General features: G+C 39.1%; 1 protein-coding gene and 1 pseudogene across 3 annotated transcripts; both read right to left on the bottom strand.

The window, feature by feature from the left end:
• Positions 1–6,422: 6,422 nt before the first annotated feature.
• Positions 6,423–189,807, bottom strand: MSRB3 (methionine sulfoxide reductase B3). 3 transcript variants are annotated; one of them, XM_027967481.3, is made up of 7 exons: positions 189,627–189,807; positions 148,957–149,083; positions 129,694–129,802; positions 128,000–128,077; positions 84,214–84,242; positions 19,432–19,529; positions 6,423–9,632 (listed from the first exon to the last, which is right to left on the bottom strand). In XM_027967481.3, the coding sequence occupies exons 2-7, from the start codon at positions 149,030–149,032 to the stop codon at positions 9,468–9,470; spliced, it is 555 nt and encodes a 184-aa protein (XP_027823282.1). In that variant the 5' UTR covers positions 149,033–149,083; positions 189,627–189,807; the 3' UTR covers positions 6,423–9,467. The 3 variants fall into 3 exon arrangements, with proteins under 3 accessions (XP_027823282.1, XP_012030001.1, XP_027823281.1); XM_012174611.5 differs by lacking the exon at positions 189,627–189,807 and adding an exon at positions 188,950–189,299; XM_027967480.3 differs by lacking the exon at positions 148,957–149,083.
• Positions 189,808–206,383: 16,576 nt separating this feature from the next.
• On the bottom strand, positions 206,384–214,561 carry LOC105609948 (ubiquitin-conjugating enzyme E2 D3-like; annotated as a pseudogene).
• Positions 214,562–217,437: the final 2,876 nt, after the last annotated feature.

Genomic DNA, 217,437 nt, shown 5'->3' on the forward strand with positions numbered 1-217,437 from the left:
ACGACTGAGCGACTGAACAACCGAACAACAACAAGGCCTTGGTGCCCCCACTACCCACCTGCTTCTAGACAGGCACATGCACCCTGACACCCGCACACCCTCGCTCACAACAACTGCCTGCCAAGCATCCTGGTCCTGGCTGTGACCGTCGTCAAATGTCACCCTGAAAAGTAGGCTGGGTGTTCATCTCCGTCTTCCAGCATGGCGCAGCTCCCACAAGCATGAGCAGACACTCTTTAGTGCCACGCTTTTAAGGACTGAGAAGAGGAAGATCTTGATGAGAAAGGTACCCTGCAGCTCCCCTGTGTCCAGTGGTTAAGTCTTCACCTTCCAATGCAGGGGGGAAGGGTTCCGTTCCTGGTTGGGGAGCTAAGATCCCGCATGCCTGGTGGCCAAAACACCAGAACATGAAACAGAAGCAATATTGCAACAAATTCAATAAAAGACTTTAAAAGGATCCACACATACAAAAAAAATCTTAAAAAAAGGGGGGGAGAGGGCACCCAAAGTGCAGAAAGTGACTCTTCAGCTCTGAGCTGGAGCAGCAGAGGCCTCAGGGGCTCTGCCCTGTGCTCTGGAACACCTGGAAAGTTGCTGGGGAGGCAAGGAGGCCACCTCTGGCTCATCAGAGGGCGTGGTCACCACACTGCACACGCAGCCTCACCAAGAAAGCAAGGACGTGCGCTGTTGCCTCATCGCCTGTGACTTTTCTAAGGAGCCCCACTGGTGGCACCTGCTCACTGCACGTTTTCAGATAAAAAGACCTGAACAAGCTGTCCACCTGATTCCGGAGCTCCCAGTCAAGCTAACACTCACAAAGGAGCTTGCAAAGATCTCTGCGAGCTTTCCCCCGCTCTTCCCTGGTTGTCCACTCTTCCCCTGGGCACCTCGTGAGATGCGGGGAGGAGGTTGAACTAGAAGCCAGGGCTCACGAGGTGTCCCTGTACCTTTGGAGAAGCAGCAGGACTATCGAAGCCTCTAGTGAGAAGGAAGAGGGAAAAGACCAGGCCAAGGCCCTGGAGCCATGATATGTGTCAGGGTCTTTCCTCTCTTCACTGTCATATTTACTGCCTGGGGTCAGGGCCACCCTCCCATCAGTGGTCATTGTTGAAGCTCACAGTTTATGGAAAACATTAAGACTTAGTGCAAAGTTGGCATGAGCCATTGGGTTCACTGGCTTCCTTTGCAGCTCGGTAGTAAAGAATCGGTGTAATACAGGAGACACTGGTTTCATCTCTGGGTAGGGAAGCTCTCCTGGAGGAAGGCACTGGCAACCCACTCCAGTATTCTTGCCTGGAGAATCCCATGGACAGAGCCTGGCGGGCTACAGTCTCTGGGGCTGCAAAGAGCTGGACAAGACTGAAGCGACAGCACCCACTCAGCATGGGTTCATCATTTTCTTGGCCATACTGACCCAAATGATCCCCTCTTCATTTCTGGTCTGGCAGGGGGGTCCCCCTTGACCTTGAGTCCAGAGAATTACTATTACAAAGGACTCACTAATTACAGGGCGGCAGCTGCTACATTTTATTGGGACTGCCATAACCATCCAAAAGGCACTAAAACTCCTAGGAGAAAATATATGATCTTTGTCTCTTGAAGACATATAGCTTACTGTGCCTTTGAAATGTAAACACCTCAGGAGGCAACTGCAACTCTGCACACAGTCACCTGAGACTGAAGCAAACTGGACTAGATTTGGTGCAAGGAGTAGTCAGCCTTTTAAAATACAAAATGCTGTAAAAGCTCTCTGTCCCAGACCTAGTCCACAGCTTCAAGATTACTTGTCAAGGACAAATATAAATCTTAAAAATCTTTTCCACAAATATTAGTAAAAACTTTAGCCATTGAAGCAGGTAACCTTAAATTGTTCTGCCAATTTGGATTCAACTCTTATTTATGAACTAGTGAGTTTTATGTTGTTGTACATGATTCATGGCTAAAATCTTGGAACAGAAGTTACAGGGTCTCAGTATCTGTCTGCATGTTTATGTATGTCTCCAGATGTATGTTATGTTTATATGATTTTTTCTCTTTCTACCTGCAGATGACATTGCCAAAATTAATTTATAAAAGTGTGGGAATGTGTGTGTGTGTGTGTGTGTGCTCAGTCATGTCCAGCTCTTTCAGACTCTTTGGCCTCAGCCTACCAGGCTCCTCTGTCCACAGGATTCTGCAGGCAGGAATACTCGAGTGGGTTGCCATTGCCTCCTCCAGGGGATCTATCCCACCAAGGGATCAAACCCACACACGTCTCCTGTGTCTCCTGCAGTGACAGGCAGAGTCTTTACCACTGCCACCTGGGAAGCCCATAATTTGTAAAAGAGTTCTACTTAATTGGCCTAAAAATAGGCACTTACGAATTGAGTATTCCTAAAACTCAGTAATGTAGAAACTAACCAAAATGTTCTTCAAATTCACATGATCTGGAGTACTCTTTGATAAAGAATTCTAGTTTAACTTTGCTCTAATTAAAATAGGTATATCTTTAGAGTTACAGCATTAAATATAATTCGGATAAACAACTTTTGTCCTACCAGGGTTTACCATTCAAACAAATTTATGTCAATGCTTACAAAATTTGTCAGCAAGAAATGTAGCTGGGTATAATGGCCATCTTTCTAATGAAAGTTCCTTAATAGTCTAAAGATCATTGTTGGAAGAAAATAACTTAGATGTATGTAATTGAAATAAAAATGTAGGTCACCTTTTTAGCAATAATCATGTCTTATAGAATTTCTACTTAAAAATAGCTTCCCAAATCTCTGGTAACTTGAAATTTCAGAGTTTTGCTAAGTTAAACTAAATGATGGGAATTCATTGAATGTCTTGATCATTTCCAAATAAGAGAAAATACTGAAACAATGTTAATTACTAACCAAGTCTAAGGTTTACCTACTTTTAACCTCTTACTACAGTGGAACCAAAGATATTTGAGTCTCTTAGTAAACTTGGCTTTCAGCACATTGAAAAATTGTTCTGTGAGATAACATGTGCTTTTAAAGAAGTTTCCCTGGTGACTCGTATGGTAAAAAATCTGGCTGCAATGCAGGAGATCTGGGTTTGATCCCTAGGTTGAGAAGATCCCCCAGAGAAGGGAACGGCTACACACTCCAGTATTCTTACCTGGAAGATTCTATGGACAGAGGAGCCTGACCTATTCACAGGACTCAGAGAACTGGTTTATGAGATATGGAGCAAACCACCAACTCAGGGCTTCTCTCATAGCTCAGTTGGTAAAGAATCCACCTGCAATGCAGGAGACCCCAGTTCAATTCCTGGGTTGGGAAGATCTGCTGGAGAAGGGCTAGGCTACCCACTCCAGTATTCTGACTTGGAGAATTCCAGGGACTATAGTCCAGGGGATTGCAAAGAATCAGACATGTCTGAGCGACTTTCACTTTCATCAACTCAGGATAGGCTCAAACTTTCTTATGCCAGATGGCCCAAGATGTTAAAATATTCCACAATCTTACCAAATCTTAGAACAGATTTCCAGGGCTCCTGAGATCCCTGATCTATTTCCAGCACTGGACCTTTCAAGTTTAGGGCAACAGGTACCTACAGGATTTCACACTACTGCCTGTATAATTATTCTAGTTTTTGCTACTATAATCCAATTTACATGTGCAATTTCTAGTTACAACATGCCCTACACCTGAATTTTAGCATATCAGCTACCTAGGCCTTTAATGTCCTCACCATTGACTAGAATGCCTGGAATCACAGGGTAGATTGTAATATAAGCCCTGACAGTTGGCTTTTGTTTTGCAATGTAAATGTCTGATTTAAGCTTCCATTGCAAAGGCATCCACTTCAAAGAGGGCTGGGTTGAATAAACATTTTGCCAGTCACATGACTGAAGAGCCAGGACAGGGGAACTCTTCCTCCCCACCCTTTCCATCATCTGCCTCCCCTTGCCCCGACCCAGGCTCCTTTGCTCTAGAGATCCTGATTGATTTATATAACTGGCCACTTGGGCCACTTGTTTTTCTTTTTTCCCCATGCTTTAAATTCTAGCTCTTACATTTTAAACTCATCAGTAAAGAGTGAGCCCATGAAGCCCTAGGGTTGCACCCTCAATCCAATATAAAAGCAGAACCCCAGGCTGTGCTCACTCATTCTTTCTCTACCTACAACTCCACTGAGTGTCCTGGAGTATGCCTGGTATTCTCCAGGACTCATAAATAATGCACTTTTTGCTTCAAAATTTCCAGGTGGTTATTGCTGAGGGCGTATTGTAACCATTATAAGAACCACAAGGGTCTGGCCAGGTTTGGAAAAGGGAGATGTCTGTGGGAAACTTACTAGGGCCCAGGTGAGTAACTCTAGGCATTTCCAGCTGATAGGATTATCATTGATAGGCCTGCCTTCACAACATTCTCTGACTTTGCTTTCTAGTTATTTTGGCACCTTTCTACTCCCTTACCTTGTCAGAACAGTGCTGAGTTAAGTTCTTAAGAATTACTGACTTGTCCTGCTGTTCACTCCTGAAAATCTGTCTGGTTCCTGACCAGCCTGGATGGTAAGGGTGAGTGTGTGTTTGCTGAGAATGGTGGTGGTGAGGACCCTGCAGGGAGGGGAATTGCAAACCTTGAAATAAAAAAGAGGTTCTCTAGCATCCAGAATTTGACAATGGTGTGATTCCGCAACCAATCTAAAAATTAGGGTAAGTCTCAGGTAGGCCTGAGGATCTGATTTGCTTCCTAAATCTCTAGTCTCCTTATCCTATCATGCTCCATAAAAGCCCCTTATTTGCATAATGAATTTGTAGAGTAGCTTGGTTTAGAACCTATAATCACCTTTGGCCAATCCCTTTCCAGTTTGGTCCAGAACAAGGCTAGCCTCTGGGAGATATTGGATAGGAAGAGTTCTTTCCAGACTATTCTTTTATGTGGCATTTCTTCAGGTCTCACATTGAAATGGTTAAATTTCAATCACTTATGTAATACACAATAAACACTGGTAAGAAGTCATTACAGGATGCTTGTAAGCCTGTCCCAAGACTTTTTTTTTTTAAACCAGCATCTTCTAGAAATCATTTCATTGTTAAGATCTGGGTAACGGTGGCAGTTTTCTGATAAAAAGGAGTCACAATTTGGGTATATGGCCCTTTTGTAAAAATCTCCTCTAATGGATTAAAAAAGTGATGATGAAAGAAATGGGAACGGTCATTATGTAAATTTATGCAGTGACATCTGTCCTCTAGTTCTTGGAATTGCTGAGATGAACCCTGCCGTGTTCTAAAGAGGCAGTGGCGAGCACCACTGGGCAGTATAAGGTTAACTCAGATATGTGAACAAGAGCTAAAGTGGTGCCGACTGATGAGAACCAGTTAGTCTTCTAGAACAAGACAAACGAGCAGTGAAGAACAGGAGTAGCAGAAAAACATGAAGTTTTGGGAAAACCGTTTGACCCACTTCTACAGAGAGATAACCAGTGATGACAAAATAAGCCATTTTGGAGGGTCAGATAGAAATGCCTTTAGAATTAATGCTAAATGATGTTTTTTCATGGGAAGTTCCAAGGCAGTGGTTCTCAAACTTGAACAAACTCCAGAATAACAAGGACAGCTGCTAAAACATAGATTGATAAGGCCCTACCCCAGAATTTCTGATGCAGTGAGCATGGGAGAAGGCCTGAAAACTCAGATTTATAGCACGTTTCCCAGGTGATGCTGATGCTGTCATTTGGGGACCACACTCTGAGAAGCGCTGTTCTCAGGTACACTGCATGAAATTGCTGGCCTGTGAATTTTAGGATCCCAGAAGTATGACTCTTAAAGAATTGGCTGAAAAACAAAAGTCCTCATCACCTCGAGTCTCCTCTCAAAATGAACAAAATCAACACAACGAACCAAAAAATTAAACTAAAAACTTTTAATGACAAATAATACTATATTAAAACTCTTCTGTTAGAGATATTTAAAGGTGAGTCACCTGTTAGCAGTGGGGAAATGCCCCTAACATATCTCCCTGGAAACCAGTCCTTGATGACAGGGTAAGTCTCCAGTCAGTTTCTTTACCAGAAGCCCAGGCATCGACATGGTATCATTCCTGCGTTTTCAGCTATAGAGTTATTGTGATGCAACTTGCCAGAGTCCATGTCTTAAGCACAAAAATACATACAAGCTGCTGAAGATCCTGCAGAGGTGAGGTGAAGGCAGAGTAATCCTGTAAGAGTTTCCCTTCTCTCCAACCTTTCGGATCCCAGGAGGCCTCTCTTGTCCTGAGGTATGGAGAGCGGATTGGATCCTACTCTCAGAGCCCCGCTTATGAAAGTCACACCAGATAAAGGCCCTCTCTACAAAGAGACACATCAGCTGGGTAAGGAGACAGAGCAGCCTGTGGCAAGCTCCAGTGGATGGTCTATGCATCTGTGATAAAAATAAGAGAAGTCTTTAGGAATCAGAGAGGCAAACATTTTTATAAAGAAATTTTATTGAATAATTTCCATATACAATAAACATAGGAAAACGTCTTTAATGAAAATTTCATGTCATTTTTCAAAAGTTTTGAATTGCTTAGAGAAATATTATTACAAAGCTGTCTAAGGCAAAAGTAGTATTTGACTTTCAGAAAAAACACTAATCCCTTTCATCATACTCCATATTTTAAAGCAAGGCATATTCAATTCAATGAACATGGAGACTTTCAAACTGCTATGTCATTTGCATTGAGTTTAAATGTATCTATAGAGTGAAAAGTATGAACACATAGAAACATCTCCTAGTACAATACAAATTGTTGCCTTCTTCAGATTCATTCTACCTAAGTGTATGGACAGAACTTTTTTACACATCAGCAAAGAAACCTGTGTCTCCTAATGGTATAGGGAGGGCCTGAGTGCAGAGAGGGAAAGTCCCATGCATTTCCTGCGTTAAATGGTATAACTCCCACAGATCACATACACCTCACCATATTGACTCAGTTCATTGCACTCCATATCCTGCAAAAATAAATCTAGTGCTCGACAGCTGACATTATTGCTCACTTACATTTTAGTAATATATTTCTTTAACATAAGACAGAAATATACTGAAATTCAATACCACTTAAACTCAAAAGCAACCTGAAATTAAACCACATGCATACACCCCACTTTCTTTCTGCGATGGAGGTTGCATTTTTCTTAAAGTTGATGCTGGAAAATGTGGTAGAAGAAAACTGGCTTTTCTTGAAACAAAGACCAAGCATTAGAAGATGAGCTTTTTGAGGGGAATGTTAAGCCCTACAATAAAACTGGAGGAACAATGAGAATCCAGAATCTCTGTGGAGAGGGAGAAGCCCCTCGTTTATCTTCCTTGTCTAGCCCAACACTGTGGCTTGTGTCCGGCAGACCCCAGGGCAGGCCACCACGTAAGGCAGGGAGCCATGCAAGAAGTGCTGTGTGAGCCTCCAAAGGATGGACCACACGAGGGACGGACATCTCCTGGGAGACCTGTGTCTTTAGGGATCCATGGATTGCTGGGAAATGCTGGGACTCCTTCTGTGAGGTCAGAAAAGACTTCTAAGATAGTCTAGACGCTAAGACTTCAAGGGTTTTAAATTCAGGGTCTTAGGGGAATGAAACCTGTGAACTCCAGAGTGACCCCAGGACCTGAGGTACCACATCTGGGAGCCGAGGGAGGAAGGGCACAATGGGCCTGGAATGGCCAAGGTGTGGCCCTGTGACAGTGAAGATCACAGGAGGTCAGGGCCTCACCAGGTGGCACGTGGAGGGACACAGAAGGACGTGGGCATGACCGCACTGACACTTGGATTGATCACAACTTTTCATTTTAGTGTCTCATTATTTCTTTAAGATTGTCACATGTTTCTCTTTCTTATTTTTGGTCTTGGTGCTGATAAGGAAAGATGTCAGTTTTCATAAGCTTTCAAAAATTTACAAAATATTATTTTTTAAAAGCTACACTTTGGGCTTAGCACTCAGGGCTACAAACACAATATGTATCAGTCATACACTGTACCTTCACACCTGGCGGCAATACCAACGTGTATCACCATTGCTCAGAGCCATAAAAACCTTACTGTGCTCAATGACATCCATCCCACCAGACTAAATGTTATACAGCAACCGAGCCGAGCCAAGCTTCTTAGAGTAAAACCAGCCATCTTGCTACAAAGAAAAATTTCTGGCTCTTGGCCCAACTGTTTCCATACCAATCAGCTAAGTCAACCCCTCTCTGCTTCTTTCCATTTCAAATGCCTGGGCTTCGGCCTTTGAGGCAATTAGAACCAGATCAGTTTAATTTTACAACACTGATCTTAATTGTACAGCAATACAGTAATTTTCCCCTGAGAGTGTCAATTATTTTACAAATATTCCAAGTCCGCATTTATACATAAAGAATAGGCATGGAGAGGCTGAGCAAATAGCTTGTCCCTTGTCACACAGCAGATTAGTGTCAAGGGTGGGACGTGAGCTCCCGGCTGTTTCTATTTTAAGCCCCAACATCCTCTAGGAGGTCACCTGGCCCTGTGCACAGGGTCCCCATCCTCACCACTGCCAGGCTCTACTGGTGACTTGCGGTCAGCTCTTCTGCAGGGCTCTGGACATCTAGCCCCAGGCTTCCTCCTCAGCCTTCTCTGCTTTCTCTCTTATTCTCTTGCCTTAATGAAGTGTGTTGTTCCCAATATTTTATTTTACATGGGGAATTCACCAAAATGCCCTTCCAGCTGCAGCTGGTATTAGGTGTGGAGGGACAGACTTACAAAAGGCAATGGCAGACATTCTTCTTTTGTGAACTTTGGACAAAATGGGGCTCAACATTTTATAGTTATCTTACATTCTGATGTTTTCAAGGAAAAAATAAAAATAAAGGCCTAACCATGAGGTAATGTTTACTTCTCTGCCACAACACTCAGGGCACCCCCTCAGATCTGGCAACAATTTAACATAAGGAAAGACTTTAGACCTTCACACCCTTTTAGTGAGAATAAACGACCTTAGCTCAAACTTTCCACAAAGCTGAGAAGTCTCCTAAGACATCACTCCATCCTTATCTTAGGTGGATCTGCACAAACGCCTCCAGCCATGTGTCTCGCAGGTCTCAACATCCCCACCACCCCTCAGCCCTTGTCTCCGCTTTGCAGAGCAGACCTTGATTTTCTTTTCTGGAGACCGAGCACCTTATGCCTCTTAAACAAGGGGGCGGAAAATAAAAAAAAAGCAAAGGAAGCTATGTGGGCGAAGAAAATAATGCCAAATGCTACGTAAGTGGATTGTAAAGAAGTTTCTCGAAGCTATCTCTGAGTTCACTCAAGATCTGCAGTTCCCCATCTAGTCAACAGCAAAATGCATGGATGGCCAGGGCCTCTGTTTAAGCAAGAAGAAAAACACCAATAGCATAAAACTGCCCTTCTAGTTTTGAAAAAATAGATTTGAGAAAAATGCTATGGGATTCGCTTTAATAAGCTGTGCATTAAGTACACTTGTTTCTTCTGTCGCCACCTCCGGCCGCTTCTCTACAGCTCCGTCTTGTCACCAGGGGCCAGGCTGCCCCCTGCACTGTCCCCCTGGGGGCCACTGCTCTCTGCAGCGGTGAAAGACAAGGATGCCGAGTTTATGCAGTATCTTTTGCCGGTTGGACGAGGTCCGTCGTCGAAAATGTGCCCGAGGTGAGCACCGCACTGCAACAGAAGAACAAACTGTAGGTCAACAGTGTGTACAAAGCAGGCTTTGAGGGGAACTCGCAGTCAGCGGCTTAAATGGATGACCGGCCTGTGGAGAAATGATGGAGACCCTCGTGGATGATTTCTAATCTGCCTGTCAATAGCTACAAAGATGGTTTCTGGCAGGCTTTGCACCACATGCTGAGAATAAAAAACACTAGAATTGTGCATATCAGAAATTATTTAGGAGCCACTGTAGTTTTTGATCTGTGAAGCCGCTCAGCCAGCTGAAAAATGACTGCAGTAATTTCATGAATTGAGTTGACCCTTGATCTCCCCTTGTAAGAAACATGGCAGAATAAAATCTCCACCCCCTCCCACCAGCATTGCTTTTGGCTTTGGATGGATGGGTTTCAGATATGCAGAAGTCCACTGTAGAAGATACTGTGTAACTGGCCGTGACAGAGGTGTTGTTTGCTTTCATGGGCAGTAAAACTTAATATCAGAAAAGCATTGGATGTTCTTAGAGCCCAGTAAAGCAATGGCAGGGTGCAACAGATTTACGTTATGGTCACCAGGACTGCAGCGTGGCGAATGGAAATGTCACTAGTCCACTAGTCTGGCCTTGGATAGGTGGGTACCAGGAGGGTTGCTTTCCTGCATGAACTGGATCATGTGGAGAAGAACAAGCTGTCGAGCTCAATCCATGCTACTGACTATCCCCAAAGCGGGAAGGAGAAGAGGCGGAGAGTCCAGACAGAGGCAGAAGGAGGGATGGTTGGTTATGATGGTGTTTAGGAGAAATCCAGCCCAGAGAAAGTGTCTCCAAATAGGCTGGCTCACCTGTCTGCTGCTGAGTGCAGCTCCAGGAGACAACCGCACAGGTCACACTTACTACCTCCCAGGGTAGTAAGGGACAGGGTAAAGGGTATGGAGACATTGCTGCTGCTGCTAAGCTGCTTCAGTCGTGTCCAACTCTGTGTGACCCCATAGACGGCAGCCCTTAGCGCACATTTAAACAGGCTACAAAAACATATCGTTTGTTTGTTATGTAACAAAGAAATCAAAGCCTGGGGCAAGTGACCCCCATTTATTCAATCCACAACTATTTACGGAACACCCACTTTATGCCAGGTACTGTCCCAGACTCCAGAGGTACAGGCAGTAGCCTCGTGGAACTTACATTCCACTGGTAGAGACAGAAAACACAAAGGTAATAAGGAACCGTAAGCACAGTAGGTGGAAATAAACACTCAGGAGCAAACAAACAAACAAACCCACGAAAACTAAAACAGAGAGAAAGTGATACAGACTGTCAGATTGGGAGCTGACGGTTTAGGTGAGGAGGTCAACGGTAGTTCTCCCAGGGTAACTTTGGGATGAGAACCTGGAGGAAGTGAAGAAGCAGATCTGGGGAGAACATTTCAAGCAGATGGAGGAGTCACAATTTAGGGAAGAATATGCGAGAAGGGGCATAGAGATGATTTATTAATTCTTCTCACTGTGCTCATTTGGTATATAAAACACTTATCCACTGCAGGGAAAGAAAGCAGGACTTGACAGGGGAATGGGGTTTTCTGTCCCTCCATACCAAACGGAGACAATGAGAGAGAGGTGAAGGATGGTGCTTATTACAATGGAAAGGACTAGAATCTGTTTCCCCATTGAAAGTGCTAAGCTCCATTCTCGAGGGCTCTCTATTATTAATAAATAGCACAAATAGCAACTTCGACTATATGGCACTTCCATGTTAAAAGTGCATTCTTATTTTACTGCCAACATACTGTGTCAGCTTATTAAAGAACTAAAAATGAACCCTGAACTGATTTGATCTATTGCCTGGAAAATATGAAACAGGCCTAAAAAACAAATCTTGCATTATTTTTCCACATTTTATGCAGGTTTAGGTAATATCAAGGCTGACAGCTCAGATTGCTTTTCCTTTCTATAAACAATTGAGGCCAAATTTTCAGGCATCAGCAGCTAAGATGCACCAGTGAAAATACATATGCTTACCCAATGGACACAGGAAAGCACCTATTTCTGCCTGCCAAAACAGTCAGTGTGCAGGCCAACAGGAACTGGTGCTCTCGGTGACCAGTACGTGTGCACAATTACTGATCTCACATGCAGCTCCAGCACTTTGATCACTTGGCATCTGAGAGGTGGAGTTTTCACATAAAAGCCTCAGATCGATTTTTTTTTTTTTTTTTTTACTGAGAGAATGCAGTTATCTGGGCAAAAATAAATGATAGCGCCTTTATTAATCATCTCAGGCATATTTAGCGAATGGTTCTATTTATCTTACTTCAAAAATAAAGCATAGCAATGGTATACTTAAAGCCATTTTTTAGTATTTAGTGCCCAGATCATTCATTCCCCAAATTAGAGTAATTTAATCTATTGGACTTGAGTTGGTTATCAGCCTGCAGTTTCAGTTGCTAAGTCTGACACTAGTTTTTTGGTTAAACAGTAAGAAAAACACAGATTCTAGATGTCCCTAATCCAGGCAAGAGAAAATGGGAGGGAGGTGAGGAGGAGAAATTATAATTGGGAAAAGGCAACAAAAATCATTCGCAAACAACTGTATGGGTTGGCGATGGGATGGGGTAGGGAAATCCTCAGAAAAGATGTGGGTCCCCTAAAAATAAGAGTGATTGCTTCATCATGCTTGCACAAGATGTTCTGGAAGATTCACTCTAGGCTCACGTAAGTGAGGGAGGACCAGTACAGTACAGTGTTAGTCGCTCAGTTGTGTCTGACTATTGGGAACCCATGGCCTGTAGCCCACCAGGCTCCTCTAGCCATGGGATTCTCTAGGCAAGAATACTGGAGTGGGTCACCATTTCCTTCTCCAGAGGATCTTCCCAACCCAGGGGATGAACCCAGGTCTCCTGTACTCCAGGCAGATTTTTTACAGTTTGAGCAAAGTGTTCATTTATATCTGTGCCACCACATACATGAGCCTCCCTGGTGGCTGAGTTTTTTAAGACTCTGCCTGCAATGTAGGAAACCTGGGTTAGATCCCTGGGTAGGGAAGATCCCCTGGAGAAGGAAATGGCAACCCACTCCAGTGTTCTTGCCTGGGAAAACCCCACAGACAGAGGAGCTTGGCAGGCTACAGTCCCTGGGGTCATAAGAGCTGGACACAACTTAGAAACTGAACTACCATCGCCACCATATACGTGCCCATCTGGCTGCCTGTAAAGTTGTAAGACCATTTGTCTGAAGGAAGCCTAACCACACGGTACCATTTCTGCTTCCTCCCAGGAACACCCAGTCTCCCATAAAAGTTCAGCTCAGTTCAGTCACTCAGTTGTGTCCGACTTTGTGACCCCATGGACTGCAGCACGCCAGGCCTCCCTGTCCATCACCAACTCCCGGACCTTATTCAAACTCATGTCCATTGAGTCAGTGATGCCATCCAAACATCTTCATCCTCTGTCATCCCCTTTTCATTCTGCCTTCAATCTTTCCCAGCATCAGGGTTTTTTCCAATGAGTTGGATCTTCTCATCAGGTGGCCAAAGTATTGGAGCTTCAGCATCAGTCCTTCCGATGAATATTCAGGACTGATTTCCTTTAGGATTGACTGGTCTGATCTCCTTGCAGTCCAAAAGACTAGTACTCAATTTCTTTTAAAAGTGCACAAAGCTTGAAGGCCCCTCCCTGAGGGGAACGCACATGGAGCCCATTCTTTCCACCTTCTACCCCTGGCGGAAGGCTGGGATGATGAATGGAAGTTGTCAGTGACACACTGTTTCTTTAGCTGCCTGCGAGCTCTGCCTCCCCTGCCCCAGCCAACTGGCAATGTGTTGGGCTCTCTCAGCACACCTGGTTGTAACTGAAACAAACTGGTTGCCCGATGAAGAAATCTCTGAAACCTGCTGTTAAGGATTTATTTCAGGGTAGCATCTTTGGTGTGCATTTTGAAAGTTGTTTTAAGGTAGTTATGTATTTCTTTCTTTTATAGGTAAAATACAAACTATGACAGAATATTCTAGCTCTCATTCTGAGGAAGCATGAGATAAGCATTGTTCAAAAGAAAACTTTTAATTCCCACAGGAATCCTTTATCACCTAAGCCTCTCACTCAGAAAAACTGGCAACTAAAGAACCTGCAGAGAACAAAAGGAAAGGACGCCCACCCCACCCCCCACATCCAAAAAAAGTGATTGGGCATCAAATTTAACATAATTCCTTAAAATCTGACTGCAATTCTCAATTGTGTGCATAAGAAATACAAATAGTGCATTGAACCCAGTTACATATTTCTGCACTGATGTATTTCCAACTGTCTTAGAGGGTTTTCTCCCAGCTATTCCTAGGATGTTTTAGGCTTTATTGTTGTCATTTTCTCTTAAGTGTTTGATCTACAAGATGAAGTGGTTTCAAAGCTGGGCTTTTACACTTGGGCGCATGGGGTAGGATGGGAAGGAGAAAAGAGTTTTAAGAAGAAAAGCAATTGACTTTGCCAGTAGTATCCTGTTTTCTCCCACCGTTATTGAAGACACTTGTGCGTAAGTAGGGCTCTTTTCTTCTGTGCCTGTGATATTAATCTTTTGCCAAGGAAAGGTTTGTGAAGTCACCAGTTTAGCATTATGATTTTACTGAAAGATCAAGAAAAAGAGAGAGGGGGCTGTGAGTCTGAAACCCTATTGTAACACATGGGTATCTTTAATCATCAGCAATATATGAGTTGTCATCTGCAAAAGATTAATGAAGTTTGGGGTTTAACCCAAAACTGTTCAACTCTTGAAAAATACTTTGTGTTGGTGGATATTTACCTTTCTGTTGATTTGGCTGACTTAGACAAAATTAATAATGATCTAAAACAAACTAAGGGACTCTACCATAGATTCAAACAGTAATAGCTGCAGTCATAAACAGAGTCCAGCTTGGGTAAACTCAGGCTTCTGGTGGTTTCCTCAAAGATTATTACAAAATGTTCGGTGATTTATTGGTCTCCCATTTGCTGCAGACATAGAAATTTGATCTAAAGAAGGAAGAATTCCCCAAGTATTTCCAGGAGGGACTTATCTTGCTGAACTGCAGCTTATATCATGCAAATCTTACCTCTTTCCACTGAATTTAAATTCCTGACAATGTTGCTTAACAGGCTGGGGTTGGAGGTTTAGGGAGACGCTGTCAAGCAATTATTGATAGTCATCAGTGAAACTGGATTAGAAGCAACATATTTTTATCACTAACTAAAAATGTAAGTTATATAAAATTGAGGAAAATTCTTTATAACTGAGAATTGTTAGGAAATTGCTACAGCCAGGGGGAAGAAACCCATGTATGCCCACCCCAAAGTGGGCAGATTTAAGATAAAGTTCCACTTTGGAAGAGATAAGTGGAGTATTATTCCTTAACTTAGTAGATAGAATGGTAAAAGAAAACAGGTATAGTTGCAATGAACATCAGAATATAAAGGAAGCAGGAATCCTGATGAAGGAAATAAGGAAGCTCTACTACCCTTGCTTATTTTCTGTGTTGTTAACTTAAAGATCAGGTCCTTCTAAAATCACTGGAAGCACAGAGATTCTTTCAGAAGGACCTGACTATAATATTTCTCTGGAAAGTGATTACTGTACTGAATAAATCTTTAACTTTCTCAATAAAAATTTTACTAAAATATTACAACCTAAGATGTCACTGGATACATGGTAAAGCTACAATGTAGTATAAAGAGGCAGTAGGCATGGCTCCCAATGTGTTTGTCATTTCTACCCAAATATGGGGCTTTGGGGGAGCCTGGTGGGCTGCCGTCTATGGGGTCGCACAGAGTCGGACACAACTGAAGTGACTTAGCAGCAGCACCAGCAGCTGCTGGCTCAGACAGTAAAGAATCCACCTGTAATTCAGGAGACCCAGGCTCAATCCCTGGGTCAGGAAGATTCCCCTGGAGAAGGGCACAGCAACCCACTCTAGTTTTCTTGGTTGGAGAATCCCAAGGACAGAGGGGCCTGGCGGGCTACAGTCTATAGGGTTGCCAAGAGTCAAACACTGCTGAAGCAACTTAACATGCATGCATGCACCCAAATATGAGGCCTAACTGCATGGTGGATTCATATAACCATGAAGAAGAAATAGGGAAGGAAGAGAAAGGAGGATGGGGAAGGGAAAAAAAGGAGAAGCAGAAGAAGAAGAATTCTAAGTACTAAAGCAAGAATTAGAGACCCATAGACCAAAAGAAGTCACCATATTGCCTTGCAGGCAAGTTGAGTCTACTGGTTTTATCCACAGAAGCTCAGTTTATTGGTGTTAAGTTGGCAGTAAAAGGGTCTTCTTGTTTAGATGTTCCATCTTTACCATAAAGAAAGAAGCATTCCACATAACATGCCCAACTGAAAATGTCTCTAAGATACTGAAAACAACTAACAGATTCGTCATAACACAAACTCCTTTGATGCAATTCAGTCCAGAGAAACGACAAGCCATGTAAACTCAAAACACAAGAGTTTTATTAAGAGGAGAAGCAAATTAGATAAGTTACCATGTTCACATCCAAAGGTTTTTTTAAAAAAAAAAAAAAAAGGTGGGATAAGTTGCAAGTAGAAGACTACATAAACTGAAAGAATAAAAGGGAAAAGATAAACTGATAGTGAAAAACAGTATTAAGGATGAAAAACCAGGAAGTAAGATACAAGCAGTTTCTCTAGTATGCTGCTGCTGCTGCTAAGTCACTTCAGTTGTGCCCAGCTCTGTGCGACCCCATAGATGGCAGCCCACCAGGCTCCCCTATCCCTGGGATTCTCCAGGCAAGTACACTGGAATGGGTTGCCATTTCCTTCTCCAATGCAGGAAAGTGAAAAGTGAAAGTAAAGTCGCTCAGTCGTGTCCGACTCTTAGCGACCCCATGGACTGCAGCCTACCAGGCTCCTCCATCCATGGGAGTTTCCAGGCAAGAGTACTGGAGTGGGTTGCCATTGCCTTCTCCGTTCTCTAGTATGGAAACCATTAAATCAGTTCCCCCACCACCCCCCACCCCATGTCAAGATAAAAAGGATGAATGAGAAAATGGAAAAGAGAAAACTAAAGAAAAATGTAAAACAAAAGAAAAATGAATTTCTGTATCAAGCACAAATTAAACGGCAAAGAAACTGAAAGGCAAGATACACACTTTTGGCTCTTAGCGAGCTATTGGCCCAAAGTGGGGCGGACAGGCCCACTCTGTCCACATGGGGAAGATTCCAGCAAACATATTCTTTGGGGCTGGAACCTGATTATTTTCTATGTGGCACTTACTTCCCAAAGCATGCACTTTTGCACATGCATTAATGGAACAAATTTCCCTCCCTTTGTCTCTACATTTAAGAAAGAAACAGAACAAATATCCCTTGCTCTTTTCTATAAATTTAAGACTTTTATTTAAGAAAGGGTCAAGCACTTTCTGGGCTTTCCAGGTGGCTCAGTGGTAAAGAATCCACTTGCCAATGCAGGAAGCAAAAGAAACATGAGGAGGAAATAGTAACCTACTCCGGTACTCTTGCCGGGGACAACCCCATGGACAGAGGAGCCTGGCTACCGTCTATGGGGTCGTAAAGAGTCGGACACGACTGATCACACACACATCACGCATCGTCAGCAAGATGCACTTTCTTACGTGAGAAATAAAGGTGGTGGAAAAAGAGGCTGAAAAGGAGTATTAGTGCTTTACCCAACTGTACCCAAAGAACAGTAACAGTTACTAGGCCTTTAACCAAGGGCTGAGAGCTATGCCTGGGTTAGTGTGGTGTCTGTTATGAGTGTTGCCTAATTTGGGCACAGTTTGTGGTTTTGTTCCTCTTTGGTCCCCGCAAGACACCTTCCTAAGGGTCTTATCTTGACTACTACTGATGTCACCTCAGCAGCTGGCACAGAGAAATGAGGAAGTGTATTCCAACTGTGAATTTTAAGAATTAGTCACAAAGACTTCAGAGAGTAGGCCCTGAAGGAAAGGTCCTATCTTATGCCCTACTTTTTCTGTCCCTTTTCATATGATTTTGATAGAACTCAATGTTTGAAAATAGGTTCTGAGTGAAAAAAAAAGGAGCAGTCATAGAACAGCCTTTAAGGCAGCTTAAAAAACTAAAGGGGAAAAAAAAAACCCACAACCATTAGCCTTAAGGGAGGTTTACTAAATACTATGTACCTAAGTTATAAATGACTGTGTACCATCCTATCTTACTTTTTTGTCAAATGTTTTAGATTCCTGAGTAGATATTCGCAATTTGCTTTTGTGGAAGTTATGAAAAATAAACATTCAATTGAATCCAGAACTGAATTGAATTAAATTAACTGCTAGGGGATCATAGGATTTGTTTTTTTGTTTTTTTCTTATTTCAATGTGACTTTTTATGGTGCTTGTATCTATCTACTTACCTATCCATTTGAGCACCATAAGAAGCTCTGGAGCTAAATGCCCACATTCAAGTCTCAGTTCAATCTATGAATATTTACACAAGTGTAACCGCACGTCTTGTACCTCAGTTTCCTCCACTGTAAGATGAGACAGAATAACATTATCTACTCAGAAGGTTACTGTGAGCATTTACCTGGGAAGCTTTTAAGAACATTGATGTTCAGACCTCACCCAGACCAATTAAATTAGAAATCTCTGAGCGTGAGACCCAGGATCAAAAAGTATCACTTTCTCGCTTAGACTCAGATCTGAGAAATGAGGGTGAATTGAAAATGTGACTTAGATAAGATATAAAGCCTACTTTTTCAAGGGAGAGAGTGGTCCTCATACTTAGAAGACAGTTCACTTGCCAGCTTTACTTAAAAAAAAAAAAAAGAAATAGAAATTCATCAGATGGTTAGGTTCAAACCAATCTTCCTCCCTACTTGGTAGTAAATATGCCACCTCCTCCCTAAAACTCCTGTGGCTGATGAACAGGGTTAAAGGGCAGGTAGAAGAATGCTGAGGGAGGCTCACGTGGCAATCCCTCTGCTCTCACAGCTGCCTGACGGTGCCCCTCCACCTCTAATTTGTACAAGAGACAGCCCCCAGCAACGCACTCTAGCATCAGTGAGTTTCCGTACCATAGCACTCGGATTTACATTTCACTTATGTAAAGCAAAGTCGAGCAGGATGACCTACTCTGGACTAGAATGCGCAGTTGCTCTAGATCTATGTATAAGAAGGTTCTGGCCATGTCCCTGGGTTTAAGTTCAAGTTTCTTGATTGAGATGACAGATTAACTATATTTTTGCCTCCTCCTCAACACATGTTCATTTCCCATTAGATCCGGCACTGATTCAGTCAGAGGAGAGTGAAAGGAACATCCTTAGACGTGAGGATAGGCCTATTTCTAGGAGATCTATAGAAGGAATTATTTTCTCGCACGTTCTCTCTCTGCCCTCGCACAGCCTGCCACTAAACTTCCTCTTCCTACTGCTGTTCTCCAGCCTCCCTCCTCACATCCATCCAAGGAGAGACGTTTCTGGGGTCTTCGCTGACCATGCTGGGATCATTATCATTAGAGGTATGATGACTGAACAGTGAGCACACACAGAGAGTAAACGTCAGATCACGTGAAGTCACGTAATGAAATCTTCATTCAGTTCCCCACTGTACTGAGTCAATAAGAAGAACTTTTCCAACCAATGATTTTGTTTACTAGTGTTGAAGACCGACATTTAATAGGACTTGCTAAACTCCTCAAGACTGAGATATCATTAGGACTTGACAGAGACCTCATTGTGTTTGTCTGTCACTTTTGTGATGGGTCAATTGGCCTTAGTTACTATATTTAGCACAACCAGGAGCCTTGGAAGTGTTTGCAAAGCAGAATGAGCAACATTTTGGGTTTTTAGGTGGGGTACACTGACCTGAGAGCAGCTGGTCTCCACCCTGTGCATCCCATAGGAAAAGTCATCTGTGAATGTCACCGCATCAGAATTGATCACGTCGTGGAATGAAGGCCAGCCTGGGGCAGAGCACGCACAAGAACCGAAACAGAGAGAGATACAACCATGGGTTAGAATGCAATTCTAAAAGGAATACTAAGCATAGAAAGGAAACCTTTAGTATATGAATCATGCTTAACTTTTTCAACCTGAAAAAAGAAAGGCCGAAGACTGAAGGTTAAAGTATCTTGCAAAAATGCAACTATGTTTTAAGAATAACCTTTTCCTCACATCCAGATTATAGCTGCATTGAGATTTATGTTTTGTGAGACTCTCTTAGAACACCCAGTAGTTTTGAGCACATCCCCCAAACTTACAAAGCTCTCTTTCACCATTTCTGCTTCTTGTTCTTATCTTCAGAGTCACTGGGCATAGTTCAGAACCACTATGAGTTTTACACTGTGATTTTTTTTTTCCAAAACACAATCCAACTGGTCTGGCTGTTAACTTTAACTATTCCATACTTCTTTAATACTTTTTTAGTACTTAGTTTGGATAGTTAAGGGCTTCCCTGGTGACTCAGATGGTGAAGAATCTGCCTGCAATGCAGGAGACCTAGGTTGATCCCTGGGTGAGGAAGAGCCCCTGGAGAAGGGAATGACTTAACCACTCCAGTATTCTTGCCTGGAGAATTTCATGAACAGAAGAGCCTGGTGGGCTACAATCCATGGGGTCGCAAAGAGTCGGGCACAACTGAGTGACTAACACTTGGATAGTTAAAATATATTTTTAAAATTCTGTTGTTTCCATCTTAATATAATTTCTCAGGAGAAGACTCTTGAGAGTCCCTTGGATAGCAAGAAGATCAAACCAGTCAATCCTAAAGGAAATCAACCCTGAATAATCATTGGAAGGACTGATGCTGAAGCTGAAGCTTTGAAGCCAATCCTTCGGCTACCTGATGCAAACAGCTAACTCATCGGAAAAGACCCTAATCCTGGGAAATACTGAGGGCAGTAGGAGAAGGGGCGACAGAGGATGAGATGGTTGGATGGCATTACTGACTCAACGGACATGAGTTTCAGCAAATTCCAGGAGGATAGTGAAGGACAGGGAAGCCTGGCATCCTGCAGTCCATGGGTTCGAAAAGTCAGACGTGACTTAGTGACTGAACAACAGGAAGTTGTCTGGAAAGCACAAGTGCTATCTATTGATGGGCAAGAGGCATGCTCACTTCATAGGACAGTCACAGAGCAGTATTCCTCAGGAATCTCCAGGTAGCACCTTCTCTCAAACAGCATCTTGTTCCAATTTTCATTTATTCTAGTGATTATTAAAATATGCACACAGCTTTTAAAAACTCAGTGGTAAGTAGACTTTCAGATTGTACACATGTTTATGGGTATACCCAGGTTTTACGTTCAGTACTTATGGGCTTGTTTTTATATGTTTCCAGAAAATATGTCTGGAGTTACTGAGCTGAAGTCTGTATTCCTAAAATGATGAAAGAGGTGCAATGTTGCTGAATTGCTTCTTTTTCAGAAGTGAAATTTTTCCTGTAGAAAGGAGGAAGCCCTTTAAAAGCAGAGTACTTTGTGTTAATACACCTATTGAAAGAAAACAGAATGCAAATTTCAACAATATGATTTCCAGTTTCAAACAAAAACAAATTAGCTCAGACCAGGTTTTTATAATAAATTCCCTCAAGCTCCCCGCCCTGCACTCCCCTCATGCAACAGTACAGCTTTCATAGTGCGAGATTTAACACCCGGAGTTTAAACACTTTCCAATTTTATTTTTGGGGGCTCCAAAATCACTGCAGATGGTGATTGCAGCCATGAAATTAAAAGACCCTTACTCCTTGGAAGAAAGGTTATGACTAACCTAGATAGCATATTGAAAAGCAGAGACATGACTTTGCCAACAAAGGTCCGTCTAGTCAAGGCTATGGTTTTTCCAGTGGTCATGTATGGATGTGAGAGTTGGACTGTAAAGGAAGCTGAGCGCCGAAGAATTGATGCTTTTGAACTGTGGTGTTGGAGAAGACTCTTGAGAGTCCCTTGAACTGCAAGGAGATCCAACCAGTCCATTCTAAAGGAGATTGGTCCTGGGTGTTCATTGGAAGGAATGATGCTGAAGCTGAATCTCCAATACTTTGGCCACCTCATGCAAAGAGTTGACTCATTGGAAAAGACTCTGATGCTGGGAGGGATTGGGGGCAGGAGGAAAAGGGGATGACAGAGGATGAAAAATGGCTGGATGGAATCACCAACTTGATGGACGTGAGTCTGAGTGAACTCCGGGAGATGGTGATGGACAGGGAGGCCTGGCGTGCTGCAATTCATGGGGTCGCAAAGAGTCAGACACGACTGAGGGACTGAACTGAATTCCTTGATTTTAATTCAAGATTGCTACAAATCACCAAGAAAACCTTAACTTAGTAGATATAGGCTAATAATCCACAAAACCCAATTATGCTAAGAAACATCAATATCCTTAAGAAAACTCATTTCTCCCCATTTTCTAAATTCCAGAGAGACTCTCAACATATTCTGGGCTACACTATTTGGTTTTTGATGATTACTTGACACATTTCAATGCTCTTCTTTGTTTAACGACAGAAGCACCAATCAGTTCAGTTCAGTCGCTCAGTCATGTCCGACTCTTTGCAACCCTATGTCTGCAGCATGCCAGGCTACCAATACTAAAGAAAAACTTAGTGGTGATGTTTTAAAGTGAAAGTGAAGTCGTGTCCAACTCTTTGAAACCGAATGGACTGTAGCCCGCCGGGCTCCTCCGTCCATGGGATTTTCCAGGCAAGAATACTGGAGTGGGTTGCCATTTCCTTCTCCAGGAGATCTTCCCAACCCAGGGATCAAACTCGGGTCTCCTGCATTGCAGGCAGACTCAACCATCTTAACCACCAGGGAATCCCAATGTTTTAAGACATTGAAAAATAATTTATCTATGAAAAGAAAGAGAACATTCTGGTTTTTGTTGAAAACCTTCCATGTCTTGTTTGATTACAGTTTATAGCAAATAATATTATGAGGAGACATATTTGATTCAGCAGTAAATAGGTAAAAACTCAGGAGGTTTTGTTTTTTTAAAAAAATTTACCATAAAGCTACCACCCTCCCCCCCCACACATTTTTCTATTTCTAGAATTTAAAATAGATCCAGAGAAATATATATTCATTTCCCATGCTTACCCCTGCATTTTGTGTATACTTATCTTGTTCTGCTCATCACACTAGATTTGTGATTTGTTTTCATGCTTTCTCCCTGTTTAGGTGGTGAGCATTTTGAAGGGAATTGACTTCAGTATATTCAGAGCTTCCCATGATATACAGTACAGACGTACAGTTGAGATGTTTATTAAACTGATTTTCAACTTGGCTTATAGAAGAAAGTGGAATGAATATTTATAGTACATCATAGAGTCCATAAGAGGAGAGAACATAATCATACTCCTTTACAAAACCAGATTAAGGAATATCCGTTCTAATTTCTCACTGGACTATCCAATTTGGCTCAATTTCTATAATTAAGCCTCTCTATCCAGGTGAAATATCCTTATTATTTATTTAAGGTAGTAAAAACACATAACGATCATCTAGGTTACTCACTTTACTGGGTTGTGCAGGGAGAGGGTTGGGGAGCAGAAGGAAGAGTTATTTGTCAGCCTTACTCAGGCAGGAAGTGGCAAAGCCAAAACTAGAATCTGTCTTAATCTACAGCTGATTTAGTCTAGGTGCTCTACTTACGTCCCACTTTCTTCCTCAGTGAAGGGTTTGAGAGGTCAATCATTTAAACACTGTAGCAGGAAGGAAGTTGTCCGGTTTAAGAATTATGTTTACTGCTAGTCTGGATTAGTTGATAGATACACTGTTGCACTTAAGAGCTGCTAGGTGGAAGGGGATAGTGAATGGGTACCCTAGACAATACCAGTTCCCGCACCTTCTAAAGACCAAACCGTTTAAAGGGAAAGTCCAAGAGTAATGATGTAAATGATGTCATCTAGTTTGGGATATAGGCAAGATTTGTATTCATTTATCTAAAACAGCCAGGAAGACTTAAAAACTCACCTTTAGGCAATAATATTGAGAAAATGATAAGCTTTATTTGGGGTTTCTTCATTCTAATTTTTCTCTAATAACTGTGAATCACTGCCTACTAAAGATTTTGGGGAGGGGAGAGAACTGCTTTCAAATGAGCTATGAAACCATACAGCTATACATTTTGCTTCCATGAATTAAATATTTATAGAATTTTCCAAAAGACTATTTAAGAGCTGAGCAGGGTGATCTGGAGTGACATGGAGTACAGGTTCTCAAAAGACTTCAATGTTTCTGGGAACACTGTTGACACTTGAATAGTTTTTGTTATTTACCATGGTGCTATCTAAACACTGGAAGAGACACTAAGCATCCCCAAATTCAGAGTCCCTTTGCACTGTAGAAGAATTATAGCTTTCAAGCAGGAATATTGGACATGTCACCCACATCTTAATTGGTGGAGGCTGACAAAGAGAGCCATGTTGAAGTTTATAACTGTATATGATGGAACATATTTCAAAAGAGAATCATTGGTCAACTTCATCAGTAAGGTGAACAAAAGAGCACGCTGAGCCCTTTTGCTGCATCTCTCAGAACAAGCAAGCTCTATAGAAAGAGAATCCATCAGAAAGGTAAGTCCTATTGACAATCAAACTAAGAAGGACCTTCACCCAAGAATAAATCGTCTTATGGGAGAGAAGCCACAGTGATGACAGCACTTTGAAAGCAGAATTCCCTCATCATGTGAAAGTATTTAAAGGAGGAACTCTTCACTGCTGTAAAAATCCTCAAAGGAAACCCTGCCCCCACTCCTAATAATAAGGAGAGTGCTTCAAAGGGTGATAGGCAAAGACTGAAGCAATCTGGGTCTTGTTGAGAAAATTATCTTGAGCAAAAGAGGGGGGGATGTGTTTTTGTCAGTTTTGACATTAAAGACAGATCATCCATCCTCCTTTCTCTAGGATTTCCCTTTTGGTCTTCTCATCTAACAAAACAGTATTTGTTTTGGATGCATTCCATATACTTTTTAAAAGAAAAGTCATGTGAAAACCTGTATAAACAGAGTTGACTCACCCTATCCCCAGTACATCCTTTTGTTTCTATTCAAAGAGTTTGGATATGGGCTGATTATCATTTTATTTCCAAGACCATAAACTGTACCTTTTAGATATTAGCCTATTAATATCAAGAACAACTTATATTCAATAAATAATTCTCCTTTGTAAGAATTCTCCTTTCTCAATAGCAAGTAACTACAAGTACTACCCTTCATACCGACAAATTGGAATATGGCAGTTTTGCTTCGATTTTATCCAAACATCAGGCCAAATTAATCTGCAGACATAAATTGGTATCTATGGTATATGCTGGTATAATGTGATGCAAATCCAGGATATGTTCATTTACATCTCGAATGTAAGAGTAAGTGATCTAGTTTATTAACAGTAGGTCATTGGTGCTTGCTACCACCTACATTAAAATGGATTTTTTTTAGATTGCAGTAGGAAGAATGATTCCTGCTGACTCGTAATGTAGCTTAACAAAGCTGCTTTAAGTCTACTTGAACCTGGAATTTTATAGTGATACAGCTCTCCAAAAGTAGTGTACTGTTCACAGATTAAAAATGTTTCATTCCAATTGCCCCCTGAGAAAAACTTCCTTAGCTCTCTCTTCCAACCTTTTCCTCCTTCCTCTCAAACATCTTCAAAACAAGTTGTTAAAACTAGCAACAGATTATAAACAAGCTGAAGCCAATTCCATCTGTACCATGTCTAGAAAAAGTGGCCCTCATTCCTTTACTCTTAATTTAACAAGGATGGCTATACAGCTTCCTCTTCCCCTACCCACTCCCTCAACCCCCAGATAAGATTAGAAACCTCAGTAAATTAGCTACATGACCCATCAGTAGAACACAGCAGAAACTACCGGTGACCAAGGATACATTGAATTGAAATATAACGACAAGTATTTTGTTATCTTCAAATGCAAAAATAAGGCCACTTGGGCTTGAGTGATGGTTTAATAATGATGATATATACTTGAGCATGGTTTTGGTGAGACAAGTTGGAGATCTGCAGATATAATTTTCTACAGATAGCAATTCTCACAGCTCTATAATTCTAGGACCGTATTTCAAAATTTGTAGCTTGTAGTTTCTCTGAAACCAGAAACTATTAACCTCACTGACCAATATATACCTTATTAGCTATCTCAAGCCAAATAATAAAACTCTCTATGGAGACCTCCTAATAACAAAAATGGTTTGAAGCTTAGAGCTCTGATTCTTGCCCAGTTATTCACTTCAGGTATAACTTGAATAACATTTTTAAAAGGATGATTCTCTATTCCCCCTCAAAGACCCAAAAGTTTAATCAACCAAATACATGCATGTAGCAGAAGATCAAACAGTGCACGATGACTCAGTGACATGTTCCTTTTCAATTCTCCCCACCTTGTAGACAATCATGTTTAACAGGCTTCCTATTTATTTCTACAAGATATGCATATGCTATCTGATCCCTTCATTTTAAATCTGTGCTGTCCAGTACAGCAGTAGCCAGGAACACGTCACAAGTCAAATTACAATTAATTAAAATTAAATAAAATTTGAATTTCAGTTTCTTTGTCACACTAACCACAGTTCAGGTTCTCAACAGTTACATGTAGTTAATGGTGATGACACTGGACAACACAGATCCAGATATAGAATAGTTCTACCATTATTTTCCACAAATAGAAAATATTTCACCAGTGAACAGTGCTGTTTATGAACTATAAATTGATTCTTTCTTGTGAATTATGATTTATATTCATATTTACACTATCTCCCCTTCCTTCCCCCTTCTAATTTTTACAGTTACATTCCTTTTATTGATAATTCTTTTAAAACCTTCTTTGGTAACGTCTGTTTCTTGAACTAGAATGTAAAGTTGAATAAAGGCAGGGAGTTTGTTCACCTCTGTATTGCTAACAGGGCTTCCCAGCTGGCGCTAGTGGTAAAGAACCTGCCTGCCAGTGCAGAAGACCTGGGTTTGATCCCTATGTCGAGAAGATCCCCTGGAGAAGGGCACAGCAGCCTGCTTCTAGTCTTCTTGCCTGGACAGTCCCATGGACAGAGGAGCCTGGTGGGCTACAGTCCCTAGGGCCCCAAGAGTTGCACACAACTGAAGCGACTTAGCACGTATTGCCAGTTACTTAAAATAGTGCCTTCAACATAAGAATGTTATTTAAAAACTATGTAACGATTGAATGAATGCATGACTATCCTATAACTTAATACTGTTTGGCTCTCCTTAGTGCTCTGATCCTTCCTGCCTTTCCAGTGCCTAACCTTAATTAAGTCGTCCATGTTTTTATAGATTAATCCTAAGAGTTGAAAATGAGCAAGCAGCCTGTGTATTATTATGACTATACATGTATTGCTTATTGCAGAGCTGAAGTGTTCTCGGATTATCTTTCCTTCTGGATGGTCCAATTGTCATAATCTCAGAATGCTTAAAATCAAACATTTTCCTGTTTTTACATTGCATCACATGTTAAAAGGCATGCCACGTTTTCTACTGTCTTTTAGACTGTGATTTTCATTATACAATTGTACAAAATTTTTCTGTAATTCAGTATTTCAATTTTTGAGTTTTTAATTACAAATATTTAAAACACATGCAAAAGTTTACAGAATATAATGGGCATCCACGATTTAACAGATATCCAGATCTGACAGATAATAATTTAAAAAAATATTTGCTTCAACTTTTCTCTTTTTCTAACAGAATGAAATGTTACAATTATAGCCAGATCTGCCTCCAACCTTCTTCCCTATTCCTATACATCCTGGTACCACAAAGATAATCATTTATGTACCATTCCCAACACATGTGGAGAAGGAAACGGCAACCCACTGCAGTGTTCTTGCCTGGAGAATTCCATGGACAGAGGGGCCTGGCAGGTACAGTCCATGGGGTTGCAAAGAGCTGGACACGACTGAGCCACTAAGCCACCCCCCAACACGTGTTCTGGTTCATTTTCTGCAGTGTAATATCCATAAACAATATATAATATTCTAAGTGTTTAATGATTTATATAAATGACATCAAATCATGGGTACCTTCTGACGGATTATTTTTCCACATTATTCCTGGCCTCCAGTTATTCTGTTTGTTTTTACATTTTGTGTGTGTGTTTTTTAACAGCATCATCTTATCTTTATATATGAGGTATTTCAAATACCCCTGATAACATAAATCAGTGGGTTGTTTTATTTTAGCTTTCCTATTATTCTCTAAAATGTCTCTGCTTTCTCTAGGGTAATTGTTCTCTCTGTCTTGGGTTTTGTCTTTCGTGCTCTTGGTTTTCTTGGTACATCGATGGTGATCTTTGGCCATTTCTCTCTGAGCATGGAGGTCTGGGTCAGTTATCTTCTGCAGCTATACTATGCAAGGTCCTCTGCTTTCAGGTACAGTACAGGTTTGTTTCCTTACTAGTCTTAACTCTGAATAGAAAAGCTGACTGGGAGCTCTGTGAACACAGCTGATGCCCAAGAATTTGTTAGTCCTGACTAAGGTCCGTCTAGTCAAGGCTATGATTTTTCCTGTGGTCATGTATGGATGTGAGAGTTGGACTGTGAAGAAAGCTGAGAGCCGAAGAATTGATGCTTTTGAACTGTGGTGTTGGAGAAGACTCTTGAGAGTCCCTTGGACTGCAAGGAGATCCAACCAGTCCATTCTGAAGGAGATCAACCCTGGGATTTCTTTGGAAGGAATGATGCTAAAGCTGAAACTCCAGTACTTTGGCCACCTCATGCAAAGAGCTGACTCATTGGAAAACACTTTGATGCTGGGAGGGATTGGGGGCAGGAGAAGAAGGGGCTGACAGAGGATGAAATGGCTGGATGGCATCACTGACTCGATGGACATGAGTCTGAGTAAACTCCGGGAGTTGGTGATGGACAGGGAGGCCTGGCGTGCTGCGATTCATGGGGTTGCAAAGAGTCGGACACGACTGAGCAACTGAACTGAACTGAACTGAACTGAGGGTTCATTTTGGAGCACAACACCTGAACAGCAGCACCAATTCTCCCAGAGAGGCTGTTTAATATCTGAAGAGAGGACTCTTCCAGGTTTCTTCTTTTGCCATGTGACTAACTGATGATCTGTCAGTCTAAATATGAAAGCGAGGAAGATGAGAAGCTGGTCTTGCTGTTCTTTAGACTTTCGATTCAACACCTTGTTGTCAGTCCCGTTTGCCTCTTGATAATTCTGCTGGGCACCTCAAAACAACTCTAGCACGTATTCTGCGTTGTATCTTTCTTTAATCAACCATACCCATTAATGCATTTCCTCCCATTTTTCCCCCCTTGGGAAAACTGGTTATAATTTCTTGTCTGCTCAAGATCCCATTACTCTCCCCACAATCTAACTCTCTTTGCAACAGGTTTCTTTTCCTATTTAACTTCTCCTCCCTCTTCTCCTCCTCCTCTTTCTTCTATTTTTTAAAATTGTCACTTTAAAGAGGTTTCTTGGGAGACAGGAAAACAAACTTGTATGTTCAGTCTATCATCATGAACAAGAGGCTGAGATTCTTTTTAATAAACAAAATCACTGCAGATGATGACTGCAGCCGTGTAATTAAAAGATGCCTGCTCCTTGGAAGAAAAGCTATGACCAACCTAGACAACATATTTAAAAGCAGAGACATCATTTTGCCAACAAAGGTCCATATATTCAGAGCAATGGTTTTTCCAGTAGTCACGTATGGATGTGAGAGTTGGACCATAAAGAAGAATTGATGCTTTCAAACTGTGGTGCTGGAGAAGACTCTTGAGAGTCCCTTGGATAGCAAGGGGATCAAACCATTCAATCCTAAAGGAAATCAACCTTGAATATTCACCAGAAGTATTGAAGCTGAAGCTCCAATCCTTTGGCCACGTGATGTGAAGAGCTGACCCATTGGAAAAGGCCCCGATGCTGGGAAAGATTGAGGGTAGGAGAAGTGGGTGACAGAGGATGAGATGGTTGGATGGCATCACTGAGTCAATGAACATGAGTTTCAGCAAACTCCGAGAGATAGTGAAGGACAGGGAAACCTGGCATGCTACAGTCCGAGGGGTAGGAAAGAGTCAGACATGACTTAGCAACTGAATAACAAATGCTCAGTCTATCATCAAGAAGCTGAGATTCTTTTTAATAGACTGCAGATTTTAGTGTCTTGATCTATTAGTTTATGGAAAGAAGCAACAGATTTCAGGCATTATAATTTTTTCCACTAATCACAATTATATTATTTTTTACCTTACTGATAAAAAAAAATACCAAAATTAATGTAAGGTTTAGCAGCTTTAACTGGTTCAGATTTGACTCTGGCTAAAACGTGATTATGGGCTAACTAGATGAGATTAGCACTTACTTCATGACCTCTGCAGTGCCCTCTGGGTTTAGAATCAGGCAGGGAGGATAGTCTCCTCCCTGAACAGTTCAGTGGAAAAAATTTCTTAGATTACTTTTCAACTTTGTATTTGCTTAATGTGGTTTGAGAATTTCTTGTGTTTTGGCCCTCCTGCCATAGCAAATATAAGGACAAGCGTCCCCCATATGCTGATGACATGATTTCATTATTGTAAACAAGCAACAGTCTCAAGAGGCAAATTCTCAAGTGGCAAACTCTCGAGTAAATGGTTTTAATAGTAAGTATGACAAAAATAAAACCATCGGTTTTGGCAAACATTTTCCCTATGCTTCATTCAGCTTTAGTGAGTGGTACCTCAAGCAAAAATGATACTTAAAGCAAAGAGTTTATATATATAAAATTATAATCAATCTATAGATACTAAAAATCAATGAAGATAATGATAAATGAAAGTAAAAATGTTAGTCACTTAGTCGTGTCTGACTCACTGTGACCCCAGGGACTGTAGCCTGCCACGTTTCTGTCCATGGGGTTCTCCAGGCAAGAATACTAGAGTGGGTAACCATTTCCTTCTCCAGGGGATCTTACTAACCTAGGGATCAAATGCAGGTCTCCGGCATTGTTAGCAGATTCTTTACCGTCTGAGCCAGCAGGGAAGCCCATGAATATAAATAACGCTAGTAAAATATAAATACAATGTACTATAGCTCAGCTGGTAAAGAACCCACCTGCCAATGCAGGAGACACAAGAGACATGAGTTTGATCCCTGGGTCGGGAAGATCCCCTGGAGAAGGAAATGGCAACCTACACCTGTATTCTTGCCTGGAAAATTCCATGGACAGAGGAGGCTGGCAGGCTACAGGCCATGGGGTCACAAAGAGTCAGACATGACTGTGTGCATGCATATATGCACGCAAAGCACTGTTCAAACATGAATTTTATTTTGGTTACTAGTTACCTTGCTTTTCTGTCTTGTTGCCAGGTAACCCAATAGCTCTAAATGGCAGTGGCACTGTTGCTGGGACATTTTGAATGGCACGATGACGGGGAATCACATAAAGACTACATGATCAGATCTGTGTTTTAGGAAGATGGCTCTGGAAGCAGTCTGGAGGGTGAGGGATAAAAGGGAAGATGAAAGCAGGTCTACCAGATGAAGACTATGTACAGGAATAGAAGTTCTAAATGAAGACAATTGCAATGGGACTGGGGATCAGGAGAGCGATTACAGAGACTGAGAGCACAGTTCCAATTGTGGTGACTGGGATACCTGTGGGGGAGTGAAGGAGAAGGGCAGGGTCAGATTATGATTAGATTCCCAGCTTGTATGACCAGTTGGATCATGCCCATCATGCATGTTTTCAGGGAAAATAACAAAATCAGTCTAGTGTGAAACTAGAGGCAGAGAAATATGTGGGCTCAGAAGTGAGACCCTGGCTAAAGATACAGATGTGAAAGTCTGCAGAGCACAGAAGACAGTAAGACTAGAATGAGGTTTGGAAGAAGGAGAATAGGGTGGCAGTGGAGAATCATACAGGTATTTAAACGGTGAGCTGAAAAATGAGTCAGCAAAGGAAAATAGAAGAGGGTGTTCCAGAAAATAGGAGGAGGACAGGGGTATCAAGACAAAGTTAGATAATAAAGTGAAAACTGTTCAAGGCTGGAGGGCAGACTGTAGTGACACAATCTACAGAAAGGACCAGTCAAGTAAAATCTGAGAGGAGATTACTGAATTCAATAATTAGGAGATCTGAGGAACTTTAAGAAGAGACATTTCAATGTGATGATGACAGAACAGCATATGTGAAGTGGAGAAAGTGAACAAAGACTGCTCTTTACAAAGCCTGGCAGGGAAGGAAGGTGAGCCAGGTTGATGGCTAGTGGAGAGCATAATGACATTTGTGCTAAAATATTTGGGTTCTTGGGGCCCCTCCTACTGATTCCACCTTTCTGTTTTTCTAAGGTGTTTAATATCTCACACTATTACTTTTTTATGGAGTTTTTGCAATAAAATAAGTAATGTGAAAAATATTTAGACATGCTAAAAAATCTTAAGCAGTACTCAACTGCTCCTTAGCTTTCTGAACAGAAGTTGTATTTGAAGAAAGGCTAAAAGACTAAAATAGAATTCCATCCCCAGAATTGTTTTATATTTAGTTTATGTTTCAAGTTGTCTGTTGTTGTTTTGCTCCTAATATCTTTTGGTCTACCAAGCTGAAAGTTACGAGTTTGAGTTTTAAATGACTATGGCAATCTGTCCAGCTTTTCTGGCACAGTAGTAGGTACTCACTAAATATGGATGAATAAATGAATCCAGAGTTTTAATTCTAGGTCAAGTTTCACTGTCAAAGATGTTCAGAGCACCCAGTACTTTTTCTTCAAAGCATGTATCATGGTTTGTGACTATTTATTTTTGAGTGGGTAATTTTTGATTACTCTTTACTTCTACCAAGCTCCATGTGAATATGACCACTTTCTTTACTATTATATCCTCAATGCATAGCTCATAGAAATATCTGTTGAATGAATTAATTAACAAAGAAAATATCAGCACAAATTCATTATTTAACAACAAAATTGGACTGAATTAAAGGATTATCACTTAGTGTGGACCTGCCTATCACTATGCTGATCAGGAAAAAAAAAAAAAAAAGGATGAAGAGTTTCTACTATTTCGTTTTAGGCAATTTTTTATAAATATCAAACTTAACATAATATGATAATTTCCCTGCTATCAATAGTCCATGTCCTCAAACTGATTACTAATAATCTCATATGTAGAAGCCACATAGCCTTGTCACCTGTAAGGATTTCAGGCATTGGCATCTGTGAAAGGACAACATGACTAAAAACTGTCAAGAACACTGAGGTGTCCTTTGGGCAGCATGAACATCTGGTATCTATTCTCTTTGGAGATTAATAATGTAGCTGTAATGCAGCAGCCTTCGCTAATTCCTTTGAGCCCCACACAGCATTTTTAAATGGTTCCAAACACACAAGATCTCTAACTGGTATAGATTTCATCCACAGTTTCCTTACAGTCACAAAACATCTCAGAAACTCCTAAGCAGGAATTGACAGAGGAAAGCTTCCCTGTGCCCCTTTGTGAAGGCAGCAAATAATAATTTTTTTCAGGTTCAATAAAATTACTAAGCTCAAACTGTTTCAACCGAAAAACCGAGGAGAGGGACTTTTATTTTCCCTGGCCTGAACACTGTCTCTTGCTACTTTAAATCACAGTTAATGTTTTAAAAAATATATCTTACACATAAGTCAGTCATAGACCTTTAGCATCAAAGGCTCTGAGCAACATGGCATGTAGCGGCCTGACCTTTAGCCATAATTTCTAAGTGCCATTAAAAATTGTCTCTCAAACTAGTTTTAAATTTAGTGTTGACCTAGTAACCTTGATCCCCAAACATTCAACTTTAGATGATTATTTTATTTTGTTCCAAAAGCTCTTCAGTCCAGTGAAGGCATCCATTAGGAAGCTTCACAAAGAGTTTCGAGTTTGCTTAGAATTTATTAGCTACATCGAACAGGAAGATGGTGATTTGGGTTGCTTGCTGAGTGAAGATTATTTACTGTGCTTAACTGACCTTAAGAATTCCAGGAGGGATACAGAATGGGGAAATTCAAAGAAATACAGATTCTATTCTCAGCGACAGGCAATCCAGACTAACAGTGAAATAATGTTCCATTCAACTGCAGTACTGAATTGGGTCTATTCACTATATAGCATCTTTGGGGACTGTCAGACTATCACTTACATTCTTCAGTTGGGTACCTATCCAAAATTTTAGACTATTTCCTCTAAATATATGTGCCTGATAAAAATGTAAGATTACTTCTAAGAGGAAGTTAGGTCTTGAACTTATTTTTCTTTTCTAACTTTTCTCCTGATGTTTTTCTCTAACTAAACTCTCTCTAGGCTTCTGAATAGGCTTTAGATCTTTATTCTATTATTACTTTTAGTAACAACAATATGAAATAAAATAATTCCTTGTTTTCATAAATCTATGATCCTTTGCTGCTCTATATCACCTTTTTATGACATGTCAAAACTCAGTTCACCTACCACAATTTAAATTTCTGACAACCCATCTTGAAAGAATATTTTGAAAAAGAACAGATTGCTCAGAAAAGCTATTAAAGACAAATAATCCAGAACAAAATGATTACTTAGAGTTGTTTACATGACAAAAGATGTTTTTTCCTTTGTAGCAGACACATAGCAAAACTGAAGCAATTTATCAAACACTGTATATTTCCTAACACATTAAAATTTTAAAATAAATAACATCAAAAAGACAGGAAGCAAAATACATGAAATCAAGACATACTTTGATAACTATTCATTCTTTTATAAATCCTTTAACGAAATCTTTTGCCAGTACCAAATCCCCATTACCTAGCTTTTCCTTTTCTTATATTTAATCATGTTCCAAAAAACGATATAACTTACTGTTTATAATAGGTTTTGTTATTTTTTTTTCTTATCTGTATTCAGCCAGCTAGAATGTAAGCGCCCTATGTGTAAAGTTAACTGTTTTGTTCCCAATGCATTCAAAGCTCCTAGAAGGATGTCTGAGATTTAATAAATTTTGGTTTAATGAACTTTCTATATATATTCTTGTTACTCTGAAAATCTTAGATTTAAAAATAATTCTTGTTTTGGTTTTAAAACACACAGCCACTGAAGTCTTTGTTATAGAATTAGTTATAGGGCTTCCCCAATATCTCAGCAGGTAAAGAATCTGCCTGCAATGCAGGAGACACAGGTTCAATCCCCGGGTTGGGAAAATCCTCTAGAGGAGTAAATGGCTACCCACTCTTGCCTGAAAAATCCCATGGACAGAGGAACCTGGTGGGCAACAGTCCAAAGAGTCACAAAGTGTCAAACACTACTGAGTACACACACAATACAAATACACAGAAGCTCTAGGTCACTTGATCTGAGCCACAGTCAGCTCCCGGTCTTGTTTTTGCTGACTGTATAGAGCTTCTCCATCTTCGGCTGCAAAGAATATAATCAATCTGATTTCGGTACTGACCATCTGGTGATGTCCATGTGTAGAGTTGTCTCTTGTGTTGTTGGAAAAGGGTGTTTGCTATGACCAGTGCATTCTCTTGGCAAAACTCTTGTTAGCCTCATTTTGTACTCCAAGGTCAAACTTGCCTGTTACTCCAGGTATCTCTTGACTTCCTACTTTTGCATTCCAGTCCCTATAATGAAACGGACATTTGTTTCTGGTGTTCTAGAAGGTCTTGTAGGTCATCATAAAACCGCTCAACTCCAGCTTCTTTGGCATTTAGCAGTTGGGGCGTAGACTTGGATTACTGGATTATGGTTTGCCTTGGAAACGAACAGAGATCATTCTGTCATTTTTGAGATTGCACCCAAGTACTGCATTTGGGACTCTCTTGTTGACTAAGAGGGCTACTCCATTTCTTCTAAGGAATTCTTGCCCACAGTAGTAGATATCATGGACATCTGAATTAAATTTGCCCATTCCAGTCCATTTTAGTTCGCTGAGTCCTAAAATGTCGATGTTCACTCTTGCCATCTCCTGTTTGACCACTTCCAATTTACCTTGATTCAGGGACCTAACATTCCAGGTTCCTATGCAATACTATTCTTTACAACATTGGACTTTACTTTCATCACCAGTCACATCCACAACTGGGCACTGTTTCACTTTGGCTCCATCTCTTCATTCTTTCTGGAGTTACATCTCCACTCTTCTCCAGTAGCATATTGGGCACCTACTGATCTGAGGAGTTCATCTTTCAGTGTCATATCATTTTGCCTTTTCATACTGTTACTGTTCATAGGGTTCTCAAGGTAACAGTACTGAAATAGTTTGCCATTCCCTTCTCCAGTGGACCATGTTTTTTTTTACAGAACTCTCCACCATTACCCATCAATCTTGGGTGGCCCTATATACCATGGTTCATAGTTTCATTGAGTTCATTCATTCTCCTTATTGCAAAATTCAGACTTAAATTGAAGACAGTATGGAAAACCACCAGACCATTCAGGTACGACCTAAATCAAATCCTTTATGATTATACAGTGGAAGTGACAAATAGATTCAAGGCATTAGATCTGATAGACAGAGTGCCTGAAGAACTATCAACAGAAGTTCATGACATTGTATAGGAGGCAGAGATCAAGACCATCCCCAAGAAAAACAAATGCAAAAAGGCAAAATGGTTGTCTGAGGAGGGCTTACAAATAGCTGTGAAAAGAAGAGAAGTGAAAGGCAAAGGAGAAAAGGAGAGATCTACCCATCTGAATGCAGAGTTCTGAAGAATAGCAAAGAGAGATAAGAAAGCCTTCCTCAGCAAAACAGAGGAAAACAAGAAATGAGAAAGACTATAGATCTCTTCAAGAAAATTAGAGATACCAAGGGAAAATTTCATGCAAAGATGGGTACAATAAAGGACAGAAACAGTATTGACCTAACAGAGGTAGAAGATATTAAGAAAAGCCAAGAATACACGGAAGAACTATGCAAAAGAGACCTTAACGACCCAGATCACACAATGGTGTGATCACTCACCTAGAGCCAGACATCCTGGAATGTGAAGTCAAGTAGGCCTTAGGAAGCATCACTACAAACAAAGCTAGTGGAGGTGATGGAATTCCAGCTGAGCTATTTCAAATTCTAAAAGATGATGCTGTGAAAGTGCTGCACCCAATATGCCAGCAAATTTTGGAAAACTCGGCAGTGGCCACAGGACTGGAAAAGGTCCGTTTTCATTCCAATCCCAAAGAAAGGCAGTGCCAAAGAATGTTCAAACTACCACACAATTGCACTCATCTCATACGCTAGTAACATAATGCTCAAAATTCTCCAAGCCAGGCTTCAACAGTTTGTGAATTGAGAACTTCCAGGTGTTCAAGCTGGATTTAGAAAAGGCAGAGGAACCAGAGATCACATTGCCAACATGCACTGGATCATAGAAAAAGCAAAAGGCTTTGGACTATGCCAAAGCCTTTGACTGCATGGATCACAGCAAACTGTGAAAAATTCTTCAAGAGATGGGAATATCAGACTACCTTACCTGCCTCCTGAGAAATCTGTACGCAGGTCAAGAAGCAACAGTTAGAATAAGACATCGAACAATGGACTGGTTCCAAATTAGGAAAGGAGTATGTCAAGGCTATATATTGTCACCCTGCTTATTTAACTTATATACAGAATATATCATGCAAAATGCTGGGCTGGATGAAGCACAAGCTGGAATCAAGAATGCTAGGAGAAATATCAATAGCATCATATATGGAGATGACGCCACCCTTATGGCAGAAAGTGAAGAGGAACTGAAGAGCTTCTTGATGAAAGTGAAAGAGGAGAGTGAAAAAGTTGGCTTAAAGCTCAACATTCAAAAAGCAAAGATCATGGCCTCAAGTCCCATCACTTTATACTGAATAGATGGGGAAACAATGGAAACAGTGAGAGACTTTATTTTCTTGGGCTCCAAAATCACTGCAGATGGTGACTACAGCCATGAAATTAAAAGATGCTTGCTTCTTGGGAGGAAGACTATGACCAACCTAGACAGCCTATTAAAAAGCAGAGACATTACTTTGCTGACAAGGGTCCGTCTAGTTAAAGCTATGGTTTTTCCAGTAGTCATGTATGGACGTGAGAGTTGGACTATAAAGAAAGCTGAGGGCCAAAGAATTGATGCTTTTGAACTGTATTGTTGGAGCATACTCTTGTGAGTCCCTTGGACTTCAAGGAGATCCAACCAGTCCATCCTAGAGGAAATCAGTCCTGAATATTCATTGGAAGGACTGATGCTGAAGCTGAAGCTCCAATACTTTGGCCACCTGATGTGAAGAACTGACTCACTGGAAAAGACCCTGATACTGGGAAAGATTGAAGGCAGGAGGAGAAGGGGACAACAGAGGATAAGATTGTTGGATGGCATCCCCGATTTGATGGACATGAGTTTGAGCAAGCTCCTGGAGTTGGTGATGGAAGGGAAGCCTAGCGTGCTGCAGTCCATGGGGTCACAGTGTTGGACAGGACTGAGTGACTAAACTGAACTGCACTAGGTCACTTACTAATGTTTATTGAAGATTTTGATGCCTGGCTGGCAGTTTTCTCTCCATTCCAAACTGCTACCTACATTCTGGGACTTCTATGAAGGCAACCCACCTAATAGTCCTCATATTAACAGCACATTAGTATCTCAGAAAGCCAAAACTAATCTAGTCCATGGAACCAAGATCCTATATTCAGCAAGAGCCATGGGTACAAATTGAAAACCTTCAGTGGCTTTGATTCTGACCACTGACAGGTTAATGCATTAAAAAATTAGAAGTCATCACATGAAGAAAATTGAATTTCAGATACATGAATTTGGCTAGAAAGGATTGTGGTACTGCACACATATTTTAATTTGGCACTGGATCATCCTGACAAAAAAAAAAAAAAAACAAATGGGGAAAATTCCATAAAGATACAAGCACATCCATAGTATATTCCAAGGGCTATAGGTTGATACAGCATTCTATCAGCTGTGTGTGCAGTAATATTTAAGCCCTTCTTCACTAAACCAGTTGTAAATGATGGAAAGTACAGTTGCAAAAGTTGGCTACTTAGTACTGAACAAACATTACATAAATATTTGTTGAATAAGTGAACCAAACTGAAGATGAAGAAAGTATTAACAAAATTGTGAAAATGATATCACACTAAATCAATGTATATACTTATGAATTTTGATAAAGGTCACCTCTCACTTGTTTATTGTTGCTTACGTCCCTAGACCAGAATATAGCATTCCATGGATTACTATCTCGTGATAGTATGTCATGTGCACTTGTGTACTTTCTTTTGATTTTTTTCCTGTTTGGGTAGCATAATATTTTAGAAGGTGTGGTCAGCATCCAAAGACATAAAGCACTTAACCATGTACTACTAAAGTCTCAACCATGAATTATTAAATAATCACCAAAATTATGGTCATAAAGGCTATTTAAAAATAAATTTTAATTGGATTTCCTGTATTAGAAAACTCCCTTGGGAAATTTCGCCAAGGTCTGGTGCTATATAAAAGGTCTTTTAAAATCACCTCCTTTGATTTGAGGTATCAATCAAGAACCGGTATAATAGCTCTTTGACAATTAATAGTTTTATTTTTGTGCTTTTTTATTTGTAATAGCTCTCCTACACAAATAATTTTTACCTCTCAATTTCAACTCTGCCTAATTCCAGGTATTGCCCTGGGTCTCTAGCTTCCAAGATATCTTAATGTTATTACTTTTTAGTGCTTTGTTGCTTGGCTCCTATTACTTTTCTATTTTAATTTTTTTTTTGAAGTATAGTTGATTGGCATGTTGTGTTAGTTTCCAGTGTACAGCAAAGTGAATCAATCATACATATACATGGATCCACTCTTTTTTAGATTCTTTCACCCCATAGGCCAGTACAGAGTACTGAGTAGTGTCCCCTGTGCTATACAGTAGGTCCTTACTGCATAGCTATGTATACCTAGTAGTGTGTCCTATTGGAGAAGGCAATGGCAGCCCACTCCAGTTTTCTTGCCTGGAGAATCCCAGGGACGGGGGAGCCTGGTGGGCTGCCGTCTATGGGGTCGCACAGAGTTGGACATGACTGAAGCGACTTAGCAGCAGCGACAACAGCAGCAGTGTGTCCTCTTGGGGCTTCCCAGGTGGTGCAGTGGTAAAGAATCACCTGCCAATGCCGGAGATGTAGGAGACACGGGTTTGATCCCTGGGTTGGGAAGATTCCCTGGAGTAGGAGAGTTCCATAGACAGAGGTGCCTAGAGGGCTACAGTCCACAGGGTCGCAGAGTCAGACACGATTGAGTGACTGAGCATGCATGTAGTGTGTCCTATTACTGTTTAAATATCTCATGCATACATTTATTAGCCATATACAAATTCATAAATGTGAATATATCCTACATGCTTTAAGTGCAGCCTTTTCCCCTCTCTTTTCTTGGTCCCTTTCCTCATCCTGCAGGAAATCTATGTTAACAACCTAATAACGATTGTGGCACAGTTTTGTCCATGTTCTTATAGCTTCACAAAATCATATCTACACACACACACAGAGAATCATATCTACACACACACAAACAGAAATGATCTAGTAGCTGCATCATATTCCGCTTTGCTACCAGCCTGCAAATGACAAGAATGACTTTGCTTCCCACGAAGTCTACACTGAACTGTCTCTGAGGCAGCCTAGAGAGTTGTCAAGTTGAGATAGTCTGTGACAGAATATAACTAGCGATGAAAAGAAATAAAATAGTAAGAAGCTACAAACATTTCCTGAAAGCCAAATAGTCCACATTCTACCAGAAGATTAATGATTTTTGTAAATGTTCTTTTCAATAAGAAATACTATATGTGTAAAACCCAGAGCTGCATGTCCCATGTGCAATGCACTTATAAAAAAATAAAAACTTTGGAAATGATGAAATGATAATGTAACACCCAAAGCAGGGGTTCTTAAGCTTTTTTTTGGTCCCATGGGCTTTTTGGAAGTCTGGTGAAGCCTATGGACCATTCAGGATAATGTTTTTAAATGCATGAGAGGGAATACACGGGATTATCAGAAAAGAAACAACCTTTAAATAGAATTACCAAAATACCAGGAAAAAAAATTTCCGATTTAGTAATAAATGTATCTTTTCATTAATGAATAGAATATTTTTCTTTCACTTGAAGTATAGTTGATTTATAATATTGTATTAGTTTCAGGTTGTACAGCAAAATGATAGAATAGAATCATTTTTACTAAGTAGGATGTATTAAGTAGAAAAAGCATGGAATTTGATGTTTAATTTACACACACAAACACACAAAATTGGGTTCAATCCTTGCTCTGCAATTAACTATCTGCAGAATCTCTGATAAGTAAACGCAACCTCACTGAGCCTCATTTTCTTCTTCTTTAATTTGAAATAGGAATCTACTTCCTGAGATTTATTGGGGATTATTGAATAATGAATGAAATATCTGGATCCCCTCTAGAAAACTATGAATCTAAATGTACATACCAAAACTTCAGGATTTCACAGACCTTGAGTTACTAACCATGCTTTATCTTTTACTGCCACCTTGATAAATTGCTCTCTTATCAGAGACCTTTACCCTTTAGAGAAGGAATCTTGCCTGAAAGCCCATCAACACATTCCAACAAACTTTCACAAATGTTACCAAAATCTTTCAAAGCACATTTCAGGAAGCATAATGACCTGAACCTAGCTCATCATGCAGTGTAACACTCTGCTTTTATGAATGAACTGGTGTAGACATTCGAAGAAGCTTGGTGTGCTATTCCTTATTCAAAATCGATATTGTTCAGGCTGTAACTATAATGAAGTAGTACGACCAAATCTGAATTCACCATCCAGAGAAAGATGTGGATAAATGAAAAAGATTCAGAAGATAGTCACAAAAACAAAAAAGAGTTTTTAAAAATGGCCTGTACAAATGGTTAAAGAAACAAGTACCTGGATTATGTTGTCTGGCAAAGAGAAAGACAAAGAGTCATGAAATATGTAAAAATATTTTAAAATATAGATTTGGTCTTGACAGAAAGATGAAGAAAAAAACAACAAAAATTTTAAACAGGAAAGTGCAAAGAGTCAGAAAGAATTCCTTACCTTATTTTATAAAACAAAAGCAACTGTATTGAAATAACAAACCAGAGGCTTGACTTATACATACTTTCCTGCCTCTGATGATGGCATCACCATTGTTGTGCTCCCACATCTACTTAGTCATTAACGACTACAATTACTATGATTTTTAATTTCCATCCCTTCTTCTCCACTCCTCATTCACCATCAAAATATCTATTTTCTATCTAGATAACATTTAACTGGACTACCAGACAGAAGACTCTCCCTGCCCAAACCACTTCCCAATTCTATTTGTTGTTCCTCTATTTACTATCTCATTTATGGAAAAGATGAGTATTTTCATGGTTGCATCAACACACCCAAGCTCATAACCACTTTCTTCTTTCATTCATATGCTTTCACTTAACTGGAATTTTGCCATCTCTAAATCCTAACCATTTGCTGAAACCTTGTTGAAGTCCTGTATGTTCCCTGCCGGGTTCTATAATTATTCTCCACTATTTCTGAATGTCTACAGTATTAGACAACCTGAAACCTACTCAATGACACTTTAAATTACTGTCTGTTGTTTTATTATGTTTAGGCTTATCTTCCCAACCAGATATTAAGCTACTTGCAGGGTAGGCTTCCCTGGTGGCTCAGAGGGTAAAGAATCTGCCTGTGATGTGGGAGAGGAGAGGGGAATGGCAACCCACTCCAGTATTCTTGCCTGGAGAGGAGCCTGGCGGTCCTCTGTCCATGGAGTTGCACAGAGTTGGACACGACTGAGAAGCTAACACACACACACACACACATATAGTAGACTACATTTTAAGTTTTTTGAATATTGGACAGAGGTTGTTCTAAAGAATATACTAGAAAAGAGTGCGGAGGGCAGATCCAAGCCAAATCCTAGAGAAGATACCCAGAGTCAGGCTAGAAAGATCACAGTAGGAATGCTAATTCCAAAGAAGCAGGACGGAAGTCCGAGGATAGAGCCAAGAGCTTGAAATCAGATGTTGACATGAATGTATAGGTCCAGCTCCCAGGTGTACGTAGACAATAAGGATCCATCTGTCCAATTTTCAAAAAAGAAGAGTGGACCCCATACACTGTAAATAAGTAGCCTTTCAACCAAAGAAGGTTCCACATAAGACTGGGCTGCAAGGTTAATTTGACCATACTTAGAAAAATTAACACCTTAAAGAGCAATGATTCTCCACTACTGAAGATTTTCAGAAGAATATGTCAGACTTTGAAAGGAATGTAGGGAAATGATCAAGTTTCTCCCTGCAGATAAAGTAACCCAGAAAGCCTGAGATGCAGCATCTAGCTAGGCACCAGGGCAAGACAAGTAGAGTGGATCTGCTGTTGGGCTGCAGTGTATGGATCCAAGAGAATATCTTATAGAGAAACAAAGGCAAAGGCCACAAAGTAGACTCTGGTCAAGGAAGCAGCATAGAGGCAGAAAAAGATTTCCTTCTGTAGAAATCCAATGAAATAAGTTTATGAAAGAACAAAGAGTATTTTTTCAGTCAGGAAAACTATCAGCATCATAGCACAACCTTTGAGAAGTGTTATCAGTAAAGCAGCAGTGTGACAACATTCAGAAATGCCTTCCAAAACACCCCAGAGACAGTGCCCAGGTCTACAGGCTGCGTGTGAGTGGTGGAAGTGTGCGGCCAGGATCTCATTCAGCATACAATGGGTAAAGACAAGACCGCCAGCAGAACTACTGAAGTTTGACCTTAAAGACTTTTGCTGAGGGTAACTGCGACTCGGAGAACCATCCTATTACCAGGCCAGTAATCCAGCACGCTGAGGGAAACAGGAGGGAACAGGTGTTACAGGCTGTCCTCACTGGGGACATTTGACTCTGTATACCTTTCCCTGTGTTTGGCCAACGCCAAGGAATATCTTTTCCACATGTAATTTAATCTTTGGCCTGGCCACCTTTCCAAGTGTATGATGGAACAATGTCTGGCATCCATCCGGTTACTATCTACCGCCTGGCCCTGCAAGGACAAATCTAAATCCTGACCTATGCTGTGTGATGATAACTGCCTTTAGACTTCTCCACTCAATTGCTTCTCAATATAAACAGTTGTTCCACAGTGGTGACAGGATTTTCAAAATGGAAAGCTCCCCAACTGTCCCCAGAACTAGCCTGGCCTCTAAGCTCTAGACTCTCCAATGTCTGAAGTATTATTTGGGTTCTGACAGGATCACCCTAACTTATACCTATACCACTTTCTCATGAGGGAGAATGACAAATCTTCCCTTAACAGCGTCCATAGTCACATCCTAATCTTCCTTATCTGGTAGTAATTCTCAGCGTTTAAAAAATTCTTTCACATTGCTTTGGTGATTTTAATCAGACTTTAGTAGAGTACAGGAGGAACAGATGTCTTTTCTTCTTGCCACTGTACCTTAAAGTCTAACTTTCTCCTCTTTAATCTCTAGTTATGATGGTCTGAAGAAAATTCTTGTATAGGCTTTGTAAAATAACTTTGTAAAATAACTACTATTAAATAAAAGTTATGGCAAATTACATTAGATAATATGTATTAATATATTGTGATATTGTGATTTCAGTTCAGTTCAGTCGCTCAGTTGTGTGCGACTCTGCGACTCCATGAATCGCAGCACACCAGGCCTCCCTGTCCATCACCAACCCCCGGAGTTCACTCAGACTCACGTCCTTCGAGTCCGTGAAGCCATCCAGCCATCTCATCCTCTGTCGGCCCCTTCTCCTCCTGGCCCCAATCCCTCCTAGCATCAGAGTCTTTTCTAATGAGTCAACTCTTCGCATGAGGTGGCCAAAGTACTGGATCTCAGCTTTAGCATCATTCCTCCCAACGAAATCCCAGGGTTGATCTCCTACAGGATGGACTGGTTGGATCTCCTTGCAGTCCAAGGGACCCTCAAGAGTCTTCTCCAACACCACATTTCAAAAGCATCAGTTCTTTGGCACTCAGCTTTCTTCACAGTCCAACTCTCACATCCATACATGACTACTGGAAAAACCATAGCCTTGACCAGATGGACTTTGGTGGCAAAGTAATGTCTCTGCTTTTCAATATGCTATCTAGGTTGGTCATAACTTTTCTTCCAAGGAGCAAGCATCTTTTAATTTCATGGCTGCAGTCACCATCTGCAGTGATTTGAGACTCCAAAAAATAAAGTCTGACACTGTTTCCACTGTTTCCCCATCTATTTCCCATGAAGTGATGGGACCAGATGCCATGATCTTCGTTTTCTGAATGTTGAGCTTTAAGCCAACCTTTTCACTCTCCTCTTTCACTTTCATCAAGAGGCTTTTTAGTTCCTCTTCACTCTCTGCCATAAGGGTGGTGTCATCTGCATATCTGAGGTTATTGATATTTCTCCTGGCAATCTTGATTCCAGCTTGTGCTTCTTCCAGCCCAGCGTTTCTCTTGATGTACTCTGCATATAAGTTAAATAAGCAGGGTGACAGTATACAGCCTTGACATACTCCTTTTCCTTTAGTATAAATAACAAACCCATGTCTCTTGTGTCTCCTTCATTGCCATTGAGCCATCGCAGGAGCTTGAAGTGTTAGTTGCTCTGTTGTGTCTGACTCTTTGCAACCCCACGGACTATAACCCTCCAGGCTACTTTGTCCATGGAATTCTCCAGGCAAGAATACTGGAGTGGGTAGACATTCCCTTTGGCAGGAGATCTTCCCAACCCAGAGATCAAACGCGGGTGTCCTGCATTGCAGGCAGATTCTTTACCATCTGAGCCACCAGGGAGGCCCTATTAATATTTATAATAATATAAATATACTAATCTATGCGGCCTTTCCCTGCAACACATTCACATATGCTGTAGTGGTAGATTAGATAATTATTAATTGCACAATGGGATTCTAGCAATGTGTCAGTACCTTTTGACTTTTATAATCGTTTTGCTATAAGGGGTCAATACATGAAGCAGGGGCTAGACTGTGATATTGTGAATTATAATAAGAAATATATACTTGGTCTTTGTTCCCTTCCTGGCAAACCTAAAACCCTTGGAATTTCCTAAGTGATCAAAGCAACAAAGGTGTCTTTTGTCATTCCTAACAAACCCCTTTCAACCAATCACCCCTGAGTTTATGTTAATACCGTGACTTTTTAAGGCTGTGGGTTGGTTGCCAAGGGAAATCAACCACGTGATGAGAAGATTAGCCTCCTTCCTCAACCTCCTGGGGCTTCCCTGGTGGCTCAGATGGTAAAAGAATCTTTCTGCAAGGCAGAAACTAACACTGGTTTGAACCCTGGGTTGGGTAGATCCCCTGGAGGAGGGCATGGCAATCTACTCCAGTATTCTTGCCTGGAAAATCCCATGGACAGAGGAGCCTGGCAGGCTACAGTCCACAGGGTTGCAGAGTTAGACACAACTAAAGCAACTTAGCATGCATGTACGCATACACCCCAACCTCCTGGGTGAAAAGAGGGGCTGAAGATTGAGCTCCATAAAAAACCCAAAAGGATGGGATCAGAGAACTTACAATTGATTAACAGGTGGAACTGCTAGGAGAGCAGTGCTTAAGGAGAAGGCATGGAAACCCTGTACCAACTTCCCACATAACTGCCATGTGCATCTCCTCCATCTAGCTGGACCTGAGTTATATCCTTTCATAGCAAGCTGATGATCTACTCAGCAAACGGCTTTTCTTAACTGTGTGAGCTGCCCTAGCACATTAATCAAACCTGAGCGACGAGTCTTGGGAACCTTCAATTTATAGTCATAGGTCAGTCACCAGTACAAATAACAAGGTGGCCTTGCAACTGGTCTCTGAAGTAGAAGGTGGATGCTTGTCTTGTGGGGCTGAGCCCTCACTGGGCCTGGGGGCTCTGACACTGTGTGTGTGTGTGTGTGTGTGTGCACGTGACTGTGTGTGTGTTAATATGTTTCAGTCGTGTCTGACTCTTTGCAACCCCGTGAACTGTAGCCCACCAGGCTCCTCTGTCCATGGGATTCTTTAGGCAAGACTATTGGAGTGGGTTGCCATGTCCTCCTCCAGGACATGGCATCTCCAACCCAGAGATGGAAACCATGCTTCTTATGTTTCCTGCATTGGCAAGCAGTTCTTTACCACTAGTGCCACCTGGAAAGCCCAAGCTCTGACACTACCTCCTGGTAAACATTGTTAGAATCGAGTTAAACTGTAGGACACCCAGCTGGTGTTTCTGAATTTCTTGATGTATGGAAAACCCACACGCCTGGTATCAGAATTGAAGTAGTGCTCTAATAGAGTATCAAGAGTAGAGGACACACACACAGCAGTGTGTTTTCCCTCTACATTTATTTTGTTGTTCAGTCGCTCAGTCGTGTCTGACTCTTCGCAACCCCATGTGTTGCAGCATGCCAGGCTTCCCTGTCCTTTTCTATCTCCCAGAGTTTGCTCAAACTCATGTCCATTGAGTCAGTAATGTCATCTAACTGTCTCATTCTCTGTCACCCCCTTCTCCTCCTGCCCTCAGTCTTTCCCAGCATCAAGGTCTTTTCCAGTGAATCAGCTCTGTGCATCAGGTGGCCAAAGTATTGGAGCTTCAGCTTCAGCATCAGTCCTTCTAATGAATATTCAGGGTTGATTTCCTTTAGGACTGACTGGTTTGATCTCCTTGCTATCCAAGGGACTCTCAAGAGTCTTCTCCAGCACCACAGTTCCAAAGCATCAGTTCTTTGGTGCTCAGCCTTCTTCATGATCCAACTCTCATATCCATACATGACTACTGGAAAAACCATAGCTTTGACTACATGGACCTTTGTTGGCAATGTGATGTCTCTGCTTTTTAATATGCTGTCTAGATTCGTCATAGTTTTCCTTCCAAGGAGCAAGCGTTTTTTAATTTCATAGCTGCAGTGACCATGTGCAGTGATTTTGGAACCCAAGGAAATAATATGTTATATTTTATATACACACACAATTATTGGGATAAAATATACATAATATAAAATTTATCACTTTAATCATTTTTAGGTGTACAGTTCAGTGCCACTAAGTATATCCACATTGTTGAGAAATCACCGCTGTCTGTCTCCCAGAACTTTTCCACTTCTCAGACTGAAACTCTGTACCATTTAAACAACTCCCCTCTCTCTCTGCCTGCCAGTCTGTTAACCACCATTCTTTCTGTCTCTGTGACTCTAGGTCTTTGTGAATTTGACTATTCTAGGTACCTTGTGTATGTGTAACCATGTTTGTTCTTTTGTGTCCCCATTCTAAAGGAGATCAGTCCTGGGTGTTCATTGGAAGGGCTGATGCTAAAGCTGAAACTCCAATACTTTGGCCACCTCATGTGAAGAGTTGACTCACTGGAAAAGACTCTGATGCTGGAGGGATTCAGGGCAGGAGAAGAAGGAAATGACAGAGGATGAGATGGCTGGATGGCATCACCGACTCGATGGACATGAGTCTGGGTGAACTCGGGGAGTTGGTGATGGACAGGGAGGCCTGGGGTGCTGCAGTTCATGGGGTCGCAAAGAGTCGGACATGACTGAGTGACTGAACTGAACTGATAATGTATTCAAGATTTATCCATATTGTAGCATGTATCAGATTTCATTCCTCTTTAAGACTACGATTCTAATTTGTGTATATACCATGTTTTGTATATCCATTCTTCCTCCAATGGACATTTGAGTTGTTTCCCCCTTTGGGCTATTGTGAATAATGCTGCTATGAACATGGATGTACAAACATCTGTTCAATCTCTGTTTTTAATTCTTTTGAGTATATGCCCAGAAGTGGAATTGCTATGTTTAATCTTTGAGGAACTTCCATACAGTTTTCTACACTGGGTGCACCATTTCACATTCTCATCAACAATGTTCAGGCATTCTAACTTCTCCACATCTTCTCCAACACTTGTTATTTTCTTTTCTTTTTTTTTCTTTTAATCATGGCCATTTTAATGTGCTCCAAATAGATTTTTTTATTGAGTCATTCTCATATTCACCAATCTCCTTATCTCAAATTTATTTAAGAAAGGGTGAGGTGAGTAATAAATGTTTGGACAAAGGCCTTTTTCACAGTATGAAAATACCCACACTGGCCATCAAACACGTAGTCCTAGCATCGTTAGCAAAATACAACTGTTAAGCCAGCAAGCTCCAACCAAGGCATCACCGAGTGGCACAGATCTGCCTCTAACTGTTAGAGAAAACAGCTATGAGAGAAAGGCCACACAAGGGGGTGGGGCAAGGGCTACAGTGCCAGACATCTTTGTTCCTACCTCTACCTGCTAAGAACGGTGTGAGTCAGTTCAGTTACCTAAGTCAGGCTTAGAAGAGCCAGAGGAAAATGCAGATGAAGAAAGGAATTAACTGTTTCATATGTCAGTTTATGTTAATATACATCTCTAAAACCCCCATTTCAGTTCTCTTATTTGACTGTGGAAACATCAAGCTTTTAACAAAATTTTTTTTTTTTTTTTGGAATCCATTCATCTTTCCTTACCACAAAACTGTCCTGTGCCAGAATCTGGTTCTTTTCTCATGGGTCTAACATTTCAGCTTGTTATAAACAGCATATGGATATAGATTATGCAATGATAATGTGTGCTACATTCCAAGGACTTATATTTTCACATATAGTGAACAGAAAGTAATTACTGCATTGACTTTTTTCTCTGCTCTAAAAATAAGTAATATACTAATCAACCAAGTAAAACATTTATCTGATGTGTATATTCTTTTATCTTCTTTTATTGATTAAAAAATTTTTAAAGCCCTTTGTTGAAAAGTGAGAAAGTAGCCATAAAGCAAATATTATATAAGATCCTAGCTTTTTGGATAAAATTCTAGATTTGTTTTAACAAAACATATCACCAAACATACTGATATCTAATAAAAGACTTCCTAGTAATCAACTGCTGAATAATTTATTCGCTAGAGTCAATGTTCACGAGCCTTCCACTTTTTGTTTGTCCTAGGCTAGATGAATCTTGCCAAATAGTATGTCCAGACGCATTCAGTCTCCTCCGTGCTTGTTCAGCTGCCATTTATTATCAGAATGCAGTTAGGCATTATCTTTTAAAACACACAAAGACATGCACATGCAGATGAAGCTCTTCACATAAGCGAAGTGTGTATTAGCAATAATCAGTAAGACTTTCTGAAACTCACATGTCAAAAAGTATCATCTTCACTTCCCTGGACCTTTTAAATGGGAACACACAAGGATTCTGGCTTTCCACTATAACCTCACTTTCACCTTCTTCAAAAAGAGCTTAAAAAAAAAAAAAAAGAGGAGGAAAAGGGATATCCAAAGGCATTTCTCATCAATTGCTAAATGGTCCTATATATTTGTAACTCTATCTCCTTTTCCTTTACACCAAGTGAGTGATGAAAACCTGATGGGACAGGCCAGCAATGCACTAATATCCAGTCACTGGAGGATATTCACAGAAAGAAACAAAAACAGGCCTACGTGGGCACAAAAGGCTAATTCTGGGAACCGACTGCATATGCAGCAAGTGAAAATACCTCCATCATGAAAGGAAGAGGTTAAAAAATTTAAGAAAATTTCTGAATAAAATCACCAGAACTAAGGCAGTGAAAGGGATTCATTTTTCAATTTTCTTGAAAAACAGGACTCAATCTGTGACCCGGCCTCCCAGGTATTACATACAGACTTCAAGAATACAGTCATTTAGAAAGTAACTGCTTCAAGGAGTCCCGCTAAAACTACAAAGACGTGAAATTCCAGGCAGACACAGGAAATTCTTTGGGGAATAAAAGAATTTTATGACTCATAAGATTAAAATCTCCTGAATACTCACTGAAGTAATCTAATGATGTACTGTCACCAGGAAAGGAGTTTGATAAATTTATGTGTTGTGCATGGAAATCTTAAGCAAGACAGAAAAGTGAACAAATTTGAATCTATATTTATTTATAATTTTTCCTTTCAGAGTAAAACTACTAATAAGTTCAAGGATACCAGAATTTCTTATAGGGTCTAACATTTTATAGAATGCCACATTTTTAACTACTGGGATTTTTAAGCAAAATTTTATATCCTTTAAAAAAAAAAATCCATATCTTACTCAAGTCAGCCCAGAAGTAGGCCCAGGATTCAAATGTGGGTCATTTGAAGGTTCTTTGTCTTCAAATTTAATACAATTTGAAAGAAGTTATAAGAGTTGAAGGTAAAGGCATGGGCCAGATGCCAATGGGGAGAGAGAAGGAGGTTGAGTTTTTCCTGGGGAGATCAACAACAACAAAAACCAGACATGGCATTATTTCCCTGACTCTAGACAATGCTCAAGCACAGAAGAAAATCAGCCTCAAGGAGCCTATCCTTACCTTAAAACATTTTCCACTTTTTCCTAACTTTATTCTAACTCAAAATTTTGCCTGCTCTGTAGGAAATCCCCTTCTGGTAACAGGTTGTAAAAATAAAGCAAGCAATGAAAGCCCTCTGTTTAATCTTTCCCAGGGACAAACACAGTATAATGTACAATATGTAACTATGAGTTAGATTGCAAATTACTTTTATTTAATTTAGTCTCGTGTTTAGCTTCACCTCTGAAATATCAGTCTGCATCCTTCTATTTTGGTTTGATTCTATAGTCCACTTTAAGCAGTAAATGTTTACATTAAAAGGACAAGAGAATGTGTGATGTATTTTAACTGTCAAGAGTGTTGTGAACAGCAGCAGCTGGAAGAATGTGTAGTCCACTTCACTACTATTCTGAAGCCTTTTAGAGACTTCAGATCAGCAGTTACTTCCTTCATTGCTCATTAATATGAGCAGTTGTTTTAATAAAACAAAAACAATTCCATTGCCATCTCTGAAAAGCGTAGTAAGATTTCTAGAGTTCACTCGTGATCTCTGCACTGGGTTCTACTCTAACTTTCTGCTAGGGTGCAGAGTGAACTGGTTATGGAGTTTTTCTTTCCTTTTTCATGTTGCTGGTTCAGATGAAGACAAAAGCCAGGAACAAATGCAAGGATTCCCATTCTTGGTATTACTTAGAAATCTCTGACCCGTGCTTAGTCCTGTTCCTCTGTAATCACTGTTAACATCATCCTGAATTCATTGTGATGTGACTCCCGTCAAAGGCCAGCTCAGAAGATGAAACATTAGAGCCAAGTTGATTCCCACAACGTTTTCAGATCTGGTGAAATTCCATAAATAAAACCAAGGAGGGATATGTTTTACATGCCTATAGCAGTGATTTTGGGCCTGGTGGGAACAGTTTTGGGGAGAAGTGGATCCTAAGGCTATGTTGGAAGATGAAGAGGACGGATACAGTTGTTGTTCAGTCACTAAGTCGTGTCCACCTCTTTGCAACCCCATGGACTGCAGCACTCCAGGCTTCCTTCTCCTCCCTATCTCCTGGAGTTTGCTCAAATTCGAGTCCATCGAGTCTGTTGATGCTATCTAACCATCTCATCCTCTGCCGACCCCTTCTCCAATACAGTGGCTGTGCATAATTAGACCAGACCTGACACATCCAATTAGAGATATTTCAAGGTAGACAAAAGTGTATATTATCCAACTCCCACCCACCTCTCTCTTTTTTTTGGCCGCACTGCACAGCTTATAGGAAGGCATTGAAAGCCCAGATTCCTCACCACTATGCCACCGGGGAACTCCAAACACATCTTGAACCACTCTCCACATTGCGCTCCAACCACATTGGTCTTCTTTCAGTTTCCGTAACATATCAAATTCATTGCTTATTATATTTGTCATTATATTTGCTTTCTCCTCTGCTTATAACATTCCCTTAAACTCTTTGTTTGGACTCTCATACTTCAGACCTTAGCTCAAATATCTCCTCCTTAGTGAGGCTTTCCTAGAAATCCTATCTAAATTAGTGCCTCCTTCCCTACATCACCATTCCCTACCATGTGATCCTTCCCATGTCCTCTGCTCTTATCAGATGTCATCATGTTTATTGGTTTACTGGTTTAGTGCCAGACACATATACACACTAGAATGTAGATGCCTGAAGATCAGGAACCCTGCCTGTCTGTTTACCACTCTTCCTCTCATTGCTAAAGCAGTAAATATTTAGTGAATGGATGTGTTTACCACTCTACCAGAGGCTGAGGATAAAATACCATGAAAAGACGTAGATTCATCCTCAAAAACTTTATAAAGAGAATGGAGACTGGCAAGGAATCATAATAAAGTAAGATAATGCTTTTACAGAGGCACAAAAGTCTAGTAGAAATAGCCTTCCTTCATATGCCTATCTTACTGGGAAATTAAAAGTCTATCCCAAGGGAGTGCACTGTGTGTGCAAAGGCCCAGAAACAGCCATGTGCATGCATGCATGCTAACTCCCTTCAGTTACGTCTGACTCTTTACAACCCCTGTGGACCAAAGCCTGCCAGGCTACTCTGTCCATAGGATTCTCTAGACATGAATACTTCCCTCCTCCAGGGGATCTTCCCGACCCAGGGATCGAAACTGCGTCTCTTATATCTCCTATGCATTGGCAGGAGGGTTCTTTACCACTAGTGTCACCTGGGAAGCCCAGAAACAGCCGAAATAGCACATAATTCCATTCTGTGGGAATCAGTTCAGGTTTTATAAGATATAAATTGTTAGGGGTGAGAGTGGGGAGAGAAGAATGTCACCTTGGACAGAGAGGGATCCAGGTCTTGAAAGACCTTCCTTGTTACGCAAAGGAAGAGAGATTTTATTCTACAGCCAGTGGAAACCCATTGAATACTCTGGGCAGAGGGACGACATGGCAGATTTACATTTTCGAAAAAAAATCTGATAACAGATTTAGGTGATTTAGAAAATCAGATTATGGGCAGATAGCAAAGGGATAGCCAACAGAGTTCCACAATAAATAGGCATCAGAAATAGGAAGAGGGATTCAACGGGAGGAAAAGCTGCGACAAATCTTGCCAAATACTTAGCTTGTCTCTGAGTGGCTTTACAGGCTGTGACATTCATCCGCAGAGCAGCCCTCAGTGCAAGTTCTGGATAATAGTGTTTATCTTAAGAAGGGTTATAGGGACTGATCTGGACACTGGATAGGAAGCTCTTCTTTCATTTCCAGGTATTTAATGGTCCAAGACTTTCTCTCTCCTAAATACCAGCAGGATTTAGAGGTAGAATGCTGCTATCGAACAAGGAATTCTGTTTCACGGCTGTGTGGACATTCCTCATCTTTTAGACCCCAATTCTCTATCTCCGTGCCACTGGGAATAGTGTGGCTACACAGTGTATTCAGGTAGACTGCAAAGCATGATGTATACAGGGTTTAAATGGAGAGGCAAGAGGACTGGAAGTATTACTAGGCCAAGCACAGGAAAACTAGCGAAACACAGGGTATGGCAGTGGCTTCAGGTACTTGAGTTTGCAAAAACATAGGGGGTTAAAAGCACCAGATGCCTGTCACTAAATTTCTAAGATTGCCAAGCAGACTGGAGATAAAATGAGATGATGGGGTAATCTCCAAATCAGGAAAGAGGCTTACGGATTTGTGATCTGTCAGTGTGGTGATCCTCCATACTCACAGCCTCTCTCAACCACAGATAGTTAAGCCTGAAAACCCAGATGGAGGGCCTAATCCAAGGCACCCACTGCAGTGTCATCAGCCTCTCCTAAGCATCTGAAGTGGACTTCATTATGTACCATCTTTCAGAAAACTGAAAAAATAGTGATTCAAATCTTTTTTTCTTTAGCCTATGGTTCAATCCTAAAGGAAATCAACCCTGAATATTCATTGGAAGGACTGATGCTGAAGCTGAAGCTCCAATCCTTTGGCCACCTGATGCAAAGAGCTGAGTCACTTGAAAAGACCTTGATGTTGGGAAAGACTGAGGGCAGGAGGAGAAGGGGGTGGCAGAGGACGAGATGGTTGGATGGCATCACTGACTCAATGGACATGAATTTGAGCAAACTCCAGGAGCTAGCGAAGGACAGGGAAGCCTGGCATGCTGCAGTCCACAGGGTCGCAGACAGTCGGACACAACTGAGAGACTGAACAATAACAATGGTTCAGATGAACAACCGAGGCTAAGAAAGACAACAGGGGGTTGCTATGTTTAATCTTACCTCAGGGCCTGCAAGAAGAAGGCAATGGCACCCCACTCCAGTACTCTCGCCTGGAAAATCCCATGGACGGAGGAGCCTGGTGGGCTGCAGTCCATGGGGTCGCTAAGAGTCAGACACGACTCAGTGACTTCACTTTCACTTTTCACTTTCATGCATTGGAGAAAGAAATGGCGACCCCCTCCAGTGTTCTTGCCTGGAGAATTCCAGGGATGGGGGAGCCTGGTAGGCTGCCATTTATGGGGTCGCACAGAGTTGGACACGACTAAAGTGACTTTGCAGCAGCAGCAGTAGGACCTTCACTGAGTCTCATTCTATTTCTTGGGAATATTCTCATTCAAGCCTTCCCCTCCCTTGCCTACATCTCTCCTACTCATCCTCCGGGTTTCAGTTTAAAGCCAGAGACCTTCCTTGACCTGTTACTCTGAGTTTGCCTTAAATATGGACAGAAAGAGGGCCAGATCATGAAAGCCTTTCCATTTTATGCCAAGATGGAAAGAGATGTAGCCAAAGGGAAGCCACTGAAAACCTCTGGGTAAAAGGATGATATAATCAGATTTGCTAGTTCCAAAAATCTCATATCTCCTCTTTGGAATCATATTTAAAGAACCCATCCAGTTAGGGCAGGGCCTGAGTCAACGTTCCACCATACATATTAAGTGCCCAATCCGTTAGAACATTTGATATTTAAAAGAAATAATTAATGCATTAAAAAAGCATCGTCTGATATTTGAACAAATGTGCCTTGTCTGGAAGGTAGGGAAAAGGGCATTTTAGAAATTTAAAGAGATATCTGTTGTTGCGTCATCACTAAGTCATGCCCGACTCTTTGCAACCCCATGGACTGTAGCTTACCAGGTCCTCTGTTCATGAGATCTTCCAAAGCAAGACTACTGGACTGGGTTGTCATTTTCTTCTCCAAAAGAGACATCAATAGTTGAGCAACTGTCAGGTGCTACTTTGCAGATACAGAGCACTAAATTCCTCAAAAGGAGTGGGTACCAGCATCAGTGTAATTAAACAGAGCTAGCTGTACTCTTAATAATGTTGCCTAATGAAAAGGCACAGTTATCGAAACATCATTCTCAATCCCATTAAGCCTATCCAGTTAATTAGGATGGTCTTGGGCTACTTGGGGGCTTCGCTTGTGGCTCAGCTGGTCAAGAATCTGTCCGCAATCCAAGAGACCCCGGTTTGATTCCTAGGTCGGGAAGATCTGCTGGAGAAGGGAAAGGCTACCCACTCCAGTATTCTTGCTTGGAGAATTCTATGAACTGTATAGTGTATGGGGTCTCAAAGAGTCAGACAGGACTGAGTGACTTTCACTTTCACTGTGGGCTACTCAAAAACCTTTGAACACGGCATACAATTTCAAAGCCCACAGTAAGCAGAACGAAGAACACAGGTAAAGGCAAAATCAAGTAACCACTTATTCTTCTACTGAGGCTGCAAGATGAAAAAATACATAACATATTGTAGGTACTAGGGAGGCTATTGAACATTTTCAGTGATAAGAAACACGCTAATTTTTTTTTTTCTCATTAGCTTCAGTGATATCTCATCAGCCTGCTCCTAAATTGATGACACTTGTTTAAAGGAAATCTGCCAAATTACTGGATAGGAATAAATGGAAAGGGCTGAGCCTCTCTCTCTCTCGCACACACACACACACACACACACACACTAACAATAGTGACTATGACATTAAAATTAAAAGGCTTTGGAATTGAATGAGAATATGACTACAGTAATGGTATCATGAACACAGCCCCGAATTCTAAGCTAGGTTCTTCCACATGAGACCTTGGGAAATCCACATGCTGCCTTTCTAAGTTTGTATCATTTTCACATGAGTGTTGGATTACACCATCTTTAATGTTCCTTTTTCAGATGCTAATACTCTGTTCTTATAAAATCGAATCATGACAAACTACATCCTCTGTTTTATGTATATGTATATGCCCTGGTGGCTCAGATGGTAAAGAATCCCACCTGCAATGCTGGAGACCTGGGTTCGATCCCTGGGTTGGGAAGATACCCTGGAGAAGGGAAAGGCTACCCACTCCAGTATTCTTGCCTGGAGAATCCCCATGGACAGCGAAGTCTGACAGGCTACAGTCCATGGGGTCCCAAAGAGTCACACACAATTGAGTGACTTTCACTCACTCATATGCATACATGTATTATATATTACATATGTTATATATTTAGTATATATTAAATATAAATGTGGGGCTTCCCAGGTGGCGCTAGTGGTAAAGAATCCACCTGCCAATGCAAGAGACACAACAGACTCAGGTTCAATCCCTGGGTCAGGAAGTTCCCCTGGAGAAGGAAATGGCATCCCACTCCAGTATCCTTGCCTGGGAAATTCCATGGACACAGGAGTCTGGTGGGCTACAGACAATGGGGCTGCAAAGAATCGGACACAACTGAGCAAGTGAACACACACAAATATACATGTAGACACAAAATATATATTATAAATAATCTAACTTACAATGACATAAGCAATAGATTATGGTGTAGCAATAATTCTCTCTTTCTTTCATTAATAATCATATACATATATTCTGTCTTTCTAAAAGGCATGTATGTTTGAATATTTGAAAACTACAAATAGTTAAATATCTTTTAAGGGGAATTTTGTGAGAAGTTAAGCATTTGCTAATCTAATGATCAAAAGGATATAGTGATCCTCACAAATTTTTCAAAGGTAAAAGAGTACAAAATTTGCATTCATTTGTGTATGTGGGATTTTAAGAAGGAGATCTGAGAATCATGGGTAGCATGTGTACAAAGGTTACACTGGTAACCATAGAGAGGACATATTTTATTTAACCACAGAATAGACAGTTAGATAAAACTTACATAAAAAGAAATAATACAAGTAAGATTTCCCTGTGGAAAGCTCATGTTCCCATTCCTCCAAGCATTTGGGAGAGATTTTTTTTAAAGTCACTAATAAAAAAGAATTAAAGCCTCCATGGCATATCCAGAGCTAGGAACACCCATTTGTTCACTAGATATATCTCTTACTTGTACAAATGCCATTATTAGGTAAGTAGGAAAAATAGACTTAAATGCAGTATACACTGTATCTGAAAATAGTACTCTGTGTGTCTGAACTGTATTTATTTGAAAAGCCCAGTTAATTGAAAACCTATACAATGAGTACCCAAAAAATTCCCAAGTTGTTGAAACAAAATGAGAATGAGGTCTGAATATCAAATATGCTACAAAAGGGAGGGGAGGTTCCAATGGCAGCAGTTCTAACAAACAGGACCCAAATGCCACAGTGTAAAAAGGTTTCCAGCAAGTTCACCTGTGGGAAAGGTTAAAACCAGACAGGGCAGCAAATACAACTCCTACATTCATTCATTCCAAGTTAATCTCTTTATCCCTACTTAGATCATTTGTTAAAAAGGACACAAATAGTAACAGCTAGAAATGATCAGTGTTTAGTAAATTATGACAAGTATTAGCTACACTCTTTAGGCCATTTCCTGGCTTTCCTGGTGGCTCAGACTGTAAAGTGTCTGCCTGCAATGCAGGAGACACAGGTTCAGTCCCTGGGTTGGGAAGATCCCCTGGAGAAGGAAATGGCAATCCACTCCAGTATTTTTGCCTGGGAAATCCCATAGACGGAGGAGCCTGGTAGGCTACAGTCATGGGGTTGCAAAGAGTTGGACACGACTGAGCGACTTCATTTTGCAGGCAGATGCTTTAGTCTGAGCCACCAGGGAAGCCCCAGGTAAATAACAGGGAGGGAACACAGCTCCACCCAACAACAGAAAATTGGATTAAAGAGTTACTGAGCATGGCCCCGCCCATCAGAACAAGACACAGTTTCCCCCTCAGTCAGTCTCTCCCATCAGAAAGCTTTCATAAGCTTCTTATCCTTATCCCTCAGAGGGCAGACAGACTGGAAACCACAGTCACAGAAAACTAACCAATCTGATCACATGGACCACAGCCTTGTCTAACTCAATGAAACTATGAGCCATGCCGTGTAGGGTCACCCAAGATGGATGGGTCATGGTGGAGAGTTCTGAAAAACTGTGGTCCACTGAGGAAAGGAATGGCAAACCATTTCAGTATTCTATTCTGGAGAACCCCATGAACAGTATGAAAAGGCAAAAAGATAGGACACTGAGAGATGAACTCCCCAGGTCGGTAGGTGCCCAACATGCTACTGGAGATCAGGGGAGAAATAACTCCAGAAAGAATGAACAGATGGAGCCAAAGCAAAAATAACACCCAGTTGTGGATGTGACTGGTGATGGAAGGAAATTCTGATGCTGTAAAGAGCAATATTGCTCTTTAGGTCCATGAGTCAAGGCAAATTGAAAGTGGTCAAACAGGAGATAGCAAGAGGAAACATCGACATTTTAGGAATCAGCGAACTAAAATGGACTGGAATGGGTGAATTTAACTCAGTTCAGTTCAGTTCAGTTCAGTCGCTCACTCGTGTCCGACTCTTTGCAAGCCCATGAATCGCAGCACACCAGGTCTCCCTGTCCATCGCCATCTCCCGGAGTTCACTCAGACTCACGTCCATATATCTACTACTGTGGGCAAGAATCCCTTAGAAGAAATGGAGTAGCCATCATAGTCAACAAGAGTCCAAAATGCAGTACTTGGGTGCAATCTCAAAAATGACAGAATGATCTCTGTTCGTTTCCAAGGCAACCCATTCAATATCAGAGTAATCCAAGCCTATGCCCAAACCAGTAATGCTGAAGAAGCTCAAGCTGAACAGTCTATGAAGACCTACAAGACCTTCTAGAACTAACACCCAAAAAAGATGTTCTTTTCATTATAGGGGACTGGAATGCAAAAGTAGGAAGTCAGGAAACACCTGAGTGACAGGCAAATTTGGCCTTGGAGTACAGAAAGAAGCAGGGCAAAGACTAATGGAGTTTTACACTGGTCATAGAAAAAACCCTCTTCCAACAACACAAGAGAAGACTCTACACATGGACGTCACCAGATGGTCAATACTGAAATCAGATTGATTATATTCTTTGCAGCCAAAGATGGAGAAGCTCTATACAGTTAGCAAAAACAAGACTGGGAGCTGGCTGTGGCTCAGATAAAGAACTCCTTATTGTCAAATTCAGACTTAAATTGAAGAAAGTAGAGAAACCGCTAGACCATTCAGGTATGACCTAAATCAAATCCCTTACGATTATACAGTGGAACTGAGAAATAGATTCAAGGGATTAGATCTAATAGAGTGCCTGATGAACTATGGACGGAAGTTTGTAGCACTGTACAAGAGGTAGGGATCAAGACCGTCCCCAAGGAAAAGAAATGTAAAAAAGCAAAATACTTGTCTGAGGAGGCCTTACAAATAGCTGTGAAAAGAAGAGAAGTGAAAGGCAAAGGAAAAAAGGAAAAATATACCCATTTGAATGCAGAGTTTCAAAGAATAGCAAGGAGAGATAAGAAAGCCTTCCTCAGTGATCAAGCAAAGAACTAGAGGAAAACAATAGAATGGGAAAGACTAGAGATCTCTTCAAGAAAATTAGAGATACCAAGGGAACATTTCATGCAAAGATGGGCACAATAAAGGACAGAAATGGTATGGACCTAACAGAAGTAGAAGATATTAAGAAGAGGTGGCAAGACTACACAGAAGAACTGTACAAAAAGATCTTCATGACCCAGATAATCACGACGGTCTGATCATTCACCTAGAGCCAGACATCCTAGAATGTGAAGTCAAGTGGGCCTTAGGAAATATCACTATGAACAAAGCTAGTGGAGGTGATGGAATTCTAGCTGAGCTATTTCAAATCCTAAAAGATGATGCTGTGAAAGTGCTGCACCCAATATGCCAGCAAATTTGGAAAACTCAGCAGTGGCCATGGGACTGGAAAAGTACATTTTCATTCCAATCCCAAAGAAAGGCAATGCCAAAGGATGTTCAAACTACCACACAATTGCCCTCATCTCACATGCTAGTAACATAACGCTCAAAATTCTCCAAGCCAGGCTTTAGCAATACATGAATCGTGAACTTCCAGATGTTCAAGCTGCTTTAGAAAAGGCAGAGGAACCAGAGATCTCATTGCCAACATCCACTGGATCATCGAAAAAGCAAGAGAGTTCCAGAGAAACATCTATTTCTGCTTTATTGATTATGCTAAAGGCTTTGACTGTGTGGATCATAACAAATCATGGAAAATTCTTCAAGAGATGGGAATACCAGAACACCTCACCTGCCTCTTGAGAAATCTGTATGCAGGTTAGGAAGCAACAGTTAGAACTGGACATGGAACAACAGACTGGTTCCAAATCGGGAAAGGAGTACGTCAAGGCTGTATATTGTCACCCTGCTTATTTAACTTATATGCAGAGTACATCATGCAAAATGCTGGGCTGGATGAAGCACAGGGTGGAATCAAGATTTCCAGGAAAAATAACAATAACCTCAGATATGCCGATGACACCACCCTTATGGCAGAAATTGAAGAAGAACTAGAGCCTCTTGATGAAAGTGAGAGAGAAGAGTGAAAAAGTTGGCTTAAAACTCAACATTCAGAAAACAAAGATCATGGTATCTGGTCTCATCAGTTCGTGGCAAATAGATGGGGAAACAGTGGAAACAGTGACAGACTTTATTTTGGGCGGGCTCCAAAATCACTGCAGATGGTGACTGCAACCATGAAATTAAAAGGTGTTTGCTCCTTGGAAGGAAAGTTATGACCAACCAAGACAGCATATTAAAAAGCAGAGACATTACTTTGCCAACAAAGGTCCATCTAGTCAAAGTTATGGTTTTTCCAGTAGTCATGTATGGATGTGAGAGTTGGACTATAAAGAAAGCTGAGCACCAAAGAATTGATGCTTTTGAACTGTGGTGTTGGAGAAGACTGTTGAGAGTTCCTTGGACCGCAAGGAGGTCCAACAAGTCCATCCTAAAGGAGATCAGTCCTGAGTGTTCATTCAAAGGACTGATGTTGAAGCTGAAACTCCAATACTTTGGCCACCTGATGCGAAGAACTAACTCATTAGAAAAGACCCTGATGCTGGGAAAGACTGAAGGCGGTAGGAGAAGGGGATGACAGAGGATGAGATGGTTGGATGGCATCACCGACTCAATGGACATGAGTTTGAATAATCTCTGGGAGTTGGTGATGGACAGGGAGGCCTGGCGTGCTGCAGTCCATGGGATCACAAAGAGTCGGACACAATTGAGTGACTGAATTGAACTGAACTGTGCGTGCTAAGTCACTGAATAAGATGGCAAACCTCAAAAGAGGAGTTCTTAACATGCGAAAGAAAAACTGAGGCTTTGAAGAAGGTAATGAGGATTGTTACTGATACCGCCTTGAGGGGTGGAGGAAAAACTGCAGTTGCAAGAAAAACCTTGGGACAGAGCCAAATCTCAAAGCAAGAAAATGAAGAAGACATTTTCTGAAGAGACTTGAAGATATATTAGAATGTATTCATAATAGAATGAGAGTTCCAAAGAACAAAGTAAAAATGGTTACAAGGGTAGCAAGAAAGATTCAAGAATAATAGGCTACAGAAGAAAACAGAAGTAAGAGAGGAGCACCATGGATGATTAAGCGTAGTGAGAGGGTGAGACTTCTGCAAAGCACATCTGCTGGAGACGCAACATCATACCTATCAATTTTCCTGTAACAAGAAAAACATTCAAAAAGACATGGCCTCAGATGGGTCATTAACAACACTATTTACTGGGAGGAAGGAATCAACCCTTAACACACTGAATTAATAATCAGGGTAGAATAACGGAGGGCTGTATGCTTTGTACTACTGCTCTCTTATTTTTTGCCCTCAATATTCAAATAAAAAGGTTTCTCTTGTTTTTATAAAAGTACCAGTATAAGAGGGTACTCCATCCAATTGAATTATGCGAGTGGTTTTAGATAAATCAGTCATTAATTCCTCAAAATTAATCTGATTTCATTAATCTGAGCCCTTTTATGATAACATGGAAATGGCCATCGGATAACGTGGTAAAATCTGAGCAGTGCAAAAGAAATCTGGTGGAAGAGTCATGTGGAAACTCCAGCTCATGCTTCCCTCTCTCCCAAGCCTGTGTACTCACACTGACCTCAAAAAGTCACTCAGCTACATGGAATAGAGGATAGAGAAGGGGGCTTTATCTAACTCATTGACCTAAGGACAGCACCATTTTCTAATGGACACAAAGGTATTGTATAAAGTAAGCCCTTCCTAAATATACAAATAATCCAGGGGAATGTATTGTCAAAGTCTTTTTAAAAGATAAAAACTAATAATAATTTGTTAAATATGTGAATTAATGTTTTCTGAATTTTTTCAACAAGAGTAAAAGTTAACATTTTCCCAAAGAAATGAAAAATCATATTATCAGTCTACCTTCTTAGTCTGAGTCACTAAAATTAATTATTCAATTTATAGCTCAGTCACATTCAAAAATACTTCCATCATATTTTTATAGTATAGGGTGTGAAGAACAATTTTCTTAACATAATCCCAAAGTAAACATTATAAAAGAAAAGATTGACATGCTACTAATAAAATTTTTAAAATTTCTGTAGAGGAAAAAAAATCTTAAACATCAAGCAATCAATTGGGAAAAATATTAAATGCATTATCCTTTTAATAATCAGCGATAGCATCACTAATGTGTACCTAACACTTGATGAGGGATTTAACTATATATTATTTTATTTAGTCCACATAACATTGACATAGGTACTATAAGTATTCTTTTTTTACAAATGAAGAAACTAGGCTGAGAGAGATTACATTACTTGCCCCAAAATGCACAAAGCTTAAAAGACAGAGCCAGGATATAAATGATGGTCTGTCTGACTCAAGCCCTGCTCTTACTTCCAGCCATACACACACATACAGACACACATACACACACACACACAGTTAATAAACAATTCAGAAGAGAATTACAAATGATAAATAATACATAAGAAGAAGAATGTTCACTCTCTCTAGTCATTAGAAATGTAAATTAAAACAATGCGATCCTACTTTTCACCTATCGGATTAGTAAAGAAAATAGGAAGATGGTAAAACTCAAGAGTTGGCCAGTGTAACCAGAAAAAGATAATACTTTATACAATTGGTGAGAATATAAACTGGTACAGTTTTTCTGGAAGGCTAACTCCCAGGAAAACTTAAGTCTTTAAAATGTGCAGACTATTCAGCCTTTATTTTTATGTATTTTATTTTTATTTATTCACACTGCCAAATTTTTCCCCTTTGTTCTCTGCCCTTCATTTTCAAACTATATTCTTTGTTGTGTTAAACTAACTCTCTGAATGCTTTTAAAGTGAGATACCAATGTTGTACTATAATCCTGTCAACCATTAGCTCTACAATAGTCTTACACAAATAAACCCAAAAGTAGAAATAATAAGATAAGACTGAAAAATATCAGAAAATACAGTCTACATTAAAATAACATATATCTGCAAAATAGATAGTTCCTTCACTTACAACAAAACTGACCTGAAAGTTCTTTGCTATGTTAATCTTTGTGGTAAAAAAAGCAAAGTGAAACCCTCTTGTCTCTTGAATTACTGTAACATGTTGTTAACTTAGCTAAGTACCCCAAAATAGATAATGGTATTTAAAAAGTTGTACAACTTGTACTCCAATCTGATTAAAGATGATAATAGCAGATCTTCAAATTTTACTTTACATATATTTAGTTTTAAAGTATTCTTAAAACTCCAGAGTTATAAAGGCCAAATTTAAACTATAACATGAAAGAATGCATATTTTAATACATTTTACCAAGTATTGCATGTAATATGTTCCACATGGAACATACTGGGTATTTGCTGGAAACATACTGGATATCAATACTGCATATTTGTTTTATAGAAAAGATGTTTATTAACTATTTATTGAAGTACATATTTTAACTGTATGATATGTAACAAGTTCTTTTTTTCCTCCAAGAGAAAAATTCTTAGCAAATAAGTTATAATTAATTTTAAATCATACCTTTAAAAGCATTCAGCATATAAAAGAAAAGTAAAAAGTCTACTCTTAATGGAAGCACACGCAAAGATCTTAGAACCACATACGTTCTCCTCATCAACTTCCTAACTTGAAAAACTGCACAATGCATTCTCTGCCTTGAGTCCTTTTTGATAGCAGGAGATGTGTGAGTAAATAATCTACATATAAAGTACCTCACATAATTTGCTATCTAAAACTATTTCTGAAAGAATACCTAAAGGAGTACTATAGCAAAATGAAAACAGATCTAAGAAAGATCAGGACACAAGAAACAGTAATGAGTAAATAAACAGGTAAAATTAAATAGTTAATTCTAAATTAACTTAATAAAATTCTTATGAAATGATTTTTAAGAAAGCAGAGACATAATGAAAAATATTACAAAAATTCCAGACTGAAGGCAGCTTAAGGGCACAGGTGTGTGTGTTTGTGTGTTAGTTACTTAGTCATGTCCAGCTCTTTGTGATCCCAGGAGTCGGTAGCCATTCCCTTCTCCAGGGGATCTTCCTGAACCAGGGATCGAACCTGGGTTTCCCACATTGCAGGCAGATTCTTTACCATCTGAGCCACCAGGGAAGCTCCTAAGGGCACAGAGGTCAGAGACAAATCAAAGTACTAAAGTCCTTATATTGGGAGGACCAGATGGAGGTTTTAGAATTTAACATATTCCCTATATTAACAAAGAAAACAAAGTCAAATAGGCTTCTTAAAGTTAACTGGTAGGTAGATAAATTAAAACTTACGTTTAACTTATAACTAGAAGTTTTTTAAAAGGAGTAAAAATTTAATTAATCCAACCAAAGAGGGAAAGGAGAGAAAAGGACAAGGACAATGGTGTAATAAAAAGAAGACAAGATGTCAGCAACAATACCAAATACATTGGTTTTCATAATAAATGTGGTCAACCAAATTTAAGCAATTAAAGACTAATCATTTGGTATTAGTTTAGTAGACATTTATTCGGTCATCACTTGTGACCTATTTGTGCTTTGTGCCGGGGATAAATATAATAGAATTAAACAGGGCCTCTAACCCCAAAGACTTTATAGGATAGGAAGTTAAAGTTATTATATTCCATTTTGTGGAATTTCAAATTAGAAATAATTAAAATAAATTAATATATTTTTTCTTATATGGAATTATAAATTCAATGGTTTTCAAAAAACTATACTATGATATCTGATTAAAAATTAGCTTCAGATTTGATCAGAAATCAATGTATGTTTTTATAAAAATGGTATACCAGTGGTGACAGAAATTAAGAAACAGAAACAGTGTAGGGATGGGGGTGGCATGATTGCCTTAAGTAGACACAATCAGAAAAATTTATCCAGTTTTTAAGAGGATTTAATACTGGTTCATATAGCTTGCAACATATTTTTGCTTTGGTCTTATCCATCCTCCTCCTTTCCCACCAAACACAACTTCTATCACTATGCTTTCAAAAGACAGACTGATGTGTTTGTTTAAGATGTATGGTATCTTTAGACCAAACAGACGTTTTTCCATTTGCCATTTTATGTAGTATTTACACATAACCTCAGTGAAAGAGCAAAATGAGGGATTAAAAAGACTTCCTCTAGGTAAATATGGCAGAGGCTGAATACACATCATTATCTCTGGATAAAAAAGACAGAACAACTACAATCAATGGGCAAAACTCCAAAATTAATAGTTATATTTGCCACCTATTTATACACATAGAAAACATTTATAGTTAAACTCTCTAAAATAACTTATTTGCAAATGATGAAGGTCTGCCTAGTTGTAAAAGTAAATGCAAAAATGACATGTTGACTAAAATGCTACCCTGCCTAACAGAAAACAATAATCCTGGTTCTTTTATGCTGAACTTAACCTAATAAATATTAACACTTCAAAGGATGTATTCAAGAGTAGCACAAAAGCTATATTTTAGTTGAAATTTCTTTTTAATTTATGCTATTTTGGCTAAAAAGCAAGTACAATTTGATAAGGTAAAACACAACTTCCAGTGGATTATATGATATATTTTTCCTGTAATATTTTACTGGTTATAAATTTTAGAGTAGAAGCTTAAGATAGTGGTCATTAAAAACAGAACGTGAAAATATTTTAATCATTTTCAATCATTAATCATGTCATTTTTACCATATTTCCCTGCTAAATTATTTGAAACAGATTAAAACATTTGCTAAACCATAGCTTTCCTGTTTCTGAACATCCCATATACAACCATTTTAGTAACTTGTGAGAAATGCATGTAACAGATTAATGTAGATGCTTTCATTTTTTGGTTGCGTAGACTTGTTTGGTGACACAACATATATATCAAAGTTCATAAGAATTGGGAAAATACATTCTTGAAAAATCATGCCAAAAAAGAAAGATTATTAAATCCAGCAGTAAGAAGAATAAATCATAAGAGAAAGTTACTATCAATCATTTGATAAAAGTAAGATATGTTATCTTTCATATTTCTAATAGATAAATCTGAAGTATTTTGAAAGAACAGAAAAAATTACTTTTTAATAAACTGGTTACAAGATAGAGATGAGAATTAGTCTAACTGCTTTTCAAACTGGGGAATTTCTAAAAGGTAATTAAAAAAATAATAGCTAAGACAGGACTTCTACAAAACAAATTAGTCTTTTGAAAAACCATAAAAATATTTCCTTTAAAATTGGTTATAAAATAGACAGACAGTAGAATTAACCATGTGAAAATACACATGGTTGTCTTTAAATGTTGTCTTTAAACGTTTTCCTCAAATCTATAGTCATGCCTATTAAGTAATAAAATATTAAGCTGCATATCTTTAAATTTAAAATAATCCTACTAACAAAGCATCTTTGTTCATTTATATAATTTCCTACTTCAGGAAAACACATACATTTATCATTATTTTGTTGTCACCCTTACCACTGAGAAGTTTACAAATACTAAAACATTGTGATCAGTAACTAGCTGTTGAATTAATAGTTAAATCAACCGCATAATTAAACTGACACTGGGATCTGTGATTATTTTTTCCTTAGGTATGTGCAGGCACACAAACACAAAATAATCAAAAGCCTCTCCCCCTTGGCTTTGTTAGCTATAAAACAAACAGGTAGCAGAGAGAGGTGACTGTTGCCTGTTTACCATAGTCATGTAAGAATATCCTAACAGTAGTTTATAGTTAATTTCTACACTGAAAGTTGTTTCTGTTAGACACTAAACTATCTTAAAAATAATTTACAAATAGCTTGCTTAAGGCAACATGAAAGCTTTATCTGAGTATAATCAACAATTTTGGAATTGAGTGTGGTTACATTAAACTTCCAAGGGAAGCTTCCCAGGTGGCGCTAGTGGTCAAGCACCCGCCTGCCAGTGCAGGAGATATAAGAGACAGGCGTTAGATCCCTGGGTCAGAGAACCCCTGGAGGAGGGCATGGCAACCCACTCCAGAGAATCCCCGTGGACAGAGGAGCCTGGCGGGCTACAGTTCAGAGGGTCACAAAGAGTCAGACACGACTGAAGCAACTCAGCACGCATGCACATTAAACTTCCAAACTGATGAAATGGTATTCACTTGACACTAAAATTTTCCCTTTTATTCACTCATTCATTTACAAAAAGATATGAATCATTTTAACAAAACATCACAGTATGTAATTCTATGAAATTTCTGTATTTTGACACGACTGTATTCTCATAAAATTTTATAAAATCCTCAGGTTACATAAAATGCATGCTAATCACCCAGAAAATTTGGGAAGGGGGAATTGTATTTCATCATGGATGAATTTCACATAATTTTAAAACTAGATTTGCGGGGAAATTAAAAATTCTTGTATATATAAATGCACATACTTGAAACTAAAGGCAATTTTAAGTTGTAGTATGCAGTATTCTTCTACAATCTTAAAAAAAATAAAATCATACAGCTAGAAAAATAAATATATTAGTACATTGCTTAGAATTCAAAAACCGACAAATGTCTAAATGAATAAATCAGCAAAAGACACGTATCTAGACAATATTTTAAGAAGTACTGCTAACTAAGAAACAAGGCATGACAAAAAAATAAAATGAGTACATTTTCATATAGTATAATTTAAAAGGCAAAAATATAGATAAAAATTAATATAAAGCAAGCCACAAAATGTGACAAATTTGAAGAAATTCCTACGAAGACAACTCTAATGTATCACATTTGAATGAGTTTCAATGCCCCTTTCATTTGTATAGTAAAAGTATATTTTACTTTAGTATACAGCAACACAGGGGGAAATTGACTTCATTTTAATAAAATATTATAGCATAGAAATGAATTCAAATCCAATATGTTATCAGGATAATACTTCAAACTCTATTTTTGACTGATTGGGGAGCCTGGGGCTTACTAATTTGATAAACTCTAAAACTTAAGTCTTTGCATTGCTGTTTTGTGTTGCTTTGTTCTGTTGTAAAATATATTAGTTGCTAGCAGACTTTTTTGTTATTTACATCTCTCATCTTCTATATAATGGCCTTCCATCAATATCATGAATGATTTGGATGCAACGTAGTTTATAGGTACATTTTTTGAAGAAAAATATGATTTTTATAAGTGATAAATATTCTGCTTTATTTTGTGACAAAAATACTTTCCTTTGCAAAACTCAACATTATTCCATTTATCATTCATTCATTCATCACTTATTCAACAAATCTTACCCCATCAGTTCAGTTCAGTTCAGTCGCTCAGTCGTGTCCGACTCTTTGCAACCCCATGAATCGCAGCATGGCAAGCCTCCCTGTCCATTACCATCTCCTGGAGTTCACTCAGACTCACATCCATCGAGTCCGTGAGGCCATCCAGCCATCTCATCCTCTGTCATCCCCTTCTCCTCCTGCCCCCAATCCCTCCCAGCATCAGAGATTTTTCCAATGAGTCAACTCTTTGCATGAGGTGGCCAAAGTACTGGAGTTTCAGCTTTAGCATCAGTCCTTCCAAAGAAATCCCAGGGTTGATCTCCTTCAGAATGGACTGGTTGGATCTCCTTGAACTCCAAGGGACTCTCAAGAGTCTTCTCCAACACCACAGTTCAAAAGCATCAATTCTTTGGTGCTCAGCTTTCTTCACAGTCCAACTCGCACATCCATACATGACCACTGGAAAAACCATAGCCTTGACTAGACGGACCTTAGTTGGCAAAGTAATGTCTCTGCTTTTGAATATATTATCTAGGTTGGTCATAACTTTCCTTCCAAGGAGGAAGCGTCTTTTAATTTCATGGCTGCAGTCACCATCTGCAGTGGAGCTCAAAAAAAAGTCTGACACTGTTTCCACTGTTTCCCGTCTATTTGCCATGAAGTGATGGGACCAGATGCCATGATCTTCGTTTTCTGAATGTTGAGCTTTAAGCCAACTTTTTCACTCTCCTCTCTCACTTTCATCAAGAGGCTTTTTAGCTCCTCTTCACTCTCTGCCATAAGGGTGGTGTCATCTGCATATCTGAGGTTATTGATATTTCTCCTGGCAATCTTGATTCCAGCTTGTGTTTCTTCCAGTCCAGCGTTTCTCTTGATGTACTCTGCATAGAAGTTAAATAATCAGGGTGACAATATACAGCCTTGACGTACTCCTTTTCCTATTTGGAACCAGTCTGTTGTTCCATGTCCAGCTCTAACTGTTGCTTCCTGACCTGCATACAGATTTCTCAAGAGGCAGGTCAGGTGGTCTGTTATTCCCATCTCTTTCAGAATTTTCCACAGTTTATTGTGATCCACACAGTCAAAGGCTTTGGCATAGTCACTAAAGCAGAAATAGATGTTTTTCTGGAACTCTCTTGCTTTTTCCATAATCCAGCGGATGTTGGCAATTTGATCTCTGGTTCCTCTGCCTTTTCTAAAACTAGCTTGAACATCAGGGAGTTCATGGTTCACGTATTGCTGAAGCCTGGCTTGGAGAATTTTGAGCATTACTTTACTAGCATGTGAGATGAGTGCAATTGTGCGGTAGTTTGAGCATTCTTTGGCATTGCCTTTCTTTGGGATTGGAATGAAAACTGACCTTTTCCAGTCCTGTGGCCACTGCTGTGTTTTCCAAATTTGCTGGCATATTGAGTGCAGCACTTTCACAGCATCATCTTTCATACAGTTGAATAAGTATATCTTTAGCATATATCAATTAAATGTCTTTAATTTCAACAAAGGGCCTCTCTGGTGGTTCAGATGGTAAAGATTCAGCCTGCAATGCAGGAGATCTGGGTTTGATCCCTGGGTTGGGAAGATGCCCTTGGAGGACGTCATGGCAACCCACTCCAGTATTCTTGCCTGGAGAATCCCCATGAACAGAGGAGCCGGGCAGGTTACAGTCCATGGGGTCGCAAAGAGTCGGACATGACTGAGCAACTAAGCACAGCACAGCACAATTTCAACAAAAACAAAAAAGTAGTACAACTAAACTGGTAGATTATTAATTTGCAGTATTTGAATACCACAGAGGCCATCTGACAACTTAAGTGATGTATGTATCTGAATCTCCAAAATATATATATTGAAAATGCACTAAAATCCACTAAAAGTGGTCATTAAACAAAAATTTACTTTTAATTTGTTCTTCTTTGGTTCCTATCCAGGAAAATTAATTCAAAAATCAAAAGAACCTCTTGGAAAATGTTCTTTCCTATAGCATAGTTCTATAATACAAAAGAGAAGACCAAACATTTTTTTGAGACATAAAAAGAACTAAAAAGTCATTGTCATTTAAAATTATTTTAATATCAATTTTGATATAATAAGCAAGTGATTTCTAGCTTGCTCATTACTACATTTGTCCTTATTCCTTAAAATATTTCATACTGTAAAATTCCAACCTTCTGAGCCTTAGTCTACTCATTTATAAAATGGAAATAATTATTAGAATTCTTATAGATTAAATAAGTTAGTAAATATAGAGCACTAAGTACAATGTGTCACACAACTATATAAAAATCAGAGTTAGCGATTGTTACTATTATTATTATCCACAGAATTAGGTCCAAATTCTTTAATTCTAATAGACTCTCAAGTATACCATTAGCCCTCAACAAAAGCCCACCAGTTCTGGCAAGTTGGTTTACTTACTGTTTCTCAAATATATTTTGTACACTCACTTCTATGTCTGTCTTCAACTGACTTATTATTTAAAATGACCTCCTTCTTTATTTCATGGCAAATAGATGGGGAAACAGTGGAAACAGTGGCTGACTTTATTTTTCTGGGCTCCAAAATCACTGCAGATGGTGACTGCAGCCATGAAATTAAAAGACGCTTACTCCTTGGAAGGAAAGTCATGACCAACCTAGACAGCATATTAAAAAGCAGAGATTACTTTGGCAATTACTTTGCCAACAAAGGTCCATCTAGTCATGGCTATGGTTTTTCCAGTGGTCATGTATTGATGTGAGAGTTGGACTATAAAGAAAGCTGATCACTGAAGAATTGATGCTTTTGAACTGTGGTGTTGGAGAAGACTCTTGAGAATTCCTTGGACTGCAAGAAGATCCAACCATTCCATCATAAAGGAGATCAGTCCTGGGTGTTCATTGGAAGGACTGATGCTGAAGCTGAAACTCTAATACTTTGGCCACCTGATGCTAAAAGATGACTCACTGGAAAAGACCCTGATGCTGGGAAGAATTGGGGGCAGGAGGAGAAGAGGACGACAGAAGATGAGATGGCTGGATGGCATCACCAACTTGATGGACATGAGTTTGGGTAAGCTCTGGGTGTTGGTGATGGACAGGGAAGCCTGGCATGCTGCACCCACAGGGTTGCAAAGAGTTGGACACAACTGAGCGGCTGAATTGAGAGCTTTGGGGGAGAAACATCCCCTTTGGGAAAGGCCTGAAAACAGAAATGGCAGGTCTGTCATCCGAGACCAAGAGGGCACCATGGGCCTGGCTGCCCAGGCATGCGCTGAGCATGCAGCAGTCCAGCAACACTGACGATGAACGAGGCCCAATGCCCCACTATCTGCCCCTGCAGGTCACTTCTCGCCCCACCTCTCGAACTGCACATCTGAAAAACGTGGATACTCTTTCTTCGCAAGGGCTCTTAGGAGCCACCATCTATGTAAACATTACTATGTAAACATTACATGCGGAGAGCTGACTCATTTGAGAAGACCCTGATGCTGGGAAAGATTGAAGGCAGGAAGAGAAGGGGATGGCGGGGGATGAGATGGTTGGATGGCATCATCGACTCAATGGACATGGGTTTGGGTAGACTCCAGCAGTTGGTGATGGACAGGGAGGCCTGGTGTGTTGCAGTTCATGGGGTTGAAAAGATTCGGAGACAACTGAGCAACTGAACCGACTGACTGGCTTTATTTCTATCTAAACTCTAGCGTTGAAGACCCAAGTCTTGCCTTCAACAAGGAAACTCCTTGATCAATCACCATAGCCTAAAGTAATCGCCTTCTTCTAAATTCTACTGGGACTCTATTACTGGAACCACTCATATTGTCCTACATCTATAGATACCTTAGTGTGTGTGTATACGTATCTCATCTCTCCAGTTAGATTATAAGCTCCATGAGGGCAGGAATTGTCATACTCATATATCCTCCGCCATGTCTTAGGTATAGTAAGTGCTCTACATGCACATGTGATTTGACTGATCATGCAGAATCAATGCAAAAGCGTCTACATACTGGCTCAATGCATTAACAACAGTAATCTGGACCTGAGAATGTTTAGAAACAAGAGACTACACACAGCCAACACAACTGCATGAATGGTAGCCAGAACTGGACCAAAATAAGCATCCCAACTTAAACTACTTGGTAATAGCTCCTGGTACTTAGAAATAACATGCATGCATACATGCTCAGTGACTTAGACATGTCCGACTCTTTGCAACCCCATGGTCTAGAGCCAGCCAGGCTTCTCTGTCCATGGGATTTTCCCAGCAAGAATACTGGAGTGGGTTGCCATTTCCTTCTCCAGGGGATATTCCCAACCCAGGGATCAAACCCATGTCTCCTGAGTCTCCTGCATCAGCAGGTGGATTCTTTACCACTGGGCCACATGGGAAGCCCATGTTTCCTGCTAAGTGGAAACATAAGAGATGCGGGTTCAGTTGCAAACAGTTGGACATGACGGAAGCGACTTAGCACACACGCATGCATCACATGCAAGACTACATACTATATGACTCTATTTTATATGAAGTTAAAGAATAGACATCTAATCACTGATAACTGAAGTCAGAATAGTGGTTCCCTCTGGGGAGTAGTTACTGACTGAAGGAAAACATGAGGGAACACTCTAGGGTAAAGGAAATGGCCTCTGTCTTGGCCTATACATTGACATTGGTCTATATCTTAATTTTAGTATGCTGAAGTGGTGTGTTAAACCATTACAATTTTAATATATGCTTCAATAGCTAAAAAAACGTTTAAATTGTAAATTATAAGTTCTAAAGCTACTACTCATGGTCTCCTGCTCCAAGAACTTGGAAACAAAGTCTTAAGTAGCATATCTGTAGTATGTTCGCCAAGTCTAATGGCAAAACTATCTTTTGTATGGATGGATGAGCAGATGGATGGATGAAGTTGAAGCCAATGAAAGTCAAATAAAGTCTCAATGGCCAGGACCACTCCTATTTTGAGATAGATAATTCATGGTAACTTTAACTCATAAAGCTAAACATTCAATTTGTCTGTTTCCAAACTTTGTTCTTGTCAACCACAAATTGGCACTCACCATGAGTGCTTGCCATCTACCTCCACAAGGATTAAATCGTGTGCTGCTGCAGCTGCTGACGTTCAACACCCTTTGAAGGAGTTCAGGGTAAGAGCAGAAATGAGGTACTCTGTGCTCAGGGAAAAACTGGCAGGACAGGTCTTCAGAAAGTTAGATATTCTCAGGAGCTGATTTTATGAGCCCAATTCTTCATATCTAGAAAAGCACTAAAATCCTTCTTGGTGATGACTATTTCTTGTGACTAGCAAAAGCTTCACAGGACCAGCAGAAACTTTCTACAAAGCAAACAAACAAAATAAGTGCTTGATTGCATGCATTCCCCCTTTACTAAAATCATAATATATATGTCCTTTCCCCCTAGGTCTTGGGAACAGTCTCTAAGAGCTTTCTGAGCTATCTGTCTCCTGGGCTGCAGTCCTCATATTGCCCCAAATAAAGCTCAACTTGCAACTCTCAGCTTGTGCATTGTTTTTAAGTTGACACTCCTCTGTGTGCAACAGGGTGACTTTCTGGACATGATCTGACTCGCTATGTAGGTCTGCCTATAGGGTGATAATACACAATAGTAAGGAAATTTCAGGCCCAACACGAATGGTTCATTTTGACAAATTGATAAAGTGAGTTCACGTGGTAATTCTGTGAGTTATAGAGCTTGACTAGAGAAAAAAGACAATGATCATGCAGATGTAAGTATTCTGAGCTATGTGAAAATTAGACTTCTCATTGTAAGCAAATATATCTGAATTTTAGTTTCATTCATCCATCTTTGGGGTTTGTCCACATGAGTCCATCCCTGGGAGCTATTGAAATATCTACATTTCTGAGTCTAAAATTTTAAGACTAGATACTGGAAAACAGAAAATTCACCAAGGCAATTGATACTAATATTTCAGGCCTCTTGGGAAACTGCCAGGAACATTTTCAGTGGCCTACTAATGGCCACATTGTAATCATTTATAAATCTGTACTATACTTGGTATTTTTAAGGTGTGTTTATAAACGTATTATGTTCAATTTGAAAAAAGATTAAATTTGATAATATATAACAGTACACATAGAATTATACAAAATAAAAAGCTAATAATAGAAAACTTTAAAACAAAAGTTGCTCATTAAAATAACTATCTTATGATCTAATAAAAAGGACACAGTCTTTGCAACTTAAAGACCTGAAGTTCAGTCCTAGATTAGCCAATTACCACTTATGTGGACTTAAGCAACTCAATAAACCTTACTGTATCTCAGAAAGGTAAAAATATCCCTGTGTATCTTACAAAGATTTTTGTGAGTCTCAAACGATAAGATTAATTAGATGCTTTTCAAATGGTAAAGCGTTATGTAATATAAATACTTCTATCATCATATATCCATTAATATCACATCTGAAGTTAGGTTACCAAATGATGCAACTACATAGAAGGAATTGGATCCTCTTAAAAATATAATCACACTAACTCTATAAAATATTTTTACTAAATAACTGATCTAAGAACATAAAGTTCTCCTGTGATAGATTCAATTTGGGGTTTCTATTATTCTTCCCTTCCTATCTCCACACCCTTCACCATGTGATTTGGCAGTTCTGCCCACTAGAGGGAAGACAGAATGCTTAACACCTGCATGACAAGTGAGAAGAACATGCTCTTTCCATTTCTTTCCTTTTGGCTTAAACATGCTACGTGCTTGGTCAATGGGATGCTACCCAATCTGCTGCAGAGACTTGAAATGCGCTTGCACAGTGGGGCTTGCCTTCTTCTCCTTTACCATTCATGATAAGACTTGTGAAGCAGACCTGAGCCTAACCTGTGACTAGTTTATGTCAACCAGCTCCCACCCAAGCCGTAGATGTGTGGGCACAAATAAACTACTGTTGCTTTAAGTCACTGCTTCTTATGGTGTCCTTTCACACCTTGTTACTGTGACGATCACTAACTGACAGGCCCAGTGATGATGCAGAACATAATATACTATATTGGTATGATCATTAGTTTAAAGGCTCATCTTTAGATTATTAATAGATAATGTAATCCATAGCCATTAATTTTATCATTTAATCAGAAATAATCAGTGACTACTAACTATCTACCAGAGAATATCCTAGGCATTGGGCTATTCAGGGTATGGAACATTAGCTTCCCTAATAAACAATGGCAAAATTTTAGTGGCCTATTACAGTAAAAGTTTATTTCCCTCTACATAAAGGCCAATGAAGATGTTCTGGGATGAAGAGCTCTCCTGAGTGGATCTCTTCCAAGTATGACTCAGGAACCAAGACTCTTTCCATACTGTGATGCCATCATGTTCAACATATACCTCTGATGTCACCTCAGAAGGGGAAGTGAGATGTGGGAAAGCTTCTTGGATACTTAATCCACTTAGCCCAGAAATGACATATACTCCAGTGGGAGAATTAGTCATATGTCCCCACACAGATGCAAAGGGGCTGGAAACTGTAATCTCTGGCTGAGGAGCCACTTCCCAGCAACAACTCTACACCATGAAAGGGGAAGATAAATCTTCGGTCGTTAGTTAAACATTTCGATCACAGCTGGAGAACAGAACAAAGAAAGGAGATCTCCCAATTTCATTGAATTTTTGTTTATTGACTAATTGTCTCACATCAGATACCAAATTTATAAAGGTGAATAGGACATGATTATTGCCTTCAAAAAAAGTCATAGACTGGGAGAGAAAGAGGAATCCACACAAATAATTATAGCAGATAATAAATGCTATAGTAAACGTAAATACAAGATCCAGTGTTTGTACAGTGAAAGGGATGATGAATTTCTGGGGAGGTGTTAAGGAAGACTATATTTAATTGAGGGGGTGATGCCTGAGCTGAGCCTTAAAAGGTAAATAGAATCTTGCCAGACAGATGGAGAAGTAGCAGGGGATGCTAAGTGGAGACAAAGGTTTGCATCATATAATGGTGCAGAGCCTTTTGCCTTATAAAGTTATGGTATCAAGGGCAAGAGGGAAGAGGAAAACACTGGTATTTACAATGGTAAAACAGCTTCTTGCTTCACATATAAATTTGGAATAACACAAGTTTCTTAATTCGGAGAAGGCGATGGCACCCTACTCCAGTACTCTTGCCTGGAAAATCCCATGGACAGAGGAGCCTGGTAGGCTGCGGTCCATGGGGTCGCGAAGAGTCGGACACAACTGAGCGACTTCCCTCTCACTTTTCACTTTCATGCATTGGAGAAGGAAATGGCAATCCACTCCAGTGTTCTTGCCTGGAGAATCCCAGGGACGGGCGAGCCTGGTGGGCTGCTGTCTATGGGGTCACACAGAGTCGGACACGACCGACGCGATTTAGCAGCAGCAGCAGCAGCAGCAAGTTTCTTAACTGGGCTTCCTTGGTGGCTCACCAGTAAAGAATCTGCGTGCCATTGCAGGAGATGCAAGAGATGCAGGTTCAATCCCTAGGTTGTGAAGATCCTCTGGAGAAAGAAATAGCAACCCACTCCAGTATTCTTGCCTGGAGAATCCCACTGACAGAGGGGCCTAGCGGGCTATGGTCCATGGAGTTGCAAAGAGTCAGACATGACTTAGCAACTGAACAAGAAGAAGAAGTTTACTAATTAGAGCAGCTTTCATTTCAACAAGCACTGCTTTGGAATAATGTTCTCTACAGGAGGACAAGTGCAATCTATGACCTGAGCAAGATGGCAAGTGCCAGAATATATAGAGTACCTAGAGCAGGTAACACAGAGATGGTGATGCTTAAGGAGGCAGAATTCAGGAGAAAAAACACTGAATGATAAATTATCTCTCCTCTCAAAGTCTTTGTCAGGAAGAATAAAACAAATAATGGTAAAAATGATGAATTGGGTTGATCTAATAACTATGTATCACACTCCTTATGTTGCAGAGAATATAGTTTTCAAATCACCCACAGAAGAGTTACAAAAATTAAACACCAACTAGGCCCCAAGATAAAAATCTAGTAAGTACAGAACAATAAACAATAAACAGTTAAAAAGTAATAAGGTCACAGTCTTTGACCACTAAAGCAGTGAAACTGAAAATTACTAAACAAAAGTAGCAAGTAGAAAGTTCGGAAGTTCAAAAAAACACTTTCCTAAATAATCAATGTGTCCAAAACAAAATCAAAATGGCATCTACTTAAAATATGATTTTTTGAAAAAAATCTCGGATTCAGTTAAAGCTTTGATGAAGGAAATTTATGGTTTCAAATGCTTTAATTGCAAATCAGAAGGAATGAAAACACAAAATTTAAGTCTATGACATAATGATTATACATGAAATCCAAGAAAACCAATTGAAAATTATTAGAAGTAAAGAGAGATAAATCTTCACTCAGATTTATCTGCTCCAGCACCTCAGTACTTTGCCACCATGCCCCACTGCTTCCTGGTCTTTAGTCTGTAAAAGGTAAATGAAGGGCTACGTCCCCTCTAAGTGTTTCCACACAATCCCATGAGATTGTTACAGAGGGGGTTGCTTGATTTTCCAGGCCAACCTTGAATATGATCCAGTAAAAGAATGAATTAAAAAATAAAAGTGAAGAGAATGGTATTCACAAACATTTGTCATTGTTCTCTAAGTTAATCTCTCCTAATGATAATCAAATGTGAAATGTCACTCCTTATTAAAAGCTATAGAAAAACTAAACACTAGCCATTAGCATTATTAGGTTGTTCTCTTAAAAGTGTTCTCTTTAAGGTAGAAAGCAGTGAGATGCTTTGAACAAAGTAAAGAAAGGTGAATTTGTCAAAATAAAATATATTAGCTTATATCTAAATATCAAGAGTTCTTTAACACACCATCTGGATCTAAATTTAACCTCGGTAGCCCTTCTCAGCTAAATATGCAAAGAAATTCATGTGAATTTGTATAACAGACCAACCAGCTAAGAGTCTATGAGAGAAGGAATTGTTTCCCCTCTGTCAGAGGCAGAGTATCAGCATCTGGCATGTAGTATGCCTAATAAATATATGTTGAATAATGCCCAAAGACAGACTTCAGTATTCTTACAGAGATTTATATTTTATTTCCTGGCTTTTCACTGTTAAGAGAACCTCAAAAATAAGAAGCCTAAAATAACAAATTGATTTGTAGGAGTGAAATGATAGTCAACATATTCTCACATTTATAAGACCTGAAAATGTTTTCCTTATTAATATTTCTTGAGAAAGGCTTACTATGTTAGGCAGATTGTCTCATCTGCTAATAAACTTTCAAAATTCTAGTTCTATATTCAAATTCCCCATTTTCCTTCAATTTAGTGACCACCGTTAACAACTCACTCTAGTTTTCACCACCCATATGTTTTTGCCTCAAGCTTTAACTGATTATATTCTTTGATTTCCTTTCCCTGGTGTAGACTCCTTTTCAACTACAGATCTTAAAAGCGACACTAGCTGCTTTTTGTTCCTTGGAGCTTTTGAGGGTTGTTTTTTTTTTTTTTTTCTCTCTTTCAGGATAATTATATTCTGTTGTGCCTTTTATTATCGTGCCTTTTAGGATCTCCTAACCTTGTACACTCTTGGACTTTATTTAATAGTGAGCTCTCTCCTCCACTCTCCGCACTAAACCATGCTCATTAGGTTTCTTAATCCTCCATAATTTGCTTTCATGAAATCTTATACCTTTGAGTTGCTGTGTTCTGTGAGCCCATTTCCTTAGTACTGCTATTCCAAGCAGCCCAGAATCAACAACCACTAAACATAAGCTTATTCACTTTCTCAGCCAACATGACTCTACAGGAAAAAAAAAAAAATCTTTGTTTTGAATGTTTATGGACCATGAAACTATACCATTTAACTTGGTATTTCATTTTCTCACCCAAACACTGCCTGAGAAAGTGAGGACCACAAAATTAAGACTCTGGGCAGTCCTTACCATACAGTTTTTAACTTATAGGTTTCATGTTCTTCTTGGTTAGAAAACTACTCTATTTCAATAGAACAGAAATAACAATATCCTGATGTTATGTAGTAGCTAGTAAATTCTAACTATATCTTTTCCTCATATCCAGAATTCAGGAGAAAAGAAAAAACATCTTTTTCCAGTTATTCTGCAAGAGCTCTGCTTTTCCAAATGGGTTGTATTTTAAAAGACATGCTCATGTCACTGAAATTTGACTACGCAGCCAACTTTGATCTTTTCAGCAATTCATTCTTTGCTTTGTCTTCCGTTCTGCTCATCACTGGCACCTTTGCTGATAGGTATGCACGGAAAGGCCAAGAGACCATATAGTCTGGGTTTTGTTTTAACTTCCTAAGGACTTTGGTTAAATTTTTAAAAACCGACAACAACACACAAAACAAAACCCAACCAAACTTGGTAGTGAATTGAAAGAGTTAATGAAGTTTCCAAAGGTGCCTAGCTTACTCAAGCAAAGTTTATACTTCAGCCCAGTGCACGTTAACTTGTGATTCTCCCCATCCAGATGATAGAAAGCAAAGCCAGTAAGTTCTTTATTTAATTGGTTTGCATCCACACACTGACCTCCAGGGCTCTGTTTACATAGCCTATCATGCAATATGCTCCACAGTTCTCTGCCTCTTTCAAAAGCATGTTTCTCCTGAGATTTGATATATGGCTTTCATGTTTAATCACTACACTAAACTCAATGCTCTGCTTCCTCCAGCATCAACTAACTTCCCTTCTTGGGAGGTGGGGAGAAGAGCACTGCCTCTTGCTACTTCTGAACATAAAAGGAAGTCTGTTTTACTCTGTTAGTAAAATCACCAACTACTCAGGATCATAGACAAGCAACATTAGTACATTAACTAGGAAACAGTATTAAAATGGAACCCTTAAAACTCCTTTAGAAATAAGGTAGGCTGATTGTTCTCAATTGGCAAAGCTAACCTTTAGGTCATTGGGTTATAAACAGAAATGGAGGTTAAACAGGATACAACCCAGTACATAAAGGACAGAGCTAGACGGTAGCTAAAGTTTGCATCAAATTAGTCTTGAGGACAGAACAATTCTGGGGTTCTCAGATTAGAATTAATTCAGCACCTTCTGATTTTTTCTTAACCTTCAGCACATGAATAGAACTTCCAACATCTCCAACTGAATGTGGACACGGTAATGTCAGGATCCTCTCCATAAGAATTTGTATGTGACTCAAATTTCTGAGATAAACAAAAACCTGAGAAAAATAACTGACTTCTTTCAATAAGTCAACACAATTTATAATTTTCAGGTTTTAAAAATCACATGAAATGTATTTCACTTTAAGATAATTCAAGCAAAAAAAGAAAACTGAAACAAAAGGCAAAGTATTGATAACAGCAAAAGCTAGATGATGAATGTGTATGTGCTTACTATACTATACCCTCTACTTTCATATACAGTTGAAAGTTTTTCATTAAAAAATTTTTTTAAGACTTTAAAAGTGCAAAGTTGTTTGTGAATCTGCTTTCATACAAAAAATCTATACGACTTTGATAAGAAAAAATTAAAACACTTCCTAGGCTGATCATTTTGGTATATATTTAAAAACTGACATTTTTCACCATGTTCTGACAATGAAAACTTTCCTTCCTTCTGAATCTCACTCTACAGCCTGAAACTCATTTATACAAACTGCAAATAGGCAGTAAGCTGCATAAGTTGGGTCCTTTACTTGAAGGACCCAAATAAACTGTATACACACACACACACACACACACACATATATATATATATATATATTTACTTTGAAATTCTTTCCTTTATGGCTAGTCATTGACCACACTATTTATTTTTTTAAGAGCTTTTTTTTTCTTAGTAAGATCAGCATCTTTCATTTAAAAATCTTACTTTGTCAGGAACACTGTTACAGTTGTATACAACATTAAACAGAGCTAGTTTACTTTCTGTATTTGATGAACAATAGAGAACCTGAACCTATTAAAGTCATATATTTAATTGTTCCAACATGCTACCTTATTCTAACCAAGATTCGCATGCTATAGAATGCCAAAGAATACATTTCTAGCTTTCTTTGTCATGATTCCTTCTTTTGATATTAAGCTAAAAGAATTTATAAGGAAAAAGAATTACCTGTTTCTTAACTTGAAACCATCTGAATTCTTTCCATGACATATTTAGATTCAAAATTAAAAGAAAAAAATAAACATTTAATCATATTCTCTGTAAGATTTTTCAGAGCACAAAACTTTGGAGCTTTCAGAGACAGGCAGATGTTGTCCATGAAAGATGTTTAAAAAAAATTAAGACTTAGAAAAAATAAGAATCATGAACAAAATCTTTGGTCACAGAGTGAAAGATGTGTGCCTGTACAGATGTTATAACTATTTTCATGATAAATACTAACCTTCACTACAGGAATTTAGCAGCACACTTTAATTTGGATTTGAAAATTTAACATAAATTTTCTAACTTTGACAATAGCTGCCTAATATTTCAGTTTTATACACTATTTCCAGGTTTTGCCTTCAAAATGAACCTAGTGGACTTTTTCATTTTTAAAAGTTATATTCCAGATCCTGTAGGCTAAAACCAGTTTTTGACTTGATTTTTAAGGGATTTGACCACAATAAAGCGGAATTTTAGTAAATATTTGATGGCTGATTGGCAATGATAAAAAGACAGGCAGTTTTATGTAAAAATTAATACTCACTTTTTTCCATTTCTCTTTTATTATATTTGAATATTTAAACTATTTTGAAATGACAAAGACTTTTTACCCTATTTTGAATATTTTACCCTATTTTACTCCTATGAATCAATTTTTTTAAAAAAGTCAAAAGAATGGATACAATGCCATCATGCCTTTAGTCTCCACATCATCAACACTGTAAACCAGAAATGTTTACCTTCTATTATCACTGTCACATGTGACTCAGAAGCCTAAGTGCACACAGAATGGAAAGATTTCTGATATCGCAGTTCTTAAATTGGGTGAAATTGTTAACTCAAATGTACAGATGTCATATTTAAAGGGTTTCACATCAAGTTGAAGAAATTCATTAAGCTATACAATAAAAGATACAGTTTTTGAAGAAGAAAAACATATCAGCTCCTTAACATCACTATCAAAAAGTTCAGTCCTTGGTTCCTTTGTGAACATAACAAACAAAAACTTTTTTTTAAGTTAAAACATAGTGGAACTTAAATCAGAGTAAGAATGTTACTTTTAAATTCAATGAGTTATATATATTTTCTGCAAATTATTTTCTTCTGGAATTGAAAATTAATGTTTTTTATCTATAATATTTCAAAAGAGGCATAATTCCTTTGTACTGAACATGAGGTAATTTTTGTCCTTTAATTGTAAACACCATCAGAAACTCTGGAGCATGGAAATCTCAGCTAGTGACATGAGGACACAGTCAAATGTAAGGATTATATAGCTATATTCATGCTTAATGAGAAGAAAACATCCAATAAGGCAGATATGCCACTGTTTGTGAGAATGTAAATTTTGTCTTGACAGAGCCAAAACAATGGCTTAAGGTGACCTTCATTTTCCATCACCCATCTCCCTGGCAAAACAAATCTTAAAAAATTAATTAAGTCATAGACAAATCTCTATTTCTATTGGCTAAAACAGTTTGCTGGATTAAATGTATCTATTACCCATTTATGATGACAAGTCACTTGCAGAGAACCTTCAAATTATTCAGGATTTTTGTCCACTGAGAGAATAACATTCTGTTTTTAGCAATGAGTATCTATGACCTTCATCTTTGCTTTTAAAATGAAACTCTGCAGATATAGAGCCTTTAGTACTTATTTCAGAACCATCGAGAATCCCAAAGTGAACATCTTAATAACATCATTCCAAACAGTCAATAGTCCTGCCTTGAGGTGGGGTTCATGTTTTGAAAAGAGACTGCCTAGTCTGTTTAAAATCAAAATGGTTCTTGATCTGATGAATTACTCCTCAGAGAATAATGTAAATAAAATATACTCAGAATAACATTATTAATATAAACATACCTGAACCGGAGTCAAATTTGGTTTCTGACCTGCAAAGGGAAAGAAATTTTTTACAATATAAAAATCACATTAAACAGTAACTTAAGAGGGGGGAAAGATGTAATAGTAACAGATTTCAGTACATTGGTCAAAAAGTAAGACAGCTTTTTAAAATGCAAATTCATATTTATTTTAACCATTTTAAGTGCATGTATAATCTTAGGTCCTCTAAACATGTACATATCCATAGAGATGGCACAGTATGGAAAAGATATTAACTTTTCAGCATTTTTTTGAGACAGAAGGAGAATAAATTTTGTAAAACAAACAAACAAAAAAGGCAGCCAATCTTTACAGATTAACTTTTCAGTAATATATAAGGCAACTTAAAAAACCCTCAAATTTTAAATTATCCTTTTTACTTATTATTAAAGATTTTCAGTTATTCAAAATCAAGTAATTTTTCACTAAGTTCTTCACAGAGTAAATGAACCTAGTAACCCCATACGTTTAATAAGAAGGAGAAAAAAGAATCTGAGCCCTTGTGGGAACATGATGTTTCAGATATAGGTTAATACTGGTTGTAAATTCAGAAGCCTTTGAAGCTCTCAGTCTGGCTGTGGGAAAACTTCTGTTGGGTAATTACTCTCAAGATGCTGCTGATGTGCTGTCAAGCAGAATTAACCCTATGACTAGGCCTATCTACACAAGCTACTATAAGACAGCATTGTCTATATCTAGCTCTCAAACCAATTAGTGGGCATGCTCCAGTTGGATTTATATCACACATTAACAATCAATAGTATATATGTTCACAGCTGCCACAGCAAGATACAAGAACCGATCAGCAGGAGTCCTGTTAAAGGATGTTACATTGACAGAGAAGGTTTTTTTTTTTCCTGGGGAAATGTAGTTAACTAAGTGGGAAAGGAGATTTCTTTGAAATTACGCCAGGGTACCAAAGCACTTTTGGAAGCGGTGGCTTTCTTTACCTAAATTAGCTTCAAGAAAAGTCATCAAAGGAGGAAGAGGGGGAAGGATAAGCAAGAAACAGGTTCCTTTGACATAAAAATTCGTTCTCAAGTATTCCCAAATAAAGTTTCAGCTGAGGCTTCAACAAAGTCAAAAATCATAAACACAAAAAAATGATTATCACAACCATGGTTATCAACAGCCACCGCTGTAATCCAGGCTCGTATCTATCTCAAACCCTGGCCCCACTATAGTCCTCAGCTCGATCCTTTTCTCAGGTGTCCCTGATTCCTGTTTCAGGTGCAAACCTACTTTTACTTTTTGTCCTCTCCTCTTCTGGAAAGCCTAGCATCATGCCCACTTCTTTGTTTCCCACATCTCTGGGCATAGCTCTAAATGGCAACACTCACCACACATTGCCCTGCTGGTCTCCTTGCCTGTCTTCTCCACTACACTATGCCTTACTAGAGTCCTCAACCACAGCATCAGCCTAGTGCCTGGTGCGCATGCCTATAACAGGAAATGTCTATAAGTCAACAAATGTCTATAAAGGGAAATCCCTGCCTCCCCATGCATCCTGTATAAGAGGTGCTCCTCCTGCTAACATTACATACACTCATGTCCGAAAGGGCACTCTGTCATCTCCCCTGAAACCAGGCTAGAGCAATTGCTCCTTCTTCCTGTTAAATCTTCAATATCTGAGTTTCCCCAGGTTCTTCCTCCCTTATGTATAGAAGAGCTCCAGAATTAACTTAAAACCCTCCTTCAAACCTGTGTCATACTCTTGTTATCCCTTTTTCTTCCTGGCTTTACAAGCGAGTATACTGAGAGGATAGATTCTAACCTATACTGCACATCTTCCTTTCCTGACCTCCCAACATAGTCACTCTGTGAACCACGAGGATCTGTCCTTGCTAAGTTTTCTCAATGGCTTCCTAATACCAAACCCAACAGCCCTGTTACAGTCCCCACTTTGCTAAGCCTCTCTCCCACTAAAATCCTGCCTGAACATTGTGCTGTCACCTCAAATGCCACATGTACTAAACTGAATTCATTTTCTTTTCCCACAAATATAATTCTCTTGCTATATTTCCTATCCTTTTGAGTCAGAAATGTTGATGCTATTCTAGTTTTCTTCTGCACCCCCAATATCTAACTAGTCACCCAAACCTGTTGATTCTACTACCTTCTCCCTCCTCTCTATCCTCATTCTTACCACCTTTAGGCCACCTTTAGGCTTCCCTGGTGGCTCAGCAGGTAGAGAATCTACCTGCCATGCGGGAGACCAGAGTTTGATCCCTGGGTCAGGAAGATCCCCTGGAGAAGAGAAAAGCAACCCACTCCAGTATTCTTGCCTGAAGAGTTCCATGGACAGAGGAGTTTTGCCAGCTACAGTCCATGGGGTTGCAAACAGTCAGACACGACTGAGCAACTAACACTTTGGCTCAATCATCTCATCTAATCAGCTGCCAGGTGTTTTCCAAACATTAATCTGATCACATTATCACCACCACCCAACAACTGAGCAGAGTTTTTCCAAACTTAAATCACAAGTTGACCCATGAGTGGATTATACAACTAATTTAGTGGATTATGACTAGTATTTTTTTACTGAAGTAGAACAGAGACAGATGCATCCCATATTGAGAGCACGTGCAGTTTTGTGTAACTTTTAGGTAGAAGTGCATGCATTTGTGTGCGTGTGTGTTTTCATGCATATGCATACTAGCCAGTTACTAGCCTTACAAATGAGCAAAGAACATCTGCTCTGGCCTTCCTCTGGCTGCACTCTCCTCTCCACCAGGCAAGGAGTCTCTTATTTCCCTGGAAGCTCCAAGTACCAATGTCCTCAGCATTTTCGGCCCAAATGGCCCTGAGCTGGCTTCCTCAGACTCTGTGGATCTTTTACAGGTCAGCTTGTGCTGCTACTCTGTGTGTGTGTCTCCAGCCCAAGCAGTGGCCAAAGGCTGTTCCTTGAAGGAAGGAGCTTGAACCTGAGGGCAGAAGGAAGGGGAAACAAAGAGGGCAGGGCAAAATGCTTTTCCTATTCTTCCACATTCCTGCTCAGAGAATTCTTCATTCAAACCCTCCTGTGAGAGTGGGGAGCTGGGAGGACCAAGAAGCCAGGGGTTGCCACTTAGGCCAGACTGTCACAGTCTTGATGGCCTTGGAACTGGGGGCCTGACTGGTGGGAACAGGGAATGGAGAGTGGGGAGGAGTACAGACCCTGTGGCAGAAGTGAAAGAGTCTCTCCCTCAATGAAGAAGAAAAGAAAGGTGTTTCTCTTACGGATTCCATAACCATTGGAAGAGAAGGCTGAGGGAAGCTTCTCGTCCCCTCCCACTCGGCCTGGTTACCATTACCTCTGCATTTCCCCAGGCTGAATAACCGTCTTTTGCTGGAAGACAAGTTTATTTAAAATCCGCCCTATCCTCGGGCTGCCCTGCCAGTCCAGTGGTTAAAAATCCGCACTTCCATTGCTGAGGCAAAGGTTCAATCCCTGGTCAGGGAACTAAGATCCTGCATGCCCCACAGCTATAAAATAAATTTAAAAAAATAAATTTAATAAAATAAAATTTGCACTTTTTTCAATTACCTGATATCAGTGATTCTACACACTGTTTTCACTGTTTTTGTTACAAGGTTTATCTGTCAAGGTAGGTTAGCAAACTTTTCTAACAGTTTATTGCCTTGACTTATAACTTTTAAATAATTAGCTGTATTGTATCCCCACTTGTCCTCCTGCCCAGGCCCTGCATATGTTGGGGCCAGGACTAGTAATGAGCCACCATGTAGAAAAGTATGTCTTACAATGGGTCACAGACGAAAACATTGAAAAACGACTGACCTAAGGACGCCAAGTTCACCTCCTCTGCATGCGGTATAAGGGGCCCACCATGATCTGGTTCTCCTGCCTCACCTGTAATCCTGCCTCAAATCCACCTCTAAACTGCAGCCTTCACTCTCACTGAATCCAATTGCCACGTTATTTCACAGCCTCCATCCAGTATCCTCAGTTTAGAACACCTTTCCTCCAGCTCATTGCTGACAAATGTTTACTCCATAGACTCGCCTCAGTCCTGGCAGCAGCCTGCCTACCCCCGTCTCCCCCTAGAGTTTCTTGCTTACCTTCAGTAACTCCATAGTTTGAGTCCTGGCACAGCAAACTGCCTCCCGCCCCTGCTGCTCCCCGGCTATGTGGCACTGACACTAAGCCCAGCAGGGTCTCTTCATGTCCCCAGCACTGAGCACAGCACCTGGTATCTAACAGTTATTAAACAGGTGTAGCAGGGGACTTCTCTGGTTGTCCAGTGGCTAGGACTCCATACTTCCACTGCAGGGACACTGGTTTGATCCCTGGTCAGGGAACTAAGATCTGCTGTGCCAAAAAAAAAAAAAAAAAAAAAATTCTTGAACTGAATAAAAATGAAAATATAACATATCAACTTTAAAAATTATATGGGAAAAGTGACAATTTTTAAAATGTGTAGCAGGAATTAACTTGAACAAATGAATCTGTAAATTAACAGAGGGCCAAAAACAAGATATAGTAACCAAAAACTCTATAAAATGCCTCATTTGCAATATGAAAAATCATGTCAGAAACTGTTATTCCCCAGACCATTTTATCTCCTTCAGAGAAATCTGGTCAACATGCAAAAAATACACATAATGTACAGAGAAACATTTTCAAAAACTAGTTAATGATTTAAGTGTCAGCTTAAAAAAATACTTTCAGAATTCTCAGGCACAGTACTGCACCTTCAAAAAGCCACAACTGGAACTTCCCTGGTGGTCCAGTGGCTAAGACTTGAACTCCCAATGCAGTGGGCCTGGGTTCAATCCCTGGTCAGGGAACTAGATCCCACATTCCAAAACTTAAGATTCTGAGTTCCATAACTAAGACCTGACACAGCCAAATAAATAAACAAAAATAAATATTTAAAAAATCCAAAACTATTCTTTTTATTTTTTTTTATTTTTTAAAATTTTAATATCTTTAATTCTTACAAAACTATTCTAATAATAATTAAAGTATGATAATAAAAGTGAACACTATCAGTTTTAGGGTTAGAGAAAACTGGTTCTATAAGTTAATTTAATTTCTATTGAATTTTACATATACACATACATACACAGAGAAACAAAGCACTCCTCTATCATACTATGGACTCTGATCACCCCTACTCATAAATCCTCTTTAAGAAAGTAAACAAAATATAAATTGTGACATTGTACAGGAGATAGGGATCAAGACCATCCCCAAGAAAAAGAAATGCAAAAAAGCAAAATGGCTGTCTGAGGAGGCCTTACAAAGAGCTACGAAAAAAAGAGAAGTGAAAGTCAAAGGAAAAAAGGAAAGATATACCCATTTCCATGCAGAGTTCCAAAGAATAGCAAGGAGAGATAAGAAAGACTTCCTCAGTGCTCAGTGCAAAGAAATAGAGGAAAACAATAGAATGGGAAAGACTAGAGAGCTCTTCAAGAAAACTAGAGACACCAAGAGAGCATTTCATGCAAAGATGGGCACAATAAGGGACAGAAATGGTATGGACCTAACAGAAGCAGAAGATATAAAGAAGAGGTGGCAAGAATACACAGAAGAACTATACAAAAAAGATCTTCATGACCCAGATAATCACGATGGTGTGATCATTCACCTAGAGCCAGACATCCTGGAATGTGAAGTCAAGTGGGCCTTAGGAAGCATCACTACAAACAAAGCTAGTCGAGGTGATGGAATTCCAGTTTAGCTATTTTAAATCCTAAAAGATGATGCTGTGAAAGTGCTGCACTCAATATGCCAGCAAATTTGGAAAACTTGGTAGTGGCCACAGGACTGGAAAAGGTCCATTTCATTCCAATCCCAAAGAAAGGCAATGCCAAAGAATGATCAAACTACCACACAATTGCACTCATCTCACATACTAGTAAAAAATGCTCAAAATTCCCCAAGCCAGGCTTCAATAGTATGTGAACTGTGAACTTCCAGATGTTCAGTCTGGTTTTTGAAAAGGTAGAGGAACCAGAGATCAAATTGCCAACATCCATTGGATCATTGAAAAAGCAAGAGAGTTCCAGAAAAACATCTATTTCTGCTTTATTGACTATGCTAAAGGCTTTGACTGTGGATCACAACAAACCATGGAAAATTCTTCAAGAGATGGAAATACCAGAACACCTGACCTGACTCTTGAGAAATCTGTATGTAGGTCAGGAAGCAACAGTTAGAACTGGACATGGAACAACAGACTGGTTCCAAATTGGGAAAGGAATACGTCAAGGCTGTATATTGTCACCCTGCTTATTTAACTTATATGCAGAGTATATCATGAGGAACGCTGGACTGGATGAAGCACACGCTGGAATCAAAATTGCTGGGAGAGATATCAATAACCTCAGATACACAGATGACACCACCCTTATGGCAGAAAACAAAGAACATAAGAGCCTCTTGATGAAAGTGAAAGAGGAGAGTGAAAATGCTGGCTTTAAACACAACATTCAGAAAACTAAGATCACGGCATCTGGTCTCATCATTTCATGGCAAACAGATGGGGAAACAGTGGGGACGGTGACAGACTTTATTTTCTTGGGCTCCAAAATCACTGCAGCTGGTGACTGCAGCCATGAAATTAAAAGATGCTTACTCCTTGGAAGAAAAGTTATGACCAACCTAGATAGCATATTAAAAAGCAGAGACATTGTTTTGCCAAGAAAGGTCTGTCTAGTCAAAGTTATGTTTTTTTCCAGTGGTCATGTATGGATGTAAGAGTTGGACTATAAAGAAAGCTGAGTGCCGAAGAATTGATGCTTTTGAACTGAGGTGTTGGAGAAGACTCTTGAGAGTCCCTTGGACTGCAAGGGGATCCAACCAGTCCATCCTAAAGGAAACCAGTCCTGAATATTCATTGGAAGGACAGACGCTGAAGCTGAAACTCCAATACTTTGGTCACCTCATACAAAGAACTGACTCATTTAAAAAGACCCTGATGCTGGGAAAGATTGAAGGTGGGAGGAGAAGGGGACGACAGCGAATGAGATGGTTGGATGGCATCACTGACTCAAGAGACATGAATCTGAGTAAACTCCAGGAGTTGGTGATGGCCAGGGAGGCCTGGCATGCTACAGTCCAAGGGGTCGCAAAGAGTCAGACACGACTGAGTGACTGAACTGACTGACTGACTGAAAATATAGATAGCAACATAGAAAGGGCAAGTGTGAAAAAAGAACTCACATAATAACATACAATACAGGAAAGACAAAGAGGGGTGTTCATTCATTCATTCCAAACACAATCCTTATATGCTTATTTTCATTCATATACTATGCTGGATGGTAGGAATACAAAGATGTATAAAGTAAGGTTATATGAGGTATAAGGTACATGAATATAATTGTGTCTCCACAGAGACACATTTCACTCCTTGATTATATACTTATATCTAAGTTCAAAGCTATTCAACCAGTTCTTTTGGCAACTGCAGAAAGACAATGAATATAGCCCCAACGTTGCTATCATCTAGTATCCATTCTCCCCTTTATTATTTTGGAAATAGAATCTCTGAGTTTTAGATGGGCACATGGCTGCTGAGATAAGACAATTTTTCTTCACTATTTCCCACTTCTCTTATAGCTAGTTTTGATCATGGAACTAAGTTCGTGTCAAAAGGATGCAAGGAGAAGCATTATGAGTTATGCCATTGAAGCAGAATTCTGCACTTCTTCCCACTGGCAGGAACGTCAGTTGTTTCCTGGAGCTAAAGCAGCCATTCCTAGATCATGAGAGAGAAGCGGATAGTGGAGCAACGGCCTTTGGCTGATGGTACACACACACTAGCAGCACCATATCAATCCCAAATGGTTACCATGTTTAAGCCATTATTATTTTGGAGTCTTGTCAGAGCAGCTGTAATAGTATCACACTGGAAAAAAAAAAGGCTTAAACTAAAACTTTTGAATTTTTAAACTTAAAATGTTTTTATGAATTTTAAAACCATAAAAGGCAGATGCTAGGAAAATTTAAGTATCATTATTTTTTAAATAATTAAAATATATAACATATGCATTCTTTTGATAATAAAGTTGTAGATTTTCAAAAGAAGGCAGTTTCAGTCATAGATTAGAGCTCTATAGTCCTGAACAAGTTTATAAAACTACTGTTCTCTGTTTATAGGAAATAACCCAGTATCTGGGCTTCCCTGGTGGCTCATTGTTAAAGAATTTGCCTGTAATGCAGGAGATGCAGGAGATGCTAGTTTGATCCCTGGGTCAGGAAAATCCCCTGGAGGAGGGCATGGTAACCCACTCCAAGGCAATATACTCTTGCCTGGAGAATCCCAAGGACAGAGGAGCCTGGCAGGCTACAGTCCACAGGGTCGCAAAGAGTCGGACACAACTGAAGCGACTGAGCACACACAACCCAGTATCTATGAAAGCTCTATGTGTATTGAAGTCAAGTTATTTTATTATCTTAAAATTTTTACTGTCTCTTATGAGGAATCCATGAAAGTCTCCACTGCTTTCTTGCTACTTTCGATTGTATTGAAAAAATGTAAATGGGACTTATGTTAAGTATATGAACTATAAGTTAATGAAGTCAATGTTTCAAAAGGTTTCAGACAACATGTAGAAGAATGAGAATGCTGTTCATATTATTTTTAATGGGTGTAAACTAAAGATTGTAGCTGCAAAAAGTTATTAGAGGGAAGGAGTAGGAGGGGCAGACTGATTTTTGCCTGTGTATTATATATGGCAACTCCATACCAAGGATTTGGTACAATCCAAGTCTAATAACCTATCCTGTTGTCCCTCATAAAATATAGACATCAGAAATTCCAATGTTTCAGGATCCTACATACAAGGCTAAGAATTTCTTCCTACCCCTACAAGTAATTCAAAGGCTTTCCTCAGACCAGAGGCTAGTAATAATTGCAGTGAATATTTATGCTCCTCTTTCAGTTACATAAACACAGTATGCTTCCTCTCCTTGGAAAGCTCTCTCTTCCTCCCCCTCACCCACTCCAGTATCTCTTAACCCCTCCACCTACTTAACTTCTAAAACTTTCTCCATTATTAGCTTAATTATCAGTTCTTTGAAGACAAGTGGCCAGACTAGATTAAATCCCTAGAGTTTCTACTTTTACAGCACCAGTCACTTCTTTGCACTCATCAGAGTTGTAATTCATTCTACCTTTGTTCATGGAGTTATCTGATCACACTAAAAGAGTTCAATAATTGTGGCAGACACGACCCGTTATGTATGTAATCGCCAGTCGCCCTCTTCTCTAATAACAGAATAGAAGTTCTTGAAGGGTGCTAAAAATGTGACCACCTCAGGACTGAATCATTATTAGGCTTAGCCAACTGTGGCAATTCTAAACTCCTTCTGTCAGTGACTGGTTCAAGGACAGGCGTGGAGGCCAGCTCTGAGCAGTGACAGGTACAGGGAAGCCTGCGCAGGATACTTCTTGGTTAGGTTTTCCCTCATGAAAAGGACTGGGGTGATTTAGGGAGAAAGCCCTTTACCTACACTCTCACTGTTTCCTGCCTTTGAAGTTATTATGTGAGGATATGACACTTAGAACTGCTGTAGCAACCTTGTAACCAGGAGGAAAAGACCAAGAAAACTGTAGAAATGCCAAGCCAGAACTCTGATGTCACTCCGATTTCAAAACAGTCTTTCTCTAGAGTTCCTGCTGAGTTAGAAAGCCAAGTCTGGCATTGTGAGGCCATTTTTGTGTGGGTATTTCTGTTACTTTTAACCCAACATATTCTAACTGATATTGCTACCATAGCAGTACTAGGTCATGAACTATCTACTTACTGTGTTTAAAATTTAGGCCTCTATGTTATATTTTGATATATTTTGTTATATTTTGATAACAATGATGCTGTAAAACACAAAAGACTGATAATATGCAGAAAGAAAACAAAATGAACTTAAATGTTTAAAGACATGTTAGCTACCACAACTGAAAACAAAGAGATAAAAATAAAGGTGCCCATTAACTACATGCCTAATTTATTCACTAAAAAAAAAAATTAAAAAACCAGAAATTTAAAAATGAAACTGATAATCATGAGCAGAAGAGCAAGATAGTTCCTCCTACGTTGTTGTTAGATCTCTGACATGAGCCTGTTACTGAGAATGCTCAGGCTGAGTGCAGCTACAATTCTTCCTCATTTATCACTCTCACTGAACACTGTAATTACTGCAGACAACACAGCTGTATAAATTCCTGCTCCCTATGACACAGTTCTTCTTCCACTGGTGCTGTTTTTGTTCCTCATCTTAACCGGATCTTAGCACTTTCACTGGGATCACTGCCACCTTGGTAATTCAGAGACTTTATACAGCAGTAATATAGTCCATGAACTGCTTAATACTGAGGCAACGATAATGGAAAAGGTAGGCAATGGAGACAGACAGATCAGAGCCCAGTTCCAGGTCTTCCATTTTCTATCCTATGTGATTTTAGAGAAGTTCATCACACTCTATATCTTGCTTTCACTAACTACAGAATAGCAGCAATGTATCTACACTTTAAAAAGTTTTGTATAGGTTAGATGGGCTACCCTGGTGTCTCAGACAGTAAATAATCTGCCTGCAGATTCTGGAGGCAGGATACCTGGGTTTTATCCCTGGGTCTGGAAGATCCCCTGGAGAAGGGAATGGCTACCCACTCCAGTATTCTCGCCTGCAGAATTCCATGGACTGAGGAGCCTAGTGGGCTACAGTCCATGGGGTCACAAAGAGTTGGACATGACTAAGCAACTAACACATACATAGGTTAAATGGTAGGATACTATAAAGTGCCTAGGTCAGGTCCTAGCATGTATGAAAATCTGAATAAAGGGCAGCAGTAAGGGGACTTTCCTGATGGTACAGTGGATAAGAATCTGCCTGCCAGTGTAGGCAGATCGAACACGAGTTCGATCCCTCGACCAGGAAGATCCCCCGTGCTTTGGAGCAACTAAGCCCGTGAGCCACAACTACTGAGCCTGCACTGTGGAGCCTGCGTACTGCAACTACTGAAGTCTGTGCACTCAGAGCCCATGCTCTGCAACAAGAGAAGCCACCACAGTGAGAAGACCAGGCACCGCAACAGAGAGCAGCCCCCACTGCTAGAGAAAGCCCATGCCCAGCAACAAAGACCCAGTGGAGCAAAAATAAGTAGATAAAATATTTTAAAAAGAAGTCTAACTTTAAAACTTAAAAAATGGTAGCAATAGTATTAAAGCTTGTGGCTACAAGTACCAATAGCAGTATTTTAACAAGTGAAAACAAAAACTATACTATAAAAAGAAAGAATGCATTATGCTGATAGATGGGCTTCCCCGGTGGCTCAGCAGTAAAGAATCTGCCTGCAATGCAGTAGCCACAAGAGACAAGGGTTCAATCCCTGGGTTGGGAAGATCCCTTGGAGAAGGGATAGGCTCCCCATTCCAATATTCATGGGTTTCCCTAGTGGCTCAGACAGTAAAGAATCTTCCTACAATGCGGGAGACCTGTGATTGATCCCTGGGTTGGGAAGACCCCTGGAGGAGGGCATGGCAACCCACTCCAGTATTCTTGCCTGCAGAACCCCATGGACAGAAGAGCTAGTGGGCTACAGTCCATACGGTTGCAAAGAGTCGGACACAACTAAAGCGACACAGTAGCACACACGTACTCCGATAGATATCTTACTTGGGATTTTAATATGAGTGCCAAAACCATGTAGAAAAAATGAGAGAACAGCAATAAAATAACTGAAGAAACTGGAAACATTTAAGAGGGAAGACTAATGGAAAATAATATAAATGACTTAATTACACAATAGAGAAATCTTGTGTGTGTGTGTGTTTGCTCAGTCACTCAATCATGTTCAACTCTTTGCAGTCCCATGGAGACTACAGCCTGCCAGGCTCCTCTGTCCATGGAATTTTCCATTAGCTGGGAATAAAGATGGGTTGCCATTTCCTACTCCGAGTGGTCTTCCTGACCCAGGGATCAAATCCACATCTCTTGCATCTCCTGCACTGGCAGATGGGTTCTTTACCACTAGCACCACCTAGGAAGCCCTACAGAAATCTTGAGCGCATGCATGCTAAGTCACTTCAGTTGTGTCCGACTCTAGGCGATCTTATGGACCATAGCCTGCCAGGCCCCTCTGTCCATGGGATCCTCCAGGCAAGAATACTGGAATGGGTTGCCATGCCCTTCTCCAGGAGATCTTCCAGACCCACCAATCGAACCTAAAATTGAATCTTTTGCATCTCCTGATGCAAATCTTATTTGTCCTTAAAACACAAATAAACCATTCTCTAACTAAAAAAGCTGCACAGTGCACTTGAGAGCATACTGGAATACGAATCAGTATTGGATGCTAGTTGGATGCTAGTTCAGCAACCACAAGGTCATTTAACTTATGAGCTGTATTTTTTTTTATTAGTAAAATGAGACATTTGAAATGAATCAATGCTGCTCCACACAAACTACCCCATGGAGAGGTAAGCTATCAAAATTTTTCTGCAGTCTCCAAGAATGAAAAAGAAAAGAAAAGGAGAGTAGAGAGGGTGGAGGAAAAGTGAATATGAGATGATAAAAATTTACCTCTGTAGAACTTGAACATGCAGATGAATAAGACTGAAAAAACAATTGTTAAGGTCATTTTGGCTCCCCAGGTACTATAATTTTCTCTAGGCCATATTGATAACTGCCTTATTTGAATTTCAATATCATTTCCTGTCTGTATGATTTATAGTACTTACATTTAAAATAATCTGTTTCTTGTATATATTTACATCTGTAGAGAGAACAAAGCTTTTAACATAAAGATGCTTTAGCTATTGAGAATAAATTCAAAACACTTAAACTAATAATCAGGGTTAAGAAGAATAGAATATACTTTCACATTAGAAGCAGAATTGTGTCCTCCCAAATTTCATCTGTTGAAGTTTTAAACGCTAGTAATTCAGAATGTGACCAAATTTGGAAATAGGGCTTTTAAGAAGTAATTGAGTTAAAATGAAGTCATTCAAGTGGGCCCTAATCCAGTATGACTGGTGCTCTTATGAGAAAAGGAAATTAGGACACAGACACACATGCGCAGGGAAGGCCATGTGAAGACAGCCATCCACAGGTCAAAGAGAGAGACTGCAAAGGACACCAGCCCTTCCGACACCCGGGTCTCAGACTTCTGGCCTCCAGGACAGTGAGACAATACACTTCTGTTGTTTAAACCACCATCTGTGGTACTTTGTTACGGCAACACTAGCCAACTTCTGTGTGGATCACAATAAACTGTGGAAAACTCTGAAAGAGATGGGAATACAGACCACCTGACCTGCCTCTTGAGAAACCTATATGCAGGTCAGGAAGCAACAGTTAGAACTGGATATGGAACAACAGACTGATTCCAAATAGGAAAAGGAGTACGTCAAGGCTGTATATTGTCACCCTGCTTATTTAACTTATATGCAGAGTACATCATAAGAAATACTGGGCTGGAAGAAGCACAAGCTGGAATCAAGATTGCCGGGAGAAATAACCATAACCTCAGATATGCAGATGACACCACCCTTATGGCAGAAAGTGAAGAGGAACTAAAAGCCTCTTGATGAAAGTGAAAGAGGAGAGTGAAAAAGTTGGCTTAAAGCTCAACATTCAGAAAACGAAGATCATGGCATCTGGTCCCATCACTTCATGGGAAATAGATGGGGAAACAGTGGAAACAGTGTCAGACTCTATTTTTTTGGGCTTCAAAATCACTGCGGATGGTGATTGAAGCCATGAAATTAAAAGACGCTTACTCCTTGGAAGAAAAGTTATGACCAACCTAGATAGTATGCTATCAAAAGCATACATATTCAAAAGCAGAGACATGACTTTGCCAACAAAGGTCCGTCTAGTCAAGGCTATGGTTTTTCCTGTGGTCATGTATGGATGTGAGAGTTGGACTGTGAAGAAGGCTGAGCACCGAAGAATTGATGCATTTGAACTGTGGTGTTGGAGAAGACTCTTGAGAGTCCCTTGGACTGCAAGGAGACACAATCAGTCCATTCTGAAGGAGATCAACCCTGGGATTTCTTTGGAAGGACTGATGCTAAAGGTGAAACTCCAGTACTTTGGCCACCTCATGCGAAGAGTTGACTCATTGGAAAAGACTCTAATGCTGGGAGGGATTGGGGGCAGGAGGAGAAGGGGATGACAGAGGATAAGATGGCTGGATGGCATCACTGACTCAATGGACATGAGTTTGAGTGAACTCCGGGAGTTGGTGACGGACAGGGAGGCCTGACATGCTGAGATTCATGGAGTGGCAAAGAGTCGGACATGACTGAGCAACTGAACTGAACCGAACTGAAGCCAACTTCTACATCCCATTTCTTTTTCTGTCAGCCATTTAGCAACCTGAGATTTCCAATAAAAGCCCCAAACCTAGAAATTAGCTGGAAATAAAAATGTCTACAGATTTTATACACTTTAACCCATTTCAGGTACAAAATATATTTGATTTACATATTCTTCCTTAGTATTTTTAACCATTTTCTGCCAAAGTGTTTTATTGCATTGTGATCATTGGGCAGCTGCTTCTTCACATGAGCAGAGACCACCAGTAAGCACAGCAGATGATAATCAATGGGCTCTTTGTCTTTTTATGTCACTGTGGGAGGATGATTCCACTGGTTCTGCTTGGTCCTTTGACACTGACACTGTATACATACTTGTCATATGCTCTCTGGAGCATGAGGTAGACTTGGGGGCGTAGTAAAGTTTATTGCTCTACATCAGTTTTACATATATTATTTGTTTTCTTATTTTCCCTAGAAATTCTCTTTTCTGTCCTAGGTTGTAATGAGAAAAAGAATGACAGAATTTTGTGACTAGAAGATTAGTGATAGACACAATAATTGACAGATCCTAAAATTTTAGAGAGACAACAAGAGAAATTCAAATAAGAGCAATCCATGGTTGACTTGTATAGACTCTAGACATATCAACGGCCCCTGAGAAGGTCAACTGTAGATGATGAAAAGATAAAAGAGGATCAACCTCTACACTTGACAGAATTCTATAGGAGTTCCTTAAAGGGACAAGCTATATAGTTCATTAGAACCTAACTGTATTGTTGTTTTATAATAGCTTTAGTTATTAAAAATATTTTAAAATTTGAGTAATATTAAGTGATAGCTACAAGTCATAAAATAATCATTTAATTTTCTGTTTAGAAAGACATGAGTATTATGTATTATATATAATTCTGTTTAGTAAGACATGTGAGTGTAATAATTATATATAATCATTTGATAGAATTATATTTTAAAAATCACTAGTTAATAATCTCAGGTTTAAAATAGATGTTTTAGTTGTCTAAGCAATAAGTTAATCCAAAGCCCTTCATTTCTTAGATATCACGGTACGCAAACAGAAGAAGCAACACAAAATTGGAAGAGAAAAACCTAAATTAAGAATAAAGAGATCATGGAGAAAAAGATCTGATTTCCAATCTTAAGTTTACTCCTTGTTTCTACAAAATTCTGAAATAAGTCATTAGAATTTAAAAAATCAGTTATGTTTTCCATTTGTAAAGACAGTATCTGATACTCAACTATTGGGTATGAGATCACCTACAAGGATGCATTATACAACACAAGGAATATAACCAATATGCTGTAATAACTGTAAACAAAGTGTAACCTTTAAAAATTGTATAAATTTTTTAAAGTAATAATACCTGCAACTCCATACAGTTCTTTAGAAAAAAATTAACAATGTATGAAGCACAGGAAAATATTATAGGAATGAATTTTCCTTGAGAATTTTAGGATTACACAATTCAGTAACTAAGCTGAGTATAGGAACTAATCTTCATTAAGAATCTTAAATTCATCCATCATTTCACTTTAAAAAATTTAGCATTTCTAGTTGGAGAAATTAAAACTCAAGGAAAACTTTCAAGGGAAAAATGGATGATAAAACCATTGATCCTTTTTTCCATTCATCCACTAAACATATTTATTGAGCACTGACCATGTACAGGTATTGGTCTAGGCTCTGGGATATAGCAGAGACTAAGAGAGACAAAGTTCTTGCTCTCATAGTGCTCATATTCTGGTAAAGAGAGTCAGATAGCAAACAACTACACAAGTTAGGTGCTTTTTCATAGAGGCCGAAATAAAGCGTCTTCTGCAGTAAAATCTAGTGGGTATGGGGTAGAGTTTAGGGGTGAGGTTGGGGGGAACTATTTTAAATAAAGTGGTCAGACCTAGAGATTGTCATACTGAATGAAATAAGTCAGACAGAGAAGAAATTTCAAATGACATTCGTTATATGTGGAATCTAAAAAGAAATGATACAGGTGAACTTACTTACAAAGCAGAAAGGGACTCACGGACTTAGAGAACAAACGTGATTGCCAGGGATGGGGAAAGATGAGGGGAAGGGATAGCTGGGGAGTTTGGGATGGACATGAACACACTGCTATATTTAAAATGGATAACCAGCAAGGTCCTACTCTATTATACAAGGAACTCTGCTTAGTATTATGTGGCAGCCTGGATGGGAGAGGAGTTTAGGGGAGAATGGATACATGTATATGTATGGCTGAATTCCTTCGCTGTTCACCTGAAACTATCACAACATTGTTAATAGGCTATACCCCAATACAAAATAAAAAGCTTTTTTAAAAAGAAAGTAAAGTAATAAATAAAGTGGTCATAGATATGCTTTAGAAGGATAGGACATTTCTGCTGGCACCTAAAGAACAACAAAGAGCCCACAAACAATGAAGGTGCAAAATGGAATCTTTAATAGAGATTCCAAAGGAAAGGGCCAATGCAAAAACCAAGCTTGGCATGAAGAAGAAGAAGGAGAAGGAGGGGGAGAGAAAGAGGAATGGGAGAAGAAGACTGTATCTAGAAAGAAGTGAACAAGAGAGAGAACAACAAGAGAGGAAATCAGAGTAGATGAGAGCCAGGTCACAACTTTAAAAAGCCATTATAAGAAACTGTGATTTTTGAAGAAACAATGATAAATTTTCTGCAGTTTAAAAGAACAAATTAAAATCTGATTTAAATTATTTAAATCCCCACCCTGCTATGTGAGGGCTTTCCTGGTAGCTTAGCTGGTAAAGAATCCATGTGCAATGCAGGAGATCCCAGTTCAATTCCTGGGTCAGGAAAATCCCCTGGAGAAGGGATAGGCTACCCACTCCAGTATTCTTGGGCTTCTCTGGTGGCTCAGATGGTGAAGAATCCTCCTTTACCTCCTTTATCAAACCCAGAAGACCTGAGTTCGATCCTGGCTTGGGAAGATCCCCTGCAGGAGGGCATGGCCACTCATTCCAATATTCTTGCCTTGAGAATCCCATAGACAGAGGAGTCTGCGGGCTACAGTCCATGGGGTTGCAAAGAGTTGGACACCACTGAGCGACTAAGCACACCTATGTGAAGAATTAACGACAAGGGAAAAACAACCAAAGCAGAGAATCCACCTAGCACCCAGATCTTGGTTTTTAATACCATTCTCTAATAAAAGGAACTGGGACCCCTTGGAGAAATGGCTGATTCTAGGACTGGGGCAGAAAATGTGTAAGATAAGGCAGGAACATCAAGTAGTGCCAGAGAGGAAGGAAGGGCTAGAAAATAAACAAGCAAAGAAACAAAAAGCCCTACATTAATGGAGGTATTTAAAAGGGATATAGAAGCCATCTGAAAGGCTCCCAATAGCCAAAATTGGAACAAAAGTGAGCAACAAAATAACCCAAAGTATAAAATAAATATCCATGAGTCTATATTGATATAAACAAGTGATTAAAAAATTAGAAAAAAAAAAAGGGCACAAATCTCACTTGCAGGAAAATTCCAAATAATTTACCCATCAAGATAGGAAGCATAACTCTCTACTCTTTAACTGTGAGCTGTGCATAATGTCTTCCTTCCAAAGGGGACAATATGAGAAGGGGGAAAAACAGAGTAACTTCACATAGGGGTAAAACCCCATAAATACTCCTCAGCCAAGTGACCAAGTTCAGTATAAAAAAACAGTGTCATGTTGACAGTATGCACCCTTGAAATGAGGTGATAAAACTCTCTCTTCACCTCTGTGATCTTTCCCTAAACCCATAACTTCCATATAATCATTAGAAATGGAGACAGGAATAGCAACCTACTCCAGTATTCTTGCCTGGAGAATTCCATGGACAGAGGAGTCTGGTGGGCTACAGTTCATGGGATCGCAAAGAGCTGGACATGACTGAGTGACTAACACAACAACACAATCATTAGGAAAACATAAGAAAAACAAATCCCAACAGAGAGGCAGTCTACAAAAGACCTGACCAATAGTCCTTAAAATTATAAAAGTCACCGTATGACCCAGCAATCCCACTACTGGACATATACCCCGAGAAAACCACAATTCTAAAAGACACGTGTACTCCAGTGTTCACTGCAGCACTATTCACAACAGCTAGGACATGGAAGCAACCTAGATGTTCATTAAAAGGTGAATGCATAAAGAAGATGTGGCATAACTATACAATAGAGTATTGCTCAGCCATAAAAAGTATAAATTTGAGGCAGTTGTAGTGAGGTGGGTGAACCTAGAGCCTGAATGTACAGAGTGAAGTCAGAAACAGAGAAACAAATATCAGCTATTAATGCATATATATATGGAATCTAGAAAAACAGTACTGATGAATCTATTTGCAGGGAAGGAATGGAGGTACCCCATGGAGGAAGGAGAGAGTAGAACAAATTCAGAAAATGGCATTGACATATGTACACTATCGTATAAAATAGATAGCTAGTGGGAAGCTGCTATATAACAGACAGCCCAGCTTGGCACTCTGGGATGATCTAGAGGGCTGGGAAGAAGTCGGAGAGGGAGGCTCAAGAGGAAGGAGATATATATAATTATAACTGACTCACATTGTTGTATGGCAGAAACCAACACAACAATGTAGAACAATGACCTTCCAATGTAAAAAAGTACAAATCCTGCAAAAAATGAATAAATAAAAATAAAATTTTAAAAGGTCATCAAAAATAAGGAAAGTCTGAGAAACTATCAGAGTAAAAGGAACCCTAAGGAGACCTGATAACTAAGTGTTATGTAGTACCTTGATAGGATCCTGAAACAGACAAAGAACATAAGGGGTAAAATAAAGAAATCTGAATAAAATTAGTTAATAAAAATATATCAATATTAGTTCATATATTATAACAAGAATACTAAACAAATGTAAGATATCCATAGAGGAAACTGAATAAGGGAGTACATGGGAACTCCATACAATCTCAATTTTTCTGCAAATCTAAAACTGTTCAAAAATAAAGTCTATTAAGAAAAAAAAAAAAGCAAAGAGACCATCACATTAATTTAGGTCAAAGATTATAAAGATGATGATGAAGCAGTGGATATGGTGAGGAGTCAGATTCAGAACGTATTTTCAAAGTGCACAGCACAAAATATGTCGATAGATTAGCTATGGCAGTGAGGAAAAGAGGAATCAGGAATGACTCTTGGGTTTTTTGCTCAAGTATGTATGGATGTGAGAGTTGGACTATAAGGAAAGCTGAGCGCCAAAGAATTGATGCTTTTGAACGGTGGTGTTGAGAAGACTCTTGAGAGTCCCTTGGACTGTAAGGAAATCCAACTAGTCCATCCTAAAGAAAATCAGTCCTGAGTGTTCATTAGAAGGACTGATGTTGAAGCTGAAACTCCAATACTTTGGCCACCTGACACGAAGAACTGACTCATTTGAAAAGACCCTGATGCTGGGAAAGACTGGGAGCAGGAGGAGACGGGGACAACAGAAGATGAGATGGTTGGATGGCATCACCAACTCAATGGACATGAGTTTGGGTAAACTCTGGGAGTTGGTGATAGACAGGGAGGCCTGGTGTGCTGCAGTTCATGGGGTCGCAAAGAGTCAGACATGACTGAGCGACTGAACTGAACTGCTCTGGATAATGAATAGTACCTTTACTTAGCATATGGGGGGAAATGAAAGAAAAATAGATTGTGCTGCTTCTGAGTCATTTTGCTACCTCAATTTTTTGCTAATTAATTCCTGATTTATTCTTGTGAGCTGGTTGAATCAATAAGAAAGTTTCAAGCTGTATGGTCCTATATGGGATCTCAAATTAGTATAAATTTTTAATATTTTTAAATCTCAAAGATACTACAAGAATGCTTTATAATAGAAAACTATATAACTGCCTTAAAAAGAGATGATGCAAAATGTTTCTTGACCTAATTTTGAGACAAAAATTCACATTAAATCGCCAGTTCCCTAAGTCCACATAAGTGAGTCTGGAAAATGTATGATTATATCAAGCTTTTAAAAAGCACAGGTTAATCTGGAAATCTATACTCTCAAATTCTCCAGATGATTGTGACAACCAATGACCTGGATGGCATAAAATAAAGAAAAAGTTTTCCTATTTAAAATAATAAAGCATCCCAAGTTCCTAATTATGTAGAATTGTTTCTATTAGTAATTTCCAAAATAAGTTTTTGCCCAATAAGGAAGTAAAAAAAATCCCCATCACATTGCATAAACTCCCACCTTCCACAGATTGTTGTGCATCACTTTATAAAGTTATCTGTGAAGCACTAAACTAAGTGAAGCACTGAAGTACATGCCAAACAAGTAAGAGATTTGTCAGAAAAGATCTAATCCCAGAGAAAAAAATGACACATTACCCACTTTCTGGGTGAACTTCTTAAAAACATTCGATTTCAAAGCTATTGTTTCTGGCCAGATGAATCAAATGATAAAACTTTAGATTGTATGGTTTACTCAGACTAGCCTAGCAAATCACCTAGAAAGATTAAACACTAAAAAGATGTGTCTTGTGTGGTCAGTAAATTTACATTCCATTAAACCCCCCAAGCAAAAATAATACGAAAGACAAAAATTCAATATCAAGAAGCTTTTCTTTGAGTCTGGAAACCATGAACTGAAGTTTGCTAGAAGATCTGAATTTTCATTCAGTCATAGTCAAGAGTATTTATGGAGTGCTCACTATGTGCAAAGCACTCTATTTGAAGGAAGAGGTCTCGTTTAAAGTTGCCATAATTCAGCCCATAAAGCCCTTTACAGCTAAAGATCAACAGTTGGAACCTCAAGCAGGAGCAAGTGCGTAGCTGGTTCATACTGAAGGATGCAAGTGTAATTTGGTCAGTGCTGCTCAGTTTAAGTTGAATGGGCCTTTGCAGTTTGTGTAAATTCCACTTTCTGGGTGGTCTTCCAGAGCAATCTCAAAGAGGGCACACCACAGAGGTACTGGAGTTAATTTATGCTTATGTAGACTATGAGTCATGCAACAGCCATTAACACTATATACTTAAGTGAGTACATAGAAGTAAAATGTGCAAATCTCCAGCAGCATAAGGCCAACTTTCCTTAGGGCAAAAAAATAATTGCAACTGGAATGACCACTAAAAAACAAATCTAGACACGAACGAACAAAAGTATAGTTTGTTCCAAGTACAATGCAAGATAATAAAGACAGAAATAGCAGAAGGAATCTTAGATTACAGCCAGCTAATCCATGATCATGAAATAAAGGAATAATAAGTCAATGTCTGTTTTGATGTTGACTCTCCCTTCCTTTGTCCACTCACTGGTGGTGGCGCAATGCAGTAAGTGTTCAAAGAGTGGAAACAACAGCAACAGTAATAAGAGCTGCCATGAGTGGAACTCTAACTCCACGGCAGGCATAGTTAACACTTACATATGAGCAAAGAACCTAGCTACTCCCAAAAATTGAACATTAAAAACTTATCTCATAGATGGATATTAATCTAAAAATTTTTATTTTACCTCTTGCCCAGACATAGAAGGAGAAAAGTTAATCTTTTCTAAAGTTTATTCTACCTGTTCTTTAAATCTCTTTCCCTTGTTTCTAATAGCTTAAATAGATCCCACTTTACAACTTTCTTCAATTTATCAAAAAAAAAAAAAAATTCCCTTGTTTGTTTTCCATCCATTCACAAGGGATTGGCCTCAAATTCCTATTTTAACTATAATGATACAGCTATGATGACTGTGTTTTGAGGGATTATTCCAACTTCAAAAATTTTGCTATATCTCCACTTCAGCTTATTGTTTGAAAACACCAGATTGTGTCCTAAAATCTTCACAATCTTCTTTTCACTACCAGGTCTACCAAACTTATTCTCTAACATCACCAAACCCCAAGGGCACTCTACTCAATACTCTGCAATGGCCTACATGGGAAAAGAATCTTTAAAAAAAGAGTGGATATTGGTATATTACTGGATATAACTGATTCACTTTGCTGTACACCTGAAACTAACACACCAATAATTTTTTTTAATTGCCAAACCCAATGACTAATTCTTATTCTTCTGAGTCTCAGCATTACTCACAGTCTAGTACATGTCTCCAATAATATCTATATATCCAACTTTGGCCTGCATACTAAACTTAAACATCTTCTTTTCTACTTTGGCATTTCCCTATGTGTGTTATCAGTAATGTTGGCCTCACTATAAGTTTCTCAATTAAGAAAAGATTTTGTGGTCAGAAATTTTCAAAAAACACTACATACAACATTCTGCTCCTAAAGCTCTACAACGAACATGAGTGAATTGGGCACTCCTTGATTTTTATGATAAAGCAACCATTTGACTCATTTTCACTCAGTGGTTTCCAATAAGCAATCTTGTTTCATTCATGAAAAGAACTCTTTTTAAAATTGTTTTCATGGAACACATATTAACATATCGTGGAGCTCCTATAATGTAGGAATAGTATTCTGATTAAACAGATACTCTGTAGAACATACTTTGGGGAATATTGATGCACCTGAAATTATAGATTAAAACCTGAAATCCATCAAGCTTCCAAAACAGCATTCATCATCTTTCTTCCCAAGCCAGGTGTTAAACATCAAATTAATCTTTAGTAACAGCTAAAGACTTTCACCAATCTCATAATTCAGACCGTTGATAAATCTTTTCAGCTCTTACTGTCTGTTGTCTGTAGTGTTTTTTCCCTCCCTTACATCATTCTATTGATGTCACCCTAAGGAAAATCTTTTACCAAGCGTAAGAATTAGAGGAGAGCTTTAACAAAAAATAATCCAGGCTCCATCACAAACTTGTTAATTCAGAATTTTGAGGGGAGAGGCTTGGAATCTGTGTTTTTAATGGACAGCCAGATTTGCAAACTGCTAAAGTAGACCATGGGTTTCTCTGGTAGCTCTGCTGATAAAGAATTTGCCTGCAATGCAGGAGACTTGGGTTCCATTTCCATCCTTGGGTCAGGAAGATCTCCTGGAGAAGGGAATGGCAACCCACTCCAGTATTCTTGCCTGGAAAACTCCATGGACAGAGGAACCTGGTGGGCTATCATCCATGGGGTTGCAAAGAGTCAGACATGACTGAGCAACTAACAAACACACACACACAAAGTAGACCATGGGCTTCCCAGATAGCACTAGTGGTAAAGAATCTGCCTGCCAATGCAGGAGACATAAGAGACATGGGTTCGATCCCTGTGTTGGGAATATTCCCTGGAGGAGGGCAAGGCAACTCATTCCAGTATTCTTGCCTGAAGGACCCCATGGACAGAAAAGCCTGGTGGGCTATAGTCCAGAGGGTCACAAAGAGTAAGATATGACTAAAGTGACTTAGAATGTACATGCATGCAAAGTAGACCAAGAAGTTTCCATGACTCTTCCCCTCTGCCTAAACTAAGCATTTTTCAGTTCTCTCCCCTCATCTCTTCAAGTGACATGATTTGAGTCTCGTCCGCCCTTATGGCAGAGAGTGAAGAGAAACTAAAGCCTCGTGATGAAAGTGAAAGAGGAGAGTGAAAAAGTTGGCTTAAAGCTCAACATTCAGAAAATGAAGATCATGGCATCCGGTCCCATCACTTCATGGCAAATAGATGGGGAAACAGTGGAAACAGTGGCAGACTATTTTTTTGGGCTCCAAAATCACTGCAGATGGTGATTGCAGCCATGAAGTTAAAAGACGCTTACTCCTTGGAAGAAAAGTTATAACCAACCTAGATAGCATATTGAAAAGCAGAGACATTACTTTGCCAACAAAGGTCCATCTAGTCAAGGCTATGGTTTTTCCAGTATGTATGGATATGAGAGTTGGACTGTGAAGAAAGCTGAGCATCGAAGAATTGATGCTTTTGAACTGTGGTGTTAGAGAAGACTCCTGAGAATCCTTTGGACTGCAAGGAGATCCAACCAGTCCATTCTAAAGGAGATCAGCCCTGGGATTTCTTTGGAAGGAATGATGCTAAAGCTGAAACTCCAATACTTTGGGCACCTCATGCGAAGAGTTGACTCATTGGAAAAGACTCTGATGCTGGGAGGAATTGGGGGCAGGGGAAAAAGGGGATGACAGAGGATGAGATGGCTGGATGGCATCACCGACTCGATGGACATGAGTTTGAGTGAACTCCGGGAGTTGGTGACAGACAGGGAGGCCTGGTGTGCTGTGATTCATGGGGTTGCAAAGAGTCGGACATGACTGAGCAACTGAACTGAACTGAACTGAACTATCAATAACCTCAGATATGCAGATGACACCACGCTTATGACAGAAAGTGAAAAGGAACTAAAGAGTCTCTTGCTGAAAGTGAAAGAGGAGAGTGAAAAAGTTGGCTTAAAACTCAACATTCTGAAAACTAAGATCATGGCATCTGGTCCCATCACTTCATGGCAAATAGATGGGGAAACAATGGAAACAGTAACAAGACTTTATTTTGGGGGGCTCCAAAATCATTGAAGATGGTAACTGCAGCCATGAAATTAAAAGATGCTTGCTCCTTGGAACAAAAGTTATGACCAACTTAGACAGCATATTAAAAAGCAGAGATATTACTTTGCCAACAAAGGTCCATCTAATCAAAGCTATGGTTTTTCCAGTAGTGATGTATGGATGTGAGAGTTGGACTATAACAAAAGGTAAGCTCTAAAGAATTGACACTTTTGAACTATGGTGTTGAAGAAGACTCTTGAGAGTCCCTTGGACTGCAAGGAGATCCAACCAGTCCATCCTAAAGGAAATCAGTCCTGAATATCCATTGGAAGGACTGATGCTGAAGCTGAAACTCCAATACTTTGGCCACCTGATGTGAAGAACTGACTTATTGGAAAAGAGCCTGATGCTAGGAAAGATTGAAGGCAGGAGAAGGGGATGACAGAGGATGAGATGGTCCTCCAACTCGAAGGACATGAGTTTGAGCAAGCTCAGGGAGTTAGTGATGGACAGGGAAGCCTGGCATGCTGCAGTCCATGGGGTCACAAAGAGTCGGATGTGACTGAGCAACTAAACTGAACTGAACCATCAGTTCCTTTTCTCTGAATGTGGTCCATTTTATCTATAAACCTTTTAAAGCAAGGGTTTTATACTGAACCACAGAGATAGTCTGGCCAGCTTGTGAGATAGGGACTGTCAATTATCCATTGTCTCCTGGATTTCTCTAGATCTGCCTTTATGCTGGACAAGCAAAATCATCTCCATGCTCTGCAGCAAATTGCTACTTGTTAGAATCAACTCTGATCTGTAATAACTACCAGAATATGAATCACCCAGCAAACAGATATAACTTCGCAGAATTTTAAAGCATTACTCACCTAAAAGACCTTCTGATCTCTGTTCTAAATTAAGTGGCATGCCTCCCTTTCTCTACCGAACTTTAGGTCTGAAAGCCACAATTTATGTCAATCCTTACAATATTTTCAAATCAGTGCTCCACATTTATGGACTGTTTTTTCCACTTACAAAACATTTCAACATTATTTACTTAATCCCCTCAAAAGTTCTTGTGACATGGGTATTATCCTCATCTTACAAATGAGGAAATTAAGGCTCAAAGAGGTTAAGTAGCTTTTCAAAATCACACACAGTAAGTGAGGAAAGTTGTGACTTTAACCTAGTGTCTTGCACTTTAATCATACCTTTCTCCACTTTAAAATCCAAGTATAGTCACTTGGTCATCACCAGAAAATTAGCACCAATTAACAGCAAAGTGCGATAGCTACCAGATGGTGAATTACTAAGCAAAAAGAGCAATCACCTAGAATCTGGGGAGGCATTATAACATAATACAGGAGCTAAGGAGTGGTCTCTTTGGGGTAAGGCAGCCCTGAACTGGGGCCCTAGCTCCATCTCTGACTGCCAGTGTTACCTTGAGTAAATTACGTGTCCTTTGTGAGCTTTAATTTTATATTTCGGTTACAAAAAATAGAGGAGATAATTTTCTTTAAAGGGCTTACTGTAATGTTGGCAGGTGATAAGTCTTCATTCAATTAAAAAAAAACCCTAATTCAAACACAATAAACAGTTTACTGAAATAAATCTATTCAGAAATAAATACAAACCTTCTGACTTTGGTGTTCCATCCTTCATCAGTTACCTCCAGATGTCTAGAAATAGGGTTACGTGAAGACTAGGGGAAGATGGAAGACAGTCACAAGGAGGGAGAAAATTTGAAATGATGCTTGAAGTGGAAGCCCAGAGGAGGTATGCAAATAAAGGTTAGGGCTAAGTGTAAGCTCTCAGTGACTGCCTCCCCTTGGTTATCATCATCACCAATCACTCAGGGATAGGAGAGAGAGAAAAAAGAAGCAACAACTTACAAAAGAAGGCAGTAAGTCAAGTATCTACTTGAGATGGGAATAGATTATTAAATGGACATAATTCATATTAAACTTATAATTTAATCACATTCATACAGAATGTGAAATTACATTCCACTTCATTCTTTCAAATTATCACTGGAAAAAGGTAAACTTGGAAATAAAAAGATAACTAGTAAGGACCTACTGTATGCCACAGGGAACTCTACTCAATACTCAGTAATGACTTATGTAGGAAAAGAAAAAATGTGGATATATGTATAACTGATGCACTTTGCCATACAGCAAAATCTAACATGATATTGTAAATCAACTATACTCCAATAGAAGTTTTCTAAAGGATAAAGGTTAAAAAAGAAAAATCATCAAACCTATGTTCAACAGATATAAATAAATAAATAAATTGGTGTTTGTAACATTGAGTAAAGTGAAGTGAAGTGAAGTCGCTCAGCTGTGTCCAACTCTTTGCGACCCAAAGGTCTGTAGCCTACCAGGCTCCTCAGTCCATGGGATTTTCAAGGCAAGATTACTGGAGTGGGTTGCCATTTCCTTCTCCAGGGGATCTTCCTGACCCAGGGATCAAACCCGGGTCTCCAGCATTGCAGCCAGAAGCTTTACCCTCTGAGCCACCAGGGAACATTGAGTAAAGGTAATATTAAAAAAATATTTTTCTTATTGCTCCCCCCAAAATATGTATCTTTTTAAAGAATTAAAAGAGTAGATAAGCACACAAAAAAGTCACCTACAATCCAACCACACAGATAACTACTGTTAACATTTAGTATATAGCCTTCTAAACTATTTTCATGTATATGGAAATATGTGTATTTTACAAACATAGGGTCATATATAATTATTGCTTGTAAACTAAGTTTAAAATTTTTTTCCAGATCACCAAATATTGCTTTGCAATACTAGTTGAAATGCCATATACATTTTCCCAGATCATTTAGCTAGCCCCCTATTTTAGAAATTTAAAGTATTTCTTTTTTTACTACCAAAAAAAGGGTGATTAAAAGCATTCTTGTAGCTATATCACTATGCATAAACATGGCTTTTCAGCATAAATTCCTAGACATGTATTTGCTAGATTAATGGCATGCAGACTACAAAGACTTTTTGACATAACTTATTAAACTGTCCAGAAAGTTACTAGCAGTGCTAATTTCCCAGACCTTGACCATCACTGGATTTCATGATACTTGAAATGTTCACTAATTTGATATATAAAAAACTATTCCTCCTTTTACTCCTTTTTAAAAATTACTAACTAGTGAATAATTTTTGCCTATACTTATTACCTATATTTCTTATTTTGAAAAATGTTTATATCTTCTGTCCATTTTTCTAATGTTTGTCTTTCTTAATTGATTTGAATATTAATTTTGTTTGTCACACAGATTGTGTATATACTTTTTCCAGTTTGTTTACCAGTTTTTAAAATAATATTTTGATTTATAGAAATGTAAAATATTTAGGTAATGCAACTTAATATTATATACTTTTTCTTTTTAATTTCTGCTTTGGGAATCTTGTTTAGAAAAGCTTACTTCACCCAAATGTTATACCAATTTCCTACTTACAGTTTCCCATAGAACTTGTATGGTCTTACTGTTAATATTTCAAGTTTTTATTCATCATAGACTTCATTGGATAAGATATATTTATAAGATACTGGGTTGTAAGATCTTGAGGGTGGGAGTCTAAATTTAGTTTTTAAATATCTTGTTGGTTGCCCCAACACTATATATGTATTTCTTTGATTCTATTTGGCATTTTTATTTCATACATGTTAACATCTCTGAAACCTGAATGTGTCTATAATAAACATTTCACAATCTACTTGGCAAGTTTTTTTCTTTTCTTAGCATTACTTGAAATAATAATAAATCCTTTAATTAAGGGCTTCTTAGATTTGACAAAACATAGTATTTCCTTCTAATATTTCACTAAGAGTTTCTTTTTTAATTAAAGAATGCACTTGGAATTTTTATAAAATCTCTACTGGGAATATACTAAAATTTTCTGTAAGTTATTCTAGTACTGAACTATTCATACATTCCTAAACTAAGACCTACTTTACCATGGCATATTACTCATTCAACACAGTGTTGGTCCTTATATCTATTTTCATAAATAAGATCAGTCTATAGTTTTCCTTTGTAATGTCTCTGTCACATTTTGGTTTTAGAGGTATGTTCAGTTCAGTTCAGTTCAGTCGCTCAGTCATGTCCAACTCTTTGCGACCCCATGAATCGCAGCACGCCAGGCCTCCCTGTCCATCACCAACTCCCGGAGTTTACCCAAACTCATGTCCATCAAGTCGGTGATGCCATCCAGCCATCTCATACTCTGCTGTCCCCTTCTCCTCCTGCCCACAATCCCAGAGGTATGCTACCTTTGTCAAAGAAGTTGATAAGCTTCTATTTTCTGTGATTGACACAGTTTATACTAGCATAGGGATAATTTTTTTTTCTGTAAAAGTCTAAGCTGGTTTGTGATAACTCTTGATTTGTTATAGAGTTACTGGTCAATTCATTTATAATTCTTTAGTCAAATTTTTTATTTTTAGAAACCTAGGATGAGATTTTAAATTCATAAGAATAGGGTTTTACATAGTATTCTCTTACATTATAATATTTTCTGTATCTGATTTTATCCCATTTTCATTCCTAGTGTTTTGACATTCCTATGTTCCTGTTTCTTTTCTATTAGACTTGATAGAAATGGTTCTCTTCATTGGTCTGTTAGAAGATCAACCTTTTGGATTTACTTAATTTTAATATTTTATTTTTCAAGTTAATTTATCTAAGCGCTTTTAATATCTTCTTTTTGCCTCTGATTTTCCACCTGATTGCCTATGATGTGCCTAGATGTGGCTTTCTTTGAATTCATCCTGCTTCGGTTTTGTAGCACTGTCTGAATCTGTGACTTTTTTCCTCAGTTTGGGAAAATTCTTGACTATCATGTTCTTCAAATATTGCTTCTTTCCCATTATCTTTTTCTTCCCTTTCTGTGGCTCTAATATATTAAACCTGAAACTGTATCTTATATTATCTTAGCAATACCTTTTCATATTTCTAGCTCTCTTAGCTTGTCTGAATCTATTCTACTTACCTGTTTTCTGTTCATTAGCCTTGCATTCTTCTATGTCTTATACAATATTAAATTCATCTCGTGTTTATATTTCAGTTATTGCATTTTCAGACCTAGAACTATTTTATTCTTAACAACAGATTTCTGTTCTCTGGTGAAATTCTCCATCTTGCCATCTATTTTCATGAACATATTAATCACAGTTATTTTAAAGTCTGTGCCTGATGACTTGACTATCTAGATATCTGAGCCATTTACAGACCTGTTTCTTTTGTCAGTTTATTTCCCTTGGTCCTTTACTTTGGTATGCCTGGTAATTTCTGATGAATGCCAGACATTGTGTATGAAAAACTGGACTCTGAATGATGATGATGTAATCTTCTACAGAGGGTTTATCCTATTCTCTGATAGGCAGTGGAAATGGGGTGGGGAAGAGGGGAAAGATTAACTTAATCTAATCAGGGACTGAACTCACTGGGGATTGGGTTGCAGTTTTTGATAAATTTGGTCTACCTTTGATTTGTCCCCATTATACTGGTGTGCTAAAGCTCAAAAGAGTCTATTGTTAAATTTTTTAAATCTTTGGGATATAGTTGCTAAACATAAACAATATTAAAAACAAATTATATAAATTTAGAATTAAATTATAAACAAAGATAATACATACTCTAAATTCACCACTTCTAAATTTTTAACTAAATTTAACTGTTGTTCTATGCTATTTACATCTGTGTATTTGTATTACAAAAATACTATATAATGGTGTTACTACATATCTCTTGTCAACTCCACATTCAGTAATGTAAGAGTTGTAACTTGAAATAGCCTAAGGTGGAAGTATCTGCACCACAAGAATCAGCAAACCCTACAAACTAGGGTTTATCATTTTGTGGATTGTTTGGATCAGTTGTTCTTAACTGTTGGTAATTTTGGCTGCCCTACCCCACCCCAGGGTATGCGTCAATTCTTGGAATTATATTTGTTTGTCATGATGGTGGGGAGGGGGTGGGAGAAAAAGAGGGGCAAGAGCTACAGCTATCTAGTGGGCAGAGAATAAGAATGGTCTAAACATCCTACAACGTATAGGGCAGCCCCCTATGACCAGATATTACCCAGCCCAAACGTCAATAGTACTGAGGCTAAGAAATCCTAGTCTACTAGCATTTCTGTTTCTAAACATCTGGAATCTTTACTTTTCTCCCGTTGCCTAGAACTGGCAAACGCCTTTGAGGAAAGTAGTGAGCATTTTATCCCAGTTTATTTTGTTGTTGCAGTTGTAATTTTTCTAGTCTTTTGAGTCACTATTTAGTTCAGTTGTTTTTAATCTTTCTTATATTTAATAAACATGTTTGACTACAAACTTTTCATTTGATATCACTTTCAGTAGCTGACCTTGTCTATTTTCACCTTCTGCTCTTTTCACTGTGTCCTTGTAAAAGGTCCCAGCCATGGACATTTCCATCTTTCTCTTAGTTGGAATACGTGTATCTTTGCAGTTGCAAGCAGTGCTATTGTTGAAAGAAGCATCCACTAAAATTAAGTTCCCTGAGAGGTCTATAGATGTTACTTTGAAAAGTGTGGTAGGGGGTAACAATTTCGAGACTCCAAGTTTTTAATTATACTTCTAACATTCCAGTATCAACTTGAATCATTTAACTCTGCTGTTACTCTTGATTTACTGGAACTAAAGCCATTTATTTAATAAATAATTTAAGTAGCCAGGATATGTAGAGTCTTAGCTCAGTTGGTAAAGAATCCACTTGCAGTGCAGGAGACCTGGGGTCAATCCCTGGGTTGGGAAGATCCCTGGAGAAGGGAAAGGCTATCCATTCCAGTATTCTGGCCTGGAGAATTTAATGGACGGTATAGTCTATGGGGTCGGAAAGAGTCAGACACTACTGAGCGACTTTCACTTTCACGCCCCTGCACAGGGTGCAGATGTTAGCTGCAAAAATCCTACATCATGACCTCTTCTCTCTAGAGGTTTCTAGATTTGTTAGAGACAGACTTACAAATAACTAATGTATTAAAACTCTCAGTTACTTCATCTAAGTTCCATTATTTGGGGAATTTAGAATCCAGATTAAATTACTGGATAGAAACTGACTTAATTTTAGATTTGTATGCTACTTATATTTTACCAGGCAAAATTTTAAAGGTGCAGTCTTCACAAACCTTATTTATATTTATACCTTTATATCTTTTCAAAGTATTTAAAAATTAAAAAAAAAAATTTATTTTACCTTGCTGCACAGCATGTGGGATCTTAGTTCCCCAAGCAGGAATCAAATCTGCACATGCTGTATTGGCAACGTGGGGAGTCCTGAGCACTGGACCACCAGTGAAGTCCCTTAATTATTTTTTAAATTGAAGTATAGTTAATTTACAATGTTGTGTTAGTTTCAGATATATGGCAAAGTGAATCAGTTATACATATATGTACATATGTTTGTTCTTCAGAATCTCTTTCATTATAGGTTATTAGGACTATAGTTCCTCATAGGTCCTTATGGTTTATCTAGTTTATATATAATAGTATGTATATGTAGGGAGAAAGTAGGGAAAACCACTAGACCATTCAGGTATGACCTAAATCAAATCCCTTATGATTATACAGTGGAAGTGAGAAATAGATTTAAGGGACTAGATCTGATAGATAGAGTGCCTGATGAACTTTGGACTGAGGTTTGTGACACTGTACAGGAGACAGGGATCAAGACCATCCCCATGGAAAAGAAATGAAAAAAAGCAAAATGGCTGTCTGGAAGGACTTACAAATAGCTATGAAAAGAAGAGAAGCGAAAAGCAAAGGAGAAAAGGAAAGATATACGCATCTGAATGCAGAGTTCCAAAGAATAGCAAGAAGAGATAAGAAAGCCTTCCTCAGCGATCAATGCAAAGAAATAGAGGGAAATAACAGAATGGGAAAGACTAGAGATCTCTTCAAGAAAATTAGAGATACCAAGGGAACATTTCACTTAAAGATGGGCTCGATAAAGGACAGAAATGGTATGGACCTAACAGAAGCAGAAGATATTAAGAAGAGGTGGCAACAATACACAGGAGAACTGTACAAAAAAGATCTTCACGACCAAGATAATCACGATGGTGTGATCACTCATCTAGAGCCAGACATCCTGGAATGTGAAGTCAAGTGGGCCTTAGAAAGCATCACTATGATCAAAGCTAGTGGAGGTGATGGAATTCCAGTTGAGCTATTTCAAATCCTGAAAGATGATGCTGTGAAAGCGCTGCACTCAATATGCCAGCAAGTTTGGAAAACTCAGCAGTGGCCACAGGACTGGAAAAGGTCCATTTTCATTCCAATCCCAAAGAAAGGCAATGCCAAAAATGCTCAAACTACCGCACAATTGCAGTCATCTCACACGCTAGTAAAGTAATGCTCAAAATTCTCCAAGCCAGGCTTCAGCAATACGTGAACCATGAACTTCCTGATGTTCAAGCTGGTTTTACAAAAGGCAGAGGAACCAGAGATCAAATTGCCAGCATCTGCTGGACCATGGAAAAAGCAAGAGAGTTCCAGAAAAACATCTATTTCTGCTTTAGTGACTATGCCAAAGCCTTTGACTGTATGGATCACAATAAACTGTGGAAAATTCTGAATGAGATGGGAATACCAGACCACCTGACCTGCCTCTTGAGAAACCTGTATGCAGGTCAGGAAGCAACAGTTAGAACTGGATATGGAATAACAGACTGGTTCCAAATAGGAAAAGGAGGACGTCAAGGCTGTATATTGTCACCCTGCTTATTTAACTTATATGCAGAGTACATCATGTGAAATGCTGGGCTAGAAGAAGCACCAGCTGGAATCAAGATTGCCGGGAGAAATATCAATCACCTCAGATATGCAGATGACACCACCCTTATGGCAGAAAGTGAAGAGGAACTAAAAAGCCTCTTGATGAAAGTGAAAGAGGAGAGTGAAAAAGTTGGCTTAAAGCTCAACATTTAGAAAACTAAGATCATGGCCTCTGGTCCCATCACTTCATGGGAAATAGACGGGGAAACATTGGAAACTGTCAGACTTTATCTTTTTGGGCTTCAAAATCACTGCAGACGGTGATTGCAGCCATGAAATTAAAAGACGCTTCCTCCTTGGAAGGAAAGTTATGACCAACCTAGATAGCATATTCAAAAGCAGAGACATGACTTTGCCAACAAAGGCCCGTCTAGTCAAGGCTATGGTTTTTCCAGTGGTCTTGTATGGATATGAGAGTTGGACTGTGAAGAAAGCTGAGCACCAAAGAATTGATGCTTTTGAACTGTGGTGTTGGAGAAGACTCTTGAGAGTCCCTTGGACTGCAAGGAGATCCAACCAGTCCATTCTAGAAGATCAGCCCTGGGTGTTCTTTGGAAGGAATGATGCTAAAGCTGAAACTCCAGTACTTTGGCCACCTCATGCAAAGAGTTGACTCATTGGAAAAGACTCTGATGCTGGGAGGGATTGGGGGCAGGAGGAGAAGGGGACGACCGAGGATGAGATGGCTGGATGGCTTCACCGACTCGATAGGCGTGAGTTTGAGTGAACTCCGGGAGCTGGTGATGGACAGAGAGGCCTGGCGTGCTGCGATTCATGGGGTCGCAAAGAGTCGGACACGACTGAGTGACTGAACTGAACTGATGTATATGTTAATCCCAAACTCCTAATTTGCCTCCCCCCATCACTATTCCCTTTGGTAGTCATTAATTTATTTGTCTATGAGTGTATTTCTGCTTTGTAAGTAAGTTCATTTGTATCTTTTTCTTAGAGTCTACATGTAGGTGCTATCATATGCTATTCATCTTTCTCTGACGTATTTCACTTAATACAATGATCTCGAGGTCCGTCCATGTTGCCACACATGGCGTGCCACTCTTTCTATGGCCAACTAATGTTCCATTGTATACATGTCCCGCATCTCTATCTGTCCATCTGTCTCTGGACATTTAGGTTGTTTCTATGTCTTGGCTACTGTAAGCAGTGCTGTTATGAACACTGGGGTTCATGCATCTTTTCTAATTATAGTTTTGCCCAGGAGTGGGATTGCAGGATCATATGGTAACTATTTTTAGTTTTTCCAGAACCTCCACACTGTTTTCCATAGTGCCTGCACCAACAGAGTAGGAGGGTTCCCTTTTCTCCACACCCTCTCCAGCATTTATTATTTGTAGACGTTTTGATGATGACAGGTCTGACAGGTATGAGGTGATACCTCACTGCAGTTTTGATTTGCATTTCTCTACTGACTGCTGATATTGAGCATCTTTTCAAGTGCCTGTTGGCCATCTGTATATTTTATTTGGAAAAATGTCTATTTTTTTAATCAGGTTGTTTGCCTTTTTGCAAGCCAGATGAGTTGTTCTTCATATCTTCTATAGCATGCTTATGTGTTTATTTCATTTGGTACAGAAGTACTATCAGTTAGAAAGCGCTAATGTTATTCCTACCATTTTACAGATGAGAAAAACGAGGTAGAATGTTTAAGTAACTTGTTCATGGTTATGCAGTTAAGTCCATGCTGGAACTTCATAAAACTTTATTTCCGCTTGGTACTCTGGATAGCTTCTGCACTTTTCCTTATGCAGTCACTTATCCATGTATAAGACACACTGAAGACATGTATCTGAGTGAAAATTTATGCAATTCTCACTGAACTGATGACCATGTTTTGAAAAAAGTATTATTCATTTATAAGAAGAGCAGCTTTGTGGACTGCCTTAGAAGTACTGGCTAAAATTGTACATTATAAACTGTCTTTAAATAATTTCAAAGTCTGTGAATGGGAATAACAGATGTTCATTAATTTTCTGATGTATTTTCATATAATCAGGATAAATTTACATGAATTATAGTTTTAAAAGTTTTGCCTATTATGTTTCCCAATTTATTATCCATTCTAATTCACTAATAAAAAACTAATCTATTTCTGTCTACATCGGAAAAATTAACTACACAACTAGGATTTAGTTTAGGAAATAGAAGGCAAGATTACCTTTCTGCATTCCTCCCCATTCCAAGATACACAGACAGTCTTGTACCCAATTTCAACTATCCAAAGATTTTATGTGTAATTATCACTTCAATTTTTCTATATGTGTCTATGTAGTTTTTAATAAGAGAAATACAGTTACAATTATCTTTGCATATTGTCAGACTTTGAATCATGCCTTACTATAGTTTTCAAGTTTCTCAAACTGGAGTTGTTCTTTATGTTATGCTATGCTTTTATGATTTTACTATTTATGCTTTTCTTTTTCTTCTGATGGTTTAATGAATCAGGTTTAATTAGTCAGAAAAACTAACAATATTTTTCTCTCCCTATCTTTGCCAGTAATTCCATGAAGTACTTTTCTTTCATTCTAGCTGTGGTCTTGCCCTGAGCTTTCAGGTGATGTGAAGATAGAACAGTAATTCTCTACATTACAGATGCTTTTCCTGTATATCATTGTATGTATGGACAAGACAGAAAATCAATGGAAAGAGAAAAATCGATTTGGTATTCTCTTCAAAATAACATATGAGTTATTTAGATATAACAAAAGTTTAAGTCACTACTCAGAAACCTAGTTCATTTCATAATGGTTTCACTGTACTGGAGAGCTTACTTTGTTAAAGGATTTAGAATGAAGTGAAGGGCAATTCAGGTCTTTTAAATTCAAGTTAAATGTAATTTGTTAAAGGTTAAGAAACATTTGCCAGAATTATGAGCAATTTCCAGCTAGAGTTCTATAAAAAGAAAGCTTGAAGTTAAATTCATGCTACTCTTCCTGGTAGAATTCCATAGTGAGTGGAATGGTTTCTGAGTAGATATCCTATGGCTAAGAAAAAGATTGGAAAAATGGAATTTGAATAGAAAGTAAGGATGAAAAACTCCTTCATTCTTCCCCTATCTCCTCCCCCTCTGTGCTTGCAACACACAAATACACACACACACACACACACACACACACACACCCCACTCTATCAGAAGAGGGAAAGCTTATGTTGAAAGTCTCCTTTAGTAATAATAAATGGAATAGAATAGTTGAATAAATTGTATGTGGCACTGAACTGGAATTTCTTCAGTGAAATGGCTTATGTTCTTAAAGAGCTGAAAAAAGGCTTAAATTTTCTAGTAGCCTGGAATAAGATTGCACGGGAGGCGCATGTGAAATGCAGCATGTGTGAACAGTTTTGCAGCAGAGTCCCATCTGAAACATAGCAACATAGCTGGAGCAGTGACTCACCACACTAACATCTACTGTTAACAGACAGACGCTCTCTAGTAAAGCCTGCACTTTCTCATGTTGGAAGGAGTTTCTTAGACTGTTGTGATGGTATGATATGTTCCTCAAACTAGGTCAGGCCACTTGAATTTAACATTGTTGAATACTTGCCATATACTTGGCACTTTTCTTACACCTGTTTGGTTTTATTTTTCCCACTTTATAGGTGATGAATTTGAGGTCACACATCCGGCCTGGTATTCAAGTCAACCCATCAACTGCTTTTAGCCCATGCTTGTTCTGATTGTCTGATAAAAATGAAGATATAAAGAAATTTCAAGATAGAAGGAAAGACATTTAAAAGAGCTCATGTCAGGTGGCCTCAGTTTTCTCAGAAATACAGGGACAGAATTTAAAACAGAAAAGCGATACAAAATTTGGAACACAGTTCCTTGAGAAACTGTAACGGGGGGTTAGTAGCGAAAATAAAACGACTTTCCAATTTTAATAACTAGAATCCAGCCCAGAAATCCAGCTGCTGCCCTACTTCACAGATGGTAAATGGCCTGATGGCTTCCTAAACACTGGCTACATCTTCCTGCTCAGATTCCAAAGGACTTCCCTGAGGATAACCGCCAGCTTGAAGCTGAATTCTTCTTAATGACCTGCCATGATGGATCTATTTACTTTTGATTCAGCCCTCCCTGATGCTGGGAAAGATTGAGGGCAGGAGGAGAATGGGACGACAGAGGATGAGTTGGCATCATAGATTCAATGGATGTGAGTTTGGGCAAACTCCGGGAGATAGTGAAGGACAGGAAAGCGTGGTATGCTGCAGTCCGTGTAGCAGCAAAGAGTTGGACGAGAATTAGCGACTGAACAAGACAACAGCCCTCCCTAGATTGGAACAGTCTTCAATTTTCAACTTAAACACTATGACAAAGGCAGAGTTTTCAAGGAGTTGAGGTGTGTGTGTGTATGTATGTGTGTTGCATTTATTCCAAGTATGCCGAGTAAAATAATCAGATATGAGTGATCAAAATAAAATTTTAAAACTTTATTTTCCTATAATAAACTTTCTTCTTTCCTCAAAGTTTTGAGTATTACTGTTTTAAATCCATGTACACTGTCTGTATGTTCTTCACAAGATACTTATCCTCTCAGTTTCTTCATCTATAAAATGTTTTGCTGTGAAGACTGAGTTAAATACAAAGCACTTAGAACCATAATGAGCAAGAAGTAAGTGCCATGTACTCTTGATTATTACTTACTATTATTATTATCCTCATCATTAGTGAATCTGTGTAAAATGAGCTATTAATTCAGTGCAAGGGCCGTATTAGTAAACACGTAGAAAATAAAAACTGTCTTATGTGGCTCCTAAAAACCTTAAAATTATCAGGAGTCGATTAATATGGATAACATTGAGGTTTATCAGCTGACAAAGGAAAAAGTTCTCACTGAAGCTATCAAACCCCTATTTTATTTTATTTTCAGCTCCAGAAATCTATCTTGTGAACTGTTCTGGCTTAATTCCCATTTTCATCATGCGTTTGTCTTATTCAAAGTCTCTCCACAGTCTATCTCACAAACTTCAGACATGCCTCTGATCAACAAACAAATATTTGATGGCTATTTTATGCCAGAGGCTAGAGATATAAATAGATATAAATAGCGAAGATCTGTCTGCAATGCAGGAGACCTGGGTTTAATCCCTGGGTTGGGAAGATTCCCCTGGAAAAGGAAATGGCAACCTACTTCAGTCTTCTTGCCTGGAGAATCCCATGGACAGAGGAGCCTAGCAGGCTACAGTCCATGGGGTCGCAAGAGTCAGACACAACTTAGCGACTAAACCACCAGAGATATAAATACTACTAAGACACGGCCTTGCAACTGTGGAGTTTACTTACTAGTGGGCAGACAGGCACATAAACAGATAAATACAAAACAAAGTGGGACTTCCCAGGTGGCACTAGTGGTAGAGAACCCGCCTGCCAATGCAAGAGACCTAAGAGACACAGGTTCAACCCCTGGGTCAGGAAGATCCCCTGGAGAAGGGCACGGCAACCCACTCCAGGATTCTTGCCTTGGAGAATCCCATTGACAGTGGAGCCTGGAGGACTTCAGTCCATGGGGTTGCAAAGAGTCGGACACGACTGAACAACTCAGCATGCCCTCACACACAGAACAAAGCAGAAAGTGCAACGAAGGAAATGCATGCATACAAGGTGCTATGGGAGCAGAGATGAAGAACACCAGAGTTCACCCTAGAAGGCTCAGATTTGGCTTCTGGAGGAAAGGATGCCAAGGCTTAAAGAATTTCAAGCAGAAACTTTAAAGGCTTCGCTGGGATCACAAGGCTTCCTTATTTGGTCCTTTTTAACCCTCTAGACATGTCACCATTACTCCCAACATAACTCACCTCCCAACTCCTACTGCACCAGTCTCAGAACCGTTCCCTTGAAAAACCCAGTTTTGATCCTATCTCTAATTCCTTACCTCATGTGGCATTCTCTATCAGATATTCTCTGCCTAGTAGTGTGTTCTCATCTCCTCCATGAAAACAGGCCCTACTGGAATACACTCATATACTCTCCTATTACTCATGAAAGCACTTCAAACAGGTATGTGCAGATTAATGTTATGTCTCCACAGTCTGTCACTGTTTATTGTTTATCATATCACTCCAACAAAACTATAAATACCTTAAGGATAAAAAGGGTTCACAAATTTATTCTGTTTCACAATACCTGGCAAAGTGTGAGAAAAGTCCAAGATGTCGAAAATACTTTCTGAATTAAATTATTTCACCAATGCCTTTTATGGTTTATCTGATGTGCAATAAATTCATTTTATGAAAGTTTAGAAGTTCAAATAGCCAGAGGAGAGAACATTCTTACTTCTGTCAGTTAATTTACTAACTGAAAGTCCGTAGTACTATATGAGAAATAAACTTAGCTTGGTAGAATTTGTGAATGTGAAGAAAACGTGAACCATGGAATAAATTACGCAGTTGGTTTATAAAGCAGCCTGTGAATAAGGTTCTTGTACTTGGTAAGCAGTAAAAAAGCAGTATATTGTTGAGAGGGAATGTACTTAGGGTAGAGTACAAGTTTGAATGGCCTTTTATGCAAGGAAGTATTTTATATATACATATATATATCAGTCAAGTAAATGAAGAGAATTATACATATATGTGAATATGTGCACATATACACATAAAATGAGTGTGAGTATGGTAACAGAAATGGCAGTTGGAAAAACAACCTTTTCATACTGCTAATGATAAGGCATTTTAAAACTCAGTGCTTCCTTATTGCTTTTTATTTATCTGTTTTCCTCCCACTGTTATTTCTCCTATTGTTCCTCTATTTAGTCTTTTCTGCCGAATTTTCTCTCACTCCCTCTTCTCTAACAAACAAAACCTCCACACACTTTCTCATTCACATTCATACTAACCCAAGTCAATCGTTCCCACACTTTGTGTTCAAAGTATGAAACCAGCTATATCAAGAGGGGGTCTGACAGTGATGCCATTAATTCACTAGACTACTGAGTGACTTTCAAACTTTTGCTCACGAATCCCTAAAAGAATTTTGAATAAAACAGAGACTCTGCGCCAGTTATCAATACATTGCCTCTTACCTCTAAATGTATCTTCCTTACCTGCTTTGCTAAAATGGAGCTGGGACCTTTAAATTTTTTGGGGGGGGTGGGGGGGTCAGCCAACATGATATTAAACTTTGTCAGTAGCGGGCATAGGAGAAGGATTACGGGAGAAAGAGGTTTTTCCTTCTTGGTTTCAGTATGCTTTCCAAACAGGCTCCTGCAGAGCCCGCTGCCTCCCTGGCATGTGGCTCGTGTGCATGGAGCGTCTCTTATTTGCAGGCCCTTGCAATGGGGGCAGCTTCCCCAGCACCCAGCTTCCTGGTGTACACAGCCTCTCTGGTCGCCAACACTTTGAGCCATGCTGCTTCTCTGGCGATAGCTCTGTGACACCAGTATCTCCTCTGCAGCAAGGTGCTGGTTTCAGGGCACAGGGATGAGCAGCACCTGGTGGCCAGCAGCCTCCCCAGCACCTCCCTCAGGCAGTTTTGGAGTGGAGGGCCCCCAGTGAGACACTTCCCTGCAAAGAACTTTCCCCAGCACCCCAGAGGGGAGGTATCCAGTAAGTTCCAGGAAGCAGAATCCCAGAAAGTTGCACCATCATAGCCCCACAGTGACTCCTGGGCCATCAGCTGCTGGAATCAGGGGCAGTTTGCAGGGGAAGCTTTCCCTTGAGGTCTATCTCAGCCCTAGGGGGCATGGTCACTTCCTGTATTCGCTGTCTCTATATTCTTCAGAATTTCTATTTGCTTCTTACCTACCAATCCCTCATCACCACCATTCTCTGTCACATGTAGTCGCTCTCTGTATTAGACTTTCCTGTTCAAATTATTGTGTGGCTTCTGTATCCAGATTGGGTGCTGACTGATACACACTTCCTCACACATTTTAATGTGATAGCTAAAATTTCTTACCAAGAAGTTAAATAATTGAAAAAAGATAAATTATCTGGTGTTCTGAATATAGATATTCTTAAAATATATTTTTGTCAAAACCTTAGAGTGATGTATCTAGATCAGTTAATGAATGGAGAAGACTACTGTATAACCTGATTGTAAACTGTCTCAAGTAAATTGGATTTATTTCCTGTACACACATACATACACAAAGACTTTCATCTAAAAATTTTGAACAAATATGTCCGTACATGTTTTCATGACACACATCTCACTTATGACTGGTGGAACATGGATAGACAGATAGATAGATAGAGCGGTAGATAAGCAGACAGCTGGCAGGCAGACTGAGGATCTCTAAGATGAAACACTGTTTCAATACTTTTTCTTTTTTTACCAGTTCAATACTTCTCAATGTTTTATTTTTGTTTTTTTGTTTGTTTGTTTGTTTGGCTTTGCTTTCAAGGGTCTCTCCAGAAGTAATGCATTCCTGAACTGTCCTTTTGCTCAGTGCCTTAGAGATTTTTACCCTGTGATAATAAATCATAGTAAGCACTGGGGTGGGTGGAAGCTATGCCATCTTTTGTGAAGTGAGAGAAGGGGAACCATGACAGAGGAGACTGGAAGGACGAGGTGGCAGACTACTATTCAGTGACAGACAGAAGTTTCAAGAAAATGCTTGCATAGGGCTGAGGATCAGAAAATTGCTTCCCTCACAGCTGTTCATGCCCTGTGGACACCCAGGGTACAAGTTTTCCAGTATGAAGAAAGCAGCGCCAGACCAAAGAACTACTGCATTCTATACTGAAGGCCAGAGAGACACTGTTCACTCTAAAACTGACAAGAAACCAAGTGGGAGAAGCTCAGCAATTTTTTTTTCATGTAATGTAGACTAAAAATATTAAATTATATTCCATAAAAATTTAGAAACTAAAAGCTTTCCTTACAAGAATGCTAAAGTTTCCTTTAGAGTCAATATCACATCAAATATGAAACTCCTGAACCCCACCCATACCTATGGTTGGATGAAGGTCTTGCTTTTAACTATTTGTGACTCAAGATGTCACATGGCTTAAATCCTTCATTTACAGTGGCTCTGTTTCTTATTTAAAACAGTGAGTTTTCCTTAGATCCACTACTTCACTAAATCATATAATAGGGAAAGAAATGAAGAATCTTAAACAAAAGCAAAGGAGATATGGCCAATTTTTACCATTTGGGATATTAACAAGTTTAACATGGCTCAGCAACTATCTTAAGTGTTATATCAACCATTATGACACAAACTAAAGGTGTTGAAATATAAAGACATGTGTTTTCTGAGAGGGAATGGGTGACAATTTGAAGGGCTGGTTTTTTTAACAGAATGAATAAATACATAAGAATTCAGAACAGATTCTCAACCAACACTAATGTGCAATAAGGTTTATGCAAGTTAAGAAAGGTTTTAAACTTAAAAATTTTTTTTAAGGAAACTACTGTTTCCTGTTATTTCTGGAAAATCTGTGAATGCTAGTGTTTTCAAAAGGAAACATTTGCGAGGAGATATTAAGTATATTTTACAAGCTATACATATCAGATTCTTGTTTGTGCATTTCCCCTAAGAAATTTATAATTCTGTTTTAAATAAATGACACTTTCTCTCAATTAAAGTTTCTTTTTATTTCCCTAAATCAGCATCCCCATGGGGAGTATGGGGCTCCTAGGATTTTTTTTCGTCCTAAATAAATACATTTTTAATAAAGAGTTTTCTTTCTTGGATAAGATCCATAATTTCTAGAATACAATGTCTGACTTAACTATTCCATTAAAAAAAAAAATCTATGTACTGCCTGTTTTATAGTAATCTATTGGGATCTTTAAAAGATTTTTGATCAATGCAAAACTTTAAACTCAGAGTATGTAATTTACTTACATATGTATAAATATTTGTTATAATTCCCACTTGACTTTTAATAAAGGTATTGCCCTTCACTGCAGAAGTGTGAATAATCCAGTTGGTGGATATTATTCAATCTGAAGGATTCACGTAAAGAACTTCCATTATGGTCCAATAAATAAATTTAGGGCCATCACTTGGTGATAGAAAAATCAATAAATATAGACATTTTTATGTTCACCAAAATCTCTTTCATAGCTCTGCTAAGCACCTTGTTTACTAAGATGACCAAGTTAATGCTAGGTATTTTAAAGATTCAAGTAACAAGAAATCAGCCAGTCTACCAAACTGGTAATTTATTATGAAAGCCAATAATTACTTTTGTTTTTTGGGGAGGGCGGGGAGTAGAAAAATTAGAAATAAGAAAATTTAGGAATGGGAAGATCGAATGTGAACAGGCAAAATCAAGCTCGTTACTATCTGTGATTTGCTCATATCCTTAGGTTTTTAATATACTTACTTAAACAATGGAGTTCCACAAACAACACATTTGTATATTCCAGGATCTTTGTGATGTGTATATTCTCCTTCGAAGGCACTGATACACAGTAAACAGAGCATAAAAAAAATTAAACAAAGTTAGCATTATTTCTTATAGAACGTATTTGCTTAAAATATATTTCTCTAATAAATCTTTCAAGAGCTTTTTGTTTTAAAATGAGAACAGACCAAACATATGGAAATCTGAACATTACTAATATATTTCAAATCTATATAATAAAATGTGCATATAACTACTACAAACTAATGCAGGTTAAATTTTTTAAAAAATCAAGCCGTCTAGTTATGCAATGCTTAGAAACTTTTTTTTCCTATTAAAAAAAAAAAGCTTGTAGTTCAGATTCACAGAGAAAAACATTATTACATGAGATTTCTGCTCCTCTACAGTGTCCAAGAATGTATACCAGAAAATACAGAAGGGTCCAACACTTCAAGTGGAAGGAGTCTTATTTTCTAGTTTGAAAAGGAATATTGCAGCTTTAAGGGAATATTTTTCTAAGTTAACAATCTTAAAGGCTAGGAGGTCATTCAGCTAATACAAATCAGCTGTGCTAGCCCAACAAAAAGTCTATGTGCTCTGCAGCTTGTTTTTATTATCCTTTCACCCTCTTTATGAGGTCCAATTTTTTATAAACAGAATTTTTAAGAATGACCTAATCTCTAGTTGTTTGTGTGCATTAAATCATTTTACTAGTCATGTACACAACAGGACGAGTAGACGTCTCGGGCCGAGACCCAAGTCCATCTCTAGCTCCTTGTGGGGTGAGGGTGGACTTTGTCAGAGATTCAACATTTGGTCAAGTCAGTAAACAGTATATACTGTGACAGGAAGAGAGTGTTGCCTATTAACAAAGACCCCATGTGTGGTAAAGAGCTCTTTCAGTTCATGAATGAAAACAAGAAGTTACATCATTAATAAATTTGGATCAGAGGTAAGTTACGGCCTTATGCCAAGCTCCATGGTATAAATTAGACAACAAAATGGTCAGACTCTGGCAAGTTACCTTTGAGCTGGAATCAGCTGAGAGAGACTTTATTCACCAAAAACAGTCTTGGAAGTGAACAAACTCTTTTTTCAGGACTTAGGGCGAACTTCCAAGGACCAAAGCCATGTGAGGGCAGTTATTGAAAATTTTTGACATTCCAACCACAAATGAGCCAATAAATACTTTCTCCACATGTGCTTCAAAAAGAAATTGGAGTGGGGTAGAAAGGAACTAAATTATGCTACCTTCTTTTTGCAGCCAAAACATCTATACTTACAATGGCCACCTTCAAATTTTCAGCATCCTGGCAAAGTGCCATTCCCTCATGGTTTTGCTTACTGTGATGTCTTCCCAAAAAATGTACCTAAATCGCTATTACTTCCACACATTTTGTAGTAAACTAAAAACAGGCCCTTAACAAAAGCCTTGTGACTTTACAAAAGATAGAGTGTTCATTAAATGGGGAAAAGAATAAATAAAACTTAGTCTTAATCTAAACAATACCATTTTCAACCTTTTCAAGGATACTAATTTGTAGACTTTAGCAAATAAGTGCAGAATCCTTTGAATTAAATGGCAAGGGAGAGGATTCAAAGGTTGGAGCAGGGGTACAGAGGATGAAGAAAACTAGCTCTTGCTTAGTGACGTGTTCGTAAGCTCGCCTTACCTTTCGGTCCCTTTCTCCTGAGTGACATGGTATTGCAGGGGTGTTAGCCGCTTCCTCAGTTCCTGCTGGGAAAAGACCACCTTACAGTTCTTTTTATCCCTACATGACCCTGGAAAGAGAGAGGATATGGGAGAAGGAGGACTTTTAGCTCCAACCCTAAATAACTGCTTTGGCTGACCGCCACAGCACAGCTTCTGCTGTCACTTGTCAATGACCAGAGCAGTCCCCGGTCACGCGACAAACTTACCTGAACTGCAGTTACTTCTCTCAATTTAAAGAGAAAGGTGCTCGAGATTCAAGTGATTCCACTGGTGCACTGATGATGTGCCACAGCCAAAGCTGCTAGCACGAAACAGTAAAAACCCACTGAACATTCACAAAATGGGACATTCTTTATGTCTTCCAATACCTTGAATTTTTTTTACAAACAAATTCAAAAAGCGTAACTATTTATAAGCATTTCTGCTGTATATATAAGATGATGGGCATATTATGTTAAACAGTAACTCTCCATTCAATTAGTAGAAGAGCTTGAAACTGTCCTCCTTCAATTTCCATCCTGGGTGATTTAAATACTGTCCTAGTTATTTACTGAACCTGAGAGATGCATTTTTCCACAACTAGGAATTGCTATTCTTTGTGATTCTGTTGGGGTTTCCCCAGTGGCTCAGCTGGTAAAGAATCTGCTGGAATGCAGGAGACATAAGAGACGTGAGTTCGATCCCTGAGTTGGGAATATCCCCTGGAAAAGGGAAGGGCTACTCACTCCAGTATTCTTCCTGAAAAATTCCATGAACAGAGAAGCCTGGAGGGCTACAGTCCATAGGGTTACAAAGAGTCGGAAAAACTGAAGCAAATGAGCACAGCACAGTGATTCTGTCAAGAGGCTTCACTGGGCTCTGAAGAGTCCTTTAAAATAAATATCTCTTGCAAGACTGTATCCTACTGTGTTTAAATGGGCAAGAAACTTGTAACAGACTCCAAGAGAAGGCAAGTATACTAACATAGTTTCAAGAAGTTCCAAAAAAAGAGTGAGAAAAATAAGAAAGGTGGGAAAGACAAAGAAAAGTAAATGGGATTTTATTTACAGACCTACATTTTTCTTTTGTAAAGTATACCTAGGAAGACTTCACTGATTAAATGTATTTCAATGGTAAAATAATTTTAATGTGATTCTAATAACAATGTTAGCTTTTATTTCAACTTATATAGTCTGCAGTAAAATGTCCAGACAACACCTGCTTATATGTGTTATTCTGTCTTACCTGAACAAATGACTGAAGAGAAATACAGGCAGTCCTCCGTATCCACAGGTTCCACAACTACAAACTCAACCAAACATGATGGAAAATATTCACCACCCCCCTAAAATTCCAGAAAGTTCCAAAATGCAAACCTTGAGTTTGCCATGCTAAAGCAACTATTTATACAGCATTGACATTGTATTAGGTATTATTACAACCAATCTAAAGATGATTTAAAGTATAAAGGAAGATGTGCATAGGTTATATGTAAATACTATGCCAATTTATATAAGGAACCTGAGAATCCTCAGATTTTGGTAACTGCAATCCCCCATGAATACTGAGAGATACCTTTAACTACAGACATGGCAACCCTTACTCAATGCAGTAAAGTTGCTTTTCTTTGCTTTTGCATCACAGGGTGAAAGAGGCATGCAGATGGCCCTACGTGCAAAAATTTCTTACCATGTTTCAAAGTTACTAAGAGAAAGCTTGCTTAAGCTTCCAGAATAGTAAAAACTTCTTTGGGAACCTAAAAAAAAATATGATTGAGGAGTAAAAATGCTTCCTACTCCTTTTACTTTAAGGCACCTAGTGTCATAGTATATGAGATCACTGGAATTATAACAAGAGAAACTTAACTAACCACTGACCCTGACTCTGGGATTGAAGAAGGGTATCAGCTTCCAGAATCAGGGCCACCAGGACAGTGACTGATTTTCTGTGAGAAAACATGGAGGCAGGAAAAGAGTAAACCTGAGCCAAACAGAAGAGCACACCTTTGAGCAGGCCTGTAGGGTGTCAAACAGCACCTCTTCTGTCCTTCCACAAAGCATGGCTGGTGCTGCTCTGGCCTGAAGAGAGCCATAGGAATGAATAGCCACCATGTCACTCACCTCACTGGACCCCATAGTACACCAGGCTTTCTCTAAATACCTACTACTTACACTTTTTATATCTTCTAAGAGACAGACAGAAATGTTTCCCTGAGAAACGTCTGTCTGATCAGAATAAGTCTCTCCACAGCTTGAAAGCAGAACTGGCTGTGAGAGGTGAGTCTCCGCGCAATTCACTACAGACATCTTAAAAGGTGTTTCTTGTTTCTGTTTCTTTATATGTTGGAAGGGTTGTATCTTTGTTGATTTCGTCCAGAAAAAATCATTAACTGCAAACCTAATATGACAAAAATATCTTGGTTAAAATTATTCTTTTCAGTGGCACAGATAATTAAACTCTGTATAGTTAAACAATTCTGAAACAATTCTGTCCAAAATATTTTTGTTAATATATGTTCATTCATACAAAAAGACCAATTGTGTTCCCAAAGTTGAGAGAACTAAGCTACCCATCTGTATGTCATTTAGTACAAGAGAAGCAACTGCAGGTTTAAATTACATGGTATTGGATTGCAATTTCCTAACATTGGATGCTTTTCTGCTTTTTTACCTTGAGTCATTTACTAAGGAGTGTTCATAAAAAGTAGCTTAAAGCACAGATGCTTGCAAATCGTTTAGGCAAAGATGTTTCTCTCTTTTTCATTCTCCTTCTCTCCAAAAAATCTCTCTTTTCTGAAGAAAAAGAATAAAACTGTTGGTCAGTATTGACGAACCATGTCAAGTATTTGTACAAGGAGAAAAGGTAAAATTGAAAACATCTGATTGAAGTAAATAATACAAACATAAAAGCTTTGCTGGTGAATGAAGGGTATTGAAAAGACTTTATTTCATAGATTAGAAATTACTTTTGATCTAAACATTCTTAAAAACAGATTGTTTTCCGCTATGAACCATCTCATTAGTCGTGCCACAGAGACCTCGTTTTAATGGCAAGCTTTGAAAGCGTGCTGCTGTACTCTTTTGTTAGGCTCCGTCTTATTTTGAGGCCGGGGGGCGGGGGTAAAGATTTCATTCCAGCTTTCTTTGTTTGTCTTTCAAGAACCACTAAAGCAGTATTCACACAAATTTTGTAGGAATGTGCCCTATGTCATAGCCTACAAATTATTTGGTTTTGGTGCACTTAAAGGTCATCTTCCAAATTAACAAAATTTTCCTACATCCTGGCTTTTCAACCTTAAATATAAATATTGTTTCCTAACTGTAAGTGAGGTTTGTTCTTTAAGAAATGCTAGTGTTTATTTAAAGTTGTCAAACTTTGTACATTTTTATTCTTTGGTCATACTATGTTCTCAAAATAATTAGGCTTTTAAAGTGTGCCTAATAGCAAAAGGAAGTGTGTGTGGACTAGAAACAACTATTGTGATTTAATACGAAACAATGAGAAGTTAGCTAAATTTTAATAAATTTCTTGCCACATAGTTTAATAATAATATGCTTTCCTGGACAGTTGAAAGCTATACTCTTACATTAGCCCTCCTCGCATCATAACCAAAACCTGGCATATATAAACACAGAAAGGCTTCACTTTTGTCTCTAATTTTCCTTCTCCCTATCAGACTCACTTTTCTAAAGTCATGTGGTGCCACTGTCAATTTTGAAGAAATCATTTCATTTTGAAATTCTAGAATAATTCATTGGATGGTTTCCCTTTACTATCTTCACTTAGGTACTGTAATTTTCTTATTACACAGGGTAATTTAACATTAGTATTATATGACATCTGTTCAATGACCCCTAAATTGACTTAGAAGTATGTTAGGAAAAGATTTTTCTCTTTATTTAAATGCTTAATAGAGTACTTTGAAGCCACGAGTGTGTGTATATATACATAGGCAACACAAAGCATATCTGAAAGGGTAATATTGCTACCTAGGTATCTAATCATAACATCATTCCTTATGGAGTAAGTTTGGTATATATCAGATCCACCTTGAACCCAATCCAAGGGCATTTATTTGCTAAAATATGGCCAAAGTCTCTTTTTATATCAAAGCTTGTTCCATATTGTTGCCTTGAATCTAGTATTGTCTTGAATCAGAGTTCACTCCCTGCCTCTGTCTGCTTCCTAGTCATGGGACCTTAGACAAATGGGTCTCTCTCTACACACTACTACCCTCAGAAGTCTGCTATGAGAATCACAACAATTAGCAGTTAACAAACACTGTCCAAACAAATACAGTATTAAATTATCATTTTGATTACAGTGAATTCTGAAGTTAAAACTGTACTTAAAAGATAACCAGATCAGGCATTTCTAAAATATTTTATTGATAATTGTTTTTCTAAAATAATTCTCTTGGGATAGTATTTTCCTCACAAGTTCTCTTTTAAAATGATTCAAACAAGAATTGGAAGAAGAAAAGAAAATTAAAATTTGAGTAACTACTCTGTGGCAGACATATTTCTAGGCACTTTCTCATAACTACATTTAATCCTCTCAATAATTCCAGGAGGTAGATGTCATGTCCATTCTGTAGATACAGAAACTGAGGCTCAGAGAGGTTATACTATAACTTACTAAGGACAAACAGCAAAAAGATATACTGACTCAAATCTCAGGCTGTTGGAGTGCAAAACCCATGGAAAAATTAAGCTACAAATTTCTTCTTTCTTCCTAAATTATATGATAACTTTAAACTTGAAAACTATCACTAACAACTAAAAATAACAAGAGAGGAAAGTAATGATCACTGTAGTACATCCAGAAAGTAAAAACATTTACCTATTAGCTAATGTCTGTTTTACCTGGGTTCACTCCTTCAGCAGAGGGTCAGTGACAAGGTTCAAATGGGATTCTCACAATGTCTATAAAATGTTGAAAGGCTTTTTAAATTCTTGTTAAGAAGTAAATCAAATCTGTAACCTAAATCTTAGGGCACTTTTAAGACATAAATCTTATATTTCTGTGTGAAAAATCAAAACAAAACAAAATCTAAAGATCCCATAATTTTAATTTTGGTCCTAGGATCCCGTAATTTTAATTTTGGAAAAAAATAAAACTATTATTTTCCCAATGTAGTAAGTGAAGATAAGACTACCTTATTTTCCTTTGAGTAAAGCTCATGTTTAAATATCTTGCCACTGTATTTAAAAATGGTTATTTCAATTTTCACTATAAATTATAATTTTTAGTTGGTTACTAGTCTGTCATTTTGGAAAGTTAAAGAAACTTTTATCCCAGATGTAGTAATGTTAGGAATTTCTAAATAAGTGTACATTTATAAAAGCCAAGTCTAGCCCATTTTTACAATAGAATATAAAATTATATACCATGAACCATTTTTCCTTGCGTTTTGTTTTACATTCTAGTAATTTAATAAAGGGTTAAAAAAAAAAAAAAATCCCTAACACAAGAAAGAAAAGCTCCATGCTTGTAAAAGAATGCTCAATTCTTTTGATTTTTTTTTTTCTTTCAGCATAGACCTATACAGGAAAAACATTCCTGAGATGAACATACCATCTAAGACATCATGACACTGGCTTCAGATCTGGGGTTTCCATGAAACTAGGGCTGCAGGGCTTACTTTGAGAACCACCGATACAACGTTTTCCTTACTGGTTTTTTAAGTCATCAAAATTGTTGAGTGTTTACAGAGTACTCGGCTAAGTAAAATATTCATTCATTCAACAATTACTTACTGAGCACCTACTCATGTGCACTCAGTCATATCTGACTCTTTGCCACTCTATGGACTGTAGCTCGCCAGATACCTCTGTCCATGGGATTCTCTAGGCAACAATATTGGAGTGTGTTGCCATTTCCTTCTCCGGAGGATCTTCCCGACTTAGGGATCGACACTGTGTCTCCTGCCTTGGCAGGTAGATTCTTTACCACTGCCCCACCTGGGAAGCCCTTAGCACCTACTATATTCTGGCATTATTCTAAGTACTTAAGACATATCTGTGAGTAAAATCAAGATCCTTTCACGGAGCTGCCATCCCAGCAGGGGTAGAAAACAGATAAAACACAATGAAAATAAATAAGAAAATTATATAGCCTCTCAGAAGGTGATAAGTATACAGGATGGGGAAAAAAGGTAAAACTGAGCACAGCAAAGAAGACTGGGAGTGCTAGAAGTAAGGGCTATAACCTTAAATAGAATGGTCAAGGTAAGCCTCACAGAGGTGACATTTGAGCACAGCCCTGAAGGAGGAGAAGTTGGCTGTGCTGCTCTCTGAAGGAAGAGCTTCCTGAACACCTGGGGGAAACAGCCAATGTGAGAGATTGTTGTTGTTGTTCACTCAGTCATGTCCAACTCTTTGTGACTCCATGGACTAGAGCATGCCAGGCCTCCCTGTCCCTCACTATCTGTAAGATATGTAAGAGGTGAATACACTAAAAAGTTCCTATTCCAGTGGTAGAGATGGAGACAAGTAACTACAATGCAAATACTAAAACTTGAATATGAATAGTGTAGATAGTTAGTTCAACTGCTCAGTCGTGTCCAACTCTTTGCGATCCCATGGACTGCAGCACGCCAGGCTTCCCTGTCTATCACTAACTCCCAGAGTTTACTCAAACTCATGTCCATTGAGTTGCTGATGTCATCCAACCATCTCACCCTCTGTCATCCCCTTCTCCTCCCGCCTTCAATCTTTCCCAGCATCAGGGTCTTTTCAAATGAGTCATTTCTTCACATCAGGTGGCCAAAATATGAATAAGAAACAACAAAAAGAATATACTTTTATATCTGGAAATTTACAATTGCAATATTTTAGGACAGACATTGTCTGACATGACCTTTCTTTCTTCCTTTTAGCGAAGTGAAATCCTTTTAGCCAAATGCTATACTCAAAATAGCTCTCAGAGAGTATTTGGTTGAATGCTGAACACAGAATCAGAGTGCAGCCTCTGCTAGTTTGCTCTGTGTATTTAATGTCATCCCTTTCAGACTATCGATCATCACTCTCAACCTGGACTCATGTGCAAGATACTCAGTGGATGTTCTTTGGTGATGAATTTTTGACAGGCCTAGAGAACAAAATCCTTTGGCCAAACATTTACCCTTTGGAAACATTTCAATAAGTCTCCCCTTCGAAGTATTCTTGTAGGTGGTAGCAGGAAACATCCATAACTAAAGAAAGTATAAAATTAGGACCTTGACTTAGTTTTCATTTTTTAAAAACATTCTTAATTTTTACACTCAGGTTCAGTTTAATTTTGTCGGTCTGCCATGTCCTAAATATAACACAAAGAAAACAAAAAAACTCTCTAGGTCATAGGAATCAGAAGGTAAAGATCTTTTTCTTTTTTATATGTGAGAAAAGCCATATCTTTATTTCTCATAGTAATAATCGCATTTCATGCCTTCTTGCTGTTTTTCTATTATACTTCACATAAGACGGTTCTACAGATCAGTTTCAGCTCTGTTCTACTGATGCATGCACAGAGTTCTAATTAACATCAATGGACATTATAAGCATGCCAAGGCAACACAGCATTTTAAACTTCTTGAATTAAACAAGACCATATGTTTTAGTGGTGCATAGTTGAATGATAAAATTGGTCTTCTGGTTTCCATACTGAAGGTTTGAATAGATAAACTAAGAAAATATTTTCAAGGAAGTTTTCCTTCCAAGTCTACATATCCCTATAAATTCATCCCTACTCTGATCTTCCATCTGAATATCCTCAGTACTCATGTATTTACTCCGCAGGGTACTATTTACATGAGCTAATATAATATTTTGCAATTATTCTCAAATATCTTCAGTTGTTTCTGCTTTATTTTCCCAGATTATAAATTCTTTGAACACACAAACTGTTGAGCCTAATATTAATTCATACTTTCTGAAACTATTTATTAAACATCTACAGTGAAGTAAGAACTGTGATGAGCACTGGAAAATTAAAAATGAGTAAGTCAAGGTTGCTGCCCCTAGGGGAACACATACTGTAGCAGTAAAGATAAGAAAAACAATCAATACAATGTGCAGTCTTATAGGAAAAATATATGTAAAGTTTTGTGTCAAGAGACTTAACAAAGAAGACATTAATAGTTAAACTTTGCCCACCAACATTGACTAGGTCCGATTATAACTGGGATATAGAAAACTCACATTATTTGTAGAAACAGCATCTACAGGGTCAGCGGGCCACAGGAGATTCAAATAGGGAAGAGAACTCTATGTAAACAAGCTGATAAATGTAGTGTGATCAAATACATACAATGTCAAGATGGTAATCAGAGTCTTTCATGTCAGTGGGATTAGCTAATTTAACAAAGTAAAATAGCCAGAATAAAATGTATATTCTGATTTGGAAGAGGAAAAATTGGGCAGCAGAGAAATGAGTCAGTTTTAAAATTAAAAGGGAAATATGTCAGTGTTTTCTCACTGCAAGTCAATAGGAGTAAATGCACCTCCCACAACATCTAAAGTCTATTAAATGATTTCAAATTCTAGCCTTTAATAGTAAATAATCTGTAAGACTGCATGATTTTCCTGAGAGGAGACAATGGAGAGCTTTACCACTACATTTATCCGATGATACATTAACCTGAATGAACTCTGTAAAATACAAACCACATTTTACATTTCTATCTTTACTTGCAGGTTACAAAGTTTTAATTGTTGAATTCATGTGTAGTAATCATTTTATCACTGTTCTCTAAGTGTATTAAAATGAACTAAAGAGTACTTATCAATTCTTCCAAATGTAATGCCAACACCAAGAGCAATGACTTTTGTATTAACGTGGACCGTGAAGACTAGAGTTCAGGGAAATATTTCAAACATGTGTTGATCCAGAAAGCATTTTCTTACTTACAAAGCATCTGAGTAAAAAGAGGATTTTTAAAGGCACTGCCATCATCAAGTGACAATAATGGAAGAGAAAGTTACTTAACTTCAAGTCTAGCTGATTGCAAGTGAAACATCTGACAAAGTTAGCGTTCCCTGGTTTTAATATTTTTTTCCAGTATGGGTCTTCAGTAGAACATCATAGCCAGTATAGAAAAAAAAATTAAAAACAGACAGACTCATTTCCATTCTACATTTCACATGCAATCAAAAAGACTTGCAAAAAATAGTTCTCTCTCTCATCCTCCCTTACCGTCTTGGGAGCAAAGACTGAAAGGGGAAGATGAGAGGTAACCACCCACAAAAACGATGGAAAGGAGCCTTCTCTTAGATTACCATGCAGAATTTTATTTCCATGTAACATCAAGTATACTTTTTTTTACAAAGAAACTAAAATCTACATTGTCTAAGAGCTCAGCTTTGTAAATGTCTAAAATTACATTATCGCCCAAATCAAATTTAAAATCTAAATTAATTAAGCTCAATAGACAGATAAGTCTGCAATTGTCACTCAATGAACAGCTAAATCTGAGTCTAGCTATACATGTATACAGTCCAGAAAAATCTAAGAGATTCTGGAGAAAAAAAAAGTCAAAAAATTTACAGTTTTCTTTATCAGCCAGATAACTTAAGTAAAGGCATTAAAGGCATAAGACTTCTTCTGAATTATTCAATATCTCCTTAAGGGACAGGGGGATAATTTCAATAATCTTTGCATCCCCAGAACCTTACACTGTGCCCAGAGAAGAGTAAGTACTAAATAAATGCATGTTGTATTTAAATATTTATTCAACTCTCCATTTTAATTATTGCTATTTAAATTTTCTTCCTAAAGATGTTTTCTAAATGACAGCTCTGGCTGTTTCTTAGTTTAAAATCTGCAATAATATTTGCTCAATAAACGAATGAAATTTTTTAAAAATAATGGACTAAATTTTTAAATTACTACTCTGAATCTTTTATTACCTCTCTAGAGTTCCACTCTCAAGTCTTTTATTATGACTAATATTCCATTAATTATCTGAATTTAAGACTCTGAGATTACTTAATCCAGCATTCTGCAAAACATATCATGTGAAACACTGGCTCTGGAAAAAAAATGCTTACAGGTAGTTCCTGTTGGAGGGTGAGAGAAGTTTCCACAGTCAAACCAGATTAGGAAAATCTAGGTTACATGGGCTTTAAATGAAGAGTTCGTCCAGACTTTCTTATGCCAATGTCCATTATTGAATATGTGGTATTTTGACACACCATTATTTTATGCTCCACTAGAAAGGTGGAAAAGAATTGTCAATCAAACCAGAGCAATACTTCCTTATCAAAATGATTTGTATGTTGCATCCTCATTACCAAGATGGTGAAATGTGAACACAAGTCATCTTAGATGTGGCAGCATGCAGTTTCTCCACATGAGGATGGAATCCGTTTTATAGGCTATTAGTAGAACAAGTGTTCATAATTTGGGAATTGATAAACTTCTAGTCCAAAGCCCTTGTGAGGAAGAAAACCAAGGCCCAAAGATGTTGCATGACCTGGTCACACGCTTGGCTAATGAGAGCGAGCTCCTGTCTGCAGCTTTCCTCCTTTAATCTATTCATTCATTATATTCCTCTCTTGAACCAGAGCTCTGTTGTACATTAACATGCCCATCTCTCACTAACCTACGTGCCCACAGTTTTTCCCACTCTCCACACCGCTACCCTCTTCTCCTAGAGTCTCCTGCTAATTATAACTCCATCTCCTGCATTCCTTCAATATCCTCCAGAACTCTCACTGCTTCAAATCCTAATCCAAGAAGTTCATCAGCCATTCTGAGCAGAAAGATGCACAACGCTTTTCTTATTTCTTCTACTCCTTCCTTCAGTAGTAAAGCAAAGGAGGAAATGTTTATATAGAATCATAAAAACATGAAGTATTTAACTCCCTTTATTCTATAGATAACAAAATTTGAACCCAAAGTAGCCAGCCATCTTCCCAAGAATGTATATTCCTTAAAAACAGAGCTCACATTACTTACTATGTGGCATTATTTGGATACATAAGATGATGCTACTTATTCATCACCATCCATTCATTCAACAAATATTTACTGAGTACCTATTCAATAAGTGACAGATGTCAGAAGTCTAGTTGCTAAAACGGCATAGTGAATTAAACAATCAAAAAAATCTCTACCTTGCCAGAGCTTACTATGCAGGAACCATAAGTTTTCCTGTAATAGAAATAGATTTTGATGATCAAACCTATCAACTTTCCCAGACTTATTTGATGTCCCACCTCTGCCTTTTTATATTTTTCCAGTGTATTCTCCCTTACGGCCAGGGATTAAAGTTGAACAGAATGAATTTCTGGGAAATGTCAAGTAATGTTAACACTTGAGGGTAATATCTAATTGTGAACAATTTGACAAGAATGTATTTCGTTCTAAGTTTACAGATGAGGAATAGGAATAAAAGTTACAAAACAGATTCTGGGGCCAGAAGGCAAGTTGGTGGTAAAAACAAACTAGTAAATGTAGATTATGCTTCCAAACTCATTCTTCATCGATACCAAAAACAGGATAGCAAACTCCGAAACTTGCTGTGATGGTATCTAAAATTTGCATAAGAAATATTGATCAAAATGGAATATACTATGAACAGCTGTACCATTCTGTGAGCCACTAAGCATTTCTGTAACAAAACTAAATCTTAAAAACTATAGCTATAAAATTTGGGGGTTTATTTGCTTGCTTAAAATTTAAGTAATCTAGCAAGTTAGATTAGCAGTACATTCTTATTTTGCAATTATGCGGTTGACTACAATAAATATATCTACTGTTGAAGGAAATGCTTACCATAGTAGTAACCGAGTAAATTTAAATTCTATAAATGTATATCTCTTAAAAGTCACTTAAAAAACTAATATCTTTGTCATTTCATGGTAATTTTTATAATATCCATTCTAAAGTGACTAATACAATTGCAAATATAAATGTAAATATAAATGTAAAAAAAAGAGAGAGAGAGAGAGAGAGAAACCAAGAGAATTCAAATAAATGGGGATTTTAAAATGTACACCCGTGGTGGATTCATGTCAATGTATGGCAAAACCAATACAGTATTATAAAGTAAAATAAAGTAAAAATAAAAAGTTAAAAACAAAAAAAATTTCAAAGGGTTGATTTCAAATGCAAAGGCACAAAAATTTAGATAATTTGCCACTGCATCTCAATAAAATCTATTCAAAGCATTTTAAATTAAAATATATCTAGGAGCAGTCTCTCAGAGCTCTCTGAGATGCCACCTCCCAGGCTGCAGGTCTCATTTTGCCCCAAATAAAACTTAACTCACAAAAAAATATATATATGTATCTAGCAGAAGCAGACATGAGAGATTCAATCTCTAAATAAAATGTTTAGGATGAAGCTATAAACTAGAAAAGACTGACAAAAATTCATCAAGTACCTAGCCACATATTAGTAACTCCTGGTGAACTGTCATTCACATCCCATTCTTCATTAAACACGTATTTGCTGAAAGCAAAAGATGGCTTGTTTTAATAAATCCTTCTATGACCTGTTAGGTAAATTTTAGATAAACATCTAATAATTCTACCTATATGATTCCCAAAAGTCCGTGTTGTCTCAATAAACTAACTGTAAAATTATCATTTGTTTTCAGAACTTAAAATATTTCATATTCAGTGGTCATTGTTAATTAGAGAATTTTTCAAACAAAATTAAAACTCTTTTGTGTGCATGCCTATTTTATCTGTTGATACTAGATTTTGTTATGTATTTTATCATTATTAATGTAGGTGAAGAATTTATTCTACATTTAACAAAAAATTAACAAATTCCACATTTAACAAACCATATGCCCAACACCTTATTCATACATATGCATTTATTGTTCTATAGCAATTTAGCCTCATGCACAAATGATTTTTAAAACTCATCTAATAATTAGATGCTGTACAGCAATTTTTCAACATTAACTAATACTTTATTATATCACAGAGTTATTAAAGTACTTTGTTTTAGTAAAGAATATAGCTGTATCCAAGTACTCATCAACATTTTAAATATAATTTTTCTTAGCTTCCAAAAATATTTTCATTCATGCAAGAAAGGACTCATGCTTAACAGTCAACATGTTAAATTAATAACATTTTCAAGATTCTATAAAAATTCAAAACATAGCAAAACAAAATGTGAAATTTTCTTTAATTCTTGGGTGGTCTGCTGAAGAAAATTTAGCTATATATAAAACCATAAATTACTGTTAAATCAGCTATTTGGATACAAGATAAGTTAATTTATGAAAACGTGTTTTAGTTTATAGAAAGTCTACACATGAAAGACAATTTCGATGAGATGTTCAAGCAGAAGGAAGTTGGAAGCCTGTTGAAAATGGAAAAAGGTTTTGCACTCCACAAATATTGTTTGAACATAATATAAGCAGAAAAAATTTGTGGCTTGTAAATCCATGTGTTCTTAACTGAATATTTTTAACATGCTTTTGTTTAAGTTTTCACAATGCACCTATGTGCTAATGATATCAATACCCTTTCAAGCTGTGAAAGAGTGTAAACCTAGTGCCATCTACTGGGAGAAGTGGATGCCATTCAATCAATTAATTGCAAATTTTGTGAATTAGGGGAGCTGAAATCTGAATGTCTTTTTTTTTTTTTTAAGAACTCTTTGTTTCTTTAAAAATAAAAATAGCCCTCCACAAGGCATTTTTAATTTAATCAAATTAAATTAGGTAAGATGAACATGTAAGAATGTGAAGCCAGAGAATAGAGAGCATTAAACTGAACTTGTGGGAGAAAATTTCATTGGTGACATCAATACAGAAATTAGAAATAATGCGCTCTGATTAGTGTTTTTGTATTGGTTTCAAATGTATCTTTTAGAAGACAGGTTCTGAATCTGTGGTCAAATAGCCCTCAATTACAAGTATCAGATATCTAATAAAAAAAATCTTGAAACTATATGAAAACTTGCATAGGTGCACATATGTTTCTTCTAGGTGAACATATGTTTCTTTTCTTCTGGGGAAGAAAAGTCATAACATTAATTTATAAAAAATCTTTTTAGATTAAAGATGGTTCATGTTTTCATGATCCAAAATGGTTAAAAAATAAAAATAATACAGAAAGCCAATCTATTTGGTAGGTGAGTAGCATACCAATGACTGCAATTATTTCTTTACAGTAAATATAAAGAACGTCAGGTGCTATTAATGAAATATTGCCAGCTCAGACTTGGATAATATTACTTCTTACTTATGGATATTGCTTTGGTACATATATGTAGTACTTCCTCTTTACAAATGCAGAACTTTAAGTCCAAAAGACAATATTAATTTGTTCCAGACAGAAGTGACCAAAAGAACCAGAGTTCTTACTTCTCACGGTAAGTCATTTGTTGTTGTTTATTTGCTAACTCGTGTCCGACACTTTTGCAACCCCATGGACTGTAGGCTATATAATATGTACTTATTATATTATAGGCTATAATATGTACTTATTCATAGTATCTATAATTTGTACTTATCATATGTACTTATTCCTTTCCTCAAACAGTTTATCACCAAAACTCAAATTGCTGGAGAGAAAAAGTAACAGAAATTTTGGATAATATACTTTGAATATGTGTTACCATTTTTTATTGTTATTTGTTTGGCTACAATGTGATTTATTCCTAAGAAATCTACCATATTGTATCAATGCAATTAAGTGAGAAAAGAGAAATTGGTTTTTTTACAATATTTTCAAAAGGCACCCAAACTATGAACTTTAATTTAACCTTCCCATTAGATTTATTTGAGGCCAAAATAGTCTTAGATAAATTTGTCCTCTCTGTTATAGCTATCACTTCACCTACATGTAAACTTTCCAAATGTTTATTCATTCATTTAACAAATATTTATTAAGTGCCAGGCACTGTGCTAAGCTCTGGAGCCACAGGCCCCTGATTCTTGGAGAGCCCTACTTAACCAGACGATAGTCCTACTTACATACAGCATTTGCAAAGTATCTGTCTTTAAGACTTCTAATTTCTACATTACAATATTATGACATAACACCTTTACAAACTGCCGTGTGGCTGTTCAATTCATGGACTATTAAACATGCCAGTAAAGTCTATAAGAGTAACAACCACATATTACATGTATGATGTTGGAGAAAAGCACAATTCATCACTGCAATTAGTACTACTTAGACAAATACTCTCGCTTGGCTGAAAACTACCATGATATCTAGTCTAAGTTACAATTTGACTTAATTTTTATCAAGCACTGAAACTATGTGTAAAATTGCGCTTCCTAACCCTTGCTAAGATAACCCCTTCAGTCCTGATTTAGAGGAAAGGAATTCTAATGTTCAAACATGGAAAATATTTCTGTCCTCCCACCACAACCAAGCAGATTTTTCTGTAAATTCCCAGCCATTAATTAGTACCAACTCTTAAGATCTGATTAACCCAAAGCCAAGTAAAAACAAAACAATGACAGTTCATAAAATCACAGAATTTCAAAACTGAAAAGATTTTCTAATTTAAATTTCTCATTTTAAAAATAAAGAGACTGAGCTCTGAAGAGGTTTACTGGTATGTTCAAGGGCACACAAGTTAATGATAGAGCTGTGGTTAGTTCTCTGACTCCTATTCCAGTGCTCTTTTTCAATACATAAAAGAAACTGTTATAGGAAATTAAGAAGAGCTCTGAGAGAAAAAAAATTACCTTTAATTACAAACATGAGCAAACCATAACTCAGATGCACTTAATAAGCTCTAAATTGAAATTATGCCTATTTAAAAATAAGAAGAAAAGGAAATCAAAGCTGAAAAATGATAGATCAGCCTTCTGGGATATGGCCTTCATACAGGTCAATCCAGTTATAATCAACTTTAAGAGCCTGCTCCAATTATTTTTCAGTTCTAGAATTATTTCGTATTGAATAATACCTAAAATTAGTAGGGTACTGGCTAGGGAGCAGAAGTCTCTTTGATTTACAGAGATTTTTGTTGTAATGGGTTTTGACCAGGGAACAGTAAATTAAAGAAAGACGTCAAACTTTTACCTTAATTTCCTGTATCTCCAAATTTGGCCTCTTCCCTCTCTACTTGAATAAAGTAATGAAGGCTAGAATTCCCATTTCAATTTCATTTTCCTTTTCCAAAATTTAAATTGTTTGTTTCACATTATTGTTGAACTTAGCAGTGTCTTCAACATAGCTACTTTTCTAACAGTAAAATTCTATGAATTTGAGCAGGCTCTGGGAGATAGTGAAGGACAGGGAAGCCTGGCCTGCTGCAGTCCATGGGGTCACAAAGAATCGGACACGACTGAACAACAAAAGTAAAATTCTGTCAGAGAAATGGACAGTAACAAAGATTTTGTTGACACTGAAGTTATAAAATATGTGCACACTGGAAATTTCATAACACTTTAAAAAGTACAAGGTCCTTGAATGGCTAAGCAATTATGGATACCAAATCATTTATCAAAGTAAAATAGGTTTACAAGCCCTAAGAAAAAAAGACAGAGTCCCTCTGAGCAATCATTAGTACTAGATAGTAAGAATAAAAGAAATGTGTTATATGTTTACAGGACTTGAATTCTGGTTCAGTGGGATGTATGAGTAAAATAAAGAGATCAAAACAACAAACTGAGATGGTTATTTCTAAAATATAAAGTGCATTTGTGGCTCCAATTAAAGAAAAACAAGTTAAGTGCAATATGGGATGTATTGAAATACTTTTTTAAAGTCTATTTTACTAGAAAAACACAAAAAATACATATCTATATTGATACAGATGTCTACAGTGACCTAGTGAACATTTACATACAGTGCTTACTATATGTCAGCCACTGTTGTAAGCATTTTTCACATCCTAAGCTATTTTGTTCTCACAGCAACCCTTTCAGGTGAGTACTATTACTATTCCCATTTTACAAACAAGGAAGTCAAGGCACGCAACCAGTTAAGTGGCAAAGCTAGAATTTAGATGTGTGGAATTCCAGAATTTGTGTGCTTGAGCATTGTGCTATAATGGTTACTTCTTAAAAATTATCATCTTTGTTGAATTTTCTTTGAATCATTAGGATATAAAAATTTTAAGACACATATTTTGATGAAACAATTTCATTATGAAATCTCTTAACTCTACAACTGTCATATCTCGAGTGATACCATGTTAATTAATAAGTTTCCATAAATACTTAGCCTCCTTAGTGTACAACAAACTAATGTTACAAGAATTATGCTAGTGCTTTTGTACCTGGGGTTTTTTCCCAGTGGAAAACATGGTTACATATTAGTTAAATAACCTGCATACTCCAATTATGTGCATGTGTGCTCAGCTGCTCAGTTGAGTCTGACTCTTTGTGACCCCCATGGACTGTAGCCCACCAGAGGTCTGTCCATGGGATTCCCCGGGCAAGAATACTGGAGCAGGTGGCCATTTCCTCCTCCAGGGGATCTTCCAGACCCAGGAATTATTACACATAGTTCATAGTCATGGAAAAGTTTCACATAGCACAGAAACTACACTGGTTGATGCTCTCCCTCCAGCTTACATACAATAAAGGAAATAAAACTTGTCAGTTCTGTAACTTGAATTTTTCTCTTATCCATACCCCTTCTTTGCACACCTACTGTAACAATCATTGTTAAGGCTCTCCATGCTCCATGAGTCCCTCCAGCCTCAAGTTCTCCCAACATACTCAGTGGCAGCAGTATAGGAACATGGCAGGTTGAGAAGCAAAGGTGTCAGGAAGAGTGGTTATGGACTCCAAGCATTAAGCTTTATTGACCTCTCAACACACACAGACATAAAAGCTATTTTTTGAAATGGACAGTGTTTACTATTCAACTATAGCTTCAAGACAAACGCCTTATCCTCACTTCTAATTAAGCTGCCATCTCTCAACCTTCTCTTAGAAATATCTGGAACCAGCCCGGACCGTCCATCATACTAAATCAATAAACCTTATAAATGTAAACCAAGTCATTTTACTTCCCCTTCATCCCTTCCCTAAGATTTAAAATTTTAAAAACATCATATAAGGCACTTTACGATTTGTCTACCTTTCTTTCTTATCTCTTCTAACTTGCCCTCACCCACCCAAGCAAGCCACATTAAATAACTCGTATTTCTTTGAAGATACCTTGCCTTTTCAGGTCTTCATGTATTGCCCATACTACTTCATATGTCAGAAACATCCTTCCCCCTCCTTGGACATCTGGCTAACTCTTGCTCATAGTCTGAGATTCAACTTAAGCATATCCTACATGAAGCCTTTCTTAAACTTCAGAGACCTTCCCTCCCTTCCAAAAATCTCTTCCCCTAAGCAAAGAGCTAGGACCATCCTCTGCATTCCCCTAACATCCGAGGCATAAATACTTTAGTCTTATCACCACATGGTTCAATGGTATTTACACAGTTTCAGCTCCAGCTTGTGCTTGTTAAAGAAATCGGCTTGATCTTATTTATCATTGTATCCTCACTGCTTCACACAATGCCTGGCACTCATAGTTAATATTCAATGAATATTTAATGAGTTAGAATGAAATTCTCTATATAATATAGTAATAGAGAAAACTAAAAGAAAATAAAAGTAATATAGATAATAACGTTCACAGAAAATATCTGGCCATTGTGACTTTCATAACAAAATTATAATGTTAAACACAGGCAAATAGTAAAATTTTGGACTTTTATGTCTCTCTTGTTTAAATGCTTAAAATCACATTTTTAAAAAGACTGGTTGGTGGTTCTAATTTAAGAACCAGTTAATACATGCTATAGTAATTCTCTATATTTGGTCATTGTTAAATAGAACATCTTTTCTTTGCAAGTACAATAACTAACTTTATTACACTAAAGTTGTTCATTTTGATTTTTTTTCTTTCCTAAAGGAATGACCACATGTGGAATGAAAAGCATTTTCATTTTCCTTTAACAAGATGAACATCTTATTTTGTGTGATTTGGGGTGGTTTCTTATCAAGACTGCCAGCCTCTTATGAACATTATGATTTTCAGATGGGTAGTGTGCATTAAAGAATAAGAAGATATCATGAAATATTAGTGACAATTATATACTAAGCAAGGAAACTGGACAATGTTTCCAAGGGTTGTAAGGATTGTGGAAATGAATGTTACTCTAAATAGAGTGGTGATTTATAACCAATTTCCGTCTTCAAATTAGGGCCCAAGTAAAAGAAAATGAAATTTAGCAAAGCATTGTGGTGTATCATTTCCTGCAGCAGAAACACCCCCCACCCCAGACCAGTGCCCTCACTTAGAACAGCACAAGCAGCAGCAACCTGAGGGAAGCCCACAGGCTCGCAGGGCAGCTGGCTGGCTCTTTGTCACCAAATGCAGCAGGTTGAATGCAGACATCACTGTGATATCTTCACCAACAAAACGAGAGGCAAAGAACAGGGGCAAAAGCTGAGTAGGAGAAAAAAAGAAAACAAAAACAAATTAAAACATCACAAATGTTAAACACGTTCACTGCACAATTGATGGTTACGGTTTTATCCGGAACTGAACATACACACACAGTGCTAATAAATTGCAAATGCCTATTTTTCAGATGGTGAGCTTACTTTCAACCCAGGCTTATTTATATCTTATGAATAAAATACACACTATATAATAGTGTAATCTGTGAACACGTTTTGCAAGAGGTTGGAAAAAGAGACAAAGTTTAAAACAGTTGAAAGGAATTAACATTTACTGACTTCATACCAAGTGACAGGAACTGTCAGGGGCCAAATACACATATATTGTGTCATTTAATTCTTAGAATAAACCTAGGAGGTAGGTTTTATCACCCAATGTATATGCGAGGAAGCCAAGGCTCAAAGGTCCAAGGGCACAAAACAAACAGCCAGTGGGGGGAAAAAAATTAGAAAGCCTTGTTCTATCCAACTAGAAAGTCCCTCTCTCCTCATACCACTTTGCCTTCTTCCAGCAATTATTTGCAAATCTGAAGAAGACTGCAAAATCCTGTAAGATTAAGAGATTTCTTTTGTTAGAGTTTCATACTTTTAAAAAATAGAGAGCCTAATAACCTAAGGACAACTAGGAGGCTTCACTGTAGAAACAGCGTTACGTTTGAAGACGATATATCGACTATGAATTTTCATTTGATTTTATGATTTATAATTTCTAGATCAATTCTGTAACCAATATTCACAACCTTGCCTTAAAAGGGGTATAAATAATTTTAAAGTTTTCGGAAATGAATCATGTGGAACTGTGTGAATGCTAAACTTTAAAGAAAAGTTGTTAGGATTTTCTTTAAAGTTTTAAACAATCTTTCAGTCGGTAAAGATTAACTTCAAATGAAGGTGGAAATACTAGATGAATAGTAACTTCCCATATTTTATTTAAAATTAACATTACAAGTGCCCTTAACCACTAAATGTCCAAAAATGGATATAAAATTAACGTCTCCTTCATTTCCTGACCCTCACGCCCAACTCCCTCTCCCCCCAAATAAAAGTCTGTTCCTGGTTTCTCCTGACCTCCTCAAAGAACAAACACATAATAAACAGTAATATATTTGACCAAATCACTCTGGAGTATATCTGACAGAAATCTGCTTGTATTAACATGCCTGAACTCTGACTTCTCCAAACTAAACTCACTACAAAACCAAAACATTTTTGTGTTACTAACTGGAGACAAAAAGGAGGAAGAGGGAAGGTAAGTATCACAATGCACAGCCTGAAAGAACCATTAAACATAAATAAACATGTCATTTGCACGAGTGACTGCAGAGCAGGGGAAAGAGAGCATTCCTTTGGAGCAGACTACTGACTAATAAAAGATCAAAGGTCTATACCTCACAACACTATAAATAAAAAAGTATTTTTTTCCCTGTGGCCTTCTCTGTGAGGAGTAAAGTGTGCACGATGAATGTAATTACTTAGCAAAGCTGCGGCCTCATTGTGCTCCTGCAGTTGACCATAAAACGTCTTCCTATTCTGTTTCATCAACTGCTGTACCAGGCGGCCTGCGCGCCTACCGATGGCCACAGCCATCTGGCTTGTGTCAAAGCCAGCGCACAGGAAGAAAGGGAGTGATGTCACTCTGCAGGTCAGGCAAAGAACAAAGATGCATTCTATAATTAAAAGCTGAGGGCCTCAAATACTGGGGGCCCTTCAGCATGATATGACGGCGTGATTTAATGTTCTTATGCTTGCCTTTATTTCTACCCAAAAAGCCAGGGCTCCATCTAGTGGCAAATTAGTTTTGCCCAGTTTTTTTTTTAAAAGAGAACCCATCTGTGTTAGCATCCAACAAAGCAGAATAACAAAGTGACTATTTCCAGAGCAATCTAGCCTTTCTAACAAAAAGTACAGTTTGTCACAGTGCCCTCCGTCCTCAAGTATTACAAAGCATGCCCTTTCATAGCTTGGGATCGTGAGGATAACAGCCAAAGCAGCTAATTTTGCAAAAATGCACCAGGTACTAGTCTACCCTGAAAAAAATGTAGCTGAGATGGAAAGTGAGAAACATTTCTAAAGAACAGATACATGACGCTGGATGCCTTGGTGAAATCAAACTCATAATGTTGTACTCCAGGAAACAAAAGTATCCTAGTTAATATGGCTCTAAATGTGACACCAGGAGCAACTCATCTATAGAACAGAAAATGGAATATTTTTACGTGAAACGATGTAACAAATTCAGTTTAAACTAACGGTTTTCCATTAGTTTCTCTTAGTTTATGCTTGCAATACATGAAGTAAAATATGTTGACAAACCAATCTAAACTGCAGAATATACTGGATGGAAGACGTGATATCATAATGGATGGGTGGGATCTATGAGATCAGACTGCCTGGGTTTGAAGCCTGGTCCTGCCCCTAAGGAGTGGTGTCACCTTGGCAAAGTGGCTTACCCTCTCAATGCCTCCGTTTCCTCAACTCTAAAATAACAATTAAATCAGTTAATTGGTTAGAACCACTTGGAACAACTCCTGGCACATAGTTTATGCTCACAATCATTAGCTCTTACTAGTATTTATCTATCTATTTATTTTTTAATATGTATTTATTTGATGGCATTGGGTCTTAGCTGTAGCACACAGGATCTTCAGTCTTCATGGCAGCATGTGAGATCTTTTTAGTTGCAGCATGTGGGATCTAGTTCCCTGACCAGGAATCGAACCTCAGACCCCCTGCATTGGGAGCTCAGAGTCTTAGCCATTGGACCACAGGGAAGTCCCATCTTACTAGCATTTAAATGTACAAATATTTGTTTTTATTTTAAAATTATATGAATCAGAAATTTCTAACAGTTCATTTATACCCAATGATATTGAGCCTTAGTAGGCCATTCTCTAAACACTGATTCTGATTTAGGCCAGAAAACTTACTACTCTTGGATTGATTTCCATGGTAGGATAAAGATATTCTAAGCTTGGCAGCTGGTGAAACCCTTGCCATATGACAGGCAGTATTCTAAGCACTTCACATTTATTAGCTCTTTTAATCCTTAGGACATTAAGAGGTACATATTATCATTTTCCCACTTTTAGATATAGAGATTGAGGCATAAGGAGGTTAAGGAATTTACCTAAAATCTCCTGGCTGGTAAGAAGCAGAGCCCTTAAGTCACTGGACCGAATGATTTAACAGATTTGAACCCAAGCCATCTAGTTCCAGGACCAGTGCTCTTGACCACCATAATTGGCAATGAAAAGTCTAAGGTTGTTACCAATTCACTCTACATACTCTGACTCTGCTGCTGCTGCTGCTAAGTCACTTCAGTCGTGTCCGACTGTGTGACCCCATAGACGGCAGCCCACCAGGCTCCCCTGTCCCTGGGATTCTCCAGGCAAGAACACTGGAGTGGGTTGCCATTTCCTTCTCCAATGCATGAAAGTGAAAAGTGAAAGTGAAGTCGCTCAGTCATGTCCGACCCTCAGCGACCCCATGGACTGCAGCCTTCCAGGCTCCTCCGTCCATGGGATTTTCCAGGCAAGAGTACTGGAGTGGGGTGTCACTGCCTTCTCCCACTCTGACTCTATGTTCTCCTAATAGACAATGTGGCTGATAATAAATACTTAATAAAGATTCATTTAATTCAAAAAGAGGAACTAAATGATTTAGTTCCAGCGAAGAGGAACTAAAGAGCCTTTTGATGAAACTAAAAGAGAGAGGAAAAGCTGGCTTAAAGCTCAACATTCAAAAAACTAAGATCACGGCATCCAGTCCTATCACTTCATGGCAAATAGATGGGGAAACAGAGGAAACAGTGACAGACTTTATTTTCTTGGGCTCCAAAACCACTGCAGATGGTGACTGCAGCCATAAAATTAAAAGACACTTGCTCCTTGGAAGAAAAGCTATGACAAACCTAGACAGCATATTAAAAGCAGAGACATTACTTTGCCAACAAAGGCCCGTCTAGTCAAAGCTATGGTTTTCCAAGTAGTCATGTATGGATGTGAGAGCTGGACTGTGAAGAAAGCTCAAAAGAATTGATGCTTTTGAACTGTGGTATTGGAGAAGACTCTTGAGAGTCCCTTGGACTGCAAGGAGATCCAACCAGTCCAACCTAAAGGTAATCAGTCCTGAATATTCATTGGAAGGACTGATGCTGAAGCTCCAATACTTTGGCCACCTGATGCAAAGAACTGACTCATTTGAAAAGACCTTGATGCTGGGAAAGATTGAAGGCAAAAGGAGAAGGGGACAACAGAGGATAATATGGTTGGATGGCATCACTGACTCGATGGACATGAGTTTGAGCAAGCTCCGGGAGTTGGTGATAGACAGGCTTCCCTGTCTTAGCAACTGAACTGAACTGAATTCAAGAAGATTATTTGAAGACTCTCTTGACTTTGAGTGAAAAAAGTACAGAGTTAAGGAAGTAGAAAGCCTGAGACATACTCAGATGTCTAGATTTAATTTTTCTGTCCCATCACTTGTAACCTCTTTCCCTTTCATCTTCAATTTTTTTCTCTACACTCTTTTGACACACCTTTAGGATATATAACCTAGAGAAGCCCAGGATTTAGTCCACTTGCATCTACTAAAGCTTCAATATGTTGATGAGATGGTACTTCTGAGGATCAAACAAACCAACATTTACTCTCCACACTACTCCCCCCCGGCCCCCGCCAAATATTCAAGTTTCAATTAGCCTGTCTTTTCCCATCGTGCCCCTTGAGCTGCCTGGACAAAGACCCTAGCCAGAAACAATCCTAGTCCAAAAAGAGGCAAAAGAAACACATTCTTTGAGTGATGACAATCTTTGGGGAAAGAATTAGCATTAAATACCCCTTACACTGCCTTGTGGTCCAGTGGCTGCAATTCCATGCTCCCAATATAAGGGGCCCAGGTCAGATCCCTGACTGGAGAACTACATCCCACATGCTGCCACTAACAGTTTGTGTGCCGCACCTAGGAAGATTCCTCATGCCGCAACTAAGACTCGGCACAGCTAAATAAATAAATAACATTCCCTGGAAATCAATACTGAGCAAAGACTGATCTCAGTTGGCCTTGGCCTACAATAGCTTGGAGCAGGGCTTGAGTTCCCAGCCAAACACTGGGTCTGGGTCACGGTGGTGAAAGTACCAGATCCTACCCACTAGGTCAGTGGTCAGTGACAAGGGCCCTGGCCTTCGGCTTTGCAGAAAAGAATTTCCACAAAGATAGAAAGTAGTGAAGCAAGTAAATTATTTATTAAGAGATTAAAAAAAGAGTATAATACCTGTGGATAAACACACGGGCAGACTCAGAGAGAGAGTCGCTGAGTTGCCCCCTTGAGGCTGTTTGAATTAGTTTTATGGGGCACTTCTGTGTCTCCTTTGACCAATCACGTGGACTTGGCTGGTTCACAGTCAATACCTGGTATATCTCAGGATCCTCCCATGTGTACTCTTAACCAAGACGGATTCTACCAAAGAGGCCTGTGGGTAGCCTGGCATTAGTTAGCATCATTCCCCTTTGACCTCCAAGGACATTTTCTGTGCATGTGTAGTCAGGGAGGTCTCCTGATTTCGAGAATGAGAAACATGTGGTCTGCACAGGGCCCAGGCTCCTCCCTTAATTGTCCTGCTATTCTCATCTTGGAGTTTCAGTCCATAGGGAATGAATTTCCAATCGCTTTACTCTGGGGAGTGGTACAGGGGGCGGGGCAGCAGCAGCATCTACCTCCTGCCTCAAGACCACCCAGAAAATCTATAGCTCCCCAAGTTTATCCTCAACTTCCTCACTTTTATATTGCTTTTTGTTTGCCTTTTATGTATTTTGAATTGGAGGATAATTGCTTCACAATGTTTTATTGGTTTCTGCCGTACAGCCACGTGAATCAGCCATATTATACTGTTTTTGACTCAAATAATTTCACAGGTGAATAACATTTATAGATAACCAACATGTTCTTTTTATTTTTTTATTTTTTTTAAATTTTAGTTTTTTATTTTTTAAATTTTAAAATCTTTAATTCTTACATGCATTCCCAAACATGAACCCCCCTCCCACCTCCCTCCCCATAACAACTTTCTGGGTCATCCCCATGCACCAGCCCCAAGCATGCTGCATCCTGCGTCAGACATAGACTGGCGATTCAATTCACATGATAGTATACACCAACATGTTCTTTTTAAATGCTAGATACAATTTACACATCTTTCTAATCTCTCATAATATCTAATATATCACTTTGGAATTATTCAGTGTTTAAAAATAGGGGTTGAACGATACCTAATGAGTACTATGACACTATGTGTTGAGAACAGAATTAGATTACACAATTATCTATAATTTTTTGCTTGAAACTTTTTAATGATTCCTCTCTGCATGTTGCAGGGTTTCCCAAACCCCGTTCTGAGAAACAGGCATTACCCCTTCAAACAAAATTAGTAGTGGAAATGCTACCTAATAGGAAGGGCTGGAGAGGTTTCACAATAAATACACCTGTCTCAGCTGATGCCTTTCAAATGGTTTTGACCTTACAAAACCCCTTTCTTTCCTATCACCAGCCCACAGAACACATTCTGGTAAATCCTTTGGATCATGTCCAAATTACTGAACAAAGCATCTAAAGTTCTACATCTAGCTGCTGCCTAACCTTCAGCCTTTTCTCTTGCCATACTCCACATCCCACCCCACCCCACGTTCCTGCCATACCAATATACTCATTTGTTGTTCAGTCGCTAAATTGTTTCTGACTCCTTGCAACCCCATGGACTGCAGCACACCAGGCTTCCCTGTCCTCCACTCTCTCCTGGACTTTGCTCAAACTCATGTCTATTGAGTCAGTGATGCTATCTTACCAGCACATCCTCTGCCACCCTCTCCTCCTTTTGCCTTCAATCTTTTAAAGCATCAGGGTCTTTTCCAATGAGTCAGCTCTTTGCATCAGGTGGCCAAAAATAACTTTCTGCAAACAGGTTTGCTGTTTCCTACTTCCACTTCCAAATCTTTCTTCATTCCATATCCTTCTCTCCTTTCCCCACTCTCAACTCCCACCCCTTCTAACTTCTCCTATTTGAGTCCCCAGTGAAGCACTAAGCATGCTGTCACATCCCTTATTAACAATTTTTAGGGCACTGATTTGCTCACACCCCACTCTTCTAGATTACAAACCTCTTAAGCGTAGAGACAATTTCTTTTTCATCTTTGTATCCTAGTACCTGGCACCTAACAGCCATTCATGTGTTGAGTAGAAGAATGATTATATAAATAACTGATTATGGAAATGGTTGTTCAGGATCATCACTTCCCACCCTGCTATCTCTGCCATCTCAACTGTTTAATGGTGCTTAAAGGTAAGAATGTGAATTAAGATCAGTTGATTCCTTCATGACAATTAGAAGTATCTGTGAAGAGGTAGGAAGTTGAAAGTGCAATCTGACTTGAGATCTGAAGATAATTCAAATGCTCTATTTTGGTCAAAAATGTTTACTTCTCCATCTTTTCTCATCCCTAGAACTCCAACATTCAAAAATTTGATAAACGTTAGTTTGTTAGTTTTTTAGCTTGGGTTTATTTTTATTTCCTTTTACTTTTTTTCTTGCAATTGAACAATCATCTGCCAAAGAGAGATGATATAAACAGGAAAGCAGGGAACTCACACAGTTGATAATTAACTCCAAAATAAATGAGCTGATTGTGCTAGTGGATTTAAAAAGTCAAACCTAAAGGTCATATCCCTTCCAATAAATGCCAAAAGAATGTCTACAGCAGTGGTTTTCCATGAGTTAGTAAAATGTTCCCCCCAAAACTTCAAGGGCCAACAGAAAGTTGACAAATTTGAATTTTGTCAAGTAAGAACAAAAAGTCCCAAACCCTAATCTCACCATAATTTCAGAAAAGAAAGATTATATTGACACCAAGAACTCAGAAAGCAACCTCAAGATAAAGAATGTTCGTTTGAATAATATAGTTAAGTTTTGAGGTAAAACATTTCATTGTTGTTCTTATTCTCATTTCTTAGGAAAAGAAGAAACTTCATCACGGGCCAGCATGTGGAAACCACTAATCTAAATGTCTACGATACAGTTCTATACTTGGCACCATGCCGTCACCGACTCGATGGACATGGTTTGGGTGGACTCCGGGAGTGGGTGATGGACAGGGAGGCCTGGCATGCTGCCTGTTCATGGGGTCGCAAAGAGTTGGACACGACTGAGTGACTGAACTGAACTGAACTATTTGCTGAATGAACTGATCAACCAATCATTTACTTCTCAAAATCAACATGCCTAATTAGCTAGAATCTAGAATCGGGCATTTCTTTTGTTAAGCAGAGATCTTTTTGTATTTGTTATAAGAAACAGAAGAACCCTAGCTATCAGAATCCTCAATCTTTCAAACCATTTAGAGATAACACTTTTAAGATACCAAATTTTAGTCAGCTCACCTGTATAAATTCCTACCACAGAGAAAATAATGTATTAACAGCTGATGAATATACAAAGATATATGCTGTCAAAAAACATATTAGCCTAGATGGAACCAAAAGATATGTACTCAATGCCTTTACTGAGGCAGAAATAAAGTACGTCCTTCAGAGGAAGGACAATTTCAGAGGAAGGACAATTTCTTCCTGCTTAGGGGGCTTCCCAGGTGGATCAGAGGGTAAAGTGTCTGAAATGTGGGAGACCCGGGTTCAATCCCTGAATTGAGAAGATCCCTCAAGAAGGAAATGGCAACCCACTCCAGTACTCTTGCCTGGAAAATCCCACAGACGGAGAAGCCTGGTAGGCTACGGTCCATGGGGTTGCAAAGAGTCGGACACAACTGAGCACTTCACTTTTACTTTCACTTTAGGGGGAGGGAATGGCAGGGTTATGAGGGGCTGGGAACCAAAGAAAAGTTACATAAAGAAGAATATTTTATTTAATATCTTCAGGATTAGCCATTTTTTAACTATTTGATCTTAGCATCCCTTTACATTCCTACATAAAAATTATCAAATGCCTTTTGTTTCTGTAGTTACACCCATCAATATTTACTATATTAGAATTAAAACAGCCACTTAAAAGTATTTGTTTATTCCATTTAGAATAACAAAAATAAAAATAATAACAGTGAAAAATAACTAGATTAGCCAAAACAAACAAATAAATATTTAATGGGAAAAGCTTTACATTTTTGTCAAGTCAATCTCTCTAATGTCTGGCTTAACAGAAAATAGCTGGATTCTCATCTCTGCTTCTGCATTTAATCTATTGTGATATGTTGCTTTGGTTGAAGTACAAGTAAGTTTTAGTCTCTCAGTCATGCCCGACTCTTTGCTACCCCATTGATTGCAGCCCACCAGGCTCCTCTTTTCCAGGAAAGGATACTGGAATGGGTTGCCATATCCTTCTCCAGGGGATTTTCCCAACCCAGGGATCGAACCCGGGTTTCCTGCACTGCAGGCAGATTCTTTACCGACTGAGCTACAAGGTTGAAGTATATACATGAATAAAATCTCACCTCACTCAGATAAGTAGTTGGAAAATAGAGGAATATTTTAACAGCTTTTTCAGATAACTACAGATATGCCTCTTTGGTATAAACACCAAAATTCAACAATGACAGTCTGAAACTACGTATTATCAATGAACTTTTCATACTATTACATTAAAATTCATTGGTCTATTTTGCATTTTGACTGGATCTTTTAACTGTGCATGATTTTGTAACATCATGCACTGTTCATTTGGAAAACAGTGGTTCATTTGGGTTATGCACATCTTTCACATGTTGACACATTTTGCTTTTAGTACCAAAAATCATATTCATTAATAGTCACCACTGATTTTTTCAGGTTCATCTTTAAATGTTGAGAAGCTGTCAAGCTCACAGTGGCAGATACATGTTTTCCAGAATTTTATTTTTTAACTTGAAAGCTCAGCTTTTATCATTGCCAACAAATACAGTCTTTTCCTTAAAGTGACAGAATCACTTTGTTCATTCTTAAGAAAATATCTGCCAAATATCCAATTTATCTAGTTTTTTTTTTACTTATTTGGCTGCACCGAGTCTTAGTTGTGGCACGCAAAATCTTTAGTTGTGACATGAGAACTCTTAGTTCTGGCATGGGGGATCTAGTTCCCTGACCGTGGAAACCAGGTCCCCTACACTGGGAGTGCAGAGTCTTAGTCACTGGACCACCCAGGAAATCCCCAAATATCCAAGTTTAAATAACCAAAGGCTTCAGTAGTTCAGAGGGTCAAGCACCCTCCTGCCAATGCAGGAGACATAAGAAATGCGGGTTTGATCCCTGCATCGGGAAGATCCCCTGGAAAAAGGAATGGCAACCCACTCCAGTATTATTGCCTAGAGAATCCTATGGACAGAGGAGCCTGGCAGGCTACAGTCCATGGGGTCACAGAGTTGGACATGACTGAGCAACTGACACACACACACAGTTCATCTTTTGGTCATTCTGTCAAGTGAAATGGTGTTTCAAACAATCACACCAGTACTTTTCCTGGAGACAACTTTGCATTTGTGGAAGCACTTTATAAAAATGTATCTTTTATTTTTTCACACACAATATTAAAAAGATATGCACTCAAGATCTAGATTTAATAAACGTTATATGAATTTTACTACTTCATCAAAGACATTCTTGAGTGAAAATGGCCTTTTCTCCTATGTGGATGTTAGTGAAGAATGGAATGACTACTAATAATATTTGTTTCCACTGCCTCGCTTTATGCTAAAATACCAGCAGTTTCAACTGCTCTTGCAACATCAACCCAAATGTCAACACAGTGAAAAAGGAAAATAATGTCAGCATTAGTATGAAAATAGTTTTGACTTTGTGAATCCTTTGAAAGGCTCTCAGATTCCAGGGATCCTTAGTCCACACCTTGAAAGGTGCTGGTCTAACCCTCTGGTTGACACAAAGAAAGCCCAGAAAATGTTTCATAAGCACTTGGGTGTTTTTATGTTTTATTTTTATTATTTATTTGGCTATGGTGGGCCTTAGTTGTAGCATGTGGGATCTAGTTCCCCAACCAGGGATTGAACCCAGGTCCCCTGCACTGGGAGCATAGAGTCTTAGCCACTGGACCACTAGGGAAGTCCCCATAAGCACTTGTTGAATAAGTGAACAGGGAACAGAGAACTACATTTATAATGCAACCCATGTTGTTTAGAAAAAACAGGTGGTTAGAAAATAATACCAGTAGTATTTAGACCTCTTAATACTTCTAAGGTAATTAGTTCATTTCCTACTTCATCTAGTCTATGGAAAAATGCAAATGTAAAATTTTGAGTTAATCAAATTGAGGAGGATAGTTATGATAGATTTCTGAAAGTAACAATCAGAACACTACAGCCCAATTTCCTCAGCACCACTCCTTGCAATATAAAAGTATATGTCCTGCTGAGGGATAAGAAAACAAATTATGAATTATTGGTATGTCCAGAAAAAGGAAGATTAATTTGTTGATAAGCTCCAATCAATACTTTAGCCACCTGATATGAAGAGCCAACTCATTGGAAAAGACCCTGATGCTGGGAAAGATTGAGGGAAGGAGAAGAAGGAGGCAACAGAAGATGAGATGGTTGGATGGCATCACTGATTCAACGGACATGAGCTTGAGCAAACTCCAGGAGACAGTGGAAGACAGGGAAGCCTGGCGTGCTGCAGTCCGTGGGGTCACAAAGAACCGGACACGACTGAGCAACTGAACACAGCAACAGTATTTACTGAGCCCATATTGTGTACATGGTACTGTTAATTCATGTACTGCTAGTAGAATTATCAAGGAATTAGAACTTTCAGAAATACCTGAGAATAACAGAATTATTATCATTAAGTTTAGAACTAGAAAAATTCTTGAACACCTAATGCAGAGATTTTTGAACATGACCACTCAACAGAGGTAAAATAATTAGATGAAAGGCGTTTCACAACAAATTTGTTAAAATTGTCTTTAGATGCTGAAGTTTGAGGATAAGGGGTTTTTTTGTTTGTTTGTTTTGTTGATGTTGTTGTTGTTTTGAGGATACGGTTTTTAAGAAAACAACTAGGATATACTTAGAGTTGTCTCTTTAATAATGCACTTTCCTTCACTTGTTTTCTGAAGTGTTTTCTTCAGAAACTAGACCTAGAACTAGCACCAGGAACGTGCAGCTTGGACCATCTGCTCCTCAGTCTGTAAGTATCATCTGTGTATGACTACATGAGGATGTTGCTCATGAAATATCATCCATCATGGGTATCTCAGTGGAAAAAAAAGTGGGAAAAACAATGAGTTGATCCAAAGCTCTTATTTTGTCAATAGCAAAACAGAGACAAACAGACCTAGCAAAGGTCAGAAAGTCATTTGGGGAAAACATTAAGCTAAAACTCTTTTTATGTACATGTTGTGACATCTACACTTTCTTTTTTATTCAGTTCACACAAAAAATAAGAAAAGGACATACAGAATTGTACCCAATATTGACAATGCAAGGGTTACTCTGTGTCCATTAAGAAGGTATACCAATGGTATAATTAAAATAGAATTATGTATATAAGCCCATCTTCTGATGTTACTTTTAACTCTACTAAATGCTATCTTTTTACAAGGATTCCTGTTTTGTAGTCCATGGAATTCTCCAGGGCAGAATACTAGAGTGAGTTGCCATATTCTCCTCCAGGGGAATCTTCCCAACCCAGTGATCAGACCCAGGTCTCCTACATTGCAGGCAGATTCTTTACCATCTGAACCACCAGGGAAGCCGAGGAATACTGGAGTGGGTAGACTATCCCTTCTTCCTGACCCAGGAATTGAACCAGGGTCTCCTTCATTGCAGATGAATTCTTTACCAGATGCGTTACTAGGGAAGCCCAGATATAAGTCCATCTTCTGATGTTACTTTTAACTCTACTAAATGCTATCTTTTTTCCCAGGATTCCTGTTTTGTAGTCATCTAGTAAAATGCAGGCATTTATTCATTCTCACATTAATCTAGTCTTAATATTAATTTATTTTATTTGGCTGCATCGGGCCTTAATTACAGCACTAGGGACCTTCATTGCATCATGTGGGATCTTTCATTGTGGCGCACTAATTCTCTAGTTGAGGCACAAGGATCAGTAGTTGTACCACAAAGGCTCAGTTGCGCCATGCAGACTTATTTGCCCTGGTGCATGTGGGATCTTAGTTCCCCAACCAGGGATCAAACTCAGGTCCCCTGCATTGCAAGGCAGATTCTTAACCACTGGGTCATCAGGGAAGTCCCTCACATTAATATTTTAAAACTTCTATCACCAATACAGAATACAAATCTTTTTCTTCTAAATTATACATTGATTTCACAGTCCACAGTATCGACATTACATGTGTTTCATCTAAAAAGCTTTTCTTCATATTTAAAAAGTGCCAACAGAAAAACAAAATCCACATAAACAAATCACTTTTGATTACTGTTAAAAAATACCTTCAGAATTTTTCAGTCTTTTTGACTGTTTCATTTTGTTGTGTTTATGTAATAGTTTTGCTTTTCTAGTACTTGAGTTCAAATTTAAACCTTCTCACCAACTAGCTAGGTTTCATTTGACAAGGTTTACTCTGAGCTATGAAAGTCTCATTTGTAAGTCTGGAGTTTATAATAGTTTCCTTGCAAAACTGCTACTAGAGAAGCCCCTGGCACACACAAGTTCATGCCCATGTCTGTATCTAATATCATTTAATCTTCACATCAACCCTGAGGTAGGCATTCCTATATGTGGTAGTCATTAGTGCTATTTCCACAACACTGTGAATCTCCATTTTCCAGGTTCTTTCTGGGCCCCTGTGGTTGCATGAGATCGTGTCACTAGTCCTGGGGAGGAAGTTGTGAACAGAAACGATACCATGTGCCACTTCTAAGACAGATCACTTAATTGCTGGCATGAAGCTCTCCAGAACTCTCTTTCTCTCCAACAGTGATCAGCAATGTTCTGTAATTAGATGATGGCTGCTCCATTAACCACAATCCTGGAGTAGGAGGCGTGGAGCAGAGTTCCCATCTGACAATGAACACGAGATACAAGCGAGAAATACAACTTTGGTGGCTGAAGCCACTGGGATCTGAGGATTATGTGTTCCAGCAGAAACTAAGGTTCAGAGAATAACTTCCTTGAGGTCAAATTCTGTCAGAAGACAGAATTTGAACTGAAGTCTATTAATCTTTCGTAGTACATTAAACATTCCTCAAGGGCAGGGACTCTTATTTCCCAGATAGCTGTCCTTGTTTAGAAAAACAACAGGGTCTGAAGGCTGAGGAGTCCAATGCCAAAGACAATGAGACCACTCTGAAAAGAACCAGGTCTTCCTCTCATTAGTCACCCTTTCTATTTCTAAATACCCAAAAGAGAGTCAGAAGATATGGCTCTCTTTTCATATTCAGACATAAAGGCTAGGAGAAAGATACTTCACTTTGGATCTTCTGGATATAACAAATAAGTCCCAACCCTTCAAGAACTGGAGGTTTTCTTCACAATTTTTGTCATATCCTCATAACTCCTCTGCCTTATTATTTACTTAATATTTTCTGTAAGTTGAATTTAGCTTTTTCCTATGTGGAAATAGGATACATGGGATACATGGAATCCCAAGTCTGATATGTAAGCAGTATTTTTACTAATATCCATGAAAATAAATATACTGCTATTGGAAAAAAAGAATTAAAATTTTCACTCAGCTGTAAACTGACTGAGTAGCTCCTGATCACAATAAAATGACTGCTTATGAAGATTTTATTTTCTGAAGTGACTGAAAGTTCCCTGGCCACTAACCAGGCCTGCTGAAACTTCTTGCTCATCTAACAAGTCAGTGCCCAGACACAGACATTAGAAATATAGTGTCCTGATCACAAGAGAAGACTCTACACATGGACATCACCAGATGGTCAACCCGAAATCAGATTGATTATACTCTTTGCAGCCAAAGATGGAGAGGCTCTATACAGTCAGCAAAAACAAGACCAGGAGCTGACTGTGGCTCAGATCATGAACTCCTTATTGCCAAATTCAGACTTAAAATGAAGAAAGTGGGGAAAACCACTAGACCATTCAGGTATGACCTAAATCAAATCCCTTATGATTATACAGTAGAAGTGAGAAATAGATTTAAGGGACTAGATCTGATAGACAGAGTGCCTGATGAACTAAGGACAGAGGTTTGTGACATTGTTCAGGAAACAGGGATCAAGACCATCCCCATGGAAAAGAAATGAAAAAAAGCAAAATGGCTGTCTGGGGAGGCCTTACAAATAGCTGTGAAAAGAAGAGAAGCGAAAAGCAAAGGAGAAAAGGAAAGATATACCCATTTGAATGCAGAGTTCCAAAGAAGAGCAAGGAGAGATAAGAAAGCCTTCTTCAGGGATCAATGCAAAGAAATAGAGGAAAACAACAGAATGGTAAAGATTAGAGATCTCTTCAAGAAAATTAGAGATACCAAGGGAACATTTCATGCAAAGATGGGCTCAATAAAGGACAGAAATGGTATGGACCTAAAAGCAGCAGAAGATATTAAGAAGAGGTGGCAAGAATACACAGAAGAACTGTACAAAAAAGAGCTTCATGACCCAGATAACCACGATGGTGTGATCACTCACCTAGAGCCAGACATCCTGCAATGTGAAGTCAAGTGGGCCTTAAAAGGCATCACTACGAACAAAGCTAGTGGAGGTGATGAAATTCCAGTTGAGCTGTTTCAAATCCTGAAAGATGATGCTGTGAAAGTGCTGCACTCAATATGCCAGCAAATTTGGAAAACTCAGCAGTGGCCACAGGACTGGAAAACGTCTGTTTTCATTCCAATCCCAAAGAAAGGCAATGCCAAAGAATGCTCAAACTACCGCACAATTGCACTCATCTCACACACTAGTAAAGTAATGCTTAATATTCTCCAAGCCAGGCTTCAGCCATATGTGAACCGTGAACTACCAGATGTTCAAGCTGCTTTTAGAATAGGCAGAGGAACCAGAGATCAAATTGCCAACATCCGCTGGATCATTGAAAAAGCAAGATAGTTCCAGAGAAACATCTATTTCTGCTTTATTGACTATGCCAAAGCCTTTGACTGTGTGGATCACAGCAAACTATGGAAAATTCTTCAAGAGATGGGAATACCAGACCACCTGACCTACCTCTTGAGAAACCTATATGCAGGTGAGGAAGCAATAGTTAGAACTAGACATGGAACAACAGACTGATTCCAAATAGGAAAAGGAGTACGTCAAGGCTGTATATTGTCACCCTGCTTATTTAACTTCTATGCAGAGTACATCATGAGAAATGCTGGGCTGGAAGAAGCACCAGCTGGAATCAAGATTGCCGGGAGAAATATCAATAACCTCAGCTATGCAGATGACACCACCCTTATGGCAGAAAGTGAAGAGGAACCAAAAGCCTCTTGATGAAAGTGAAAGAGGAGAGTGAAAAATTTGGCTTAAAGCTCAACATTCAGAAAACGAAGATCATGGCATCTGGTCCCATCACTTCATGGGAAATAGATGGGGAAACAGTGGAAACAGTGTCAGACTTTATCTTTTTGGGCTCCAAAATCACTGCAGATGGTGACTGCAGCCATGAAATTAAAAGATGCTTACTCCTTGGAAGGAAAGTTATGACCAACCTAGATAGCATATTCAAAAGCAGAGACATTACTTTGCCAACAAAGGTCTGTCTAGTCAAGGCTATGGTTTTTCCAGTGGTCATGTATAGATGTGAAAGTTGGACTGTGAAGAAAGCCAAAGAATCGATGCTTTTGCATTGTGGTGTTGGAGAAGACTCTTGAGAGTCCCTTGGACTGGAAGGAGATCCAACCAGTCCATCCTAAAGGAGACCAGTCCTGGGTGTTCATTGGAAGGACTGATGCTGAGGCTGAAACTCCAGTACTCTGGCCACCTTGTGCGAAGAGTTGACTCACTGGAAAAGACCCTGATGCTGGGAGGGATTGGGGGCAGGAAGAGAAGGGGATGACAGAGGATGAGATGGCTGGATGGCATCACCAACCCGATGTACATGAGTTTGGGTGAACTCCGGGAGTTGGTGATGGACAGGGAGGCCTGGTGTGCTGCGATTCACGGGGTGGCAAAGAGTCAGACATGACTGAGTGACTGAACTGAACTGAACTGAACTGATGTTAATTAATCTAGAAATGTAAAAAAAAAAAATGATTCATTTGTCATGACACTAAAAAATAAATGTTTGTACTTCTCAGTGGCTCATGAATCATGACCCTGGCCTAAGGAAAAGGAAAACTCTAATGGTTCACTTTTTTGACCTGGAAGTAAACAATATGTACAACAATGCAAGAGTTTAAAGACAACATATAGACAAAGATTTGGCTATTGTTTCAGAACAGAATGTAAACATTAGTAACTTCACATTTTAAAACAAAAAACAAAATGTACATAGCTAACAAAATGTAAAGCACACCCAGTAAGGACGGTGGAGTCAAGGGTGAGAGTACTAGGACTCTCATCTTATGAAGCAGAAAATTCAGAGACTAACTAGCTGCAAAATGCTAACTGGTCCCTTAGGATCCATCCTCCCTTCTGCCCATGAGCAACAAAAACCTCTGAAATTTTAGCTGAACAGAGAGTTATATTTCTCTGCCTCCTCTGTAGCTAATTGTGAATATGATACTAAGCTCTAGCCAATGCAATTATGTATGATCTTTCAGGTCACCTCCTTTAAAGACAAAGTCACTTGCTTTAGACTTCCTCTTCCTCTTGTTGTTCAATCATTAAGTTGTGCCCGACATTTTTCGACCCCATGGACTTCTTCCTCCCCTGGGAAATGGCAAAAACTGTGGCAGCGCACCTGAACCCTGGGATGGAAGCTACTTAATGAGAAAGGCAGACTTAACAGGCCATGAAGCAAAGCTACCCACTCACCAACTCAACCTTGGGCTACTACCTACCTTAGGGTATCACTGGGGAGAAAGATAAACTTCTACTTATGTCTGTCACTCTGCCTGGAATCGCTTTGTCACAACAGCTTGTCATGTGGCTATATCAAAAGTTGATGAGCAAACATATTATTTAATGTTACAAAAGTGAACAATAGTGCTTCCCTTCTAGCTCAGTTGGTAAAAAATCTGCCTGCAATGCAGGAGACCTGGGTTTGATTTCTGGGTCAGGAAGTTCTCCTGGAGAAGGAAATGGCAACCCACTCCAGTATTCTTGCCTGGAGAATTCCATGGACGGAGGAGCCTGGCAGGCTATAGTTCATGGGATCATAAGAGTTAGACATGACTTAGCAACTAAACCACCACTACCAAATGAACAATAAGGGAATTTTAAAAATCAACAAAGCAATAAACAATGGTAGACATAAGGGAGAAGAAAGAGCAGATGAATACTTGTTTTTGCTAACTATATATTATCTGAAATTGATGAATCAAGGAATAGTGCTATAACTGTACTGACAAAAACTAGGGGATTGACAGAAGAATGATTTTAGAACATTGCTTCAGAAGAGTGAAGCAAAGATAAGAAGAGATAGAATTGGAGGCTATTGCTTTTCGCCTGAAGTTCCCTCTCATCAAGAACCATGTGCAAAAACAAAAATAAAACAAACTTAGGCATGTAAAAAAGATGCAGTGCCTCAGTGGACCATTTCATCTAAAGAAAAACTTGCTATTACAGGCTGACCAAATCCTGCCCTACCCTTATGACTATAAACTACAGTTATTATCTTTTGTTGTCATGTCCGACTCTGTGATGTCATGGACTGCAGCACACCAGGCCCCTCTGTGTTCCATTATCTCCCAAAGTTTGCTCAGTTTCATGTCCATTGAGTTGGTGATGCTATCTAACCAACTCATCCTCTGCTGCCCCTTTCTCCTTTGCCTTCAATCTTTCCTAGTATCAGTGTCTTTTCCAATGAGTTGACTCTTCACATCAAGCTGCCAGAGTATTGGAGGTTCAGCTTCACCATCGGTCCTTCCAAGGAATATTCAGGGTTGATTTCCTTTAGGATTGACTGGTTTGCTCTCCTTGCAGTCCAAGGGACTCACAAGAGTCTTCTCAAACACCACAGTTCAAAAGCATCAATTCTTCAGCAATCAGCCTTCTTTATGGTCCAACTCTCACATAACTACTTGAAAAACTATAGCTTTGACTATACAGTTATCTGTATCTATCACTAAAAGACTGTTTTTAATGAGTTTAATATAAGTCCTAAAAATATGTATCTATAAATCATGCTTCAAATATTTAACTTAGAACTTTGCCACCATTCCTGGAATAGAAAGTTTTAGCACTGGAAACTGCAAATGTTTGCTCTTGTATCAGAATTTTAGCATCCTCCCTTCTAAGTTTACTTTCTTTTGCAGAAAGTAAGAATTTTCTCATGATAGTATGCCTTGTGCCTTGTATCTGATAAAGCAGATAAAGGACAAGTTTTATGAAATGTAGTCCTATTCCACTGGAAGGTAAATCTTAATGGCCTTCATCAACTATCTTTTAACACTATGTTGAACTTGGGAGAAAGTTGAAGCCCTAAATTAGACCATAAAGTGAAAGATATTAAATATTTTACATTATGTTGTTTCTACTTTGTCCTCAGTGGTTTGTTTTCTTCATTAATTTTAGATGATTAAATCATATTTTAAAAAGAATTTAGGTATTTCATGTGTACCTCAAACTATTTATCATCCCCAAAACTCAATTTGTTTCCTTCTTCACCAATTTATTATTTTTTCTGTATTCCTGGTCCTGTTAAAAATTACTCCCATTCCATACAACAACTAAACCCCAAACTTGAGAGTCGTCCTCAGTCATTTTCTACTTTAATTATTTATACTTAATCAACACCAAGTGCCACCAATTTTATTTCCAAGATATTGCTCTAGTATATTCTTTTCTTTCCATCTCTCATTTAGAATATGGTCTTCCTGCCTCTACCCTGACTCCTGGTCACAGCCATCCTCCATTCTGCTACAGGCATAATGTAAACTCACTCTGACCACGTCAGAACTCCGCTTCATGCGCTTCCACAGTTATCAACAACTATGAGGAAAACACAACCAACCTATTCTGGCATTCAAGACCTATCAGATTCATTTCTCTTCTTATCTTAACTTCAGACCCCAACACTCACTGGACATTATACAATCCACTAACTCTTTTGTCCTTTACTTTATCTCTAGTCCTCACCAATGTCTAACCTTTAATAAGTACTCAAAAAGCATTTGTTGAGTGAATGAATGAATGAAGATTCTCTTTTGATGATAGTCAACCATTTATTGTTTCCTACAAACTTTTCCATCCTCACTATACCACGTATATTTTCCATACCATATAAAGAATGAACTCTTCCTTTTTAACCTTCAAGACCAGTTTAGATATCATCTGCCCTAGGAAACATTTTTTCAAAGCTATTCCTCTCACCTTTCTCCCCAACCATGCTATTAGAAAATGAATCAATTCTGTTTCTAATACTTCCTACCTCAGTACCTCTATTATTATATCTATTATTGGAAGTTAGAATTTTAGACATGTACACACCCCACTTAAAAATTCCTTAAAAGTAGTCAGCAGGATTCATTTCTGTAAAATAAAGACTCAATAAATGTTTTCACAGAACTGAACTCAAATTTCACTTCCTCTGTTTCCCCCCATCTCTGTTCATAATGTCCCAATTCCCCCAGGATAGAGTCCTATACTATACCCAGGCAGTGTAGTATACAGGAAAGGGTCAAACTGGAGTTAACTTCTGACTCTCTTAACCAGCTGATAAATCTTGAGCAAACTAGTTACCTGTCTCTGATTCCTAACCTGTGTAACATAGATCATATCACTTATTTCACTAAATTTCAGAAGGATTAAGTGAGATAATATTTTTGAAAATAACTAGAAGACTGCTCAGTGAATTTTATTTCCCTTACTGAGAAGGAAAAGCAAGAAGAGGTCTGAGATACCATGTAGAGATACAGAATGAGAGAGAGTGCATGTATGCATATGTGCATGTATGAATGAATATGACTGTGTTCACGTGTGTGCCTGTGTCTGTGTGTCTGTGTTGGAGGGTTTAATTAGTTCAATTTTGGACAGGGGAAGAGTAAGGTGATTGTTTAATATACAACTTAGATAAGATTAATTTAAGATTAATTTTTCTACTTCAGTAATTATAGTTTGCTGCAGCTGCTAAGTCGCTTCAGTCGTGTCCGACTCTGTGCGACCCCACAGACAGCAGCCCACCAGGCTCCCCTATCCCTGGGATTCTCCAGGCGAAAACACTGGAGTGGGTTGCCATTTCCTTCTCCAATGCATGAAAGTGAAAAGTGAAAGTGAAGTCACTCAGTCATGTCCGACCCTCAGCGACCCCATGGACTGCAGCCTACCAGGCTCCTCCATCCATGGGATTCTCCAGGCAAGAGTACTGGAGTGGGGTGCCATTGCTTTCTCCGTTTGTCAAAAAATCATTACCTCTGACCAAAAGGAAAAACTTCGTTTTGCAATCAAATGTTTCAGTCGATTATATAGAGTGATATAACTTTATACATGCATGAGGCAAATGTAATAATAAAACAGGAATTTGACAAAGTAAACTTTATTATTGTTCACTCGCTCAGTTGTGTCTCTTTGTGACCCCATGGCCTGCAGCACACCAGGCTTTGGTCAACTCTAATTTGAACATAGCAGTTATAAAATATTGCTGGAATTCAATTAAAACTGCCATTCTCACTCAGAGATAAAACTATTCTAGGACTTATAACTTATTTTGCATAATGACCCTGAAAAGTATCTACAACATCAGAGGTATTGAATTCCCAGTAGTAACCTTGTGACTGATACTGATTTGTCATCTGGGGGGTAAGAATTCTACCACTGAACCCCCAAAGCCTTTGACTTGTTATCTGAATCCCAGTAAATTCCATTGTTCCCAGGTTCTTCTTCCATAGGGAACACTAGCAATATTTTATGTTCCATGATTGCAGTACTAATTGCATTCAGATTATTCTATAAGCAATTTCCAGCCTTCTAATTATGCTTTTTTTGGTTTCAATTAAATGTTGTTTTGCAAGGGAAGGTTAACACATTATATACAACAGTCTGTATTTCCCTCAGGTAATAAGAGAGCTCAGGAAACATGCATGCATATATTTTTCCCTACCAAAAAAGAAGAAAAAAAGACATCAACTCATGGATAGACTCTAGCCAAATGGCACACGAATCAAAATATCCTCTAGAATGACAAGTTAAGGGATAAATGGTCACAATCACTGAAGGCAGTAGATGTTATTACATAATTAAATGAAAAAGATTAAAATAAAAATCCTTAAGTGAACATATAATATAAAAATAATAGCAATAATCGTGTAGATCTATAGGCACCACTTTAGCTAACAAAAGCAGAGAAGGAAAAAAATAAAAGATTCCAAAATTCTTCCTGTAGAAAAGAGCCAAATGTTATTGAATCTTACTTTTTTAAATTTAATGATTAGTTCAGGTTCAATAATGTTTTTAAACACTTGTTCAAGGTTGTGGAACCTAAAATATGATGTCACTCTTTCAAATCCCTATGAAAGATAAAAGCAAATAAAACACAGAAACCATATGCCAAAGACTGAAAATCAAGGGGAAAAGATCATAAAAAAGGTATAAAACAGTAAGACAAGGAATGTCATCAGATATGTCCATGGTAACAAAATATAAATGATTTAAATGCACCTGCTAAGAAATGACTCTCAAATAGAGTTACAAAGCAAAGAAATGACATAATGCAATCAAAAAAGAACAGAAGCAGAGAGAAAAAAGAGACTGCACACATGCACAATACATGTGCAAAAGTGTGTCCACACGTACACAAAGGCAAAGGTGGCAACATAAAAAATATCTTTCAAAAAAGCACTCACTCATCTTCTCCCTTAATCAGATTCCAACCACCTCCCACTGAAATGGTAAGCAGAATATAAAAATAGAGCAAAATCTACACCAGCCCTGGAAACTAAAATACAATAAACTTGTATAAGATAAAGTACAGAGGATGTTTTAAAGAAAAGGCCAACTGCTAACTCATCTATGTGCAAACATTATTCCTGCAAGTTAGTGAAGGAGAATCCAGGATTCTAAGGAGGAGGAGCCAAGGCCAGAGAACAGGTAGGTGGGAGGCAATGAGAGCTTGATATTGGGCACAGGGTCTGCCCAGACCCAAACGGTCACCTCGGCAAGCACTTTTGACACTGAGAGCCACACTCACAGGGGCTCTGTGGCAATGCTCAAGCCTAGCATTCCAAGGGTTTGGGAAGCACTGTCAAGGATGAATTTTGGAAGAGACAGTGAAGCCTGAGAAATATTCAGGGCACTGCCTCAAAATTCTGATGTCACTTTAATCCTAGAAAAGAAACTAACCCTAAGGCAATACTTCTCGCTAGGGCCACCTCCAGTTCTGATGCTGCTTCCTTACTCGCTAGCTGAGGACCCTGGAGTCTGAAAGTTAAAGTGCTTTTGTCTCCTTCCCTTTTATCACCTTAAAAGATTTAAGAAAAACACACCAAACTCAGATAGAAGCCTCTCTCACTCACTAAACTGGGCAAGCCCACACTGTATTCATGTCACTCTATTTAACAAACAGATGCTGGGAACAAAGTGAGGAATGAGAGACCATGGTCCCTGCCACCAAGAAGCTTACATATTTGTGAGAAAGATATTATTAGCAAGTGCAATAAAGATCATGGAGAGGCAAAAGGGGAAACAGAAGGAAAAAGTCTAGTTTGAGAGGCATAAGAAAGCCAACCTGCAGGTAGTGATATTTAAACTAAGAATAAAGGATAAGGCTGGGCTGCCCAAATTAAGAATGAGGAAAGAAGTGTACAAAGAAAAAGATGAGCAGGAACCCTGGGGTTAAAGTGAGTGTAGCCCACTGTAGGTTATGAAAGAAAAGCAGTGTGGCTAGAAGGTGTAAGTGAGGAACAGATGGATGAGATGATGAGGCTGATGAGGTAGGCGGAAGAAATCTTGAAGCTATTGTAACAATTTGGAACTTTATCCTAAAAAGAAAAAGAAGTAACTGAAGGAGAATAACATGATCAGATCTTCGAATTTAAAAGATTGCCATGGCTAAAAGGCAGGAAATGGATGGGAGTAGTATCAGAACAGAGGTAGTGAGCCTAATTGCGAAGCTATTGTAGAAATCTAGGCAAACCATTGACACAGGGTATGAGACAAGAAATAAATTTAATAAGACTCCAGTTCTGGCTTAAGCAACTGGGCACATGGTAATACCATCTACTAAGGTAAGGGACAAGGTGGGAGACGTAACCTTGGGAGACGTACCTTTAATAATAAATTTTTAACCTATTAAAGGTACACACAACCAACCAAATGGAGATGAGATAGAAGCAAGTGGATATATACAGGACTGTAGCTTAGATGCAGAGCTACGTTGTCAGTAAATTTAGGGGGAACTGACTTATCAGATGGAACTGAAGCCATGGAGTAAATAAGACTGCCTAAGAAAATGTGTAAAATGAGAAGACAAAATGTCAGAGCCCTGAGGAACCTCAACATTCAGAGGTGAGCTGAAAGAGAAAGAACTAGCAAAGAAGACCAAGAAAGAGCAGTGGCCAAAGAAGGCAGAGGTCAAGGAGAGTATTGTTCCAGAAAGACAGCGGTGATGAGATTAGGATGGTGATGAGGGTGCTAGCTAACATTTACTGTGAATTAAGTCTGTGGAAGACTCTGCACTAAGTAACTCATATATGTTATCTAATAATTCAATAGTCCATGTGGTAGGAACACTTCTATCCTCAATCTACAAGAGAAGAAACTGAGGCACAGATAATTTAATTTGCCTAAATCATATAGGCTTCCTTGGTGGCTCAGACAGTAAAGAATCTGCCTGCAATGCAGGAGGCCTGGGTTCAATTCCTAGGTCAGGAAGATCCCCTGGAGAAGGGAACGGCTACCCACACCAGTATTCTTGCCTAGAGAATTCCATGGACAGAGGAGCTTGGTGAGCTACTGTTAATGGGGTCGCAAAGAGTCAAACACGACTAAACATCTAACACTCTCACTTTTTTCAAGATCATATATCTAACAATAGCAGTGTTAGAAGCTAAGAGAAAAGACTGTTTTTAAGAGTGTTGTTGCTCAGTCGCTCAGTTCTGTCTGACTCTTTGCAACCCCATGGATGGCAGCACACCAGGCTTCCCTGTCCTTCACCATCTCCCAGAGCTTGCGCAAACTCATGTCCACTGAGTCAGTGATGCCATACAAACATCTCTTCCTCTTTTGTTCCCTTATCCTCCTGCCTTCAATCTTTCCCAGCATCAAGGTCTTTTCCAATGAGTCAGCCCTTCGCATCAGATGGTCAAAGTATTGGAGCTTCAGCTTTAGCATCAGTCCTTCCAATGAATATTCAGGACTGATTTCCTTTAGGATGAACTAGTTTGATCTCCTTGCAGTCCAAGGAACTCTCAAGAGTCTTTTCCAACACCACAGTTCAACAGCATCAATTCTTCAGCGCTCAGCTTTCTTTATAGCCCAACTCTCACATCCATATGTGACAACTAGAAAAACCAAAGCTTTGACTAGACAGACCTTTGTTGGCAAAGTAATGTCTCTGCTTTTTCATATGCTGTCTAGGTTTGTCATAGCGTTTCTAGGAATGAGTGGTCAGTATACCAAATTCACTGAAGGAAGATAGGGAGACCAATGGATTTAGTGATATGGACACCATTAATGGCTTCAATCAAAGCAGTTTCAATGGAATAGCTTGGATGTTTCTTCATTTTCTTAGACCCTGTAGCCAGTCCATCAGCAACCTATCACTTCTGCCACCAGCACCCTGGTCCAAACCATCATCAACTCCCCTCTGAGCCACTGAACTAGCCCTACGGGTGGACCTGCTTCCACACTTGGCCCCTGCAAACCATTCTCCACACAGCAGCCAGAATGACTGCTTTAGAATATATATTAGATACGGTCACTGCCTGCCCTAAAGCCCTTATTGGCTTCAATCACAAAGAACAGTGTCTCAGCTCCTCACAATGGTATAAAAGCCCCACGTGATCTGGCCCTCCCTTTGCCCTTAAAAAAAAAGATGTCCTTTTCATTATAGGGGACTGGAATGCAAAAGTAGGAAGTCAAGAAATACATGGAGTAACAGGCAAATTTGGCCTTGGAGTACAGAATGAAGCAGGGCAAAGGACAATAGAGTTTTGCCAAGAGAATTCACTGGTCATAGCAAACACCCTCTTCCAACAACACAAGAGAAGACTCTACACATGGATATCACCAGATGGTCAATACCAAAATCAGATTGATTATATTCTTTGCAGCCAAAGATGGAGAAGCTCTATACAGTCAGCAAAAACAAGACCAGGAGCTGACTGTGGCTCAGATCATGAACTTCTGATTGTCAAATTCAGACTTAAATTGAAGAAAGTAGGGAAAACCTCTAGACCATTCAGGTATGACCTAAATCAAATCCCTTATGATTATACAGTAGAAGTAAGAAATAAATTCAAGGAATTAGATCTGATTGACAGAGTGCCTGAAGAACTATTGTTGGAGGTTCATGACATTGTACATTGAGACAGTGATCAAGACCATCCCCAAGAAAAAGAAATGGCAAAAATGCAAAATGGTTGTCTGAGGAGGCCTTAGAATTAGCTATGAATAGAAGAGAAGTGAAAAGCAAAGGAGAAAAGGAAAGATAAATGCAGAGTTCCAAAGAATAGCAAGAAGAGATAAGAAAGCCTTCCTCGGTGATCAATGCAAAGAACTAGAGGAAAACAAAAGAATGGGAAAGATTAGAGATCTCTTCAAGAAAGTTAGAGATACCAAGGCAACATTTCACACAAAGATGGGCACAATAAAGGACAAAAATGCTAGGGACCTAAAAGAAGCAGAAGATATTAAGAAGAGGTGGCAAGAATACACAGAAGCATTATACAAAAAAGATCTTAATGACCCAGATAATCACGATGGCATGATCACTCACCTAGAGCCAGATATCCTAGAATGTGAAGTCAAGTGGGCCTTAGGAAGCATCCCTAAGAACAAAGCTAGTGGAGGTGATGGAATTCCAGTTGAGATATTTCAAATCCTAAAAGATGATGCTGTGAAAGTGCTGTGCTCAATATGCCAGAAAATTTGGAAAACTCGGCAGTGGCCACAGGACTGGAAAAGGTCCATTTTCATTCCAACCCCAAAGAAAGGCAATGCCAAAGAATGCTCAAACTACCACAGAATTGCAGTCATCTCACACACTAGTAAAGTAATGCTCAAAAATCTCCAAGCCAGGCTTCAACAGTATGTGGACCAAGAAGTGCCAGATGTTCAAGCTGGTTTTAGAAAAGGCAAGAGGAACCAGAGATCAAATTGCCAACAATCATCAAAAAAGCAAGAGAGTTCCAGAAAAACATCTATTCTGCTTTATTGACTATGCCAAAGCCTTTGTGTGGATCACAACAAACCGGAAAATTCTTCAAGAGATGGAAATGCCAGACCACATGACCTGCCTTCTGGGAAATTTATAGGCAGGTCAAGAAGCAACAGTTAGAACTGGACAACCGACTGGTTCCAAATCAGAAAAGGAGTATGTCAAGGCTGTATATTGTCACCGTGCTTATTTAACTTCTATGCAGAGTACATCATGAGAAACACTGGACTGGATGAAGCACAAGCTGGAATCAAGATTGTCGGGAGAAATATTAACAACCTCAGATATGCCAATGACACCACACTTATGGCAGAAAGCAAAGAAGAACTAAAGAGCTTCTTGATGAAAGTGAAAGAGGAGAGTGGAAAAGTTGACTTAAAATTCCACATTCAGAAAACTAAGTCATGGCATCCGGCCCATCACTTCATGGCAAATAGATGGGGAAACAGAGGAAACAGTGTCAGACTTTATTTTGGGGGCTCCAAAATCACTGCAGATGGTGATTGCAGCCATGAAATTAAAAGACACTTGCTCCTTGGAAGAAAAGTTATGACCAACCTAGTCATCATATTAAAAAGAAGAGACATTACTTTGCCAACAAAGGTCCATCTAGTCAAAGCTTTGGTTTTTCCAGTAGTCACATATGGATGTGAGAACTGGATTATAAAGAAAGCTGAGCACTGAAGAATCGATGCTTCTGAACTATGATGTTGGAGAAGATTCTTGATTGTCCCTTGGAGAGCAAGGAGATCCAACCAGTCCATCCTAAAGGAAATCAGTCCTGAATATTCATTGGAAGGACTGATGCTGAAGCTGAAACTCCAATACTTTGGCCACCTAATGTGAAGAACTGACTCATTTGAAAAGATTCTGATGCTGGGCAAGATTGAAGGTGGTAGGAGAAGGGGACAACAGAGGATGAAACGGTTAGATGGCATACCGGCTCATTGGAGATAAGTTTGAGTAAACTCCAGGAGTTGGTGATGGACAGGGAGGCCTGGTGTGCTGCAGTCCATGGGGTAGCAAAGAGTCGGATGCAACTGAGCGATTGAACTGAGCTGAACTTTGCCCGTAACTCTAACCATTCTCTCTCTTGTACCTACCATAAAATGGTCTTCTTTCTGTTACAGGCCATTATGGTTCCAAACTAAAAATGAAAGTCCCTAGTGTCTTTGGTTCATCCTAAATCCTCAGATACTAGGCTAGTTAGTGCCTGACATGTAACATGTGCTCAATCATATTTTTGGATAGATGGCAGAGAAACAGTGACAGCAAGCATGTAAATAACTTGTAAAACTACTTGGTCTCAGAGGATGACGAGTAGGCTTTTTTTTCTTTTAAGATGAGAGAAATTTGAGCATGTGAGAGATGCAGTTTGATCCGTGGGTTAGGAAGATCCTCTAGAGGAGCGCACAGCAACCCACTCCAGTATTCTTGCCTGGACAATCCCATGGACAGAAGAGCCTTGTGGGCTACAGTCCATAGGGTCGCATAGAGTCGGACACAACTGAAGCGACTTAGCATGCACACAAATAAGAGATATTAGGAGATTATCCAAGAGCTTCCAGGTGGTGCGAGGGGTAAAGAATCTGCCTACAATGCAGGAGATGGAAGAGATGCGGGTTCAACACCTGGGTGGGGAAGATCTCCTGGAGGAGGAAATAGTAACTCACTCCAATATTATTACCTGGAAAACTCCATGGACAGAGGAACCGGCAGCACTACAGTCCATGGGGTTGTAAAGAATTGGACACAACTGAGCAAGCACACCATCCAAAGGAGTCATAAAATCACAGAATATAAGAGAAAAGTAATTAATTTAGGAAAAAATTACAGCTATACCTAAAAAGTAATCATACAAAGGGATTTATCTCTCTATGCCAAAGTTTTTTGGTCTATAATTTAAGAGGTTGGGAAAAATCAGCAGTTTCTAATCACTATCTAGAATTTCCCTTCAATTATTTTCCCTCATGATCTCTCTTGGTTATTTCACACCTGGTTATACCACAGACACAGGAAGTTCTGATTAGCAATTATATATGTCTGATTACTAAAATAATCACACTTAACAAAACAGTTTAGTTGGGAAATCAAAAGCTCAGGAAATTTGAGTGATTCATATAAGGTCACTAATATTTTTTAAAAGCAGATGCCATTGTCTAAATACGAAAAAACTGGCCCAAATTAGCACAGGGAATCAATGGTATCAATTCCAAACCATACACAGAAAGTGCAGAACTGAGAGATTTTCGAAGAATATGAAGAAGGCATAGTTTTTTCCTTCTAATTAGGAAAAAAGAGCAATAATAAATCCCAGGAAATTGGAGGGGAAAAAGCACACCTGTGTAATAAAGTCACAGTATAGGGACTTCCCTGGTGGTCCAGTGGCTAAGACTCTGCACTCCCTGAATGCAGGGGGCCTGAGCTCAGTCCCACATGCCGCAACTAAGAAATGGCACAGACAAATAAATAAATAAAAGTCATGCTCTAACCATGAAGCAAATTAAATTGGCATGACTTTAAGCAACTGGTACTGTACAGGAGAACCAATCTGACATCTCACTATGGCGATTACGTTGTAATACCCTAAAAAGTTAAATGAGAAAAAATGTAAGTAAAAGAAAAGACTACAGGAGGAGTGAGTCAGAACAGTATATGATGAAGAGGATGGACTCTGGAGCCAGACTGCCTGAGTTCAAAGGACTTAATGTCTCTGTGCTTCAGACTCTAATCTTAACATATGAACTATCGTAATATTTTATCTCCTTGATAAAGTTACCATGAGCATTAAATGAGTTAATATATGTAAATAGTATATAGCGAAACTAGTGCCTGGCACACAGTAACATTTGTATGTATTTGCTATTATTATTATCATTACTATTATTTAATATATGGATGGTGAAATATAAAAGCAATGGGACAAAATACAAAGATTTGATTCACAGGAAAACACAAGAGCCCTAATGGATAAAAGTGCAAGGAGTGGAAATAAATGAAACAAAGAAAAACATATAGATAATGAAAGAAAAGGTAATCTCTAAAAAAGAGTTATATACACCAATATGGATAACACAAATATAATGTCATGGAGGGAAAAGCAAATTGTGGAGGTTATACATCAACTAATACCATTTATGTAGTGTTTCAATACATGCAAAACTAAGCAATAAAAAATGCAGGGATATATCTACAGTAAACCTATAAAGAAATCAAGAGTTTATTAATTATTTGTGTTAAGTGATAACCACAAAATACATGATTGTGAGTAATTCTAGGCAAAGGGAAGATGGGCCTGGTGAAGGTCACACAGGCAACTTCAACATTCCATTCCTGAAGCTGAGTAGGGGTACCCAAACTTTTAAAAATTATTCTTTATGTCTTGTATAGATGTTATACGCTCGTGTGTGTGTGAAATATTTTACAATAAAAAGAGCAAAAATTTAGTAACACATTTTAAAGGCAAGAGAAGATACTTTTTTTTTAACCTCTCAAATTAGTTGTTTCTTTTTCTTTAAAAAGCTCGATGGGAAAAAAAAAAAAGCTCGATGGAAGAGATTTTCTTCTTTAATGATAAGATCAAACTAACTAAACAGTTAAATATATTTCTAGGATGGCCAAAGGTAAATTCCACATAAGTGTACCCTAATAAAAGAAGACTCTTCCTAACTGGGATATATCTTCAAGCCTTAACAAACAATTCTTAGCTGTACATTTACAAAAACCAATGTAATTTCTCATGCTTAATGCCATTACTTTAGATGGGACAGTTATTAATAATATGACATTTCTATTACATTATAACCTATCCTCTAAATATATACTAAATCTTTAAAAGGGTTATGTAATTTTGCTATGGATCAAATTACTGGGCACAATAGGCTACAAGGTTCAAATAGGATCTTAGTCTCAGAATAACCTTTATATTTAGTTCCACAAAATAGCTTGAACCAAGTATAACAAGACAATACATAATTTTGTGTAATTTATTAATCATGTCACTTCCGTTAAAAATTATGAAAGCTACTTGAAGACTTTTAGACAAACCATAGATTACAGAATCTTAATGCAAAAGCAATATCAGGTTATTATCCATCCAAAATTTGTTCATTTTACAGGTATGAAAACTGAGGCATAGAAAGCTAAAATGCCTTAGATAAGAACAGGACTAGGAAACCCAGCCTTTCAAGTTGCTATCCAGTGACTATGCTGACTCCCTTGGGACATGAACATACACGCAAGAATGCAGATATGTCAATGAGTCTGCAATTTTTCAACTGATCCTGCGCAAAGGTAAACACCCTCTGCCTTCAACCCATCTTTCCGACCTCTTCTGACTAGAAGGCATATTCAGACACCAAGAAATCAGGAACAGGGCCTACAGTGCATGCCCTCTTTCACGCTCAGTACTGTGAGCCCAGAGCTCCAAAGCCTTACTTGTGGTCCCTTATCCACATCAATTCTTTTGTACTGTGCACCTTTCCTTATTTCACTCTGCTAATCTAAGATAAAAGAAATACCTACCCATAATAGTCACTAGAGATCTCTCCCAACCCCAACCAAGCTCGGATGCTCTGTTAACCAAACACAAGACAAGCAAAAGAAACGAAAAAATGGAAAATTCAGGGTTCTTGGATTTATATAAGGGCTGTCCTGATATTTGTTAAGGACTCTAACATGTAGCATGAGTTTATTTTCAATGTTGCCTTAACAACATTGTATGGAAGGATTGATTTTGTTTTGTTTGGATTTTCATTTTTGCTTTAAATAACATAACTGACCCAATAAACTATAAAATTTCACTGTGTAATTTATAGTAATAGAAGACAGTCATGCCACGGCCATGACAGATTGCAGAAAAGCACTTCATACAAGCCATATATTAAATTTCATCTTTATAATAAGATCATAGCCCTAAAAATGATGCTCATACACCTGAAAATTTAATTTTTAAAAAGTGTTCATGTACTAATCCCTGAGACTATTTAATAGCCCGGCTTTAGCATAAGGTACATTGCCTAGCATAAAGCAGGCAACTACAGTTGGAAGAAGATGTTGAGAAGGAGTTTTCCTTTCATTGAAAAGTTTAGCTATGGCTCACATTTTCAAACAGAAGTCTCCCCAACATTCTGAAGTGAGACGACAATGAGTTGCTGAAAGTTGAGACCGGAGCCTCCCTGAGAGTATCCATAAAGCAGGAAATCATGTTGTCTACAGACTTATGAGTCATAATTTCCACATATGTGTACTTTCCAAACATATGATAATGCATCTATATTTTAAAATATTCAAAATTTCACAGTGGCTGTTTGTTAGTATATATTTTCTCAGTCAATACTACTAAAACCACACTGCTAGCATTTCTTAAATGAGTTAGAAATTACTCTTAATACTTGGACATAAACATGTCACTTTAGACAAGCATTATGAACAATGTACTATTTTTAGAAACAGAATCAGGATAGACAGTTGGTCAGGAACTAGGCCTTGAGAACACACTTCCTGTACCAGCACTGTTTCTCTATTTCGCCTGTAGTCATCTCCAAACCTCTCTATCTACAGTCAGTGTTCCCTCCACTTTCCTTCAGGAGGTCGAGTATCAAGAAAGTGTCTCACAGTTTACAAATCAGCACACAGCTAGGCAATCTGATTACACAAAGGCCAGGTCATAGCTCTGCTCCAGGCTCCCCCAGCCAAGCATCAGAGTCAGGGTATAGTGGCCAGGGTAGTCAGCTCAAGTGTTCCAGAACCTTGTACGTGACACTTGAAGAGATTAGAGAAGCAAAGTATTCTGTAAGAAAGCAGGAGGGATGTGATTTATTATAAATTATTTTCCTAGAGACTGGGAAAAGAGTACGTCAAAGCTGTATATTGTCACCCTGCTTATGTAACATATATGCAGAGTACATCATTCGAAATGCTGGGCTGGATGACTCACAAGCTAGAATTAAGAATGCCAGCAGAAATATCAACAACCTCAGATATGCAGATGATACCACTTTAATGGCAGATAGTGAAGAGGAATTAAAGAGCCTCTTGATGAAAGTGAAAGAGGAGAGTGAAAAAGCTGGTTTAAAATTCAACATTCAAAAAACAAAAGTCATGGCATCTGGTCACATCACTTCATGGCAAATAGATGGGGAAAAAGTGGAAACAGTGTCAGATTTCATTTTCTTGGGCTCCAAAATCACTGTGGATGGTGACTGCAGCCACAAAATTAAAAGATGCTTGTTCCTTGAAGAAAAAGCTATGACAAACCTAAACAGCATATTAAAAAGCAGAGACATCACTTGGCTGACAAAGGTCCATATAGTCAAAGCTATGGTTTCTCCAGTAGTCACGTATGGATGTGAGAGTTGGACCATAAAGAAGGTTGAGCACCGAAGAACTGATGTTTTTGAATTGTGGTGTTGGAGAAGACTCTTGAGAGTCCCTTGGACAACAAGGAGCTCCAATTAGTCAGTCCTAAAGGAAATCAATCCTGAATGAAGGACTGATGCTGAAGCTGAAGCTCCAACACTTGGGCCACCTGATGAGAAGAGCAGATTCATTGGAAAAGACCCTGATGGTGGGAATGATAGAGGGCAAGAGGAGAAGGGAGTGACAGAGGATGAGACGGTTGGATGGCATCATACACTGAATGGACAAGAGTTTGAGCAAACTCAGGGAGACAGTGAGGACAGGGAAGCCTGTTGTGCTGCAGTTCATGGTGCGGTAAAGTCATAATTTAGCGACTGAACAACAACACGGAAATTGTCAATGATTATTGTATAAATAAAAATCTGAGCATAGCAATAAAAAATGCCCATAAAGAGACTTACCTGGTGGTCCAGTGGTTAAGAAATCACCTTGCTAGTGCAAAGGACACTGGTTTGATTCAGGGTCTGGGAAGACCCCATGTGCTGTGGGGCAACTAAGTCCATGTACCACAACTAATGAAGCAATTATTGAAGCCCACACATCCTAGAGCCCATGCTCCACAATAAGAAAAGCCATCGCAGTGAGAAGCCTGCACACTGCAATGAAGACTAGCCCCCACTCTCTGCAACTGAGGAAAGCTCGTGCACAGCAACGAAGACCTAGCACAGCCATAAACAAACATGACAAATCATTTTTAATTGCCCATAAAGAACAACAACAACAAACCAAAGAGTCCTCCATCTGGTGGGAATCACATCCACTTCATATTCTTGGGGAAGGTGAAGGGAGGAACTGGGAGGAGACTTAGCAGAACCTGTGTTCAAGGCCAACTGAACAACTTGGAAGAAGCCCAAAGCCCAGAGGAACAAGGCTTGGTGATGATGAAGACTTTTAAGGAGTTAGTTCCTTAGCTTAAAAAAAGATAAGCCACTGAAGGAAATTAAGCAAAGATGTAGCAGCAACAATTTTGCAGTTTAGGAAGGTCATCCTAGATACAGTATCCTTTCCTCAATGTTTCCCAGGCACTGTTGGTGGAGGGAGAAGATGCCACGTACCCTAAACAAGGAACACGCATAAACAGAATGCCATATGCTAATCAGGCATATTCAGTCAGATCAAACTGTATCTTCTTTACAATGCTTTTCCTGTGCCCTTGTTCTTACTCCAGTCAACAAATGTTTCTTCCCCCCTTTATTTTTAACCTTCCTTACTCACACATGTTTTATCTACAGTTCCGGTCTCTTCAAGCTACAGTCTCACATTTCTACTTCTACCACACACTTCCACATGAATAGTCCACCAGCGCCTCAAATGCAGGAGATCTAAAACACAACTGATTTTTTTACCCCCACCTGCCAACCTGCCCCAAGTTCACTCCTCCTAATCGCCCAGGCTTCACATCTTACCATCATCTTTTATTCATCCCTCTCTTTCCCCCTCTGTTTACCCCCACATCCAATTAATTGTTTCTGTCTAATTCACTTCAGCAACACTTCTCCAATCCTATTGCCACTCCTGGCTTATGTCTTCGTTCTCTAACAAAAACTCTCGTAACTTTCCCTTATTAGTCCAGTGGTTTCCTTCCCAATTTAATTCATCCTCTGGATAATTAGATAATCATCTATCCTATAATTCAACTCTGATTACTACATTTCCAGGACCAAAAATAACTTCAACATCATAGCCTACTAACTTTCCCAGACTAGCATTAAAGCCTTCCGTGTTCTAGGCCAAACCTAATTTTCCATCTTTGGGCTTTATTTTCTCTCTATGCCCCCTCATATATGTTCCAGTTGTGCCCTACTCCTGGTCAATCTGGTCTGGGAAATATTGGGTACTCAACAAAAGTTGATTTCCTTCCATATGAGTTTGCTATATTCTCCTTCCCCATGCCATCTCAATTTATAGGAAAACATCTCATCATTCTGAATAATTGATTCTCACACAGAAAATTATCATATTCATGGAAAATCCTGTAAAACCTAGGAAACAGACAGGAACCTTGACAAAGACAAGCAGTATGACTGAGCTGCAATGTCAAAAGAAAAAGGCAGTGACAAGTAGGATGCCACAGAAGTTTCAGAACATTTGAAAAGTTAGAAGCATTACATGTGGGACAATGGATGCTAACATTCTACCAGAGTTCTTCGAGATGATTCATTGGTCTCATAGAACTTATAATCCCCCAAAGAAGATCAATACATGTGGACTTCATAATGAAAGGTAGTAAAATCGTGCTCCAGTCAAGGTACAAAATGTCTTAGAAGCATTAAAAAAATGGGAAATTCTAAGAGATTAAGAAAGCTTCATAAAATACCACACAACAGAGGCTGTAAGGACTTCAACAAATCTTGAGAAAAAGGTATTCCAGGCAGCAGAAATGGTCTAAAGGAAAGGTAGAGGTGGAAAATGCTACAAGTGTGAGAAATAGGAAAACAACTGATGAACCCTGGGCCCCTAAACTATTACTATTTTGAATGTTTCTAATGATCACTTACCCAGTTTTAATGAATTAAGAGTGTATGAGCTATTTGAGCTCAGGCTTTTACTTCAATGAATTCCTGAAAATAGGCAGATGATTATCTGCAAGATGGATTAGTTGTTATTAAACAGGATTTTCACAACTCTGTTGGATCCTAAGCTTGCGTTATAATCCCTGAGTGTGGCGTTGCACTCAGTTTACTCCCCGAGGCTGGCTCTTCGGCATTCCTGCAGTAGTGTGAATGAAAAGCACTAACATCTTGGGATCCCATTGAAGATGACAGACTTCTACATACACATTGCAATCAAGGAAAAATTATACATACATTTTCAGGACTAGTAACCTTGTAATACAAAGTTAAAAAATGCAAAGTCAAACCATGTAAATGTTTGCATAGTACAAAGAAGTCTACAATTAGAAGGGACTGTAGAGAAAATCTAGATTAACCATGTAACCCAAACTACGTCTATCTAGTTATTCCAGGAATTTGGAATCAGGGCTCGTTGATTTAGTGTCTCCCTGTGCTTGGCACTGAGGGACACCTACATATCCAGAAACCACTGAGCACCCACATATGACTGTGAACACAGCGGGGGAAAGATCTCACACAGACAGATCAATGAAGCTAAGAAAGGCAAAGACTAGAGACAGAGAAAGTTCCAGGTTTTCCATTCCTAGTCCCTAATAAGGTCTGCGTGCATTTGACTTCCATCACATTCCTGTCTGTCTTGTTCCTAAAACTAGTTCAAGTTCAGTGCTGTTACTTGGAACAGAAGCTTAAATGAGGCAACAACCAAAATCCTTCATAAGGTCAACTGGTTGATTTATTACTGAGCTACCTTTTCTATACTTTCTTCTCATTTGTATTTCCTTTAAAAGCCATAACCACGACTTTGGTATATTATAAAGACAAATATGTGAACAGGGATCCAGGACTGTGTTGAGTATTTTTAAAAGGAAAATCCATCATCTCCAGGAAGGAGAAAATATAAGAATCTTCAAGGTAAAGCCTTGAGGTATCTGCATAGCAATCAGGGATGCTAACAACTAGTAAATTTTTAAACAACTGTTTATCTTGTATTGGGGTATAGCCCATTAACAATGTGAACATTTCAGTTGAACAGTGAAGGGATTCAGTCATACAAATACATGTATCCATTCTCCCCCAAACTCCCCTCTCATCCAGGCTACCACATAACGCTGAGCAGAGTTCCCTGTGCTACAGGGTAGGTCCTTGTTGATTACCCATTTAAAATACAGCAGCATGTTCATGTCCCTCCCGAACTCCCTAACTAGTCCCTTCCCTCAATCTTTCCCCCGGCAACCATAAGATTGTTCTCTAAATCTGTAAGAACTGGCAACGTAAAGAGTTATCTGATTACTCTCCTACCCAAAGCCAATATAATTCTGAATAAACCAGATGAGTAGATCCAATTCAGTCTCCTCTGAGGCATTAGAAAAAGGTCATAAGTGAGCACAGGGCATTTCATCTGGAGTGCCCCGAGTGACTAGCCACAGTTCTCCCAACCATACAAAGAGGTCTGGGTGTTCTCCAGTGATATCCCTGACCCAGACCCAAACACTGGGTCATTCATTTCAACACTGAATACCAAAACATCTTAGGGCCTGCTTTAACTATTGACCCTATGACATAACCAGCACTTTCTACTATTAGATAAGGGGAAGAAGTAATAGAAGGTTAATATCATGGTACTCTTTTTGGGTGTATACATCTGTGTGATGGGGCAAGTATCAAGATTTTCCTGAGACAGATCCTGTCTCCCCAAAGCTGGATCCACACCCAATAGATTTGACTACAAGGAGACCAGTTAAACACGTAGAGCAAGTCAGAGTTGACAATCAGAAGCCTGGACCAATCTAGTGGGTGGCTCTGCAGGTTTATATAAACAAAAACAATCCTGGAGGATCCTGGAGTTGGAAGGGACATAGAGACTTATGTACAAATTCATCATTTTACAGAGAAGGAAGCTAAACATTGAAACCAGATTCATCAAACAAATCCCTAACTACAGTAATACAGGTGAGATGAAAACCAAAGGGACTGTAACCAGATTGTGACAGAACCAAAAAAGATTATTTCCTAAAGCTTCTCTAATGGTTGAAAATTTATTTTTAATTATAAAAGAAATACTGTATTAGAAAAATCTATGAAAACTACTGTTGGGATATTTTTTTGGATATTCTTATTACTTAAGTTTAGCAAAACGGTTTCTGACCAAATGGGTTAGCATTTCAGTTAAGGTATTAGACCAAGCACCTTTAAAAGTCAAAAAACTGTGTGTTGATTCAAAAAACTATCTGATGTTGTATATTTGCAACCTTGGCAGATAGGCAGTTTAGGCACTGTGACAAAACTCTAAATGGCAGAGAGTTGCTTATTTTAATACATATTAAAAACAAAAAAAATCCAGACATTCACATAGGGCCCTAATAAAAGTCACCAGAAATTAGACTTATATGTCAGTTGGGACCAAAATTAAAAGAATAAATGTTTAAATGGTCCAAATATAAACTTGGTTTTCAAAATTGCTGGCAAGGGGCCATAGTACTCCGGATTTCAGTCTTCAAGGGCTGGTTGACCACAAGTATTAAGTCAACACATTACTGAGGGGAAAAAAAACAACATATACTGTCTGGCAGTACAATCTACCCTTTATCTGCAGCACAGTATATTTTAGAAGACCGCCGATAAAATGTGAAGATAGAACCTGTTGTGTCCCTCAAGAAGTGCTATTAAAGTTACTTTTAAAGTGTAAATTCAATAATAATAAATAAAAAATAAATTTAAAAAATATTTTATCCATAAAAAAATAAAGTGTAAATTCATTAAAAATAGGTCTTTTTTAAAAAACAATATTAATCAGAAGCAAACATGAAATTGATATTATTTAAATTAACATCAATAATCGGCACACACTAAATATTTTAAAAATCTCCTATCCATTTTATAAATTACATGAATCCTAAAGACTACTTTACAGACAAAATCTACTTTGCCACCACGACTGCAAATGGAAATAGGAAGCAATAGACCAGAGGGTGTTGAATATAATCTATACTTAGTAGAGTCAGTTTTCAACTAATTTATAAATCTTGGGTGTTAGCCATACCTTATTTTGACAGTTTAGATTATTGGTGTCAAAAACAAAAGCAAACTAAAATTTCCGAAGAAGTCTTAACTCTGAGAAATTATATTTTCAGTTCTTCCATTCCAGATAACATTAGGCATCGAGAAGTTTTGATGACTATATACTCATCACAAATATAAAGGTTCCTGCAATTTGACATTTACCTTAAACTCTACATTTGTACTTTCAAATAATTACTTTTTATAATAATCTTATTCCACATTATTTACAGAAAACTATTTTAAAAATCGTCCTGTTACAAAATTACCTCGCTCGATAGCTTGTAGTCCTAAACCAAATAAGGCAGGAATGGCACCTTTCGATCTTATAGTTGTAAACAGCCCAGGGTGAAACTTACAAACCAGACTCCGATGCCCTTTTTTCCGCTCAAAAAAAAAAAAAAAAAAAACTGGTACCTGGAAAACTCGGGATTTTGTTCGGTGTTGGCCTATTAGACACCAGCCGGTCCCGCGGGAGCCTGACCCCGCGGCGAGGGCGGCGGTGCGCTTCTGGGTGCGCCGCTTGTCGCCACGCGCCCGCCGCTCCTGGCGCTGTCCCCCTACTCGCCCGGCTCCCCGGCGCCCCTCCCGGACGCGCGGCGGGAGGCACGGGCCTGGTTGGCCGTTCCCACGCGCCCGGGCCCGTTATCTCAGCGGCTGCTGCGCAGGAGTACCCCCCCACACACACACACCTCCGCGGGGGCAGGGGCTCCGAGGTGGTCCCCGCCGCGGACCTGCGCCCTCCCGAGCCTGAGGCGGCGTCCCTTCCCCAGCCGCCCTGCCAAGCCCCTCCCTCGGGGGCCCACGTCGGTCCAGAGCCTCCCTCCGGCTCAGGTTCGCTCCCGGGACGGGATAAGGTGTCAGCCACGCTGCCAGACGCCTCCCGTCGGCGGGGGCGAAGCCAGCCCTGACCTCCTTCTATCCGCCTCTCACCACCCGCGCCCCTCTTGGGCTCAGGAGAGGGGGGCTCCCGGCAGGAGGCTGAAGGGGGCGCTGCCGGCGCTCGCAGGGGAGCGGAGGTCGGGGTCACATCTCAACTCGGCGGGGTCGGGGCGTGAGGGCAGACAAGGGTGGGGGAGCGAGCCCCAACTCACCGGACTGCACTGCTCCCCGGGCCGCGGCCGCGGCCAGGCAGAGGCTGAGGCAGAGGCAGAGCAAGAAGGGGCGCGGGAGGGTCCGCCGCGGGCTCATGGAAGTGCCAGGGAGCCGCCGCCGCCGCCGCCGGCGCCGCTGTCCGAGCCTCCCTCCCTTCCTCCCCGGCTCCCGGCGACGGACGGGGCGGCGGGAGGCATGACGGGAAATTCCTGGGCACGGGCAGCCGAGTCCAAATATGAGCAAAGGAGACGAGCGAGGGAGGACCGCGGAGCTCGCCCGCCGCGGACGGGGCCCGCTGCCCGGGCCTCGGCAGCCGCCAGCTCCCTCCCTTCTTTGAATCCTCCTCCTCCAGGGCTGCCGCCCCGAGGCCGCCAGCCGCCAAGCGCGACCGGAGGTGCCCTCTTGCCAGAAGGCATCCCTTTCCAGTATTGGGGCCCAAGAGCAGAGGGGAGCATCCCCCCTTCACGGGTCCCGCCTAAGACCCCTGAATTAAAAGAGAAGAACCATCACGAGGAGACCCGACAGCTAGCCAGGGACCCGCGGGAAGACGTCTAAGGAGTTTAAGGAGACTCTTCCCATGCCCCACAGTCAATTGAGAGCTCTGGGAGTAAAGGGATAAAAATATTTGGCAAGTGCTTCTCTGGAGTGTGTGTGGCGGGCGGGGGAGCGCGGAGACGCTAGAGCAGCACTGTCAGTTATGCACGCACTCAGGTGAGCCATCCTACACAGAACCAACAGGCATTATTGATCTAACACACAAAACCAGCCCTCTGCATCCCAGATGAGTGGGACCTTTATACCAGGATGTGGGTATGAGTGTGTGTGTGCTTAGCAAGAGTCAAAAATAGGCTCTTCCCAAACTTATATTTGAATACCATATATGGTCTTCAACCCCTTTACACTAGTTTTGTATTTCTTTCAACTTATCTGAAGGGTAGTGTTGAAATTTATTCAAAAGGTACTACCTTTATTCAAAAGTGTCAAGCCCAATGTTTAATCATAGGCCTAAGCCAACAGTGGCTTGACTTTTCTTTGGCACCGATAACTCTGCCAGCAATCAAGGCCAAATGACCTTAGCTTTTCAAGAGGACATAATGATGTCTAATTACTTTTTTTTTTTTTTACTGGCACTAATGGGACAGGCCCTGAAGATGTAGGATTATGTAATTATTTATAACCATTGTGATACGCTACAGAAATGATTAACTGATGCAAAATTCTTAAGGGGTAAAAGTCAAACAGATTTAGAGGGTGGATTATTCTAACATGACCTAAAGTACAGTAATTTGTACATCACACTATTTGTTTGAAAATGCTATATTTGAAAATTAGAAACTTTATTTCAAAACAAATTCAGTTCTGGCATAGTATTAAGGCCCTGTATGCCAAAAACCAGTCCATTGGCAAGTGGTTCCCCTTAAATCATCTGGTACTGAGAAGCACCACATCCCATGAATTATTCCTGGCAAATGGGCATATTTCACCCTTAATGTGCTAGCAGTGATAATGAGATGAAGGTCAGATAACCTAAGTAAACTAACAGTAAATAAACTGTAGAACAGTATATTAGGGATTTAAAGGACACATGGCATTGTTCAATTTAAGTACCTAGAAGTGGGGTATCTGAAAGGGAATATTCAGGAAACTCTTTAAGTTTCCCTCCCTTTCCTCTTTTTTATATATTTTGTATTATATAAGCACTTTTCGTTTCATATTCACTTTTTATTTCCCCCACAGCCTGTTAGTGCAGGAGACACAAGAGACATGGGTTTGATCCCTGGATGGGGAATATCGCCTGGAGAAGGGAATAGCAACCCTCTCCAGTATTCTTACCAGGAAAATCCCATGGGCAGAGGAGCCAGGCAGCTACAATCCATAGGGTCACAAAGTCAGATACAACTGAAGTGTCTTAGCACACACCCACCAAAACATGTGGTATAATTCTTTGCCCATAGTTTAAATGTTTGTTTAAAAACTAAAGTAAAATGAGCACATTTTGTAGACTGATATACAGGAGCTTCCTAAGTGTAGAGAAAAGCTTGTTTCAAAGGATTGTAATAATTTTGTCTATATTTAAAATATTTTAGTTGACCTTAAGCACAAAATTACATAAAATTACAAAGAATGCAGTATAACACTGCCTGTTACTATAGGTGGAGGGTTGATTAATTCTGTCAACTGCTGACTTGACAGTGATATCAGCAGCTGTTCTAAAAGCTTGAATAAATACGTTGAAGAGGAAAGGAAAGAAGTTCCTGAGTACATAGTAAGTGCCTGTCACTCTGCTAGTTGTTTTACACACAGCATTTTGTTTAAATCTTCCAAATATCTTTGAGCTTTTTATTTTTTGTCCCTATTTTACAGATAAGGAGAGGCATAGATAAGTAAATTATGCTATCAGGAAGGGATAAAGTAGTATTGGAATTCAAATCTCATTCCAAAGGCTACATACACTCTTTTTACTCTTTTGATCTGCCCCATTTTCTCTACATTAGGAAAAAAAAGAAAAATGGGGTTTTCAAAAACTGTATCCATTGAGTTCTTGTGGTTTTAAGTAACTGGTGTACACTCAGATTACCTCAAGTGACAGGGGTAAAGAAATCATGTGGAAATAAGGCCAGAGACTTAACCGGCTTGTCAGGTCATCCTTTGTGAGCCTGGGGGTGGGGGCCTTTGCCTTTGATGGGTACCAGGAACAGGAAAGTTACCACCCTCTGACCACATTCCAATGAGTTTTGTAGTTTAAATCATATATTTCCCAACATTTTCTGTTATTATAATCTTAATGACAATCACATTAATATTACCTTAAACTATGCTTGCTTTTGATATGTGCGGGGCCCTGTGGGGGGCTCCTGGGCACAAGGCCTTTCTGTCTAACGTTTCTCTGATTATAGGAAACAGCCTTCATTTGCCCTCTGTGACCTTCCCTGAGTTCCAATGGGCAGATCCAAGCAGTTTTTAACTAGGGAAGGGAGAGGATAGGAGACCAAGGAGAAACAAACTGTCAAGAGCAGCCTTGGGGCAGGGTCCTGGGTCCCCATCAATACACACAACAATATCTCTGAGCTGTTTTGCAGATACTGAAACCCCCTCCAGGTGGGAAAAGTTAAGGATCAACAATGGTATACTGCCCACAAGCATGTAGATCCCAGACCAGTTGGACCTGAAGCTTGACAATGTGGACTCTACTTAACTCACCACCAACCCATCAGAAGAATGTCTACGAGCTGATCACACCCTCTTTGCACAATTACCAGAAAAACTTACCACAGTCTTCCTCAAACTGGGACACTTGGTTGGAGGGCTTGAGCCTGCTGTGTCCCTCTTCGCCTGGCAAAGCAATCTGCTTAGTCACTCAGTCGTGTTCAGCTCTTTTGTGAGCCCATGGACCGTAGCCCGCCAGGCTCCTCTGGCCATTGGACTTTCCAGACAAGCGTACTGGGGTGGGTTTCCCTTTCCTTCTCCAGATTTTCCTGACCCAGGGCTCAAACCTGCATCTCCTGCATGTGTCTCCTACACCACAGGCAGATTCTTTACCACTGTGCACTCTAGATATTCTTTGCTACCCTCTCCCCAAACTCTGTTTTAGAGATTTGATTCCACACTGTGTACAGAGAAGCTGAGTTTTCGGCATCAATTTTAAGACGAAACTCTCAGAGGAGGTAACTGCTGCTTCTGTTTATTATGTATATATTACAGGGATGCCTCACACACCCCAGTGGTGTGCTAGTAAATATTTAACAACCAGATCTGGAGGAAGGAAGCCTGAATTGTGACAAAAGCCAATTTATGTGGATGTCAATACTCCCAGCAACCTGAGTCTCTGGAGTCAAAGCTGAGAAGAGATGTGCTCAACCAGCTCTTCAACCGCATGAGCCAGCCCATCTCACCACTCCCCTATTCCTTGTTAATGTCTTCCAAACACAGTATAATTCAAGTTGTACAACCACAGATCTTTCTGCTCCTGCTCCCACTGTTAGTCTCTCAGTCGTGTCCAACTCTCTGCCGCCCCATGGACTGTAGCTGGCCAGGCTCCTCTGTCCGTGGCATTCTCCAGGCAAGAATATTGGAGTGGGTTGCCATTCCCTTCTCCAGAGGATCTTCCCAACCCAGCAGCTGAACCCAGGTCTCCCGTGTTGCTGGCAGATTCTTTACCATCTGAGCCACCAGGGAAACCCACTACCAGCTGCCAGTTCTCTAGAGCTCATAATCAAATGCTCTGGAGGGGAGAGTTTGATTCTATCACTACTGTTCCTCTTGGGGAAAGTTCTTGTATGAGGTTATCTCATAAGCCACTGAGTGCCTCTGAGCCAGGTGTCCTCTCCTACTTCTTCAGCTGTCGCTAAGATGGAAGGCTCAGAGGGGACATGGCATGGTCACCTGTACTAAAGAAACAGACTGGCAACTTCCCTGGGGATCCAGTGGTTAAGAATCCACCTTCCAATACAGGGAGTGCAGGTTTAGTCCTTGGTCAGGGAACTAAGATCCCAAATGCTGAGTGGCAACTAAGCCTTTGGGCTCTTGAGCCCACATGACGTAACTAGAGAAAAGCCCAAGCCCCACAGCTGAGACCCAACATGGCAAAAAGGAAGAAAGAAGCAGACTGTGTTGCTGCCTTTTTAGGGGGTTGAATCGGGGGCAGCCTCTTGAAAAGGAGTCTGCAAGCATGGCAGGCATTCCAACTACAGTCTCTCTGACATACTGTTCTCACCTCTTTAATGAAATTCCCTCAGCCATTATGTAAAGCTTTGAGACAGCCCCCACGTCATATGCCCAAAAGAACACCTTGCTGCTGCTGCTGCTAAGTTGCTTCAGTCGTGTCTGACTCTGTGCGACCCCATAGACGGCAGCCCACCAGGCTCCCCCGTCCCTGGGATTCTCCAGGTGAGAACACTGGAGTGAGTTGCCATTTCCTTCTGCTGCTAAATCGCCCAGGCAGATGCAAACAGAAAATGGACACATCCAACCTAATATTATTCAAAAGTCCTAGGCAGGGTGAGAAACCGAGTTAGCTCAATTCAATGAGCATTTATCAAGTATATTATCCATATAGTCAAAGCTATGGTTTTTCCAGTAGTCACATACAGATGTGAGAGTTGGACCATAAAGAAAGGCTGAATGCTGAAGAATTGAAGCTTTCAAACTGTGGTGCTGGAGAAGACTCTTGAGAGTCCCTAGGACTGCAAGGAGATCCAACCAGTCCATCCTAAAGGAAATCAACCCTGAATATTTATTGAAAGGACTGATGCTGAAGCTGAAGCTCCAGTACTTTGGCCACCTGATGGGAAGACCTGACTCATTAGAAAAGACCTTGATGCTGGGAAAAATTGAGGGCAGGAGGAGAAGGGGCTGACAGAGGATGAGATGGTTGGCTGATATCACTGACTCAATTGACATGAATTTGAGCAAACTCTGGAAGATAGTGATGGACAGGGAAGCCTGGCGTGCTGCAGTCCATGGGGTCGCAGAGTCGGATACAACTTAGACTGAACAGCAACAGTTGTTCTAAACCACTAACGATCAATTGGAAAGTAAGGAAATTACTTCATAGGAGGGTGTAACAGACTCTCCAGAAGAAAGTTTTTCTAACTTCACTCAATCCAAACTTGCAAAAATTCTGCTATCTGTGGCTCAGAGGTTAAAGCATCTGCCTCCAATGCGGGAAACCAGGTTCGATCCCTGGATCAGGAAGATCCCCTGGAGAAGGAAATGGCAACCCACTCCAGTATTCTTGCCTGGAGAATCCCATGGACAGAGGAGCTTGGTAGGCTACAGTCCACGGGGTCAGAAAAAGTCGGACACGACTGAGTGACTTCACTTTCACTTTCACTTTATCTTGCTATCACTCTCACCCCTGCTGAGAACGCTGCTTTACACTGACGGAAGCATACCCCCATGCCTCAAGGTGTTGCAGCAGGAAAAGAGTTGAGAACTCTTCTCAGCAACATGAAGGACACAGACTCAATGCTGACTGGCTAAGGGTGACACCAAACATTTTCTTAGATTCTGAGGAAGGAGTCCCACTTCCGTGACACCCTCCCAGCCCCCAGTCATCAAAGGCGCTAAAACGACAAGAACTCTTAAAGACAGAAGGCTGAGTTAAAGTGGGTATTTTCCTTCTTCTTTTGGTAAAATGGTTTGCCTGCATCTGAAATAGTATTTGTAAATTGTTCCCGTTGAGGCCATCCCTTTCGCTGATTAATTCTGAAGACATCTGAAGAACGCATTCCCATGATTAATGTGCTGCCCAATTCTATCACCTTTGGCTGTGGATATGCTACAACAAGTAATAAATATTTAACAACAAGACTTTCAATATTGTAGGGAAATAAGCAATCCTCTCTAGACCAGCAAAGCTGCTTGGCTTTTGGCAAGATTGTATCACATAAAGCAGCATATGGAAAGTCAACTAGGCACACAGAATAAGGAGGCCGGAAGAGAGGGACAAACTTTTTATTCGGTACAGGAAACTTCTGACAGAAGACTTGCCCCTGCTCTTTCACGCGGTCTGTTCCTGAGTGCTTCTGATATCCAGAGCACCTCACCCCACGGTGTGTGTGTGTCCAGTGTTTAAAGGTGCGGTGTTTTCCACACAACTTACCCCTAACCAGCACTTTGATGTGTTGTTCATCCAAAGTGGCTTCAATAGAAAGTAGAGGAAACCCTGGCTGTGTTGGGCTTCCTGGGAAACAGTATTTTGCCCTCCAAAATGGTGCTACATTCCAGGGTTTTCTGTGGTAGTTTTACCTTTGCCCTTAAAGCTTCTGGGACAGTGGGTAAGTTGCTTAATTACTCTAAGCCTTGATATTCTTTTTCCTCTGTGTAATGGAAAAATAAAGATACCTACCACATGATGTTTAGCCCTTAGCCTCATGCTAGCAAATGGTAAACCCTTAATAAATATCAATGCAGTACTAATGTTATTAACTTGTATAGTTGCTCACCAACTTTCAGTTACCACAAAGCCACTCTTTGCCTTTAAGCCTTATCTAATATGATTTCCTCTGAAATGACTCATTCTCTTCGCAGCTGAGAGTCCTAAGTCTGTATCTATAATCACCTCTTAAGGAAGTCTGTTCGGTTTAGTAATCCCATCAACACATATTTTCTTCAAGTTTACATTTTATATTTATACCCAAGGTTACTAATAGTAACTATGTCTTCAAATATATTTTTAACTTTCTCAATAAGATTAGAAGGCTACACACGATTCCTCAAACTGTTTTGTGAAAACCAGTTTTAGAATTGCCATAAAAAAAATATAATACGTGTTTAAAAATAGCTTCAACATGGGAAAATCATCTTTGCATTCATTCATTCATTCAACAAACATTTATTGAATGCTTTTTATATGCTGGATAGACAATAAAAAGATAAAAGTAAAATATTTAGTATGTTAGTGATAAACTGTTAGTAAGAGAAATAAGGCAGAAAAGGTTGCTGAAAGTGTTGGTGTCGTAACATTGAAGACATGGAAGAAAAAGGAAGCTGTGTGTGTGGTGTCTGGGAGAGGGGAAATGACATGTAAGAAGGCCATGCCCACAGCAGAGTCAGGCTTGTCTCATAGGGGGATCATCCAGGAGAAAAGGCTGCAAAGGAGCATAGGGGGAAAGTTAGAAAACGTGGCCTGAGAGGGAACTAGGTAGGATCTTCTGGGTCTTTGCAAGGACTTTGGCTTTTATTGTGAATGAGAAGGGAAGCTACTCTAGGGTTTTGAGTTTTGAAATGATCTAACGTCCTTTGGCTGTTCTGTTAAGGAGTGCAGAGACAGAAAAGGGGAGCAGTTAGGAGGGTCCTGATCATAATCCAGGCAAGAGGTGATAGTGATTTGGGAGTAGGGAGGAAGCAGTCGAGGTGGTGAAGAGTGATCTAGTCTTGGAGAAATCTGGATAGAGGGGGCCATAAGATTTGCTGACAGATCGAGTATAGATTGTGAAAGAAAGAGAAGTTGAGAATGCCTCTATACTTTGAGCATTGCAGAATTACCATTTCCTAAACTATGGATGACTTAGAAGGAGGTGGTGGGGTGGTATATTAGCTCGGTTTTGGGCATGTTAAGTTGGAAATGGCTGTTAGACACAGAAGACTATGTTCATCTAGAGCAATAAATATGAAAATTGCATTTATAGGAGAATGTCTGGGCTGCAGGTAGCATAGAGAACAACCATGAGAGATCATGAAAAGTCCCCAGATTGATTTTTTTTTTTTTTAAGCCAGCAAAACCACTAAGAAGGTGAGGCTTGGGACATCCCTGGAGGTCAAGCAGTTAAGACTCCAACCTCCCTATTTAGGGGGACATGGGTTCGATTCCTGGTCAAGGAACTATGATCCCACAAGCTGCACTCCTGGCCAAAAGAGAGAAAAGAAAAAAGAAAGTGAGGCTGCTAAAGAGGTAGCAGAAAAATAAATACCATAAGGAGACCTAGGAAGCAACAGAAGCTTTTATTTTTTTTCTCTTTCTTCAATTTATATGCTTAGAATATATTATTTGTGGAAAAGGAAAAAAATTCAGAACCAAAATAGATGAATCACCATATAAAGTAATATCCTTTTTATGCTTAAGTGAGTAAACATAAAACATTAAAAACGATTTTATTTTGTGACTTATAAATCGACTCTGAAACCTACCCTAAAAATAGTCTCTAGATTTCTGAGGAATTGAAGCACTGGAATACAAGTACTGTTGTGACCACACTGAAAAGTTAACACTATAGGCCAAATGGCCAACTCCCCCATCTTTGTGACGTGTGAAGGACAGCTAAATGATAAGCCTACCACACAGCTCGGGGAATAACAACATCTCTTTAGAGACGGAGAGGAAGTTTTATGAGGCTCAAATATATACAAAGTGGCTTTAAAACTGTTGTTTAAAATATTGTACAAGTGTTTTTATAGTTTTTAAAGCTGTACTACTAAGTCGCTCAGTTGTGTACCATTCTGCGACCCTTGGGACTGTAGCCCATGAGTCCTCTGTCCACGGGCTTTTCCAGCCGAGAATACTGGAGTGGGTTGCCATTTTCCTCCTCCAGGGGATCTTCCCATCCCAGGGATTCGAACCCTGTGTCGCCTGCATTGCAGGCAGATTCTTTACCCATTGAACCATCTTGGAAGCCATTTTAAAAGCTGGTGATTGTAAAAGTGGAAAGAGAAACAGACTTGCAGTTTGCAGATTTCTCCTCAAACTCCGGCTGTGCCATGCGACAGCTGTGCATGACTTTACAGTTCACATCTCTGGGATTTAGTTACTTTATCTTTAAAATGAAATAATCCCTGCTCTGCCTATTCTGCAAAATGCTGGTGGAAGTTGAACGATTTAATAAGGGAGCTTTCAAAACGCTGATGTCTCAAGCAAAAGTCATGACTGAGGCAAAGGTGCATTTTTCTAAATTCATCTACTTTTGTCTCTCTGTATAAGCCACAGTTCTCTACCTAGCCTGAAGATACCATATTGAGATCCCAATTGAAAAAATAAAAGATCCTCTAAGGAAAATTCATAGACCCACAAACCCACATAGTTTGGTATGTGATTAATTGCACACTGACTGAAAATCCAGTGTTTTTTAAAAATTTTTTTACTTTTTATTGGAGTTTAGCCAATGGCACCCCACTCTAGTACTCTTGCCTGGAAAATCCCATGGACAGAGGAGCCTGGTAGGCTGCAGTCCATGGGGTCACTAAGAGTCGGGCACGACTGAGCGACTTCACTTTCACTTTTCACTTCCATGCATTGGAGAAGGAAATGGCAACCCACTCCAGTGTTCTTGCCTGGAGAATCTCAGGAACGGGGAGCCTGGTGGGCTGCCATCTATGGGGTTGCACAGAGTCGGACATGACTGAAGCAACTTAGCAGTAGCAGTAGCAGCCAATTAACAATTGTTGTGATAATTTCAGGATTCAGCCATACATATACATGTTTCTGTTCTCCCCCAACCCCAACTCCCCTTCATCCAGGCTGCCACATATCACTGGGCAGAGTTCCATGTGCTCAACAGTAGGTCCTTGTTGGTTATCCATTTTAAATATAGCAGTGCATACAAGTCCATCCCAAACTCCCTAACTATCCCTTCTGCTCATCCTTCTCCCTGGCAAATGTAAGTTCATTCTCTGTGAGTCTACTTTGTACATAAATTCATTTGAATCATATCTTTTTAGAAAATCACTTTGGAAAGGAACAGGAGTCATTGTGATTTCTTATGTGGAAGAGAAACCTAATGAAAGTAGCATCTAAAAAACGTTTAGTGTGTAGCAGGCTATGGGATAGATCAGTAGAGAGCAGTGTTGGGAAGGCAACCCAGGCAGATGCAGAACCAAGCCTGAGCTAATGAGAGCCCCTAGTCTAAGACGGTAGCTGTGAGACTAGAGATGAACAAGGAGACATGATAAGAAAAGAACTGCCAGATAAAAAACACACAAGATGCCCAGATAAATTTGAATTCTAGATAAACACCAAATAATTGTTTAGTATATCCTAAATATCGCATAGCACATACTTACACGAAAACATTATTCATGGTTTATCTGAAAGTCCAGTTTAACTGGGCATCCTGTACTTTTATTTGCTATATCTGGCAATCCTGGAGAGAAACTGGTGAACTTATTGCTACCCTCATCCCCGTGTTTCTGAGGCATATTCTGAAGCAACAAAAATGTGGGCAACGTGACCACTATGAAATGAAGAGTCGTACAGAGCTAGTTCCAGCTCCTCCATAGATCCTAAAGAGATCAAGAAATATATCAAACCATTCGTTACAGACCTATTTGTTTTCCAGACAGGAAAGTTACGACTATTGTGGCTATACTCTATTCTCAATATGTGAGTTTTGTACTATGCAGTACAATCTATGTGAATGTGTATGCACATGTGCGTGTTTAAGGTATGGGCTGATTAGCAAAAGAGCCACAGGCTTACAGTTGCCCTGGAGAGAACACTGAATAAGAGATGTGAATTGGAGAACCCATAGTCCATCCATCATTTCCTACACACACGCACAACCATGTGCACATGAAACTGGGCCAGGGAGTTTTTCCCAAACCCCTGGTCTGTCCTGACTGGACAGTGTGTGGTATGAGTGGAAAGAAGAAGGAAGGAAGGACGTTTAGACAACAAGGTCCCTTTCAATGAAAAGTAGGAACAGTTGAAAGATTCAAAGAAGGAAATCTATTTGAAGTGGTGTTACAAACAAAGCCAGGAGGACTTTCTCCATCTAAAAGCTTAAGACCTTTAAGGTTTTCTCTCCTGGGCAGTGCAGGTGAAAATCCAAAATAGAGCTGCCAAACTTTAACCTTTGGCTTTCCTACTTTGTAATTTTGTCCTGAAATTATCTTTACGAGGCCCTAGTGTCTCACTCTGTGGAGGCTGAAAAGTCATGATAGCAAGGAGAAAGAGATCTGGTTTCAATCCACTTTTGCAGATATGGGGCAGACTAGGATTCACAACTGATGATCAACAGCACCCAAGAATAGCCCCCTGTGAAACTGGAGACCACAAAAAGCCCACAGCCCATACCTCTGGAGAACGTTTTGGAGGAGACAGGTGGAGGAGAATAAGGCCAAACCGCATGATTGGTCCATGACTGCCCCTGAGCAAAAGTGAGTCTTGCAAATTTGGGGGTAATAGAGGCAGGACTTGGATACTGACTGAACTCTTATCAGTGATAGAGAACTTAGAAAAGGAGCCTAGATTCTTCTTTTGTGATTCCGCATGGTGTGATGAATGCTCAGTAAATGCTGTTGACTGATTCTTTTTAAACTGGGCCTGGGAGGAGGGGTTTGAGGTTTGAAGCGGAAGATTGGAGACAGTTAAGGAAGAATTCATGTATATTCAACTCCTATAGAAAAAACAAAAAGCAGCCTTCCCAGGTTGCTCAGTGGTAAAGAATCTGCCTGCCAATGCAGGAGACGTGGGTTCAATCCCTGGGTCAGGAATCCCCTGGAGTAGGAAATGGCAACCCAATCCAGTATTCTTGCCTGGATATCCCATGGACAGAGGAGCCTGGTGGGTCCATAGGGTCCTGGTGGGTCCATAGGGTTGCAAAGAGTGGGACATGACTGAACACAGCGCAGCAGCAATGGGAGGTGAGGGGCTGCAGGGAGGAAACGCAAGGTTTGAAGGGGAAGTTGGGAGATGATTAAGGAAGAATTATGTGTGTTCAGCTCTCACAAAGAAAACAAATTGACCAAATGAAAACTATTAGCCACTTAACTTTACACAGTTGTGTAAAAAGAAAAATAAAAAAATTTAATTCCTTCTGTATGTGTATTTATGTATATATTGCTGCCTCATCTTAGTTGCGTTTGCAGTGTCTTTCATTGCAGTGGGCACAGGGACTCTCTAGTTGAGCCTTGAAGCTCTGGAGCCCGGGCTCAGTAGTTGTGGTGTGTGGGCTTAGTTGCTTTGTAGCATGTGGGATCTTAGTTCCCCAATCAGAGATTGTACCTATGTTCCTTGCATTGCAAGGCAGATACTTAACCACTGGATCACCAGGGAAGTCCCATAAAACCCATTTTATTCAGTTTCCACTGGTAACAATTATAACTGGGATTACAAGTGAAAATGGCTAGCATTAGTGAAAACATGTATCACAACCACAACTCTGAAAACTCGAGCTATTTAGTGGAAAGAACTCCTAAAGATACATCTGAGTGTTTAAAGTAAAAGCAAAACACGAAAACAACAAAAACATTTTCCAAAGGAATCAAATGATGCTCAGCTAATTTCATGTCACTTAACATCAATAAGGAAAAATACACTGTAAAATCCATACATTTTATAAGCAATGATGTTATTAGTATAATCAAGAATGAAATAGCTCTTAACTATTTCCAACTTTGCCTCTAAAATTCCTTTCGTCTGATGGCAGAACATATTATTTCCTGTTCTTATACTCTGTGGGAAGTAGCACACCCATTTTAATGTCACGTTTCCCCTGTATCAACATTTATGGGAGGAATTATTTTAGTGCTCTCAAGGTTGATATCTCAGATCCAGAAGTCATGTGGCAATGGATCTCAAACTTAAATATGAGAATACCTGGAGAACTTGTTACTATCCTGGGAGCTCTCCTACATACAGTGATTCAGGTCTGGTGAGGGATTCAGAAATCTGCATTTCTAACAAGCATCCCAAATGATTCTAAGACAGGTCTTCCACAGATCTTGCCCTGATTTAAGTAACCAGAGTAATTTTCGTGTCTACTTTCTGACTGCAGAGGATAAGTTTTAAACTCTTATTTTCTATAATGCCCATAAGAGGTGGAAAAAATTACAGGAAAATACACGAGTATAAATAACACAGCTTTCATGACCTTTACAGGGAATTCAAATAACTGCAATTTTTGATTTACAGTAAGTTTTGAAATGAGGCACTTCAAGATTCTGAGTTGCTTCATGAGTCATCAGTGATTAATCTTTCCATAGTTTTAACCCTGTGAATTTTTCTTTTTTGAAAATTGGTTATTTTTGAGTCAGGTTCTAGCTCCTAGGTGAGTGGAATATTAAAATTTTCAAGGCATATCTTCAAAAATTACTTCAGGTAAATAGTAATTTTCTTACCAATTTCTCTAATATTAGAATATGATATACTTTATGATGTACAGTTCACCCGTGAATAACACAGGTTGTGGGTGGTGATCCTCTGTGCAGTCAAAAATACAAGTATCAACCCTACCTATATTTGATTCCTCAGTATCTGTGGTCCTGTACCCGCCAAGTTAACCTTTCATGAATCGTGTAGTACTGTAGTTTTTACTATTGAAAAAAATCTGAGCATAAGCGGACCCATGCAGTTCAAACCCATATTAAAGTTCAACTGAACTTTATTTTTTTCTAAATATAATGAAAATAGCATACTTCTACAAACACTTAAATTTCATAGGGTAATATTTATTCCACCTATCTTCATATATAAGGCCCTGTTTTATAACCAAGTAATATATTTTTAAATTACTTATTTCTGGGCGTGCTGGGTCTGTGTTGCTGCTCACAGAATGTCACTAGTTGCAGTGCACAGGCTCCTCACTGTGGTGACGTGTCTTGGTTCAGGGTACAGGCGCTGGGTGCGTGAACTTCAGAAGCTGTAGCATGTGGTCTCAGTTGTTGTGGCCCACAGACTTAGCTGCTCCACAGCATGTGGAATTCCACTGGACCAGGGATAAAACCCGTGTTCCCTGCATTGGCAGGTAGATTCCTATCCACTGTGCCACCAGGGAAGTCCCTAAATAGTGTTTTAAGTATATTCAGCTGCCTTTGGGGAAAACCAAGGAAAGTGATTTTGATTTTTCCATGTTATTAAAGCATAGTGGGAGGCTTCCCAGGTAGCTCAGTGGTAAAGAATTCACCTGCCAATGTAGGAGACACAGGTTCAATCCCTGGGTCGGGAAGATCCCTTGAAGGGGGAAATGGCAATCCACTCCAGTATTCTTGCCTGGAGAATCCGATGGACAGAGGAACCTGGCAGGCTACAGTCCATGGGGTCACAAGAGTCGACATGACTTAGCAATTAAACAACAACCAGTGGTTAGAACTCCATGCATACACTGCTGAGGGCACAGGTTCAACCCCTGGTTGAGGAAATATGGTCCTGCAAGCCGGACAGTGTAGCCAAAAAAAAGAGAAATCAACGCTTCCTCAAACATTCTTTCCTGCTTCCTAGTACCTCCTGTGTTAATGTCTGTGTTTGCCACTGTCTCAGAGATTGTCATTCAAAAATACAATGCAAGTGCAATGAAAATTGACTATGAAGTGAACTTATGGAAAACTATTCAAGACATGAGCAGAGCCATAGACTGTGTTGATCAGTCCAACTAGCTCTTAAAGCTGACAAGAACAAAAAGTCAAAGATACAAGATTTGACTAGAAGATACTCTTACAAAAATGGATGAAGTCTGGGATGTTTTGTAAAATGATTCAATTATGGAACAGCCAACATGAAGTGAAGATTATCATTTCATGTTTCAAATGATTTTGTCAAAAAACATTTCTAAGAGTTAAAATATTTTATGTTAACTATAAGAAAGTAAGGTTTTTTTGTAGTCTTAGCAAAAAATTTCAAGTTAAAAGTTCTAGTGAAGCTACTTATGAAAATTTGGCTCCCCTTAAATAGATTTAAGTGACCTTCTGGTATCAGTTACGCACTGATAAGTATCTGTTTCAAAGCATTAGTTGTCTGACTATATATCTGTGTAACAATGTTAACACAGATTTAACATCTGATGCCAATCTCTCCTTATTAATCATATTTTAATTCAATAATTTAATATCTTTGTTATTCCTTCCAGCTGATTTTCTAGAAATTCATTTAAAATCCCAAGACATTAATTTACTAGTAAAGCAATTGTGGTTTTGGACCATGAATTTTAAATCATTATAACTAGGCTCAAACACATCTTTATTAATCAAAATGGGAATCATTACAATCAACACATTTTTGCCAATGAGAAATGTTTGTTTATTTCTGTAGCATAAAAATCTGTGCTTCAGGATTCAATGAACTCTTGGAAAGCATTTTCTGCCTCCTGCTGGTTGTGGACGGAGAAGGCAATGGCATCCCTCTCCAGTACTCTTGCCTGGAAAATCCCATGGACGGAGGAGCCTGGTAGGCTGCAGTCCATGGGGTCGCTAAGGGTCGGACACGACTGAGGGACTTCACTTTCACTTTTCCCTTTCATGCATTGGAGAAGGAAATGGCAACCCACTCCAGTGTTCTTGCCTGGAGAAACCCAGGGACGGGGGAGCCTGGTGGGCTGCCGTGTATGGGGCTGCACAGAGTCGGACACGACTGAAGCAACTTAGCAACAGCAGCAGCAGCAGCTGGTTGTGGAAGCATTTTCCCTCCAAAAAGTTGTTGAGATGCTGGAAGAAGTGGTAGTCAGTTGGTGAGAGGTCAGGTCTACAGTGAATGAGGCAGAACTTCATAGCCCAATTAGTTCAACTTTTGAAGCACTGGTTGTGTGATGTGTGGCAGGGTGCTGTTGCTGTTGTGGAGAATTGAGTCCTTTTTGTTAACCAATGCTGGCTGCAGGTGTTACAGTTTTGGTGTATCTCACTGATTTGCTGAGCATACTTCTCAGAGGTGATGGTTTCGCCAGGATTCAGAAAGCTGTAGTGGATCAGACAGTCTGCAGACCACTAAACAGTGACCATAACCTTTTTATGGTGCAAGTTTGGCTTTGGGAAGTGCTTTGGAGCTTATTCTTGGTCCAATCACTGAGTGGTTTGGCATTGGTTGTTGTATAACATCCACTTTCTGTCGCATGTCACAATCAGATCAAGAAATGGTTCATTGTTGTTGCATAGAATGAGTAGATAACACTTCAAAACAATTTTTTTGATTTTTGGTCAGCTCACACAGCACCCATTTACTGAGCTTTTCCAACTTTCCAATTTGCAGCAAATGCTGAATGACTGTTGAATAGTCGATGTTCAGTTCTTTGTTAACTTCTCTCTCTTAATTGGTCATTGTCAACTTCCGATGGCCAGGCACTGAATTTATCTTCAAGGCTCTTGTCTCCTTTGCTAAACTTGAACCACACTACATTGTATGTTCGTTAGTAGTTCCTGGGCCAAATGTATTGTTTATGTTGCGAGTTGTTTCCAGTGCTTTATGACACATTTTGAACTCAAATAAGAAAATCGCTCAAATTTGCTTTTTTGTCTTTTGCTTTTAGACATCATTTCCCTAGTCTAAAATAAATATAAAATAAACAGCAATAAGTCATTAGCAAAAAAACATGAAGCAAGAAATGTGCAATAAAATGATGTATAAAATAACCACATTTATTTAAGAATGTATCCCAATACATTCTTAAATGGCACTGTTGAACAGCAAAGCTCAACAATGCAAAACCACAATTACTTTTGCATCAACCCAATACATCTATGGAAACCTTTAGTGGAATTGCATTAAACCACTTCACTACTTTAGGGAGAATTAGGGAGCCTATTTGCTATATTCATATTCAGTCTTTCTATCAAGGAAAGATGACTGTCTCCATTTATTTTCTTTCATCTGTTTTAGAAAAGTTTCCCTCACATGTCTTATACATTATTTGTTGAATTAAACTGTGGAAAATTTTTAGAGATGGGAATACCAGAACACCTGACCTGCCTCCTGAGAAATCTGTATGCAGGTCAAGAAGCAACAGTTAGAACTGGACATAGAACAACAGACTGGTTCCAAATAGGGAAAGGAGTACATCAAGGCTGTATGTTGTCATCCTGCTTATTTAACTTATATACTGAGTATATCATGAGAAACGCTGAACTAGATGAAGCACAAGCTGGAATCAAGATTGCCGGGAGAAATAACAATAACCTCAGATATGCAGATGACACCACACTTATACCAGAAAATGAAGAACTAAAGAGCCTCTTGATAAAAGTGAGAGTGAAAAAGTTGACTTAAAACTCCACACTCAGAAAACGAAGATCATGGCATCTGGTCCCATCACTTCATGGCAAATAGATGCGGAAACAATGCAAACAGTGACAGACTTTACTTTTTTGGGCTCCAAAATCGCTGCAGATAATGACTGCAGCCATGAAATTAAGAAGCTTGCTCCTTGGAAGAAAAGTTATGATCAACCTAGACAGCATATTAAAAAGTAGATATTACTTTGACAACAAAGGTCTGTCTAGTCAAAGCTATTGTTTTTCCAGTAGTCATGTATGGATGTTAGAGTTGGACTATAAAGAAAGCTGAGTGCTGAAGAATTGATGCTTTTCAACTGTGATGTTGGAGAAGACTCCTGAGATTCCCTTCAACAGCAAGGAGATCCAACCAGTCCATCCTGAGGGAAATCAGTCCTGAATATTCATTGGAAGGACTAATGCTGAAGCTGAAGCTCCAATATTTTGGCCATCTGATGTGAAGAACTGACTCATTGGAAAAGACCCTGATGCTGGGAAAGACTGAAGGCGGGAGAAGAGGATGACAGAGGATGAGATGGTTGGATGGCATCACCGACTCAATGGACGTGAGTTTGAGTAACTCCAGGAGTTGGTGATGGATGGGAGGCGAAAGTTGGACATTACTGAGAGACTGAACTAAGTCACCTGAAGTGGTATCTGTTGCACTTAAATGCTCATTAACGTAAATGGCTGAACAAACCCATTTTAATGGATATTCAATCCACTAAAAAACTCAATATCCCACATAGGTAGTCACTTCAACACAGCCTCATGTTAACTTCCACACCAAAAGAGTACTTTATTTTGTAAATTTTGACCCATTGTCACTTCCATGTTATGGTCTTTTCAGCTGTCAAGTGTGCAAGGTGAAGAAAAAATTTAGTTATATGGGGGTTGCACCTGGAAAATAAATTTCTTAAACTCCATATATACATTTCAAAACTGCTGGGTTCCAAGCCCATCTATGAACTCCCAGGCTGCCAGTATCATGTGCAGCATAGTAAAGCTACGCTATCTCAATAGCTTATTGATTCTGTATAAATCAAGTCAATCAATATGTCAACTTGTAACAGACTCCACACTTTTAACTGAACATGGCAAAATATTCACTGTCTTGAACTTTACATCATTTGATGTCAAACAATGAGGCAAATCCCAAAGGTACATACAAAAAACGGCTTTGCACTTACAAAAGACTGTTTCCCATACTGATTAATTCAGGGAGCTAATTCATTGGTTTATGCAACTTTATTGAAGAAAAATAAGCCAGTTACTAGCAGAGCTAATAGTTGGTCACTCCTCCATTGACAACTTGCATCATTTATTCTCTGCTATATTGAACAGTATATTGGAAGATAGATTACCTAGTAACTCCAAGCCTCCTAACAATTTAAATGAAAATTACAAAATGTTTTGAGACCCTATTTTGGAATACAAAGGGTGTTTGACTTCCAATTTCCATTCTCTGTAGAACCAGAACTGGTTATCTCTTTATTGACATGCACAAAATAATCACATTTTCTGTTCTGCTGATACTATAAATTCAATACCAATTATCCAGCCACATCATTATGAGCATAAAGTATATCATGTAACCTCAAATCTCCAACAGTGGAAGGCTTAAACAAGAATGGATGCTGCTAGAATAATGCTGCTTCCTTTGATGTGACATCTTCCTCCCTCTTAGATGATTCTTCAGCACATAAGAGCAGTGAGGGATGGTTTTAGTCTCATAACCAAGTTAGAGTGAAGACATTGACCACATAATACACATGCTCCATTTTAAAGAAATTCTGAATCTTGGGCAACTGTTCTCTTGTAACTACTTTACAGTTTCTAAAAGCAGTTATTGTTCAAAGCTGGAAAAACTTAAGTCTTCTCAGATGAGCATGTGAATGAATGGAGGGAGGTAAATAAAAAATAAAATTAAAAAAGATGAGGTCTGATAGGGGAGCAGCCAGATAAGAAAATCAAAAAAGGAAAAGTAAAGTTTACTCCAGTTATAATGCAGGTTATTCTGACTTTAAGGTAGCATCACACAGCATATTTCTGAGTCCATTCCTGAGATATTCTGTTGTACTTATCTGTCTGTTTTATAGATCCGTGCAATCTCTGGCACTAGGGAATCACCTGGGTTTGGATCCCATAGCAGTGAACAAATAGATAAAAGAACTTTAGAAATAGTTAAAGCAGGAGACCACTGTGATCTTAGAATATCAAGACAAATGCTGTCATTACTATTAATATTTGGATGATAAATTCTTGTTGTAAATGCAACCTTAGGTGGTTTGAAGGGGCAGTCTGAAGGAAAATGAATACACCACCTTGATATGGGCTGTCATTAGGTCCCATAATTACGGCTTGCCTATGAACATATCATCCCCAACTGGACCTGCGGAACATTGTGCTGGAGGATCACAGGCCAAATTACTAAGTTCCTTATTAATCGGTTTCAGCACCATAGTCTGTGCTTTTCATCTAGCTGCTATCTCGGTGTGTGCTTGAAAGTCTGGCCAAAACTCTTGATGATCCCAGTGGCTGGGAAGGACTGTTCCTTCATCTCACACCGGCTCTGCCAGACATAGGCACAGAGAGGCCGGGGACTCCCTCACACTGCGGACTCAGCCTCCTCCCCGTGGGGCAGCTGGTGCCTCCCTGGCCCTATGGGGCTTGAAACACTCACTTTTACTGTCACCTAATTTTCAGCGAGTAACAAGATAATTCAAGAGGAGCAAAGAATAGTCTTTTCAACAAATGGTGCCAGGACATCCAAAACAGATATTCACATATATAACAATGAAGCTGGACCCCTACCTTCTCATTTTATATAAAACGTAGCTCAAAATGGATCAATGACCTAAACATGACAGGAAAAATAATAAAACTCTTAGAAGAAAAAAATTATTAAGATCTAGGATTATACAAAGGCTTAGGAAGCAAAACACAAGCAACAACAATGACAAAATAGTAAACTGGACTTCATCAAACATAAAGATCTAGGCCCAGGGGAACAGAATTCCAGACAGAACAAGTATGAAGGCCCGAAGGCAAGTTGTGTATCAGAGGAGTAGAAAGTAAACCAGAATGAGTGGAGAAAGTTGAGGCATGATAGGAGAAATAGTTGAAGAGATGGGCATAGTCCAGTATATAGAGGGCCTTGAAGGCCATGATAAAATATATGGATTTTATTTGAAATGCAGTGGGAATCATTGCAAGATTTTGTTTTAGGGAATGTCATGTTCTGATTCATGTTTCTGAAGACAACTTTGATTCCTGCATGTCACATTAATTGTTGCTGGGCAGGGAACAAGGAAACCAGCTTAGGAAGCTTTTATAGCCACCCAGGCAAGACATAAATGATGGCATCAAGAGAATGGATAGACTGGAGATTAGATAGATATGGAAGAGCTGAAAGGACTAACTGAATGTGGTAATTGAGGAAAAAAAGAGGAAATAAAGGATAACTCTTAGGTTTTCAGTTTAAGATGTATGTAATTGATGGAGAAAGGAAAGACTAGAAGAGTAAGTTTGGAGGCAGTTAGCCATGGAAATCAGCGTTTTGTTTTGCTTTGTAAAAGGTGAAAAACCTTTAGTCATCCAAATGGAGATATCAAGTATTGAGCTGAAAAAACAAGTCTAGACCTAGGGGAGGAGTCAAGGCTGGAGATAAAAATTTGCATCACTTATTAGGCTCAGGTAGGACTATCTTGGAGAAGGAAATGGCAACCCACTCCAATATTCTTGCCAGAATCCCATGGACAGAGGAGCCTGGCAGGCTAGTCCATGGGGTTGTAAGAGTCGGACACGTATTAGCAACTAAACCATAAAACAGGGCTGTTTAGAGCAAATATCCTGATAGAGAATAGCAGAGGAGCTTAGACTATGGCCCCAGGGCACTGCAATATTAAAAGACTGAGTAAAGGGGATGAAGCTGGCAGAGGGGACTGAAAAAGAGTAACCAGTTAAGTAGGAGAAAAAAAACAGTAACAGAATTGTGGTGTGTGAAAGGATACTCAAAAATACTTAACTAGTTACTTGTATGCAGATTTAGTCACATGACATAATCAAAAACTTATCAAAGCAAAAAAGACAAAAAAATGTGCAAAAGATGGGAAAAGGGAGGGAACAAATTGCAGACAGTTTAGAAACAGTAAGTCTTGTTTATACAGTTTTTTAATAAACTAATTGGCAGCTAGACTGTCTTTGAGCAGGCTGACTTTATCATAAAAGAAAACTATTTCAGTTTATGGCTTTGCCAGAGCCTTGAGAGCATCACTGTAGAATACACCTGACAGGCTTTCTTTGTGATTTTTCAGTCTAGTTCCTTAGTTGTAAATCATTTCCTCATCAGGAGTACTCAAGTGTCACGGAAAAATAGAGGGGAAAAATATTAAACAGTATTTCAAAAAGTATATGGAAGCCAAAAATCATAAGAAGGTGCAAATTAATCTCACCTTTAGATCAATGGTTCTCAAAATTGAGTACGCCACCAGCATCATCTGGAGGATTTATTAAAACAGAGTGAGTGAAAGTTGCTCAGTCGTGTTCAACTCTTTGTGACCCAAATTCTCCAGGCCAGAATACTGAAGTGGGTAGCCTTTCCCTTCTCCAGAGGATCTTCCTAAACCAGGGATTAAACCCAGGTCTCCTTTATTGCAGGCAGATATCTTTAACACCTGAGCCACAAGGGAGCCCTTAAAACAGAGTACCAGGCCCCAACTCGAAATTTCTGATTCAGTAAGTCTAGAGTGGGGCCCCAAATCCGCTTGGACTAATATGTTCCCAAGTAATGTTTATACTGCTAATTGAAGAACCATATTTCTTGAGTCTCAATGACCTAGGAAACTTGAATGCATGCAGCTGGAAACATGTCCAAGAAGAAATGTTCGTAACTACCTTGCTTATAATAAAAAAAAAACTAATCTAAATGTCCATAGTTGAATGGATAAATCATGGTATGCATTTTGTAATAGAATACTATATAGCCATGACTATGAGTGATAGCTACATGCACCTATACAGATGAATCTCAAAAATGAAGTTGAGCAAAAACAGTCACTAAAGTATACATATAATTTGATTCTATTCACAGAAAAGCCAAAAGCAGGAAATACTGTACTGATAGAGACACATAAACGTGGTAAAATGCCGAGGTCCAGCCTCAGCAGAGTCCAGAGATATCCTCAGGATAGACGACGTCGGCGAATGAAAAAAGACAGATAAAGAGATAAAGAAAGAGACACAGGGTGACCAAGCTTCTTCGAGCGAGGCCCATTACTTTATTCTTCTCGGGGCTTTTATACCCTGAGTGAAAAATGCAAGGCAAGGTGAAAAATGCAGAGTCAACTCAACATTCCATCAGTAATACCTTTTATCGATATCAGGTTCCTTCCTGCCAGTCTTATTTTCTGTACATCATCTTCTATTCCGGAGGCCTGTTGATATTCCATGACCTCCTTTTGATAAAGGTTGGTCAGCCAGAACACCAGAACAATGATTTTTCCTTAAAGTGTTTCTTCTTAAATTCTCAGCCTGCGTCACCCTTAAAGTACAGAATTACATTTTTATGTAGCAAAGATTCAGCAGGTTACAGCAAAGAAAGAACTTATTAACTCAAAGTCTAATGTTGCTAACGCTAAGGCTATTACTTGTTTTTTCTACATCCTGACTATATGCACTCCCAGGAACACAATGGATAAGGGATGTGAGAACTTGGCAGCAAGCATTGCATAGGCTCAACAATGTTGCAAGAGTCTGGATAAAGCCGCCAAGTAAGCTAGAATGCTAACAGGGGGTTTAAAACACTCCTTTCATGCCCAGGAGATTTATCAACTAGAGCCCTAAGTTAACTCTTTTGGTCAGGGACAGACCCCTGCTAATGTCAGAAAAGCTGGTGAAAGATAGAAAATAATAAGACAGACAGATTCTGGTTCGGGGGTAGATGCTTGAGCAAGTTCAGGGGGTCCCTTGAGTCCTGATCTCGCCTTTGCCCGTCAGGCCTCTTCCTCGTGACCTTTGCCATGGGTGGGATTCTCCACGCTGGCTCCCAGCAGTAAAATTATAATGAAAAATAAAGATTGATTGATACAAAATTCAGACAGTTGTCATCTGGAAGTTAGGAAAGAAAGAGAAGCATTAAAGACACTGCTGCTGCTCCTGCTGCTACTAAGTCGCTTCAGTCGTGTCCGACTCTTCGCGACCCCATGCACTGCAGCCTACCAGGCTCCTCGTCTATGGGATTTTCCAGGCAAGAGTACTGGAGTGGGTTGCCATTGCCTTCTCCTAAAGACACTGAGGCACTTCAAAGTTAATGTTCTATTTTTTAAATGATGTTGTACTTCAAAATGCAAGTAAAATATACACTTCCTAAGTGAAAGTCAAAGTGTTAAGTCGCTTTGAGCCTGTAGCTTGCCAGGCTCCTCTGTCCATGAGGATTTCCCAGGCAAGAATACTAGCCATTTCCTTCTCCAGGGGACATTCCCAACCCAGGGATCGAATCCATATCTCCTGCATTGCAGGCAGATTCTTTACTGTCTGAGCCACCAGGGAAGCCTTCATATGTATTCTAGTATGTGTGAATTACTTCATAATGAAAATTTTTAAGTAAAATGGGAGGTAATGATCAGCTGTATTAGTTGGTGCTGAGTTCAAGAAAGGTGAGGACATAGAAATTACTCTAGAATTTGGCAAAAGGAAGTTTGTGGTGATCCCTAAAGAGTGATTTCAGAGGGGTAATAAGGACAGAATCCAAACTAGTACAGATTAATGAATATTAGAACACAAGACAGAAACTGCCAAAATCATAAGACAAGTGAAATCAAATACTTCAGGAATGCATAGGATAGAAATTAGTTCCAGCCCAAGGGCAAACAGTAACACTTCCTAGAAGAGGAGCAACATTTGGGTATATAAAAGAAGGAAATGAAGCATGTTTCAGGCTAAAAGAATAGCAACAATGCCAGTAAAGTCAGAATCAAGCAAAAGTTAAGTATGAAGGGGAAGCGCAACCAGTGCAGTTTAGTTGTAGCACAGTGGCTGGGTGAGTACTAGGATTTAGCTAGAAACGTACAGGTTGTCTAAACTGGCACTGTCAATATGGTAACCACTGGCTACATGTAGCTACTGAGCACTTAGAATGTGGCTGGGACAACCGAAGAACTGAAGGGAGGAGCCTGGTAGGCTACAGCCCATGGGGTGGCAAAGGGTCGGACACGACTGAGCGACTTCGCTATGCAACTACGCAACTAATGTAAATTTAACAACTGATACCTGATTTAGTTATAGGAACACTTTAAAGTCTATTTGGAAGAAACTGGGTATATGAATAAACTTTTCAAACTGCAGATTTTATGAAACCTAAATATAGATCAAACATTTTCAGTGAAAATGTAGCATCTGAAAGATGGGCTATAAATAAGGTGACCATCTGTACAAGTTTTAGTACTGTAAGTTATACAACACAGGGTCACCCTAGCTGTAAACGTAATCTATATTCTAGATGTCAAAGCATGTAAAAAATTATTAATAAAGTCTTTTATTACATGTTGAGATAATAATATCCTGGATATATAAGGTTAAATAAAATGTATTAAGATTAATCTCACCTGTTTTTTTACTTTCTACAATGTGACCATCAGAAATTTTAAAATTATACATGGTTGACATTATATTAAGTATTATACAGCACTGGTCTAGAGAAAGACAGGCCAACTTGAGCTTTAGCTATTACTCAGTAGTAAATAAAGTCACTGAAATCTCAAAATATCCACATTAATTTTTTTTAAGTAAAAGGAAGTATTGTAGCACTTGGAACCATTAAACTAAAACTGCCCTTTAAAGTTACATTTTTTTAATTAACTCAATAAATCAAAGGAGAAATGAAGTCACCAAGGGAAAAAATGGTTTTCAGGCCTATAAAACCTGACTAGCTTACAAAGGCTTTATAAGGGTATAATATACAGCAACAAACTAGTTCCTGGTCATGTAAATGGCAAACCATTTACAAATAATCCTATTTAAAAACCAACTTTTGTATTTATTCCTTCTTTCAATAGTCATAGGTTTACAGATATACTCAACATCTCATTTTCTACAATCAGGAAAATTTTCAATCTTAGACAATCATAGGCAATGCTAGAACCTTGAGGAAGTTAGATTGTCCCTATCACCTTTCCTCCAACAGTGCCCTACACTAGAAAAATAAAAGTCAGAAGGACTATTTAGCCTAACTCTTGCAATTCTGGAAAGTCTTATCTAGTATCCTGACTACCATCTGGCTCCCCACCCCCCATCCCCATCCAAAATTAGGGAATGTCAACACCATCTAACCTGTTGCCCAAGCTAGAAATGTGAGTCATACCAAATTCTCTTTCAACACCACCCCATTCAAAGACCTTTTCAAATTCTACCCTCTTAATTTGTTTCAGAATTTTAATATCTCACCCCAACCCAAATTTCCACAGAAGAGTCAAATAGCTATATATGGCAGAATTCAGATTAAATGAAATTTCTGTCTCTATAGGGACTCCCTCTCTCTCGGTCATCTAATTCACCTCTGTGGTTTAAACTCCCAAATTGTATCTATCTCCAGCTCAGATTTTTCTCAGAATACCTCAGAATTGAAAATCTAATCACCTACTAGGCATATCCACCTGGATATTCCATAGGCATCCCAATCTCAACATACCCCAAAATTCAATTAATCATCTTTCCCATCCAATTTCTCACTTATCACCTATTCTCCAAATATTGGATTAGAATTCCTATATTAGAAAATTGGACACCAATTTCTCTCTCAATATCCAATTACTTAAGTCCTTCCCATTTTATCTCTTGCATATTTTTCAAATCCTTTCTCCATTTTTCAGCCCAACAAATCCTCAGCTGATCTCCCTTTAACAACCTTCATCCAAATTCAGAATATAACCTACGTGTTCCATGAGCTGATCATCACCTACCTTTCCTGTCTCTATATTGTCTTGTACTCAGTAATTGAACCGTGAGAAACTGTGTGTAGTTTATACATGCACTAGGTTGTTTCTCCTCATCTTTCTTTCTCATGTGTTCTCTATGCCTTGTTCAGACGCTCAGTGTGTCCAACTCTGCGAGCCCATGGAATGCAGCATGCCAGGCTTCCCTGTCCTTCACCATCTCCCAGAGTTGGTTCAAATTCATGTCCGTTGAGTTAGTGTTGCCATCCAACCATTTTATCCTCTGTTGCCCCCTTCTCCTCCTGCCTTCGATCTTTCCCAGGGTCTTTTCCAATGAGTTGACTCTTTGTATCAGGGAGCCAAAGTACTGGAGCTTCAGCTTCAGCATCAGTCCTTCCAATGAATATTCAGGAATTATTTCCTTTAGGATTGACTGGTTTGTATAACTGAATTATTTTGCTGTATACCTGAAACACAATGACGTAAATCAACTATAATTTAAAAAATGAACAATTTTTGCCTCTTTCAGTTGCTGCTTGCTTATCTCTGGGCCAGCTATCTTTTTAGTAAAATTCCTAAGCCAAACAGATTTTGAATTTGTCTGTTGTATAATGATGTATAATAAAGTTGCTGCATTGTTGTTGAATATTCAGGGCTGATTTCCTTTAGGATTGACTGATCTTCTTGCAGTACAAGGGACTCTTAAGAGTCTTCTCCAACAACACAATTAAAAAACATCAATTCTTCGGCACTCAGCTTTCTTTATGATCCAATTCTCACATCAATACTTGACTACTGGAAAAACCATAGCTTTCACCATATGGATCTTTCTATACCTAGACGGCCTTCTTTCCAACTTTAAGGAGCATGTGCAGGTCTCCAATGTCCACCCATGCAAGAAACAGTAAATCTAAAGTACTCAGGTTCTACTGGTTTTAAAGTCTAAGAATCAACAAAATGCATCTATCCTGCTGCCCCAAGCAGAGATTCTTAGGTATAGAAATCTACAGTCAGGATGTATTTCTAGTCATAAAGTTTCTCCAGTGAGACTTAAAGGGAGTAGCTAGTCATGCTCACTAGACCAGCACAATGAGCATTATGGGCAGTTTCTTTAGACCACAACTAATGGTTTCTAATTTTCAATCAAATACCTGTTCTTGAACACCCTTTTCAAGAGTGGCTGCCAAAAGTCTGCTTGATTTACATTCTTTGTTGAGTCATCTGAAGAAGTGACTTGATGATATAAGTCTAGGGAAAAAGGGTGAAGCCACCATGTAGGTGACCTATAGTAATGTAATGTCACCAGGAGCAAGGAATGAAAATTGTAAGGTCAATATGATTAAAGGAAATGTTCTGGGCATATGATACTTCAAGACATTGTTCACTTGGAAATTACAACTTGTCATCCAAACAGCGAATAGCACACAAAATATAACAAAGTTCAATAAGAGGCTTCAATATTCACAGGATA

This window comes from Ovis aries, chromosome 3, assembly GCF_016772045.2.
Source record: "Ovis aries strain OAR_USU_Benz2616 breed Rambouillet chromosome 3, ARS-UI_Ramb_v3.0, whole genome shotgun sequence".
Lineage (NCBI taxonomy): Eukaryota > Metazoa > Chordata > Mammalia > Artiodactyla > Bovidae > Ovis > Ovis aries.

What these genes read in the sequence shown, in the direction of transcription:
- MSRB3 (XM_027967480.3), bottom strand. Translation starts at nt 189,723, where the DNA reads ATGAGCCCGCGGCGGACCCTCCCGCGCCCCTTCTTGCTCTGCCTCTGC. An exon ending in CAGGAGAAAGGGACCGAAAG is followed by an intron (nt 128,078 to 129,693) that starts GTAAGGCGAGCT and finishes ACTGTGTATCAG; the next exon opens with TGCCTTCGAAGGAGAATATA. An exon ending in CAAATTTGACTCCGGTTCAG is followed by an intron (nt 19,530 to 84,213) that starts GTATGTTTATAT and finishes GCTCTGCCCCAG; the next exon opens with GCTGGCCTTCATTCCACGAC.